This window comes from Pogona vitticeps, chromosome 1 (genome assembly GCF_051106095.1).
Source record: "Pogona vitticeps strain Pit_001003342236 chromosome 1, PviZW2.1, whole genome shotgun sequence".
Classification (NCBI taxonomy): Eukaryota; Metazoa; Chordata; class Lepidosauria; order Squamata; family Agamidae; genus Pogona; species Pogona vitticeps.
Genome location: NC_135783.1, coordinates 272116774 through 272405131, shown reverse-complemented (window position 1 = coordinate 272405131; position 288358 = coordinate 272116774). Strand labels below are relative to the sequence as shown.

At 40.3% G+C, this 288358-nt stretch overlaps 1 protein-coding gene and 1 long non-coding RNA gene across 7 annotated transcripts; one reads left to right on the top strand and one right to left on the bottom strand.

The window, feature by feature from the left end:
• Positions 1 to 54973: 54973 nt before the first annotated feature.
• MPPED2 (metallophosphoesterase domain containing 2) lies at positions 54974 to 234149 on the bottom strand. Of its 6 annotated transcripts, none has more exons than XM_020795628.3 (8): positions 233709 to 234149; positions 224944 to 225187; positions 168363 to 168544; positions 128639 to 128864; positions 72146 to 72261; positions 66911 to 67024; positions 58185 to 58267; positions 54974 to 56625 (listed from the first exon to the last, which is right to left on the bottom strand). In XM_020795628.3, the coding sequence occupies exons 2-8, from the start codon at positions 225069 to 225071 to the stop codon at positions 56611 to 56613; spliced, it is 864 nt and encodes a 287-aa protein (XP_020651287.3). In that variant the 5' UTR covers positions 225072 to 225187; positions 233709 to 234149; the 3' UTR covers positions 54974 to 56610. The 6 variants fall into 6 exon arrangements, with proteins under 6 accessions (XP_020651287.3, XP_078240156.1, XP_020651282.1 ...); XM_078384030.1 differs by lacking the exon at positions 233709 to 234149 and adding an exon at positions 231867 to 232134; XM_020795623.3 differs by lacking the exon at positions 58185 to 58267.
• A 128-nt stretch (positions 234150 to 234277) lies between these two features.
• On the top strand, positions 234278 to 255100 carry LOC144586152 (uncharacterized). The gene is made up of 2 exons (XR_013540912.1): positions 234278 to 235140; positions 254111 to 255100. It is a non-coding gene; the product is annotated as an uncharacterized LOC144586152 (long non-coding RNA).
• Positions 255101 to 288358: the final 33258 nt, after the last annotated feature.

The window sequence follows — 288358 nt, the reverse complement described above, 5'->3', positions numbered from 1 at the left end:
AAAAGAAAAATAAACAAAGAAAAAAAATGGGGAAAAGTTAAACACTAGAGATGGGGATATTCATATTCCTAAATGAATATGAATATCACAGACCTAACAAGGGGCCGGCTCCCCAGGACTGGCCCGTCCACTCATGCACCCCAGCACTGCAATGGTCCAGCAATTCCGCCAATGGTGCGAGGCATTCCTCTGTCTTCCTGCTCAGCTGGCCAGTCCAGGCAGGGGGCGGAAGGATGAGTCTCCCTGCACGGCTACTGAGTGGCTAGTTGAGCAGGGAGAAAGCAGAGCCCCTGACACCATTGGCAGGAAGAGCAGGACTTTTGCGGTGCTGGGACTAGTGAGTGGACGGTCCGGTCTTGAGGCTGGACCCTCATTAGGTCCAGCTGGGATGGATATATTTGTATTCATTTAAGAATACAAATATCCCAATCTCTATTAAACACATCTTTGTTTAATGTATACTTTCATCCTGAAAGGGCCAACTTTTAGAAAGCTAAAGGGAATGAATTGAGGATCACTTAAACTGAAATAATTTATATTTTAAAACACAATGGCCAGAGTCTCATCCTACATGACTGTAAAAGGATAGTCACACAAACAGGAGCAGCCATTTCCTAGACTATTACTGGTGTCCAGGACTTCCTCCAGTCATGCAATCGATTACACCACAGGAAGCCAAGACACTTCTCTGAAAAACCCCAGGAAAACAATGAAACAATGCTGCTTTGCTTAGCGCAATCAGCAGTTGCAACCCACAGTTGCAAGCCCTTCAGTGGACCATAACTCTGATTCTAACTTCATATTGAGTGGTTAAGGACAATGCGATGTGGAGTCCAGCAACACTTGGAGGGCACAAGTTGCCCACCCCTATTCAAAATAAGATGATTACCAGTTCAAGGTACATGGAATGTTGAGATCACCTTTCCCCAACTTAGTATCACCTGGATACGATGAGCTACAATTCCCATCATCCCCAGGCAGCATAGGGATTGGCTTAAAATGAAACACTGTGGATTAGTGTATTGCAGATGGCCATTTTTATATAGCAAATATCCTCTAATACAGTGATATCTTCTAATATTAGGCATTATGTATGAATTAATTTCTTCCTATTACTATTACAATTTTCAGGCTGTAGATACTCATAGTACTCATCATACCAACATATGTACTTTTTAACCTTATTGAATTGGCACAGTCTACAGTGATAAACAAAGGGTAATCAATAAGAGTTCTATCCAAGATATCAGTTCTGTGCTAACGTCCAATTAGCCTATTCATTTAGAGCCTGAGATACAGTGCAGTTTACTTGAATTGCTCGGATTAAAAGCAAGTACACTGTAATCCTATACAGAAATGAGTCTCATTGAGGTCTAAGAGGCTGCCTCCCAACTCAGTGGATATAGGGTTGCATTTTTAGTCCTTCTGAAGTTAACTGATTAAAGAGAAATTGCAAATGTATTTTACTCTGGAACAAGGCAAGAGAAGGAAACTACAAAAGAGGAGAAGAGTAAGAGTAAGCCGTCCCCTTAGCATCTGTAGAGGAGGAGAAAGGTAGAGAAATTGGAGAAAGGGTGGTAGAACAAATCACAATGAATATGAAAGGGTTAAAGAAGGAAAAGAAGGAGGAGGAGGGACAAGCGAAAGGAGTAGAAAGGGAGGTGGATGTTTTCCTCATGTCAGAAGGGGGAGAAGACTCGGGAGAGACAAGCAACGTGGTGGTAATAGATGAGGAATGGATAGAAGGGGACAGTGAGCTCCACATATTCAAAATGCCACAAAAGGGGATAGGGGCTGGGAACCGTGACGTGAGAGAAATGGAGGAAAAGCCAAGTGAGGGAAAGCTGATAATTGAAGGACTGTCACCTGAAGAATGGACAGTCTTGGTGTACCCGCAAGGTCGAGGTCCCTGGAAAAGGGTAATTCATTCAGGACCAGTCCACCCTCACAAGAACCCCCCCCCCCCCGAGGGAGAATGGTCACATCATCCTTGCTGCAGGACGATCTGTGCAGTAAGGAGCGGATGTGTGAGAAAACCGATGGATCAGGAGCGTTTTGGTCAGTGGTTCCAGTAAAGAGAGACTCTTATGAGAATAATTTAACTTGCAGACTTGCCAGTTAATAAGGAACATACAGATCCTATAGAAGTTTTAATTGAAAACCCAGTTGATGTTGTTAATAAAAGTTTGTTCAAAGAAACTCATCTCCTGTCATTTCCTGCCAAAAACAAGGAACTGTCAGAGTTTGACAAACAACCCGATCACACAAGGCTATTAGAAATGAGCATGTGTAAGAAAAGGATGTCCTGTCAGCAGTTATTTCTACATTGTTCTAAGCACTACCTTCCTTTTGTCCTCATACTTGTAATAATGGTAGTTATGAGGAGACAAGTTTGGAATCAAGCACTTGATTATTTCCTTTTTTAAAGTTACACTCAGCAAAAAAAGGTAAGATGTTGAAGGTGGCTTTCAGTTTTAGAGAAAGGTGGAGAGGCTCTCCGAGTTGGGGATTGGTGGCCTTGCTCTTGTTTGGCTCTGGCCCTTCTTGGAGGGCTGTCTCCAGAGAGTTCAGCTTGGGAAGAATGTATCAGCCACGTAGTCCCTCAGTTGTGGGGTCCCGCAGGGTTCGATCATCTCCCCAATGCTGTTTAACAAATATATGACGCCGTGGGGGGTGTCATCCGGGGATGTGGAGCTTCATGTCACCAATATGCTGATGATACAATACACTACATCTCCTTTTTTCCATCTGCAGTGGATGCCGCTCCGTCCCTTGGGCGCTGCCTGGAGGCTGTTCTATTTATTTATTTATTTATTTATTTATTTATTTATTTATTTATTTATTTATACTCCACCTATCTGGTCATTGCGACCACTCTAGGTGGCTTACAATACAAATATAATATTATATATATATAAGAAAAAATAGTTTACACAATTAACGGATGCAGTTGAATGGACTAAGGGTGAACCTGTACAAGATGGTTTGGGGAACTCCCCTTCTTTTAGCGGGGGTAACTCTCACCACAAAGAATTTGGTTTGCAATCTGGGGGTCCATCATGACCCGGCACTTACCATGGAGACCCAAGTAGCGTCCGTGGTTCAGACTGCCAATTTACATCTTCAACAGATCACCCAGCTGCGTCCCTATCTAGACGCGGGGGCATTCACCATGCTGGTTAATGCACTCGTAATCTCAAGAATAGACTACTGTAACGCTGTCTACATGGGTCTTCCTTTGAGACTGATGCAGAAGCTCCAGATGGTCCAGAACACGGCAGCCAGGCTATTCGTCGTCGTTTAGTCGTTTAGTCGTGTCCGACTCTTTGTGGCCCTATGGACCAGAGCAAGCCAGGCCCTCCTATCTTCCACTGCCTCCCGTAGTTCTGTCAATTTCATGTTGGTTGCTTCGCAGACACTGTCCAGCCATTTCATCCTCTGTCATCCCCTTCTCCTCTTGCCGTCATACTTTCCTAACATCAAGGTCTTTTCCAAGGAGTCTTCTCTTCTCATGAGATGGCCAAAGTACTGGAGCCTCAGCTTCAGGATCTGTCCTTCCAGTGAGCACTCAGGTTTGATTTCCTTTAGAATTGATAGGTTTGTTCTCCTTGCAGTCCAGGGGACTCTCATGAGCCTCCTCCAGCACCACAATTCAAAGGCATCAATTCTTCGGTGGTCTGCTTTCTTTATGGTCCAGCTCTCACTTCCATACATCACGACAGGAAAAACCATAGCTTTGACTATTCGGACTTTTGTTGGCAAGGTGATGCCTCTGCTTTTTAAGATGCTGTCAAGGTTTGTCATCGCTTTCCTCCCAAGAAGCAGGCGTCTTTTAATTCCGGGGCTGCTGTCTCCATCTGCAGTGATCATGGAGCCCAAGAAAGTAACATCTGTCACTGCCTCGATATCTTCCCCTTCAGTTTCCCAGGAGGTGATGGGACCAGTGGCCCATGATCTTAGTTTTTTTGATGCTGAGTTTCAGGCTGTTTTTTGCACTCTCCTCTTTCACCCTCATTAAGAGATTCTTTAATTCCTCCTCATTTTCTGCCATCAGAGTGGTATCATCTGCATATCGGAGGTTGTTGATATTTCTTCCGGCAATCTTAATTCCGACTTGGGATTCCTCCAGTCCAGCCTTCCGCATGATGTATTCTGCATAGAAGTTGAATAAGCAGGGGGACAATATACAGCCTTGTCGTACTCCTTTACCAATTTTGAACCAATCATTTGTTCCATATCCACTTCTAACTGTTGCTTCCTGTCCCACATGTAGGTTTCTCAGAGATAGACAAGGTGGTCAGGCACTCCCATTTCTTTAAGAACGTGCCATAGTTTGCTGTGGTCCACACAGTCAAAGGCTTTTGCATAGTCAATGAAGCAGAAGTAGATATTTTTCTGGAACTCTCTGGCTTTATCCATAATCCAGCGCATGTTAGCCGTTTGGTCTCTAGTTCCTCTGCCCCTTCGGAATCCAGCTTGTACTTCTGGGAGTTCTCGGTCCACATACTGCTGAAGCCTACCTTGTAGGATTTTGAGCATAACCTTGCTAGCGTGTGAAATGAGCCAGGCTATTAACAGGGGTGATAAGATTTCACCATATTTCCCCCACCTTGGCCCCCTTACACTGGCTACCTATCCGCTTCCACATTGATTTCAAGGTGCTAACTGTTACATGCAAACCCCTTAATGGTTTAGGCCCTCGATACCTGGCAGAGCGCCTTCTTCTGCCCAATTCTACCCATATCACCTGCTCCAGTTAGGCTGGGCGGATGAGGGTCCTAATGCCAAGAGAGAACCAGTGGGAAAAACTAGAAATTGAGCCTTCTTGGCAGTGGCCCCTCGCCTATGGAACAACTTACCTTTAGAGATCCGCCTGGCTCCCTCACTGAAGGACTTCAAGACTAGCTTGAAGACATGGCTATACAGGCAGGCCTTCCCTACAGCCATCACTTTCTGATTAATTTGGATTTTACCTCAGTTTATTTTTATGTTATATGTAAAGTGCCCAGAGTAGACACATTATAGATTGGCGGTATATAAATTAATTAATAAATAAAATAAATAAACACTTGAAATCTGAAATTTAGGCCACGTGAGAAATTCTCTGCCACACCAAGGGTATGCTCAATTTTCTCTTCCTTTCATAATATATGTCTGTGACAGATTGCACCACAGACTTGAATGGATGAAAAAACTCAGTGAAGAGATGGAGATGTATTTTTAATGGCTGGAATCCTGTTGTTCTGTTACACGGGTGGAAGATAAACAGCGTAACATTCAGTCCCCTCTATCTGGGGCAATTAATAAGTCTTTGCTGGAATCCCTGGTGACTCATGAGTGCACACACCAAGCCAGTGGCCCTGATAATCCAGTTGGTTAACTGCCAACCAGAAGCACTTTAATTAACATTCAAGCTAATTCTGTTTGCCTTCTGCATGTGAAACAAAGCAACAGGATTTCAGCCCATTATTGAATTCAGGGATGTGGAACAATCTCACCTGAAGTGAATGCAGGAAGCTTTAACTGACATCAAATGAATACTTCAAAATTGCTGTTTTGGACCACAGCTCCTAGAATCAGGGTGAAATAGGGTGGGGGAGGAATTTAGGAAATTCTATTCCAAAAAAGACTTTTTTCACTCACAGTGAAAACCACATAAACAAAATGAAAATATGAAGAAGAGCACTGTCATATCAGGACTGAGCCATACTGAAGAGCTAGATCTTATTAGAATCTGTAGTGTAATGAGGTAACCTTGAATTTAAGATCGTATGTGGGATCACTATATATGAACCTTGACAAATGTAAGCTTTTTACTAGTCCTTTATAAATGCAATTTTCCTTGCTTATGAAGTTTTCACATTAGCTTCTTTTAAAAATGCTACTGTATGCAAAGAACATTGCTAGGAGTTATGGTGAATTTCATATGAAATCTTACCCATGCCATGACCTTACCTGGTGGCCGTAGGCAATTCTGTCTCTCTCTTTCTCAGCCTTCAGTTGTTGGGAACCCATGAAATATTAAAGATACATAACAAACTTTCATTTTTAGTGCTTCAACGGCTTTAAACACAGATTGCCGAAAGAAAGGGAAGAGTGAAGTTTCTTTTAAAACAATAAGCCGAAACATTAATGACAAATATACAGAATAATATATATTTGAAAAAATGCATACAATGTAAATAGATGCAAAATAACATGATACACAACAGTCCAAATCCTGTTGCTTACCTTAGTAAATCACAGGTGCACTGAATCAATGGGGATTGATGAGTCAGTTCTTTCATAATTTCCATCGATTAGAATAGGCCCTCTAACTGTGACTTACTTTAACATAGTAAGTCACTATTAGAGTAAGCCCATTTAACTCAATGGGGCTTATGGAGGAGTTATCTCTCTACATCCTCATTGATTTGGTAGGCCTACTGTAGTGTAACTTATTACATTATGCAACTTTCAGCCAGTATATCATAAACAAATAGATAAAAATAGAATCAGATATTTTAGCACTTTATGTTCTTTCTATGTTGCATACGTTGCATAAATTTTGTCCTTTGGTTTTTCTTTTTGTTGTTCTTTGAAAGGATGTTAGGTCATGCCACGGAGGAGGAAGTGCCTTTGAGTATTCATTCATTCATTCATTCATTCATTCATTCATTCATTCAATTTGTATTCTGCTCCCATTAGTGTCACAGTACTACTCTGGGCGGGTTACAATCTCATAAAATAGAAAACACAAATGAAAAGAGAAATAATAAAACTGGTAACAAAAACCCTTTAAAAAGAAAAAAAAGTAGAGTAGAGAAGTTATTAGCCATGATTGCTGTATAGACTCTCCGTGTTCAGAGGCAGCATACAACGGAACACCAGTTGTCAGAGAGAACAACAAACAGGAAGGGACCCCAGAATGCCTGCTCGACCATTGTGGGAAGCCAAATGCAGGCAGAAAGGGGCTTCTGATCTGTTCTAAGACATTTCTTCTCATTGTGTGGTGTTCCTGTGGAAATTAGACACAGCCTTTCTTCTGCCATATGAGTTACACCCCTAATTAGCACAAAGATGGAGAATCTCAACCTGCAAGAATGTCTAATCGAATGTTCTTCTTCTGTCCTCTCTTATAGTAACAGAAAAGAGGTTAAACATTAAATAGGCAGCATAATGCTCTACAAGCACAAAAGCTGTTGCATACCCCTGACCTGTGTGCTTTACCAGCATAAAAGCTGATGAACTGGCACTTCATCCCAAGCAGACACACATAGACCTGAGTTGTTCTCTGGATGTTTGGTGGGGAAATATTCAGAAGGGGAGGTGGACTAGACTGGTATTTAGGTACTCGGGGCAAGAAAACATCAGGCATGCCGGAAGCATCCTTCATATGAAGGGAGTGACTTGTGCTTTACTGAGAGAGATGAAACTTCCAAAATGTGCAGGCGCCTTCCTCACTATCAAATCCCTAAAACAAGTTATCCATTCAGACTTCCTGACTGACATATGCAGAGCATGGATGAGGAATGCATCATGCAGGAAGCGCTGGGAAACCCACAGGGAAATATATTATAATTACCGAATCATCCATTAGCATTCATTAGCCTCCATCAAGATTAATGATGTACACCCAAAATATTCATGTTGTTCTCCTCTTGCATTCTACCCTCTTTACTCTATACACCCATCATGAAATACATTACGTTCTCCCCGAATCTTACTTTGGTACTTGTGAGAGAGACATGCAACCACTTCCATGTTTTTGGAACAGAAACCTTGGCAATTCAAGCTTATTTTGGCATACAGTTAGCAAGTATTGTTGTTGGTTTTATCTGCTTCATCACAGTTAGAACCACCCCACACTCACTCTTTTTCTGACTGTATTTTCAATCCACTTCAGCTGGGGGTAGGGAGGAAAGAAGAGAAGAGTCCAAACCCACTTAGGTTCCTTCTGTATCTACAGTATCCAGTTTCTGTGCTTTATAAGACACCAGCCTCTTCTTTGTTGTCGTCAAGCATACAAGTCATTGGACTCTCTCTCTTTCTGTATGTGTACTGTCCCTCTATTCCTCACCCCACTTTATAACATAAGCTAAACAACTGCTGATCCCACTTGAATACTGCACATGTTCTTCTTGGCTTCCATAAATCTTTTCTTGTGCTCTATATGACTTCCAAGGAAACCCTTAAGACTCATTTATTTTCCACGGTTTTCTCTAAAGCTATGGTTTTCAGTTCAGAGTTGATGATTTTGTCTTCTCTTGTTCTTGTAGGGTGGATGTTTTATAATTATACAGTAACTGGCTTTTATCAAGTTATTTTTATGTTTTGAGTGGCTTGAGAGGGTTTTGTACCATGAGAGATCAGAAATATTCTAAATCATTCAAATTCCTTTACTCAAACCTCTGAATGATGGTTTATTGCATTTCCCTATCTGACTCCCCCAATTCTTGCCACAGCAGACCAGAATTGATGGTTTAAATAGTCTAACACATGTTCAGATATACACCCATGGTAGACATATGAGGACATGTGGTACTGACAGATTAACCAAGAAGAATATTGGAAAGAGAAGTATTGTATAAGAAAGCAAAATGATGCAAAAGTGATAACATTAAAGAAAATTAAAAAGCAGAAGGAAGGAACCGGTGATATATATTTTCTGCTCTCCCTGCCTGCTTCATTCTCTCCACCATCCCCTGTTTTCAAACCTTCATATCTTCATCGCATTTTTAAATAATTCATTTAAAACTATTTTAAACCATTTTTAAATTTAAAATTTTTAAAATTAAAATTTAATAAAATTAAACATAAAATTAAAATTTAATAAAATTAAACTTTATAATATAAAAAAAATAAGAAGGAGAAAAGCTGATGTCCCAAGAAAAATAAACAGGAGCCACAATAACACACCGAGGAGTGGAGACTGAGCAGCACAAAAACACAGAAAAGGAAATGGCAACAAATAACCCAAGCCCACAAAATGCACAGATCCACATGGTCCCTGGGACCCACATGAGCAGATACAGCACTGCAGCAATTCAGAGCAAAGCAGAATAAAAATGCACCACCATCCAGGGGTGGTATAAAACAAACCAGAAAGCAAGATCTTTTTTTGCCCTGCTTTGATTCTGTTGTGTCGTGTGGACACAGAGATGCAGTACTGGTACCATGGCTCTGATCATCAGCTTCTCATAGCAAAATTCAAGTTTAAACTGAAGAAAGTAGGAAAATCCAATGGACTAGTCAGGTATAATCTAAACCAAATCCCTTATAAATACACAATGGAAGTGAAGAAAAGATTTAAGGAACTAGATTTGGTGGACAGAGTGCCTGAAGAACTTTGGATAGAGGCTCGTAACATTGTACAGGAGGCAGCAACAAAAACCAACCCAAAGAAAAGGAAATGCAAGAAAACAAAGTGGCTGTCCAACGAGGTCTTACAAATAGCAGAGAAGAGAAGGGAAACAAAATGCAAGGGAGATAAGGAAAGTTACAGACATTTGAAAGCAGACATCCAAAGAATAGCAAGGACAGACAAGAAGGCCTTATCAAATGAACAGTGCAAAGAAATAGAGGAAAATAATAGAAAAGGAAAAACCAGAGAGCTGTTCAAGAAAATTGAAGCTATTAAAGGAACATTTTGTGCAAAGATGGATATGATAAGGGACAAGAATGGTAGGGACCTAACAGACGCATGCTCCTAACAGACGCATAATGCCTTTGAATTGTGATGCTGGAGGAGACTCTTGAGAGTTCCCTGGACTGCAAAGAGAAGAAACCTATCAATTCTAAAGGAAATCAACCCCGAGTGCTCATTGGAAGGACAGATCCTGAAGCTGAGGCTCCAGTACTTTGGCCATCTCATGAGAAGAGAAGACTCCTTGGAAAAGACTTTGATGTTGGGAAAGTGTGAAGGCAAGAGGAGAAGGGGACGACCGAGGATGAGATGGTTGGACAGTGTCATCGAAGCAACCAACATGAATTTGACACAACTCCGGGAGACGGTGGAGGATAGGAGGGCCTGCCGTGCTCTGGTCCATGGGGTCACGAAGAGTCGGACACGACTAAACGACTGAACAAACAAACAAACAAACAGACGCAGAACACATCAAGAAGAGGTGGCGAGAATAAATAGAGGAATTATACCAGAAAGATCTGGATGTCCCGGAAAACCCAGATAGTGTGGTTGCCGAGCTTGAGCCAGACATCCTGGAGAGTGAAGTCAAGTGGACCTTAGAAAGCACAGGCTAACAACAAGACCAGTGGAGGTGATGCCATTCCAGTTGAACTATTTAAAATCTTAAAAGATGATGCTGTTAAGGTGCTACACGCAATATGCCAGCAAGTTTGGAAATCTCAGCAGTGGCCAGAGGACTGGAAAAGATCAGTCTACATCCCAATCCCAAAGAAGGGCAGTGCCAAAGAATGCTCCAACTATGGTACAATTGCACTTATTTCCCATGTTAGCAAGGTTCTGCTCAAAATCCTCCAAGGCAGGATTCAGCAGTATGTGGACCGAGAACTCCCAGAAGTACAAGCTGGATTTCGAAGGGGCAGGGGAACTAGGGACTAAATTGCTAATATGTGCTGGATTATGGAGAAAGCCAGAGAGTTCCAGAAAAAAGATCTGCTTCATTGACTATGCAAAAGCCTTTGACTGTGTGGACCACAGCAAACTATGGCAAGTTCTTAAAGAAATGGGAGTGCCTGGCCACCTTAACTGTCTCCTGAGAAATCTATATGTGGGACAGGAAGCAACAGTTAGAACTGGATATGGAACAACTGATTGGTTCAAAATTGGGGAAAGAGTACAACAAGGCTGTATATTGTCTCCTCTCTTATGTAACTTACATGCAGAATACATGATGTGAAAAGCAGGACTGGATGAATCCCAAGCCAGAATTAAGATTGCCGGAAGAAATATCAACAACCTCTGATATGTAGATGATACCACTCTGATGGCAGAAAGTGAGGAGGAATTAAAGAACCTCTTAATGAGCGTGAAAGTGGAGAGTGCAAAAAATGGTCTGAAGCTCAACATCAAAAAAACTAAGATCATGGCCACTGGTCCCATCACCTCCTCACAAATAGTAAGGGAAGATATGGAGGCAGTGACAGATTTTACTTTCTTGGGTTCCATGATCACTGCAGATGGTGATAGCAGCCACAAAATTAAAAGACACCTGCTTCTTGGGAGGAAAGCGATGACAAACCTAGACAAAATCTTAAAAAGCAGAGACATCACCTTGCCAACGAAGGTCCACATAGTCAAAGCTATGATTTTGTCCTCTAGTGATGTACGGAAGTAAGAGCTGGACCATAAAGAAGGCCGACTGCCGAAAAATTGATGCTTTTGAATTGTGGTGCTGGAGGAGACTCTTGAGAGTCCCCTGGACTGCAAAGAGAACAAAACTATCCATTTTGAAGGAAATCAAGCCTGAGTGCTCACTGGAAGGACAGATCCTGAAGCTGTAACAATTGTAAAAATTGTATTTTTATATATGTTATTTTGATGTGTTTTAATCTATGTAAGCCGCCCCAAGTAGACGTTCTCTAGAGGGGTGGGGGCAAAAATTGAATGAATGAATGAATGAATGAATGAATGAATGAATGAATGAATGAATGAAGCAAGCAAGCAAGCAAGCAAGCAAGCAAGCAAGCAAGCAAGCAAGCAAGCAAGCAAGCTAAGGCTCCAATACTTTGGCCATCTCATGAGAAGAGAAGACTCCCTGGAAAAGACCCTCATGTTGGGAAAGTGTGAGGGCAAGAGGAGAAGGGGACAACAGAGGATGGGATGGTTGGACAGTGTCATAAAAGCTACCAAGATGAATTTGACCCAACTCTGGGAGGCAGTGGAAGACAGGAGGGCCTGGCGTGCCCTGGTCCATGGGGTCATGAAGAGTCAGACACGACTTAATGACTAAACAACAACAACCATGGATGCAAAAAAAGTTGATCAAATGGTCGGTATGGACATACCCTTGGAAGTACATGCAGAAAATTGTACTGTAGGCTGTTCTTGGCATGGAGGTAAACCAGGGGTGGCCCCTCTAGATACTGTTGAACTGCAGCCCCCGACATTCTTCACCAGTGGCTGTGTTGGCTAGGGCTGACAAGAGTTATCATTCAACAATGTCTAGTCTGCCACATTTCTCCCACCCCTGAAATAAACCTTAGCACCAGCTGGTATCTGTACATCAAGTTGCTATTAAAACAAGCACAGGAGCAGGGGCAGATTTATAAAGCTGACTACTGGTAACAGACTGTCAGGATGAGTCCTGGTTTCTTGCTAGCCCTGTATTCCCAAGGCTACTCCAGATTCACAGCTGAGAAGTGGGTGGGTGGGGAGAGTAAAGAGCAAGAAGATATAGATACCAGCAGCCGTTTGGACTGTATATTCCGTTGTATCCCCCTGACAGAGTCATGTGGAAGGGAAATTGTTCTATCAGTGACTATGTGAGATTCATGACCCCACCACAACCTTGAATTGGCCTTTAGTTGTCGCTGATGGGAACGGAAGAACAGCTCCTGTCGACATGATTGCTGCTCTCCAATGAATCAGAACACACAGGGCACAGAGCAGCACATTAAACTAGCAACAGAAATATATCACTGTACTTTTATATAGATGTATTGCTTTTGCCCCGGCATATAAATGATTGGGCTATCCACTCTTTTTTTTTCCCAAGGACTATAAATTAAAAATAAGCTAAGGATTTTGAAATTACATTCTCTCTTGGCTTCCCTCTCTTAAAATCCAGATAGCTCTTTCCAGTCTGCAGTAAAATATTCCCAGGCACTCACACATTCATGGAGCTCTAACTAACCTTTTTCTAATGAAAACCTAGCCGCCTAGAGTGAGAGTGTTCGTAATGATCAGATAGGCGGGGTATACATGGAATAAATAAAATAAAATAAAATAAATCACCTTGTCCAGTAATTTTGTGTAACGTTTAAATCAGCGTCATCATTGTGACCATCATTGTCATTATAATCATTTGAGAGCCTGAATTCATTTTTATGCTTTAATTATGTAAGCTAGGTTAGAAAAATCTAGACCCCTCAGGAGTCTTTATAGGACCGGGGAAGGGGCCTGTGGTGCCTGGGGTCCTACTGCTACTCTCTCCAAGACCCCATCCCTCTGTGGAGATCTAGTGAGCAATGTGGCAGGAGGCCCCTGGCTTTGCAGGTCTAGGACACGTTGCCACCATTCAAACTCCATCTATAGGCCATCTGGTATTATGTTACAGACTGGTGGTGCTGAGACTGAATGAGGGTCATTTCCTAAGGCCAACAACAGCTGAGTTACTATCAGAGACATGTCAGAACTGGAAAATTCCTGTTCCACAACCCATTTTCTTGACCACCATGCTACCCTAATACATCATTAAAATAAAATATTATTATTCCTCTGATGCCTTGATGCAGTATGCGGTTAGAGTCAATGCAGTGTAGTGTACTGGACAGAATGTTGAAGCAGAATCAGGAGGTGTGGGTTCAAACCCACGCTTGGCTAGCAATGGTGAAACTACTCCTTGAATACCTCAGATACCATGAAAACCCTGTTAGGGTTGCCCTAAGTTGAAAAATATATTGAGAGCACATAGTGACAACATAGTAGACTGCCAAATATACTTGGAGCAATATGGTGGATTTGATTAAATACATATTCCTTTGACATGAATGCCACAGGCTGGTGTAACACTTATGTAAGACTCTCGTGTACCCAGTGAATGCTCCATAAATTACAGTTTCCTCCTCAGCTGCCTAGCTGTAATATCCGAAATAGTCAGTGTCTTTCACCAGTTTGAGTGGGTTCTGCAGAAGTAGAAAGCTGCAGTGCCAAGGCAAGCCTGATCTGAGTAAATGTTGTATGTATTTTCAGATATTTATCTTGAACTTCTCAGAATATATACTTTTTATGTAAAATTAGTTTTTTTAAAATGGAAAGTACAGATCCCCCTTACACTGTTTCGCAAGTAGACATCCTGTTCCATGCTTGAGATTTGAAATTTTAGAGCATGAAATGTGCCAGTGATATGTTTTCCAATAGTGTGACACATGAAGCAGGCTTCCTCAAGCTGGCTGCCCTCTACTCATGTTGGCAAACAGTTTCCATCATGCTTAGGCAGCACAGCTGAGCAGATGAAGGAAAAAGGGAGATGTCATCTCACATATTTAGAGTGCTGAGGAAGAAAGAAATCAGAAGTTGTTGAGGTGAAAGGTTTGTGTTCTGCAGAATTCCCTATTACTCGAACAATGCTTCTCTAAATCCAAGTTTCCCAGTCATAGAAATCTGCTGTGTCTCCCCTGTCAGCCTAATGCTCTGGAATTGCCACAGCAAAACAGGATGATTATCTGCCTGAGTCTTTGCCCTCCCAACCCTGGAATAAAGACGCGAGACAAGAATTATGGATTAAAACATGGGCCACACTTTATTAATCATAATCAATGTTGCCATCCTTTGGCAAAGGGGGGCCTGCCGTAGTGCGGAATCAGGTTAAACCGTAGGGGTCTCAAAGGCCCCCTTAAGCAACAAATGGGTGAGTCTATGGCCCCAAGTTCTCACGGTCTTAAAAAACAGCGAGAACCCGGCCGGCTGCAATTTGATCACCCCCGGACCTCAAGCCAACTTTTCCTTGTTGACTGTTGTCTAGTTGTAGCCCCAGCACATCTTTCTCCCCAAGCACTGTAATTGCGCAATCCGCAGTGCTGGGAGGTCAGGTGGGCTATAGCTTACCTGAGTTTGTAATGGGACTCACCAGAATACCTGTTATATCCACACTACCCACCACAGTTTAGGGACCAGCCAAGCTAAGTCCCATGCCTGCCATCAAGCTCACCAAGCTCCAACAGCAGACCCACATGGATGTCTTCAAGGAAGACATCCAAACCTCATTTGGACGGATGTACACCATCGTTCAAAAAAAAAAAACAACCAAAAAAACCCACCTCAGGCCTATCCATACGGATCCTCTGGTGACCAATCACCAAGGGTAGTCTGCAATCAGCTCTGCAGACTACCCTGCTAACACTCCTTCGTGCAGCATTAGCGGGCCAAAAATACCTTGCATCCCTCCATACCAGCTGAGGGATGGCTGTCAGTCATACAATGTTCATAGCATGATATGGTGCCTGCACCAATCAGAAAATTCAGGCCTATCCATGGATTCTCTGGTGACCAATCACTGATCCAAGGTTAAAACTCCTGCATGGAGTAGTGTGGGCGGCATATAAATAAAATAAAATAAAATAAATAAATAAACAGGGGGGAAATTCCTGGCATCTTTCCATGCCAACCAAGGGACGATCGTCAACCATACTATATACATGGCCAGATATGTGGCCTTCAACCATCTCAGGTCATGTAAAACGTCCCCAATTAAAGCCTTTCTATGAAACCTGGCCTAATCATTGACAACCAGATGTATTACCAATAGATCTGGCGGAAATTGGCCAAAGGCCACAGCCCTGCATAACTGGCTCCACAGCATTCCATGCAGCCTTTTCCATACGATGTGGGCTCTGGCTCCAAGGCCCAGGTTGTTCCTCCATGGGGATGCAGCCGCATAAAGCACTGCCCAATTAACGTAGCTGTGGCCCAAAATCACAATGTGTCATCATCTCACCATCACCAAGGAACCTGCGGAGACATAACCAAACTAGGCCCCTGCCTATACATTAGGAAGTATTCTCATATACTTACGATAATTGGACGACCACTGACCCAGATGCTTAATTTTGTCTGTATTGTCTCCCAAGGCTGCAGCTGTGGATGCTGCACCAATTCTAAAAGAATGAATGCCAAACGTGATCCCTGCACGCTAACTCTGTCCAACACCACATCGGTCAACTTCCAGAACTGGCACTTTGTTAATGGTGAACTATCTCTATGCTTAAAGAAATAGCCCTGGTCCTGTCCCCTAACTTCCAAGTACCACCGGCATATGTCTTTTATATGGCAACACGTTAAGCACCCCTACCTAGTTGATCGGACTTGGATCATCAAATATAAATTAGAACTGTATTGTTCACAACCCCAACATCCTGCCATTGTAAAGCCACCTTAGTTTCATCATTCTTACCAGCAGCTACTACCTCACTAATCCTAAGGGCTCCAAAAATGTCAGCAAGGGTGCTGCTCTAAATAAAACTATTTCATACTCATCCCTACACAAAAGCTCTCACTGTTTACAGATGAATTCTAAGAACGCGGGTGATAAGGGAGCCCTGTTATCCTGAACTCTACCCCTTTCCTTAGACCACCCTTCAATCATTTTCTTAATACAGTAATCCAAGGAATAATCCTGATACCAATTAATCCTATCGTAGAAGGCGAGCATGGATAACCTACCCTGAATAGTTCCAGGTGCCAATCCTCTTCTATTCAAATACACAATGAATTGTTGAAGGTGATCCATTGGTGCAGGCCAGACAGGCTCCAGGTTAACCAGCTTCCTAAATTCCTGAAACTCTACACTCACAGCTGAGTACCCTTTCCGTGTCCTCGGTGCCAGGGCCAAGCCTACTGCCCTTTCTGCGTCTTTGCGCCAATCTGCCATACCCCTGGGGCCAGAATCTCCGGGAAACCATTGGCTCTTGGATCTAGCTCCCTGAACCGCTCAATCTGTTGACATGATAATGCATCAGCTAAACTATTGTCTATCCCTGGAACATGTCGTGCCTGAACCAAAATGTTGAATTTCAAAGCCCGCAGCATAAATGCCCTAACTAATGCCATGACCTTCTCTGAATGAGATATAAGATTGTTTACAATGCAAACCACCGCCTGGTTGTCACACCGAAAACGCTCAACAGAGTTTGACCACTCTTCTGCCCACAGCCACAGTGTGCCCACTATTGGGAACAATTCCAGGAATGATAAATCCCTGGTAATACTGAACTGATGCCAATCATCAGGCCATCTGCCAGTATGCCATCTTTACCTGAAATAAATTCTGAACCCTAAAGAACCCGCAGCATCCAAATGGACCTGGAAGTCCGCCTTAAACCCTATCTCACTTCTTCAGAAAGATATTCCACTAAATTCTGCTAAAAAACTGGCTCCAGACCTGCAGGTCCTCCCTCATACCACACATAACCCTAGTCCTATGCAAGGCGTGATGCAGGCCCTTCATCGCGTCGCAAAGCCGATGCAAAAAAGCGCATCCTGGGGCCACGACTCTGCAAGCAAAATTTAAATGGCCTACAATGTCCTGACCTTTCTCCTCTGTAATAGGGATGCTATCCGATTCTTAAGGTCAGCTAATTTGTTGTCTGGCAGCTTCAATGTCTGTTGTACAATATCTAGCTCAATTCTGAGGAAAGTCAGGGACGTAGCAGGTCCCTCTGTTTTTTTCTCCGCCAATGGTAAACCTGTCTCCTCAGCCATTGCTTGAAAAGTGTTCAGGATAAATGCACACCTCCCTGTGTTCCTTTCACCACAAAAAGAAAATCTTTAAGATAATGGGCTGTAGACTCACAGCCCACACGACTCCTAAGTTTCCATTCAATAAATGAGCTGAATCGCTTAAATGCTGCACATGAAACAGTGCAGCTCATGGGCAAGGCTCTGTCAATGTAAAATCTGGGAAGCTAATTTAATATCACATTTTGCCATCTCTGCCCCTACACCATACTTCCATATTATGCGAACTGCCTCATTGAAAGAGGTGTAGTGCACTGTTCAAAGTTCCTGAGGGATGGCATCATTGACCGACTCTCCCTCTGGGTAGGACAAATTATGCATTAACCTAAATTCTCCCTGTACCTTCTTTGGGACTTGTCCTAAGGGCAAGACCCTCAAGGTCTCTAAGGGGAGGCATCTTGAAAGGCCCCAATACTCTACCTTCCTTTACTTCCTTATTGATTTTTTCCTGAACCACATTTTCCATTCCACACGCAGATTTCAGGTTCTGCGTGAAAAATGCTTTGCGCTCACCAACAGCCGGGATCCTAAAACCATACTTAAAACCATCTAATAAGTAAATGGCATCCACCTCGCGGGGGTAATAATATATTCAGGATTCCTAAACTGCAATCCTAATTGGACTGGAGCCCTTTTCCAGAGTTACCCCCACCACTGCTGGGTTGTTTACCTCTTCCTGTGCCTGTATTCTGACGCTGAGCCCCCACACAACATTTTGGGGTGCTAATCCCTGCATGCTAAGCACGCACGCCTGAAACGGCATGTCTTCCTGGTGCAAGTGTCTCTAATATTGTAATCTCAATAGACTCTATAAACTCCAGCTCCTGAAGTAAATAGGATGGTGCAGGGGGGTAAACTAAGTGCCAACGGCTGTTGGACCTAACAGCTGCACCGCACGCACACACAGCTGCTGCGGATTCTCCAAACTAACCGCTGTGGGTCTGAGAGGTTGCGGTGCACCTCAGCCTCCTCCTGCTTACCCGACCCTCTCAAGCTCCAGGTTAATGGGCCGCCAAGCGAGGTGTACTCGACACCACCTCTTCAGCCAAAGTAAGTCTCCTATATTTATCTCCTTAAAGCTACCCAGAAACTATTCACAGTCCTCCACACAATGATGCAGTTTGCAACAGTGCAGCATAGCGGAGCTCTCTCCTTCACTGGTCTCAGAAAAGAAAGAGAACGGGTAGAAGGGGGAATGTCCCTTAAATAACCTGACGCTCCCCCCTCTCGCCCTATCCCTTCTCCAGAGACTAAAAGTCCCACGTCATCCAGGGAGGGAGACAAAGGCGAGCCTACACTGCTGAAGCATTGGCTCAGCAACGGCCCAATCATTTATGATTCACATATGTATTGTGTTTCTCAGAGCTGTTTGAACTTTTATCATTGCTATGGGATTCCGTTATTAAACATCAAAGCTGAAACTGACTGCCCCTGAATTTGATTCAGTATTTGTGCCTTTTCTTTCATCCCTGATCGTATCATCCGTATTCATTTCCGTTTATTTTGTCAAATCTAATATTTCAGATGGTTCTGCACTGTATTCAGGCAATGTCATGATCCTGTGCATTATGTATCCTCATTGAAGGATCAATGACTTGTTAGGCTTACCTTAGTCCTCTTTTTTTAATTGAAAACCAAAAATATAAAAAAAACAGTGGCACTTTGAAGATTAATACATTTCACTTGGCATAGGCTTCTCTGTCACATTCAAAAAGTGGATTGCAGTCCATAAAACCTTACACCAGAAAACCCTCAAGAGTTTTTGTTACTTTTTCTGCAACAGATTACAGGCCAGTATAACTATCCCTCCAGAAATCTCTCCTTTAATGTTATTTATTTGTTTATTTATTGTGTAGGAAAACATCTCTAGATTCCCCCTTGAGGAGGAATTACTTAAATTGCTTTGATATGCTGGCATTAATTAGCTGCAATCATCAATACTACAGTCATAAGGAATTAGATTTAATCTTCTGACCAACACCCAAAGGCATTAATTTGGACATGCAGTGACCTAATCGTAAGAGTAAACCAGAGAACTACTATGAAAGAAGGAGGAGGCTGTACACATGGTAGTCTGATTGTGTTTTCCAGGACCAGTCCTATTTAGGAAGACCAATTATTCTCATAACACTGTTCCAGGGGATCTGTTGAAGGGCTGAGATCTGGTAAAGAAGCCACTAGACCCACTTCCAAAAACCCACTCCCTGCAGCAAACAGCAGTGTGAGAGGCTTCATAAAAATGCTAATAGGATTAAGTATAGATCCTCTGTTCCCCCACTTAATGTCTAATGGGTGCTACAAGTTGATTTTGTGGGAAAGAGAGAGACATTAAAAAGTGGGGGAAAGACATTTATAAAGGCTTTAGTTGTACATAATAGCTTTTTTCAGTTTTCAGTTGAACACTTCTTAAATTTGCCTGCAACCTTAGTGTTCAGTATCTATCGATGCAGTAGTATTAAGTTCACAATAGCTTATATCTGTGAAGATTCTCAGTCATCCAAGTGAGTTTATCTGGAAGTTGAGTCATGGCAAATGGAATTCTTTCTTATTAGGTTGAAACGTTTTGCTACTCATCTACTCATCCAAGTAGCTTCTTCAGTCTGAGGAGTCCCGGGAAAGATCAGGACCACATACATCAGAAAGACCACTGTTAATGACAGTTAATGACCCATGACACTGGGTGGAGAAGGACTGCAGAAGTGGGATTTTCACTCACCCCGCCCCCCGTCCTTTCTCCTTTGTCCATCTAACTAGCCTATTCAGATCAGGGGGGAGTGAAACCAATGTGGAGGATATATCAGGGGTCTCCTACCAGCTCTCCTCAAACTTGGATGAGTAGCGAAATGAAGCTACTTGGGTAAGTAGCAAAACGTTACAACCGAATAAGAAAGAAGTCCAGTTGCCATGACTCAACTTTCAGATTCACAATAGCTTATGCCATAATAATGTGCTAAGCTAGTATCTTGTTGAGAATGGGGTAAAGGAAAATCCTCTCCCATGTGATCTGTGGATTGCCATGGTGCAAAGATACCACCCTGTTCAGAGCAACGTGGCTTTCCTTGCACAACCTCTGAAAAAAGGCCAGCTGCACCCCAGGACTCCATGCACTTGCTGTGAAATTACACATATGATAACATATGTAAAGCCAAGCTTTTGAGCAAGGATATTGAGGTATGGCTTCCTGGGGCCAGGAAATTAAGGGCTTGACACAAATTCCCATTGTTTTGATTTTGCACACCAGTTCTGATTCTTTGAAAACGCATGGGACCTTTTAAAAACACACATTTATAGCATCTTTGTTACACTGATGATGGAACAAATACACCACGGATTTAAAAAACAAAAATAAAGATACATCTGCTTTGAAAAGGGACAATACTGATTGATGTTTGCACAGTGAAATTGAAATGTTTATTTTCTAATGAGGATTGTTCAGTATTAATCAGATAGTCTTGTACTTTCTTATTCTACGAAGTCCACCAAACTTCAGATGAAGTTAAAACATTGGAATGTGAAGGACATGTGGAAAGCCATTACTGAAGGTACTCACTTCGGTGGCCATAAATTAGCTTTCTGCACCTTCAAGCCATTTGTTAGATGACTCACTGGTGTGTTTTATAACAGGAGTCAGGCATATTCCTGGCTTACAGATGTCACAAATGTGTGTGTTTTATGTAGGCTTTAGCCTATCCACAGATGTCAAGAGTGGGGGTGAGGGCAGGGCAAGGGCTTGTAGGAGTGTCAAAACATGAAATGTGCTCATTTGAGCCCTTCAACCATTCACCCAACAGGTCCCAGGAAGAAAGCTGACAAACTTCTAATATTAAAAACAGCTGTCACAACATAGGGTTAATAACTGTCCTTGTCCAAGCAACCAGGTAAATCACCAAGTCTGTCAAATGGGATCATAATTGATAGATAACAACAATCTGAGCAAATAATTCATATCTCTCAAAAAATGCTAAGACCACGACATTTCCTAAACCACTTACAGAACGTAATCTTTGTTTTCCATTGCCATAAGAAATCCTGAATGCTTCTAACATTCTGACAGAATACTAGACTGCATGGATCTTTGGTCTAGTCCAGGTTAACTCTCCTCATGCTCTTATATTTGTGATGCTCTATGATGGTGTATATTTATGTTTGTAGACACCTGTATACATGCACACACTATACACACACACAAGAAGGAAGAAGCCAGGTTAGTATGTTGGAACAAAAACAGATCTTGCTGATCATGTAGTAAGTTGCACTAGAGTAGGCCCATCTAAATCAACAGAACTTTCAGATGAATTAACTCACCAAATCCCCACTTTTTCAATGGGCCTACTCTAGTGTTTCTTACAATATGAAGCAACAGGGTTTCAGCCAAAGGACCTCACAGCACCTTTAAGACTAACAAGATATATATTTTATAAAATATAGACTACTGAATGCAGACTTTAGTAATATAGAATATATGCTAAACAGAATATGTGGTATCATGTGTGGAATATAGTGCTATGGTATAGGGAAAAGGGTTTTCCCCTTTGCACTGAAGGTTTGGCTAAATAAAAAAGCTAAATAATGTACCGCAATACAAAAGGCTTTGGCATGGTTATCAGTCCTATGTCAGTGTCAGACTGAGGGGGTACCATCATATTGATTTTTCATTAAAGGAATTACTGGAGGGCATTGCCCTCCCCAGCAAGAGAGGTGAGGAGGATCTAGTAGCCATATATGATGGGTGGCTCTGCCTTCTCCTTCTGAAGATTTATGCGCTTATGAAGGAATTTAATACTTGGTGATCAAAAGAGTTCAGGCAGAGGCTGCATTAATGATTTCAGTCTAACCTCCAAATCCCAGGGTGGCACTTGAAATTTGCAACTTGGTCTTAATCTCCCAGCACATATTATTAAGAGCTAAATTAAGGGCTGTTGCCTTTGGATATAGATGACTTAAAACATAGTGAAATGTAGCATTGTCATGACCGTGCATACTAGCTAGCTCGGGGAATGGAAGATGTTTCTATGGTTTCCCTCGATCCTCTCAGCGAAGGGCTTCTAAAATAGAACTGGCTGCATATTGATTGCACATCTGACAGCACTGCAAAGTAATACATATCATGGTCTGCCATATCCTTCATGTGCACACCTGCATTAACCAGAGCAAGCAGCCATTGTTATCACCATCTTGTCATAGAAAACTGAGATGTGGGGGAGGTAGTAAAAGGCAAATTTCTATCTATGTTTTACCCGCACAGCAAACCACATAACACAGCAGTTTATGCCTGTAGTTCTCCTTGCCAAACATTTGCGGAAAGGATCTTTAAAATATCATGAGAAGGTTCACAGTGGAAGTTATTCTACCAAAGGCTCACAATCTAAACATCATCCAAAGTCTCGACTCTGCAGCAATAGCAGGGGAGCAGAGGCAGTGCCCAGAAAGCCAGTATCAACTCTTCCCATGATGACCAAACCTTGGAAAATGTACTACCGTGTTTCCCTGAAAATAAGACAGGGTCTTATATTAATTTTTGCTCCGAAAAAAGCAGTAGGGCTTACTTTCAGGGGATTTTTTTTTCATGTACGTTTATTCAAATACAGTCATGGCATCTTCTTCTGGTGGCTGTACAATGGTGGAGGGCAGGCTTTCACTTAACTAGGGCTTATTTTTGGGGTAGGGCTTATATTAGGAGCATCCTGAAGAAATCATATTAGGGCTTATTTTCAGGTTAGGTCTTATTTTCGGGGAAACAGGGTATTTGTACTACAACTCCCAGATTCCTAATCCTAAGCTGTGTCCTTAATGACAGGACCTTTCAGAGATCATTACTTCATGGTGTCAGAGATGACTAGAGGGCACAGACATTGACAAAGAAGTGATCAAATATAGCAAATATTTGCCCAATTAATGACCAGAACCTACTGTCAAATGACTACAAGAATATAAACTGGTGAGGCTCTTCCTCTTATATACCAGTTACTGCATACAGCAGAGTCATGTACTCAAAGTAATATATCTAAAATAAACATAAATACTTAAGGCAATATTGTATGTAGGTGAGATAGTCCGTCTTCTTCCCATTGTCATCTGTTTTCATCACATAGGCAACAATTAAGAACCTGTCTACACAAGCTTGTAAGACTTATTTGGACAGACATTTGGTACCATGGCAAGATTCAATCCTGGGAGGCTTTTGAAATACAAGTTATATTTTTAAGACTCTCAAAAGTTAAGCTGAAGGTTGCCTCAGGTCCTCTTGAAGAGAAAGGCAGAGCATAAATCAAAGAAGCAAGCAAGCTTTTGGAGCTTTTGTATAGGATAAATATTAATTGGATGCCATGACGTGTACCAGAGGAGCATAGATCAGTATTCCTACCATCACTGTATGTGTTAGTAACAGAATGTCATAAGTGAGTATCACTGTGATTGGTGATTAGCAATGGCCATCAGAAGATGCTCTGGGGGCTATCAGTGTCGCTATTGATATTATAGTTTTTACTTTGCTGCTACAAGAGTATATGACCTTGGCCATTAAGCTAACATTGGCCCTGGACAAGTGACTGTTATCTTTCCCTGAACCACAAGATCAGACTTTTGTCTATTTATATTTATTTATTCTGTTAAATCTTGGGAAAGGATGTCAAAATGATAGGCTCTACTTTTTCTTAGAACTCAGTTTGGCAGGCTTCCAGCACCAAATAGACAGTAATGTCAGTGGGGAAAGTATACGTAAGACGTGTATATTAAATGCTTTTTTCCAAGGACATATTGTCAGTGATGTCTGAAGGGACACATCAAATTACTAGTACTATCTCTACTATACTTGAGTGTTCTGACCAGGCCATCTGAGTGGGATGCTATCAAACTTCTGGAACAAGTGGGCGGGAGGGAGCTCATACTCCCAGCAAAAGTGGGAGGATCATGTAGTATGCTCTGCTGGGCAAGATAAAGGCTGCTCTGGTCCCAGCTGGAGACTGACAGTAATAAAACACATTGGTGTTCTATGCAATGGGAAAAGAGCAGACAGAGTACACAAAGCAGCCAACCTATTAAGATGGCTGGAAAAGAGCACAAACAGCTTTTAAAGAACAACCCTAATTTCACTCTATATTGTCATGGCTTTGGCATTAACAACAGTAACTTGAAGTGTAGAATTTGTTCAGGTTCATAAGGCACCTTCTATGTGTATCCAGCTTCGGAGACATGGTTTTTGTCAAACTAAGGAAATAGGGCCAACATTTTAAAAAATTCTGTCATATTTGTTGAGCCCTCAAGCAAATAGGGTACTGATCTAGCTTTGTATACATTGATGAATGTGGCCAATGACATTTCAGCACCTGTGTGTGGGTTGAGGTACACTGATAAAAAATAATGTGGTTGATTGTAGGATATTCCCCATGTAAATGATTCTACTTAAGGCACCGACACAATGGCTAAAATCTTGTTGCTTTGTTACGCAAGGAGAAGGCAAAAGGTACAACATCCAGCCATACCTAGTCAGCAATTCATGAGTTTCTGTCAGGATTATTGAGCGTTCATCAAGCCAGCAGGCACTCCCACCCAAGAATCCCAGTGTTGAGTCATTAATTGCCATCCAGAAGCAACCAAGTGCCTTCTGTATGTGTAACAAAGCAACAGAATTTCAACCACTGTTACCATATTTATGTGGTAGAAAAACAAAGAAAATTTATTGTGACATTATTTGGGTGACAGCCCAGGAAACCAAACTCTGTCACTGCCTCCATATCTCCCCCTTCTGTTTGCCAGGAGGTGATGGGACCATGATCTTAGGGTTTTTTTATGTTGAGCTTCAGACCATTTTTTTGGTGCTCTCCTCTTTCACCCTCCTTAAGAGGTTCTTTAATTCCCCCTCACTTTCTGCCATCAGAGTGGTATTGTCTGCATATCGGAGGTTGTTGATATTTCTTCCGGCAATCTTAATTCTGGCTTGGGATTCATCCAGTCCTGCTTTTCACATCATGTATTCTGCATGTAAGTTACATAAGCGAGGAGACAATATACAGCCTTGTTGTACTCTTTTCCCAATTTTGAACCAAACAGTTGTTCCATATCCAGTTCTAACTGTTGCTTCCTGTCCCACATATAGATCTCTCAGGAGACAGTTAAGGTGGTCAGGCACTCCCATTTCTTTCAGAACTTGCCATAATTTGCTGTGGTCCACACAGTCAAAAGCTTTTGCATAGTCAATGAAGCAGATTTTTTTCTGGAACTCTCTGGCTTTCTCCATAATCCAGCACATGTTAGCAACTTGGTCTCTAGCTCCTCTGCCCCTAACAAGAGTGCAAAGATCTGGTATGACCATGCTCTTAATGGTGATGGTTCAATGTTGGTTAACAGTCCTTGGTACATATTTTAACAATGGTTATTAGAAATCCTTCAAAAGTCACTGGTAAGTGACAAGCACATTAAAGCATCACTCACAACGTGAAATAAATGACTTTCAAGGATATGGAAAGTGAGAAAAATGTATCCTATAATGTACAGGGTCTTTTAGAACCCAAGAAAGTGCCATTTCTAATCACTGTCTGTCAAAATTGTGTTCTATGACAATAAAATCACACTGAAGATTTTGGTGACTGGAATGAGCACTAAACTGTGTAAAAAGAAGGTTCGCTACGTGCTTTTCCACTGGTTCATCAGGGCAGAGGGTGCATTAAGGGACTAGAATTCCTCACCCTGGCATTACCACCCAACATGTTGAAAAAACACATTTCTTTTGTAGAATTATTTATCATTGTATACTCTTTCACTACCTGCCCTCTTTCACTACCTGCCACTAAAAAGTGGTTTTAATGTGTTCCTTAATAAATACCGTACGATTGCACTCATTTCACAAGCTAGCAAGATTATGCTCAAAATCCTACAAGGTATGTGGACCAAGAACTCACAGAAGTACAAGCCGGATTTCAAATCCGGATATGGAACAACTGATTGGTTCAAAACTCAGAAAGGAGTATGACAAGGCTGTATATTGTCTCTCTGCTTATTTAACTTATATGCAGAATACATAATGCAAAAGACTCGACTGGATGAATCACAAGCCAGAATTAAGATTGCCAGAAGAAATACCAGTAACCTCAGATATGCAGACGACACCACTCTGATGGCAGAAAGTGAGGAGAAATTAAAGAACCTCTTAATGAAGGTGAAAGAGAAAAGCGCAAAAAATGGTCTGAAGCTCAACAACAACAAAAAAAACTAATATCATGGCCACTGGTCCCATCACCTCTTGGCAAACAGAAGGGGAAGATATGGAGCTAGTGACAGATTTTACTTTCTTGCACTGTCGAAGAAAGCCATGAATTTAAAAGATACCTTCTTCTTGGGAGGAAAGTGATAACAAAACCTAGACAGCATCTCAAAAAGCAGAGACATCACCTTGCCAACAAAAGTCTGCATAGTCAAAGCTATGGTTTTTCCAGTAGCGATGTTTGGAAGTGAGAGCAGGACCATAAAGAAGGCTGACTGCTGAAGAATTGATGCTTTTGAATTGTGGTGCTGGAGGAGGCTCTTGAGAGTCCCCTGGATTGCGAGGAGAACAAACCTACTCATTTTGAAGGAAATCAACCCTGAGTGCTACAATGGAAGAACAGATCCTGAAGCTGAGGCTCCTATACTTTGGTCTTCTCATGAGAAGAGAAGACTACCTGGAAAAGACTCTGATGTTGGAAAAGTTTGTAGGCAAGAAGAGAAGGGGATGACAGAGGACAAGATGGTTCGACAGTATCATCGAAGCTACCAACATTAATTTGACCCAACTCCAGGAGGCAGTGGAAGACAGGAGAGCCTGGCATCCATGGGGTCACGAAGAGTCAGACATGACTTACCAACTAAACAACAACAACAACAACAACAACAACAACAACAACAACAACAACAGTTATTTCCAGCAGAATAATAGTTTTAACAGTTTAATCTGTTACAGCCTGTTTGTTTTTCAAAGCTATTATGACCATAGATATACAATCTTCATGATATATTTTATCTATGTGTTGTCAATAATGTATGAGCAAAGGAGCCCTGAGTTAAAGGCCCACCATAATTTTGTGATATGTTTTCTGATACACAGAAGTTAAGCTGGCATCTTTTGCTTTTCATTTCTTTACATTTAAGAGAGCTCATCCTGTTCTTAACAGCTTATCACATCATCACAGTAATCCACAGAGAAGTAGATCACTAATTTATTCTCAAACACTGTTAAACATCCTGAACAAAGACTTGCACATGCCTAGTGCTATGTTTTAAACTCCCAACTAGACATGGGGACGAATTAAGAAACAGATTGCAATATTTGTCAGAAATTACTCATTCGTTAAATATTCATCCCTTCATATTTATGGGTTCCAGAGACCCCAACGAATATGAAGGGATGAATATTGCCCCATTTTATTCGTGCCCCCCTATGGCATTACCATTCTGCCAGGCAGCTACTCCCACAGCCCATCTCCTGCCCCCTTCCTCTCCCTATCTTAGCCGCTGCCCCACGACCACCACCTCACCGCCCCATCCCCCCGCCACCCCACCCCATCCCCACCATAACCGCCACCGTCTCCAGCAGGCCTCTAAAGCCATGGCCTGTAGAGAGAATACTGTCTGCCCTTTGCAAAGATGGAGGCTGAAGCTTCATTTAGGGTACGGAAGCTGCAGCTGCCATCTTTGAAAAGGGCAGCATGGATTCCCTTAGCAGGCCTTAAGGGAGTTCAGGCTGCCCTTTGCAAAGATGACAGCTGCAGCTTCCCTACCCTAAATGAAGCAGCAGTCGCCATCTCTGCAAAGGGTAGTCAGTGTCCCTTTCTACAAGCCATGGCTGCAGAGGCCTGTGGAGATGGTGGCAATGGTGGGGGGCAGGGTTTTTTAGTACCCCTCCCCACGAATCAACAAATAAATTTGTGCTTTGTCGGTTCATGGGTGCAGCCTCGTGCTTCGTGAACTTTTGACAACTGACGAAGCAGGACAACTCACCAAAATGGTGAGTTGTCCCCATCTCTATTCCCAACTCCTTATTTCCTGGAACTTATTTGCTGTCAGAAAGCTCACTCCACTGGGATCAAGAACTGAGTCCAGGTTGTGATTTTGTAAGAGGCCACCCATCAAACTAGATCCGAATTTGCTGGTTTAAGGACCAGTTTTGATTTTATGTCTTGGATAAAGTAAACCTCCAAAGAACTGTAAGCCCCAAAAGACCTCAAAATCCTCTGAATTAGTGCTGACTGAACATACCCTTAGGAGCTGTAAAGATCAAATCCCATTTTGAAAGACTCCTACATTGCTATCCTATACACATTTACCTGTGAGTAAGTATCACTGAGCTTCTTAGGATTTACATCTAAGTAGACTGGGCTGTTTATCCTTTTAAATGAAAGTAGATGAAATTACTGGAAATTCGGCACCCATTCTTGCCACTAGGTTTGCCTTAAAAAGAAACAACTGTTGATTTTTAAAAACTGAAAAGTTACAGCTTTATGTGACTTCAAAAGGTTTGACACAAAAACAAACAAATGCAGCAGTCAGAGCTAACCTTTTTTGGCATGCTGAACTTGTGAGTTAAACTGAAGCCAGGAAGTAGGACTAGGCAAACACCAAGATCTTTTAGCTACCTACAGACCAAAATAAATTGCATCAGAGATCACAGGCAGGGCAACTGACATCACACAAAACTATCCAGATAAGAATAATTAAGGAGGAACCGAAGGAAACTTGAAACAGAAGCTTGCTGCTATCACTCTGGTGCATACTGGGATGTGAAAAAGAAAATCTCTTTAAAGTCTTATTAATTTAGGTCTATTCTGTCTCTAGAGATTTGTCATCTGTTCCTACTCATTTCAGAGCTTCTGATGAACCGGTTTCAATTTAAGCTTCTCTTAGTAGCAGCTTGCTTCCATGATACCAGTAATAGAGCCCCTTCCTCAAGATGATCTCAATCTTTTGAGTAGACTTAACTAGAATAACTGCCCTTCCGCAGCACTGGCAGATTGATTTCATGTGTGTATTTTTCTGTTTCCCTGGGGAACTGACTGCAGTAAATCAAATTAAGAACAATCTAAGCTTTTAATAGGGCTCCTTCAGTACAATGAACTTTGCTTCTTTAAAGTTGAAGTTCATGATCATTATTTATCCTGACAGTGTCTTCGCAAATAATAAAGGAAGGCAATTCTTTCAAGGTAACAATTTCAGTTGGAGGATAAATCCAAGACTGTTGCCTTTACATACATTCCTTGAAGTGAAAGACACAGATTACACTATGTTACCTAACGGTGTCTTTTCAAAAATCTTATCCAAAATAAGATGGTTACTACTGCATGTAATATAAAAATAAAAAGACTTTGAATAGCATGTCTAAATTTAAGACACATTTAAGAGCAGATTAATGGAAGTCTGATTAAAGGCTGGTGGATATGTTTTAACCTACCTGGAACTAAGTCTCTTGTAAACAATCATGGTTTGTGTGTGTGTGTGTGTGTGTGTGTGTGTGTGTGTTCAAAAGTAAATCTTTCTTGTTAATTTCAATTATTTCCATCAGCTTTTAATCTGATTTCATTTACTCTACTCTCAATTTTTTATATATATTTTTTAAGGTATGCTATCCAAAGTGTTTTTATATGTATAAGATGCACCTACACACAACGATATCCTGAATCATGCTGAAATCACAGACTCCACTGGAAGACTGCAGTGTTCTGGACAGGGCCTCTAATACGTGTAGCGTGCAAGTCACTTCTTGATGCTGCAACTAACAAACATACATGTACTGTATAAAGCAGCCCATAGAGGGGTGATGCAGTGCCATGGCAACCCACAGAGAGTGCTGTGCAATTGCATGGTGCTTCCATTCTGCGGTTATTTTGATTGATGCCCACTAAATGTAAGGCAGTTATGGAACACTTGGCATTTGCTTTTTATTGCATTCTCAAAGTACTCCTGCAGAAGCAAAGGAAAGTGCAGGAGACTCAACTACACACAATGCAATGCCATCTCCTTGATATATTCACACTGTCTTGCCTACAGCTACAGATGTAGAATGTAGCCTAGTTAAAAACTGGGGGATGTACTATATAAGACATTGATAAGACATGCTGGTATTCAACAACATTGGCAGAAGTGAACAAGTCTGTGGGTCTAGTCCCCCTTATTCTTATGACCCCTTGTTTAGCACAGAGTACAGTCTCCCTCCACCTACCCAGCAATCCAGTGGATAGGAGGGGCTTTGCTGTCTCTTTTGTTTCCTTTTTGTCTTCTGCTCCTTGCCTGTCCTTGCCACGTTCTTTATATGAGTTTGCCATGATACAGGTTAGAGTCTTTGTGACAAGTTCCAGCCTAGCTTCCTGAGCAAAAGATAATGACCATGGAGGACAGGGGGGGAACCTACAATGGACCAAGCCTTGTACGTGCATGGGTAAATGTCTATCAGAAGTGGCTTTCTCATTGCCAACCATCTTGCCACTGTGACTTGGCTTCTTAGCAATCTGTGCCCACCGTAATTTGCAAGAAGGTCTTGTAATCCTCCCCCTCACAACTTACCTCAATCATTCTTCTCACAGGAGCCACATCTCTCACACTTGGCTCTCATCTCTACAGCTTGCTGGGACTAATCCTCAGGCCACAATAGCCTGCTCAGCTCCTTCAATCATAACCCCACTGGAGGGGGTGGAGCTGAGGGTAGGTCACCAAAGGCCACCGGAGTCCTCAGAGGGAAGATAAAGACATTAACAAATATATACAGGATAGAAGAGGCTACAAAGATGAAATCAGGATATAAATAAATACTGGTCTCAAAGACCTCCGTGAAGTCTTCCCAATTAATGCAGTTCTTAGAGGCTCTGGAGGATTCCTTCCAAATGAGAGCCCATGATACAGCCCATTGGACTAAAAGAAAGGGCCAGCCCAGACCCAAGCCAATTGGTTAAAAATAGCAGGACAAGTGGTAAAAGATGGACAAAAATGTATCCTTTGGATCCTAGCTTTGATAAGGTAGGGGATCCATCATGACTGGCTCACTGATCTTGATCCATTTAGAAAAACCACATGATTGGCACACATTTAGAAAACCAAACCAAACCAAAGAAAGCAGTTTCAATGCTGTTCAAAAAGGAAGGAAATGTGCTCCAAATGCTTGAACGGAGGAAATGGCCACCAACTTTTGCTGTACCCAGCAAAAAGCCTTTAAAAATGTTAAAGGATGCTCTCCTCAGCTAGGGCCTTGACACCCACTTCTCTTCCTCTTCTAGGGAGAGACGGTGATGCAATAGAAAGCATTTTTACCATATCTGTCCCCTAGGCAGTTCAGCAGAGTCCAACAGTATGCCCTGCCTGGTATTCCTTGCTTACTTTTGCTGAGGAGAAAAGAGCATGCCCTGATCAGCAATTCCAATCAAGACGCTAGCCATCTGCCTTGCTGCTTTGCACATTTAATGCGAGTGGAAAAAACTGAGCACTGGAGAGACTACCCCAGCACACCTTAAAATCCTCACAGCCTCTACTTTTGCAGAACATGTATTCTTAGAGTTCCTTTTTCCTTACTCTCAGCTGACTAAATTGGTTATCATCGATTGTTTTCTTTAAAGGTATTGTCCTGTCAGTTCAGATTCACAGTACTGAACATAGTGACAGTGGTTGTGTGTGAGAGATTTTTTTTAGGTTGCTTTGTGATGAAATTATCAGAGGGTCTGTCTAAACTGAGCATTTGTTCAACTTTCCTGGTATCCATGATACTGGTATTGCACCAGTGTCTGTAACAAAGCAGGCTGAAACTAGTGTCAACAGAGTCAAAGTGGAACCAAAAACAACCCCTTGTTTTCTATTCTGGTTTGTTTTGTTTTTGGGTAACGTCACTGCCCAAGGATTTTTGTTCTGCCTTGCTCTAGCGCATAATCTGCTCAAGTGGACCTCAGTCATGCGGGATGTGTGCTGCTCTGTGCACTTTATGGGTGGGTGTAATTTGATGAAGTTTCCTCATCAGCATTTTTGTACTGTTCAGTGTTTCGGCCTCCCTGCCTTACTGCTGGTTCTGTTTAGTTTTCATGGAATATCAGCTGTTCCTGCTTTCTGCTTTTAATTTTTTTTCTTTTTAAGAATTATCACTGCTGTTTAATTCTTTATTTATTCAAAACAGTTTTACCCCACCTTTCTCCTAAAAAGAAGGACTCGAGGTGGCTTACAACACAACATTAAAAGCCAAACACAGCTAAAATTATTCAAAGATTTTAAAAAGAATTCAATAAACAGTATATTAAAAATGTCAAGTAAAATGGGTCTAAAAATACAAACGATCCCCTTTTAAGACCTCTCTTACACAGCCAGTCACTAAAGAAAGCCTTTCGCACCATATTACAAAAATGAAAGCAATAATAAATTAATGAAAGAAATTAAAATTAGAAAGCACTCTGGCAAAAAAGAAGGTTTGAGAACAGTGGTTAGGACAAACCAGGAGGAAAATGAAGAGAGTGAAATAGATGGAGAGAGGGTGGAGCAGATAGGCTAAAAAGGACTGCTTTCCAGCTAGATTTAAGGAATAATTAACATATAGGAATAGCTGATAATGGATATGTGGTGCAAAATAGCGTTTGGGCATAAGAAGTAGGTACAAGTATAGTGTAACAGCCCGCCTTCTTAATATTAACAGTTGTGGACTCAACTAAATTGAGTGGCGAATATTCCAATGAAGCATCAAGAATAGGGCTTTTATTCTGGCCACTTGAAAAAAAGAAGTCAGCTACTGCCTAGAATACATTAATGGTGTCTTTTAATCTAAGTTTCAACCTGACCCTACTTCCCTTGAAGTTAATAGAAATTCTCAATTGCCCCACTATTGTTTTTTTAGTAAGATCAGGGACAAATCCTTACCTTGCAGTTGCTCAGCAGTTGTTCCAAAATGTTTGGAGTCTCTGGGATAATTTAGGTTGTGCGTAGTCTGTTTTGCACTCATTGTCCTGTGTAATGTTTCCTCCTGTTACCACATTTTTGCTCTTCAATAACATACATTCTTCCAATGGAGGAGGAAAAAAACCATTAAAGTTTTAGGAAAAGCAAACACCTAAGTTGTATTATTCATAAAGCACCACAACATATTTTTGCTGCTTTGGTTCCACCCCCTTAATACAGTTATTTTCCTGACATTTCTCTGTACAGTAAAAAAAAAAGTCAATATATGGAATCGAAACTGTGGTCTTCAGGGTAAGAAGAAAGGGAGCAGGAATATTTTCAGTGTAGAAAAAAACCAAATGGGATGGGCAATGCTTAGATCTGTCCTTACTTGTTTTCTTTTCTAGCCCCACAAACACACCTCAGCTCCCTGCTGGAAAAATCATGTGAGTTGATGGTTCCTAGATTTGGTGGAATCCTATTCAGCCAGTTATGGAAAGGGCAGCACTCTCTATGTAGGATCATCTTTGGGATTCTCTGAGATCCTGTTTTGTTAGTAGAGTAGCTTCAGTGACATGGAGTACCTTTTACCAGCTTTGGCTAGGTCTCCAACTGTCAACTCCCCTAGAATGAGATAGGTCTGGCTTCAAGTTATCCATGCCATGCTGAACATCTGAATGGATTACTGTGATGCATTGCAAATGGAGTGCTAATTTCAAAGATAGTTTGGTATAGAGCACAACTGCTAACATTTTGATTACCGTTTTCTGATCATGCTTTGAGTATTTAAAAAGGTTTGCCCAGTTAGTGTGTTTGGTTCCGAGTCCAGTTCAAAGGTGATATTTACATTTTAAAGTCCTAAATGGATGAGAACTCGGGTTCTAGATGGTAACCAGATAAAGAGATAAGCAGTAAAGTGTATTGGATAGAGTGACAGGCTGGGACTCAGGATGCTTGGGTTTGAATCCATGCTCATCCCATGGCAACTCACAGAGGTGTGTTGGACCTTGTAAAATAACTTACCTTGAGAGCCCTTTTAGAATCACTATAAGTCAGTTCTAACTTGAAGGCACATAAAAACAAAACCAGTGAAAGCTGTCTTTGTCACACAGCCCCCAAAAATGAATTTAGGGAAAAAAGTAGAGGAATTATTTCTACCTTTTAAATTTTAGGCATTTAGCAGTCTTTCTGAATGCCCATTTTATTCTGATTTATTTTTCTCAGCTTATTGCACTGTTTGTTTCCTGTGGATCCAGTTCTGGAGAGAGGCAATATAAACCTAATAGTCCCGTCTTTCTTCTTTGCCCTGTCTCAGCTTTTTCTTTCATGCCTGTCTTTCTCTTCATCCACCCCAGAACCTTTTCATTTTCTACAAGTTTTGCTTGAGTCAGAAAGTCCTTCATCCTCCCTGTGTTACGTCTTTCCTCTTCCCCCTTTCTTTCTTAGTGATCCTTCTGTCCCTCTGCCTCAAGGCTTCTTCAGTTTCTCCCTCCTCTTCTCCATCCCCTTTAACCCCTTCCCTACCAGGAATCAATAATTGTGTCCCCCTCTTTCTTCAGATTGCCATATTCTAGTTCTCCGAATCCAAGCAATCATATCTGCCTATTATTCAAACCATCTGCTCACTGTTTGAATCACATAATGGGTCATGAAAAGGTGATCACTGTGCCTACTCTCTTGCACTAGTTTCACTCGGAAGCACTTTTTTCAAAGTTATTCAAAATTAACAGTGCAGCCTATAACAATCTATACTTATTTGTTCAGAAGCTCATTGAGGTCCATGGTGCATGCTCCTACATAAGTTGAAACAGGACGGGTTACTGCCTGAAAGAAAGCTACAAAAGGGGGCTCTTTACATCCACCCCCCACACACATATACCCTTCAACCATAGAATCATAGACTAATGGAGTAATAAAGAATGGAAGGGGCCTATAAGACCATTGAGTCCAACCCTCTACTCAATGCAGGAATACAAATCAAAGGATATCTGCCAGGTGGTTGTCTACATTTCTCTTGAATGCCTCCAGTGTTGGAGCACTGACCACCTCTCAAGGCAATTGGTTCCATTGCTGTACTACTCTAACTGCTCTAACAATTAGGAAGCTTTTCCTGTTATTCAACTGAAACCTGGCTTCCTGTAACTTGAGCCCATTATTGCGTGTCCTGCTCTCTGGGTTGATTGAGAATAGATTCTGCCCCTCCTCTGTATGACTGCCTTTCAAGTATTTGAAAAGTGTTATCATATCACTACCCAGTCTTTTCTCAAGGCTATACATGCCAAGTTCTTTGAAGCCTTTTCTCATATGGTTTGGTTTCCAGCCCCCTGATATCCTTTTTGCCCTCTTTTGAACTTGTTCCAATTTCTCAACATCCTTCTTGAAGTGCAGTGTCCAGAACTGGACACAGTACTCAAGACGAGGCCTACCCAGTGCCGAATAGATGGGAACTAGTACCTCACGGGATTTGGAGACTATACTTCTATTAATGCAGCCTGAAATTCCTCGCTAGTTGTCTGTATTCCTTTGTGGCCTGGCCTTCTTTCCACTTCCTATATGTGTCCTTTTTTGTTTTCAGGACCTCTCAGAGGTTTTTTTTTTTTTTTTGTGAAGCTATACTAGCCTGTTTTGCTGTCTCCCACCTATTTCACTTGGAATTGTTTGTAATTGTGCCTTTAGAATTTCCTTTTTAAAGAAACCCCCACCTTTCTTGGACTCCTTTTCATGTTAGGATCTCCTGCCATAGGACCATACTGAAAATCTCCCCCTGCAGCCAATGCAGGTAAAATACAGTTACAAAACACAGAAGGTTTCTGTGCAGTCATGAAAGAGAAGACAGGAAGCCATACTTGCCATTTTCCCTTAAGGCACATGGTTCACTTGTTCTAGCATTCATATTTGAGGGCTATCAATTTAACATTTAGTAACAATGCAATGCCACTTTGCATGGATGCACAGAAGGTGTGTGCATTGAATACAGAGAGTAATCAGTCACTATCCAAATTTGAATTTCTAAGACCTAGATATTTTATGTAAGGTACACCTGTAATGTACATCATCAGCTACACCCATTGAAAGCCAGTAGACTCATTGCCTACAAAACAAATGGGCAAAATAATGACTATGTTTTTGCCTCATATATCAGCTTCCCCAGTGGCTAGAGCAGAAGTTCCTAACCTGTACTCATGGAGCTCTGAAAAGCCCATGGATACGCCTAGTTCATAAGCAAAAATCATAGAGGGTGTACTTTCTTTTTCACATGACTATATTTAGGAGAGAGCCACTGATTATTATTACTGCATTAAAAAATTACTGTGCTTTAAAATACCCAAGTAATCTTATGGTGCAAACTGCCAAGTACCCCTTGGTGTGAATGCCACAAAGATGACTAAGACTCAGAGTCTTGGAACTGTAGTGGAGAGAGGCAGACATACTCTGGCATTAAAACACACAAATACAAAAATAAAAATAGTTGAAGAACAGGTTGCAGGGGAAATGTTAAGCAATCTTTAAACCAGTTATTATCTGAAAAAGCTACCTTTCCCTACTTCTTCACTGGTTCTAACCAGGTGTGAAAATTTCATGTCTGTTTCTAAATATATAGTTGTGGTATTGAAGTATCCTTTTCTCTCAGGGCATATTGTGAGCATATGAAGCTGATGGAGTCCATCTGTCCCTGTAGCCTGGATAGGTCTAATCCAGCTGCCTGTGCTTCCCCAAAGTCTCAGGCAAAGTTATTCCCCTACCCTGCTATTTAATGATCTTTAACAAGAGTTCATAGAGAGGGAAAGTGGGAGCTTCTCCATACAAAGCAGATACGCTACCTCTGACTTACATGCTCTTCCCAGGTATTCTGACCTTTTCCTTGTGTTTTGAGAAAGTTACATTAGATGTGGCTTATGGGCACAATGGATTTTAACACAGGCTAATGTAAAAAGGATTGACATGGAATTAGGGACTTTAATATAGGCAAATATTTTTTTAAAAGCTGGAAATGTTTTGAATGTGGATGCTAAAGATTGCTTTGATCAAAAGAATGACCAGTGAAGAAGTATGAAGATTAACAAATAAAAACCAAAACAAATCATAAAACGTGTTACAGAAAGTCAGAATGCTTTGGTTGTATAACAGGAAATATAATAGTATGAACTGTTACAGCGAGCCATCCCATGTAAAATACACAGGGGAAAGTACAGTAAAGAGAATAACTTACTGGCTGAAGAACCTTGAGAATGAGGTTATATATAGCACATCACCATTCAGAACTGCTACATTTCATGATACTGATATATCCAGGCTTTGGTAGGAATGGAACCAGAAGAAGATACGGGTAAACAGGAATGACCAATCCAGCTGAACCTTTATTTAGAAAACTGGCTGTTTTCCCATCCTTCTTGCCACACTAAGCAATTCTTCAGCAACTGAGCAGTTTTTCCATGTCTGCTTTATGCAACTCTCTTCCTCTCGGTCCTCGGTGTTTTTGTGATCACCTTACACTGCAGGAGCATCTGTTTTGTATTACTCTCACTTAATACTCCCTATTAATATCTTTCATAGAGCAATTGCATTTTTAGCCAGGCTTGAAACTAAAATTAAGACAGTGCTACTTAAAATTGCAGGCCTTCTAAGAAACCTTGCATGTTGGCAGAATTTAAGAAGAGGTACATGAAACAGTTCATATTTGTGTGTGAAGACAGTTCTGCTCGGGAATATGAAGACAAGTCTCTGGGGGAGGAAATCCTACATTATTTCCTATGCTAAATTCTGGCTTGTATTGATTTGTTTTTGCTTTGTTTTCTTCTTTCCAGCCATTGCTCTAAGCAACACATCTGAAAATATTCACATCTCTACAAAGAACAATGTTCATGGGCCTAGAACATAGCTGTTCTGACATGAAATAAATGTGAAGAAACAACAATTCTTTATAATTTCTATGGGACTAATTTTGTCCCTCCCGACATCAACCAGGGACTGCATGTCCAGCCATGAATTGACATTCAGCGGCTGTTGCGTGGTAAGCTGTGTAAAAGAAGCATATTTTTTTGCTTGCTCAAAATGTATTTTACAGATTGCTGCCCAAATTTTGGGAACAAAGTTACAAAAGTCATTTGAAACAAGTATTAGTTTGCTTTATATATTTTTTCCCCCAGTTTTTTTGGTGGCACAGTTTCCAGGGGTGCCAGGCCTCACAAAAACAGCAGAGGGAGACCACTCTTGCTTCACAAAATGAATTTGAAACAGTGGGCTGTGACATCTGTGTAGCTTAGGTTAGTTTTGAGGAGAAACCTAAGAAAAACGGCGTCTTCATTCCTATGGAGAAACAAACCCTAAATAGGTTAAAACAGGGAAACTAACTTTACTTTCAGTGGCATTCTTTAATCAGCCACTTGGCACTTGTTTGGTATCAATTAATTTCTTTGTGTGGAGTTGAACTGAACACCCAGCAGCAGGTCATTCTCCACAGATAGTTTGTTTCATTGCTTTGTTTCACTGCCTTGTTTTTATTGCAACCGTTGATGAGAATCTGACTTCTTTAACTGACACTGCAACAGGATTTACATCCCAAAACTTCAGTTACAACCTAAAAGATTTGTGTTTCTGTGCCACCCAAAAAGGCAAAATAGATATATTGTCATTAAAAACATAAGGCATCATGAATTAAACAGTTTAATATTTACAGTGTGCACAACGATATTTCTGTGGCCATATTTTGCCACTGCCTGAGCATAACTGGATACATTTAACAATAATGCTTTATTGCTAATTGCAAGTGTGTAGTATTTCTCCCTTTAAGTACTTCTAGTCTGCCATACATCAGCAGAACAGCTCTCAGGATGGATATGATCAATAAAGCCACCTTAAAAAATCGAACACTTTAAAACCTCAAAATAATAAAAAACTTTAAAACACACTTTGAAGAAACATTGAATGAGTGTGCGCTAATTTTGTCCTTGGTTTATGAGAAAAAATGTTAATGAAATATTTTCAGAAACAAAGCAGTGCCTTTACTTTTACCTCTTCCACAGTCATAGCTGGCTGTGGTTCGAACAGCTGAGATGCACAACCCAGGTTGAAACTAAGCATCTCTGGGTGTGAATGTGGACTTCTAATTGTGACCTTGGTTTATTGTGAAAGAAAGGTGAGGCATAACGAAAGGATGCATGTGTTAAAGGAGAAACATTTTTGAAATATCTGACCATGATTGTGCAAGCCATTTGTTGAGTCCTAAGTCATTTACACATATAGAATAAGAAATTTACATTTTTATGACTTAGAATTGAATATGTGTGACAAAGTGCCCCATGTAAAATCAATACAGACACTATTCTTAACCTCTCATTTGTTGACATTAATGTTGTTCCACAAAAATAACATGAGATACTTTTTGTGTATGTGGTCTGCCCACATAATCATTTGTGAAAATTCTATTAAAAGTTTTTGGGCCATCAGCAATTCAAGTAAAATTTCTTTTCCATTTCTTAAGAGATACATGGTTGTGTATTCCAGGGTAATACATAGGAACCCACAATAGCTACAAGCTGTGGAAAGCACATTTCAAAACTGAGTTCAGTCTGAGAAGCCCTGGGTAAGCCACTAATTCCCACTCATTGGAGATACAAGAAAATTTAATTAATGGAATTAATTGACTTAAAAGCTTTCTAGGCCACCTTCCAGCTAAACTAAGGGCAACATACAATACAAATGATGAAGGTAGCTCAAAACAAATGGTCAAATAATACAATAAATGTTGCAAATGGTCAAAGCATATTTGAAACAAAACACAGATGTGTTATGGCAACAGTAAGATGGAACTGAAGCAGAACAGCAGGATGGATAAATCCAGTATTAAAAACATATCTCATTGAATGCTAGAATGTCAAGCAGACTACAAGCATCTTTGACTAGTACTAAAATAACATCACAGTTGTCTGTAGGCAAATCTCCTTGGGAAGACACTTTGATAGCCTGCCATGAATGAAAGTTGCCTCCCATCTCATTTCTGATGATGAAAGAACCTAGAGGGAAGTTATCAGGTGATGAGTACAGTGGCCAAATAGACTAATAAGATAGAAGACAATTCTTTGTTTCCGGATCTTAAACTGTTTAATGCTCTAGGTAAGGAGACAGTACTGGATCACTAAGCAGGATTGTACTAAGGACTCCTAAGATGACCTAGGGGACACATTTAGATCACAATGGGGAAAGTGGCAGGTAAAAAGCAAACAGCCTCATTAGTATATGAGACCTGTATCTGCTTCAGTTGAAGAGAGATTTTAGCTCAGTAAAAGACAGCTCAGTAATACACAGAAGTTTCTGGTTTAATTCCATGGCCCTGCCCTGCCAGTGCAAAACAGGATGAGGTAGCAAAGACTTCTGTTTGAGACCTTGAAGGTGGTCAGAGTAAAGAATCATGGGCTAGCTAGATGGATGGATAGTTTGGCCTTGCATGGAAAGCTGCTTCCTACAGTATGTCCCCCTGTTAATGACGCAAGGGACAGTGTACTTTGTTGCATTTTCACTGACATTCTTGTGTGCTAATATGAAACAGAGCTTATTCTGGAATATTTGACTGTGTACATATGGGATGTTAATTCACAGATCTTAAAGTGTTGGATTACAACCCAGAAGATGGAATCAAGACCAAAATTAAAATGAACTGCATCACTAGTACCATCACCATTTTTGTTGTTGTTGCTTGTTTTAACAGAAGGACCAAGTGAAAGAGGAACAGAATTAAAAAGAGAGAGAGAAATAAAGAGACAATGGAAAGGGGAAAAACAGACATGCTCACTTAAAACTTTAAACAGATTCTCCTTTTGCATTGAATTAAATACATTCCATCGACTTGCAACTAGCTCAGAAAGCATAGTATTACTATATTTAAGATGAATACAAGACAAAGAGGCTACAGCAGCTGTGGGGTGATGAGATGATTATGATTTAAGTTAATGAGAGATCCAAAGGGGAAGAGGAGCAAGAGGGCAGCGGAGAATATGGAGCAGTCAAGGAATTATAGCAGCCAGAAAAATTACTGCTAATGGCTATGTGGAATTAGAAACATAACCAGAACAGGATCCCTGTAAGAGGCAAAAGGCAAGGTTGTCCTGTGCCCCTATAAGACAGACTGTTCCGGCTGCTCAGCAGCTCATGTCATTAATACAAAGTACTGTAAGTTTTCAGTAATACTGAACTCTTTGTGACCCCTACAGACAATAATTGCTTTAGCATAGGATTGACAATAAAAGCAACAAATTGCACCCCAAATAAGCAGCAGTTTACAATGTGTTTTAACTCTAGAGACCTAAGCGTGGAGATATTGCATTATCTCTCCTGAGTTAATAATATAGGGTAGAACAATTGAGGGGCAGAGGGGTTGCTCCTCCCCAAACCTGAATCCAAAGGTTTTTAAATGGTTCATGTTTCAGTTTGTAAAGTGCCAAACCACTGTTGTGTAGTGTGTCAGAGAGATCTGTTTTCAATTACACTGCTATCCATTAGAGGCATATCTTACTAAGGAGTCCTTCTTAAAAAGTGTAGGAGCTGTGCAATTAGCTCTTATTCGTTTTGGCAGGGTTTGCGTGGAAAATATTTGATGAAATAAGCACAATGAGGTAATATGCTGGGCTTTGAGACCCTACCTGTGATATTTATTCCCACATTCTCCCTAAAATTAGATCTCATAAATGCTCTAGGATTTACCTTGAGCTACTGATTTAAGTAGGGCTTTTTTTCCCCCTAGAGCTTGGAACCATGCATTCTTGGGCTACAACTCCCAGAACACAACTCCACAGCACCCAGAGGATTCTGGAAGTTGTAATCCAACATGAAAAGCTTCAAGCTCCATTCTTTTTAACTCTGGAGATACAACTTGTTTCTGCTTTGATACTAACCATGCTTTGAGAACTGAGGCAACTGGCAGAGAATTATATGGAACCCAAATTTCCAGCTAAGCATCAGCTCTCCCAGACCATATCATGGTAAGATGTTCCTCCTCCTTGACTTTCTGCAGAGTAGTAAAGCTCGCACAACCCATGTTGATGACAGTGAAACATACACAAAACCATTATGCCACCACACAACCACAACACATACTTTGTGACTTAGGAACCTGCCAAAATAACTTAAAATAATTGCAAATACACAGGTAAGGGAGCCTGTTATTATTGTTTGTTACATTTCTATCCAATCTTTCCTCCAATGAATTCAAGGTGGCACACATGGATCTTCTTATTTTATTCTCACAACAATCTCATAAAGTATACCAGGCTGAGAGAATGTGACTGAGCCAAGCAAACTCCAATATTTACTCACTGCAATTGGTGAAATTTTGCATTTGCCCAAATAAACAAAATCAGATAAAGCTTTAACAAAAATATAGTGTACAAACAACTTTAGAAACATGTACTGTAATGCCATCCCTCAAACTTATTGGACTTGTGATGTATGTATTCAGGTAAATGTGAAAAGATAATTTTTATTTAAGTTATTTTTGCTAAATTTATTTAACAGAATTTGAATGGTGTAATGGGCACTGTGTTGGACAAGGCTTCAGGAGATGTGACTTCAAATCTCTCCTCAGCCATGGAAACTCAAATGGGGTGGGAATGATAGTAAACTACTCCTTGAATATTGCACATACCTGGAAAACCCTACTAGGGTACCATCTTAGAAGCAATCTGACAGTACCTAACAACTAATTTATTTATTAAAAGTTTTTTTAAAAAGTAAACAAGAAAGAAGAATGTAATTTTCAGCCATCAAACATCCCCTCTTGTCATGTCTTGACCAATGTCTTTGCTATTATGTGATATTATTTAAATAATGTATTTTTATCTTCCTGGTCACTCACCATAATAAATTATTATTATTATTGCATTCCCTCTTTTGAAACACTGAAGTAACTCTGTGTACACTCACTTCTTAGGCTGTAGTGAGGAAGTTCACTTTTTCCCATGGATGCTATTTAGAAACTGAGAGTGAATGCTGTAATGCTGTCTTGGCAGCTCAGTCAGACATAACATATTTTTATAGAAAAGCATTTCTTTCATTTTGACTCGGAAGCCAGTACTGGCAAAAACCTCTAAATATAGGCAGTAAGTCTGCAAGATTCTCTAGCTTTTTAAATCAGAAACTTCTGCAATATATCTAAAAGGCAATAGCTATTCAGTTCAAAATGTTTCTTCTTCAAATACATACAATTTTAAAAGAAAAGCCTTAAATGACTGTTTTTCTGTTCCCAAACTTTCTGTATGGGAAAGAATGTGTTCTTTTGTTGCATATACATATGGGAATTGCCAAATTAAATTGAGTGAAATTCTTATGATGGTGATTAATGAGGATTACAGAACTATTGGCACCATTAGTTTTGCTGATAGCAGCCTTGAGATCCCCCCCCCCCCCGAAATAGCTATCTCTATGAGTAGGAAAACATAATGGACTATTTCCATAAGGCCAGATGTGAGCCATATGGTGACCTACTGTTATAGGCATGAGACATAAGTCTTGGCTGAATCATGATGCATAAAGTGCCCCAGTGGAAAGAAAGGATATCATTACTATACTCATTGCTTTATGCACAAATAAGATTTTTTTGAAATCTAAAGGCTACAAACTGGAGTTTAGGTACCTGTCGAGATAATTCTGTCTCTTTTGTTTTGGCAGAAGCACCAAGGTATTTCAAATTTTCATTTCACACTTTTGTTAATTATGCTTTGGCAGTGACCACACTAAATACTGAAGGGTTTTGATATCAATAATAGCCAGATTCCACCAAAATTTGAAAAATTCCACTGTAACATATGATAGAAGTCACATGTACATTATATTTTGGTTGATAGTACAAAAGCGCTAGCCTCGAGATCTATCATTTAGATCTTACTGCAATCTTTGCCATTGGGAGTAATGGTACCACACACATCACTTACTCTACTTGTTTTCAAAGTGAATTCTGTATAGTTGAAATCATTGCGGGGTGCGGAGAAAGGCCATTCTCTGCTTGAGACCCCCAAGAGCTGACACATGGCAAAGGAATAGTCAGAAGGAAGAAGAGGCATGCTGGATGAGAACCAGAGACCTGTCTTCTATAGCACTCTGTCCACACAGTGGCCAACCACTTGCCCGGTTGGGCAGCTAGGTGAGATGTGGGTGCCCACAAAAGGTTACCTCATCCTTCCCACTGACTCCCATAGGCTACACTTCTAGTTGGGCAAAAGTGGCTTGCAGAAATCACTTTGTTTTAGCTGGGAACTGTGGCTCCTGGACACTGCCAGAGGTGTGAGTCTCTTGTTTATCTCAAAAATGTATCTCAGGAATGTGGGAGACAGAGGACTCAGGAGCAACAAGAATGCAATTGGGTGAACCACTTGTGACCCATGAGCCACTCAGTTCTCATTTCTGGGATAGACAGATGAAGACTGACTCAAGCTATGACGTCTTTCTAAGTTCCAGAAACCTTGGGCACAAGATTCTTTGGAGAGCTCATGCCCAATCAGTCATTGCTTACAACAGGCCCTCATACAATAAACATTTCTGTTGATTTAATTCCAAATTACTCTTGAGTGGAAATGCAGAATAGGTAGAAGATTAAAATTCAGTTGATCCTAACAGTTGAAACAGCCCAGTGTATGGAACTGTAAAATGTAAGAGAAACTGATACCAAATGTACCAAACCAATTTTGGTGTTTTCCTATTTACAGGCAGATCACTGTGTTATTTTGTCTCTTCCTAAAGGATAGTGCTTTGCCAAATCCAAACAAAAGGTTCAAAAATACAGGACAGTAATTTATTCCTAATCTCAACTAGAGATGGCCTAATAGCCAGGTGGATGTACAGAAGCATTGACCTACAATTCAGCAATTGATTTATAAGTCAAATGGATTTAATTTTAGTCAACAACAATATATTAGTTGAAGAACTGGGTCTGGTTATGGGTGTTCAGATCTTGGTTTCAACAATTGTATGTATTAACAAAGCAGAAATGAGAAAATTTACTTTTTAAAATGGGTGTTTCCAGAATCTGCTAGCCAGGGTGGCCACCACTTTCCAAAGAAGCAAATTTCCCAAGTTCTGCCCAGCTCCAATCAATGTGATAGTGTGGGTGATCATGGAACAAAGGAAGGCTAATTGCCTTAGAACAAAAGAGTTGGCAGCATGGATGTCCGAACCAGCAGAGCCTCTAGGCAATGCCCTGAGAGCTTTTTATTGACTTAGCATGAGTTACATAGCATGTTGTGACACCGATAGGATACTAGTTACCTAATCGCCACTAGGATTGGCTGAAATAACTCTTTGATCTTATGCTCTACCGCTAAGTGAAAGGTCAGAATAAGGGGTTACCCCGCCTGCTGGCAGCTGCCACTTCCTGCCAGGAGTGTATGCATGTCACTGGAACAGAATGCAGCTACAACCTTTAAGCAGAGGTTTCCTGCAGATAGTATGTATGAACTACATCTTTTTGGACTCTGGTGGCCATGCTGTGTGGGGTAGCCACACTATACTGGGAGATTTTGTCCAAAAAAAGTATCTTTCCCCCTCTTTGTGGAATTTGGGTATACAGCTTATGACCATTAGGAAGTTTTACCTCTTCCACCTTACTTCTTAAAGTATACACTGAACAGCAGTCAATTTAGCAATTTTTTATAAAACTGTGTTGACTAATAGATTATTTTTGGTCATCTACAGCAGTGGTTCTTAACCTTTGTTACTCGGATGCTTTTGAACTGCAACTCCCAGAAACCCCAGTCAGGACAGCTGGTGGTGAAGGCTTCTGGGAGTTGCAGTCCAAAACTCTTGAGTAACCCAAGGTTAAGAACCAGTGATCTACAGGAGGCAATGCTTTTCTAGACTCCTCCACTTATGTAAATATTTGTAACACTAAAAACGTAATATCGCTGAAACTGCAGCTCCAGCTTGGGTTGTCTGCATATTGTTATGACTGTAGACATACATAACTCATTCCCCTGGAAAAGTCTGTTTTCATAGTAATCTAGTTACTAAGCAATCTCGCAGGTGCCACTGCAGTGGGAATGCACATCTTAGATAATTTCTAATGACTGCTGACACCAGGCCAGATCTCCCCCTCATTCCATATAAAGGCCAGCAAATCCTAAATCATCAGTGAAGCCACATTGCTTACTTGCCCTCATCATTCAAGAATGTCTTTACATCAGGGACTAAATCTATCATGACAGTTTAAGCAAGAAATTTATTACATATTGCCTAAAAGCCCTTCTGAGTGGCTCTGCAAAATTAAAAGTAGGATTAAGCTTTCCACACAACGTATGTGCTTTCCAACAAAATATTACTGAATAATTTTTTTTAAAAAAATCCATAGAAATGTATTTCCCCCCTTTCTACACTCTTATTTTTCAAGAGCACATTGTCCAGAAAATCTATCTGCACCATTGGGATGTTAATATCACAAAACACAAAATGAATTTTACTAATGAAATATGACATGGTACAATCCTTATTTATCAAAATCCATCTAATTTTCCTCATAATAAACTTGACGTGCATGTATATGTGCATGTAATTCCACAGATATCCTTTATATGTTTGATAACGTTCTGGGTGCTTATTGATAGTGGTTTGATAAAATTCACCTTTTCACCAGTCCGGCTAGGCAAGGTCATTTATCAATCTTCATTTTCTGATGTTTCAACATTCATAAAATTTACTTTTCAGAGGATAGGTCAATGTGAATGCTTGCTATGGTGCAAAGTGTTATTGCATCAGATGAAGATGTATTCAACCACGAATAAATAGCAGCATGTTACAGAAGTGTGCCCCTTTAATTTGTGTCAGCTGCACAAACCAGTTTCTTGAGGAATGAAAAGAACACTGGAGAAGCTCATAACAACAGCAACACCCTCTGTTACTAATACATTTTCTACGGGCATACACTATATATGGATGTACAGCAAGGAAGTAGAGGCTACGCTGATTTCTATTAGTTTTACTACCATCACCATCCTCTCAGGAGGACTCAGCTTTGGAGCTGACTAGACGTCTTAAAAAGACCTTCCCCCCCAAAAGTGCATGATCCTGGGGAGGGGGGCAACAGCTCTGCTATGCTAAGACCATCTCCCAGTTGATAATTTAATGTTCAGTAAAACAGTAAAAAATGTCCTTTTGGGGAGAAAGGTGAGATAGAAATATTTTAAATAAATAAATATAATAAAATAACTACAGAATGGCAAAAAAGTATAGCTCAAGCTTTAGTGAGAAGTGAATTTAAAAAACAAAGTAGAACAGGGTTGTTTCCCTCTTACGTTTTGTCTACTATGAGAACCAGACCTATCTGTAACAGGATACTATCTGTAACATGGAATTCATCCTTGATAAGAAATGTGGAAATCATCCTTGAAATGTTGGTAGCAAATGCAGGCAGATTGATCCAATTGGTGCAGGAGAACTGGTTAAAAAGCACCTGTGTAATTTATTGAAGGGAAGTACTGAGGGTTAGCATGAATCTTGTAGGCAGAGTATACTATCCTGCATACTTGATTTCCTCTGAATTTAGATATAGTCAACTATGACACTGAAATGCTGCATAGACATGATGGAGCATCTCTCTGTAATGAGCTCATACTCTTATGGAATGGCTATGTCACCCACTTGAGAACTTTAAAGGAAGCCACACAACTGATGGTCTGCAACGGTGCTGAACCAAGTTAAACCATTCTTCACATTGCCTGTAGGAGAGAAAAATTACAATGTAATCAGAGTTGGAGAGCTCAAAATGATTGACAACAATGTCACTGGACAACTTGAGGAGAGTAATGGCTCTAGAATCAAAAATTCTTTTGATACTACACATTAGGTAATCTAACTTACATTGTTCTTTAGTGAGACTCCTCATATTGAGGCAACCATTTGAAATATGAAAATCAAGTGGCATATTATATTTTGGTTGATCTTAAAAATCACACTAGTATATACAGTGGTGCCTCCACTTACGAACATCCCTACTTACGACCAATTCGACTTACGACCAGCTCCGGCTGCAAAATTGTGCTTCTACTTGCGACCAGAGCTTCCACTTATGAACAGAAAAGGGCAGGGAAAAAGGCGGGAAATTCAAATTGCTAACTGTAGGTGGCGAAAGAAGCTGCTTCTTTGTAGCTCTTTCAGTTAAGAGTGTGTGTGTCGTCATCAGAGGCTTGGGACTGCCTCCTTCTGCTTCGGAGTGAGCGTGTGTGTGTTTGCAGGAAGGTAAGGTGATGTGTTCTGCTTTTTAAAAACTTCTTGGTGTTTTTGCAGCGGCTTTTCCCCCCCATTTCCAATGGGTCTTGGGGGGTTTGGTTGCTTTTTGGTTCCCCCCCCCATTTCTGATGGGCCCTGCATGCTTCGCTTGCTTTTTCCTTTGTTTTCTGTGCATTTCCAACCATGTCCCTCTGTTCTCTGTGTATTTCCAATCTGCTCTGTTTGTTTTCTGTGCATTTGCAATGGGTCCTGCATGCTTCCCTTGCTTTTTCCTTTGCATTCCCAACCTTGTCCCTCTGCTCCCTATGCATTTCCAATCTGCTTGTTTTTTTCTGTGCATTTGCAATGGGTCTTGCATGCTTGATTGCTTCCCCCTCCCTTTGGCTGGAAGGGATTAATCATGTTTCCAATGAGTCTTGCAGTGATTTTTTTGATGATTTTTTTTCTTTGGCTGGAACGGATTAATGGGGTTTCAATGCATTCCTATGGGAAATGGTGCTTCGACTTATGTCCATCTTCTGGAACAGATTATGGTCGTAAGTGAAGGCACCACTGTAACTGATATCCATTAATATAATTGCATTGTTCACTACATGTAGGATCATTGCAGTATAAGGAGTATAAATAAACTGGGGATCAGGAAAATTGAGCAGAGGGACAAAACTAAACAGCCAGTTATTTGAAAAGGGCTACATTAAGGAATGCAGATGACCATGACTGTTTCCCTCTAAATCAGGCCCAGATAAAAATGGAAAAGACACATAAGCTGGAAGACGCTATACTAGTCTGTTGAGCAATTTAAATAATTTAGCAGTGACAGTTGCCACCAACTGGCCACCAACACTACCCAAGTATTTTCAGCATGTTAACAATGAACATCACCCAGAGGCAACCTGAGAACATGTAGCAACAACAAGAAGACCCCAGACAGTTCCTCCTTCTGTAAGCATTTATTCTAGCTACCTCACTGATCCAGTTCATGCATTATTTGAGTCAAGATAGCTTGAAGTTCTTCTTCTTGGATGCACACCTTAATGTGGAAAGGAAGTTTGAGTGTGTCAAAGAATCCAAGCCAATGCTGTCAAGAGGACATATTCCATTAAAAGCCTGGACTCCTAGCAGGGACACCCAAGGTGGGATGTTCACAGCTGAGGCACCAGACTAAGATGCAACCACCTTCTTCAGGAATAATGGCTGCATTAGCAGATGGATAGTTTTAAACGTGGATGGAGATGGAGAAACATCTGGGGGACAGCTACTGGGCAACAGTTGCAAGTGTCGCTGGCTCGAGATAATTGAGATACTGACAGAACTATTTCAAGCCATAGAGACTGAAGCTGTCAAAATCCTAACAAGAGTATGCCAACAAATATGGAAAACAAAACAATGGCCCATGGGCTGGCAACATTCCAATCCTCAGGAAAAGAGATACCAAGGAGTGCAGCAACCCTAGGCTCATTGATCCAATTTCTCATCCAAACAAAGTGATGCTCATGGTGTTGCAAGTTTTACCTTATATGGAGTGAGAAATGCCTGATATTCAAGTTGGATTCTGAAAAGAAACAGGCACTCAAGGTTATATTGCAAATATCCACTGGCTGCTGGAGCACACCAGAGGATTTCTGAAGAAGATCAGTCTGTGCTTTCTAGTCTACAACAAACCCTTTGACTGTGTGGATCATGAGAAACTATGTGTGACTCATCACTTGATTGTCCTGATGTGTAACCTGTACTGTGGATAAGAAGCTACTGTTGGGATAGAATATAGAAAGACAGAATGGTTTCTGATAGGCAAACATGTCACACAAGGATGTATTTTATCTCCCAATCTGTTCGATCTGTATGAAGAACATATAATATGGGAACCTAGGCTAGATTCAAAAGAAGTATGAGTGAAAATTGGTGGAAGAAATATCAATAATTTAAGATATGCAGATGATGCCATCTTATTGGTAGAAAGCAGGCATGTCTTGCAACAACTTTTAGTAAAAGTGAAAGAAAAAAGTTGCAAAGCAGGACTGCAGTTTAACATTAGCAAGACAAATGTCATGAGTAAAGAAGAACTACAGCATTTAAATGTTGAAAATGAAGAAATTGAAATTGTTAAATTTTGTATAAGATGGTTCACTTATCAGAAATGTTGGTAAGACCTGAGTCCCAAATCTGAGTCAGAGTCTTTGGTAACAAGACTAGAGTCAAGTCCCAAGTCTCAGACGGAGGCTTATAGGTGACATGTGTATATGCAGAAGAAGCAATTCTGGCTTCCCTTCCTAGAGCAGGCGCTTTCCTCTGCACATGTTCAGAAGCAGTGGGCCTGGCCTCTGCTCCCTCCACTGCCTACTGGCTCTCACCATGCCCCTGATACCAACTGCCAGGCCCCTACTGCCTATCTGCCACTACCACGCCTCCGCCACTCCATTAGCAACCCCCACTGCCGATCTGTTCCTGTCATCGCCACACACCACTGTCCTCAGAATCAAGCAGTAGGCTCAGCTTCCCTTCCAGGAGGAAGGCCTGCCACTTCTGAGCATGCCCAGAAATGGCAGGCATGGCTCCTGAAAGGGAAATCCAGCCAGCTACTTGCTTCTGTACACCAAGTGTACAGATGTGTCACTGGAGACCAAACCAAAATTGTCTACACTATGTATTCTTGATTGTCATGTATGGATGTAAACAGCAAAAACTGACGGGGGGGGGGGAAATTTGGTTGAAATGTGGTGCTAGAGGAGAGCTTTGTCTCTACCCTGGACTGCCAGAAAAACAAACAACTGGGTCCTAGATCAAATCAAACTTGAACTATATTTGGAGGCAAAAATGACAAAGCTCATTCTGTACTTAAAGCATATCATAAGTGATGGAAAAAACAATAATGCTGCAAAAAGTTGAAAGCATCAACATCAGGAAAAGAAGACCAAATATGAGATGCATTGACTCTAAAATGGAAGCCATACTCTTGAGCACAGAGTGCTACTCCTGTCCTCTGAAGATGCTGGCCACAGAGACTGGCGAAACATGACGAAGAACAACCTTCAGAACACACCAAAGAGCCCGAAAAACCCACAACAATCATACTCTTGTGTTTGTAAGAGCTGAGTAGGGCTTTTAAGGACAGGCCATTCTGGAGATAATTCATTCTTAGGTTGCCTTAAGTCAGAGGTGACTTGATGGTACATAACAGCAACAACAGTTAGGTATTGAACTGTCAAGGTTGAAGACAATTTAGATAAAGCGTAAGAATACTGCAATTGAATTCAAATGTTTTCAGCTCTTTTTTAAAAAGCCCAACCTATAGATTGGCCTAAGGCAAAGGTTAATGGTTCCAGAGCTTGTCAAGACTGAATCATAATGGAATCTTTAATAGGTTTTTAATTGAATCACAGGTGAACATAAATAAGAAGGGATTGTGCACAGGAGAGCTAATATTATAGACATGGAGTCCGAATGCATATTAAGCCTGAAGCCTCATGAGAGAATTGGGACAAAGGTTTACAACTCTGTCTTGCATTGTTTATTATACAGGAACATTTTCAAATGTTTCTGTAACTAAAAGGAAACAATAGTAGGCTTACATCAGAGGAAAAGAGACCTGTGTTTTAAGAAACATTTCTTCTTATCTCAAGTAGCCCTACTGGGCATGTAAAAATTATTCAAACAGAATTGGGATGTGCGGATTGCATTGTGCACTATTAAGCTAATGGAAAGGATGTTACCTTAGGTTCACCATATACTGCAATGAAAAATTTAAAATAATAAAAGACTTGAAAAGCAGCTGATACTCAGAAGTGATTTGAGGACTTGTTCTCTGAATGGAATGTCTCCAGATTTTACCCATCAGCATTCACTTATTGTAGTGTTTACTTCAGTAATGTATTTTGTAATGATAAATGTTCCTTAAGCCTTGGTAATTTAAAATGTAAGGCAATTAGCTACAACCAGGCTTTAGTTATGTCATCAATCTGACTTTCAGACACTGTTTTGGCATATTCCTAGTAGAATTTGCCTGGAAGTAGATCAGATTGATCTGAAAGTCTCTTGCTCTAATAAATGCTTGACCTCTAAGTCTGTTGAATTCACTAGACTAAGAGACCTGGGAACCAATCACCTTAGTGGAGCATCCTGTTTTGCAACCCTCATTGGATAAAGGCCTTGACTGCTTTCAACCTTTTCAAGATGACTAGATGAAAGCTGCTCTCTCAGAGTAGAAAGGTTAATCAACTACAGTGCGGTTAATCAATCACTTGAAAAGACTGAGGACTGGTAGCTCCTTCTCCCAGCCATTGGTTCGTGCGTATGGGACCCTCTTCTACATCTTAAAGGAAGGACAGATAAAAACACAATTTAGACCAAGGAGGTCTGAAACAAACCCCTCTGACAGCACCTCTGCTTCTCAGAAAATAGATTTTCTTGAGCAATCCAATCACTGAGCAAAGCAAAATACATGGCATTTTATTCAGTAGCACTGAAGTAGCATGGTAGAAAGGCAATATCCCCACCCAATTTCTGGTGGAAACACAGCCCTCCATGTGAATGCCTGGTTACATGAGATCTAGATTCCTCACCCCCACCCCAGCAATTGCTGGCCATCTTGATTTACACTGGAAAGGATTTACTCCCCAACACATCACTAGTTTTACACTGGCTGAATAGGTGAAATGGGGCCAAGTTCAGCCTTCTTTTCGCCCACTGATTTCAATGATCAAGTGAAGTATGTAGTTTAATCTCTTCCACCGAAGTGGTATTAAGGTGCATTTCACTGTGGTTGGCTCAGGCTCCTAAGTAGAAAACAAACAAACAAAACTGGATGGATGATATCTATGTACATTAGAAGGAGGAGGATGACTAATTACACTGCTCTACTGCCTTTTGAAAACAGTCTTAAATTTCTCCCCTTGAAATCGGTGGGACCCAGCAATACTTGTGCCTGTGACCAGCAGTTTTTGTGAGGTTATCATGAAAAAGCTGAGAGGTATTCAATGCAAAACCCAGAAAATTTGACATATGAGAATCAAAAGCTCTGTCAGTAAATAAGCAACACATTACTCACCTGAATCATGTTACACAAGTTATTTTCAGACGAGTTTCTAATAAAGCAATGTGCCATTTTAGATAAATGACTGCATAAATCAGTGTATTGAACTTGTACAATGCAGAAGGATATCAGTCTTCATTACAGTGGTGCCTCGCATTACGACGTTAATTTGTTCCAGCGAAATCACTGCAGAACGAAAACGTCGTAATGCGAAAAGAAAAAACCCATTGAAACACATTAAAACCTGTTTAATGCGTTCCAAAGGGCTTTAAACTCACCGTCCAGAGAAGATCCTCCATAGGGTGGCCATTTTCGCTGCCTGTGCAGCGAGGAATCTGTCCCAGAAAACAGCGAGGGGCCATTTTGTTTACCCGGTGGCCATTTTGAAATTGCTGATCAGCTGTTGGAAAATTGTCGTTTTGCGAAGAATTGGTTCCCAAAGCAGGGAACTAATCATCACAAAGCAAAACTCCCCCATAGGAAACATCATTTTGCGATCGCAAAAAATTCGTCGTAATGCGGTTTCATCATTAAACGGGGCAATCGTAAAGCGAGGCACCACTGTATTCCAATGACAATATACTAAGCCAATAAAACTCAAACTTGACTATACATCTTTTGCAGGAATAGGAATAGCTGATTGTTGGTGTTAAATGGGATCACTAAAAGATTGAAATATTTGATGTTTCATAAATGACCAGAGCCCAGTTAAACATGGCTACAGAGAGGGTACATTTAGGAGAGAGAACTGAAAAAACAAAGGTTGAAAGATCAATGTATTTATCGATTCATTCTGCTTCTCTCCTTCTCCATACCAGTAATATAAAAATTAATAAAATAATTTAAAACAATACGGTATAAAAGGCCATCATAATATACACATTGCTACAGCAACTAATTGAAGCCATCTTCATGCTACCTTAGAAGCCTACTGTAAGATGTAAACTGAAAAGACTGAGTCAGACAAGCTTACTCGAGAGAGGAGATTCATGATTATGTGGGATAAGCCACCATGAAGACCAGTGCAGTGCAGTGCAGTGCAGTATACACAGTGGCTCCAATCCAATATATCTCATGATGGGCTGCACTCAAGCAGTTTCCTCTGAATCAGAGGTTTAGTCTGGAAGACAGAGTGGAAATTGAATCTAGCTCTTGCTTCTTCCGGAACAATTGAGTGGCAGGATTCTAGTGTTTTAAGCTGAATTTTGCTCTGCACAACATATGGGGCTCCGGAACTGTGCCTGGTGCATCCTCCATGTATACACACAGAGCCTGAGGCTGAAGCACAACAGCAGACTTAAGAGAGAAATTCTAGTACATTTAACTGGGGTACAGCATGCTTTGCTTTGCTTTTACAGTTTTGCATACTGTGGTAAAAATGCTGTGATAAACAGTTTGTTGCCTCTAAGCATAAAAAAGCTTTCCAAAGTATAAAAAAAGACTGCCCAAACTGGAAGTATTTAAAAATCTTGCAATTTTATTTGCATATAAAGGCCGCTAGATATATAATATCGCAATAAATTTAAAGAAACAACTGCTTTCCTAAATTCAATGGAGATAACATGAAACAGTATAAAGCTCAATAGCATTTACAGTGGTAGAACAGAAGTAACTATTTGCAACAATATTTTGTGCTAGCAAGATTGCATTTACACACAGTGCAAAAAAGGGGGGGGAAAGAGATGGAAAGACAATTCAAGAATATTTTAAATATAAAGGACAACAAAGCCTTATTTTAGTTAGGCTTGATTGTATTCATTTGATTCTATACATGCCTAAAACTGCACAAAGATTTTAAACTTGAGCTCCTTGAGCACTTGGGGGGGAAAGGTGTCACATCCTTCATAATTTAGATGTGCTGTACAGCATAATTTTGCAGATGCTACACTGGCAATATTAAATGCCTCAGTTATAATGCACAAAAAATATATAAAATTCATATTTTAAAGGAGTCTGCATTTACATGGTTTTTACTGCATGGAACACCTGCTCATTGCAGTTTTAATCGCCATATTTTTAAAGCTAAAATAATTTAAGAAACTCAACCCAAACAGTGACAATTTAGATGATCACATACAAGTTTCTGCTATCTAATTGATAATTAAAACAGGCAGAGACAAACTACCCTTAGAAGGCTATTTCCTCCTCACTGATGCATTACTGTCAATAGGCAAGAGTTTACAGTATGCATACCAGTAATGGGGGTAGCCCTCAGTCTGGGAGGCTGTATCCCTCTGAAGTGACATGGTGAACTTCCTCACACTAGCGCACAGACTACCCTCATCTAACAATCTGTAGCAGGTACAGGAACTCTGATGGATCTAAGAGTTTTTTTGGCTTCCAGTCTTCGAAGCGTCAATCAGCATCTACTGAAATGAATAGGGACTCCTCATTCTGTTTTACAGCTCCATCACCTTGTTCCATGACACAGTGAAGCATGCTTAATCCCACGTATTTCAATAGACTTAAGCATACCTAACTTTGTGCTGGACTGTGGCCCACGCATGCTTAGAAACATGCATGGAACTCTGGGTCAGAATGCATACACACGAGAATAAAACTAAGAGAAAGGGAGAGGGTAGCGTTTCATCTTTCGGAATTTTTTTAAAAAAATCAAACAATAACAGTTGTGCAAATTTGGGTGTTTAATTTTTTTAGAACACTGTGTTTTAAATCTTATTTAATAATATTAAAATAAGGTGTCTCACTCATTAAAAGAAAGCTTGGCTGTCCTTCTGAGAACACTTGACAATTTACAATGGCAAGATAATTAAAACATAAAACTTCATTTTACAAATTCACAATGCTTTATCAATTTCAAATGGATGCTGCAGTTCAAAAAAAAGCACAACCTTTATCTTTTTTTTCCTTTTGTACCAACAATTTACAAAAAAAGCCCCACAGTATTTATAAAGAAACATGTTGAGAGAATGAATGTTTTTTAATTAGAAAAATGGCAGTTTATAGACCTTCCCCGATGCAGTAGTGCTTCATGATCCTTGTGGGGTTGGCAGGTCAAATATAATTGGTGGGTTGGTTGGCTGAAAGCTGACTGTACATGTTGAGGCATTAATGTACGTTGTGTAACCGTCTGTCATAATGCCGTAACCTGTAGGGAAAATGTGTCACACTTACTGTAATGTAAACAAACAATGTTGACCTAGTACAGTGCCTCAGGGCGACAAAAAGAAAAAGCTTCTCAAGAGCAGGCTGTTGGAACTGAGTTCAGCCAAGTCTTTCAAAATGTTTCAAGTAGCCCAAAGTCACCACATGATTTCAATTTTTAAGACATACAATAAAGCTATTGCTTTAATAAGAACCTCCTGTTCTTAATTTTTAAAAAATGTATTTGGAGCCAAAGAAATGAGCACAAAAGAATGTTTTCTCTTTTTCTCCCATAGTTCCTTGGTTCTTTTGTAACCGGGAATGTTTCTAGCATTTACCTCAAAAATACTCATTTCAAGCACAGTTTACAGTCCCATCATATTTACTCATATACGTGTATGCATTCATTTCACTTCTGTCACAGGTTTCTTCCAACGCATGTCAATATGCCCAATAAAATGACTAAGAAACAAAAATAACTAAAAAGAAAATAAATTAGAGTATTACAGTGCAATTAATAATGAAGCAATGTTAAAAAAACCCTCTAATTCAAAAAGGGTTATGAACACCATGAACAAATAAGTAAAATGTGCAAAACCCCCATTGGGATATTCTTTCTTAGCAGTCCATTCAATAGCAGAAGCCTGTCTTCAAAGCATTTTACCTGCTGCCTGAAGGACAGGAAAAGGACTTAGACATCCAGGGAAGCAGGTTCCATAACCCAGGAGTAGTTGACTCAAAGACATTCTCATGTCTCCTCACTGCAGACCCCTGTTAAGCATGGCAGAACCACAAGAAGAGCCTTCCGAAAAGATCTTAAAACCTGGGATGGATCATAGGGGAAATGTGATCCGTGACACAACCTGGCCTAAAGTCTTACAGATATTGATAGTCAAAAGAAGCACTTTGAGTTGGCTCTGACCAGTAGCCAGAAGGGCTGGTATACCAAAGTAGTTATGGACTCCCTGGTCTGGATCAGCTGAAACTTCCAAGCATTTTTCAGTGGCAGCCCCACATATAGCACATTGAAATAATCCAGGCAGAACATAACGAAAACATGTGTCATGACAGTCATAGCCAGATCACATTATCTCTAACAGCAGGCACAACTGGTGCAGTAGCTTTAGATGTACAAATATGCTCTGGGCGACTGCCATACACGGAAATCCAAGTCCAGGGATAAATCTGGGAGCACACACTCAAACTGTAAAACTTTAATTTCCAGGAGGCGTTTAACCCCATGAAGTGCAGATCTTTATTTCCTATTCTACCATTTGGAACAGACCAGGAACAGATCTGTCTTGTCAGGATTAACCTTCAGTTAGTTCACCCTCAGCCAGTTCATTACTGACTTCAAACAATGGTTTAGGAGTGAGTCTCCTTGGAGATGGAAATGAGAGAAAGAATTTACACTTAATTTTTATATATGCCAAAGTAAACATCATTTATTAAAATGGAACTTATGCCCAGTAATTCTGCACAAGACCTTCTCTCTTTTATTCAATGATCAAGTTAAACCTACTAAGCAACATAATTTACATTTGTTACTCTTGCTTCTCTTACATCTTCAAAGGTATTTCTTGCAATCCACTGGCCGAGCCTCTCATGTGAAGGGTTGAGTATCACATTAGTGGGAGGTACTGTAGCTTAAAAAGCAAGGGGAGGGGGAGGAGAAACCTGGTCTGTGCAGCAGACCAAGAGACATGCTACAACAGTCTGTATTGACCTTTTGTAGTTGTTCCTATTTATAACAGGGACAAACAGGATCCATCATGCTCTGAAGATTTAAGTCCTATTCAGCTGTTCAGAAAAAAGGTTCATCAGGACACGTACAGAAGGAAAGTCCCTGTTGCTGTAGAAATGGTCAATCTGAAGAGGAAAGCCTTTTTTACCCATACTGGTTTTCCACACAACTGTGGATCCTGGAAAACAATGATCTTGATCCAAGGGAGAACCTCATGGACTGAGCAGAGAGGCACCTCACCTCCAAATTGGATAGTGTCCTCCTGCTCCAGCCACGAGCCACCTACGTCCTTCCTCTTGCCCCTCCCCTCTATAATTCTGTGTGTCTCATCTACATTGTCCACAATGTTAGGATGCTGTTAATTTATAGGTTTTCCTGCCACCTTAGTGGTCTAGTTAAAGACTACTAGACAGAGTAGTCTGACCTCTAAATCTTAATGTAGACCTCAGCTTACAGAAAGGTATTTCAAGATGAGGCACTTGGTCTTTTCTTCATCACAGAACCGGAAGGCTTAGTTATAGTGTGTTTGAAAATGAACAGTTTGGTGTAAAAGAGAAACCTTGTAACACTTTTAAGACTGACTAGTTTTTATCTTTCATAAGCCTGTGTATCTCCAAGCCACTTTCAGTTAGTCTTAAAGATGCTAAAAAGACTTAAAGATGCTACAAGACCTCTGGTTTCTCTTGTGATATAGATTAACACAGCTACCCACTAGATTAGCTTGGTGTAAAGTGTCTCACAAAATATTGGTTTGCCTCCAAATTAATAATCATACTAATTAAGATGCTTAATCTCTGCTACATATGAGAGCAATCAATCACAGTTGCTGTCTAGCCTCTATAAATGTTCTGTTCTTGTTGCTTTTTTAAAAAGACCCTCTTGTGTGACACTAGTGATTTTGTTTTTCAAAGGCAGGGCACTGGAATGTTCGGACAATGACTCCTGGCTTTTCTGAGAACCTGAAGGAAATATAGTGGGGTCTTGACTTAAGAACGGCTTGAGTTAAGAACATTTTGACTTAAGAACCACTCTCATAGGGAAATATTGACTTGACTTAGATACTTAGATTTGAGTTAAGAACTGAAAAAAACCACGTGGGAGGCAGGGAAAGTGCAAAATTTGAACTTTCAGTTAACTGTTGGACAGTGAAAAGGGTGCCTGTCTGCTTCCTCACTCCTCCCAGCATTTAGAGAGTGGATTGGGAGACAGTCTTCGGACTGCCTGGTACTGCCTGGACTGTCTTTTCCCTGCCTTCCCTGAACCTTTCTTGACCTAAGAGAAAAAGAAACAAAATATCCCCCTCTAGTGGTCGAAGGCGGAATAGCAGCTTCCCATTAGTTTCTATGGACGGAAAAGAGCAGATACGGATCAAATGGTTTTCAATGCATTCCTATGGGAAATTCAAATTTGACCTGAGAACTTTTTGACTTGAGAACCGCCTTCCAATACGGATTCAGTTCTCAAGTCAAGACCCCACTGTAGACAACGTGCGCAAGACAGCTGTCATTGACATGGAACTGAGTAAACTGCAGATGGACATTGTTGCCCTGCAAGAGACAAGATTGCCAGACATGAGATCTGTCAAAGAAAAAACTTCTCATTCTTCTGACAGGGAAAACCACTGAATGAGACCAGGGAACATGGTGTTGGCTTTACAGTCAGAAATACTGTGCTGAGATCCATTGTTCCATCTCCTGTAGGGAGTGAAAGAATCCTGTCTCTGCAGCTCCACTCATCAGTGGGACTGGTCACCCTCATTAGTGCATATGCACCAGCACTGTTGTCCACAACAGAAGTCACAGACAAATTCTACGACGATTTGGCAGCTACTATCAAAAAAAAATTCCCGAGAGAGAACCACAGTTCATTCTTGGAAACTTTAACACTAGAGTTGGTGCTGACCACAATTCTTGGCCCACTTGTCTAGGCTGTTTTGGAATTAGGAAGATGAACAAAAATGGCCAATGCTTACTGGAGTTTTGCTATTATTATGGTCTTTGTGTCAGCAATATGTTCTTTAATACGAAGCTTCAACACAGTTTCCTGGAGACATCCAAGATCGAAGCATTGGCATCAGCTCAATTTGATCCTCACTAGACGTTCTAGCCTTCCTAGTATCACGATCACACGCAGTTACCAGAGTGCTGATTGCAATACTGATCACTCCCTGGTGTGTAGTAGAGTAAAATAGTGAGTAAAGAGATTGTATCACACGAAAAAGGAAGGAAGACCACGTATTGACATCAGCAAGACTTGAGATCAAAGAAAAGTGGAAGAACTTGCCCAAGTGCTTGAAGAAACCCTTCCAGGCCCGGCTGATGCAAATGCACCTGAACGACGGGAACATTTCAAGAACGCTGTGTATAACACCACCTTATCCACATTTGGCAAGAAGACAAAAAAAGACAGCAGACTGGTTTGAAGCCCATTCAGATGAGTTGATGCCAGCCATCGAGGATGAGAGCTCTTGTAGCATACAAAGCCTGTCCTAGTGAGTACAACTTGCAAGCTCTTCGAGCTGCTCGTAGCCAAGTCCAACAGGCTGCCAGGAGATGCTCCAACAATTACTGGCTTCAGCTCTGCTCTCAGATACAGATAGCAACGGACACACAAAGGAATATATTACGGTCTCAAGCAGGCTTTAGGTCCAATACAGAAGAAATCTGCTTCCTTGAAGTCTGCTATAGGCGTGATCATCCAGGACCGAGCACAGCAGATGGAACGGGTGCAGCACTACTCTGAGCTATATTCCAGAGAGAATGTAGTAACTGAAGAGGCACTAAATAACATCAAGTGCCTGCCTGTCTTGGAAGAGTTGGACAATGAACAAACCTTAGCAGAAATATAAGTTGCTTTGGATTCCCTCGTCTCCGGCAATGCATCACCACCGAGCTGTATGAAATCTTTTGTCTCTTCTGGAAGGTGGAGTACCATAGGACATGAAAGATACAAACATCATCACATTGTATAAGAACAAAGGAGACAGGGGTGACTGCAATAACTACCGTGGCATCTCTCTTCTTAGTGTGGTAGGGAAGCTGCTTGCCCGTGTTGTGCTGAAGAGGCTCCAGGTGCTTGCAGACAGAGTCTATCCAAAATCATAGTATGGATTTTAAGCTAATAGATCCACCACTGACATGGTATTCTCCCTCATATAGTTGCAGGAGAAATGTAGGGAACAACAACAGCCACTCTTTGTGGCCTTCATAGATCTTACAAAGGCCTTTGATTTAGTTAGCAGGGACAGCCTTTTTGAAATACTTCCCAAGATTGGATGTCCACCTCGACTCCTTAACATCATCAGGTCCTTTCATGAGGAAATGAAGGACACCGTAGTTTTTGATGGCTCAACATCAGATCCCTTTGATATCCGAAGCCGAGTGAAACAGGGCTGTGTCCTCGTGCCAACCCTGCTTGGGATCTTTTTTGCTGTCATGCTGAAGCACACCTTTGGAACTGCAACAGAAGGTGTCTATCTCTGGACTAGATCAGATGGAAAGCTCTTTAATCTCTCTAGATTGAGAGCAAAGACCAAAGAGTCCAGCTGAAATGCATGTGGGACCCTCTTCACCGATGATGCAGCTGTTGTTGCCCACTCTGCTGAAGACCTCCAACAACTCATGAATTGCTTTAGCAAGGCCTGCCAAGACTTTGGATTAACCATCAGCCTGAAGAAAACACAAGTCATGGGCCAGGGCGTGGACTCACCTCCCTCTATTACCATCTCCACACAAGAATTGGAGGTTGTTCATGATTTTGTGTACTTTGGCTCAATGAACTCTGACACTCTCTCCCTAGATGTTGAGCTGGATAAACGCATTGACAAAGCAGCTACCACGTTCTCTAGACTCACAAAGAGAGTATGGCTTAATAAGAAGCTGACGGCATATACCAAGATCCAGGTCTATAGAGCCTGTGTCCTGAGCACACTCCTGTACTGCAGTGAGTCCTGGATCCTTCGTGCACAGCAGGAGAGGAAGCTGAACACATTCCATATGCCTTGTCTTGATTTTTGGTATCACCTGACAGGACAAAGTTCCAAATAGAGTAGTCCTAGAACAAGCTGGAATTTTTAGCATGTAGACATCACTGAAACAGTGACGTCTACGTTGGCTTGGGCGTGTTGTGAGAATGGCTGATGGTTGGCTTGGGCGTGTTGTGAGAATGGCTGATGGTCAGATTCCAAAAGATTTCCTGTATGGAGAATTAGTGCAGGGAAACCGCCCCAGAGGAGACCATAGCTGCAATACAAGGATATGTGCAAGCGGGATCTGAAGGCCTTAGGAATGGACCTCAACACATGGGAACCCTTGACATCTGAGCATTCAGCCGGGAGGCAGGCCGTGCATCATGGCCTCTCCCATTTTGAAGAGACACGTCTCCAGCAAGCTAAGGCAAAGAGGCAGTCCCAAAAGCAGCAAAATCAGGGAGCTGGACAGGGGACAGATTGTATTTGTCTTCAATGTGGAAGGATTGTCACTCTCAAATTGGCCTTCTTAGCCACACTAGACACTGTTCCAAGTCCTCCATACAGAGCACATTATTATAGTCTCTTGAGACCAAAGGATGACTAATCTTTAAAGGCAGGGGAGAGTTCAGAAGTGAACAAAGTGAGTGGACTTCTACCGGCAAAGTGTGAGTGTCACCTTTAAAACATATAGTTTGGCCCTCATTAAATTGAAATGTTACCTATATTTTAATCTAAAAGAATATGTATGTACAGCCTTATAAGAAAAGGACAAAACCTCACCACTCAGCATTTCAGTGGTCAGGGGAACAGTGGATCAAATCCAATAACTCCTTCCAGTTTCTGGATAGTTTCTGACTGGTGGTTAAATAACTGCACATGTGCAGCCGAAGCTGACAAACTGAGGGTGTGACCACACAGTGAGGGAAACACAATTTCACTTTTGTTCATTTAGTGTGAAGTCGCACCAGGGAATTCAGGTCTCCGTGGGTCTTTCTCCATTAACTGGCCATACAGGGAAAGAGAGGAAGCCTTGTCTGTAGATGGTTTACATGGTTAAAAGAGAACTGCCTAAAAAGCATTAAATAATACTTCATCATCTTGTTAGCTTTGCCATAAGTGGCTAAAACAAGGAAGAGTGGCTTTGTTCACCCACAGAAAGAAAGAAAGAAAGAAAGAAAGAAAGAAAGAAAGAAAGAAAGAAAGAAAGAAAGAAAGAAAGAAAGAAGGAAGGAAGGAAGGAAGGAAGGACGGAAGGAAGGAAGGACGGAAGGAAGGAAGGACGGACGGAAGGAAGGAAGGAAGGAAGGAAGGAAGGAAGGAAGGAAGGAAGGAAGGAAGGAAGGAAGGAAGGAAGGAAGGAAGGAAGGAAGGAAGGAAGGAAGGAAGGAAGGAAGGAAGGAAGGAAGGAAGGAAGGAAGGAAGGAAGGAAGGAAGGAAGGAAGGAAGGAAGGAAGGATGGATCAATTTTGTCATGGACTTTGCTCACTGTTCCCTGAGTGTATGCTGACTTCCTCCTCTCTGGTTTAAAAAATGCTTTGCCAACAGACATTAGTTGTCATTCTTTTAGTGTGTGCTGGTAGAATAATGGCTTTTCTGCATCAGTTCAGGTGATTCCACATCTGAACCAATGTGAATCGATCTGGGTTTTAAAAAAAACAAACAGAAGCTCCAGCAGTGGAGGTGAAAAAGAAAGGTTTTAGGGGAGGGAACTCTTGAATGGATTTGAGTTTCCTTTGCATTATACAGTCAATAGAAAAAAATTATAATACAGTGGTGCCTCACTTAGCGATGTTAATCCGTTCCGGAAAAAACATCACTAAGTGATTTAATCACTAAGCGATATTAAAAAGCCCATAGGGACGTATTAAAACGCGTTTAATACGTTCCTATGGGCTAAAAACTTACCTTAAAGCGAGATTCCTCCATAGCAGCGGCCATTTTGGGTGCCTCTAAAGTGAGGCAAACCAGCAACAGCCATTTTGTTTTTGCGACGGCCATTTTGGAACCGCTGATCAGCTGTTTAAAAAAGTTCGCTTTGCCATGATCGCTTCCCCACGATCATTGCAAAGCGAATTTTAGCCATAGGGGACATCACTAAGTGATTGCTCCAGCGATGGCCAAAAGTCCATTGCAAAGCAATTTCATCGCTCAATGGAGCGATTGCTAAGCGAGGCACCACTGTAAATCTGACCCAAACTGCATTATTCCTGCATTATTTCCAGTGTAGTTGCATACTGAGTTGGGGAGTTCCATGTGCAGCACGAACTAAAGGCATGATCCCTCATCTCCCCAGGAATATGTATGCAGACATTTGCTTGCTCAGAATGATTTAGGTCTCTAGGCATTTTGGGGCATCTGAGGCTTGAGCGTTATGAAGAAGAATACAGGAAAAATCATGTTTCTGCTCATTTTAATGAGCAGTTACTTTTGTGCTGAATGAGACAACTCAAAGAAATAGAATCTGTTATTATTTTGATACTTCTGAATGCTCATTAACTTCCTTTATACTTACAGCATGCACTACCAACCTAGTCATAAACTTAACTTTTACAATGCTGAGCCTCATCATTGCTTTCATAATGATCTCCCATGGTAAGAGACCTTTGCTTTCTGTCAGCCTAACACTAATGCCACTGGAAATTTGATTACTTTCAGCTTGCAGTGCAACTACAAAAGCTGCAGGCAATTTGCATGCTATACTTAGGCCTACTTTTTCTTATTTTTTTCTGGTATTCACTTAACACTGATATTCTAGCATTTATATTATTTATAATATTTATATTATTATGTCTGAATCTTTCTTAGATGCATAAGGGTACTTGTATGAATGCTGCTGTGATTAAGGCTCTCTCTGTGTTTTTCATTATAAAGTCCTTGTTTACAGGACTGCACAAAAATTCATTTGATTTAAAGTTATATGGACTTGGGGAAAATCAACAATGCCATGCAAGTGACCCATATTTTCCTGTATAAAGTCCTCCAATTGTGTGAGCCTATGGAGAGCTTAATTAGAGACAGCAGAATATGTGGGTTGGTAGTGGGGAATATAAAGCATTTAAAGATGTAATTTTTAGTTCTAAGGTCACAGAGTATTGCTCTTTCTACCAGACAATATTTTTAGTATTTATCTCACTAGGCTATAAAAGCTACTGAAATTCATTAAATATTTAAAAATCATAGACATTTTACCTCAGGAACCTCTCGTTAGCTCATGCCCAGCTATGGAAGCTTATTGTGCAATAAAGTTTCCTTTTTTTTGAAATGAACATGAAGGCAGGATGTTTTGAAAATATCATCTGAAATATCTACAAGCTACTATAAACATAATAAGGTGAGATTTAATTTTAAAATGCATGCGTGCCCACGTGTATTTCATTTGGTGTCTTATTTCTCCATCTGTCCTATTATTTGGGATATGTTTCCCAAATATAACTTTCCTTAAGAAACAGATGCAGAATGAAGCGACTTGCCTCACATAAAGTAATTGTTATCAACGGCATCCTTTATTTGACTGACTGTAGATCAGTTAAAACTGTTCTCCATATTCGCAAATCATACCGGATTGTTGTTCACACTGGACAGAACATGAAGGAATCTGTGCTCTCACCTACTAACCTTAGAGCATATCAGGCACAGAAGAGCAGGGGCTACATATTTCTGCAACACCATGTTGCCCTGAGCTATAAATGGTACAACAAACAAAGATGACACCACCACAGATTGGCACTATCTGCTTTGCATCACTCGAGGAGTGATACTGATGAACAATTCTCAATATGCTGTACACCTGAGCAATTTACGTCTTGCTTTTCTAATACTGCATTAAGCAAGGGCCCTGAAACAGTTGATGAAACGTAGTGCATTGAATGTTTCTGGAGTTTCCCACCACTTTGACTTTTAGCTTTACGCCAAAATATTTTCTCTGGCAAGATTTTATATCTTTCCTCACGTAAACATCTTTCTATGATGGAACTCCTTCTTGCTCTGGATCCATCCATAAAACATATCATGGTTCTCGAAATGCTTAAGAGCTTCTTTTCTTCCTTTTAATGCTTGGCATCATTTTAATGCAGTATTAATGCAAGACAAGTTACTATCTGGAGTAGAAGCTCAACATTTTAAAATGTCTTGTTTTATTCTTAAAACAGCTACTATAGCCATAGTCTACTCTACTGCTGCCTCGCCACTACAGTTCAGATGATTTCATTTGCCTTCATGTATTCCCAGATAGGCTTTTTGCCATGAGACATGGGAGGGCCAGTCCTGCTTCAATCCCTCCTTTGCTAGAAAACTGATCTATGTGACATCTGATATATTTTAAATTAACAATTGTCCACATCTTCCCCCAAGGTCACTAATTTCCTGGTTAAAAATGTGATAATATTCAGTAGGTTCTGTGATAACAAAACCCTCAGATTTCACAATCCACATCCCAATCAAACTCCAAGGAATCTGTTTTTACAAATGACCCATTTTTTACCATTTTTTTGTTTGAACATCCACTTCTGGCATTTAAAAAAACCCCATAAAGATTTACTCAGTAGCCAGCATCTTCCTATCACGTCTACCTCTTACCTTCATGGATTCCGCCAAAGACATGGAGTTTGGGCCTTACTCGCCTTTGTACTGTATTTAACAGTTCCACACAACCAACTCTTTGCAGCTCCTTTGGAACCCAGTCTCGAAAACCTGAAAGGAAAATGCAATCAATACTCTTAATTTTCTCTATTCAGGTAAGGTTTCAGGCAGACTTTCAGGAAACTATAACTCACTGAAGGTTTATTGCATTATCTGTAACCCTAACATCTCCATTAAAGCTTGCAATGGCTTTTAAGAAACTTTTCATTGTCACTTTGCCTCTTTTAGGTTTCTGGGCATTCTCCCTCCCCCATTAGGTCTGCCTCCTCTTTCCCAATTAGCATTTATCTCAGTGTAATTTGATTTATTAAATCACAAATATAGAATCTTCTACATCACATGAGTCTCTTATGACGTTTATTCCCGGTATTAGTGCCATCTCCCCACTCCCCCAGCTCCTTCTGTAACCGCTTTTGCCAGACTGGTCAAATAAGATCATGGTCACCTTCTTTGAATAGTGGGGCAGACTTAACTCTCTGCCAAATACTCAAAATACCAAAAACTTCACAATGTGTACACGAGGAAGCATGTGAGTCTGTCTAGTTTCCTCCAATCCCGAGAAAACATACAGTGCATGATGTGCTTAAGAGTCTTCCCAAATGCTGAAGAAAAAAAAGGGAGCAGCCCCAACTTATACAGAACTCTGTGTATTATCTTGAAAAGCTTTATTTTATACTGAATAACTCTTTATGCTGGAAATGTTACATGCTCAAAACAATGGGCAATGACAGGGAGCCTCACAGTGGCTGAAGCAAAATCAAGAGAGAACCAACCATGACTTCCTAAGAAACAAGGCCTATCAAAACCCAGCTATTCCTAAGATCTGGCCAGGAAGAAAGCAATAAAGGTAATAGTGAAAGAACTCTTAGCATGTTGGCATTAACTGAACACTTTTAAAGAAAAAGCTACTGAGTTCTACAGACAATGCAGGAAATCCATAAAGCCTGACATCAATTATTGTAGAACTTTGTGGTCTGGAACACTGCATGCATAAAGATCAGAAGGGTGAAAAGTGCTAAGCAGGAGAAGAATTAAATCAGTATGAATGGAGGCTGCACATTCATCCCTGGTTTTACTTAATCAACTTCAAAAGTGCTACACCAGGAACAAATTTGGCTAATGCTATTTCAGCAATGTGGGCCATTCATTCAATTAGCTCATATGGTTCCCTTCTAATATATACAGACAATGTGCAATTTTAGAAATTCTGGCATTAAGTTTCAGATTAAAATCCCATTGGTTAAGAACAATTAGAATTTCATAGTCATGTGCAGATTGTTAAGTGGCAGTCACAAACTTCTTGCAAATATTCTGGTAACACATCTGAAATGTTATGAGATTGGTTTGTCACATACCAGCCCCATAGCAAGCACAAATAAATTCATAAATCTTTCCATCTGCTCAATTTTAAGGTACTACTAAAGGCTGCAGTCACAGTGAGAAGCTCTCAAGCAAGTTTCAGCTACTACTCCTCAACTTTCCACATATTATGGGAAAAGATGGAGCAAATACTTGAAAATTTCCTCATCCCTGATGAAGAAACATGTTTTGTCACATTGGAAAAAATGGCCAACTGCAGCAAAAAATTTCATTCCTGCTTGAAAGTGAAAAGGCCAGGCCTTTTTTTATCATCATCATCATCATCATCATCATCATCATCATCATCATCATCATCATCAGCAGCAGCAGCAGCAGCAGCAGCAGCAGCAGCAACATGCCCCCACCCCACCCCAAAAGTATTGTTGGTGCAGAAAACATTTTGCCAAACTTTGCACAAAAATATAAAAAACTATGAAAAGCAGTATGAAATCTTCATTCACAACAAAATGACAAAATGCACAAGTACTTCCATAAACTCATCCAAAGCAGAAAATAAAATAAGAGAACACTGACATACCTATTGCGGGCTCACACTGTAGTAGGGAGCCAAAGCAACAGGAACAAGTTGAGTTGAAAATTCCATGAACTACCTTGTTACCTTCCAGTCAGTCATGGGGCAAGATGATAAAACTGAAGGCTCTCTTGTGCTGTGTTCAGCCAATGGTCTATCTAGCCTTCTGTGGTCAACTGGCTGGCAGCACGTCAACAAAGTTTCAGACAGAGTTCTGTACTTAGGGTGAACACCACAGGGAAAGGGCGCAAATAATACATCCATTTCCACTCCCATCAGAGACTGGACAACATAATGGCCCTTCTCACTTGGGATGGGGCAGATTTCAAATCTTCTCCACCTAAATCATTCCCCAAAGTTTATCTGCCAGTAAGTTCTCCTTATTTTACCATGAATTATCAGATTTTGGCATTTCATATATGTTATCATTTTTGCTCTGTATGCATTTGTTCATGTACTTGTATGCTGGCCATCCTCTTGATCTAAAAAAATTCTTAGCATCTTGCAATAAATACTTGTTTGAAAAGCTTCTATCTTTTAATTGTAACCTGTGTTAAAGTCAATGATTTCATTCACATTGCAGTTGAACTGAGAATGCACAGCACAGTACAATGTACATTCTCAAAAGCAAATTACGTTCTTTATTTTAAAAAGCCATTCTGGGTCGTCTCTGTTTCAACTTTTCTTGCATAGCTATTATACCAGTTTTCAAGGTACTTATATTTGGAAATGGGATACGGAGGATAGGACTGGCCACTAGGAAGAGGAGCAGTGGTACCAGTTTTGGAACAGTTGGAGAAAATGAACTGCACTGGCAGCACTGGCTGGGGAGAACGGGTCTAGCAGTGACCAAGAAGCAATTATGGTAGGGAGAGGGGGACAAGCAGTGGCTATCTGTTACAGAAGAGCCCTCCATACATTACACAGCTCTGCAGCAGAGGTGCTTTCTCCTGTGAATTATTCCTTGGAAAAATCCTATTCCCATGGCAGTAAGACCAATCTTACCTGTGACTGCTGCCTACATCTTGGTCATCTACCTAGTGCTTTTCCTGTTCCAACAGCTATGTGGGATGGTGCCACAAAAGGGCAATTCTCACAGTATAGCTATAATGTGGAAAATGCAACTGACCATAGAGATTATTGTGACCAAAAATCCAATTTCACTCCCAGACAGCCTGGAAAATTATGAATATTATTGGTAGGATCATGGGTTCTACAACCTTGGTAGAAATGTCTCAGCAGCAAAACCTTTGATGCCCATAGATTATTACACTCACAGACAACTTTCAATAAAGAGGTTCAGAACATCAAGTAATAAAAATGTTTCTGCAATAATAATGTGCATTTCCACAACCCTAAATTTAAAGCAGAGTCCTAATTGCCCCACAAAGGATTGTACAGTGAAACCTCTACTTACGAACGTCCCTACGTATGAATGATCCAACTTACGAACAGCTCCATTCGCAAAATGTTGCTTCTACTTGCGAACGGAGCTTCAAGATATGAACAAAAAAAGTGGGGCAGGTGGGGAAAGCGCAAAATTTGAACTTTCTGTTAAACGTTGTCTAGCGCAGAGGCTGTTTGTCTGCAACACCGTTTGTCCAAGCGGTTAAAGAGTGGATAGGGAGAGAGTCTTCACACTGCCTGGTACAGTATTGCCTGGTACTGCCTGGTATTGTACTGTATTTATTTTTGGCTTAATTTTTTTTCCGATTATTTGATTTTTGGATTTTGACTTTCTTTTTTAAAACAGAGACTGCCTGTTCTGAGTGAGTACACTGTATTTACTGTACTGTACAGGGGTTTTTTGCAGCTTGGTGGGGGGTAGGGCTAGGTGGGGGGTTATGTTTCTGTGCCCCGATGGGTCTTGCAGTGTGGATTTAAAATGTGAAAAGTAGACTGTAATATTAAATTAAAATTAAATGTAAAATTAGACTAATTTTAAAATGTAAAATTTATTTATTTTTGCATTCTGTGGCTTCTAGGGTTTGTGTACTGTGACCTCTCTGTTGTTTTAAAATGTGTGGGTTTAAAATGTGATTCCAAAGTCTTTTTTACTTTGGTGATCTGTTTGCTGTAATAATGGTTGCTGGTTGTTGATGCAGGCAGGCTTTAAAATGGAGTTTAAGGAGTTTTAAAATGGAGTCAAGGCTCCCCCCCCCCATTGTCTTATCTGTCTCTCTCTCTATGCTCTTTTTCTGATGAGGAGTTCTGTGCTGGAATGCAGTAACGGTTTGCTGATTGTTGGTGCAAGCAGGCTTTAAAATGGAATTTAGACTCAAGTCTCTCTCTCCCCCCTCTCTATGCTCTCTTTTTGTGATGAGGAGTTCTGTGCTGGAATAATGGTCGTTGATTGTTGGTGCAAGCAGGCTTTAAAATGGAGTTTAGACTCAAGTCTCTACCCCAGCCCCCAATCTTGTTTAGACTCCACAGTCTTTTTTCCTTAAAATCAGAAAATATTCTGTGAGGGGGCTGTGCTGGCTGTTGATGCAGGCAGACTGTAAAATGCAGTTAAGACTCTCATTTTGTGATGAGGAGTTCTGTGCTGGAATAATGCTTGCTGGATTCTGTGGCTTTTTTAAAAAAAGGTGTTCTATTTAAAAGGTGTTCTCCTGCCTTTTTTAACCTAAAAGGTGCTTGGTTTTCTTTAAAAGGTGCTTGTTTTTAAAGGTGTTTTGTTTAGAATGTGTTGCCTCCCCCCTCCCTCCTTTCCTGCCCCTTTTTTACCTAAAAGGTGCTTGGCTTGGCTGTTCAAAAGCTGCTTGTTTTTAAAGGTGTTCTGTTTAGAAGGTGTTCCCTCCCCCCTCCCTCTTTTCCTGCCTATTTTTTGACCTATGTTCATCATAGGTCAAAAGAAGAAAAATTATCCCCCTAGTGGTAGAGGACAGATTAACCGTCTTTGCGAATGGCACCTCTAGATAAGAACGAAAAGCAGCCGGAACGAATTAAATGGTTTTCAGTGCATTCCTATGGGGAAATTTGCTTCTACTTATGAAAGTTTCAACTAACAAACATTTTCTGGGACGGATTAAGTTCGTAAGTAGAGGTTCCACTGTACTGGTAACCACCAGAAAGAGACAATGCAAGGAACAGGTTTTATTGGGAATTTTTAGTGAACGTAGCTGAAAACAAAACTGTAAAAATGCAATGTAAAAATGATACGTGACTCCCCATCCCACCTTCCTTAATCATATGTTCTATTGATCAGATGAGTAAAATAAAAACTGAAAACATTTTTAGTTTAAGATACCTGGACATAATCAACTTTCTGTATCACTTACCAAGTGGAGGTCCATGGGTCATTAATATATCAATACCTTCAGGAATAAGATTCCACTTGTCCAACAAAGACTGGCCTCTGGGTAGGTTAAACCCCCATCCATTAAACCATGGAGTCCTTTGAAAGAAAAAAAGAATATAGATTGTACCATTCTGAAAGTATAGTTAGATTTTGTCTTCCAAATTTGTCTCTGTAGAGGATGTTTCTTCAGGACCATGTACAGCCAAATATACACAGAGATACTGTTTAACTGCAATAGATTTAAGCTATGGCCATACTGATTCTACACAGTCTCCAAGTGGAGGAAAAAGTGGGCATTAAACAACCTGTCTTGTTACAATGAAAAGATTTAATACAGAAGGATTATGTTTTGCTATATTAATTATATAAGCAATGAACACAGGATAGATCCTTATGAAAAGCTGCTTCCTTATAAAGTAGTGGGGGTTGCCAAAGGTTATTCTTCAAAAACTGATGCTTAAATGGACAAAATAATGGTTTTGAAATGGCACTAATTAAAAGTTCCATAATATTTTTATATGAAGGGTCTGAATCATGCTGTGGTGCATCCATGAAAGAGCTGAGAAAATGTGTAAACAATAAAATACAGAATCATCACAAATGTCCATAGCTCTGAAAAGTTCTGGTTCTGGATAAGGTTCGCAAAAAAATTTCTGAGTGACAAGGGAGAAAGAGAGTTCCTTTTAATAATACTATGCTCCAAGGCAATGAATTAATATACTCTCCTGGTCTCATCTTCACCTTATGCTAAAATCCAACTCAGTCCAATTAAGGGCATTATATCCAAAAGATCTGATAGCTCATCCACTTGATTAAATACACCACCTGGTTGCCATGGATGATAAGGAATTCCATGCAACCAAGTTTGTGGAATTCTATGCAAGTGAATGTGCGGGCTACTTGAGAATAGAGTGATCTCTTCCACTGGATTGCCTGTAGAAAATGATCTAACACAGACTAGTGGCTAGGAAGCAGATTTTTTAAAAATACAATTTATTAATTTTTCACTCTATCTACATTTGATTTGTGCTTGTGAAACATAGTGTTACATGATTTGCTTACAATTATTTGTTTTTTTTACATCTCAGTGTCTTTCCAGTTGTCCCCCAAATTCCAGACATCTTTCAAACATTCAAACCATTCATGTACGTATTTTATGTTGGCTACTATCATAATATTACTTTCATAGTGTACAATATTCTCAAGATTTTCTAATAACATACTTAATAAAAGTAGTTCCATATCCATGCCCCAACCTTATATCTAGTTTAATTTACCTAAAAAGAAAACTCATCATATTACGTCTTTACCCTGGTTAGTGCTCCCTTATTTCAATTTAATTCTCCTTTTTAATATAAAGGATATGCTCCTTTACAATTCTTCACCAATCTGCTTGAAAGGAAGCAATTTTTAAATAACCCTGCTGTCAACGATGTGGATACTATAGGAATGTAAGCTATTAACCTTCAACCAGGCTAGTACTGTGGGAGGGGGTATTAGTTTTTGTGGTCTTATTGCATAAGCTATTCTAAACCCTTACTCACTTCTTTCCATCCCCTTCTGATAATGCCATTAATTAAATATTTCAAAAATTTCCATCCCTTTGTTTCTTTGCATTTTTATATTGGTACTGAATCCCCAGCTTACACATGCCTGCTTTAAAGCAGAGCTGAAAATCAGACAAGTTATACCAGAGGTTGACATATTACTGAATTGACTTCCATAGCTCTTAAACTTCAAGAGGCAAATTAAATAAAGTTCTCAGATAACTGTCAAAACTCTCACGGAATTATGTTATAGCAATAGAAACCTAACGTAAGTTTCATCTGCTTTTTATTGATGGAGTTCTACTTTCTTTGGGTTGGGGACAAACTATAGCACAGTTTGTAAGTCACCTACGTTGCCTGATTAGAACAACTTCAAAAAACAACAACACAGTAGAGTTATGTTAAGTCATGATTTTGGGGTCATTTTCTGCTTGTACAACTGCTTGTTTTGCACCCAGGCCAACTATTGTTGGCGTTTATAAACACTGCTTATGCTACGTCTCACATACAGATATTAACCTGCTCTACAGCACACTTAGGCTAATGATTAGCCTAATGATAGCTCCACCCCAGCAAGCACTATAAATAGCTATAGTGGAAGAAAATAATGCCACTCTAGACTAAATCTAGACCTACAGCACCGCTGACCTGGCTTGCCAGTTGTTAATCATCAATGTTTACTGTTCTCCCTCCCTCCCTCTCATTCTCTCTCTTTTTGGCACATCGTCTCTGTTCATTCACCTGCCAAAGTCTGTTTCCCACTGTCTCACCTGACAAAGTCTCTTTACCAGTTTCCTGATAATTCTGAATTTTTCATATCAAGTCATTTTATACTGAGTCAGCCTGACAGTTCTTGTAATCCAGTTACTCTTCATAGTCTCAAGTCATTTTCAGCAGAGCTATAGTAAGATCTTCTACCCAAAGCGTGACGGTCTGACAGAATGTGCCACTGAGCCCAGGCTCTTTGGTTGGCAGAACATCCTACATGTAATAATTTCAGCTGTCTGGCTGTTTGTGAGCCAGAAAAATGGCTAAGAGTTGGAGCCTGCAAAGAGGCAAGGCCTGTTACCTAGCAATACCTTTGTAGGCCTTCTTTGACTTTCAGACATTCCAGCAAGGAAGACCCCCTCATTCCAAAAGGTCAGAAGCCTTGACTGGTCCTAGAAGGTGCCATAGCAAACAGATCCACACCCAAAGAACCTTACCACTGGAAGAACCAAGCTCCTGCCAGTGCATCATCTTCACAGTGTCCCTGGTACCCATCTAGCCTGGCTTTAAAATCTCAAATACTAAAGATTTCACCACCACTGTAGACCATATATTCCACAGTCAAACAGTTCACACTGTGGCAAAGATCATTCTATTGCTTAATCAGAATTCCTTTTTTGTCATTTGAATGTAGCAGCAACCACATCATAACAAAAGAAGCCCATTGTCAATGATGAATCTGGATTCTGAAATTCTATTCTAGTGTTTGAAGATGTGGAAACTGGGGGCAGGTTGGTTAACACAAATTCCAATTTTACAAACAATGCACTTAAGGTTGCAGTTACAGACCTCTGGAGAAAAGCCATTCATTTCACTGAGCAAAATAAACAAAGAGACAAAACGTTTGAACTATATTCTTTCCATAGCCCATATATACCTCGACTCCATCTCGAAAGGAAACACACTCAAGTAATAACAGTAATGAAAGCCTTTTTTATTTGCATCACCACTCAGAGTAAAATGCAAAAACACCCATGATTACGAGGGAGGGAGATCATTCCATTTGCAGAACAAAAATTACAGGACAGGGTATTAAAATATGCATTCTCAGGATTGTTCAATTATAGGAGGACCCTGTAAATATGGCCTGAGAGTATCTATTTCAGTTTTACATTTGGGATATAATAACAGAGAATGTCCTGGACTGAATAAACTGAAAAGGGAACAGGTGACCTTTTTGCAAAATAAAGAAGAGGCTTTCAATAAAACACAGAACGAACACATATTTGCATGCATCTGTGCCCTTTCTCCATTTAATGAAGTGAATTGAAAGAGCATGTTGGTAAGAAAGAAAACCATTGTAAAGGTTGAATCTATAAACACAAACAGGAATCTTTAATTAAAGGAGAAACCAAAACAATCCTGTCTGCATATGGAGGAAGGGGGTGAGGAGGGAAGGAGAGAGGCAGGGAGAGGAACTCATAAAATGTTATGGTTTAACATAATGCCTCATGCTCTTGTGATTATTAATTTACAAGGCCACAGAGGCAAACACCTAACGAAAACTGAGCCATTAAAACCAACTAGGTCTAAAACATACTGGGTTTTTTAAAGGGTTATTGCTATTGATTTTAATATTTTTATTTTTGTTTTTGTTTTCTATTTTACGAGTTGTAACCCACCCAGAATAGTGCTGTGACACTAATAGGAGCAGGATAAAAACTGACTGATTGACTGAATGAATGAATGCATAAAATCATGCTAATTTTTGAAGCCTATTTTGACATTAATCCTAAGTATATTCAGGTCCACGTCTTAGTAGAAGGCCAGAGGGTTTCCACGAATTAAATCATAGTTCAGTCCTGACATTTCCTGGATAGCTGAAGACTATCTGGATGAGACTGTGGGAGGTCACAGCCAGAGGACACAATATCAAGATGGGCAAATAATGCAGTACACAGCTGTTTCTAAACATCATCTCCAAGAATTGCTACACTTGTACCCCATCTTCCCTCCAGAAAAAGCACTGTCTTATTCACTCATCAGCCTAACCTATAGGGACTGGAGAACAACTAGAATAACTTGCTAAATTCCGTGCTGGCACATACAGGGAGAGGCAAGTGTTCATATATCTTGGCCACAGGTCATACTCTATGTCACAATATGTGGCAGCAGGTATAAATGGGTCCACCAAATATGCTTGAATTCAGGTTGCCGTTATAGATTTCTCCAAGGATCTAAGACTAAGGTGGGCAAAGTATGTCCTGCAGGCTACATGCAGCCTACAAGTCTACATATGATCTGCAAGGCCACAGGGCAGCCCTAGTGGTCATTGTGTAGGTTACTCCACTCCTATGGCTGATTTTTTTTTTTTTAAACAACAACAGTGTCATCTTCCTGCTCCTAGAAACTCCCCCAAATGATGGTTTGGGCAAAAAATTGATTGCCTTTTCCATCCAATTTCCTTCCTCTAAAACCAAAATTGGAAGTCTGGGCCCTTCTGGGTTCTTGTTTGTTTGGTTTTGGTGATTTTTGGATATACTGTATTTTTTTTGTGTGGGTGGTTCTGGTGCACAGGCTCACCAAAGCTGGTCACCCTGACCTAAGCAATGATAAACTAATTAATTTTTTAAATTTAAAAATGTTTAATCTTATGATCATGAGGACATAAAACAATTGGACACATCTACAAATGTTGATTCCTGAACACAACAGAAGTATAGCATAGAGAGAGGCTACAGGAACCAGAGTTAGTAGACATGGGCACGTCATATTTGTTTCCTGCCCAATTTTGCCTCTCTGAACTGGCCAGGTCACTTACCAGGCTCTGTGTGGTGCTCGGCTCTATTGTTGTCATTGCACTGATCGCAGAAGCAGCCTGGACAGCCCTTCCCTGTCTCTCAGGGTAGCTGACCATTGTGGTGTGGAGGCAGTACAGGAAATCTCCCTGCTCAGATGATGACTGGCTGGCTGCGGAGGGAGGTGGGGAAGAGTCGGTCGGGATGCTTCTGCTATTGCCTCAACAATGGCAGTGGCCTTGAGCACCACATGGAGCCCGGTAAGTGGCCTGGCCGGTTCTGAGGGGTGAAACTGAATGGGATTGGGCCATTGCAGCACTGTACTGTACTCGTTTTCTTGGAAAAAAAGGATACAAAGCACCCGTGTCTAATAGCGAGCTTTCAATAAGCATAACATTTCCCACTATTTCCATTTTCTTCCTCTCTGCTGATAATTTCTTGTAATTTTATTCCTTTCTTTGTGTAAGGAAATCTGAGAGCAAGGACATAACGTGACCTTCTAGTGGCCTAGATTCATGAAGCCTTCATTTATTCCCCATCTAAGCTGGATATCCCACAAAAACAGCAGTACCACGCAGTAAGCACAGAGTGGCAAACTGAGCTATCTTGACCCACTCTCTTGGCAAATTCCCAAGTCATGTAAACTCCAAAATAAAACAGCAACAGCAGCAACAACTGAATAACATCAACACACACCAGGAAGAAGTAGTTAAATACAAATCCATTTAGATCCATTAAGCTCAAAGAATTACACAGCTTTCAAATTCCACATGAATTGCCACTCCTAAAACAAAGGCCTGTAACTTAGCTAGGTGATGCTGTGGGCTGCTCATTAGCTCTGTCTAAAATCCAACATATAAGCTTCTGGAGAACCCAGTGAGTGGTTTACGTATCTGGCTGTGGAGCCAGAGATTGGGAGTTTCATTCTCCACTGTGCCTCCTTGATAGGGGTTGGACTCAATGATCCATAGGGCCTGCTGCAGCTCTATTATTATTATTATTATTATTATTATTATTATTATTATTATTATTATTATTATTATTATTATTATTATTATTATTATTATTATTATTATTATTATTATTATTATTATTATTATTATTATTCTCTCCTATTGTCTGATCAGGGTCATACATTCCAGATGTTTTGTTTGCATGTTTGTTTCCTCTGGTGAAGTGGGATTTTCATGCTGAGAAGAATTTATACTAGCAAAAATAAAAGGTCAAAGAAGGGCAGTTTGTACTTGGAACAGACGGGAACAATGTTCAATACAATTTTTCATTTCCACAGAAGTGTGTTTCAAACTCTTGAACTGGCTACTGAGAGGACTCCTGCCTCGCTTTCCTGCACAAAGTTTATTCTTAGAAAACAGTTTTGCTTTGTGTCTAAGGAGCAGTCAACAATCATTTAAGAAGGCTTTTAAAAAAATATTCTGGCTCTAAAGTATTGTTTTATTTGAAGCTGACTGGCTGTTCTGTGGGAAATATAAATGGACAACAACTATAACATCATAGAACATGTTCTTAAGAGGAAGTCCTGTGTTTTTAAGTTTTTTTTACTGATTTTTAATACAAAACAAACTGTAACACAACGACACAGAAAAACCTTAAAATATAAAAACGTAAAACACAAAGCATAGACAATAATATAGGTGCGCCTCCCCCTTTGGACCATCTGGAGATACAACGTGTTTTCCTGTTGAAATAGTTTGCATTAACTAATAATTTCTCAAAGGCACTTTGGGGTGCAAGGATCAAGTTACAAAACAAGAGGAATATGAAGCACAAATAAAGTGTGCTTTCCAATTCCACTTGCTACCTCATTTTAAATAATTTTCTGCCTCTGGTGGTGGTGGTGGGGAACACATAACCTGTCACCACAGCAAAAGTGTTATCTGTCCATATTTTACTGTCCCTTCCTTCAACCTAAGTCCATTTTCTACAGGTCACAGAATTTCTATACAGAGCTGCTTTTTCATGCTACACTTCTGGACGTATATTAACCTCTGGCAGTAACTTTAATATGCTGAAGAAGAAGACAGGGAGAAGATAAAAAAAAACTTTATTTATTTACATGGTTTGAGTTTGGTAAGGGCTGCAAAATCCTATTCCCCACCCTGCCTGACCTCAGTTGGAAACAACAAACCCTTTGGCCCCTCTGAAGTTCCCTAGCTGCTAATTATACCACAAACTAGTTAATGAGCTCTGGGATATATCTGAATAGTGTAGAATTTTAAAAATAATTTCCAACGTGACTCTAGGGCAAATGTGAGTTCACTGAGAATAAAGAGCAGAAACAAATATGTGGTGTTCTTACATTTTAGGTGCACACAGAGATTTATTTATTTATTTATTTTATTTATATCCCGCCTATCTAATCAATTAAGATTACTCTAGGTAATCCATACTGCTTTTTATAATATCCTCCTGACTGTCTGTTTGACTCACTCACTTTCACACACGCTTTGGGCACATGAGAAAATCTTTCAAATAATGTGACACAAAATAATTGCAAGAGACAGCTTCACCCACTTTGGGAAGGGAGATCATCTCAGCAGAATTAAAGTGAGGGCAGGAGACAGATTTTCCAAGCAATGAGAGAGAAGAAGCTGTGCCTTAATGGGAGGGTTGAGGGCAGTGTCATGTCCATGCTGATGCTGTGAGAAGCTCAGAAACATTCCTCCTTGCATAACTTCCAGTAATTTGTACATAGGGTAGGAAGAAGCCTGCTGTGTAGACAATATACTAAAAAAAAAGACTTAGCAGCTGCACAGAGAAAATATGGTTAGGGAAAGGTAAATGTGACTTTTTCTAAATGGAAGTCATGCTTCCTCAATCTGTTTGAACTATGATGAAGTCAACTAGCACTCCAGTCAGTACAGCACATCTCCAAAAGCATTTGACATAACAAATATCCCTGGAGTCCTTCTTTAAACAGCAGAAAAGCCTTATTTCACGGCAGTGTTTACGTATTTCATTTTAGTGCTATGGATTTTTAATATAAGGGTGTTAAGCAAGACTTACAGAGATGGGTTAAAGGGAGTGTGGGAAAAAAAGGCTAAATACTCTGATGCCGCCAGCACCACGTGAGCATGGAAGCAATCTTTGTGCATGTATTTTAACCTGGATGATTTATTTATTTATTTATTTATTTGATTTTTACCCCGCCCCTCTAGACCATGTCTACTCGGGGCGGCTGTATGATGAACTGTATGATGAACACTTAACACATACAAGTGCTGCCTGCTGTAATCAATTTATGTATCATGTTAAAAACACAGGTACCTTCACTTTGGTGAAAACTATGCTTGTGGATTCTTGCTTTTTTCCTTTTTTAAATCCAATAACCCTTAGCAGCCTAGCACTCTGCAGATAGCTCCCAAGCTGCCTGTCTTCCCATAATACTCACAGGTAAGTGTACTTCCAAGACTCACTGGATGCCTTGAAGCACTTGAGAACATTTTAAACCATGAACAATCACAAATGCGATAGGCAGAACTCAAATTGGCCAGCTCTTCATTTTGTAAAGTAAAAACAAGAAAGCCTATCTTCAACCCCCCCAATTCACTAAGATGGGGTGTAGAGTTTCTCATTGAAATCCCCTCCCCCTCCCCAAGCAAGAAGACGACTGTTTGAGATGTATTGTTTTCCCTTCTACCAATGGATACTGAGAGACCACTGTGTGTTGTGAACTCCTCCCTATATAGTACTTATTTTCTCTTGCTACTCTTTCAAAATCTCATCTAAATTTCAAAGAAGAAGGGTTAGTGGGAGACATCAACATGCATGAGCCAGCTGGGGCTCTCTTCATCAAGTGGGTAAAAGTCAGACTGGATGTGCAAGCTAGAAGATAGCACAGTTGATTGTAGCCCGCAGTTCTTCGGGTGATCAGTAGTAGCTGGCTACTACTGGGTCAGAATTCCTCACACTGATAGATGAAGCCTGTCAGCAGAGTCAGGAGAAATGTCCCTTCTCTTGCCACATCGCCCAGATATGCTTTCATTCTTTCCTCCAGAGCAGTGGTTTCCAACCTTGGGTCCCCCAATGTTCTTGGATTAAAACTCCCAGAAGCCTTCACCATTAGCTGTACCAAGCACTATTTCTGGGAGTTGTAGTCCAAGAATGTATGGGGACCCAAAGTTGGGAACCACTGCTCTGGAGGAAAGGAGGCCTGAATGAAATTTTGAGCACGATGGAAATCTGAGGCATAGAAACAGAGAATGAATATGTCCTTCTCCTGGCATGCAGGGACTGTGAGGGGAAGGAAAGAACTGCTGGATATATTATCGAATACTTTCACAGCTGGGATCCAATGGTTGTTGTGGGTCTTCCAGGCTGTTTGGCCATGTTCTTAAGGTTTTTCTTCCTAACGTTTCACCAGTCTCTGTGGCCGGCATCTTCAGAGGATAGGAGTCAGAACTCTTGTCTGTGCTCTGGTGCAGTTTCAACAGCTCAGTAATTTAAGCATCAGGCTGCAGAGCCACAGTTGGGAGTTTGATTCCCCACTGTGCCTCCTTGATGGGGCCTGACTCCATGATCTATAAGGTCCAGCTCTACAGTTCTAAGATTAAGAAATTGCCTCTTGTGGGATCCACTAGTGGAGCGTCTTCCCTCTGCAGAGGCACCAGATGATCAAGGCCAATATATACAGTTTCCTTTCATATTTGATGCTATTGTATTGGGGGGGGGGGAACCAACATTTTAGAATTTTTAACTACAGAGTTACAGTTATTCTCTATTACATGTGTAAAACATAGTGCAGTTTTAGAAACCTCAGTAATAAAACCCACCAGCAAGATTTTTAATCTTCTATAAAAGTGGGTGAAAGGAAAAAGGCTTGGACGAGAAGAAGCTTTTCACAAAAATGACTTCAAAACAATACGCATAATAAGTGCCTTGGGGCAAATCCATTAATGATTAAAATAAATGTACAATTTAAAATTTAAATGTAACTGTCAAAGTATTTTGTTTTAATTATATCTGTTAGAAATGTATCACCCTCACACAAGGAGTTCTAAAAATAGTTACATTCTTGTGCAAGAGGCTCTAAAAATTCACCCAACAGAAACTGAATGCAGCTTATGACATGAAAGATTTATTTGTCTCAGCGGCTGAGACATCAGGAAACTATGGCTTCCAGCTATGAGAATATGCTGTGCAAAGCCTCAGATTTTTGTACTCTACTTCTCTGTTCTTCCACCTTGATATACCAGAGAAGACTGACGGTTCTCACTTCAGAATTTAAACTAACCATAGTTCCAAGTGTCACACAAACTTGGGGAACAATGTTTCATTTAAAAAGACCTTGCATAGTGAGAACAAGCCAAGATCTAAGCAGAGATTCCAATCCTGGCTCACTCTCAAACAACTGTTAAAACTAGTGGTCCCCAACCATGGGTCCCCAGACATTTTTGGACTAATACACCAAAAGCCTTTCACCACTAGTTGTGCTAGCCAGGATTTCAAAGCGTTGCAGTCCAAGAACATCTGGGGAGCCAAGGCTGGGAAACACTGGTTTAAAGAAAACATTCAAGTTCATATGTCACATATGGTTAATCTAAAAATGAAAGCAGTTTTACTCTTATGGGTAAGAAAATGTAGAAAAAGAATAGGCAAAACATATGCACAATGTCACCACTATTCATTACTACTACAGCAAACCACAGAAACAATCTGAATTGTGTTTCTGAAAATCAGAACTTCAGGTTTTCCTTTGCATGTGAATACAGCATCATTATTGAGTCCAGAGCTCACAACTGGCTGCAAACTTTCTCCTCACTAAACCAAAGCACCATACAGTACGTGTGTGTGTGTGTAAGTGTGCATGCACACACATCCATGCTTATTCACTGGATTCAGGCTATATATGAATAAAATGAGGGGATCAAAGAGTGAAAAATGGCTCCTCTATCAGCATAACTAGGGAAAACTAATTAGCAGGAGGGGTTGCTCGGTAATGGGTAAGATTAAAAGAAACAATCATGAAGTTTGGAGAGAACAGTTCTAGGGCTATACGTGCAAAAGCACTGAGGAGGGTTTGAATCATAAATGAAAAAAGGTCAGTGTAAATGTGGGTCATTCATTTCTTTTACTTTCAATATTGTTAAATAAAGAGGTCAGCTCACACAGGGGTTGGTTTATAAAAACTCTAATTTTAAGCCCACCTCTCTTTGTGCTATTGCCTGAAAGATGACCCCTTTAACCTCATGGTTTCTAGGAGAGCCTGAAAATCCATATATTTCATAAAAAGCTGTTAAGACCAACATTCAATAAAAGAATTAGATGTGGTTACTGTGACCCAAAGTAGTAAGGATCACAGGCTCCATAACCTCTAATTTCCAACAACAGTTTAGAATGCAAACTTCTTTCCAAGAAAAGTGTTGTTGTTGTTTTTGCTAAAAGGTACAATCGACAACTGCAATGCTATATATGCATACACTAATTAGCTTATTTCAGTGGCTGACCATATACACAGTGGTGCCTCGCTAGACAGTTACCCCCATGACAGTTTTTTCGCCAGACACTGACTTTTTGCAATTGCTATAGCGATTAGCAAAACAGTGATTCCTACGGGGGAATTTCGCTGGACAATGTTTGGTCCCTGCTTCGCAAATTGATTTTCGCTAGACGACGATTTTGACAGCTCCCTCCGCACTCGCAAAACAGGTGTTTTAGAGACCTAAGGTTCGCAAGACAGTGATTTAAACAGCTGATCGCGGTTCGCAAAGCGGCTTTCCTATGGCCAATCTTCTATAGACAACGACGATTCTTCCCCATTAGAATGCATTAAACAGGTTTCAATGCATTCCAATGGGGAAATGCTTTTCGCTAGACAATGATTTCGCTAAACAGCGATTTCAGTGGAACGGATTATCATCATCTAGAGAGGCACCACTGTACTATAGTGGATAAAGTAAGGATCTGCAACAATGTCACGTTTAAAATACATGTATTTAGAAAACAAGCCACAGTGGCCTGTATCTATTTGATGTTTGCCTGGATAGAACTTCAACTGAAGAAAGTAGCTGAGTGATCTACTGTTTTCTCCCTTCTCCCTCTCCCCTCTGTTCTCTTGCTATCCCACTTGGGTGTTCTAAACACAGTAGTTTATAAAGCCTGTCACAGCAATTGTAAAAATGAGTTTTGGACATGGGTGGACATTAGGAAATATTGGAAATGTTGCAACAGTAGGGGTTTTTAAGGTGAGGTATTTTTGAGTCAGAGGTCCCCTATACTTGTTGCATCCCTAACATGAATCTCTCCCCTTTAGAACTGTCATATTTCATGTGAACAGAGTGACAATGAGTCAAGGCTAGTTCCCTCCCCCCCCATGTATATATACCCCAATGGCAATACTGAAATAAGCGCATCTCAATGTTGAGTTTTCAGTTGCAAACTAAAACATTCAAATGGTCTAATTGCTGTTATCCATTTGCAATAACCATCATCTTCCCAGTCAAAGATTTAGCCATATAGTTATTTTGTGAAAGTGAATGAACTTCCACTGAAATCAATAGTTTTGAAATGCAAAAACAGGAAAGAGTAAATCTTCTAAAAAAAACCTCCATCTCAAAATAAATACAGGGTCTAATTTTAGAGCCTCATATATCAAGTTTGAAGCCACTGCATATTTTTACAAGTGTAGTCCTATGAATATGTAACAAAAAGATAGAATGACATTTAATGTTATAGGTAATATACTAAGGGATTTACATTACGGTTTTATGGAAACTGCATGCCTACAGAGTTATATGCTGTTTTTGCATTAAAAAAACTTTTATACACTCAGCAGCCTTTTTACTTGATAATGTAAAAAGAGATTACATTCGTACTGTGAGGTCATATCAGCACAAGCAAAGAACAATTTTTTACAGAAACAGCAACTATGCTGGATATTTGCTTTTCTTTCATGGTTCTCTCACTCCCTCTCTGTGTTTGTTTTTCCAGCTCTTGAGTCATGTTGTAAAGCTTTGCAGTTCAGCTGTGGAGTATAGATTTTTATACATCAGGTTCCCAGTCTGTCCCCGACAGTCTGGTCTGATAAAACTCTGAAACTTACAGTAGCCTATTATATGGACAAACTATTCATTTTATATTCACCTCCTTGTCATGTCAGTGCAGAGGTCATCTAAAGAGAGAGGCTAATTAATCAAGCTGTCAGAGCCAATGAGGAGGAGCATGTTAATAGGACTTTTATTTCACCCAGGAAAGCAGGAGTCTGACAGGAACCAGAAAATATAGCCTTGGTGTTGCTGTTTATTAGCAATGCTGAGATCAGTAGTAATAGGAGCCAAGCAGCATATGTTTGATAAAGTGCTGGATGTCAGGAGCCAAACAGCAACCAGAAATTAGACTGACAAGAACCAAGACTCTTCTAATATTGATAGCTGATAAATGAAAGCCAAGGTCCAAAATATGCTCCCAGATCCAAGTATCCTGCAAAACACAAGTCCTGTAATGGCAAACAGAGAAGAATAACACAAGGCAACTATATTGCCTACCTCCAAATATAACTCCCATCTTTTTTTCCTTCTGGGTTTCAATATGTATACGAATATCCTGTTCACATTATACTACATCAGGGTGAAAGCTCCAGAGCTTGTGCCAATCATGACTCTGTATGTACATGAGTCATCTCTGATGAAAGGCTGGGAATATTTCAGGAAGCACTGCTATGCAGTTCTACACTAAGGCAAGCCAAGGTTTTGGACTACCATTCCCTCTCTAGTGGACATGCTGGATGTGGGATTCTAGGAGATGCGGCCCAGCTTTTCCAAGCCCTACAGGATACAGCATCACAAGTTCAGATTAAGGTATAGGCCAGAAAAACGTTGTACCAGAATAACCAAGCAGGAGGCAAGACAAAGGAAAATGCCCAGAATACTCTGAAGTGTGGTTTGTTGTTAATTAAATCCCCTTGACTTACAAAACATATAGCACCGAAGTGAATCTGTTGACTGTATCTAAAATATTTAAACCAGGTCATAATTAACACTTATGATTAACCTGCAATTACTTTGTGACACAGTTTTCTTCTGGATAACTCAAACATGCTAGATATTGAACAGAATCTTAAATATAAATGTACAGTTATAACAGTGATAGGGGTCTAATGTTATACATAAACTGGGAAATGTTATCATACGCTTATGATTCCTCTGTTTGAGACATATTTTATACTTCAGGCTACATCAGAGTTTTTAAAATAATATTCTGTGGAGATATGAACATTCTTTTTCTTAAGCCATTATTCAAAAGGAATGCAGGAGGATGCCCTCCGTTAAGTCCCTTCAAAATACAGAATATGGCAGATTTATTCTGATGCTGGAAAACAGTCCACACTTTGATATGAGTTAAATTAAGCAGCATTCTTTATACTGCTATTATAATTATATATAAGATCTAACAATTACTTGCTACTTTACAAGATTAAAATGAACAGTGTCCAATTGAAATCTAACTTAGAAAGGCAGAGAAGTGACATCTGAATGATATGAGAGGAAAGACAAAAAAAGAGGAAAATGAATATGAATTATACATATGAACACTCATTTTATTATTGTTTAAAATATTTGTTTATGACCTTCTATCCACCAGGGGTTCCAAAACAATTTACCCAATGGATTAAAATGGTTTTAAAAGATTTAAAATATTGCTTTAAAAAACAGACCTAAAGTGTTGTTTAAAAGCAGACCCTAAACGTTCTTAGAAGCTGTTAATCCTAGAGACCAAATGACTTTTGGAACAATTGCATTTTAAGACGCCTGTAGGCACTTAGCAGAGATGGTGCCAGTCTAACATTCCTTTGTCTGAAGTACTGTACTGCAGTTTGCACTCCTACAGACACAAAGATTAGTAAATCTCGAAAACCAAATATAGCATCTGACTATGATTTATCAAACCGATTCACAAGGAAGGAAGTTCCACAGTACAGAATGGGTCATACTCCAAGTTTATATGTCCAAAGAATATAATGAATCTTAATGCTGTAATGCAAAATCCTGTGAGGAATTCCTAATGAACTCTGACTTCTGACTAGATATGCACAGAATTACAAGAAAAATGTACTATGTACCAGACACACCTCCAGCAAATGCTGATGTTACTTACAACCCCCATTAAAAAAATTATTTGCTACAGAAAACCAAATTCTCTGCTCAAAAATGCTAAAATCATTAAACTGAGCGCTGCCTACATAAAGCCTACTTACTATTTTACATGCTTTCTGCAGTTACCATATACAGGCGTACCTCGGTTTACGAATTTAATGCGTTCTCCAGGATGCTACGTAATGCAAAAAAAAAAAAAAAAATCATAAACCAAAACGCGGATCGTCATAGGAATGGGGGTTGCACTATAAACCTCCAGGCACAATGCATCCTGGGGAAACTTTCTTTGTACTGTGAAAAAAAAATTGTAAATGGGGGCATTACTTTCAATGGATTTCCATTTGTAAACCGAAAGTTACATTAACTGAGGTGTTCGTAAACCAAGGTACTAATGTATTAAAGCAGAAGACAAATGAAATAGCATGGTTGTTGTTATGTGCTGTCAAGTCACCTCCGACTTACAGCAATCCTATGATCTCCAAAATGCCCTGTCCTCAACTGCTCTGGATAACTTTTGTAAATTCAAGTCTTTTAAGGAGACAGTCCATCTCATATTTGGTCTTCCTTTTTTTCTCCTGCCTTACACCATTCCAGCATAACTGTCTTTTCCAGATAATCCTGCCTTCTCATTATGGCCCCACAGTAGGCCAGCCGCAGTTTCAACATTTTTGCCTACAGAGGTAGTTTAGGCTTGATTTGATCTAGGACCCGGTTGTTTGTCTTTCTGGCAGTCCAGGGTATCTTCAAAGCTCTCTTTCAGCACTGCTAATTTATCCATAATTTAAGATATGCAGATGATGCCATTTTACTGGCTGAAAGCAATGGAGTGGGAGGGATAGATTTCCCATCTCAAGCCCTCTGTGGACCAAATAACATCAAACATAGTAGAAGAGGATACACTCCCTTGTTCTTATCAGATCCCTATCAAAGACAATTTCAGCCAAAGCCCAAGTCTAGAAAGATGGGGCAATAGAGATTTGTCACTTATTGCTCAAGGAAGAAGGGTCACTCCCTCTCCTTTTTTCTGACATGAAACGGACACAGGGGGAACACTCTGCTTTCATTCAGCACTTTCTGAGCCTCAACTGGAAGTGGGGTCCTACAAGCACTGGCAGACTATGGGGCAAAGCATCTTTCATAAGGAATTGGGTAGCATAGATTACTCTCCTCTAACAGCTTTCCAGTGGGCCTGATTAGCAGGTCTTTCCATGCATTTAGTGGGCCCACATGCACTATCACAGGTTAATGCACATCTGCTAAACTTGCTGAATCTACTGTATGTTGTAATACTCTAATCCACTATTATTGGAATTTTTCTGTGACCCAGTAGTCCTCCTACAGATATCTGAAAATAAATTATCTCAGAAAGCCACTTTGTTGATTGAGAAAAAAAGTTAGCGTGACAACTGGCCTCCGGTGGGGGGGGGGGGGAGAGAAATAGATGGAACATTATTCCATGGAAATACATTTTGCCCCTCCGCAAGGTCATTTCTGTAGGATCTAAATACCTTTTTAAAAGATAGTTACCACTGTCTATATTTTGTCAATTTCATTCTCCTCTGACCCCATTGTTTACATGTACACAGATATTTGCATTCATCACAATATTTCATGCATCTGAGGAAATGGACTACAGCTCACAAAAGCTTAAGCCACAATAATATTTTTAGTCTTTAAGACATCACAATTGTTAAATCCACCACATCTCTTCCTGCCCATCTTTTAGATGATATGTGGTTTTGTAAGTGTATTAAAGTACTAATGAAAATGTTATTATTCATTGCTTTTCTTTTTAAATCATCACTTTGATTGATGCTAATCCTCTGTGGAAGATTAATAAGTTTTAATATTTCAATGTTTTTATTTTATCTTATTTTGTTGATTTGCTAACAAGTGTAAAACATTTGAGGAGGATAATCTGTCATGAAAGGCTGTTTTAAAATACACGGAAATAAATAAATTTGCTAGCCATAAATTGCAGGGTTGTCATAGGAAGAATATCATACAAAAGGAGATTTTTAAATTACAGTGGTGCCTCGCTTAGCAATGTTAATCCGTGCAGCAAAAATCGCTGCTAAGCGATTTCATCGCTAAGCGATATTAAAAATCCCATAGAAACGCATTAAAATGCCATTAATGTGTTCCTATGGGCTTAAAAACTAACCTTAAGCGAAAATCCTCCATGGGGCAGCCATTTTCGGTGCCTCTAAAGCGAGGCAAAACAGCAGGTAGCCATTTTGTTTACCCGGCGGCCATTTTGGAACTGCTGATCAGCTGGCCGAAAATGGGGGCTTTGCGATGATCGCTTCCCTGCCATCATCGCAAAGTGAATTTTCCCCATAGGGACCATCGCTAAGCGATCACATAAGCAATTGCAAAAGCATCGTTGCAAAGCGATTCCTTCGTTAAACGGAGCGTTCGCTATGTGAGGCACCAGTGTAGTAGGATGAAATCAGAGGCCAGTATCAGAGAACGCCATAAAGAACCACATCATTCTAGGCTGGATTCAAAAATTGCTATTGATATAGAAAACTTTGAAAAGTACTGTCTTTTGCCATCAAAATGATGGGTATGATAAATGGACTTCGCAGCAGAGTATAAGAGTGAAACAAAAGGGTCAACATAAAGCAAGGGAAAGCTAGCGCGAAATAGATTACAAGTAATCATAATAAGAAATAATGTGAACATGAACCAGAATCTTAGGTGCACAAGCAGAGTTTACAAATGCTATTAAGGGGAAAACATAATAAAGCAGGAAAGAGCCAGAAAGAAATCTAAAATAGTTCCTATAAAGCATGCTGGTGAAACATAAATGGTCGTCATTTCATTTTGTTAAAAGCAAAAAGAAGTTCATTCACTTTCAGGCCATTTTAAAGTTGGTGGTTTATAGTAGCTCTCTATTTTGACCAGAAATAAAAAATAGAAGGTGGAATAAGAGAATGCATGCCGAAATTTCATGAATTTATGAAAAGACAGTATATGCAAGCATGTAATACGATCACCAGAATAAGAGATTTCAGCTGCTAAAGTGAAGAAAATGTTAAAAGGGGGGGGGATGTTCCTGCTTATAAGTTCTCACAAGAGAGAAAAGGAACTAACAGAAACTACACATCAAACACGAAGTATAAATTACAAAGACTTTTGTGAAACCTTAAAAACTAACAATTAAATGTTCAATTTTTAAATATATGTTAATTATGTTTTATTATATTAGTTTTTTATATTAGTACTGATAATTTTATTTACTGTGTAGGGTTTGATATTCTGCTTACTGTAACAAAGAAAGAAAGAAAGAAAGAAAGAAAGAAAGAAAGAAAGAAAGAAAGAAAGAAAGAAAGAAAGAAAGAAAGAAAGAAAGAAAGAAAGAAAGAAAGAAGATTGATGCTTAATAAGATTTCGTGGATTTCACCCCCTTCACTGGATGCACAGAGTATTATTGCTCAGTTATTAGATTATTATACACACAAAGTCAACACAGTCTCTAGTGTGTTAAAGAATAACATGCCCTGTTTGGCTTTTCTGGACTGCCAGTACAACTTAAGCCAAAGCAACAGGAACTGAATAAAAGTACCTTCCTTTTGCTGGATACTTTTACATGGGTTCTTTTAAATAACTTGCAAGATCATAAATGCATAGAATTGTACAGCTGGAATAGATTCAAGGGCTATACAACCCCAATAAAGAAAATCCAAAGATGAAGTCCCATGACAGATGGCCATCCAGCCTCTAGTCAAAAATGCCCAGTGAAGGAGAGTCCAAAATTCTGAAACAGAACATTCCACTGCCAAATTGCTCTTAGTGGCAAGAAATATCTCCTAATGTTTAGTCAAACTCTTCCTTCTTATAAATCGAATCCATTACTTTGCATCCTATTCCCTGGAATCACATAAAACAAGCTTGCTTCATCTTCTACCTGGCAACCTTTCAATTATTTGAACATGATTATCATATCACCTTTCAATATTTTCTTCTCCAGCTAAACATACCTAACTCAACCAAGTGTTCCCCATCAAGCTTTGTTTCCAGAACTTTTACTATCTTGGTCTCCTGTAGACACATTCAGTTAGCTAATAATGTCCTTAATGCCCAGAATTATGTTCTATGAAAGCTCTGACTAAAGCAGAATAATATGATACTATTACTTTTCTTTGATCTGGACGCTGTTGATGCAGCCTGTTATTGCATTAGGCAAAACAAAAAAGGAGCTAACTGAGAAACAACAGATAAGGGCCAGAATTCTATCAAAAGGGCAACTGCCCAAAGTTTTTTCACATTCTGCCATCTATATCACATACCTGAGTGCATAATCAAGTGAGTGTATTACTTGGACTTTTAAGAAACTCCAGTCCACCATACACCAAATCATCTAATGTATTTCTTTAAGATTACTGAAATCAAGGAAGAAGTTGTACTAGGTCTGGAAACTCCTCCCAGGATGATGTATGTAAATGTAACAGCTTTAGGAATTTCCACTAAATGGCAATCACCACATCTTCAGACACTAAATGCAATCAATCTAAAATAGACTCTCAATGAATGGAAGGAACTTCCATATATGGAATGAGTGCTATGCTCATGGAACAATCCCTTCTGTCAACGCAAGGTTCCTTTTGTTCATTGTGTGACTACAATGAGTTTCAAGAGCAACAGAAAAATAAGTCTAGATTACAAAAGCCACTTTTAAAAATATCTGTGCCAGCACAGAAGACCAATTTGTATGAGTTACTGATACCATGAAGAAGCATTATTTTCCCTTTCCAAAAGATTTAAGATTTTATTGGATTGTAAATTAAGGTAAAATCAAGTCCTAAAAATAACATTATGTGAAATGACAAATTGGTATTTTGAAAACATCTGTCTTCTATAGATCCAGAGGATGATTCATAACCTAATTAAGTCAGAGATCTTAGATTTATCAATTTAACAATAGTGACTTCAATATAAAAAACATTTTATATCCTTTTTTATCCAAGATAATGGAAATATGGGCCTAGTTAACTGTATCAATGGCCAGAATCTAGTTGAGCTTTTATGTACGCATAAGGAAAAATACCGAAGTCAGGGTGGTTATGTTAAGCTAACTGAAGGGGTGCCAGTCACATAACCAGTTCATGAGTAGCATCTCCTTAATTACTTCCAATTAGCCACCATGACTTCCATGTTTCACAGAGAAAATTCTAATGGTAAAAGCAGGCCTCTTAATTCACAGAAGCTTTCAAACATTTTACAGATTATACATAACATGAAATGCACCCAATCTCAAGTGATTCAGCTCCTATTTCTGAGTCTTGCTTGGCTTCCTTCTGTGAATCATCTAAACTTAATTGCTCCACAGCCACTTTCCTGAAGTGTATCTGCTTTGTACTTGAGGCTTATTCAGTCATTATGATTCTTATTATGGTGAGAGAATGGAATGCCCATGCTATCCATACATGGAGGGCATATTTATAGAGCTATGGAACACATGGTTTTTATTGCCTTTCATGTCTATGGCCCCATGATGACGTGCAACGCTGACATGGTTTGGTGTTTACTAAACCTCTTCTCATCAAGTACCATTGCCCATATCTTCTGAATCCTTCCAAACACAACAGATAAATAATCAACCTGCTGTGTTTTTTCAGTGACCAGTGCAATAGATCGTATATTCATCATCATTGTCATCATCATCATCCGTTATTACAGCCACAGACCAGCAAAATGGATCATATATTGTGCCATCTTGTTTTGAAATACAAATATGTGGTTTTCAGTTGTCGTTTAGTGTGACAAAATAACATACTCTTCAAAGATTTTGCGGAATTCATGTCAGAGAATTATTTCAATACTTATACCAGCATAAGTTTGATAAATCTGAAATAAGGATCCTTATTTACAGTATGATAAAAGAAACTATTCCTTTTTTGCACCCCATTAAATCTAAGTTTCATTTAACTACCGGGACATTTTTACAATGGATTTGCTAACATACTGTGATAAATTGCTACATAACATCTTTCAACAAAAGCCATGACCATAGCCCTAACTTCAAAATATATAAACACAGCATATTTTTGAACAATGCACGGCCTTCCATAGTAGGAAGTGAAGTAACTCAGTACACAAACATTTTTACCAAGGCAATTTTCTTTTCTTTTTTTATGCAAGAAGAAGAAATGTCTATTCAATATGATGAGAATTAAGTTTCTGAATAGTCTTGAGAACCCCTTTGAAAACTATGGCCCAGGCAGAAAGATTTCCTGAAACCTGATGCTTTAAAGATAAAAAAACATTGGCAATGGGATGAAAGCTGCTTTAGCCCCTCTTTTTAAAATATGTCAGAGAAATGAATGGAATGGCCTGTGAATGAATACAGGCAACCAACTTGTTCAAGAGTCACACTGGTGCCTATCTGTCCCGAAATATGGGTGTAAGGTAACTAATGAGCTAAATAATAATTAGTTACCTTATACCAGCAATTAGTTAAATAATCATTCATTAGCATGAGCTCAATCCATCACAATAGTGTGGGCTAGAACATGCCTTTCTCAAAGAGAGACCTGACAATCTTTCAAAATTTCATTACCATCAAAAGCACTTAAAGCTTGCCGTTCTCCAAAAAATGCTTTTTGGAGCATTTGAGCTTTTTAAAAGAACCTTTTAAAAATTTGCTACATGTTACAAAATGGCAGTGGCATGGAAAGAATGCAGAATGTTTATTCAGAACGTTCAGTAGTTTTCCTGCTTATAGCAAGACTCTGATATAATTTTACATAACATGGTATCAATAAAGGCAGACATGGTAAAGCTACAGTATTGACACTGGAGACCAAGGTCTGACATTCTGTCTAAATGAAATTTCCCAGTTGTCCCAAGCAGTTTTTATCTTGTTTCCACACTAGCAGTTAGAAATGTCACTGCATATTGCCACTGTGACAGATAAGTAAAAGCACAGAAAGCAACCTCTCTTAATGCTGCAGTGTGACGAACGTGGAAAAGCATTTAGCATTATATTTTGCAAAAGTCCTGGATCCAGGGCTCTTCTCAACTGACACAGTTCTACTCACCTCCTCCTCTTAAACACAGATTCAAAGAAAATAGAATTTTTAAAAAAATTAAGGCCATCACACTGACGGTACACATCTCTCTACCGTTTGGTACAATCCATAATAAATACTTTAAAAATCCGACATTGTCCAAGCAGATCAAAATATACTAGCCGTACATCCCCAGGCTTTTGATAAATTGCTTATGTATTTATTTTCTGCTGCCTCCTTTCCCTGCCTCACATTCTTCAGGGCCCAGAGAGAAGATGGTGGCCACTGCCTGGCTTCACACTTCTCCTCTTAGCCCTTGGATCTCTGTTATTTTAGTTGTGGGAGGTACTGTATGCCAGTCCCATTTGCCCCTGCTGCCTCCCAAGGGCCTCTCTGGTAATCTTCATCTCCAAGCCAGCAGGCTTGTCAGACCAGATAATGATCACCAGGCCTGATGGGCTGATATTTTTGTTAGCATTAATGTTATTTGTCTGTTAACAGGCTGGAACTGATAGATTTTTCAAAGTGGCAGGGGCTTTTCCCTGCCACTGTCCAAACCATACCAGTAATCATACTGTGAGGCAAGAGTGACACCTAAGAGAGACTTTAAGAATGGGATGGCAGGGGTTGAGACCACCCTGTCCAAGTATAAAGATGCCATCCAATGGCTTTTATTAAGATACAGTACAGTGGTGCCTTGCTTTCCGATTGCCCTGCATTATGACGAATCTGCTTTACGGCGATCTTTTTGCGACTGTGGAGAATTTTGCTTTGCGATGATTGGTTCCCTGCTCCAGGAACCGATTCTTCGCAAAACAATGTTTTTCTAACAGCTGATCGGCAGTTTCAAAATGTCCACCGGGTAATTAAAATGGCTCCCCACTGTGTTTAGGGACGGATTCCTCGCTATACAGGCAGCAAAAATGGTCGCTGTATGGAGGAACTTCGCTGGACGGTGAGTTTTTACCCCACTAGAATGCACTGAATGGGTTTCAATGCGTTTCAGTGGGTTTTCTTATTTCGCTTTATGATGTTTTCGCTTAACGGCGATTTTCCTGGAACAGATTATTGTTGTTAAACGAGGCACCACTATATGTGAATAACCTTGTAAAAGTGTAAGTGAATAGCATTTATAACAACTGCACATAAGGAGTGTCTTATAAGCCACTTAACTCATCTCCCTCAAGATCCATGATGCTGTTTCTAAAGCAGTATTTTGGCATTTCCAATTTCCTTGTGTTCAGGGAAGCAGACAAAATGAAAGTAGAGAAAAACATACACAACCACTGTGCCAAATTAGGTGTGAATTGTAGAAAAGATCTTTGATTCCTTATTTCACATATTCGCAACTCTATATAATTGGCTAATTTGTTACTTTGATAGTCTTCACCTAAAAATATCTGTAGACAGACTACAACACTTGAAACAGTTACCATAAACATTTTCACATACTGTACATTACCAGTAGTAAAATCACCAGTATTCAAAACAATTATCTCAACTACTGGTATTTTAATTAACAATATATTGTTGCAAATAAATATTAACATGTGCATGTGGCCTTCCACTTGATGACAAGCAAACTGAAGTTTACATAGGATAAATTAAATCCTAGATAATACCCTTGTAAATTGCATGAAATTATAACAAAGCTTTAATTTCAGAATTGCTTACATTGAATTCAGACATTTTTGCCTGTAGAGAGACAATATGTGTTTCTACCAATTTATCATTGCTGCTTTGTCACCATGAGGAGATTCTTATCTGCCACAGGTAAGTGGCTCTTTAAAAAAATTGCACAATGGTATTTAGAGAACTAGACTCTGCTTATAACCACACCTGAGTAAAGTCACCAAAAATTATGAAATGATGGGTAGCTGTCTGGCCTGAGGTTTTATGTTGCTATATGTTTCAAAATGGGGATATCTAGTGTGGTGTAGTGGACTCAGGATGCCTAGATTCGAATCCCTGCAAGCTCACTAGGGGTAAACCACTTCCTAAATATCTAATTTACATTACCCCTTTTAGGGTCATTTTAAATGGGTTTTGTCTTGACAGCATAGAATATAATATTTTTATACTGCATCAATCCCATACAGGTTTTTGAATCATTGCCATGGTGAGGGACACTACAACTCTAACACCTGAGTGAGGAGACCTCCATTAAGGAACCTAAGGATTCTAGATTCAGGCAGTTGACCCTAGAGCAGGTAAAAGCAACCAGAACAATCATCTGCTGTTAGGAAACATTGCAGCTGATGGTTCAAGCCAGAGGAATGATGATTACTGGTGCCACCATCCCCTTCTTTGGGCTTTCCAAGTACTACTGATCAAAAGATTCCATCACTTAACCGTCAAAAATCCCTCTAGGATGCTTTTTGCGTATTTTATAATCTCAGAAGCAACCTATGAGAAAAGTGCGCCCTGAAGGGCAACTCTGAAAAACTGTTTCAATAGATTAATTTTAAAAACCGTATCAATTATTAAAATTAAGGAATGAATTAAGAATTCATTTTATTTACTTAAACTACCCTGTTTCCCCAAAAATAAGCCCTAGCCTGAAAATAAGCCCTAGTGTGATTTTTTTCAGGATGCTCGTATTGTAAGCCCTACCCCAAAAATAAGACCCAGTTAAGTGAAACCCCACCCTCCACCATTGTGTAGCAACCAGAAGATGACATGACTATATTTTAATAAATCTAGATTGCTGTACATGAAAAAAAAAACATCCCCTGAAAATGAGCCCTAATGTGTTTTTTGGAGCAAAAATTAATATAAGACCCTGCCTTATTTTCTGGGAAACATGGTATATAAGGAGCTATCCCAGGATATTGTTTTAGGGCTCTGTGCATTCCTGTTATCTACTAAAAGTTTCTATATGGCATGTTTTGATTCCGATGTGAACTCTCAGAACTAGCACCTGTGTCTGAGCAAAGGTCCATCATACTGCTGCTGAGAATCTCATTCACTTATGTTCTTGCAATGTGTAGAGGAAGTCAAAAATTTAAGTTCTGGGGAAAAAAAGAGGCAGAGACTTGACTATTTACTCCCACTGATATAATAATTGTGTGCTCTCAAGTCAACTCTGACTTATGACAACTCTTTTTAGGATTTTCTAGGTAGAGATTAGTCACTATGGTTTACCATCCCCTTTTTCTGGGGGCATCCTGGGACTGTGTAGCTTTCCCAAAGCCACACGGGCTGGCCCTTCTCCCTGGAGGCACAGTGGGGAATTGAACTCCCCAGAAATGTAACTTCCAGCTTCACTAACATTACTTTCGCTTAATACAAAATTTGAAAAATAACAGAGAGCAGAAAACTTCTAGAGAAATACTGTGATTATAATTATCATATACAGTGGACCCTCTACTTACAGAATTAATCTGTATTGGAACGGTGGCTGCAAGTCGAAAAGTCTGTAGGTCGAATCTCCATTGACCTACAAAGACAGATTAATCCCATAACTGGCAGTTTTTATTCTATTTTTGTTCCATTTTGTTTTTTTTTCTGGTCTGTAAGTCGATTCTCCGTCTGCAAGTTGAATCTAAATTTTGCGGCCAGAGAAGTCTGTAACTCGAAAAGTCTGTAAGTCGAGCCATCTGTAAGTCGAGGGTCCACTGTAAATTATATTATTTTACTCTCCATTCCACCCCATTTGTAACTATGTTATACGGGACAAAAAGTCTCCACTTTTTTCATTTTTTATCTTTTATTTTACTGAATGTATGCAGTGCTTATAAAGAGAGCCCGATGCTGCTTGCAGGCCACATTTTATAAAGATCTTTTGACAAGCTGCTCATGCAATATTTAATATTGCTCCTTCTGAGTTCATAAGTTTAACTTAAAAAGCTCTGAGATATAAGTTCAGTCCATCCCATAGCCTGGGTTAACATAAAGGTTGAATATAGGTCACATACGATTTCACTGTTCTGCTAAGAAACAGTGAAGTGACAAGAATATACCATACAGAACTAGGTTTTTCTCTTTTTAGAAGTCAAGTAAGCAGCATTCTATTTTTGTAAACATCCAGTGGTGCCTTGATTTACGACCATAATCCGTTCCGGAATGATGGTCGTAACTCGAAATGGTCATTAAGTCGAAGGACCATTTCCCACAGGAATGCACTGAAATGCAATTAATCCGTTCCAGCCAAAGAAAAAAATAAATAAAAAATTCACTGCAAGATTAATTGGAAACGCGATTAATCCCTTCCAGCTGAAGGGGAGGAAGAAAAGCAAGGGAAGCATGCAGGACCCATTGCAAAAGCACAGAAAACAAACGGAGCAGATTGGAAATGCACAAAGAACAAAGGGACAAGGTCGGAAATGCAAAGGAAAAAGCAAGGGAAGCATGCAGGACCCACTGCAAAAGCACAGAAAACAAACAGAGCAGGTCAGAAATGCACAGAAATCAAAGGGAGCAGATCAGAAATTCAAAGAGAACAAAGCAGAAAGCAACGGAAGCATGCAAGACACATCGAAAATGGAGGAGAAAACCCAAAAAAGCAACCAACCCCCCCAGACCCATCAGAAATGTGAAAAAACACTCCACAAAGCAACCAACCCCCCATCAGAAATGGAGGGACCAAAAAATATACAACCCCCCCAAGACCCATCACAGCACAGAAACATAACCCCCAGCCGAAAACCATGCTGCAAAAATACCAAGAACAGTTTTTAAAAAGATAAAGCAGCACCATACCTTAGCAGGCAGCCTCCTCGGATCGCACACTCTCTAACTGCTGGGATGAAAGAGCTACAAAGAAGCAGCCTATTTCACCACCTACAGATAGCAATTTGAAATTCCCATCTTTTTTTGTTCATAAGTGGAAGCCCTGGTTGCAAATAGAAGCAAAATTTTGCGACCGGAGCTGTTCGTAAGTCAAACTGGTCGTAAGTAGGGACGGTCGTAAGTCGAGGCACCACTGTACCTGGTTAACATTAACTATTTAAATGAGTTAGCTGCTTTGTTGGATAGTTTGTTGGCCTGACTTTTTTTAAATAAAAGAGATTTCAAGCCTTTTAGCTTCTTAGCGTTATTATAAAGTTAATTAAAACACTGGTTTAGGCACTTTCCAAAGCATGTATTTCCCTTTAAAAATTAGGTTTCTAGTAGGCAGTCCTAGTTTGTTCCTCCAAATGGATTGGAGACTCAAATATCCAGAAGCCTCAGTCAGCACAGTCCAGAGTCTATAGCATTTCTCATGTGTTCTGATATTTATAATCCAAGATTATCAGGAGCCCCAAGGACTGGAACCATTGCTCTATACTTCTTCATCCTGGCACCTGAAAGTATACACCTCAGTCAGAAGTGCTATAGCAAGTCCATTCTTACTGCACCCAAACTAGATCAACAGTGCTGCCTCGCAAGCAAGCAAGCAAACAGAACAAAGAAACAACTACTGGCTTCAAGCTTTTTCATAGCCAATGTGTGAAAAATAATGTTACCTGGAGCAAGACAATAACTCGGCAGCCTCTGGATAACATGAAGCCGGCTCAGTTTACTTGACCACAAACCTGGCTCATATATAGATCTTACATGTATTCCTGAGAGTTAACATAGATAATTGTTTTGAGATGAGAGTCTCAACATAATTAATTATCTTATTGTCTAAATGTTTCTAGGGAAAGAAGTCTGATGATATTTGAATGGTGGTCAATTATCGTATTTTGCTGAAATTTGGTAACTTGATACAATTAAGCATGAATGAGGTGGCTTAAGTAGCACCTAAATTTGCAATCTACCTACAAGACCCTGAAGTACATCTGCTCATGATCTCTCTTATTTGCTTAGAATACTAGCTTAGTATCTCAAAATCTGGGCCAAATAAGGACACTGAGTGCAGGTACAAAAGTATGCTGAGTGGCAAGCTCCAGAATGATGGAACAATCATCTTCTGGAAACCCACTCCAAGTTCAAACAGTATTTGAATTTGTATAAACACTGGAACAATATCCTACAGCAAGAGATATTTTAAGTAATTGATGTGATGTAGTCAAGATACTTGCTGTCACATTACATTTTGCAAGAAAACTCATCAAAGCAAGTGAGGCAAAGTTAATTAAAAGAACAGATTTCCAACAGAAAAATGTGATCCTCAGATTCGCAAATGTAAGAAATCCAACAAGATTTCACAGATTCAACCAGTATATAAACACCAGACTAATCCAACTGTTAGTCCCAACTACAACAGACCAACTGAATGAATGGAATTTGTTAACTCACTACTAATATAAATGCTGTGGACCTACTGTAGTAATAATTGGATTTTAATTGCTATTCAAGTTTTAAACAGATATGGAAGTCATCAATGACTGCATACCTTAGTAAGAGCCCAAAGGTTTACAGTCAGTCACAGTTTTATAGCCCCACAGGCTTTGTGATCCTCAACGGGATGTGATCCTAATGCATATCCCACTGAAAGCAATGCAGTAAATGAAAGCCAGTAACATAAAGTTATGCTGTATATGCCTCGTGACAACATCAGACACAACCATATTTTGGTAATGAGAAACTTCCTAATAAGAAGTTTCCAAGTTCCTCGGCTCCCTCAGAATCCTTTTGGTCCTCAGGAAACCTTTTGGGACAACAGGATGGGGGTGGGAAGTCTTAAATATCTGAAAATCACCATGGTCAATCCCACCACCACCACAGGAAGCAGCATCAATGTTCAGATATTTAAACTTTACACCCCCATCCCACTGAAACAAAGGCTTCCTCGGGACCAAAGGCAGCCTACGAACCTTGGAGAGGGGGGTCGGAATAGGAAAAATTTTATTGCAAAAATACAGCCATGTATGATGCCATCATCAGACTTATGTAGCATAACTTTATGTTATTGGATTTTAACCACGTGTAGACAACATCATATTCTGACCCTTATCTGAAAGTGCGTTTAATTTATGGTCAAGGATTCTGATCCAGCAAACAGTATGTGCACAGTAGCCTCCTTCCATATGGTATCTTATCTGCGATGAGGCAGCTATGATCTTTGAGGAAAAACAAAACACACACTCTGAGATGAAAATAAAATGAGATCCATGAATTTTGATTTCTGGAGCAAAGAAAATCTAAGGAATGTCTCATTTTAACTTAAATGGGTCAGACCCTGATATTCTTATCAGAAATGTAGCCAGCTGAACTGATCTGACTTCAGAAGAGACCTTCAGATACTTCCAAAGAGATTTTTCTTTCTTGGCCCTCTTTTTTTATTTAATTCAAGTTAGCTCTCTGACAATAGCACCTTTAGGAATGTTGTCGATTAAGGGAACAGCTAGTGGGAGAAAGCACAGGATTCTCACACTTTACTCCTACTCTTAAACTAAAGAATTATATTAGAAGCATTTTTGCTCCAACAGCCCTATGCATATAGAAGCAAAAAGACGTTTCATGTTCTTGCCATCATCATCATTCCTACTGCCAACAATTTTCTTAATATTGTTAAATATAAACTGTTTTGCAATGCATGCTATCTATTAAAATTATTTTTAAATCTTATTTTTACTTTATTTTGGCCTATTCTGCCTGCTATATTATAGTAATATATTTTAAAGGAGGCAAAGTTTGCAAAGCAACAGGAAATTCTCCCCTCTGTTTCTTTTATAGCAATAATATGAATGTAACTGGAAAGAATGAAAAGACTGCAATTTGGGGACGTTTCCCCATAGCTTTTCTCGGGAGAGTCTTTATTACTGTACCACAGGCAACAATGACTTCAGACCTGTCTAAGTGAGTTCAGAGAACTCGGAGCAATTTCACTGCTTACTGAGATCCGAAGTTGGGGAGACTATGAGCCCTGAAATATAATTTCCATGAAGTTATGCACGCTTGAACAGCAAATTCTTCCATAGTGAATAGTAAACTGTTGAGTATATCCAGTGGGAGTTACAGAATAGTAAAATTAGATTTAATGCTTCAAGCTAAGATTCTCAACTACCCTCAGGGTTACTGTTTTGAAGAACTGCCACGCTCACTGAAGAACACAGCCCTGGGAGTGCAAAGCAGGAAATCAAGAGTCACCATAAATTACGAAGCCTGCTCTCTGCAACCAGCATTTGCTGTAACAAAACAGAAATTATTCCAGTGAAATGCTGCCAGCAAAAAAGGAATTATTTCATATATGTATGTATCCCATAACAAGTAGGATACAAAGGCTCATTTATATCTTTTTGGACTAACGTACACACAACTCCTTGTGTATTAAAGGAAGATATTTTAGTTACTCTTCAGAAGAAGAAAAGAGAGAGAGAGAGAAGAACCAGTCACAAAATATTTTGAAAGAGAAACTTTCCTACAACCACTGTAACATATTGCTAAGTGTACTGCCATTAAGGCTGGAATAGAGCTTTCCAAAGGGGCAAAAAAAGCCAGAAGTTCTACAGAGCTAGCTCATGTTGCTTCTGTGACACTAATCAGCTGTTTGGTATCCACACAAATAACCAGAAACTTATTGGGAATTACTCCACTTCTTTAGGAAGAGGGTTTTTTTTTCATGAGACTGCTACTCTGGTGGAATCTTATCTCCTCCAAACTTTAGGTATGATTCTGGAGTATGACAGTAATTGATCTTTTACCTGGTAGGACACCTACATTTGATCTTCTGCTTTGCTGAAGTGTGATTACTCCAAACTGTATACCACATTTGCCTGATGAAGAGTTCCAGTGAACTTGGAAAGCTCATCTGACTTGCAATTTAGTGGAAAGAGTGAGACAGCAGAATGCATCACTATGGTGATTCAAAACAAAAGCTTTCATCTGACTGCTACCCATGTAAAGTGCCATGTACATAGACAGCACTAACTAAATAATAATGGGCTATTCAACTTCAAATGTTAACTTTTATTATTACATAGCACTGTTTTCTTTGTTATCTGCTATACACAGCCTTGCTATTCTATCTGCAGTATCTCCCAACCAATGCTTTCCCTTTAGCCTGCATGCCTTCTTTCTACACCTTGCCATTGCTTGCATTAGTTCAGGAAGACATTTCAACAAAACTCTTCCTTTGGTCACTGATATCTCTGGGAACCAAATCCATTAAGATATTCCTGACCCCGGCTCATGATACTTTAACTGTCTGGTGAACAGGAAGGAACTGATAAAAATAGGATTACAATGCCCTTACAGATGAACTAGCAAGAGACCTGATTGTGATTGATGCCTGAATAAACATACAATAGCAGGCCATACATCTCAACAAGGCTTTGACAGAAACAGAGAAAAGTGTAGGTTTTCCCTGCCTAGTCTATTACGTTCTTTTCTCAAGGAAACATTTGGAAAAGAAGCAAATAAGTACCAAAACCTCAAAAGAGGACTTTGGTTCATTTTTTTCATTAGCTCTAAACCAAAGAGACACATTCTACAAGCCTGCTATTTATATGACTGTGAATACACAAGAATGAATGTGTCCATTTTTTCTTCAAACAAATCTAAACTATAGGCTTTAATGATAGTGAACTTAGCAATCATTACAGTGGCTGTGGGAAACACTGGCATTTTCCACAGCAGATAAGTGATGTCCATATGCAGCTTTAGATACCTAGATAAGTGTCTCTGGTACGCCTGCTCCACAGAAATGGCATTCCCATATCAACAAAAATGTGTGATTACTGTTGTTAAATATTTACTTATTAAAATATTTCTATCTGGTTTTCCTTCAAGTACTTCGCCCCCCACATCAAGGTAGATGCAGGTATGGTCAGAACTGTAATTCCCAAAATTCTTCAGCTAATACACACAACAGGTTGGATGTAGAGTTTATTCCACTGGTGAGAGTATCCTTGGACAAAATGCTTCCTCTGGAATAAAGGAGAGATATTCTTTATCTATTCCAATTCCCTCCGCAGCTTCCAGTACTATCCCTTGTACTGTTTTGGAGAAGGTATTTGAAACATAGAGAAATGCAGCTGGGGGAGGAGCTGCCACAACTCTCATTCCATTCCCTCGAAAAGCCCCCGATGCTGGGAAAGTGTGAAGGCAAGAGAAGGGGATAGCAGAGGATGAGATGGCTGGACAGTGTCTGCGAAGCAACCAACATGAATCTGACCCAACTCCGGGAGGCAGTGGAAGACAGGAGGGCCTGGCGTGCTCTGGTCCATGGGGTCACGAAGAGTCAGACACGACTTAATGACTAAACAACAACAACAATGCTGGTTGTTGTGGGTTTTTTGGGCCCTTTGGCCGTGTTCTGAAGGTTGTTCTTTCTGACGTTTCGCCAGTCTTTGTGGCCGGCATCTTCAGAGGAACAGGACTAGGAACTCTACTCCTTCAAGAATACAACAACAACAATGTTCATGAAACTACCTATGGCACCCCATCAGTAGAATTATGACTTCAAGTGATGCTTGTATAGCATCTACATTATTGTTGTTTAAGTACCAGGTGAAGAACTTTTATTTTCCCAGGAATTTCAAAAACTGTTTTAGTGTTTTCACATGCTGACAATCTTATCTTACCAGTGAATTTTAATTTAATTTAATTTTCTGATTACAGTTTTATTTAGCCACTGTCTTGTATCACTGTTGTACTTCCAGGTATACTGTATTTTTAAAAGACTGTGCACCACCTAGAAAGGCTTGATTAGGTGATTATTTAAAGATGCAGTCAATCAATTTAAAATGAAATAAATATGCATACTATGTAAGTTGGACATAACTAAAACCAACCATCATCTTTATATTCATGACATATTCCCAGAACTGCTCTTGATATGGAAGATGGTGGCCCTCACAGACTACACCTCACAGGAAACATACATTATAACCCATCTGTAGAAAATAAGGTTTGTGCGTATAAAAATAAAACCTCGCGTATCTTTTTTTAAAAGATCAAAGCATCCCAAGGCAGTCTTTATTCAACAACTCCTGACACAGTTGGCTACACAAAGCAGTTTCCTGTGAGGCTGCTTTTAGTACAATATGCAAAGTCATCAAGCAAAAGACATTTGTTACAAGAATTCAAGATATAGTGGGATATAAACTGCACCGTCCTACACAACCTAATCCTGCAAACACAATTTAAGATTTTACCCATTTAATGTTACAGTGATTATCCTGACAAACATTTACAAACCACAGAAGGGCTATTTTCCCCACTCCCCCCCCCGCCAAATGTGAAAGAACTCTTCTCTAATCTTAAACTGCATCTGCACCCAGTGTTTTTTAATGGAATTTGTTCACACAAGTGGCAAGAAATGAAACAATTTACATGCCTATGTGAATCTTTTGTGCTTGCCTTTTTCCACTTGTATGTTGTGTTAACCTCCATTCACCAAAAGAGCAGGAGCAATTAGATGTTTCATCTGCCCTGCAGGAGAACTGTTTGTGTGAAGATGACCAGCAAGTACATGTATATGTACATGTACAACTAGATAGAACAATGTAGTTAAAATAGACCCAGACAATAAACCACTGCTTTCTCAACTCTAAGAAAACTGTTGTAATCATTCAATGACCGCTGTTCACTTATGTCTCAGATAAAGTGAAACAACAGTTCAGGGGCCTGTATGTGAACAGCTTCATGGTTGCTTTAGTGACAGACAAGTGCAACTACTACAGAATATTTGTGCAAATCTAAGCCATCCTAATCATAGATGGGCAGTAATCCTGACAGTGCCAGAGAGCTACTGCATTCCAGCAGTCCCTCCTTTAAATCTCTGTTTAAACTCAGCAACTGGTTATCGCTGCATAAGCAGGTGCATATGACAGAACTTTCCAAATGTTGTCCAAATTGTAGTCTCTTGTACCCCTTAAAAAGAGAATGAAAACTAGATCAGCCACATCCTTGATTCTGAACTGCTGGAAAGCTCAGTGGTTTAGGTCTCTGGCTGGAAAACCAGAGGTTGGGAGTTCGATTCCCCACTGTGGCTCCTTGATAAGGGCTGGAATATAAGTACAGTGGACCCTCTACTTACGGAATTAATCCGTACTGGAACGGTGGCTGCAGGCCGAAAAGTCTGTAGGTCGAGTCTCCATTGACCTACAATGCACTGAAAACCGATTAATCCCATAACCGGCCGTTTTTGTTCTATTTTTGTTCCATTTTGGTTTTTTTCTGGTCTGTAGGTTGATTCTCCGGCTGCAAGTCGAATCTAAATTTTGCGGCCAGAGAAGTCTGTAACTCGAAAAGTCTGTAAGTCGAGGGTCCACTGTAGCAGCTCTTTAATCAATGGTAATTCACCAATGCAACTTTTACACTTACTGTATGCTGGTGGAAATAACCTGTAGAATTTTGGCCGTTGATTTGATGATTCTACTCGAATAGGCATCAAAAATGTTTGAGCTCATGAAAGCTGCAAGATTTTTATATTTAGAAAAGTTACTCTACAGTGATATCCAAAGCGAAAGCAAAGCAAAAAAAGTACATGGAATGGTCTTTATTAGTTTGCCAATCCTGAAGCTTCAAGTTCAATGAAAGCATAAAGTAATAACGCTCCAACTAAACTAATGCCCAATTATCTACAGAGAAGATACACAGAACGAACTTTGATTCATGTGGCATATATATGATCACAGCCAGCAAAATCTGATTAGTTTTTAAATCAAATTATGAAATCAATGGGTAAAGGAAATGGAGTGGATGGAATTATATATTGGCTTTCACAAAGCTTCTGATCTTGTCCTCAGAAGAATTTTATTGAAAAAGTCCCCTCAAATTGGCTTGACAGTTGAAACATCACATGGATTGAAAAGATGTGCAGAAAACCAAATATGCCACTGTGATGGGAAGGATATGTACAGTATGTTGCTGGGACTGAGAGTCTTAAATAAGATATAGAGTTTTAAGATGCCTTGGTATTCAATGTGTGTGCACGCACACATGCACATGCACGCATGCTTTTAAGATATTGTGTGCCTGGTCCCCATGTGTAGTAAACATGAGCCAACTGCTTCTGTTATAGATAAAATCCTGTATGGATATATATACATGAGTGTAGCTGTTTTTAGTTAGCATCTCATTAAATAGTTCTTAGAAATTATATTAACTACATGGAGGAAAGAGGTGAGTAAAACATGGATAAATTGAAAGATAAGGAAATAAAATGCAAATAAAAAGTTCTGGCTTAACACCTAGATGCTGGAGTCTTAAAATAATACTGAACTAGCAATCAAAATGCTAAAGATCCTGGAGAAACTTTCCCATTAGGAAAGGTTACGGTATTTAGAGCTTTTTAGCCAGGGGTCGGGGGGCGGGGGACACAAACACAGAGAGACACAGTAGCAGTGTATAAAATTATACCTGGTGTGCATAGAATGGATTGATATTTTCTCTATATTTTTCTCTCTGTGTAGTAATACAAGATGTAATCCACTGAAGCTAAATAGTGGAAGGAAGAATAAGGTCCCTTTTTTTACACAGTGTGCAGTTGAACTGCAGAATTCAGTCATAGGATGAAGTGACGGCTACCAACAGAGCTTTAAAAGGAGAATTTAAAAATTCATAGAGGATGAAATCATTAAGGGTTACTATTAAAAATGGTTACCTATCACCTTGTGTATCAGAGGCTATACTCCTCTGGATAGCCATTGCTAGAGAGCATAAGACATAAAATGCAGGGTGCCCTCATACGCTAGGCTACTGACTGGTTACTGTGGGAACATAATGTTGAGACAGATGTCATTTTGGTCTGATGCAGCATAGCTCTTCTCGTGTTTTTATCTTGAAACTTTACATCTTTCAGGATATATTTTAAGACACCGAAGTCCTAAATGTTTGTGCTGCATGTTGATCCTAACTCTAAAAGATAAAAAGAGGGGAGAATCCAACCCTAACTATCCCTTCCAAAGGCTCCTTACCTTTCCTGTGTATAAGGCCAAGAATCTGAATAGAAGAGCATAAGCAACCTTGTTTCCCCAAAAATAAGACCTAACCTGAAAATAAGCCCTAATATGATTTTCCAGGATGCTCATACCCCCCAAAATAAGACCCAGTTAAGTGAAACCCTGCCCTCTACCACTGTGCAGACACCAGAAGATGACATGACTGTATTTGAAAAAAATTAGATTGTTGTACATGAAAAAAATAAAAATAAAAATCTCCCCTGAAAATAAGCCCTAATGTGCTTTTTGGTCAATTAATATAAGACCCTGCCTTATTTTCAAAGAAACACGGTATCTGTGGGGGCTCTCCGTGTGAGCTAAAAACCCTGGAAAACTGGAGACAGAGGGACTGGGGCTAGCACATTCATTTACTCACATCTTATATTAAGATATAAAACTAACACATGAGTAGGATTAATGTTTTCAAGAAATTCCTGGAGCACTTTCTGTCCTTCAAGTGGCACAGGTTTCCCTGAAATAAGTGGAAGAGAATTTTCAACAGTGCTGAGACACTAAAATGTCAAGCTTAAGGTTTACAATTTAACTCCGTTACAAGTCTGCAGTTTCAGAGAAAGAGTGGCAAGAGAAGTCCAATTATGATGCCATATTGCAGGATGTCCTGATGAGCACTGCATAGCTTTTGACAAACATGGAAAGTACGGAGCCAAGAAAATACAGAGCTGAGAACACCCAAAAAATCTGGCAACACTCCAAATGAAAGAAAGCAAATAGATTCAGTACATAGCTGTAACATGGAGACAATGTTTAGAAGTGCCCATATCCTAGAAAGCAGGAAAGAGACAGGAAAAACTACTAAAGTAGAACCCCGATACCCACAATGGATAGAGGTCCTACTGTATTGTCTCTAGCACATTTGAAAGAAGTACTGTACATTACATGGTTCTGTGCAATATTTAGAAAAAGCAGTTTTAGCAAATAATTATAGGATTACATTAAAGGTGATCAGGGTAAGGGGTTCAGCACGCCAGGAATGAGAGCACAAATTGTGTTAAATATTTCCAAATCAATCTGTAGAACTCTGAATATGAAGTGCTGTGGGGCTTATATGGACATCACCTTTTTTAGCATAAGCTGCAGCTTCGAGACCATTTCCTGGCCCGGCCTGGCTCCGATTAAAGGCCAGGAACTGCAGGCTGTATATCATGGAAAATTCCTGTCAGTAACATTGATTACACAGAACAACAGTCTCCAAGAGGAAATTACACGGCTTCATTGCTTGAGTTATTTAAAATTAGAATGGACAAGCACTCCAGATGATAGTACAGAGAACAATTCAGCACTTGCAAGACAGCATAATAGGACTTTTCCATCTCTAATTCCCCAATATGAGCTCAGAAGACAATAAGCAGAAAGGCAACTCTCTGCAAAATTAAATCACTGAGAATCAACCAGAGAATGAAAATTAAATCACAGGAATATATTTTCCCCTTTGTAAGCATTAGCATTAATCTCGTGCAAAAGTAAAATAGTAGTTAATTTGATTCCTTTTGCTTCCAGATGTAGGCCGAAATGAATCAATACAGGAAGAATGATCCCACTGATAAATGAGGGAAAGAGTAGAAAAAAAGATCTGTAGAAAAGCTAGCAAAAAAGAAATGACCCACAGAAAGAAAGAAAAAAAATCGAACTCAAGAACACATGGGAAAACTGTACCACAGCTGAATGTCAAGATGCATAATGGTAAAAGAGCTACACATCTCATATAAATATGACATCATAATTGCTATAGATTATATATTTTTAAATTGATTTAAATTAGTGGAATGAAAATAAATAATATTACAAACAAGATCTTTTAACAAGTTTTCATTGAACTTTTTTTTTGTTAGATCTCTCCTTCACTTAGTGCTAGTAATGAAGCAGTTGGAATCCCAGAACCCAAGAGTAAAAAAAAATGCTTGAACGAAACTATCTCATTTATTATTAAGTCAGGTATTAAGTGAACAGTAGATAACGTTATGATATATTTGACAGGAATTATTTCTGGATTCTGTCAAATAAATGGGCACTGACATAACATTGCTATTTCACTGTGTTGAGTAAGATAGGAAAAATCCATGTAGCAAAGCCACACCCAATGAAGCTGCTAATTTTTGGACTAAGGGACTTCTTAACTTTTAGTCACCAATTGACATTAATTGATAATACTTAGCTTGTTCCTGAAGAAGATTCAAATGGGTTTTCCTCAGACTTCTCTACCTGTCCTTCCAATCCTGAGTTCATTAGTAAGTTTGCCATGCTGTGACTAGAAATTAAATTCTAGTAATTGATAGGGAAAACCTTTGATGTACCTTGCAACAACAGTGCCATAAAGTGTCAAGTAAGTAGAAAGACACATGCATCACCAACCCCTGCAAATCCTTATGAGGCAAGAACACATACCTACGACACTGTTTCTCAACTGGTGGGAAACAGGAGAAGTATAGGGGATTTCACAAGAACTACTCAAATATCTGATTTTTCTCAAGCCACCAAAAGGAGTGGCTGAAATCCTGTTGCTTAGCACAGGCCCCATCAAAGCAGTATGAATCTGTTGAGTCAACTCCTCTTTAAGTTCCACTGATTCAACAGGCCTATCGTGACTTACTACACTAAAAGGATTTCAGTCAGTGATTTGCTGCCATGTTCCAGATCATATTAGATAACATAGATAGCTTAAATCTATATTATCACTGAATTATAGTTCTTTAATTATAGTTCTTCAATCCAGACAGTAATGGTGTGTACATTTAGCTCAGGCTTAATTTGCCATTCGTCTGCTCTTCTGGAACTAATGCCAAGTCTAGCTTGCACACCCTCCTCAACTTTGCACAACCAGGGGAAGGAATCCACTAGTACAAACCTCCTGTTTTCCCATACCTGGCTTACCATTCATTAATACCTTTCAGAGTATTTACAATGGTGATTTACAGCGAGTATTAATATTACAGTATTTACTGTTAATATTTTTATTGTTTCCACTCCTTTTTTTAGTTCAATTTATTTTTGTTATCGATTTTTTATGAAATTGGGAAAAATAAAAAGTAAAAAAAGCAACCTTGAGTTATGAAAGCAGGCTTGTTTAACTAAGCAGATTTTATTTCACAGGAAGCTAGGACTAAGAGAAAGTAAACTAAGCAATAAGAAGCCTGCAAGCCTGAGGCCTTGCTGAGACACCTTCTTATACAGTACATAAATGCAAATACACAAACCAAACAGGTGCTTATCCTATGTAAGATGCCATGTAATTGTTATACAGTAAACATCTACTTAATCCAATTTATTTATCTATTTTTTTTCCTTGTTGAAGTTCACAGAAATTATTGTTCCTCAATCATCTCGTATCACTTTCACCTTACACCCACCTACTCTATTTGTGGCTAGGTTCTAGGATGTAACAAACAAATGGATTCCCATACACCCCTTGAAATGCCTTCGAACATCCTAGTAAAACAAGACCTGCACTTTAATCAAATTGTGAGTTTTATTGGAAATACATACATGAGCCTTGCATTTTTACAGGGTAACACAAGTCAATAATTACGAAATGGAAACAACAATGTTTAGTTTGTTTGTCTTTGAGGGGGACTAAGGGGTATTTAAAAAAAAGTTGCACTTGAGTCTTCAACATGAAAACATAAACTTGCAGCAGATCCATCATTGATTTTAGTTTCAGTGAAAACATCCTGAGTACCGAGTTCTGTCATGAGTCCATTATGCATATACTTAGGACAAATCAAATACACCTGATCTATATACTGAAAAACAGAAACAAACTCTATGGGCTCATCTTACAGATTGATTTGTAAATTTAAAAACAAAACAAAAACAAAGCCACAAGAGAATAAATAAGGTTGCAGCTTATGAACATGAATGAAGAAAGAAAATGCTGAACTACTAGCCATCAGGCCAAGGCAATATCTGGAGACTGAAGTTATTATATGATAAACAGTTTGACTCCAAAGGGTTGACAAAACTGTGTGATTTAGCATGGTCAAACAATAACAAATTCATGACTATGATATGTGCACAGAGATAGGAGTACATTTATGACCCAGTATAAGTATATACTGTATAACGTGTTCTATGTGGGGCTACTTATGGGAAGTGTCATGAAACTTCAGCAAGTCCAAAACGCAGCAGGTCGTCCACCAAGGCAGTCAAATTTAAGTCTGCCCCATAAGCAGGCCTGAAGCAAAACTGAAATGGATCTGGATAATCTCTCTTATCTAGACACTCTTGATAAGCCATCACCTTAACCAAGAACTGGATGCTAGAGGCTTACCAACAGATATTCAGTAGACTGAGATTCAAGAAGGGCTATTTCAAAAGCATTTACTACCATCTCCTTTGCCATGCTAGAACCCTGTTTTAGCACAAGGACACAATCGCCATCGGATTGCTATATCACATTGCTTTGAATGTGTTTTGATGTTTATATTTTTTAATGGTAGTTGTTTGGTTCCAATTGGTTTTAACCCCGTTTTCAGCTGGGTCAGTTCTCATATTCACTGCATCACCAACAGCTCCCTAGTGAAACCGGGGGTGGTCGTGGTGGTGGTAGTTTTGCTCCATTCATCAGGAGCAGAAGCTCACAGGCAACCATGCCCACTGCCCTGGACACTCCTCCATCGCAGAGGTCAATCATGGCTTCAACTGGATTTTCTTATAAAATACCAGAAAATTCTTCATGAGATGGCAGGAAACCATTCCATTCCAACAGTCTTCTGGGGTGAACCACCTTAATTCTGCTTGCCCATAAAGGTTCTTAGTTCCACAACAGTTTAATTCTCAACTGGTAATAATCTATCACAGCAGAACCATAGAATGTTACCTCACGTCAAATTCTCCAAATGTCTGCCCAAGAAAGTGCAGACTCTGCCCAACAGCATGGGTGGGGCCCAACATTCCTTTTCCGGAGGGCTGCCCAGCAGCTCAGCCCCCTGTGTGCAGTGTTCCAGCCATGACTGGCAGCAAAGAGGCAGAAACGATTGTCTGTGTCCAATGCAGTGCTGCATGTCTGCGCACCCACGCGGCTTCGAGGGAATGTTGGTGGGGCCTGAATAGACCCATGGTGATCGTAGCAGAAATGAAGCCCTCAGCCACTCTTGATAGGGCTGTGTTAACATGAATACTAAAGCCTGCAAGGAGAACAAACTAAGCCAACTCCAAATTCGCCTCCAAAATAGACAGGGAGATTACCAAGTAGCAGAGTGGGTGGCATGCATTAACAGATCTTTTTTTAAAGTCCTAGACACCCTAATCCCTAGCAAACTGTCAGACCTGGCACCTGGTGAGGGGCAGAACCACAACAGGCTACTGCAAGTCTGCCTCTCTGCCCCTCCCTCCGTGGCTCCAAGACCGACACAGACAGAGCTGCGGTTACTCCCTTCCCCCTGAAAGCTTCATCCTGCCAGGTTTGTGTAGTACCAGCCAGCTCAGCATCCCCATCCAGGATCAAATCCCATGTACTTGCTATTCTCCCAATGATCCCAACCTGGCACTAAGCAGCAGCATTTTCATTGCAGAGAGACAGGTCATTTAAATTGGACAACAGCTTACCCTCACTTCTTGTACTGTTCCATACGTGCTCTCCTCTTCCATATCTCAACCTAATGTATGCAGTATAGTTCCAATCACCACTCCTTGCTCACAGGTCTCCCTTATGAAAACATTTCCCTCCACCAATAGACAGCAACCATAACAGCTTTTTAAATATGCAAGTATAAACAATTATTAAATATTGTAAGCCTGGAAGGGGGGATTCATTTTAGGAGAAGTACCTGCTTTTTTGGGGTTCAACAGGAAGAAAATAAACCAGTTCCCCAAAGTCTGTGTTATGACGTTAGTGAATGGCATTTTCCTCCTCTTCATCACCAAAAATTAACGAAGAGTCAGAACAAAGCCAAATTAAGTTTGCACACGTTTTACAAGGTGCTCTAATGAATCCAAGCATTTAAAACAGTTTCTGACTCTTCGTTAATTTTTGGTGAATTCCCCCCCCCATTGGAAAGCATTGAACCCGATTTCGACAGCTGTCAAAATCGGGTTCAATGCATTTCAATGGGGGAAAAAAATTCACCAAAAATTAACGAAGAGTCAGAAGAAAGCCAAATTAAGTTTGCACACGTTTTAGAAGGTGCACTAATGATTCCAAGCATTTAAAACCGTTTTTGAACCTTTTAAGACACTTTAAAAATAGCGAAAACGGAACATAGCTAAGCGAAACAGGGGACCTAAAACTGTCATCGCTAAGCGAGGCAAGGTCCCGAACATCGCTATGCGAATTTTCCCCATAGGGAACATCGTTAAACGGAGCGCAAAATTGCTCCAAAAACCTCATCGCTAAGCGAATACATCTTTAAACGAGGCAATCGCTAAGCGAGGCACCACTGTACTGTATAGTGATCACACTCCCACACACAACTTTTCTCCTTCTCCACTTTTCATTCTCCATTTAACAATTCTTTATCCAAAACACACAACACATGTGATATCTTCTGATGATTACCACAATCCAGTAATTTGTATCAGACATTCGACACTGATGCCTGCATGGGGGTCAATCCACACATCCATTCATCTCAGTGAAGAAAAAAAACTCATATTTATATGTTCACGTACATGAATCTCTTTATAATCCCTTTGTTGAAAGAAATGGAGAAATCTAGGGATGCAAGCTCCATGAGTATACCGAAGAACTGGTAGACTTCCGGATTAAGGTGAATACATTATTTCAAAATTATGTTTTTTATTATTTGTATTTTCTTTTCATTTTCAAATAAACAAAAGGATTGTTAAGTCAGAAGTCAACCGAACTCAGCAAGATTTAAAAGGAGCCAGTGACATTCCCAACAAGGCAAAAATGTCAATAAACCCTGGTAATTTTAAACCTGAGGGATTAACATTCTTCCATTTTATGATGAGAGAGGGCTGAAGGACAAATGCCAAGAAAAATGAAACAAGAGCCTGTGCCTTTAAACACCACCATGTTATGCAGTGTATGTGTATTTGTTTAATACCAAGACATAAGACCTTATTCTTTCCCAATGCTTTTTTTAAACTGCTGATTCCTACTAAAGAATGCCAGTGTTCCTGATGAAAGCTGTACAGAACCAACATTATTCTCCTTGTCCCACCCCCACTTCAGTACTAACAGGCATGAAAAACTTTATTGCTCAACATGGTGATTTCCACTTCTTTCCTTTCCTTTTTTAAGGCCTCAGTTAATTACCAAGCAAGACTATGAAAATAAAAGAAATGAGACCCATTCTCCCCATCAGTATATCTGAAGCCTATCGTGTGAGTTGCCAATTGGTTTTTCTAATCCTACTAGCTCAATATCTGCTGTTAATTTGCTGGCTATTTCAAGAACATGAAGACTGTCAGCAAAATCCATGATGCATTACACAACTTATAATTGGAAAAAAAATCTGATGTTTTTCTGACAGGATAAAGGGAAAGTATGAAAGCAATGGAAAGTGGTAACAACTTTATGGCTATTTGTACTAAAATATAATTGTAAATGCAGTGGGGGGTGAACAGAACACTTTGCTTCAGCTCCTCTTGCAAGGAAAAAAATGTGAATAATTATGACAAATGATTAAGTGAAACTAGCCATTTTAAACCAAGTCATAATCTGAAAAGGGGGAGGGGAGGAATTTTTTTTCTTAAACAGTATAGATTAAACCATTTGGCTTTTATTTATTTTTTTGCTACACTCTTACCAATATTTGTTTGTTGTTTACTTGGGAGTAAATCCCATTAAACCCAGTGACAGTTCCTTCTGGTTAAGCTTGCAGAACTGGGATCTAAACCAGACATTCAACGTTATGATAAGACTGAATATTTTGCTTTCCGAATGTGTTTCCACAGTAGGAGCCTAGGCTTCTAAGTTTGTGACCTTTCAAACACCCAACAGATTAAACTCCTGGACAGAAGGGAAGGGAAGACTTGCTAGTATTTGCTGAAAGCATCTTTTTACCCTCAAGACCTGAATGTGATAACATGATAAAAGCAATTCAGAATAGCATAGAACAACATTCCTATTCTTGTTGAGAAAAAAGGATGTTTTCCCATTCAGGTGCTAAAAACACCATGGAAGCTTTTTTATAAGCTATTTGTTACCACGGATTATTCAGCTAAAAGACAAAATCATGTGAAGTTTTCCTTAGACTTTGGTGACAACTCAAATGCCATACTTCAATTATGTAAAGGAGATGAGTAACAAATGAAGCAATGGAGGAGATACTGCTAAATATATGGCAACACAGATATCTTGTATCAAAACTAGAAATTGGCCCCACTAAACATACTTTTAAATATACTTATGCACATTACACAGTGTGCGGGTGTGGAGGGAAGACAGATAAGAGAAAGAGATTTGATGGAATGTTACAAAATCTGTATATGTTATTAAAATAATTTTGTTTTAAAAGTCATACCAAAAGGTACTCAGATTGTCCAAGACTAGAACAACAGATAGTCATTGGGATGAAGCAGATACAGTGGGGTCTTGACTTGAGAACTTAATCCGTATTGGAAGGCGGTTCTCAAGTCAAAAAGTCTGTAGGTCAAGTCTCCATTGACCTACAGTGCATTGAAAACCGATTAATCCCGTAACAGGCCGTTTTTGTTCCATTTTGGTTTTTTTCTGGTCTGTAAGTCAATTCTCAGGCTGCAAGTCAAACCTAAATTTTGCGGCCAGAGAAGTCTGTAACTCAAAAAGTCTGTAAGTCAAGCAGTCTGTAAGTCAAGGGTCCACTGTAGCGTGTCAGACATGGAAACTCACTAGGAGATAGCAAAGGTAAAACAATTCCTTGAACATCTCCCACACCTTAAGAACCCTATTAAAGTCACCACTGAAAACCAGTAGAACAAGCCTCAATATTTAAAAATATTGAGGTCTTTAGACCTCTATTTTTAAAAATGCTCCTGCTACTTCTAAACTTTAGGTTTTGTTTTGTTTTTGTTTTTGTTTTGTTTTTGTTTTGTTTTGCTTAAATGATGTAACTGTTACATTCTTTTTTCGTAAACTACCTGGACCAAAAGAGGAGGAGTGTAATTATGGCAGGAAATAAAATAAATGCATAACTGGCCTAGTATGATACCACCTCAGGAAGCCATACATTAGCTACGCAGTTCCCATGACACAGAAGGAACATTATAATGTGATGAGGCTTTGCACCCTTTCATGCAATACATATTTAATGGGCCCCAAGGGTTGACTGCAGATGTTTGAAGAGCAGTCCCTGCACCTGAGAAGTCATTGCTCACATTCAAGATGCTCTTCTTCAGACATCTGTGGTCATGGGATGGAGTACCGCACAGTCTCACTCACCAGTCATCCCATGGGTCCCTTTCACAGCTTTGAAAGATGAAGGGAGTTCATTCATTCATAGTGAATGAAACTATCCCATAGTCAGGGCATCTGTTAAGTTATGGGGAAGAAGAGGAAAAGTTACTACATCAATCTTATTTTAAGTGCTCTTTCACACTGTAGGAGACAGGGACTCGAGAAAGAGAAGCAGTCTCTTTTTCCCAGGTTTTTTCCTCTGCCCTACCCTTCTGTAAGACACTCCCATTATCTATCTTTTTTTCTTTTCTTTCAGGATCTCTTTCACCATTTTCAGCAACTCTGCAGCTAATGGCATTAAATATTGCCAGGCATATCAGACAAAACTGAAATTTTCTGTGCCTCAGAGACTGTAGATATGCACCACTGCACATTTGAACTGGAAATACACACGAATGCTCCTGTGTGTTGTAAGTTATTTTCTACACACAAATTCTTCTAAATTGTAAGTTAGGAGGCACTGCTTGAATTCTCCTAGGTCTTTAAAAAGCTTTCAGATGTACCATGAGAAATCACCTGTAATGAATATGGACTGATATTTCTTTTCTATAGCTGCACTGAGTTAGTAATTTACATTTTCTAAATATATGGTTTATAGTCAGTTTTCCCAGTTTGATGGCAATTACTCTTTAGAAACCTCTGACAGGCTGAAACCCTGAGAACTGCAGCTGTTATTCATGTCTTGATCCCTTGCCTTAAATTAAAACCATTAGCTGTATCAGAGAATGAGGATGTTTTCCTCTCCAAATTCCAAATGAACACATAAATCAAACTTGCCTCTCTCTCTCTCTCTCTCTCTCTCTCTCTCTCTCTCTTTAATGACCCTGGAGTCTTTCCACCCAGTGCAGCAACTGCATCCCACCCACCTCTGACAGATTCAGGATATCCTTGTTACCTGGGTAAGTGCAACAGGAGTGTGCATGAATGCACCCTTCCACATGCATAAGTAAGTCTTCCCCAGAGTGTCATCTGCCGGTAAACCCACCCATGTATATATTTCCATCTGCATCATGATAGCCACTGAACTGTCTAGATATCTTATTTGGAAGCCATTTGAAACTTCTTCTGCCCATATGGATACTTGTAGTTGCTGCAGCTTCCATTTTAAAACAGCTGGAGAACTATGAATGGGGGCGAAGGAAGTAATGAGGGGGAAGAAAAAAATGACAGAGAAAATGCTGGGGGGAGGACAGGAAATAAATATATTTTCAAACTGCAGTACGCCTGCCACACTGTACAGAAATCCAGCAGTCACAATCACTAAGGTGACCATGAATTTAATTCTCATGATGAGAACTGGAGAGCAGAATACAACAAGAATCAACTGCTATATTTTGTTCTTTGAAAGGTCAACTGCAGACATTTCCTTGTCAATAAATGTGGTTGCTGGAGCAGCCTTGCTGTTGTATTATGAACCCCCAGATTACTGACTGACTCTGGGGAGCTGTCTGTACCATTTAAAAACTCATGTGTGTCAATGCATCTCTCCTTCTGACTCTCCACTTCAGCAAAGTCAACCCCAACACTCTCCCTCCTCCCCAAGACTGTAAAGCAGGAAAACAAGAATATAGTTTGTGAAAAACACAGCTGCAGCAAAGAAGCAAGTCTGGTAGAAAATCTTGGCTTGTATTTCTGTAAAGGGAATATTTGGTTAGCTGGCCCCTTTTTTAACCTTTGGCTTGAAAATAAATTCCTATCAGTAGTCCTGTGCAAAGATGGATGCACGGAATAGAAAGCTTGCCCAAGGTGAGGAGGCCGGGAGAGAAAGGAGAAAGATTTTGAAAAGTAAGTAACAGTGGTTCATAACAGGAAGGCTTTACTGAACTGGAAAGGGGAGGAAGATGCAAACTCAGATGTAAAGATAGATGAAGCCTATAATAATATACACAAAAATGTACAACTGAAAGCAGGTACAAATCACTGAATCTCCAGTGTCTATATACAAATAGCAGGAGTATGGGAAACAAAGAACAACTGGAAATCTTAGTTCACTTGGGTAAATATAACTTGACAGGGATAACTGAAACTTGGTAGGACGACTCCTTGATCGGAATATAACAAATGAATGACAGAAATTGTTTAAAAAGAACAGAAAGAATAGAGAGGGAAGTCGAGTCGCAGCAATATAAAAAACACATATTCCTGCACAGAAATAAATATAAGAGGATGAGATTAACATAATTGGCATGAGATTAATATAATTGGGACAAAAAACCAAAAGGAACGTGGTACTTGGACTCTACTATGGACCACTCAATCAAGGAGAAGATGCAGATGAAACCTTTGAAAAACAAATCCCAAGAGTTTTGAAGTGGTATAATGTAGTATAACGAGAGATTTCAATTATCTTGATATCTGTTGGGATGACAAATACTGCCAAATATAGCTCTTCCAATAAATTCTTGGTTTGTGTTGCTGGTCATCTACAAACTGTGGAGGAAGAAACTAGAGGAGCAGTATCCATGATTTGATTTTAACCAATAGAGTTGACTTCGTGGAAGAAATGGCAGGAAGGGGAACTCTGTAGGAAAGTGACCATGCTCTGCTTGGTTTCAAACAAAACAAAAGCAGAATATAGCCATATGTGTACTCTAGATTTTAAGAAAGCCAATTTTAATAAGCTCAGGACAATGATAAGTAAAGTCCTATGGCAGGAGATCCTAACAAGAAAAGGAACCCAAGATGTCTGGACGTTTCTTGAAAAGGACATTTGAAAAGTGCAATTACAAACACTTTCAACAAGAAAATGTGGAAGAAAGTAAAAAAGACCAATGTGATTTTAGAAAAAACTCAGAGAGGACCTGAAAACAAAAAGGACGCATATAGGAAATGGAAGGAAGGCCTGGCCACAAAATATGAATAAAGACAAGTAGCAACGAATTGTATGGGTGACGTGCGGAAGGCAAAAGCCGAGAATGAGCTGAAGTTTGCAGAGGATGCTAAAAGCAACCAAAAAAGCATTATTCAGGTATGTGGGTAATAAAAGACAAAGAAAAGAAACAGTGGCTCAGCCACTCAATAAGATGAAAAAAATGTTAACAGACAACAAAAGGCAGGTGCGCTCAATTCCTACTTCAGCTTAATCTTTCCCAAAAAGATAATCTATAACCTTCCAGACAAATATGAAGCACAAAGGGAAGGGAAAGGTTTGCAGCTTGAGATTGATAAACAAAGGAATACCTTATTATCTCGAACATGTTCAGATCCCAAGGACCGCATAAACTGCATCTAAGAATATTTATTATTTAATGTATTTATTTAAAATATTTTTACCCCTCTTTCTTCTCAAAAGGACCCAAGGCAGCTCACATAATTTAAAATATAACATACAAAGCTAAAAACAGTAAGTTTACAAATATTAGAAAAGAATTAAACAAGTGCCATATTAAAAATGGTAAATAAAATCAATACTAAAACACATTTAAAAGCAACAGAGCACAAAACTCCTATTCAAGGAACTGGTTGAAGAACTCTCAGAAGCATTATTACTATATTTTTCCGTTTATAAAATGCCTCAGTTTATAAGACACGCTCCCACTTTTCTAACCCAAAAATTAAGAAAACTTAACTATGAGGATTCAGTCTCTTGGCTTAGAATGGTCTGACATTTTGAGTCCCTGTTGAATCTGAGCCTACAGGCTCCATCTCCAACGATGTGTGTTCTAATTAGTTTGTACAGTATCAGCTGACATCAGTTCCATAAGGAAGCTAAGTCCCCTGACTACACGAAGCTAAGCCTCTGACTGAAGGAAGCCTGTTTACAGAGGCAAGGTGTGTGCCATTTTGTTCTCTCCCCAGCTATCTCAGCTTATGTCTGTGTAAAAGACACCCCTCAATTTTTAGTGTAATGATTTTAGGAAAAAGTAGTGTCTTATACATGGAAAAATGCAGAATCTTCTTGAAATCATGAAGAATGGGTAAAGTGCTCGATGACTGGAGGAGGTCTAGCGTTTTCCCTATTTTCAAAAAGGGCGAAAAGGAGGAACTGGGGAACTACAGACTGGTGGGCCTGACATCAGTCCTAGGAAGGATTCTGGAGCATTGTAGTAGATATAAAGTCTGATTCGTATCTAGCCCAGTTTTGTAGAACTATCCTCCTCTCTAAAGGTTCTCAAGGTGGTTCACAACTCTACTTCCTATGGTCTTTAAAAAGGGAGTGACTAGAGCTGAGCTACAAATCCTATGTGCAACAAGCTCTGCATTAGGCATGGGATTTTTGATTTTGTGGACTAAAATATCCAGAAGTCTGCAGGAACTTCCTCCCAAGGACCTGACAGGTGTTTTCAAGTTCTTAAGCTAATGAATTCAGATCCCAGTTGCCATTTTTGTCCCTGGGAGCAGGCATGGGAAATTGGTAGACAGAACTAAGATCTGCAGAGTTGCAAGAGATTATGAGTGTGGTTAAGCTCTGCATAGGAAGTCTCTCTCTCTCTCAAAAAAAAGAACAAACAAACCTACCAGACCCATTAATCCCTTGTAGTTTAGCCCCATTTACACAATTCCTCTGTCTTCTCCACTGGATAAAAACGGCTGCCTAAAATGCATTAGCTTAAAAACTTAAAAATACCTGTAAGGATTTTGATTCCTTTATTAAAGCCCCCAGTAGTCTGCTTGGTAGAATTCCCCCGGACTTCTGGGGCTGTAGTCCATGAATTCTGAAAATCCCATGCATACTATGTATCATTCACATACATCACTAAATCCTTTGATGCTACTCAATTCCTACACGATTATTTCCTGTTTGAATCTAGGTAAAATTACTTAGAATTAGCTTCCCTCCTGGATACTAGCTACTAGGGTCAGTAAATGCCAAGCTAGTGGGATATAGTTTCTTTGCTAATCTTTTCTTTTTGGCAAACGTAAACTAATTAACATAAAATGTTTCCATTTGAAAAATAAGTATACTCCCACCCAGCTGTTTCAGAAGCAGAAAATGACATCAAGATCTGTTACATGCCTCCAAATAGAAAATGGGTTGTTAGCTAGAGGTGAATGCAAAGACATTAGATCTTCTTACTGTTTCTCGGAAGAAAATGAATCACAACTCCTCTCCTTGGGGATGATCAGCACAGCATAAAACATTAAAAACATTATGCATCATAACACTGTATTAAATTTTAAATCTTCTTTCTCTGCTTTTCTCTCTTCCAATGCACAGAAACAACACAGTTTTGGAAAGTCTTGTAAGAAATATGTGAATTTCACATTTACAGTACTTGGAAACTGACACATAGTATGAATTGAAATTAGCAACAAACATCCTCAAAGAAGTTGACCAGTCTCCTGAACCCAAAGAAAATATAAACATATATATAAACATGCCAGATGGTATTCTATCAGAAGGCAGAACATAATGCTCCCTTCCATGGAGCTCTCACCTGATCTCCTGTTTACTACAGAACAAAACAGAAACTATCCCACTGAAAGCAGCAAAGTTACTACTTTCACAACTACGTAAGGAAGCGGTCCCCAACCTTTTTCGGTCCATGGAACGGCTGGGGAAGGCGAGGCATCCCCCGCACTCGTGTGCATGCGCAAACGGCAGCATGGTGCTCACACGGGAGTGGGGTGCACTCATGCACATGTGCAAACGGTGGTGCGGCGCTCACACAGGCATGGGTGCATGTGTGCCTGTGCAAATGCTGGTGCAGCACTTGTATGGGTGCACATATCCTCATGTGCATGCACAAATGGTGGCACGGTGCTCGCACAGCCATGCTGGGGCATGCACGCAGCCGCAAACAGGCTGTGCGGGGGTGAGTGTATGTGCGGGAGGGAGGTCTGTCTCGGTGGCCCAGTCCAGCTCAGGCCACGGACCGGCACCGGGCTGCGGACCAGAGGTTGGGGACCTCTGACATAAGGAATACCTCTTACCATAGACTCTGGAAGAGAGGAGCCTCTTGTGAAAAGGACCGGTGCTCAAACAAAAAAAATTAAGAGGGCTCTGCCCACTTACCTCTTCTCAGCTCTCCTCCTACCAGGTTCTCTAAATATATTTACTTATTATCACTTATACATCACCATTTGACACCAATGTTAGCCTGAGATGAGAACAGCAAATCTCAGTGACATTCAAGTCATTGCCTGCTTTTTGCTAAGCAACCCATAACCATCTTTGGATTTTGCCTTTTATCAAAGAATAAAAGAAATCAGCTACAGTAGTAAAACAATGTTGGGTTAAATTTCCAATAGCTTCTGCTGAAGGAAAGAGGTCATACTGCGGCCATCCACCACTCATAGCTTCTTGTTAGACAACATCTCTTCCCAATTTGTTATCACTTAATATTTCATAACTAGGATGCAGCTTCACTATGCATTCAATACTGAAAATGCAAGTTGGGCTTTCAAACAGAACAAAGAAAGTATGATTCAGGTCTCAGAGCTCAGGAAAGACACAACCATTCACAACAATCTATCTAGAGATAATTTTAAAAACAAAGCAAAAAAAGCTTATCTTCAAAACACATCATCATCAAATCTGTACTCAGCTCAGTACCTAGAATCCATGTAATACAGTGGTGCCGCGCTTAGCAATGTTAATCAGTGCAGCAAAAATCGCTGCTAAGCGATTTCATCGCTAAGCGATTTTAAAAAGCCCATAGAAATGCATTAAAATGTGTTTAATGCATTCCTATGGGCTTAAAAACTAACCTTATGCGAAAATCTTCCATTGCGGCAGCCATTTTCAGTGCCTCTAAAGCGAGGCAAAACAGCGGGCGGCCATTTTGTTTACCCGATGGCCATTTTGGAACCGCCAATCAGCTAGCCAAAAATGGGGGCTTTGCGATGATCGCTTCCCCGTGATCATCGCAAAGCGAATTTTCCCCATAGGGGCCATAGCAAAGCAATTACTTTTGCGATCGTAAAAAGTGTCGCAAAGCAATTTCGCCGTAAAACGGAGTGATCGCTATGCGAGGCACCACTGTATTTTGCATTTTATTGTAATTTTCAAAAACTCTGGTCTATTTGCATCACACTAAAGTAAATTTGTTAGAAGCCAAAATATTGACCAAACAAGATCTGGTATCTTCTAAAAAACCCATTGTCTATCAATCTGATTTATTTAAATTAAAGTGCTGGATTTAAACGATACTTATCTCTGATCCAAAATACATTACTAGGATTTCAGCAGGACTAAAAGAAAGGCATAACCCATGTCCTCCTGAAGTCCCTGGCAAAAGCTCAACTGGCTATAATATAACTGGCTTGCAGCTAAAGTACTTAGGATCAGGGTATTAGTCTTACTGATCAAGGATTAAACTGTATTGCATTATATACATTCCCCACCCCTTCAACAAATGCTTGGGCCTTTTTTTACTTAAAAATAACCATGCATCTCTTTACTTTGCCATTTATTTAACAACAGAGAGTGCCTGTAATTTTTTTAGACTCTTTCTAAAGCTTACATATTTAACATGAAACTGTTTATTATCATAATCCTACCTACTAACATTCCAGAGTGCTTACAGAGCATTTAGCCTTTCTAGCTTCAGCCTCAAATCAACACTGGGCTACTAAGGCCTTCTGATACCTTTGTTTTCTTCAGTGATCTGCATCCAGAAACTTGAAGAAAGCACTCTTAAACATCTTTAAAGAGAAGCTCTTAAACTGAATTATAACCCTCTCTTCTAATGAGGACACATTATAGGCCTTACAAAAAATAAAACTAAAAATACAAAGTCCCAAATGTATTTATACAAGACACTGAAAAGTGGTGGATTTTTTTTTTAAATGCCATGCACAGAATCAAGAAATTGATCGTGTAAATACACCAATGTGAAATTCTGCCCAGCAGGTAGTAAAGCAGTGGGCAACTTTCAGCCTTCTTTCATGCAGCCCTATCTTCATGTTGTCTGCTGAGATGGGGTAGCACAAATAAGAAGGGAGGAGAGGAGAGGACAGCAGAAAGAGTTGCAAAATACTGCATTTTTGCTCCATAAGACGCACCTCTCCATAAGACGCACCAAATTTTTAGGAGAAGAAAACAGGAAAATAATAATCAGTTTTCTTCTCCTAAAAATTTGGTGAGCCTTATGGAAAAGTCCGTCTTATGGAACACACCCTAGGACCCTTTGGAGGCTCACCCTGCCCCCCCCCGGGGGCCCAGAGTGAGCGAAATCGCCACCTTCAGGCTTCCCAAGCCTCAAAAGAATCCCAGAAGGTGGCGATTTCGCCCCTCTGGCCCCGTCGTCAAGTGGGGCACCACTGTATATCCTTATATACTGGTTTATTTGTTATAATCTAATTATTATAATTTGTTATAATTTAGATCACATCTTCCCACTATAAAATAAAACAATCATAACGAACCACAGCATCAGAGTTGGCATAAAAGTCAAGGCTGATACAACACCTAAACAGAATCTCCTCCAATTAGCAATGGAAGCTCAGAGAGAAAAAAACATGCTTTCATTGGGAGAGAATTTCACACAAAGGGTGAGATCACATTGGCGGCTGTCTCATGCGGAAAGCACTGGTAGTTGGGTGGCAGAAGACCCTTAGTTCTGTTAAGGGGCACATCCCCTTTGGTGTAATTTGTTGGAAGGCTGCTTGCTGGTGTCAGGTGGACCCAGGATAAAAGCAAGCAGGGACAGAACCCGTTGTAGGTGGTCTTTGTCACACTGTGTGATTACCATATTTTTGCTCCATAAGACGCACTCCCCCCAAAAAAAAGTGTGTGTGTGTGTGTGTGTGCGCGCGCGTGCGCCTTATGGAGCGAAGCTGGCAATTTCGCCCCCACTGGCCTGAAGCAGAGACCAATTCAAAGTAAAGCAAAAAAAAAAAAAAACCCATTGAATTGTCATTTTGCTATCGCTATAGCACAGAAGCGATCGCAAAAAACTAATCATAAAGCAATTTTGTCTAATGGGGTTGTCGTGAAGCAGGGCACCACTGTATGTAAATATATATAATACAATCAAGTGCTGTCAAGTCAGTTCTGACTTATGGTGACCCATGCCCAAAGCCACACAAGCCACAGGGAGGCACAGAGGAGAATGGAACTCCCAATCTCTCGTTTTGCAGCCAGACACCTAACATATTTCCTGTTTTCTTCCAAAAAGCTTACTGCAGTTTCTCAGTTTCTGCCCTGCTATTTAATCTTTACAGTTCTATAAGAGAGATATAACTAATAGAAAGAGATGTGACATTTTTAGACACAAACTCCCAGAATTCTCCAAGGCTCCCCTGGCAGAATTCTGGAAGTTCCAGTCCACCATCCTATATACATCTATATGTGGTTCACCTGAAGGATGTAATTCAAAGCCACCATGGCATAACTCGCTGTTAAAAATTGAAACTAGCCTGGTGCTACCTGAGAGTCTCAGGGCTTCCTGGAGGTACAGTCCAGCCCAGCTGCTCTTTAGGCCCTACCTAATGTACAAGATTACATCACACCAGTCACACATTTAAATGCAAGATTTCACTTGTCTTTGATGACTTGCAGTCAAATGAGATATGATGACTGTGAGTTGACAGGCATTGCTTTTAATGCATCTTTCCTATCTACCTCTAAAACAGTGAATGAGACCTCCAGTAGGGGGGAAAGGGTACATGAGAAAGTTGAGTCCTCTTCTGCATCTTATCTCCCTACAGCGGGAGGAGGTAGAAAGGGAGAAATACAGTTGGAGCAAATTAATGTGTGGAGATAAGCTTCATGAGGGCTCATGCTTTAGCATATTCCTACCATATCCTCTTTTCACTATTAAAATGAGATGCATAAAACTTCGACCTTCTTATATTATGCAAAATATAAAGGTGACATTTAGGATCATTTTTTAAAAAATTAATTGATTTAAATTAAAGGGTGTGAGGAAGATCCTACTTAAAGTATCACAAGTAGCAAGATACTAACAAATAGGGAGGATGAAATAATACCACAGTCTTCATTTAAAACCATCTCAGCTAAATACTTTTGGCACCTGCTGTAGCCAGCATTTTGGAAACATTTAAACAAAAGCATCCAGCCTTAAGTTTACACTCAAAGAATCTCAGAGTAATCAGTAGAGAAATAGTTGGGTGTAATAGAGATGTCAAACATGTGTAGTACCTAATTAGCAAATTAGCAACAAAAAAAAGCAACCTTACAACAACCTTCATTAACAGTATCTTTCAATAAAGTATTGTGTTTTATTTCTTCGCAGGCAGTGTGTCATAGTGATCAACTGATGGAGCTTAGTTTGGTTTTTATACAAAACCTGTCTCATAGACAGAAAAGAAATGGAATCACACTAAATTGGATAGTATTCAGATAGTTTACACTATTCAACCAGCATGCAGTCTTACTATAAAAAATAGCGTTCATTCTTCTGACCTCATTTACTTACTCAAACAAATATACTTTTACTGCTGCAACTAAATAAATGTGTTTCTGCTTTTATAGCAGCTTTGGCATCTGTTATGACTCTATCTATCGTAAAGTTTTATATCCCACCCTAGTATGCTGTACTCAAGGTGCCTTACATCACTTAGAGTGATCTATCAGAAGTATATTCCAATGCGTTCAACATCAACGTACCCTCTAGTTTTCAGCCTCGTTGGGTGGGGCTCCACCTCTCTCTCTCTTAACTTTGCCCCTGTGTGCGCACACGACTCCACTGCCCGCCCCCCCCCGCACACAGGGTTCCATCTTGAACAGAACCTAACACGACTGCTGTGCGGAAAAGGAAGAGAACCACATACAGGGAGGCAAAGATGCACACCAATTCATGGCCAGCTTAGAGAGAACCTTGTTCGACATGGTATATTCCCAGATAACCAGGCAAAGAATCACAGCCTAAGATACGCACACTTCACCAATGTGAATTAATCTCTTATACAGAATTTACAGATTTTTGGAATAACTAGTGCTACAGATATACAAAATCAGAACTCTGAATTGGAATTTCAATTCTAAACCTAAACACCAGTATTTGATATTTTAAAAACGAGTTATTCCAAATCTAGCCTTATAAATTTGGGAAATAAATACATGTTGTCAGATAAAATGCAAAAAGAAAAAAAAAGAAGAAAAGAAGAAGAAAAAAACAGCCAACACTGAAAAGATTCTGAATCACATCAACGTCTGTTGCACATCTACTCTCAAGTCAGGCTAAGCCAATCAAAGAAAATTCAAACAGACTTACCAAGGGGCACCATATATTCGGAATCCTTTCACTGTTATTTCAGAATCTTGCAAGTAAATACTGTTTGTCAGAAGTGACTGAACATTGTCAAAGTCTTCTGGTTTCAATTTGGACACAGAAGGAAATCGGTAGTAATCCTGTTTAACAAGATCTGCCATGAATTCTTTATCAAATGTCAGTTCATGATTTCCAGCAATCACTATTTTGTATTCATATGGCAAGTTTCCTGAAACAACAACAAAAATATTCAATCAACACATGTGTGTTCCACATCAAAATACACCTCACATTTACAAGTCATAATGGATATATTAGTATTTCAAGAAGAAGAAACAAATGGTCCCACTCTATGCAATATACTGATGTTCAGCAACGTCTTAATAAGTAAGCACAATGAACCCATTCCACTGTATCTCATGGTGTAGCTGACCACTTTTTGACTATCATATCAAGGGATTACATTTCAACCATTCAAAAAATATAAAATATTGAATATTTTGAATTCCTTGTATTTCTAAATCTGTCAGGGACTGAAAAACTGGATGTGGGAAATCATAAATTATTCCAAATTTATTAACATTGGGGGGGGGGGAAGCTATCTGCTGTGTTCAGTACTATAGTACAACAACTGAAGATCTGGTTGTCTAGCAATATCCACAAGAGACTGGGAGCCAATAAGCACATTTTGGTAGCACCTCTCACAAGAATTTCATTAACAGCCATGGAGAATATTTTACCTGCATTATCCTGTATTATGAGAATATGGCAGCAACATAAACATTGAAATGCTCCAGTTTCCATGTTTGTTTCTGAAATAATGACTCATTTTAAAGTCATTTTCTAATGTGTATTTATAGCACCATTTTGCCCAGCAACATTTACCGGGGTGGGGGGTGGGGAATATGGTTTTCACAATTTAAAATGTTCACACCTTCTTTCCCTTTCCCTGCATGCCATTTGTATCTATTGTTTGCCACCAATTTCCTAGACTTTCTTCCCAAGTCTGTAGTTTCAAATCCAACCTATTTTGCATGCTTTTCTTAAAATACTCAGGCAGGCTAAATTTAAAGAAGAAAAAAGAAGAAAAATTTCTTCTGGGTGCGGTACCAGGAATCATGACACACAATCAGTTAGTGTTACACACCAAATTGGATGAGGGTAAAAAGTACCACTCTGAACTTGAATACGCTTTCCAATAACACCACACAGCTGATCATACCATGTAGACCAGGGGTCCCCAACCCCAGGTCCACGGCACGGTGCCAGTCCGTGGCCTTGGCAGGACTCGGCCGTGGAGACAGATCTCCCACCTGCATGTACACACCCCCACGCATGCATGCCCCACCCAACCTCATGGGTGCTCTGCCCCCTGTGAGCACACCCCACCCCCACAAGTGCCCCTGACATCTGCGCATACGTGCGAGTGTACCCTGCCTCCACAAACGAGCCCATCCACACATGTGCCGCAAGTGTGCCCCGCCCACCCATGAGTGCAGGTGTGCCCCACCCCCCTGCATAAAGCCCCCCCCACCTGGTCCTTGGTTCCGAAAAGGTTGGGGACCACTGATGTAGACAAACCAAAGGTCTCTTTAGCAGATATCCGAAGTGGGGGCAGCATGCACATGTTCCCATTTAACTTTAAACTTAAATAAGTACTGTACTGTACAAACTTTCTGAAAAGTCTTCACCACCTTGCCTATCTGCAAAATGTAGAGTCATTGTCACCACGTCAAAACTTTGTTACAAGATTATAATCTGTTACTGACCTTCTGCAAACTAAGGCTTCTGCACTAATTACAACAAGCTTTTCTTGTAAGTTAGTAGCTCCAGAGATGTGACAATTCAGGATCAAACAAAGATATAATGATAATAGTTTTATGCAGCCATGTCCCATGATTTGAGCATATGTGTGTGTGGGGGGGCTGTATTGTAGAATAGTAGGATGCGGTGACCACTCTGCTTGGACCAGATTGCCTATGGTTTACACACGGAATACAGTAACTGGGTCTGAGTTTCATTTTGCACTCTCTTGTCTGACAGGAATGTGAACAGAGTCAACACACAACATAATGTGACATTGTAACTATTTCACTGGGATGCATATTGCCCTTAGAGAGTAGTGAAGAAGCACAAAGATGTTAACTGCAACTTGAATACATATTCAGTTACTACTGTATATGGTTCTACCACTGTACTGAAGTAGCACAAAGGTACACTGAGCTTGTTTGCACTGTATGTTAAAGTAAATTCTATTTCAAAGAGATGCAGATGTAAGACTTTTTCTATGACCCTAAACTTTATGACACACTTTCCTGTTGACCTTGTTGCTTACTTACATTTATACTAGACTTTAACTGAGAGTGTGGGAAGACAGAATGACTCTTGCCTGTGGCAGAACTGGGGAGGAAGTAACTCTATCAGCTCTCCTTCACTTTTCATCTCACAAAAATCTACTCTATCGCAGTGGTTCTTAACTTTGGGTTACTCAAGTGTTTTTGGACTGCAACTCCCAGAAGCCTTCACCACCAGCTGTGCTGGCTGGGGTTTCGGGGAGTTGCAGTTCAAAAACACCTGAGTCACCCAAGGTTAAGAACCACTGCTCTAGAGGATTGGTGACACCCTGGAACACTGGCTGGAGCAAATTTAGCATTGCAGGGCAAGGGTGAAATTAATGAGAATTGTCTTTCCTTCCGTTTTCCTCCTATAAGAATGTGCCAAGCAAAGTTTCACTTGTAAGATGTCATGTGACAACAAACTGTGCATCCAACCAATGGATGTTAGTTAGGTGTGATTGGTCACATTTTGGGGTCTCTTTAAAAAGGCATTAGCCAGCACAACTACTGCATGCAGTAGACAAACCAAAACAATACCACAGAGAAAGGAAAACAAGAGACGTCTGACAAGACTGGTGTGGATGCACACAGAGCTCTCTGACAAGCTAAGAGACAAAACGGGTAAGTATAAAAAACTGAAAAGGGGGCTCAAACTAGAACAGAATACCAGCAAATAGCTGTAATCTGAAAGGATGGAGTCAGGAAGGCTAAGGCTCAGAACGAGCTAAAACTTGCAACAAATGCCAAAACTAACCAAAAAAAAGGGTCTTTCAACAGATATGGAGCAAGAGGAAAGTGAAGGAAATGATTGGGAGAAGATGGAAGACCAGTGGGAGAAGATGACAAGAAGGTGACAGGCAACAGGGAGAAAGCGGAAATGCTTAATTCTTTTTTTGCATCTGTATTTACGCAAAAGGAAAAACTGGTCCACCCTGTCAAAAGCAGCGCTGTGGGAGACAGGAGAGAGAAGCAGGTCAAAATAGGTAAGGAAGTGGTAAAAGAACACCTAGCTGCTTTGAATGAGTTCAAGTCTCCTGGACCGGATGGTTTACATCCCAGGGTACTGAAAGAACTGGCAGATGTGATCTCGGAACCACTGACTGTAATTTTTGAGAGGTCCTGAAGCACGGGCAAACCGCCAGAGGACTGGAAAAGAAATGATGCGATTCCAATCTTCAAAAAAGAGAACAAAATGGATCCAGGAAACTACAATCCAATCAGTTTGACATCAATACCTGGGAAAATCCTGGAAAAAAATATCAAGCAGCAATTTGTGAGCACCTAGAAAATAACAAGGTGATTACTAGAAGCCAGCATAAGTTTGTTAAGAACAGATCATGCCAAACAAATCTTATTGACTGCTTTAATAAAGTGACTAAATTAGTGGACCAAGAAAATGCATTGGATATAGTGTACAGATGTGCCTCGACTTACGACCATTTTGAGTTACAACCAGATCCAGCCGCAAACTTTTGCTTCGACTTGTGGCCGGAGCTTCCAGTTACAAACAGAAAAAGGCAGGGGAAAAAGGCGGGAAATTCAAATTGCTAACCATTGGTAGGCGAAGAGGCTGCTTCTTTGTGGCTCTTTCGCCACAACCCAGACCTACTGGGATCTGCCACACGTTAACTAAGCTGCCACCAACCATTCCCTATAAGAAGTCACACAGACCAGGGATGGATTTTTAAACAAATAAAGAATAAGGTTTATTTAAAACAACACACAGGGAAAATAAAATGATCAGGTGAATAAGATATAGTAACGTGGCTTGGTCTCATTCATACATGCATACAGTTTGGTTCACACAGAACCCTTAACTTGAAGCACAGACCCTGAACCTATCAGTTCTGGCTAACCAACAGACACCTGAACCTATCAGGTTGGTACTCTGACACACAGTAGTACCCTGTCTGACACACAGACTCCCACACCAGCTTCTTCTTCCCAGCTGCTGCTTCTTCACATCCCCGTGTCTACTAAACTTCACCACACACGCTTCACATATATATACAGTACAACCCCTCCTCCTGATGTCCCGCCTTCCACTCCCCATAGGATGGAACTTTCCCTCCAAACCCATGACAGACAGGTAACATCAGTGCTGTATGTAACACCTCCCCTCTTTATAAGTTGTTTTGTAGGGGGAAAGCTAAGGTGCTTTTTCCCAAAAAAACAACCTGGATAAAACACACAACAACAGTTATACATACAATATCATACTTACTTATACTTACATTCTAAGTTAACCATAGCAATTAGGCATTTAAACATTTACCATATACATTACATCAATTTACCTTTATTCATACAAACCAAGTTCAAAAAACAGGTACATTTAACTTTTTGTCATCAATATATATACATAGTCCATGTTTCTTTCGCCGTCTTCATTCTTCAGGTTTTCTTGACAAGGCGTCAGCAACACAGTTCACTGACCCTCTGACCACCTTCACTTCAAAGTCATAGTCCTGTAGGTTTAAAGCCCACCTCATAAGTTTGCTATTGTGGGTTTTCATTGTCTTTAACCATTGCAGTGGTAAATGGTCAGTGCACAGAACAAAATGTCTCCCCCAGATGTAAGGCTTGGCCTTCTGGATTGCGTAGACTATTGCCAGGCACTCCTTCTCCACGGTTGCCAAATGTCTCTCACCTTTCTGGAGTTTCCTACTCAGGTAGGACACTGGATGCTGGTCACCATTCTCATCCTCCTGGCAAAGAACTGCTCCTACCCCGCTGTTAGACGCATCGGTGTAGATGATGAACTCCCGGTCGAAGTCTGGAGCCCGCAGCACTGGATAGTTGATGAGCGCCTGCTTCAACCTCTGGAACGCCTCCTCACAGTCGCTGGTCCACGGGATGCGGTCATCAGCCTTCTTCCTCGTCAGATTGGTCAGCGGAGCCGCAATCTCGCTAAACCTCGGGATGAACTTTCTGTAGTAGCCCACCAACCCAAGAAATGATTTGACTTTTCTCTTGGTGTTGGGTCTAGGCCAATCACGAACTGCTTCTATTTTGGCCTCTAGGGGTTTTATCACTCCTCCCCCTACCATGTGACCCAAATATTTTGTTTCTGGGATACCCAGCTGCAGTCTGTTCTCTCTGCAGAGCCTAGGCCAAAGCACTCCCTCCCCTGGATTAAAGTGCCTCTCCCTGCCTTTCTGGTTATCCCAAGCTTTCTTTCTGACCTTTTGAGCTTGCAGGGTCTCTGCTGCTAGCTCTAGGTTTCTCTTTAGGTCATTCCTTAAAGAGTCTATATATGTCACAACGTCTTGTGGGTCATCCTGGGTGATCTGCTCCCAATTTTGTTTGAGCAAATCAAGGGGCCCTTTCACCCTTCTCCCAAATAAAAGTTCAAACGGACTGAACCCGGTACTGGCTTGTGGCACTGATCGATAAGCAAACAAAAGGGATTGCAGCTTCTGGTCCCAATTGTTTGGATTCTCTGCCAAGTAAGCCCTAATCATGCGCATTAGAGTCCCATTGAACTTCTCAGTTAACCCCTTACTTTCAGGGTGATAGGCAGTGGTTCCCTTGTGCTTAATTCCACAGATTTGCCATAAGCGTTTCATGAGCTTCGATGTAAATGATGCTCCCAAATCTGTGATTATTTCTGAGGCAAATCCCATCCTGGACATATACCCCACCAAGGCATCTGCCACTGTGTTAGTTTCAATGTTAGTCAAGGGTATGGCTTCAGGGTACCTCGTGGCATGGTCCACAATGGTGAGAATGAACCTGTTCCCCCTCTTTGTGGCCTTGGGCAAAGGTCCCACAATATCCACCCCTATGCATTTGAACAGAGTGTCAATCACAGGCAAAGGGCACAACTTTGCTTTGGTCCTGTCGCGGCTATTCCCCTGCCTTTGACACACATCACATTGTTTACAGAACTCCCTGATCTGCTTCCCTATGTCAGGCCAGTAGAAATTCTGTGTGATTCTCTGCTGTGTTTTGTTCACCCCTAAGTGCGCAGCAAACATGTCAGAGTGCCCCCTTTGTAAGATCATGGGGCGATACTTTTCAGGTACCACTAGCTGACTTCGGATCCCATCTCCCCCTTTTGAGATATTCCTCAGGGTCTCTCTATACAAAATCCCCTTTTTCTCTAGAAATCTCACTGGGGTTTCAGGTGTTAGCTGGGCGTCAGTCACCTGTTCAAAACACTTTTGGAGAGTGGCGTCTGCCTTTTGCTCTTGTCCAAATCTGCTGTCTGTGGTTAAGGTTTCCACCACAGCTTCTGAACTCCCCTCTGCTTCCGTCTCTGGCTCATCATTACCCCCTTGAACTGTCCCCGTGGTGGCTTGTGAACGTGTAATCACTAGCACCCGTTTCACATGTTCAGCCAGGTCATTTCCCACGAGCACGGCTGCTGGCAGAGTCGATGAAATTGCTAGCCGCCAAACTCCCCTCCAGCCTTGAAAGTTCACAGGTACCTCCGCTACTGGCAGTGAGATCGCCTGCCCCTCAATACCTGCCACCTTCATGCTCTCATTCTGGATTATATATTCCCTAGGAATAATATCTGGATGGCACAGGGTCACCTGAGAACAAGTGTCCCGCAGCCCCCGATACTGATGGCCAAGTATTCCTACGTCCACCCCTGCTGTCTCAAACAACTGAGAATCCGTTCTCACCAGTAGGCAGCGCCTGACCTCTATAAGAGGACCATTTTCCTCAGCCTGATCAGCAGATGTAGCTGTTCCAGATTGAGTAGCCATGGCAATAGGCTCCCTCAGTGACAATGAGCCTTGCTCTTTCTGGACACAGAACACAGCTTTTGGCTTGGTTCCACTCGAATCCTGAGGCACAATTCCTTTTAGCTGCTTTAATTTCTCACACTCTGAGATTAGATGACCCTTTCCCTGACAGAAATAACATTTTCTGGTGTATTTTGAGTCTCTCTCATCTTGTTTTGGTTTTCCCTCCAAAATCTGAGGTCTTGGTTTCATGTCTGAGGGCTTCCCTTCACCATGGGCCCCTCCCCCTTGCTGGCTTTTCCCTGGTCCCTGAGAGTACTTGCTGTAGGTTTCTTTGGGTTTTCCTACAGATTTCTCCTCACCTAAGGGCTTTCTTATCTGGTAAATAAAATCTGCAATCTCTGCTGCTTCTGCCACAGATTTTGGTTTCCTTTCCCTCACCTGGAATTTCAGTTCCCCATGCAGGACTGAATAGAACTGTTCCAGCGCTATCAAGTCTTTGAGCTGCTGAAAGGTCTCTGTCCCCTCCTGAGATAGCCATTTCTCTAGCAGCCTCACCAATTGAGCCCCCACTTGGGTAAAAGTCTGCTCTGGTTTCTTTGTGAGGGACCTGAATCTTTGCCTCAGCTGTTCCGCATTCATCCCATGTCTTGCAAACACCAGTTTTTTAAACTCTGCAAAATCTCTCATCAGTTCCTGTGGCATCTCTGAATAAACCTCAGCCAGGCTACCACTGATTAAAGATCGCATGATGGTCATCTTCTCAGTTTCCCTCACTGAGAAGTCCACAAACGCTCTTTCCACTAAGGAAAAGAACACCTCAGGACAATCTCCCTTGTGGTACACAGGGAATTTCTTCAGGTCAGCCTTAGACAATTGGCCTCCCTCAGAATCCCTATTGTTATTATTGTTCTGGTTCATCATTTCCAATTTTCTTAATTCAAACGCCATCCTTTCTTTTTCCAGAGCAATTTTCTCTCTCTCTAATTCAAATTGCCGTTGTTTCTCTCTTTCCCTTTCCTCCATTTCAAATTGCCTTTCCCTTTCCTCCCTTCTTTCTCTCTCTAATCTTTCCTCCACTTCAAATTGCCTCATCCTCAGTTCATGCTGTTGGGCTATGAGCAATTTTCTGAGTTCTGGGTTCTGTTCTCCCGTGCTGTCACCTTGCACTGAGCCAAATTCATCCTCAGAACCTTGGTCTACCTGGGGGTCTTTCACTTCACCCATTTCTGCCATCTGGCTTCGAGTCAAGGGCATAATCCCCCCTCAGAACAGGCTGCTTCCAAAAGTCAAGCCTCAAAATAAAGCGACCACTTTTTTTTTCTTTTGCCTCAGAACCAGCTTTCCCTATAGATTGCTGCTGTCCTTCAGCACTACTTGCAACAGTTGCGAGCTAGAGTCTACCCCCCTCTGCTGGGCCTCTCAGCAGGCAGGCTAGATCACTGTTACTTTACAGTTTTGCCTCAGCTTTTTTCCCGCCAAAACAGGCTGCCTCAGAGCTCCCTAATCTAGTCCCCAATCTGAGGTTACACGTTCTTCTACTAGCGCACCTCCCCGTGAGGTACACCTAGAAGATTACCTACGTGCTCTCAGATTGTCCCTGACTAGACCCCCCTTGCTCTGGGCACACTTGCCAAGGCTTTGCTGGACCACTGGACAACTGGACCAGTTGTATCCCACACGCTGGACACCAATCAATGTGACAAACCCAGACCTACTGGGATCTGCCACACGTTAACTAAGCTGCCACCAACCATTCCCTATAAGAAGTCACACAGACCAGGGATGGATTTTTAAACAAATAAAGAATAAGGTTTATTTAAAACAACACACAGGGAAAATAAAATGATCAGGTGAATAAGATATAGTAACGTGGCTTGGTCTCATTCATACATGCATACAGTTTGGTTCACACAGAACCCTTAACTTGAAGCACAGACCCTGAACCTATCAGTTCTGGCTAACCAACAGACACCTGAACCTATCAGGTTGGTACTCTGACACACAGTAGTACCCTGTCTGACACACAGACTCCCACACCAGCTTCTTCTTCCCAGCTGCTGCTTCTTCACATCCCCGTGTCTACTAAACTTCACCACACACGCTTCACATATATATACAGTACAGCCCCTCCTCCTGATGTCCCGCCTTCCACTCCCCATAGGATGGAACTTTCCCTCCAAACCCATGACAGACAGGTAACATCAGTGCTGTATGTAACAACGACCATTTTGAGTTACAACCAGATCCAGCCGCAAACTTTTGCTTCGACTTGTGGCCGGAGCTTCCAGTTACAAACAGAAAAAGGCAGGGGAAAAAGGCGGGAAATTCAAATTGCTAACCATTGGTAGGCGAAGAGGCTGCTTCTTTGTGGCTCTTTCGCCACAACGGTTAGAGTGCGATCGGAGGAGGCTTTGGACTGCCTAGTAAGGTAAGGTGCTGCTTTCTGCTTTTTAAAAACTGTTCTGGGTGGGTTTGGCAGCATTGGTTTTAGGCTGGGTGGTGGGATTATGTTTCTGTGCTGTGATGAGTCTTGGGGGGTTGTTTGGTTTTTTGGGTTTTCTCCCCCATTTCCGATGGGTCTTGGTGGGTTTGCTTGCTTTTGGGGTTTTCCTCCATTTCCAATGGGTCTTTGGGGGTTTGGTTGCTTTTTGGGGGGTTTTCCCCCATTTTGATGGGTTTTGCAGGGTTTGCTTGATTTCTGCTTTGCTTTTTTTGCATTTCCGATGGGTCTCACACGCTTTGCTTGCTTTTCTCCCCCCCCCCCGCCGGAACGGATTAATCGCATTTCTGATGGGTCTTGACTAATTGGGGTGTGTGTGATTTTTTTTCCTTCAGCCGGAACGGATTAATTGCATTTCAATGCATTCCTATGGGAAATGGCACTTCGACTTACGACCATTTTGAGTTATGACCAGAGTTCTGGAATGAATTAAGTTCGTAAGTCAAAGCACCACTGTACTTAAACTTCAGTAAGGCCTTTGATAAGGTAGACTACAACCTACTTCTGTGTAAGATAGAACAAAGTGGGATAGATGGCACAACTACCAGATGGATTTGCAGCTGGCTGACCAACTGCACTCAACATGTGGTCCTCAATGGAACCACATCTACGAGGAGGGAAGTGTGCAGTGGGGTCTCTCGAGGTTCTGTCTTGGGCCCAGTGCTCTTCAACATCATCAAAAATGACCTGGATGAAGGGATTGAAGGAGCACTCATCAGATTTGCTGATGACACAAGGCTGGGGGGAATTGCTAATACTTTGCAAGATAGACTCAACATTCAGAAGGATCTAGACAGATCTGTATTCTCAAAGGCTTTCACAGCCGAGATCTGATGGTTGTTGTGGGTTTTTCAGGTTCTTTGGCCGTGTTCTGAAGGTTGTTCTTCCTGACGTTTCACCAGTCTCTGTGGCCGGCATCTTCAGAAGACTGGAGTAGGAACTCAGCCTACTGTTCCTACTCCAGTCCTACTCCAGTCCTCTGAAAATGCCAGCCACAGAAACTGGCGAAACATCAGGAAGAACAACCTTCAGAACATGGCCAAAGAACCCGAAAAACCCACAACAACAATCTAGACAGACTTGAACACTGGGCCCTATCCAGTGATGGGATTCAGCTGGTTCGCACCGATTCTACAGAACCAATACATAATGTACTATCAGTTCTGCAGAACCGTTTGCTGGCCTGCTGAATCCCACCACTGCTTGGAGTCCTCGAAGACCGACGACAAGCCGGTGGAGGAGAGCGACGATGTTGAGAGGCGCCGCAAGGACTGCAGCTGTGCCTCCTTGCTGTCCTCCTCGGGAGTGACCGTCAGTTAGGGGGATCACCAGCTGTAGCACCCCATTGCAGGGCAGCCAGCAGCTCTTCCTGGCTGGCTTGAGCAGCTGCCCACTGGCCGTCGCATAATGAACTTCGAAGAGCGAACACAGCTCCCCCACGCTCAGCCGCTTGCTCCCGCCCAACTCAGGGCTACCCCCGCTGCCGCCGCCACTGCGGACCCCTGGGCTCCATGGTAAAGATCAAGCGGACGGGTGCTGGCGCCAGGCGATGGTGAAGAAGCACCGCAAAGCCTGGCAGCGGAGGAGGAGGAGGAAAGCGTGAGGCAGAGGCGGCAGGGAACTGGTGCAGGAGCCCGACAGGGGAGAAGAGCGTGCCAGAGGGGACGAGCAGCAGCCACCTCGGCTGCCTGGTGAGCATGACCAGCCTGCCTCCAACGTAGCCAGGCCCCTCTGACTCATCCCCGGGAAGCCGCCTCCGTTGCCTCAGGGACCCGCGGCCCGGTCCATATGGGTTGCTTGCAGAGGTGGCTCCACGCTGCCGGAAAGGCCAGCCCACCCGCGCCCTCCCGGGGTATTCCTCCTGTTTACTTTTCATTCAGGCCACCTATGTAGTCAGTCTGCCTGCCTCCTCTCCTGCTTCCCCCTCCGTTTCTCCGTCAGTGAAACCTGGAATTCCCGCCCCCAACTAACCCAAAAAAGAAGAGGCAGACCGTGCCACAAACACCAGATGGGGACCTGCTGAGGAAGCGCTGTGTCTCTGTGCTCATGTGGAACTTCTTGGCTCCGCCTTCCGAGACCTCCTGCAAAGGTCCAAAGTTCAGCTGGGTAGCGCTTTGCCTCCTCACGTGGGCCCGGTGTTCAGGGCCACATGGCAGCCAGCCTCCGATGGGTGGCATGCCACAGGCCAGGGGGCGGCGGTGGCGCAAGTGGGAGACACTGTTATGTGCAGCGAGTGAAAAAAACAGCATGCCATGGCCCAACCCATCTGCAGTGGAACCTTTGCAGGCACTAGTGTTCAGGGGGCAGAACCCCACCGATCTGTGAATAAGCCCCACCAAACCCAACAGGAGGAGTTAGAAAGTACTCAGAGGTGGTTTGCTAGTTTGGACCTTGAAGCTTTCCCAAGGCTACATTTGCTGGCTCGTAGTGGGGAGTAGACCTCCCATCAGCAGGTAGTCAAGTTAACTGAGCTATCCAGCCAGCTCCCAACAAAGTTAGGAAGAAGTGTAATGTTACAGGATATTACAAAACAGAATGAAACAAAGAAAACAGCATGTAGCAAATTAAAATGTGGATCAAAAGGTGCATCTTCCCTCCTTTCTTGGCTAAGATTTTCTGCCTGTTAAATGGTCATTAGGACACAGAACCTGTTGTTAATTTATTTGAATCCCACCACTGGCCCTATCCAATAAGATGCAGTTCAGTGGCGGGAAAAGTAAGGTCCTGCACTTAGGCAAGATAAACCAGATCCACAAGTACACAATAGGTGGTACCTAGCTCTACAGTAGTACCTGTGAGAGGAATTTAGGTGTCCTGGTGGACCATTACCTAAGGATGAGTCAGCAGTGTGCTGCAGCTGTCAAGAAAGCCAACACAGTCCTAGGCTGCATTAACAGGGGGATAGCATCAAGATCACAAGAAGTGATACCACTACTCTATACTGTGCTTGTGAGGCCTCACTTGGTGTGCTGTGTCCAGTTCTGGTCACCACAATACAAAAAAATATGCTGAGGCCCTGGAAGGGGTAGAGAACAGCAACAAAGATGATAAGGGGACTGGAGGCTAAATCCTATGAAGAATGACTAAACGAACTAGGTATGTTTAGCTCAACAAAGAGAAGATTAGGGGAGACATGATAACAGTGTTCCAATATTTGAAGGGTTGCCACAGGGAAGAGAGCATTGATTTATCCTCCACTGCACCTGAGGGTAGGACAAGAACCAATGGGTGGAAACTCATCAGAGGGAAATCCAACCTGGAAACAAGGAGGAATTTCCTGACGGTGAGGACCATTAAGCAGTGGAACAGCTTGCCTCCCGATGTTGTGGGCACCCCATCGCTGAAGGTTTTCAAGAAAAGATTGAACATCCATCTGTCTGGGATAGTATGAGGTCTGGGATAGTATGAAGTCTCCTGCCTGGGCAGGGGGTTGAACTAGAAGAACTCCAAGGTCCCATCCAGCCCTACAACAATTCTATGATTCTATGATGTTGTATTATACAGCATACAACAGCTAAAATAATGACTTCTATTTGCAAACTGATATCTAGGGGAGTCTCCTTTAGTACCATGTGAGGTGGACTACACCTCCTTACGATCAAATCACCCCCTCTTATCTACCAGTTGTAATATTTCCTGAGCCTGGGCTTGCTGCAAATGCTTACATGCTTTGGTAGCTGAACTCTATTTTCAGTTCTTCCCCTTTCCTTATAAAGCAGAGGTCATCAACCCCTGGTCCGCTGCCCGAAGACAGACCTCCCGCCCCCCGCATGCACTTCCCTCCCCACAGCTGCTTTGCGCACGCATGCCAGTGCCAGCGTTCCCCCACCCCTTCACACATGAGAAGGGGTGGGCCGGTGCATGTGCAGGTGCTCCTGCGCATGCGCGAAGGGATGGAGGATCGCTCACGCCATGCTGGTGGGCGTGGGCGTGCTCTCCCACCACTTTGCACATGCAAACAAGCGCGGGGGTGCCCCACCTCCTTCAGAGGCTCAGCCGATCCGCGGTCCCAAAAGGTTGGGGACCACTTTATGAAGGTCATATTTTTGTTTATTAAAATTGAAAAGTCAAACTATTCACACCTTTCCAAAGCCCGCCCTTCTCCTCCCCAAACTCAAGAGGAAGAGGAAAGCTGTTCACTGACCCTCTCAACGTTTGTGACTGGATCCTTAGAATGCGTTACAAGAATGAAGTATTTGTATTAACGCATTCTGACAGCAAATATAGCCATGTCCATTCTACCAGAAATACACCTGGACATTGTGTGCCTTGCAGTGTTTGCTTTACAAGGCTGACTTCTCATTTACAAGGGTAAAACAATATTTTAAGTATCCCAGTGCAGAACACTGAAACCTTACTTGTATTCCTTAGGACACAGTGCACTACTCATAGCAACAGATTTGGAGAACAATTAAAATAAAAGAATAAAACAGCAGCCACTGAAATTCTAATTTTTAAGAACACATATCTGAATAAACACATCTTGACTTGATATATCAAGATGTTCTGAAAAATAATGACTTCCATGAGCTAAAATAAAAAAAAACATATTGAATTGAAGTAAATCCCACCACTTTCAGTGGAAATTGTTTCTAAATTTTAAACCAAAAAAACTTGAAGACATATTTTAAACCCTGAAACACACAGTACCATAGGTATCAATTATGTTATCATAACTTTCAGTACTTCTCGTAATGAAAGACCATTACAGATTTGTCGGTTCAATCCTTTCAAAAGAGTGAAAACTATAATTATTCATGGATTAGCAGTGAATTTTCAAATGAATTTAGACACTCTAAACTACATACTAAACTTCAGCACACAAAGCTGTTCCTAACAAGAGTTCTATATGTAGAGCAGAGAAACTGCAAGAAACAGAATGTTTATTCTCTTTAATTCATAATCTATGGATTGTGCATCCCTCTAGTGTAGAAGACAAGAACATATGGAGACCCATGTTGGATAAAACCAAACATCTATAATTCAAACCAGTAGTTCCCAACCTTGGGTCTCCAAATGTTCCTAGGCTAAAACTCCCAGAAGCCTGCACCATTAGCCGTGCTGGCTGAGATTTTTGGAATTGTAGTCCGAGAATATCTGGGGAACCAAGGCTGGGAATCACTAATCTAAAGCAACATTCTATTCATTCAGTAGACAACTCATAAGGGGCCCTGCAGGATACAAATACTATGGCATGCTCCATCCCACACTCTCCAGCAACTGATATGCAAAGACATATTGCCTTTGATACTGAAAGTGCCTACCAGACATTCAGAATACATGGTCTGATTCTCTATTCATTTTCCTATCCTCTGGCCAAACTGGGACCATCAACAAACTGCTAGAAGAAACTACACTGTTTAAACCATGTATGGGCAAGGGACCACCCATGGCTACATGTGACCCACCACAGGACAGCCTCCCATCCAGAGATGACCCGTTTTTAAAAATAAGATACAAAAGAGCTGCCAGAGGCTGTTTCAGAAGGTGTGAGGGGAAAGGAGCAAGGAAGCAAGAACTATTTTTCAATGTATGGGAGATTCCTGGACCTCTTGAAGGTGCCTATTCCCGGTTTAAACCATGTGGTGAAGACATGCTTCACACTACAAGTGCAAAAAATACTTCCTTTTAGCTATTCTGACAGCCTCACCGTTCAACTTCATTTGAGCACTCCAGGGGTCTTGTAGGAGGAGAGGGTGAGAAAAGCCAATGTACCTCCAAAACACGAGGCACAGTTTTTTCTATGTTCGCCACGTCTCCCTATGTTCACCTTTTTTCTAATTAAACATTCCCAAATATCTTAACCTTTCCTCACATCAAACTGCTCTAGTCTCTTGATAATTTTGATTGTCCTTTCCTGCAGCTTTTCTAGCCCTCATATCACCTCTCAAGGCTGGAGACTAGAACTATATACAGTATTCCAGGAGTGGTTGTATATATGGGCACACATTTGTACATGGGCAGTATGATACCAGAAAGTTTATTTTTAATTTCTTTTCTAATTATGTCAAACATGAAATCTGCCTGTCTCACAGTAAGGGCTAATTGACTGCATAATTTCATTAAGCTACCTACTGGCATATTGAGATCCCCTTCTTGCCGCTGTCTTAGATCCCATTAGTGCATGAGGGAAGCTGGGAGTTTTCCCCTCTCATATGCATTACTTGTTAACTTATTAATTTTTAACAGGTTTTATGATAAACTCATTCAGTTAATCTAGTATGAATAACATATTTCAAACCAGATTACCAACATAACAAAATGAAAAAAGATAAACCACCTATACCAGTGGTTCCCAAACATTCTGGACTTGCAGCTCCCTTGATTTACTGACCACTAGCCGCAGTTCTCCTTACTTAAAGGGACCATTAGGGATCTCTTTGCTAGCAGGGGCAGGATCTTGACACAGCCATCCCATCTCCTCCCCCTTCTTGCCCTGAATATCACAAGGGCCCACCTCATGAGGTCACCCAACAAGCACCTCCACCAGAGACCACAGAGTTGGGGCAAGGAGAGGCAGGTATGCGGCCTTCACTTCCAGTTCCTGTTTGACACACAGCTATGAACAGCTTCCCTGTATAGAGCTATAACCAGCTCCTCTACATCCTCCCTTTTCCCATGGCATCCCCGGCTCGGGTTCTGGGTGCCCCACAGAGCCGTGGCACACAGTTTTGGAACCTCTGACCTATACTGTTGCAGTATTTTTTAATTTTCTCCCCACTTACACCAATATTCTCTTTAAAAATATAGAGCATAAAGGCTCCATACCTACAGTCCTTTGCATCTGGATCTGGCAATCTCTAGCTTGCAGATGAAATGGCTTTACACTTGCTCAAATAGCTACCAGATTCTCCCTTGCACAGAGCAAGTATTTAAAATAAAAAAGAACAGTGTCTGGAATGGACCATTCCATGGACAGCTTTCTTAAAACAGATACCAGCCATAATCCCTGAATGGGCAAAAGCATAACCAACACAACAGTGAAGTGATATTAACATCACACACAGCCAAACAACAGGCATTCCTCAAAGCTAATGAGCAACACTCTGTGATGAAGAATCTCATCATCACTACTGCATTAATCATTTACACACAGGTATATACTCCCCTTTCAAGAGCAGTATCTGTTTTAGTTGGGGGCTAGAAGGCTATTCAAGAAGCATATGGAAAATCAGTCAAAGCAGGCAGAGAGCAAACAGCTGAACTGTTTTGGTTTCATACAAGGAAATACCAGGCTACAGCACAGGGAAAAGTGAAGGCCGAGACCCAGGGAGTCCTGTGATAAATCTAAGGCCCACATATAAAAGCTCTCCTTTGTTGAAAATGTTGTTAGACACAACAAAACACAAATGTTACGTAAGATCAAGCTCTGCCTCTGACCTTTCACTCTGTAACCGTCAGGCTTCATTAATTTTCACAAGGCCTGACAGCTCTAGCGTTAATACTCACGCTTGCTGATCCAGCCACACAGCAGGTTCAGACTGCTACCATCTCCTCTGAAACTCATGCATTAGGGTTCCTTCCATGCTGGCAATGGAAAACCAAGTCTAAGAAACATTAAACACAAAAAACTACGTTACAATAATGCCAAGGTTGAGCCATAAACCCATGAAAGCAGGGAAACTAATGCAGCCCCCTCTAATCCTGAAGACCTGAGCGGGTGAGAGTATACACCAATCTTCAACAGCCCACAACAAAAGGAGAAGTTCTTTAATTAGTGTGGTCCATAACCAACAAAGGGCAAGCAATTCTCAAGCTATTGGCCTATAATTATATACATACCCACTCAATGGCTGGTGTACAGTGGTGCCTCGCTTAACAATTTTAATTGGTTCCAAAAAATTCATCGCTATGGGAAAACATCGCTAAGCGAAACGCGTTTTCCCATAGAGATGCATTGAAAACCAGATAATCCGTTCCAATGGGAACGGATTGCTGTCCTTAAGCGAAAATCGCCATAGGAAACATCGCTAAGCAAAACGTGGCTCCCCCATTGGAATGCATTGAAACTTTTCAATGCATTTCAATGGGGGAGAAAAAAAATCACCAAAAATTCAAAAAGAGTCAGAACGAAGCCAAATTTGGTTAACAAAGGGTTTATTAAGTGCACTAACGATTTCAAGCACTCTAAACCCCTTTAAAACAATTTAACATTGCTAAGCGAAACAGGGGGACCTAAACTGTCATCGCTAAGCGAAGCAAGGTCCCGAACATCGCTATGTGAAATTCCCCCATTGGAAACATCGCTAAACGGAGTGCAAGATCGCTCCTAAAACCTCATCGCTAAGCGAATACATCGTTAAACGAGGCAATCGCTAAGCGAGGCACCACTATATTAGAAATCTGAGTAAGTTAGTATCATCAAATGGAACTGGAGACTTGAAAATGGACCATGTACATGGTTGGGGCTAATCTGAAGTTCCAGCAGCAATTAGCAGAAGGAATTACTTGCTTCTACAAATTTATGTCTCAACCGTAACATTATTCTAACGTAACTATTTGTGATTAATCCAATTATTTTACTTTATTAATACAGTAACAACAACAACAAAAACCATAACGCAGAAGTAAGAAGTTATTTTGCTCCATAACCCCTACTACCATGGTTTCAATTTTATTTCATGAGTCCTTTAGTAATGTATAACACCAGATTATTGCTATGATTCTCCAGGAGACTCAATCAATTTGTTTCTGCTACAGTACGGTTCTTTCCTTATCTCGCCTGTATGCATATTGGCCCACTTTGTTCACTATGGGCCAATAATAACAACACCTACCTACTGTGTTGCAGTCTTACATCACAGATGTGTTCATCAACACAAAAATATCATTCCACAAATATGAATTGTATTGTAAGTTACCTATTTTAAAAAAGTAATAATAATAAAAATACAACTGAGTCAATGGGTTTCACCAAGTTTCTCCTTCTCCCAACTATCAGCAAACTTTCTTTACAAAAGGAAGGAAATTATGGATCCAATTCAATACTAATGAGATAAAATTATAACACCAAAGGAGGACTATCTGTTATAAACTTCATACTAGACTAGATTTTGAACAATACAGCAGAGAACTGTATATCTGTTATATGCATGATAGTTCTTTCAGAAGAGTGATTTTTGTCAGAATGGAGGGAGGGGTTAAACCCTACCTTTGAGCCCTCAATGGTTTGTATCCAAGTAAGGGTATGGGGTACACTAGGTTGTAAAAGACAAATGTGACATGAAATAGGGAGAAAACTGGCATCTAAGTTTCTTGGTAATAGTGACTCCCTCCAAGGTTAATTAAAGAATGTTGGAACAGAAGAACAAAAGTGAGATTTTCCAGATGCACCAAAAGTTCTCAGGTGTACTACAACTTCTCTACCAACTTCACAGGATGGGGTACAGAAAAATGCGTATGTGCCCAGCCATCTTCCCATGCATATATCATAGCATATATACAGCCCAGAACTGAGACACAAACTTGTTTTTACCAGCACTTATTTGCTTTTCGTTTGCATTTTCAATATACAATGCCAATGTTTTCAAGCAGAAAAAGAGTAGTGCTCCCACAATGTACTCCAACTCTTCTAGTGCAATTTTAAATGATGCTACTACTGAACTATGTATACTGATGACTGCAATGGAAGTATCTCACCCTTCACACTACAAGTGGGGCTAAACATAAACGGTTGTCTTGGATTTGATTAAAGCTGAACTGAAAAAGGACATTCTGGTTAATATTAAATTAGCCTAAAATATAGAAATGAATCCTCATACCATCCAAATCTAATAAGAAAAGGCCATTTCCGTTTCAAAACTTTCAAAGCCTTTTCTAGAAAACCACCATAGATCAATTTACATGGTACTTTGCTGCTAAGCAAAACCAAATCACAGGTTTCAATTGGCTTAACTTATATTGGAATGTGAGAGAGTAAATGATTGGAAATGCAATTACTGCAAACAAACTCCATTTTCTCCACTTGGGGAGGAATTCTGGATCACGTCTTTTTGCCATCAAATAATGTTTCTAAAGGCATGAATACAAAAACGTATTTCTTTTTAGAATCTTCCTTCATTCATTCTACAACCTAATCTCCAGAAGTTGAACAAATTTTTCAAAAACAGATATTGGCTTGCCAAAAGTCACAAGACCCAATTTAATTGTTTACACTTTCAAACTGTAGAATACCTGATTTAATGCAACCCCCCCTCAAAAGAAACAGACTAAAAAGACTTCTAGCACTGTTTGCCTTTGTTTTGGCAATTTATACCTGTAATTCCTTTTTTTTTCTCAATAAAAAGGAAAACAGAAAACAGAGAAAGATGGTTATTTGGTGAAAGAATTCTTCTGTCTGCAATTAAGCTAATTAGCAACTTCATATCAGTAATGAAGGATGACCATGTTGGTTTTCATTTGCAAATAGTTTTTCTCATCAGAGACCAATGTATACTGCTATATTTAGACTGTCAAAACAATATTGGTTAGAAAGAAAAACATGACAGAAACCTGACTCTGCGTATCTTGCTGAGGCAAAATATGCTTTGAAAATAAAGAAAGATGTATTGCATAAATTCAAAAAGAGATGTGTGATGCATCCACTGTCAAGCACCTTTCCTCCTATTATTTTTAGCAAGAAAATGTCAAAATATCCCATTGAAATTAATCAGGCTTTCACATGATCAGACTGAGATTATGCAAGAACAGAGACGGCTCAAACTGCGATTTTTTTATTTTATTTTAAAGAAACACTGGATACACACTTATGAAAATTTACTGAGCTGTCTTCGGACACTGGATGAGTGAGGTTTTCAACTTTTGTCTTATCCTTTAGAATAAAAATAAATTGGCAGACATAGAACAAATAAAACAAAGAGGAAAAACTACATAATGAAAATACAGCAATCAATGTGCCTTCTGAGACAGACATTTTTAAAAAACAAAATCTGATGAAAATTTGGAAAGCACCCACCTTAGGTTAAGCATGTTACATCTCATTAATTTAAACTGCTGAGCAAGTGCAAAGAATACTTAATTTTAGTATTGCCTGGATAACTGAATCACGCTCTACCTTATCCAAAATTGGGAGAACTTTGGGTAGTGTGGGCAGCATATAAATAAATAAATAAATAAATAAATAAATAAATAAATAAATAAATAAATAAATAAATAAATAAATAAATAAATAAATAAATAAATAAATAAAACAGTCTACAACATGTATTACCTAGTTAGTTATCAAACACACTTTTTACTTCTAGAAATGACATGTTATACAAAAAGAATGTGGACTCGTTTCTTTGAGTTTCAAAACTTTGCAATTTTTATATTAAGAACTGTAAAAACAAAGGATCACATGTATATTACTGGCTAACAAAAAAGGCACCATTGCTTTTTGTAGACCAAAAACCATTTTGTAAGACATGTTTGCATCACAAGAAATATACCACTATGCCAGCACAAAGTTAGGCTACATGTGAGGGGACTTCTAAGAAACTGTCAATACCCCCAAACTAGACGGGGTTTAGATTTCAGCACAAGTTTATGTAGCTCCCAGCTATCTTGACTGATTATAATGGTATTGTAAGGCTATACAGTATTCTTATACACATTTACTTGTACTGAAATCAATGTATTGTAGATTTCCTGTCTATTACCTAATTAACTCCTATCACTAACATCATGGCTTCTATTCCTAAAAACACGATTGGGACAATTCACCTCTACCCACCCTATGTGCCTTCAAGATCGGTGGTGGACTATTCAGAAAAGATCTGCACATGTGGAAGGTTGCAGAGAGAAGAAATAAGTGGTAAAAAGTGTTACAGTACTGTGTTAAGTTTAGTTGTGCAACGTTGTATTTGACCGCTGAAATCAAATGAAATCAGCATTCTTCTCTTTACATGTGCATAGTTTTGTGCCACAGTTTTGAAGACTCTTCTGTAATTATTTCTGATTTCCTTTGTTTGGGCCCTAAATCTGCACATGTAAATGACAGTACTGTTATGTATAATCAGTACATTTACAATCGACTATCTTTCTTTAAAACACTTCTCACACAGCAGTTAATTCATGAAATCTACTTATTCAAGATGTAGATTAGATCAATTTAAAATTGTATTGGGTACAACTTTGTGGAAAATCCTGCAAAGAAGGGTAGTTGATGGACACTGGTGGAGATAGCAAGAATCACAACTGCTATTTGCAGGATTAGAGGCAGGTAGCCTTGCCTGAGTAACAACTGCCAGGAAGAAGAACAGGCTCCTGCAGAATGGTCTCTTTGTGGGCTTCCCAGAGATATCTGAATAGCCACTGTGTCCACCAGGATGCCTGATGGGATAGAATTTCTGTGTGTTCCAGCAGGGATCTTACATTCTTGAATTTCTTACATTCTGCTTCTTTGCTCACCTGTGTTAGGTCTTACAAAATCTTGAATGCTGAAATACCTACATTACTACTTGTTAATAAATATGAATTAGACAGCATTGTTTCCCACCCACTTGAGACATGTTCCTAAAAAGGAAATTAAATAAATAACTTAAGTTGTTTTTTGAACAAGGATGAATTAAGTGTACAATGTGTTTAAACTAATGACATTTTTATTAGTTCTGTGAAAAGCTGTGATGCATTAGCAATGGTTAGCATGGTTAAAATTAAGACTGATGTCTTAACTAGAAACTGAAATCAGGGTTCAACAGCTACCTGTACTCTAAAATGCTATGGCAGTTTAATTACATCCTCTGGAATCTTGAGATTTGTCACTGGATGAGATATCCAGAATTCTTTCCTTGGGAATTCTAGAGATATAATTCAGAACAGGGTGCTAGGAGTTTTCTATAGCGAATTCTGAACACCTCCCCAAACTGCAAATCTCACATTTCTTGTAACCAAATCCCAGGTTTATCATAAGTATAGCTAAGTAATATGCTATTGCGATTATTACCATGATTTTGACTCTTGTAATAGGATTAACATGCTACAGAAAGCCTCACGTTTCAAACACAGTTCATAGAATCATAAAAAAGTGAAGTTGGAAGGGGCCTACAAGGCCATTAAGTCCAACCTACCTGCTCAATGCAGGAATACAATCAAAGCACATCTGCCAGGTGATTATCCAAGTTTTTCTTTAATGCCTCCACTGTTGGAGCACTCACCAACTCCCAAGGTAACTGGTTCCACTGTCGTACTACTCTAACAGTTAGGAAGTTTTTCCTAATATTCAATCGAAATCTAGTTTCCTGTAATGTGAGCCCACTGTTGTGTATCCTGCACTCTGGGATGATTGAGAAGAGATCTTGCCCCTTCTCTGTATGACAGCCTTTCAAATATTTGAAAAGTGCTATCATATCACCCCTCAGCTTTCTTTTCTCAAGGCTAAACATTGCACTCACAGGTGGGCTTTAGCATGAAACACCCATCTGTGAGCATGACACTCCCCTGCACAAGTGCACCCATTGTGCAGACGGGGGGCAGAGATCCGTCTCCGCGGCCCAGTCCTGAGAAGCCCACGGACCGGCACCAGGTTTTGGACCAGTGGTTGGGGACCCCAGCCCTGACAGAAACGAAATTCAAATAAATAAATAAATAAATAAGCTCTGCAAAATTAAGTGGTCCACGTCTCTAAAAAGGTTGGGGACAGCTGTTTTAGGGTATTAGCTATTCCGCCCAATTTTGTATCATCTGCAAATCTGACAAATATTCCCTGCACTCCCTCATCCACGTCATTAATAACGATATTAGAGTGGTCATGGCACCACATAGGTGGGGTATAAATAAAATAAAATAAATAAATAAATATTGAAGAGCACCGGGCCCAGGACTGAGCCTTGGGGTACCTCATTTATTACCCCCTCTAAATCAGAGAAGGACCATTAATCTTCACCCTCTGGGTACGGTTTTGTAACCAACTGTGTATCCACCTGACACTTGATTTATCCAGCCCACACCTAGTTAGCTTGCTAATCAGGATATTGTGGGGCACTTTGTCAAAAGCTTTGCTGAAGTCAAGATATACTACGTCTACAGCATTCCCTCTGTCTATCAGGGAGGTGACCTGATCAAAAAACAAGATCAAATTAGTTTGGCAGGATTTGTTCTTGACAAGTCCATGTTGGCTTCTAGTTGTTACTGCATTGTTTTCTAGGTGCTTGCACAATGACCATTTTATGATCTGTTCCAGAATTTTGCCTGGGATTGATGTCAGGCTGACTGGCTTGTAGTTTCCAGATTCTTCTTTTTTGCCCTTTTTGAAGATAGAGACAACACTGGCCCTCCTCCAATCCTCTGGAACTTCTCCCATTCCCCATGATTTCAAGAAAATAATGGATAGCGGTTCTGAGAGTTCTTCAGCCAGTTCCTTCAGTACTCTTGGATGCAGTTCATCCAGCCCTGGAGATTTGAACTCGTTCAATCCATCTAATTCACTACTCATGAGTATACACATTTTCTGGAAAACCACCACCACTGTTCCCAGAAATATTTGATTATATATGTCAAAAGCATTTACATAAATGTTTAAAACCAGAGATTTCTATATTTGTAATACTGTATTTGCCGGTATCTTCTCTTTGAGTCACTGTACAGCATAATAGTGCTTTTATTATATTATAAAGTACCCCTGACATCATCAGTAGATTGAGATGCGGGGGAGAAAAAGCAGCTGATACTATTTCCCCCTTATTCTGACTCCATGACAAGACTTGATAATTTTCTACATATTGGCAGGTTTTCGTGGCAGTAAATGTTATGTCACACTGTGAGAATGCTATTTCATACCTTATAGCATAGGGTATCTTGAGATTAACATGTATAAACATCATGTATAAAATAAAATAATTTTATAACTAAGCCAGAGACAGTCAGCATTTTTAATAAACCATTCATGATTTCCTTCCCACATATTCTTTGATTTCCTATTGGTCATCTTTTAAAGGCCCAGTATCGACTGTTCTGCTAAAATAAATACACTTCCTTTACATGATGTCATCCACAGGTTTCAAGCACCATGACACGGAAAGAAAAGTAGTACACTTCAACAGAACTGGTAATTAACAGGGAAAGTTAACATCATTCTCACTTCAGTCACTTAAGAAGCAGTAACTATTTGCATCTTATTTATATTCTCCACTAGAATGGTTTTGCCACTTTTGTTTCAAAGGCTGCCATCACTGTTTTTACAACTGGCCTTGCGGAAGCACTTGTTTATTAATCACATTCTACTTCTAATAAAGTTGTAATGGTATGTCTTCTCTAATCCCTATGTCAGTCAGACAGACTTTGGCAATCATTTAAAACAACTAGGTAAAGCAGACATTTATCAAATTAAGGCCTCCCCAAATAATGCATTCCTGTTACTAGATGTCCTGTGCTATTTATCGCTGTTCCCACTCCTACGCCAAAAAAAAAAAAAAAAAAAAAAGGGAGGGGTGAAGAGAAAAGAAAGGAAGCAATATTTAATTGCCAAAAGTTTGCAATGGTGCTTCTCAAGAATTATTTAACATTAATTTATACACTGGCTGAAGAATTTCTCTATTCAATAGCCAAAGAAAAAATTCAACGAACTTATTTTAATTCTACCCACACCAGAGAGTCCACGGGGGAAGTCTAGACAGAAAGAAGAATATTTAGTATGTCCCTGAAGGAAAAAAAATAGATTTTTTTAAAAAACAAAATCTGATTATTCTGTTAAAAAAAATAACCCTGGAGAATCTGAAACACCATTAACTTGGATATAAATCTCTGCCAATAATATATAGATAAATGTGAGGCCCATCCACTTTAGAGAAATTTACTTTCTGTTTGCAGTGAAAGTGTTTTACTGTTCTCAAGCTATGGGTTACAACTACACTTTACTTTGAAATAAAAGGCAGTATCTTGGGGTAACAGTTTTACTCAAGGTTTTACACCTACATGTATAGCTCAGCAGGAGTCTTAACAATTAAACACTAAGGTTTCTCAAGACTAAACCTAGTTCTTCATTAAATGTGTCTTTGTATTTATCAAACAAGCTTTTAAAAATGCAAACAGCATCAGCATCCCCCTCCTGGCCGCCATTATCACTGATTTGATTTGCATTTGTTTTAAGGCTGCATCTTAAATACAAAGATTGTTTATTTATTTATCTATTATTAAATGCGTAAATCACACCCTCGGGCTACTGAGTACCTGGGGTAATTATGTACAACAAAAGTACAGCTTTGCAAAAAAAAAACCCACAAAGAACCACAGGAACAATAACAACAACCCTCTTAGAAGTAAGACTTCAGAGGAGGAGTGTTGAAATTAATATTACAGAATAGTAATATTATAGAACTAAAACCGAGATTAAAGAATATTTAAAAATGTTGAAGGTCAGACAGAACAAAAGAATGCCTATGCTCATCTGAAGCAAAATAAGGAAAAACCACCCTCAGAAAACAGTTTCACAATCAGAGTGCTGCTATTTGATGGCCCAGTTTCAAATACAGTGGTGCCACGCAGAGCGATGATAATCCGTTCCGAAAAAATCATTGCTATGTGGATTCGTCACTATGCGGGGCAAAAAAGCCCATAGGAACCCATTAAAACACGTTCCTATGGGCAAAAAACTCACAGTTCTGTGAAAATCCTCCATACGGCCGCCATTTTTGCTGCCTGATAAGCGAGGAAAGGGCGCGAAAACAGTGTGGGTGGCCATTTTCTTTACCTGGTGGCCATTTTGGAACCGCCAATCAGCTGTTTAAAAAATCGCTATGCAAAAATCGGTAAGCGAAATGCTTACTGATCATCGCAAAGCGATTTTTGGGCATTAGGAACATCGCAAATAACATGTCACTATGCGGATTCGTCGTTAACCAAGGCGCTCATTAAGCGAGGCACCACTGTACATACTTTTCTAGCACTAGTGTTTCCAGTGATGACAGCAAATACTGTAGGTGACTCAGTATTGTGGCATAATTTTTTTTCAAAAGCAGTTCCTAATGCACATTTAACATGTCCACTAAATCTGTAATTAATGTGTCTAGTCCAGCACTCTCTCTCTGGCATATGACCATGCACTTCCTACTTAACCCTGTTCCGTTATCTAATTTCTTCTAATCAACTTCAACTTCTTTTCAACTATTTAAAATTAGTTTTCATGAAATCTAGGAATACATTGCAAGTGTTTCCTATGATCAAATTTAATACAAACATTTGTGAAGAATGAAGCTTTCAAAAAAAATTAAGTTGTCACATACGTATTACGTTCCTTATGTTAAGGAAGCTGCTCTCAGCGATTATCTGTTCTGACCTCTATCACTTCGAAAGGGTCAGTGTTCTTCCAACCATGTTCCAAGGAACTCATATTTGTCACCACAGCGGCAACATGTCATTTTAATCCTTAACTGCATTTCTTGTGCAGCTTGATTTTTACTGTACCACGAACTTGGTTTTCTTAACATTCATTTTAAGATTGTGTTTATGGCTTAGTTTGCTAATTTTATTGAGTAAAGTTTGCAGAGCTTTTTATTTATTTATTTATTTATTTATTTATTTATTTATTTATTTATTTATTTATTTATTTATTTATTTATTTGTTTGTTTGTTTGTTTGTGTTTATTTATTTATTTATTTATTTATTTATTTATTTATTTATTTATTTATTTATTTATTTATTTATTTATTTATTTATTTATTTATTTATTTATTTATTTAATATATCACTCCCATTAGTGCCAAGGCACTACTCTGGGTGATTTACAATAAATATAATGCAACACCAGAAACGAAGATTAAGGTCTATTCTGGTCTGCAGAGAAAGAGACATCCAGGAATGGGTCAGTCCCTTCCTTGGCCCAGTCCAGGCAGAAGGAGGCAGCCCCAAAAGGTTCAGCAATCCTGCCCCACAATCTCCTCCCTGCTTCCTTCCACAGTTTAGCCAGGAAAAAGGAGGAGAGATTGAGAGGACAATTAAGTAAAAGGTGCCAATTCATTAAGGCAGTACAAAGTATAGCATCCCCACCATCTACCAGAGAAGTTACGTGATTAAAGAATCAGATAGAATTTGTTCTTGACACATCCATGTTGGCTTCTGGTTATTACTGCATTGGTTTCAAGGTGCCTGTGGAGTTTTATAATCTGCTCCAGAATTTTCTCTGGGATTGATGTCAGGCTGTAGTTCTGTGGTTCCTCTTTTTAGCCTTTTTTGGAACATACGGACAATGTAGCCAGCCCTCTTCCAATCATCTGATATTTCACCCAGCCTCCATGGTTTCAAGAAAATAATGGACATGATTTGTGCGATCTCTTCAGCCGGTGTCTTCAATACCCTTGGATGCCAAAAGTATGGGAAACATACTCCTAACATCTAGGGGATTTGAAATCATTTAAAGTAATAAGGTATTTCTTGACTATTTGTTTATCAATCTCAAGCTGCAATCCCATCTCCTCCCTTTGCACTTCACATTTGTCTAGACTGTCTTTTGGGAGAAGACTGAGCAGGAATTCCTGAGTAGGAACTGAACACTTCTGCTTTTTCTTTGCTGTCTGTTATTATTTTCCCATCCCCATTGAGTAGCTAAGCCACTGGGGGTTTTTTCTGTCTTTTGCTATCCATGTACCTGAAGAATGATTTTTTTTGTTGTTGCTTTTCACATCTTTTGCTAACCTCAGCTCATTCTCAGCTTTTGCCTTCCTAACACCATCCCTGCAATTCTTTGCTACTTGTCTGTACTCTTCTTTTGTAGCCTGGACTCGTCCTATACATATCCTTTTTACTGTCAGCTGGTAACAGGGTGGATAAAAAAATCAATATTTCTTTTAAAAAATCAAATTGATTTAAATGACAATTTAAGTAAAAATGATTTTTTAAAAAATTTAAATAATAAAAAAATCCAATTTTCAAAATTTAAATCATGATTTGCATGATTTACATCAATTAGATTTAAATCAAATTTACCATGGCTGGTAATATATACCATCTGTGTAGGGGGTTTTGGAACACAATCCACATCGTCAGATGTGTTATCCTCAATGGGAAGATGTGCAAACACAAACATAAATCTGTATAGGAGGGAATGGGACCAAACAGAGGGGATGTGAACTCGCAACAGGGACTCAACCTGGACTTGACTCGGAAATATGGGAGGCAGACTTGGACTCGACTTGCAACTCGGAACCATTTCTCCAAGTTGCATTTTGAATCCCTAAGGAATGGACATCTGCCACCATCACCATCCTCAGAGGCAGGAGCCCCAGCTTTCCTTCCAAGAGCTAGCGGCTGCCTCCAGCACACATGCGCTGCCCAGCTGATAGGCTGCCACATACACAGAGATAGGGAAGAGCTCCAGGAAGGGAAGGAAGTCAGCCCGCTGTCTCTCGGCATACACTGGCCTCAGCTGGACACAGTCTGAATCCTGAGTCACAAGACTCAGGGGAGCAAAACAAAAAGATCTGGACTCAAGGCTTGGATCTCGAGACTGAAGGCTCACACTCAGACTTGAGACTTGGCCCCAAAGATTTGCCAACATCCCTGCCAAATAGCAACGAAATATGAAGAACACCTTCTGCAACAATCATATTAAAATAAACAGCTCAAGGGCCATTCACTTGACAGGAATCCTATGCTGCCCTACGTTTTGTTTACTTAACGTCAATCAGTAAAGGAACAATACATCATCACTTCAGTTTATGCACAAACAGGATTAGACAGAGAAGACTGAATGGGACTGAGCTGCATGGCCAAGAAGAGGACTTCAATAAAGTTTAGTTTCAGCTTTAAAGAATCCCAGTTTAATGTTCACATTTGAGTTAAGAATCTTACTTTTTAAAAAGGGGGGGGGGGTTTAAAAATCCTATAGATTTGCCCAACATCTTAATGCAATTAGTATAAAACTTGTTGACAGATTCCTACAAGTTAAGATTATATCACAGGACATGATAATTTCTGAATCTCTGGCATTTTGCCAATGAGATTTTAATTTGAAGTGGTGCCTTGACTTACGAACGTCCTGACATATGACCATTTCGAGATACGACCAGCTCCGGCCGCAAAATTTTGCTTTGGCTTGTGACTGGAGCTTTGAGTTAGAACCAGAAAAAGGCAGGGAAAAAAGGCGGGGAATTCAAATTGCTAACCATTGGTAGGCGAAGAGGCTGCTTCTTTGTAGCTCTTTTGCCCCAGCAGTAAGAGTGTTGCGATCAGAGGAGGCTTGGGACTGCCTGGTAAGGTGCTGCTTTCTACTTTTTAAAAACTGTTCTGGGTGGGTTTTGCAGCATGGTTTTGGGCTGGGTGGTGGGCTTATGGTTCTATGCTGGGATGGGTCTTGCAGGGGTTTTTTTGTTTGTTTTTCCCCCCATTTCCAATGGGTTTTGCAGGGGTTTTTGTTTTTTGCCCCCCCCCCCCCATTTCTGAAGGGTCTTGCATGGTTTGCTTTCTGCTTAGCTTTTTTTGCATTTTTAAAGGGTCTTGCACGGTTTATTTGCTTTTCTCCCCCCCCCCCCTTTGGCCAGAACAGATTAATCCCATTTCCGATGGGTCTTGCAATGTTGTGGGGGGGAGGGGTGGTGGTAATTTTTTTTCCTTCGGCCAGAACGGATTAATTGCATTTCAAAGCATTCCTATGGGAAATGGTGCTTAGACTTACGACCATTTCAAATTACGACTAGAGTTCTGGAACCAATTAAGTTTGTACGTCCAGGCACCACTATATTATGTTACACTGACCTAAAAGCTTACCAGGACTCGACATTTTTAAAATCAGGGATGGGCAACTACAGTGCATCCAGGGGAGATTTATTGCAAAATTGCTGTTTCTGGATGCTCCCAAGCGTGGATGTCATTTTTTGTTGTTGTTGAGGATGTATGTGGGATTGAGGGCAGCAAAATCAGCCAGGAGAAATGCACTTAGTTGCTCTATTCTAAGCAAAGCAATAACCATATGGTGTCAATCTGGCTTGTTATATTAACGACAGCTCGCTTTTAAAAACTCTCCTTAATCTGCACATATGCTAAACTAGGATTTCTTAGAAGTGAAACTAACCTCTGCCAAAGCACAGGTGGGGAGGGAAAAAAAAGGGAGTATGCAAACCCAACAGTTCATTTAGCCTCACGCAAGCCAACACATACTTTGTGATTGATTGATTGAAATTATTTTACCCCACCCTTCGCCTTATAAGGACCCAAGGCATTATGAAAGACAATATTTCAAACCAAAAAGAGTAAGTATACAAATATTTTTAAAGAGCAGGAAAAAAATAAATAAATACTAAGAACACATTAAAAACAAGGCATAACAATCCATTAAAAGAAACTCAGACAACCAGTTATTAAGAGAATGTCTAAGAGGAAGGTCTTCCTCTGTTTGCAAAACAACAGCAAAGATGGAGCCAGCCTTGCCTCTTGTGGGAAGGAGTTCCAAAGTCTGATAGCAGCAGCAGAGAAGGTCCTCTCCTATGTCCTCACCAAACACACCTGTGAAGGTGGTGGGACCAAGAGAAAGGCTTCCCTGATCATCTCAACAGCCGGGAAGGTTCATAAAGGGAGATGTGGTCCCCAAGACAGTATATAGTGTTATATGCAAACCAACCCACAGAACGTGTCTGCAGTACAATACAACTGTTATCCACAATACAACACTATTGTGCAAGTACTTTCTGCATCCCTATAATAATTTAAGACTTCAGTACAAGAAGCATTTCTGTGAGTTATAGGAGAGAAATGTTTCCTGATAATTTTATGTCTCCTAAATACATCAATAACCACACATTGCTTTGTAAAACTCTGTTCAAAACAAATTACTCCTGTAATCTGCAACCATTTTCAAAAGCAAAGTCTTTGTCAACAGAAGATACCAGTTCCTTTTCTCTCATCTTTAGGGAAAATTCAGGAAATAATAAGCAGGAGCAAAAATGTAGACGCTGGCCACTGGCCCAGTGGAACCAGAGGATTAACTAGCAAGTCAAAGAGAATGCTAATAGCCAATGGAAGGCAGGGCTCAGAGGCTCCCTGTTTTCCTTGTAATAAAGAATATAAAGACAGTAATTCTAGGAACCTTGATTAACCTTCTAGCATGGGTAATTAGATTAAGGGGAAGGTCTGCCACCCTTGTGTTAACATAGGTTGCTGATTATTGGTTTTTGGTGACACAGTAATTCCTTTGACACTGTGAATAAATGCTAACGAGAGTTTTGAGGCTCCAGCCCTGTTTGTTGAAAATAGTAACAGCAGACGTCACTTAGCAGCTGGCTGATCAAGGAAATACATTTTTTACCACAAGAGGAAAAACCAAGAGATACTGCATTGAGTAAGCATATATTTAATTCATTGTATCATAATGCTTACTCAACAACAATTATGACTAAACCCAAAGAAGAGAATGAGAATGATGACAGAACCCTAAACAGCACCTGTCACCCAATGTGGCCTTATAACTGTATACTGTACATCATAAAATAAAAAGTCTCTGTAATATATGGAGCACTGCCAACAATTTTAAATTGAATTACACAATCTGCTAATCTTTATGATGGGAGGGAAAAAAAATCTCTGAACACCAGACATGCTAAAATCTGCACTGCTTTCTCCACTAGCAAAAAACACTTCTCTGCTTCAGACTATAGAACTGACAACCAACCTCTAGCAAAAGCAAAATATTCTGGGTTTCTTTCTTATAGTATATATATTAATGCACATACATATATATATTGTATCATATATTGTATCTAGTAAAGAGAGACATATGTATACGCTGCATTTCTCTCCCTATATGCACTATACTGTTTGCTGATCGTCGTAAAGCGAAAATCAGTTTCAAAGCAGGGAACCGATCATCGCACAGCAAAAAAAAAAACCATTTAAAACATCTTTTTGCGATCGCAAAAGTGATCGCAAAAATGTCAATGTAAAGCAGATCCGTCGTAGAGTGGGGTAATCGTCCAATGGGGCACGATTGTATACATATTTGTGGTTTGGTTTTTTTAAAAAAACTTATTTATGCAACATTAAAACTATTAACGGCACTATATAGTTAGGGTAAAAAACCCAAAAGATTTTTGCTATGAGAAAAATTGTGTTTCCCAATAAGACATTTCTCTTCATTTTAATGGTAGTTATTACCAACTGCTGTAGCTACTTTAACATTTTTTGGAAGATATAGACATGAGATAATCTAAGGCAATTAATTCTGAACAAATGCAAATAAAAAATTTGAGAAAGACAGGTTGCATATATTCAGTTTAAGTAACTGCCCACAAATATCAACAGATTTAAAAAGAAAAAAATTATAAAAATCCTGTCACTTCTATAGGAACAAGAACTCATGCATTTAAAGTTGAAGTGTATGTGTGTGTCTGCGCGTGCACACGTGTGTTTTTTGTACTTTTGTTACTTTACATATTTTTGGATTTTGGATAAGCATTAACAACCAAAAGCACCAACAACACCAACATTTTCATTTGTGAAAAATGCAGAGAACTATGCAATTTCTTTATTTCTCAATGTACGCTGGAATACAATAGCTTTAAGGACATGCCCATATTTGAATTTTAGAGGATCTCTGAAAGATTGTGGTTCCAAAGCTGAGAAGCAGCCATGCAGCCACTAAGAATCTCTTTCCCTTGCTATTCTCATCAATTGCAAACTAAGATGTTATCAAAAGAGTGAAAGGAAGATATAAGGATGACACTTCCAAATTGAGAAGAGTTCTGCTAAACAAATAAAAGAGTCTGGGAAAAGAGAAGCCAGTTTCTACAGATGTCATAAAATTGAAACAGGGCATTTAAACCTAATCAACATTTTTGTTCAACCTCAGATGCTAAAAGCATACTATATTTGTGACAAGAGTCAAACAAGAAAAACCGGCTTTTCACAGTAAAATATTTATTTTGGATGTGACAAATGAGGCAATACGAAGAAATATCAAATTAGATTCTATGGAAACCCCATAGAACTTCATATTTCTGCATATCATAAATAACTATATAGTATTAATACAACTTTGTAGTTTTTTGTAGTCTCTCCATGTTTGCTAATGTTCAGTCTTCAGTTACAAGCAAAGCATACATGTCTGTACAATTCCTTTCGTTTCTTGTTCAAAAATAAATGCAAAACAAAAATATTAAAATACATTAATAGATACATCGCCAATGCATCGTAAAGACTAAGATTCAATTTACACATCTTAAAGATTAAATATTGTTTCATAATAGTTATAATCATAACAATCTGAAAATTGAATAAATACTATTAATTCAAATTTCCCTTCATTTACTAAAGAAGTCTTATTTCCTGAACAAAGCACAACCTGGTCTTAGATCCAAGTGATCTGCTATATGTAAGAGAGGAGAAAGAATGAGAAGAAAATGTCACAGGGGTATTTTGAGAGATTTCTAAAAATTTAAACACATACACCCTAGGAAAAAGGCATAAATAAATAAATGAATGTTTCTGGAGGTATGCTAGTTGGACCTCGAAGTGCATGAACAAAAGGCAGTACATACATGACCAGAGCTGAACTTTTGAATTTAACATATTGATCCCCATCCACCCAACCCCAGGCAGCCATGTGCAATATCCAAAGGCTTGCTCCAGAGGGCTTGCCAGTGATCTGGAGCAGGTTTTGAGGTAGCATGCGGAGCTGCAGGACAGACCACTCTCTCTTGTTTACAATGATAGAGCTGTGTAAGGAAGAACACCTTTAGACACTGGCCTTGGTTACCTTTCACAGGCTAGAAGCCTCACACAGATTATCAGAGCCACTCAATCACCAACCACTTGAATGCATATGGAGAGGATGCATTCAATTTAATGTTCCTTGCTGAACCACCAATTGGTCCTATCAGTATGAACTACCAACTATCAACTAATGATAAGTCTTCTTAAACTAAGCTTTATTTCTGCAACTCACATATTTTTACTGCAACATAGGTAAGGTAAAGGTTCCCCTTGACATTTAGTCCAGTTGTGTCCAACTCTAGGAGGCGGTGCTCATCCCTGTCTTCAATCCATAGAGCCAGCATTTTGTCTAGACAGTTTCCGTGGTCATGTGGCCAGTGTGACTAGACACGGAACTCTGTTACCTTCCACCATGGTGGTACCTATTTATCTATTCGCATTTACATGTTTTCAAACTGCTAGGTTGGCAGGAGCTGGGACAAGCGATGGGAGCTCATTCCGTCGTGTGGATTTGATCTTACGACTGCTGGTCTTCTGACCTTGCAGCACAGAGGCTTAAATTATATTAAGTAAATATTTTAAGGCAGGAAACTCTCTTATGGCCTCACAGATAGTTTGAGCTCTCAAATGTTCACTTATGCTAAAACAAAAATGCATCAGTATGAAAATTGGTCCTTTGCCTTTATCTCTCCTTGCAGTGAACTATCACATTATCTCTCTCCTTCAACCATTATTATCTGTTCTTGATTAGTCAAAAGCTTAGAGACACTTCTGCTCTCTAATCCAAGAAAACGTATACAATTTTGTCACACAGTCATATGCCTTGAGAGAAGAAGTTACCTATAGCAATGTCTCATGATACACAAACTCAAAAAAGGCAGAAAAATGTGCAACAGATCAACAAAGCCATAGCAATTTTCTGCATTCAATTCTGATTTCTGTCAATAACCAACAAATTTTCTGACTAAAATATACATTCAGAACATTCAAAACGTCATTTTCATTAGTGTTTTTGTACCGAAACCAAAGTGGGTGGCCTATATTCATCTAAGAAGATTCCAAAGACAATTCATCCCTTCCAAGTGGATGAAGATTATTAAACATTATTTGCAATTTATTCAAGATATATCAATCACCAGAATCAAGTGCGTCAAATTCTGCAGTAAATCCAATAACATATAATACCTGCATTTATGATACTAACACTCCACTGAGACCATGAAAAAGATTATAAAGGAAAATGACAGATTTTTTTTACATTTCCACTGTAGCAATCTGCATCACTAAAGAGACAAATGTAAGTTTAAATTTAAAGGGAAAAGTGGCTTAACTCTTCAGGGCAATATGCTTTTCAGAGTATGTTTCATTTGATGTGTTTTTTTTTCCTTTGACAAAGATTTGAGTAACATGGGGCACATACAATGCCTAACTGCTTGCTCTTTCACATCAATTCCTTTAGTTGAACTATACAATAAAACTGCATAAAAGCATAAAAGGGGGGCAGTTTTCACAGGGTTTCCTTTCAGCCAGCATTTTGTGTGGCAATCATCATGTCTCTGTTTTTTTTTTTAAGTCCAGGTCAGTCCAGCCACACAAGAAATAAAAATATTTGCCTGGTGCAGGAAGACTTTTAAAACCGGAATTAAGAGTGTTATGTGCTCTTGCAAGGTGTGTTCCAGGATCCCTTAAATTATCCAGGGGATGTAATTTTGAACTGCACATCTCAAATATACTTAAAAGGTAGGATGAGGTGCTTAGAATGGCAAAGCATCTTTTGGCCCTCCCAGAAAAAAAGTCATTTGGCAGTAATGAAAAATAATTTGCAATATGATAATGTTAATGAAACTCTAATTTAAACATCATTGGCAGAAGTCTTCTTCTTTTTGCATAAAGTTCTATTCAATAGATGTCACAATTTGGCCTTGTTAAAAATAACTGCATAGGAAGCCAGTGACATAAGAAGTGGTACTCCACTTATGAATCTTAGAAACAAAAGATTACATGTTAGGTCTGTTCAATCACAATATCTATGAACTCTTGAGAGGGTATCTAAATTTATTTTCATCAAGCAATCTTAATTTTCACATTCCCATATGGTACCTGTCACATTCCCACATAGTACACTTCCATGTGCGTGGTCCTACAGTTCAAATGCAGTAACTTTATGCACAGCAGAATGCAAAGGATAAAAATATACTTTTGACATTTTCAAAATATAGCTAAAAAAAGAAAAAATAGCCAGTGCATAAAATTCTGTACCCTCTACTGCTGTGTTTAGTGCCAGGTCAGTTGCGTTTCTATAAGGGATTTTTAATGAAAACAATTATAAATTTAAAATAACTGTGTTTAAAGCATTTAACAGTCACAGGGGTCAAGTGATTACAGCAGTTACAAGACCCCTGGGATATGTTCACACCAAAACAAAGTGAATAAATTACCTCAGCAGGCGTGTGTAATCACTAAGTGACCACAAAGGTCATAGAGTGTACAAGTCCAGACGAGTTTCATGAAAAACCAACAATAAAAATGTATCAGTGAATGAGAAGGAAGAAACTCAAGGAAACAATGGTTCCTAAACAACAGAGACCAAAAGACCGAATGCAGAAGGTCCTATTTGGGTAATGGGATACATAGTTGACAAAAGGAAGGAGGGGGGGAAAGAAAAAGAGAAGGAAATTTGATTTGCTGTACAGAAAACTGATTCTGAAATATTTGTCCAGCTAATCTCCTACTCATGAGTGAATAAACTTTAAACTTTTTAAAATTTAATTTGGTCAAACACCTTTTTGTTACTCTCTCAATCATAACACAAATGGCGGAACTTTCTCAGGCAAGTTAACTCAAGTTAAGAACTCATCAGACATCATCTGCTGAATACAGAGCCATGTGACTTATTTGTCTTACACATTGGCCTAAATCCCCACCAAATTTTGGGGCATGGTATTTTTATTTTGCTTCTCCTTTTGCCCCCACACTTTCCCAACATCAGGGTCTCCCTGGAAAAGACCCTGATGTTGGGAAAGTGTGAGGGCAAGAGGAGAAAGGGACGACAGAGGATGAGATGGTTGGATAGTGTCATCAAAGCTACCAACATGAATTTGACCCAACTCCGGGAGGCAGTGGAAGACAGGAGGGCCTGGCATGCTCTGGTCCATGGGGTCACAAAGAGTCAGACACGACTTAACAACTAAACAACAAGATTTTTACTTAAATGTATTTGTGGTTTTGAAAAGAAGCCATAGATAAATACTATATTTCCCTCTTGACTCTCATATAGAAATAATAATTAAAGCTAAAGCTCGTCACAGACACCCTTGTCAAACATACACTTACAGTCATATAAAAATATACAGCACCATCTCTCTCACAAATGCACACAATTAATCTACAAACATAGGCATTCCTTTAACTTTTTCATCTTGTGAAAACAGCTTTGGTCTGGCCAGAAGCTTTTGGTTTCTGAGTTTACTTATACAATATGACATACCTACAAGTACTGTATAGGATGGTGCTCAGGTGGGCGAAGATGAGCCAAGAAAGCCACAGGATTTAGTTAAGATAGCTCAGAAACACAAAGACACAAACACTTAAATCAGTGACAAAAAACCCCCTGCAGCCTAAATTCTACCTTTGCCCCATATTGCTTTCACACAGTGGTTCCCAACCTTGAGTCCCCAAATATTCTTGGACTAAAATTCCCAGAAATCCTGCCCCAATACAGCTCGTGGTGCGAGCTTCTGGTAGTTTCAGTCCAAGAACATCTGGGGACCCAAGGTTGGGAACAACTGCTTTAACACCTAAAATACAGTGGTTGGTTAACTGGGAAACAGTCCTCATAGCAGGGGCACCCCGGTTGCGGAACACCCTTCACGGAGTACACAGACTGGCATATTTGTTGATGACTGAAATCAGTCTATGATGACTCATGTTCACAAAGAATTTTCAGGATTATTGCTTGCTTACTGCTTCAGTGGACCACTTATCGCTAGTTGTATTTCCTGTATTTATTTTTAAATGCTGGATTTATTACCTGTGATTTTATTCTGTTTGTACTTTCGCGTGGGGTCTTTTTCCTTGTTTTAAATCAATGCAGGAGCTAAGATCCAGAAAACAGCAAGCAGAACTCCCACCCACCCACTCCAACTAAATCCCTCTGTGAGTCTTGAAACACAAACACAGACAGGTAAGCGAGTGAAACCAGAGGAATTCAGTGAATTGGTAGCACAAGTAGAAGTGCTTCTCCGGTCATGCAAGGCATCTCTAGATCCATGTCAGAAATATTTCACAGTCACTCATTCATTCCAATTCCTTTACTATAAGTTTCCACTACGCACACCAGAAAGATGGTACAGAAAGTTTCATCCTTTAAAAAAGGGGATAAAACAAAACATAAAATATGGTATGCATTAAGAAGGAATTGCTTTTAAATTCTTAACAAGCCTGAATGTTTTCTAGAGATAACACAGACACTATTAGCACTCGAACCTTGGTCTTCAAAGGAAAGAAAAAGAGAAACAATGTCAAGAAGACGACAAAAGGAATCTAAGAAGTCAAACAAGAATTGTGAAGAAGTTGGTGATGGTCAGTAGAAACAGAAATAGGAAAGGGGTGAAGAAGGGCCAGAATGTGAAAAAGCAGCTATTGCGTTTTTTACAACTTTTAAGAAAATCCTTTTAAGAACCAAAAATTTTACTTCTCTTCTCTCCCGAAGGGCTTTCCAACAGAATCCAGTGGGATTTAATGATGCCATTAGGGGCCTTCAGAGACATGGTCTCTCAAGACACAAGCCATAAAAGTGCAATGTCAGAGCCACCCTTTAAAAGACTTTTTATTTAATGATGCAGTTTCATTTAGACAAGCAAAACTTTTTTTAAAAGACCAGCTCATTCTTTAGGGTCATCCTGCCACCTTTATTTTCTTCCTCTCTTCTTCCTCCTTTAGCAACTAATCTTCCAGCCCCATACAACGGGTATCAAAATTTCTCACTGAAATAGGAGGCCTAATAACATTAATATCCCTTCACCTCAGTTTAGTGCAATCACTCCTATCTTTCATTTTACTTGCTGAGCATTGCATCAACTTACTAATTGCTGTCTAAATCAAAGGACTGCATGGATATACTTAGCAAAATTCAGCAGTGCAACAGGTACTTGGCTTTTTAGAGACTTAATAAAGCATCAAGTTAATGTTCCTGTACCTCTTCATCTGTTCATCACACAACTTTCTGCAAGCTACATTTTCTACTGCATGAAGACAGAAAAAAAGTATTTGTGTTTTGCTCTTCCTCTTTTGCCCATGGCCAGAAACTCAGGTATCCTTCAGGCTATACACAGCAGGGATCTCACAGTTATCATCATGAGATGTCAGATAACACAACACTAGGTACTGAATATACAAGACCAAACATATAAATCCACACTTAATTAATAGAATTATATTTCAACTACACAAAGAACATAACAAGTGACAAGGTTGCAGGGTGAACGCTCTTCAAAGCTCTAACACAATTAGGAGGTTGTAAGTGACACTTGGATAGCAAAGGTTAATTGGGGTCACCCAAATGCAGTTAATTCCTTACCTAACCAGTCATTAAACTTCTTAACCTCAGAAGGCAGCCCCAATTCAGTGAAATCGCCCGTGTGAAGCAAGATGTCCCCATAAGGCATCTGGATTCCATCTGTTCTGGAGTGTGTGTCTGAAATGCAGACAAACCGCGTGTGGCCTGCTGGTTTCGGGGTGTCGTAAGGAATCGGATCGACCCTAAAGCAAAGATAAGAGACCCCATTAAAATTAAACTTACAACACATTTGAAACACACAAGGCATAATATGTTAAAAATGTAGGTGTGATACCCATGTGGAAGATTCCCACAATTGCAATATTTCCATATAATTAATCCAAGATCATGGGAAGGAAGAAAAATAGGATGTTGGAAAGCATGAAAAATCTGGAAGTACCTTTGACTCCTTTATCAAACTATCTCAGCCCACACGTTAGTCTGACTCAAGGAATAATAATTTCTATTAAGGCATGTTCAGTGTTTCATGAGCCTAGAGGAACGCTTGTACCTCTACCTCATGTTTCTATGGCCCTTCTGCATGTTGCTTGTAGGCATGGCATGCATACATACACAGCTGAGGGAGTGGCGGCAAATGCAGGCAGCAAAGTGATCTCTCTCTCTCTCTCTCTCTCTCTCTCACACACACACACACACACACACAAAGAGAGAGAGAGAGAGAGAGAGAGAGAGAGAGAGAGAGAGAGAGAGATTCAGTAGTCACAACTGGAGTAAGCCAACTGAATCAGTGGGGATCCAATAAGTCAACTTTTCTACAAGTTTCACTGATTCAACAGGCCTAATCTAGTTTTGAATTACTACTGGATTTCAGCCATTATTTTTATGAAAAGATGGACCATGATTTTTAATGTGATTCTTGTTAAACAGTACCTTAACAGCTCATCTGAACAGTCACATCTATAAAGTATTCTGAGGTTTTTACCTTACAACAAGCAACCCAAATTCAAAAGACAAAGCCAAACATATTAGCATGAATGCTTCAAAAGAAAATTACTAGATGCACTCTTAATTTAATCCAGGTGTCAATATTTAGAAAGACAATGGATAAAACCAACAGGTTTTGGAATCACAGGCTCCGGATCAAGAATTTCCCTCTTTCGCAGTAACAGACAGCACATTTTTTATCAGGCAAATAAAAGCACAAACCTTTAGGAAGTAGAATATCTTCAGCATGTCACGAATTATACAAACTATGCATCATCATACAAGCTTTGCACAACTAATGAAATTCTGTATCACTAACCAATATAGTAAAATAGCATTTCAACAGACTGAATGGCCAAGACTGAACTCCACATGCAACACTACACGTGCTAAATCCAGCCTCTAGTTTCTACAAACATGAGACTTATTCATGAAAATATGTTTACTGATCCACAGGCTGTGGGGTGTGCTACAGTTTTCTCCTTTGTTTCTGATGTCATCATTCACACGTGGAAAGTGCTGAGTCTGAAAAGGAGCCCCTCCACTATCTGTGAGGGCTCTCCATGTCAATCAGGACCATGGAAAAGCAGTGTCCTTACTTGCATGGAGAACTCCAGGTACAACAGAGATACTCCTCCTCAAGAGTCAGCACACCCCTTATATAGGAAAGTGATGACACTGGAAACTAAGAGGGAAGGGCTGGAGCAGTCCCCTCTGCACTTGTTGAGTACATGTGATTTCTGAACAAATGGCCAAGGCTATGGTCACTAAAATGGGTTAGAATCTTCATTCAACCAAAAAGCATCCTGGACATATTGCTGGAGCAATAAAAAAGAAAAAGAAAAAAAGGCATTGCAAGATTTAGCAACTGCTTAAATAGGAGAGGAAGGAATTAACATGATAGTTCAAAATAAACCCTATAGAGAAAAATAGGAAAACTGTTTTGACATCCCACTTTCCCCAATACTCCACTGAGAATTCTATTTTACTTCAGTGTTTACTGCCAGTGTCCTTTAACTTACAGAATACTATATAAAAGATCAAAAGGTAAAGAAATATGAAAAGGAACTTATTTCTTTATTGCCAAAATACGGGACTCAAAAAGTATTGCAAAATTATTACATAAAGTGTGAGGAACAACATTTACATTTTTTATCTTTTTTTTTTGGTACTTGCCTCCTTTTAGATAGCAAAGGAATTACCTATTCCTATTGCAGGCCTTGTTCACTCTTATATAGTTAGAAAGCAAGCATAAATGAAAAAGGGAGCAAGCTGAATAATTATATGGCCTATATAACTGTTCAGCAAATTTTAATTATAACACACAATTAATGGATTGCTCTGATAATGTTCTAAAGTAAACAAAGCCATTAACCCAGACAAAATTCAGTGAAACTGTATTGTGAATTTGAGTAACACATGGATTAGATAAACGAGGGGTTACACAAACTAGGATATACTTATCTAAGTACTCTCCTTCTTTCCTTACTTCCAATGTAAATTTTTTAAAAAGAGTACCTTTTTAGTTCAATTCCCTAGGATAACACTGCAGTATAAACATGAGGGTAGAAGCATCTGGCTGCAGAGTCAGAGGCTGGAAGTTAGAATCTCCACTGTGACTCTTGGAAGAGGTACCAGCCAAGATCATCCAAAACATGTGTGGCTGCTGGGGTTCAGGGCTCAACCACCTATGCTGTCTTGGTCAAGCCCAGACTGCCACTAGAAGAAAGCATTAGTAAACCATTTTACTAGTGCTTCCTTCTGGTGATTCAACATAAACTAGAATCAATTTAACAGATTATAACTAGAGATAGGCATGAACTGCTGGTTCATTTACCACCTGAACAGGTGTTTGGCGCTTCAAAGCCCTGTCTCCTCTGGCAGACACTCACTCAGAGACACTGCCCAGAGGAGCAGGGAAGCCAGTCCACTGCCTTCAAGTTGGCCCCCTCTGGAGGGGGCAGGCCTCTGAAGTGCCGAACATCTGTCTGGATGATAAACAAACCAACACAAACCACTTCATCTCCTGTGAGTATGTGGCTCGCAATCCCAGGTTTCCCCAGAAGACGAGAATGGTAAAACCACTCCTGAGCATTCTCTACCTGGAAACACCTGTAAAGGCATAAGCTACTCCATTTTTCCAGACCCTTTTGAAGATTGAAACTTCTCACCCGCCCCTTCCAGGATGTTTTCTGAATCCTAATTGACAGCTGACACCACCCTCATGATGCAGTGGTTAAAATGCTTTACCACAGCCAAAACTGTGCTCCAAACCCGGGGTTCAATCCCAGCCTTCTATCCTTCCAAGGTTGGTAAACAGAGTGCCCAGCTCGCTGGGGGGGAGGGCAATGTGTAGCCTGCATAATTAACTTGTAAACTGCATAGAGAGATCTTCAAGCACACTTTTTTTTCTTTGCTCATGAGACCTATGATGCCAATTTTTGCTAGAGTACTGATTAGACTTTGTACTATTTGAGAGGATTAGTTCCATGGCTTCACACATAAAGGGGGATGCACCAGTAGGACAGAAGCCAATAGCCACATCCAATATATTCTGAAAAAGAATTGAATTATGCCCCCCTTTGCTGATGACTTGGGCTGTTCCAGGATTACTTTCTATTGCCTTAAAGGTAAGGTTCTGTTCTTCAAGGTCCTTTACTTTTGTGTACAATGTTGAGTAAAATTTTTGAAATTCCAAATTAATATCCTTTAGTGTAATACTGTACAGAGATTATTCTGTGTGCCCGTAATCAATGGAATGTAATGGAACTAGAAAATATGTCTCGCTTGTCTTGGTCCTCTAATAATTTTCTGGGTTTTTGTATAGAACAGGACTTAAGGGTGGGGCTTCAGTCCTGTTGTATGCTTCCATGTTACATTAAAAGTCGAAGTAAATTGCAGACAGTGGAGACACTGCTCTAGATTGGAAATGGGCTCAAGTCCCCCCAAAATGTTGGACTAATATAGTAAATTGTAGTCCATTGTGGAATATGACTGCCATGTCATATTCTGCAGAAAGCATTGCAAATAAAAGTCACCAGATGCTCTTTGCAACAGAAAATCCTTCTGAATACACCAGAAGGCAGTGTTCTATCTTCAGAATGAAACAGAGCATTCACAATGTAAATTTGCCATCAGTTGCTCACATAGGCTTTAATGAGACAGAAAATACATTCTCAACTGCTATTCAGGATTTCACCAAACTAATGGAAGGCAGCCTTCCCAGAGAATCCTAACTTATTTATAATTTTTACCGACTGAAAATTAAAAAAATAACATTGAATACAGAAAAGTACAAAGACATAGGAAACAACATTAGAAAGGCCAAACAACAGCAGTGTTGGCAAAAGCCAGAGAAGAACCAAGACTCCTTTAATCTGCATTAAAAGTAAGTAAGGATTTTAAAGAGCTGTTTGAAGGCAGCAGATCAACAGAATTTATCATATCCAATGTAGATACTGGACCAGACATACAGAAATTGGAAACACTATATAGCTAACAAAAACAACAAAGCTCCTGGACTCTGTATTTTTGCAGAATTATTAAATCAAACAGAAAATGAAGACTTAATGTTTTAGTGAATCTTGCAAATCAATTCTACGTATAAGGCTAGATATGTTCATGTGTTCAAGCTTACATTACTGAAAAAGGTGAATGCCATAATGTGGAGAGACTACAAAATGAAAAGCTCAATGAGCCAATCACTTAAGGTTTTTGTAAATATTCATGACAGAAGTGTGGGGGGGATTGCAAAACAAATGTCTTCTGATACACAAACATTTTTTCCTGCTGACACACACTTTGGATCCGGAAGAAAATCTGGAACTAAGAAAATACTATTCTCTACATGTGTACTGAAGTGCAACACGGGTATATACTTTTTAAATCTGTACTCCACAAACATCTTTAGAGAAGCACTCACTGTTCAAATGATACCACTGTCAATAACATCTGATATACAAGACTGAACATACAGACAGTACAGCATTACTAATTAACAATTCATATACTCTGCAAAAGTTACATCGCAAGAATTTGGTTTAAATGAACAGTGGGATCACAGCTGTGCAATAAAGTTAGAACACAATTGGCCTGGAGCAGGTTCAAGATTAAGAATGTAATATACAGGAAAACTGAAAATTAGTTTTGAGTATACACTATGCATTCTCAATTTTACTGTATGGCACAGAATCATTGACTTTAATAATGTCTGGTTTAATAGAGACAGAAACACTTGAAATGAGGATTTATTCTAGAAACCTAAGAATTTATTTGATTAACAGGTAAACTGCTGAAGTACTAAACTGAATGAACAAAGACAAAGAAATCATCAAACTTAAAATGCAGAACAGCAGGACACATCAGACACATAAAAAGAAACAAAAAATGCAGATTGTTACAGCTGATCATTCAAGATAACTTAAATGGGAAAAGAGTTGCAGGAGGAATATGTTACTGGATGCAGCATCTTGGAGACCGGTTTGGATGCAGATGCAACACAGCATCATTGTTCAGAGCAGCCACATCCAAAAAGATAATAGTTGTGATGGTATCCAACCTCTGGTAGGAAATTAACAAGAGTTTTCACCAAAGCACAAAGAAAATATACAGTACGATATACCTTTTAGAAACAAATGGAGCAGAAAAGGGAGATGGGTTGATTTTCAACACTTTCTAGCTTGTTGGACTTGTGACCATTTCAATCCAGTCAGTTTGAAATGTAGCACCTTTGTAGACCTTATCAAGTAGCTTCTGAATGTCAAGCTATTGGCTTAAAAACTGAAGCTTATCATGGGAGAACAGTATTGTTGGGTGTTTGACCTGCCTTAAGTTAAAATACATTTAGTGTTCCATTTTAATTCTGGAATCTCATTCCTCTATTGCAAGTCCATGAATGGGCAATGTGCCTCACTACCATGCCTTGCAATTGGGCTTTCCTTGGTAGGAGAAGCAAAGGCAACAATAAATACTCCAACACCTTAGCTTCCCCCCTTGTAGGAGTGCTTTTCTGATATTATAAAAATATATTAAACCATATTTATTATTGTTATTTGTTTTAAGTACACATCAGCATCTTCTATGTATAAAAGAGTAACATCCACTGGCATGGTTTTGCACAGGAAGGGGGGGGGGAAGCATTTTAATTAAGAACTTACTCTAAAGATTTACACCAGAAGGTCTGGCCAAGAACTGTAACCAAGTTGACTTTCAACTGGTGGAATATCAAAGTATCTGCTGACTCGGACAGAATAATGCATTGCAGATGCTAAGAAGTTAATTGACTTTACCAGTTTTACACAGCATAGGCTGCAGAAACACTTTCCTGCTGAAACTAGTAGAGCCACTGGTTCCCATACAGTACCTTAAATTGTTAGCTGTGGAGTATTCAATACATTTGCAGAATTTTTTGGCTCACTGGACTTGGAGCTGAAGCCAAGTTGTTAAGCGCATAAACAGAAGAATATACCCTTCCCTGGAATAATTCTAACACTCTGAATTAACTGCCTGGAAGTTACAGCAAGAAGAGGATCACCTTCGAAGAGAAGTAATGCTGACAAACTCTTAACCCTAACCTTGTTGGCAACTATCTCAGTCGTAAGAGTATCTTAATGAGACAAATTAAAAGGCAATGGTTGAGACCTCAAGCTAATGAATTGAACTTCATTTACTTTGTTATAGGATGGCACTTGAGATGGAGCAGCTATCACGTTCCAAATGAACTGTGAATAGCAAAAGGGGAGAATGGAAAGAGTTCATAATCTTGATGAGATACTAAGGGCTTGATCAGATCATCATTTAAAGTGAGGATATTAAGAATCCTGAATTGCACCAGTGCTCTCCATGCAGAAGAATACAGAACTGATACACTGATAGACATATTACATGCAGAGTACCCTGTTTCCCTGAAAATAAGATGGAACCTGAAAATAAGCCCCAGTATGATTTTTTCAGGATGCTCATAATACAGTATAAACCCTACCCCAAGAACAAGCCCTAGTTAAGTGAAACCCCGCCCTCCATCATTGTGCAGCCACCAGAAGATGACATGATAGTATTTGATTAATGTAGATTGTTGTACATGAAAATAATAAAGCACCCCCTGAAAATAAGCCCTAATGTGTTTTTTGGGGGGAGCAAAAATTAATATAAGACCCTGCCTTATTTTCGGGAAAACACAGCATGTAGATGCTGCTGAAAAAACTGAGCACAAAAACATACCCCATTTCCTAGTTGCTCTCCCTGCCTTGAGCATTCATGAATAATAATAAGATGTATGGCATCCTTCAACCATGGCCACAGCAGGAGACACTCATGCATAACATAATCCAACATGACTCACAGAAAGTAAAGTGATCAAGCTGTGTGGGACCTTATCAGTCTTCTGGGAGCTGCAGGCCAAAGAATTAGCTTCCTCTTTGTCCCTAGTGCAGTGGCTCCCAACCTCAGGTTCCCAGACATTCTTGGACTGCAACTCCCAGAAGCCTTCACCACTAGCTGCGCTGGCAAGGGCTTCTAGAAATGCAGCTTTTCCCCCATGCAAGAGGAAGCTATAATGGTAACTGCTGAAGCTGTTGAACCTCTGCACTAAGACAAATCACTCAAAGGCAGGACTGGTTGGAGACATTCTGGCAACGCTAGATTTACTGTCAACCTTATGAAGCTCTTTTGGGACCAAGAACTATAAAGACTACATTGTGACTTTCATGCTAAAATGTTGCATAGAAAATAACTGCATTAAATAACACTTCACAACTATGAAGCAACAATATAGAAAGATGTTTATTCTTTTTAGAGGAGACAATTTAAATGTATCTTTCAAAATCTCTGGTCATTTACTTACGCACATTTTCATCACATGGAGTTGGAAGCGTGGCTCCACCAGCAGCAAGGAAGCTCAGTTATGAAAGGCCTTACATATTGCTTCTTTCAAGAAGCTGACACATCATTTTCCTGTGTTACAAAGGGACACCGACCCTGAGGGTTCTGCATCTGTGTAGCAGAATTTTATCCTACATTTAAACTATCTTTCCTGTCTGATGATTGTCCAAGAAAAATGTGAATTTATTTGGTGCCAAAGGTAACTGAAAATGTATTTTAAACACACAAACACACACACACACAGAGAGAGAGAGACAGACAGACAGACAGACACACACACACACACACACACACACAGAGACAGACACACAGAGGACATTTTAAAAAAGAAAGAAATGCCCTGAATATGGTTAAGCAGTTTGAAAAAGTACAGAAAGTGTTTAAAAAGCCACTGAGCAAATTCAAGCCTTTGGGCAGGTACAAATAAGGTGGGGCCAGATCCTAACTGTAATGCTTCATTAAAACATTTCTTTAGAGCTAGTATTTTAAACAACGTAAAACACAAACATAGGCATTATGAAGCAGTCATCCTAACATATGTACCCTACACTTTTGTAGGTTTTCACCAAAAGGACTGCAGCCCTACAATGAAAACTACTTCGATTCTCTACACCCACATATTAATAACAGTTCTGCCTAAGAGGAGGCCTCAAGGCTTTTGAGGCCCTCAGATAGTATTTTACACTTTCCTATAGCACATTGTTGTTAAGAAAATAAACATTATATACAGCGGCACAAGTCAAGTGGCATAAATCAATGTGGAGAACTGCTGCTAGTTAAGAAGTCAGTCCTTGCATTTTTCCTCCTGTGCCAAGTCATACAATAAAAAGCAAGTCAGACAAACCTTGGCTTCTTAACTAGTGGCAAGTCACTGCAGTGATTTATACCATGTGACCTATGCTGGCATATACAAGTTATGGAATTCCACCCAATGAATATAATCCTAAATAACCAAGATAGCAGACAGCCAGTTGAGCTGCTACCAGGCCAGATGATTATGTACTGCATCCAAACCCCTCCCAGCCTAGGGATGCTGGAAATTACTTAGAACTAGCCTTGCCTTGGCTCAACTTTGTGCTAGCATGTCAACTATCTTCCTGAGTTGGAAAGAATTTGGTTATAGCATAATTCAGCTCTTCCCTTACTCTACTTCTGCAACAAATCTTAGTCAATATATAAATTATGATACCAGATCCCTGAGATCATCCAGCAGAAGGGGGTTCTGCAAGCATTTCTCCTGACAGAAGGAAACTTCTGCTGGCAGAAGGAGATCCTGCCTATTCAACCTCTTCCCCCATTCCTGTGCTGGCATGCAGACCCCTCTCTGTGGGCACGCAAGCCATAAGTTGCTGGATCGCTACCCCCAGCAGCCAAACCTGAAGAGGTGGCTGCAGCCATGGTGCTAGTGCCCCAACAGGTGGCGGGCCAGGATCCGGAGCAGCTGGCACTGGCAGTGGTAGGCCAGCCAAGCTATAGGCACGACTGGAGGCGGATCTGGAGTGGGGTCTGGAGGCACCTCTGTGCCCAAGATTGCCCTTTCCACTGCAACTTCTGCCACTTCCACTTCCTCCTCCACCACCGCCCGCTGCCTACTGAGTTGTTTTTTTTTTTTTCAGTTTAGGCACTTGGGATCAAAAAGGTTCACCATCACTGGTATAGACCAATAAAATTCGCCACTTTATTCACAACCATTATTTCCCATTTCTCGGCTATCTTTACCACCACTCCTGGCACACATTCTCTTATACCCTTCTGCATCAACCCCAGTCACATATCATATAGGTAAATACAAACCTACAGACAATCTATATACCATGCAAAATTACCAGTTACCATTTCTGATGTCAGATGGATGTCAGTTTGTTCTCTTTCACAGAGATTATCCTGACTACCCTTATGAAGAATATAGAGCCATTGCTGACAGAGGATGGTCCATATCATATTAGGGGATGAACAAGTAAATGGGCCCAGTTGTTGGGATGAGTCGCAGAGCTGCCAGAATGCATATGGGGAAACAAACCTAGCTGGCATCTAGGTTTGTAGCAACTTCAAGCCCCTTTTTCTTCTTCTAAATTGTACTGCTCGTTAACCACCAGTCAATGGTTAACTCTGGGGGCTATCTGCAAATAAAAACAGTCCAGCCATCCATATTACTGTGAGAAGTAATATTCTTCAGAATTATATGTCGCTCACTGATGGTATGAGTGAGCTACAAACTGTATGTGCTTGAATTTGGTACAGTGGACCCTTGACTTACAGACGGCTTGACTTACAGACTTTTTGAGTTACAGACTTCTCTGGCCGCAAAATTTAGGTTTGACTTGCAGCCTGAGAATTGACTTACAGACCAGAAAAAAAACAAAATGGAACAAAAACGGCCTGTTATGGGATTAATCGGTTTTCAATGCACTGTAGGTTAATGGAGACTTGACTTATAGACTTTTTGACTTGAGTACCGCCTTCCAATACAGATTAAGTTCTCAAGTCAAGACCCCACTGTATTAAATAGACGTAATTAAATTAAACAGGCTTAATTAAATGTACTGTTGCTGGTTTTCTGTTCTAGAATTTTATTAATTGTTGAAAACAAACTTGTTTAACAATAATTTTAAATTATTTATTACTTGATAAAAGTATAATAGTGAAAAACTCTACATTTTCAAAAACAGTTTGACTCTGAGCAACAGTAACTATTACTAATAAATTCTTTGTTTTTCTTGAACATAAAATGCATCTGTTCATGAATGCTGTTGTATCTTTTCTATAGTGTCTCTATAATATTTAGTCAAAACACAACAAATGTAAGTAAACAGGACTGTGAGAAGAGTCTGCAGTATGAATAAAGGAACATTTCCATTAATAATGCAGAAGGCAGAGGTTTTGTGGCCAACCACACTGTAGGTTGTCTATGAACACAGATTTCTGCTCATCCTTCCACCCTTCAAAAATTAATGAATTTTAAAAAATCTCAGTGGGAATTCCTGGGACATTTCCATTTATCACCAATGTTACTGTCTTATGCTGTTGACAATTATTCTTCCCATGTTAAATCATTTATTTTTCATTCAGCTGCAAAATGGACTACAGCAAAGATAAAATATGCCTTAAGGATACTCTTGGAAACTCAATTTAAACATTCTTTTACCTTCCAGTTTGTATCAGTAAAACTCTTCCCCCCCCCCCACACACACACACTACTTTCTCTTTCTCTCCCCTTCTCTCAAACCCACATTCACTCCAAGATCTGATAATAAAATTTGCAATTACAACCCAAGTCTGTTTGGGAGTCAAGCATACTGAAATGCCTTATTGTAGCTCTCCACAAATCAAAGTTAGAGCTCTACTACTTATTGAGCAGAAGCCATCCCTAATGAGAAAATCAGATTAGCAAACACTTCATATGCAAAAGCACATGAGATTGTGAATATATGAAAACACAATTGGTCTCTGAATTTGTCTTCAGCAAATCTCATTTTGTTTGTCTGCTCAGAAGGCAGATGCCACTGTTCACTAGAGAATATCAGTTTCTCTAGCTAATAAAGTAAATCTATATTCTCCTGCTTGGAAGCATAGAAGCAAATTGTCAGCATTAGAAGCTCAAGAACAGAGAAACAAGCTGCATGACATAAGGTTTTATGATGCAGAAGGAGATGGAGGCAATGTAATTTTAGTTATGTGATTTACTTACAAACAATGCAGATGCAATCTCACTTTTTACATTCCAAGAAAAAAGACTGAACTTTATTGTCTAGAAATTATTACAGAGCCACAGGAAAACCATGACACACATCTGCTGGAAAACAATCCTTAATATTTATTTATTTATTTATTTATTTATTTATTTATTTATTTATTTATTTATTTATTTATTTATTTATTTATTTATTTATTTATTTATTTATTTATATGCTGCCCACACTACCCAAAGGTCTTTGGGCGGCTTACAACAATTAAAATACAATACAATTTAGAACAATTAAAATACAATTAAAATATATATAAAAATTGCCATCGGACCCACAGCTAATATTATTTCAATTAAAAGCCTTTTGGAACAGGAAGGTTTTGTATGACCTGGTGCCGAAATGTCATCAGCGTCGGAGTCCAGACAAATCTCAGTCGGGAGGGCATTCCATAGTCTGGGGGCAGCTGCCAAAAAGGCCCTTTGTCTACAAGCCATCCCTCTTACCTCCTTAAGGGACAGCTCTTTCAAAAGGGCCCCCTGGCTAGATCTTAACTGCCAGGTAGGTTCATATGGAATGAGGCAGTCCTTCAGGTATCCAGGGCCCAAGCCGTTTAGGGCTTTATATGTCAAAACAAGCACTTTAAATTGGGCCCGGGCAGCAACTGGTAGCCAATGTAACTTATACAGAATCGGCTTGATATGTTCCCTGGTGGCTGCACCACTCACCAGCCGCGCAGCTCGATTCTGGACCAGTTGCAGGCGCCGGACCGTCTTCAAAGGCAGCCCCACATAAAGCGCATTGCAGTAATCTATGCGGGATGTTACCAGTGCATGTGTGACTGTCATGAGACTCCGCTCATCCAGGTAGGGCCTTAGCTGGTATAATTTCCGGAGCTGAAGGAAGGCGCCCCTGGCCACTGAGTCCACCTGGGCTTCAGTGTTAGACTGGAGTCCAGGAGCACCCCCAGGCTGCGGACCCTGTCCCTTAGGGGGAGTGTAACCCCATTCAGGGCAGGGAAATGGCCCTCCAGCATGTCCAGTGAAGCACCCACTAACAGCACTTCCGTCTTGTCAGGATTGAGTTTCAATTTATTATCCCTCATCCAGTCCATTATCAGGTCCAGACATGAGTTCAGCACAGAAACCGCCTCACCTGGATTGGTGGAAAACGAGAGGTAGAGCTGAATATCGTCAGCATATTGCTGACTCCTCAGCCCAAACCTCCTGATGACCTCTCCCAGCGGTTTCATGTAGATGTTGAACAGCATGGGGAACAGTATTGAGCCCTGAGGAACCCCATGACATAACTACCATAGGGCAGAGCAACTGTCCCCCAGCACCACCCTCTGGACACAGTCAGCCAGGAAGGAGCAGAACCACCGTAAAGCAGTGCCCCCAACTCCCAACCCAGCCAGCCTATCCAGAAGGACACCATGGTCGATGGTGTTGAAAGCGGCTGAGAGGTCCAGGAGTATCAACAGGGTCACACTCCCCCTGTCTCTCTCCCGGCAAAGGTCATCATACAGGGCGACCAAGGCAGTCTCCGTGCCAAAACCTGGCCTGAAACCCGATTGAAATGTATACAGAAAATCCGTTTCATCCAGCAGCGCCTGGAGTTGCCCGGCCACAACCCACTCCAACACTTTGCCCAAATAAGGGAGGTTCACCACTGGTCGGTAGTTGACCACCAGCCTTGGGTCCAGGTTAGGCTTTTTAAGGAGTGGTCGAATTACCGCCTCTTTCAAGGTGGTAGGGACCACTCCCTCTCTCAAAGAGGCATTCACGGCCTCCTGGACTCAGGTGCAAACCCCCATGGCTGATCTTCCAATTAGCCAGGATGGGCAAGGGTCGAGCGGAGTGGTGGTAGAATGGACAGATCCAAACACCCTGTCCACATCCTCAGGTCTCAACAATTGAAACTCATCCATTAATACTTGATCTAAGCATGGCACACTGGACACATCCTCTAATTCTGCAGTAACTGTGGAGTCCAACCCACTGCAAATCTGAGCGATTTTTCCCTCAAAATGGATGGCAAACTCATCACAGTGAGCTGATGAGCAGTCCGGGACCTCCACCGGATTTCCCAGTTGAAGAAGATCCCGGACCACCCGAAACAGCTCTGCTGGACGACATTCTGAGGAAGCAATACGGCTGGAGAAATATTGCCGTTTCGCCAGCCGTATTGCCACGAAATAGGCCCGATAATGGGCTCTAAGTCGTGTTCCATCGGACTCCCAGCGGGATTTCCTCCACCTGCGCTCCAGCCATCTCCCCTCTCGCTTCATCGCCTGCAGTTCAGAAGTATACCAAGGAGCTGTCTGGGCTCAGCGAGCAGGGAGAGGGCACACAGGCGGAATCGTGTCAACTGCCCAGGTCATCTCCCTATTCCAGAGGGTGACCTGAGCTTCAAGAGGAGCACCGACCATATCAGACGGATAATCCCCCAGAGCATTCAGGAATCCATCTGGATCCATTAGTCTCCGAGGGTGGATCATCTTAATACATCCCCCACCCTTGCAGAGGGGAGAAGAAGCTAATAGACTAAACTTGACCAGGAAGTGGTCTGACCATGACAATGGGGTCACAACCAGCCCCTACACACCCAAACCACCATCTTCCAGTCCCGTTGAAAAAACCAGGTCCAAGGTATGGCCCTTCTCATGCGTCGGGCCAATGACACATTGAGACAGCCCCATGGTTGTCATGGTGGCCATGAAATCCTGAGCCGCCCCAGTCAAGGCAGCCTCGGCATGAATGTTGAGGTCTCCCAGCACTAACAGCCTGCGAGTCCTCAACACCAGGTCCGAGACTACCTCTATCAGCTCAGGCAGGGAGACTGTTGGTAAGCAGCCGGGTGGGCGGTACACCAACAGAATCCCTAATCTGTCTCGCAAGCCAAACACACAATACAGGCCCTCAAGACCTCCTCTCAAAGGGACAGGAAGCCTGGTCAAGGAGATAGAACTCCTATAGACTATAGCAACTCCCCCTCCCCGACCCTCCGAGTGACACTGGTGCTGGACCCAGTACCCAGGCGGACACAGCTGGGAGAGGGGAACACCACCCTCCTCTCCCACCCAGGTCTCAGTAATGCACACCAGGTCAGCACCCTCATCCAGAACTACATCATGGATGAGGGCAGTTTTATTTTGTACTGACCTGGCGTTCATCAACAGCACCGTGTGGCTCGAGGGTTTGCTGATATGGTCACCTGATACCATCTGGTTGGGGGTAGGGCTAGAAGAGGGGATAGATGCAAGATATCTAACCTCTCTTCTCCTACACGGGCATGTTCTACCCCCACCGCCATTCCTTCCCCTACCCAGCACCACCTCAATGGCTGCCCCCTCCAATGCCCTCCCCCCTTCCTGTTCCTTAAAATCCACTGTGGGTCTTTTCTTAATTGATGGCAATTAACTTAAAATAAGTTTTAAAATATATTAAATAAAACCTTTCTAAAGCCCCTTCTCTCTCCCCCCCCCCCCCAGCCATGTGGCTCATGTTCAGAGAGGGGTGAGGCAGCCAGGAGCAGCAGGGCCTAGTCCTGCAGGCACAGAGGGAGGCTGAGCCAGCTCCCTTGAGAAAGAACTGGCATCCAACAGGGGCCCAACCACAGTTCCACTGCCTCTCACCCAGTGGGCTGTGGCCAGCAGATGGGCTCTGGCTTCCTCTGTACGCAGGCACGCTCGTCATATGCCTTCTTATGCCCTAAATAAAAGTGATGAGAGCAAACCAAACACTGACCACTGAGCCAAAAATGAACCAAATGTGTTATTAATGTGTGTCACGTATTCTGCTGATGTAAAACCGCCTCTCAGGGGGAAAACATGGTTCCCAAGTCAGAGCTTCTAAAACATGTCCCAAGCACTTGGAAAAGTTATTTTCTTGCTACCAGTCAGGAACAGTGATCCTCAAAAGTATCCTTTCCAAGCTCAAGTCTTCCCTTCGTTTCTGCTTCTGCTCTCCCTTTCTGCTCTCCCTTCGCTCTCTTTTTTCCTACTCTAGGTTATGCCATTCTGTTATACTGCTAAATTTCATTTATCTCTGTTCTGACTCACAATACACAACATGCTAATCTTGCAGATCAATCAGCTATGAATTTTGAACAGTCCTGAAGAACTGAGAGCCTATTAGCCCCAATCAGCAACTCATCAAGAGATCTTCCCTACATGGGACTACAAAAACGACCAAAAGTGTGTAGCACATAGTATTAGATGTGTTGGATTCTGACTGGGGGATAATGAACTGAAATCTAACATATCTAGAAATGGTCCAATTCAGACTTCTCAGGCTACACAGCAAAACCTATTGGTTGTGGACAGTTTAGTACATCATGAACTTATATTCCTGTTTCTCAGTTCAGTTTATCGAGAAAATTATTGACTGGTCACTTCTTAGGCCCACTTGAGGCCATATATAAATTGTACATTCTTTTAAAAAGAGGAGAAAATGTAATTAGTGTACAGAATGAAGTGAAATACTTTTACAATAAATACTTTTAACAGCAAAAATAAAATTAATTTAAAATCTTTCAAATAGTAAAGCGAAAAAGGCTCAATGACTGACCTAAGATTAAGTTTGTGGCAGTAAAAGCAACAGATTCGTGCACCTGTCTACTCGTAAGTAAAAATTCCATTGATTTCAAAGGGCTTACCAGCAGGAAGGCAGTTCCAAGACTGGCATATGAATTGGATATACGCAACCACTAGTCCCTGAAGAAAATGCTGAGAGTAATATGGAGACAGAGAATGAAATCCAGCAATTTAAAGGCGAAAGTGTTGTAACAAGCCTTCAGAACACTAAGGAATTTTCCTGGATCCATCCATTCCCAAAAGTACACTATATATAGTATACAAAAGTATTTATCCAACATTACTGGCAACAAGATTTTCTCATGACAATGGATTCCATCTCAAACTGTAGCTTGATTTTGGTTAAAAGGAAGCTATAAACATTTAACTTCAAGCTGCAGCTAACAAAGGAAAGCAGAAGAATTTGAATTATCAGAGAGAAAAAGAGAACTATCACACTCCTGGTGATAGTTATGAATCTGTGGGCAGTTCAAACAGACTTCAGCCTCAGGGCTTTCTTCTCCCACCACCAATCTGTGCTTTACCTGGCAGCAAGATAAGCATTCAATAGTTTTTGGGGCAGAATTTCACACATATGATTAGATCAAAGGTCAATATTAAATAACAAAAAATCAAGATTGGCCAAGATTGGTTGAAAGGCATCGTATCCTAATCTTCCTACACTCTAGGCTCCACTGCAGATAACATTAGGATCTTTTGCAAGTCACTAATTTACAGGGTCAGCTGGCTGGAGCCAGAGCTTGGGAGTTCAATTGCCCATTGTGCCTCCTGGGAGAGGAGCCAGATTGTGTAGTCATGGGCAAGCTCCAGGATGCTCTGAGAAGAAGGGAATGGGGTGAACCACTTGGGAGTATTTTCTACCTAGAAAAAACCCTGGGAAGAGTCATTGCACGTCAGATTTGACTCGATGACATACAAATATTATTTATTATAATTAATACAGTCACCATATGCTGAAAGCAATTCGAGAACACAGAACATTTACACTCCAGATCCAACACTGCCTGTAGCAAACCACATACATTAATTTTTCATTCATGAAATTTATTTTAATACAGTCTAGTTCAACTATTACACAATACAGGGATACAATGAAGTAGTGCTCATGTGGCATTCTTCATACAATGATGGAATACAAACCAATTGTAAGTCTGACGTTTTGCATTAAATCAGACTGTGGGAAACAGGAGATATTTCAAGAGAGATTTTTTTTGAGCACACTGATCAAATTTTAATACTACAGACTGCACAGCACATACTGAATTTACGACTAAATTTTTATCTGTACTGAGATGGGCAGAGATAAGAAATCAGCTTGAAGAGAAATGTACAATAAAACTTGGATTTTCGTGGATTTTTTTTCATCTAAACTCTATTTCATCTAAACTGCAGATCCGAGGAAACTATGTCTGAAGTGCGAGCTCAGTTCTGCATTATATGTTCTCCCATTATAAGAAGAGATTTAAAATCATGCATTCCAGAACAATCCTCTGTAGAGATGAGCACGAATACAGTGGTGCCTCGCTTAGCGATTGCCTCGTTTAGCGATGTATTCACTTGGTGATGAGGTTTTTGGAGCAATTTTGTGCTCTGTTTAGAGATATTCCCTATGGGGAAATTTCGCATAGCGATGTTCGGGACCTTGCCTCGCTTAGCGATGACAGTTTAGGTCCCCATGTTTCGCTTAGCGATGTCCGTTTTCGCTATTTTTAAAGTGTCTTAAAATGTTCAAAAACTGTTTTAAATGCTTGGGATTCTTAGTGCACCTTGTGAAACCTTTGCAAACTTAATTTAAGGTGCACTAACGATTCCAAGTATTTCAAACAGGTTTCAAACATTTTAAGACACTTTAAAAATAGTGAAAACGGACCTGTCAAAACCATTGGAATACATTGAATAGGCTTCAATGCATTCCAAAGGGGAAACATTGTTTCGCTTAGTGATGTTTCCTATGGCGATTTTCGCTTAAGGACGGTAATCTGTTCCTATTGGAACGGATTATCCGATTTTAAATGAATTCCTATGGAAAATGGTGTTTCGCTTAGTGATGTTTTCCCATAGTGAAGTTTTTGTGGGAACCAATTAACATTGTTAAGCGAGGCACCACTGTATAAAAACGAACCAAGATATGCAAAAAAATCACTGGTTTTGTTGATTTGGGTCAGTTTAGGTTCGTCCAAACCAGGGAACCCAAACTTTCCCAAACCAACCCAAACTTTCCCAAACCAACGAAATTTCCCCCAATTTAACAAATATCTTGGTGCATATCCCCACCCTCCCACCCCCCCTTCCCACTCCTTTCTTCCATATCTTGTTCTGCCACTGCTGCTGCCGCCGCCACCACCATCTAGAGAGACAGTAGCCCAGTTTACCTTCTGGAAGCTGGGCCTGCTATCTTTGCAACTGCACGTGCCTCCACCTCTCAGCTGAGAGGTGGGGACATGCACAGAAGCAACCATCCTGACCACCTGACTGCTTTTTTAAAAAAATATATTTTTCCAGTTTCCCCTCTTTTTTTCTTAGCAGCCTGCCGGGTTCTGTGAGATCTGTTCGTTCGTTCATTTACAGTGGGGTCTTGACTTGAGAACTTAATCCGTATTGGAAGGCGGTTCTCAAGCCAAAAAGTTCTCAAGTCAAATCTGCATTTCCCATAGGAATGCATTGAAAACCATTTAATCCGTATCTGCTCTTTTCCGTCCATAGAAACTAATGGGAAGCTGCTATTCTGCCTTCGACCACTAGAGGGGGATATTTTGTTTCTTTTTTTCTTAGGTCAAGAAAGGTTCAGGGAAGGCAGGGAAAATACAGTCCAGGCAGTACAGTACCAGGCAGTCCGAAGACTGTCTCCCAATCCACTCTCTAAACGCTGGGAGGAGTGAGGAAGCAGACAGGCACCCTTTTCACTGCCCAACAGTTAATTGAAAGTTCACATTTTGCACTTTCCCTGCTCTTAACTCAAATCTAAGTACTTAAGTCAAGACAATATTTTCCTATGAGTGCGGTTCTTAAGTCAAAATGTTCTTAACTCAAGCCGTTCTTAAGTCAAGACCCCACTGTAGTCGTTTAGTCGTGTCCAACTCTTCGTGACCCCATGGACCAGAGCACGCCAGGCCCTCCTATCTTCCACTGCTTCCCAGAGTTCGGTCAAATTCATTTTGGTTGCTTCACAGACATTGTCCAGCCATCTCATCCTGTCGTCCCCTTCTTCTCTTGCCGACACACTTTCCTAACATCAAGGTCTTTTCCAAAGAGTCTTCTCTTCTCATGAGATGGCCAAATATTGGATGTCTCTGCTTTTTAAGATGCTGTCAAGGTTTGCGTCTTTTAATTTCGTGGCTGCTGTCTCCATCTGCAGTGATCATTGAGACCAAGAAAGTAAAATCTGTCACTGCCTACATATCTTCCCCTTTTATTTGCCAGGAGGTGATGGGACCAGTGGCCATGATCTTAATTTTTTTTTATGTTGAGTTTCAGGCCATTTTTTGCACTCTCCTCTTTCACCCTCATTACAAGGTTCTTTAATTCCTCCTCACTTTCTGCCATCAGAGTGATATCATCTGCATATCGGAGGTTGTTGATATTTCTTCTGGTAACCTTAATTCTGGTTTGGGATTCCTCCAGTCCTGCCTTCCGCATGATGTATTCTGCATATAAGTTAAACAAGCCAGGGGACAAGATACAGCCTTGTCGTACTCCTTTCCCAATTTTGAATCAATCAGTTGTTCCATATCCAGTTCTAACTGTTGCTTCCTGTCCCACATATAGGTTTCTCAGGAGATAGACAAGGTGGTCAGGCACTCCCATTTCTTTAAGAACTTGCCATAGTTTGCTGTGCTCCACACAGTCAAAGAATTTTGTGTAGTCAATGAAGCAGAAGTAGATGTTTTCCTGGAACTCTCTGGCTTTCTCTATAATCCAGCGCATGTTTGCAATTTGGTCTCGATTTCCTCTGCCCCTTCAGAATCCAGCTTGTACTTCTGGGAGTTCTCAGTCCACATACTGCTGAAGCCTGCCTTGGAGGATTTTGAGCATAACCTTGCTAGCATGTCAAATGAGTGCAACTGTACGATAGTTGGAGCATTCTTTGGCACTGCCCTTCTTTGGGATATAGACTGATCTTTTCCAGTCCTCTGGCCACGAGTTTTCCAAACTTGCTGGCATATTGAATGTAGCACCTTAACAGCATCATCCTTTAAGATTTTAAATAGTTCAACTGCAATGTCATCACATCCAATGGCCTTGTTGTTAGCCAGGCTTTCTAAGGCCCACTTGACTTCACTCTCCAGGATGTCTGGCTCAAGGTCAGCAACTACATTGTCTGGGTTGTCCGGGATATCCACATCTTTCTGATATAATTCCTCTCTGTATTCTTGCCACCTTCTTGATGTCTTCTGCTTCTGTTAGGTCCCTCCCATTTTTGTCCTTTATCATGTTCATCTTTGCACAGAATGTTCCTCTAATATCTCCAATTTTCCTGAATAGATCTCTGGCTTTTCCTTTTCTGTTATTTTCCTCTATTTCTTTGCATTGTTCATTTAAGAAGGCCCTCTTGTCTCTATCCTTGCTATTCTTTGGAAGTCTGTATTCCATTTTCTGTAGCTTTCCCTATCTCCCTTGCATTTTGTTTCCCTTCTTCTCTCTGCTATTTCTAAGGCCTCGTTGGACAGCCACTTTGCTTTCTTGCATTTCCTTTTCTTTGGGATGGTTTTTGTTGCTGCCTCCTGTACAGTGTTAGAAGCCTCTATCCAAAGTTCTTCAGGCACTCTGTCCAATAAATGTAGTTCCTTAAATCTGTTCTTTACTTCCACTGTGTATTCATAAGGGATTTGGTTTAGAGTAGCCTGATTTCGATATTGCCCATCTGGTGATTTCCATGTACAGAGTCACCTCTTGTGTTGTTGGAAAAGAGTGTTTGTGATGACCAGCTTGTTCTCTTGACAAAACTCTATTAGCCTTTGCCCTGCTTCATTCTGAAGTCCAAGGCCAAACGTCCCTGTTGTTCCTTTTATCTCTTGGCTCCCTACTTTAGCATTCCAGTCCCCTAGAATGAGAAGAACATCTTTCTTTGGTGTCAGTTCTAGAAGGTGTTGTAAATCTTCATAAAATTGTTCAATTTCAGTCTCCTCAGCAATGGTGGTTGGTGCATAAACTTGGATTATTGTGATGTTGAAAGGTCTGTCTTGGATTTGTATTGACATCATTGTATCATTTTTGAGATTGTGTCCCATTACAGCTTTTCCCACTCTTTTGTTGACTGTGAAGGCTACTCCATTCCTTCTACAGGATTCTTGCCCACAATACTAGATATGATAATCATCTGAGCTGAATTCACCCATTCCTGACCGTTTTAGTTCACTGATGCCCAGCATGTCGATATTTATTCTTGCCATCTCCTGTTTGACCACCTCCAGCTTCCCAAGGTTCATAGATCTTACATTCCAGGTTCCTATGCAGTATTTTTCTTTGCAGCATTGGACTTTCCTTTCACTTCCAGGCACGTCCACAGCTGAGTGTCCTTTTGGCTTTGGACCAACCACTTCATTAGCTCTGGAGCTACTTGTACTTGTCCTCCGTTTTTCCTCAGTAGCATGTTGGACGCCTTTCGACCTGAGGGGCCCATCTACCAGCATCATATCTTTTAGCCTTTTGTTTCTGATCATGGGGCGTTCTTGGCAAAAATACTGGAGTGGCGTTGCCATTTCCTACTCCAGGTGAATTGCGTTTAGTCGGAACCCTCCACTATGTCCTGTCCATCTTGGGTGTCCCTGCATGGCATAGCCCATAGCTTCTCTGAGTTACTCAAGCCCCTTCGCCACAACAAGGCAGCAAACCATGAAGGGGTCTGTGAGACCAATAACCTCTTATTCTTCATATTTTATATTTGTTTTAGTGACATTTTGCCAAGCATTTATTGTTTGATTTGATTTATATACCACCGTCTAACCATTAGTTACTCTGGGTGGTTTACAAAAAATCACAAGACATAATCAAATTCATTAACTTAATTAAATAAATAAATTAAACAATATTAAACAGGTTTTTTAAAAAATGGTAGCAGTTGAATAAAAGGCTGAAAGTCAGCAAATTCTTAAATTGGCAGATGTTGAAAAGATGTTTTGATAAAATCACTAGCCATCCATTCAGAGACCAGAAACAATATAAGATGATTTTAGCAATCTTCACATGCTTAGAATGGTCTGAGTAAGGAATTTTCTGAATAACCTTAGATCAGAACACTTCACACTACTTGGTCAGCAAATATGAATAACAAATGCAACTGGAGAATTCAGCAGCTGGTTCAAATGCTCCACTTACAGAACAAAGGACTAAATTGGCAATGAATAATTCAGTCAACTCTAGAAACCTCTTTAAATTCTTTCCACATCAGAATATTCAGGAACATAGTACTGGAGCTCCATTTGTAGTTGCAAACCATAGGTATGCTAGGAAATGATGGCAATTTGAAAGCTCTTTAATGGGAGGGCTACATGTAAAACTCTCCTCAGTTCTCCACTAAAGCTATAACAGAGAGGGACTGTCACTAATAATAACACAAGAAGCATTCCATTTTAAATTTCTGATAGCTACTGCAAGCATAAAATATAAAAGCAACAGTTTAAATACTTCATGCTTCATAGCTAACTGCAGAGAACATATGAAAACCTTCCTGTTTCTAGAAACCTATTACCTGCTGTGGTATACTTTTCAAGAAAAAATATTATTTAAATGTTGATACAACCTACATCTGCAGAGCCCAAATCTGCCCATCTTGTCTCATTTTCAGGTACTGTATCCACTTCTTTTGGACCATAAAAGTAAATATAATGAACTAAGAGAACTACACAAACATCAACTGAAAATAGCACTAAACCAAAAATCTCTACAAGCTCTAAACTATTACACTCCCAACCATATGCCTGATAATCACTCACATAGAACTTGGTGACAGAAAATGTTTAAACATGATTTCATTACCTTACTTTCTCCGGACCTCTGATAAATAAACTATGGCCATAGTACAGCTAGGACTGCAGACTCTGACTTTCTATCTCGAAATTTTTATGTCTGGTAAGCCTGACCACTTGAAGGATTAAGCCAAAGACATTCAAGAGAACAAAGCCTTGCTAAATTCATACAAGACAACTGTTTGCCAAATGCAAAATGCAGCTTAATGAACATAACACCACTGCACTTTTTTCACTCCCAAGCAGCATAACCATCGTATCATCAGAATTTAATAAAAGAACAAGTACTGTATTGGCTGATCTAAAAATACGACAAACAATACATAAACTCACATTTTTATCTTCTGCCCAACTGGCTAAAAATGTAGTTTTGAGCAGGGTAAAACTGATGCAAAGAATTATGTTGTTTGTAATGTCCTGTGGGAGTAAGTCCCATAATAGCTACAGAAATATCAGTTAGTGATGTGTCTAACACATCACTAGCAGATAGTAGAAGGAAGTATAGTTTGATTATCATTTTAGGCATCCATCCTATGGAAATGTTTCCAAATATTTCCAAATATTTCCAAATGCCATTAAAACTCAGGAAGTGCTTTTCTTGCTGTATACAAGGGCACAAACTGAAAGACTAAGATGGCTTTTAGATCCCAAATATATATGTACATTTGATGCATCTTTAAACTGCCAACAGACCTGCTGTACTTGACATTTAGCACTTGCAAATATCCCCTTTTCAAAACTAGACATGAACATCCAGTTTCCAGCTTCCAGTTTCTTTCTTTCATTTCTTTTTTCCAGTAAGTGCAGCTCGCAGAAGGGCCCGAGACAAAAAAGTAGCTCCCAAACCATCTAAATGTGTCCACGCTATTTGAACATGAGATATCTCTACTGTAACCAGTTGTGTGACGCCCCACCCCCACCCCGTCCTGATTTTTAACATCTCAAACTCATTTTCAAAACTAGAAACATACTTCTAGCCAACTGGATTTCATTTTCCTATGGGTTTTTGAGCCTGTGTAGCTCTCTAAAAAAATCCCCAGAGCAGAAAAATGGCCCCTGCATCCACAAAAATTACCCTCCTCGGCAGAAAATAAATTCCCTATGGGTAGCTGCCATGTGAGTCTGTTGCAGAGTCTTAAGGCATCTTAAAGAACAAAAGGTTTTCTTGGTACAATTTTCTGGTGCTCCAGCCCATGTGAACTGGGGTCTGTCAATGCTTTTGTCAAATAAACAAACAAAAAACACTTCTTAGGCTTGAAGTCAATTTTGTTACAAAATTGATCCCTGGAACATAACAGGACAACACACATGGCCCATAAAATATATACTAAAGACTGTGCTTCACCATGTAGGCTGAGGATTCTAAGATAGATAACACAGACAAGCTCCATTTACAGTATATTCTTTCAGAACCCACCTGGCCGTTTTTAGCTCTTAGTTTTAAAGCCATTTAAAAAGCACAGGTTCACATCGTGAATGAAAGGTGGAACTGCACAGTGTTAGTTTTGCTGTCTCTGTTCAGCAGAATCACTTCACCATTGCTTGATTTGTTCCCCTAGGGAGTGTGTGACATGAATGCCACATGAACTGCCAAACCTGGGAAAGGAACATTTCAATCAACAGCTACAGTGGAGAATCAGGCCTTCAGTGTCCGTTGGCCAGATGTTATTTCATGCCCTGTTAGCAACCCTGCAGCACGACTATTGCTGCTACTTTTTATCGTCTGGCCATTTCAAACATCATCTGCCATAGTTGGGCAAAATGTAGGATTTGAAAAATGTCAAGCTTGCTAATCCGGGTTTAGCTAATGTAATGACAGAAAGGATACCATAAAATTAGAATATGGGTAGCAACTAAAAAGGGGTAAATCTACAAAAAACCCAAGAGGCCTTTCCGAGATAATGAATCAGCATTGCAAACTACCCATTGTGCTATCTATCCACCCACTTCTCCAGTGCAAAATATTTTGTATCTTGCAGTATCCTCACTAACAGACATAAGACTCAGAGTCTGAAGGTTTTCAATAGAAAACATTTCAAAATGAAACATTTCCCATCACTGTATTTTTCTGCAGAAAAGTTTCCAGTTTTATAAGCAAAGTACTTAATACTATTAATTAATTAATAATAGGATGAATCAATACAACAGAAGTTGAACTGGGCCACTAGGATGGATACACACCAAATCTAGACTCTAAGTTGTAATTAACCATTTTTCCATTCAAGCCTCCACTGCCTTGTGGCTATAACCCCTGATAGAAAAAGCTTCAGGAGTAAACCTCGAGACAAAATCTGGAGCCGGAGTCCTGGAGGCAGTTTGTGTCATTCTGGCAACTTCTATGACGTCGCTGGAACCAGTTGTATTGGCTCTGGCCTTTCCATTGGACTATTTCAGTGAGGTGGAGTGGGGGGATTCGCTGCTTGGGTAACAGCCTATCCTCCATATTACAGTATTTTACCCAGGTGTTGTGCTCTGGAAAGAGCACGTTACCATAGACTCTCGAGACTCAAGGATGCCTAAGATATTTTATACATGTATCTCTACAAGCATGGTGAAATTAGGATGCTGACATTTAAATCACTTTATTTCCCCCCTTAAAACTTATATTATTTATGTTTCCTGATATAATAAGCAAAAAGGAAGCAGCCCAAGAACATGGTTAAATATCTAAAATGAAAATGTGGAGTTTGCTGACAAATCCAAGTACAGTACCGTGGAATTTGGGTGAATAAACAGTACGAGCATAGCCATGATCAGACCAAAATCAGACCAGAAATAAGGCAGGGCAGATAATTAAAATGGAGTAGATAAAAATCTGTGATATAAAAAAATCACATTTTTCCCATTTAAATTGGGTTTTATTTTTACTGATATTTTTTCAGATCAATATACAATAGTTTTAATTTAATTTAAACTGTTTCCAATGAGGTAGCATTGATTATTATATGTAGCAAAACTAAAAACAATTTTGACACATTAATGAGACTGCCCATTCTATTTCATTGTGAGGTTTCATGAAGCACAACCATTTGATTCTTGATAACAGAATATCTATGTAATCAGTATTCGGATTGATTTGTTACTGGGCCACTGTCACTCTTACAGTCCATTACCAATGAAATTAACACCCTCTTTTTTCAGTGTCACTTTGTCCCCACCTTCTGCCATGTATTTTTCTAAAAATCTGTCGGCTAACTATCGGGCCCCATAATAGTCTGAGGAAAAAGACTTCTATCTATACAAACACAAAGTGAAGTAAGTTTGTTTTAAAGGTGCTACAACTCTTTTGTTTCTACAATTTAAGGTATGTTATAGGTCACTGGAAGGATAGATCCTGAAGCTGAGGCTCCAATCCTTTGACCATCTCATGAGAAGAGAAGACTCCCTGGAAACACCCTGATGTTGGGAAAGTGTGAAGGCAAGAGGAGAAGGGGACGACAGAGGACGAGATGGTTGGACAGTGTCATCAAAGCTACCAACATGAAATTGACCCAATTCTGGGAGGCAGTGGAAGACAGGAGGGCCTGGCATGCTCTGGTCCATGGGGTCACGAAGAGTCAGACACAACATAACGACTGAACAACAATATGGATAATGAATCCTAATTTGATATTAGGAGTCAATGCATTTATATAATTTTACCAAAAAAGTTTAACAAATAAAGCTCAATAGTTCTGGGATTGAGGCCTTGCCTTTATGAGGTTCTACATGCTTCTGTATGAATTATTTTAGTTAACCCTTCCATATCCCCAATATTCAGTTTTGTAGACTCCATCAGAAAAATTAACAGTCCTTTAAAAAGGCTTGTTTCCAGAAATACATACTTGTTAACAGCAATACTTGAAAAAAGGAAATAAGATATTTTATCAGCCCCACTGTCTCATTCTCATCAAAGTTATTCCTCTCTCTCTCTCTGTCTCTCTCTCTCTCTCAACGTGATATAATGGAAGTTCTCGGAAGCCCTATTAAACCTTTTCAACAAAAGTCCAAATAGTCAAAGCTATGGTTTTTCCTGTCGTGATGTATGGAAGTGAGAGCTGGACCATAAAGAAAGCAGACCGCCGAAGAATTGATGCTTTTGAATTGTGGTGCTGGAGGAGGCTCTTGAGAGTCCCCTGGACTGCAAGGAGAACAAACCTATCAATTCTAAAGGAAATCAATCCTGAGTGCTCACTGGAAGGACAGATCCTGAAGCTGAGGCTCCAGTACTTTGGCCATCTCATGAGAAGAGAAGACTCCCTGGAAAAGACGCTAATGTTAGGAAAGTGTGAAGGCAAGAGGAGAAGAGGACGACAGAGGATGAGATGGTTGGACAGTGTCATCGAAGCTACCAGCTTGAATTTGACCCAACTCCGGGAGGCAGTGGAAGACAGGAGGGCCTGGCATGCTCTGGTCCATGGGGTCACGAAGAGTCGGACATGACTAAACAACTAAACAACAACAATATTTCTTTGAATACTTTCCTTGAGTGCTGCTGATTCCTTCAGAGTGGCAGTCCTAGCTACTATACATTTTCAGTTTTGTTTTCAGAAAGTCAGGTCCTTCTCCTCCTCTCTGAAAATGCCTATATTCAGACACTGCAAGCGTCAGTGAACAAGCGCACATCTGGAGGCAGAGACAATCAGGGCACAGAGACTGAACAAATATTTACTGTGAAAAATATAGCAAGCAAGAGGGTACTTTTGTGAGGAAATCACATTATCAAATTAAGGACTGATTTTGACAGCAATTTTATCATAAATTAAATAGATTAAATAGTACCATGCAATAAAATCATTAACTTTCATCATCTAGAGTTCTATGCTAGTCAGACAGCTTAGTGAATTAGATAGCTTGTGAAGCCAGAAGTTGGCAGTCTGATTTCTTACTATTGCTCTTCACAAACTATCACTAGAGCCTGGACAGTTACTTCTTAAAAGCAGTTAATTGCCCAACTCATTTATTATAAGTTTCCTAATAAATCATTGCTGCTGAGGGGAATGGAGTTACATTACCTATCACAGTTGGGGGAATCCCCTCAAAATGCCCCAGAGAACATTTTAGTACCCATAAAATAAGAAAATTAGTAAGATTTATTCTTTCAACATTAGCAGTTGTTATGCCATCTACAAAATAAGAATTGTTCTGCTCTTGTTATCATTGTCGTTTAGTCGTTTAGTCGTTTAGTCGTGCCAGACTCTTCGTGACCCCATGGACCAGAGCACGCCAGGCTCTTCTGTCCTCCACTGCCTCCTGGAGCTGTGTCAAATTCATTCTGGTAGCTCCGATGACACTGTCCAACCATCTCATCCTCTGTCGTCCCCTTCTCCTCCTGCCTTCACACTTTCCTAACATCAAGGTCTTTTCCAAGGAGTCTTGTCTTCTCATGAGTTGGCCAAAGGCTCTTGTTATACCACCACCTATAATTGATTAATTCTAAGCATTGAACATAAGAGCACTGTAGGATCAGATCATCATCCACCTCGCTCAACACTGTTTAAAAAAAACTGTTCCGAGTGTGTTTCAGGTCGGGAAAGATTATGGGTTGAATCCAGGGGAAAACTCACAAGAGAGCAGGCAGACAGAACATGACTTTGCAGTTCTACAGCTCCCACCCCCTAACTTCTCAACCAAGGGCTCAATTGGAGAGTCTGTGGCGCTGGAAGTGGAGGGGAGAAGGGAGATCCTGACATATTAGACAGAAGGAAACTGCTCTGCAGGAAATTGCACCTCATGGATGACAGACAAAAATATACATGTAATCAAGTTACTGTGAAAGATTTGTATTTCTCTTTATGTGCAGATCTATTGTGCTTTCATTTCTTCTGTCTCTAAAAAAGACTCTTGAAGGATCTCTAGTATGTTCTTTCAGCCTTCATTAATTATTACAGCAATACAGTATTAGAGAAAACAGAATACAGTGGGGTCTCTACTTAAGAACTTAATCCGTATTGGAAGGTGGTTCTCAGGTTGAAAAGTTCTTATGTTGAATCTGCATTTCCCATAGGAATGCATTGAAAACCATTTAATCCGTATCTGCTCTTTTCCATCCATAAGAACTACAGTGGAACCTCTACTTAAGAACTTAATCGGTTTTGGAATGGTGTTCTTAAGTTGAAACATTCTTAAGTTGAAGCAAAATTTCCCATAGGAATGGACTGAAAACCAATTAAACCGTTCTGGCTGTTTTTTTGTTATGTAGAGGTGCGTTCGTACATTGAAGCATTAGTTCCCATAGGAACTAATGCAAAGCTGGTTAATACGTACTCTACCACTAGGGGGAGAATTTTTTTAATCTAAGATGACCTAAGGTTAAAAAAAGAGCAGGAAAGGTTTTTTTTCCTGTTCTTATCTTGGATTTCTGTTCTCAAGTAGAAGCAAAATTTAGCAAATGGAGCTGTTCTTAAGTTGGATTGTTCTTAAGTAGGGACGTTCTTAAGTAGAGACCCCACTGTAGATGCACAACCGTCACAAAGAAAATTCAGTACATTTTGAGTTGTACATCTTATGATTTTCACTGCTGGGTATTTGAAATGAACATACGTCCTAGCATGTTTCTTGTCTTCTGATGCGCCAGAGAAGTCAACATGATAAAAGCGAATCCACAAACTTTGTATTGTTTCATCCACAGGTAACATCCTTGTTTCTGATAAATAAAATCTCCAATGTTTTGAGAGGCTTTGGGGGCCTAACTAAGCCATCCACAACTTGTCAGACACAGTCTACTGCAGAGAATTGCAATCTCTAGATTCATGTTCTTCTTGCGAGGAGCGATGGTGTGACTTTCATCTGAGAAGATACACAGACGATCAGAGAAAATACAGAAATCTGATGAATCTTTTAAACCTTTTTGTAAAAGACGAATAAATAAAATGTGAAGTGTTTCCCAATGGTCTGCAAGATGGCCTTATTTGGCAGCCAGGCCTTATAATTCCAGATGAACCTAGGGTTCAACACTGGCTCCTGGTTTTTACAAATGACAGAAAGAAACAATAAAAATGTAATCAGGTGTGAAAGCTGGACTGTGAAGAAAGCTGACAGGGGTGTGTGAGAGTGAATTTGTTTGGTTTGAAGTCTGGTGCTGGAGGAGAGTTCTGCAGATACCCTGGACTCCTAGAAAGATGAAAAAGTGGGTCCTAGATCAAATCAAACCTGAACTATCTCTGAAGGCAAAACTGATGAAAATGAGGCTCTCCTGTTTTCGGCACATTATGAGAAGGCAGGATTCACTGGAAAAGATAGTAGTGCTTGGAAAGGTGGAAGGCAGCAGCAAAAGAGGAAGATCAAATATGAGATGGATTGACTCCCTAACAGAAGCCACAGGCTTGAGTTTACAAGAGCTGCGCAAGGATGTTGAGGACGGGAGACTGCTTTGGCTATTAGGTCAAAAGTGATATGACAGCATGTAACAACCACAACAACATGCTGAAGAAGACAGGGAATGAATGTCTGATGTTTTTCTTTTCACAGCATATTATCACTGAGTTATGGCCCCTTTCATATATAAATCATGAGCTCTATTACTGAGCTACAGACTCTTCTACACCTATCACTGGTTTTAATATATATATATTAACAAATCCTAAAATTTATTCTACATTTACCTGCGTAAACTAGAAAGACTGTGACTTTAAAAAACTCTTAGTCATTAACAAGTATTTTATGGATATGAAAGGACTATAGTTTATAACCAAGTAAAAATGTGCATTACAGTACTAACTTTCCAACCTGTTATTTTATTAATTTCATAAATACACTGAAAGAAATTCAATTAAGTATCAGGTGAAGCATTTTTAGATTCAGTCTGATCATAGTAACTGCAAAGTAGCAATCTTCAAAATGGAATACAAAAGCAAGTCAAACTGTCAATAAAACCAAGTGGCCTGTATGAATTATAACTTTTTTATGATGTAACCATGGCCTATGTTACCATAGGCCTAGCTTCAATGGTAAAAGCAAGCGTAGAAGTAAGTAAAATAACACCAATAAAACACTACGCTGCAAGACTTAGCATAAAAATGAAAAACACTAATGGAACATAGTGCAGTTTGCTCATCCTATGTGTAGCCTAGAATCATGCATAATGTAACAGTGCAACTGCTAACAGCAGGCTCACACAAGATAATTTACACTTATTTTTATGGACACGCAGAACTGATCTTTGAAGTCATCTCTAATGAGATTCTGCTTGGCCCTAACAGCATCCTGAGAGAGTATGTGGGGTTTTCTCCCCTGCATCTGGTGCATATTTATAAAGTGTAATAGAGGGTTGTTTAAATTGCACATGTGGATTCATGCCTGTCCAATTCCCATTATGAATCAGGATGTTTCACACAAGAGGAAACACTTACCAGAATCTCTTACCTACCAAGAGTTTTGATTGCCTTTGCCAGTTCTGCAAATCACCATTAGATGGATATGGAGAAACAGAACACATTTTCTGTCTACATTTCACCCACATCAACTCTTCTTTTTGTGGTGTAGTTTCCTGACTCTTGTCATGGTAATTTTGTAATAAAGGACTGAATCATTCAGGTGGTCTTAAACATTTGATTGTGGATGCCCTTTCTGGAATAAGATATGCAAGCATTCCACAAGATGCCAAGTATTTCATCATACAGTGATGCCTCACAAGACGAATGCCTCGCACAACAAAAAACTCGCAAGACGAAAGTGTTTTGTGATTTTTTGGTGACTCGCAAGACCAATTTTTCTATGGCCATGCTTCACAAGATGAATAGGAACACATTAATTAAATTTCAATGCATTCCTATGGGAAACTACGCTTCGCAAGACAAAATTTTTGCAATACGAAACGACTCGCAGAATGAATTTTTTCTTGCAAGGCATCACTGTACATACCCAATAATGTGTTTACATCAGAGGCACATCCCAAAGTGTGTATTTATTCAAAGAAAATATTAGGATAGTGTTCTTCCTTTCCCCCAGGAATTTTAACACTGCTTCAGAGAATTTTTTTAATTACATAAAGTTGATTTATCACAGTGTTGAAGAAAATCTGGAAGATCTGTAATTTGCAGTAAATGTTTTCCTTGAGAGACAATGTTTACTAGAAAAAATGGTCAACATAACCCCATATAATCTTACACTCATCTTTTGCAAACCACCTTCCTATGTGTCCAAGACATTTTCTTATGTTCCATGATGGAGTTTAAGGCACCATCCATGGGAATGTCAGGTTTTCTTCTACTACTGATGATCAGAACCAAAATCAAAACCAACCTTACTTCAAAGATGTCACATATGTTTCACTCGTGTTGTGCCCCATTCCTTTGACTGGTAATTTGCAGCCAATCAACATTCTGAAGTTTCCATGTGTTTAACAACACTTTACAAACAGGGTGACCAAATGAGGAAGAGGACATGTTTCCTGCACCTTTATCAGCTGCTTAGAAGAGGAAATTTTGACAAGTGCAGTTTTTAATACAAACTACACCTGCTGACAAATTTCCTCCTCTGCACAATCATGAAACAACACAGGAACCCTGTCCTCTTTTTCATCTGGACACCCTAATTATAAGAATGTGAGACAACAGCTTCAAATAACTTTTGTATAGCATATAATAAACATGCATAATTTTGGTCAGTGTCTGATAACAACAGCAATAACAAGCCCTATTCATTTAATCAACTCTACAGTGGGCCTGCTTTAAACTCATGTGCAGTCAGAAAAAACAGATACTTCAAGCCTAACTGTAAAAATAGGATATTGGCAGAGAGCTACAGTAAATCTAATGCCCATTCCTTTGCTAGCTACTTTCTCCTTTCAAATCAATTTCTCAATTTTCATTTTCTATTCATTTTCTTTCCTACCTAATACCTCTATTGGTACTATTTACCTGCTATTTTACTACATTCCTTTTGTGTTTTATTAGACAAAAGCAAATTCTGCATATATACCGCCCCATAGGTCCTCATTTTACCGACCTTGGAAGGATAGAAGGCTGAGTCAACCTCGAGCAGGCTACCTGGGATTGAACCCCAGGTCGTGAGCACAGTTTTGGCTGCAGTACAGCAGTTTAACCACTGCGTCATGAGGCTCCTTGACAGGTGTACCTGTCTCTCTTGCCCTCCACATGGCACCGAATGAAACAGCACTATTTCCTTCTAGCATGGTAAGGTATAATCATCTTCTAGGGGCATATAATTTATATTTGCTAGAAATATATTCTTTGTCTTCATCACATATTGGATGCTAAAATTTTACTGACTTCAAAGGATTTAAGATCAAACTCTTCCATTCTGTCCTTGGCAAAATAAACATTTCATAAAAATACTGGGAACTGAAGACATTGCCTTTAAAACTGGAAATTGTTTTAACAGTTTTTGTAGAAGTAAATTGGCCCAAGGCAATAGCTGGGGCACATACAATATATAATTATCATTTTTAAAAGACCAGTGTGCAAGTATCTCATTACAAAGTGATTCTTCAACCCAAACTGGGATGCATTTCTTTAATCTTGGCCATGTCTAAATTGTCATGGCTCTTTTCACAGTCCTCTTCCCGTTAATAGGATCTAGCCGACCCCAGGCTGAAAATACTCAGTACAGTTAATTCTGCTGAAATCAATGAGAACGGAATTTGATCTTCCCTTTCACCAAGAGAAAAATTAATGCCCTATGTACGAACTTGTACCAAGGTAGCCCATTTTTTCCCCAAAGCACAGAAATTATAAAAACAGATAATTAAAAACAAATGGTTAAAACTCTATGGGGTTAAAGGTCTTCATTTTGTTGCCAAGCTGACTATCAAATTCGGAGATAAACAAAGACTGTACTTTTTTTCCCCATTAACACTCTGGCTGTGTTGAGATGCAGCAATGCAAAATAGCCTGGCAAAACACAATCAAGGGTCACAGTGCAAAAAAATAATACTCCTAGAGGATTATTATCTCCATTATAATTCTCACAGGGTATCTGAAAACTTGTACTGTTGTATGTGGTCCACGCTGCCTCATTATAATGAATGCATCCCTAGTTGATAAAGTAGTCTAGAAACTTCCTGAAAATGTGTAAACCAATCTCCAAAGGAACCAAATAGTTGTGATGGTGATTTCATTGCTCATAAAATGCCTGAAAGTACTTGTTTAAAGAACGCTTCTTTAATATTCTAGAATATTTTTCAGCCAATTGCAACAGTATGTATTTGAAACAAAAAAAATGCTAATTGTGTTTACAAAACTAGACTCCCTAGTTTTGTAAACACTACCTTGAGCAGCTCCTCAAGATAAGAGATAGATGAATAGATATTTATGGAGATATATTACAATGAGATAAGCCAGTGTTCATGAATGAACACTGCATGGATCCTAAATCTCTCTAGAAATAGAGGACTCTGCTGCACTCTGGGCACATTGTGAGAAGACACTACTAGTAAAGACAATAATACAGTGGTACCTCGCTTAGCGATTGCCTCGTTTAACGATGTATTCGTTTAGTGATGAGGTTTTAGGAGCGATCTTGCGCTCCGTTTAGCGATGTTTCCAATGGGGGAATTTCGCATAACGATGTTCGGGACCTTGCTTTGCTTAGCAATGACAGTTTAGGTCCCTGTTTTGCTTAACGATGGTTTTGACAGCTCCGTTTTCGCTATTTTTAAAAGGTGTTAAATTGTTTAAAAGGGGTTTAGAGTGCTTGAAATCGTTAGTGCACTTAATAAACCCTTTGTTAACCAAATTCAGCTTCGTTCTGACTCTTTTTGAATTTTTGGTGATTTTTTTCTCCCCCATTGAAATCCAATGAAAAGGTTTCAATGCATTCCAGTGGGGGAACTGCGTTTCGCTTAGCGATGTTTCCTAGAGCGATTTTCGCTTAAGGACGGCAATCCGTTCCCATTGGAATGGATTATCCGGTTTTCAATGCATCTCTATGGGAAAACACGTTTCGCTTAGCGATGTTTTCCCATAACGATGAATTTTTTGGAACCAATTAAAATCATTAAGCAAGGCACCACTGTATTAGGAAAAGCTGAAGGCAGCAGGAAAAGACAGTCAAATATGAGGATTGCCCCATTAACAAAGCACCAGGGTTGAGTTTGAAAGAACTGACAGCAGATAACAACATGAATGAATGAATGAATGAATGAATGAATGAATGAATGAATGAAGCAATGAAGCAATGAAGCAATGAAGCAATGAATGAATGAAGCAATGAAGCAATGAATGAATGAAGCAATGAATGAAGCAATGAAACACATCTTTCATTACTGTCAATACAAGCAAGCATGACTAAGGGCTTTCCACCCATGGTTTGGCTACCATGACGTTGAATTCCAGTACTGTAGGTTCTCGCTCTTCTGGCAAACTAAAGAAATAACCCAAGGCCTACTGTTTGTTTCGCTCTTATCAGTCACACAGAATACTCTAGTATTATGCTTGTAAGCTACAAGCCAGAGTTGCTTCAGAACACTGGCTTATAATGGACTTCAGGATGTTTTATTTTCAAGACGTGATCCAGTACATGGCCTATTTATATAATATGTTATTTTTAAAAATGGTAATACCTGTGCCAAACCTGAAAAAAATCTGACTATACACACAGGGTCAATGAAAAGCCTCCTCATTTGTTGACAGCTAGGAACGTAAGAAAAGACAGACCACATTCAGCTCTTGTATCATCTTGACTGAAATCAGATGTACAACAATAATGCTATTAAACCTCCACAAATTTGATATAGTAGTTAACATTTCAGAGCGGCATGCTGACCCTATTGCTCCTAGGTCACTGTACTCAGTTCCTTCTATAACAGAAACCGCAAATGTCAAAGGTCCTTCTTCACTTAAAAATATATGCTGTAACATGCCACATACATAGACAGTTACCTCAACTTCTCCCAAGTCAAATGCCTACAATATATGTTTGCTGAAGGAGAGATCTAGAAAATAATGAATGAGAAAATGTTATCTGAGAGAGGGTCATGCAGTCAGTGGGAGAATACTGATGTTCTATTATGAGGTAACAGAATATTTTTGCAGAGTCGTTTTTTAGATTTAAAAGCTGCTATTGACATTATTTGGGAGGAATTAAAAGCTTTTGCAATGCGAGGCAAACGTAATGTGGGTTTCCACTGTACAAATCATGTTAGGCAAATAATAGAAATCAAGAAAATCCTTGATTAAAACAACAGGAAATACTGTAAGTAGCTTGTTAAAATAAAATTAAATCACTCCACTTTCTGATACACTTTACATCCAATACGCAAGCACGAACAGTCCTGTTGTGGTGACTCACTCACTCAACTGGATGGCCGCGTCCCCGCGCCATCCGGTCAGTCACACCAATCAGTGCTACCTCACCTACACTCGCCGTTGCCCCGTCGCCTGCGCCCGAGGGACATTTCGTGCATATTGGGGCTTGGTACCAGCTCAGTGCCCAAAAATCCATTCTAATCACACATTTTGAATTAATATAAGCAAGTAATGTTTTATAACAGGGGTAAGCAACCCCTGGTCTGCGGCCTGGTGCCAGTCCGTGGGCTTCCTGGAACCGGGCCGCAGAGATGGATCTCTGTCCTCTCTGCATGCACGCACGACAGGAATGTTGCGCTCACGCTGGGGCATGTCATGCTTGTGTGCATGCCCACAAGCACAACACGCCCCCACACACACGGAGCCCGCCCCTCCCAACCAGTCTGTGATTCCAAAAAGGTTGGGGACCGCTGCATTATAATACTCTAACATTTATTAAGCTTTGCCCCATTTCACAATTTTATTCTAGTAAAAAGCATTACTTGCATACCTTAATTTAAAATGTCCGATTGGAAGGAATTTTTGAACACTGGCGACTGCCTGATTTCTACAACAGTACGCCCCTCTCGGAAACCCTCTGACCCTTCCATGGAACCCCAGCGTTCCGTGGAACACCTTTTGGGAACCATTGCACTAGATTACTAAGACGAGAAGAACTATACAAGAGGCAATCATTACTGGTGGCAGTATCTTCATTTTGCTTTAGCTATTAGTCACAGTAAAATTTGCATAATAAATGTAATAACTGAAGTGGTTCCCACAAGGTTTCTTAAAGCAGAGATCATCAACTCCCAGCTCGTGGCCTGCTGCCGGTCCGTGGTCTGAGCTGGACTGGGCCACAGAGACAGACCTCCCGCCCTCCCACACGCACTTCCCTCTCCACAGCTGCACTGCACATACACATGTGTGCCAGTGCCAGCGTGAGCACTCCCCCGCCCCTTCACACATGCGCCCATGCGAAGCGGTGCGCAGACGGGTGTGCAGGCACTCCTGCGCATGTGCGAAGGGGTGGGGGAGCGCCTACGCCAGCGTTGGCGGGCACACACACTCCCCCACCGCTTTGCCCATGTGTCCAAGAGAGAGCGCCTGAGAATGCCTGTGTGCGCGAGCGCAGTGCCCCGCCTTCCTCAGAGACTCAGCCGGTCCGCGGTCCCAAAAAGGATGGGGACTGCTGCCTTAAAAGATCTCAAGGTATGCAAGACTTCAATCTAAAGACAACCAAAGGAAACGGTAATTCTCCAGATCATACCCCACTCACATTTTGGTCAACAGGAGATCTATTTTTGGTAACCACTTTGCTTTATCTACTGCAGTGGGTTTAAATCAAAGCCAATTCAAGAGCCAGAAGACTGCAATCCTCTGCACTATACTAAACAAGGACCTACAACAAATCTATTAAACTCAGACTAGACCCTCTTTGGCATATACAGTGGTGCCTCGCTTAGCGACGTTAATCTGTGCAGGAAAAAACATCGCTAAGTGATTTCATCGCTAAGTGATTTTAAAAAGCCCATAGAAACGCATTTAAAAGTGTTTAATGCATTCCTATGGGCTTAAAAACTCACCTTATGTGAAAATCCTCCATGGGGCGGCCATTTTCAGTGCCTCTAAAGCGAGGCAACACAGCGGGTGGCCATTTTAGAACCGCCGATCAGCTGTGCAAAAATGGGGCCTTTGGGATGATCGTGGGGGAGCGCTTCCCTGTGATCATCCCAAAGTGAATATTGCCCATAGGGGGCATCGCAAAGCGATTGCTCTTGCGATGGAAAAGTCCATCGCAGAGCAATTTCATCATAAAACTTAGCGATCGCTATGCGAGGCACTACTGTATCTACAAATGAAGCTTTTCCCACATTAGAACATTCAACAGCCTCATTTCCTCACCTCACCAATATTGCACTGTTATATATACATGCTTAGGAGTAAGAGCCACCAAAAACAAAGAAATTTACTTCTGATTAGACATATACAAGATTCAGTTGAACTAGATTACAAATAAGATATCTCTAGCAAAAAGCCTAGAGTACCTAAAGCTCTGTTCTTAACCAGTGTACCCAGTTCTTTCTAGTTGTTTTCCAAAGGAAGTATAATTCATTTAAACAGACTAGTACTTGTTAATTCCACAAGGGCATTTCTTGTCACACATATTTTTGCTTTATTAGTTATTCCCTCTCTTGAGAACTATTATATAATTCAAAAGGACCTGAAAAACTAGTAACGTTATTGTATTGTTGATTCTGTCCATGTGCACCATGTAATAAAAATAACAGCACACAGTAGACTATATGATGCTTTGATGTTTTTGATAAAGGCCTTTAGAAAAAAGGTTACATAGGATGAGCATTCATTTGCTTCAGTAGCCTTTTAAATCAGTACCCTCTCACACTTTTCCACCCCTAGAATCCACTGTGGACCACAACAGGCCTGAAATGCTGGGGGAAATGCTACTCAGTTTCCAGTATTCTACTTTTAAGTTTTGCTTCTGCTTGAGGATGGGGACCCACCATTTAACACCCCTTTTCCCTCAACTTTTTAGAAAAACCTGGAAGTGCCCAGGCAGCACAGAAAAGGCTGCACTTTGTCCGCCAATGTTAGATAAAATTAATTCATGTGAACAGTGAACTATAAACAGTACCCCCCCTCCACATCAAAAGAACAACATTTATGTGCTGTGCAGCGTGGTCTGAGCAAGGGCTCATTTCCCAGAAAGAAAAAGGCATGACCCCGTCACCTCAGAGCACAACTTGTCTGGTCTGGATACACCAGAGTGCTTTATGCAACACTGCGCCTGTCATTGACTGCATCGCTTGGAATACTTCAAAACACAGTTCAGCACAAGCAGATGTTTGAACTAGGTGGGCAACTGAGTTGATGGAATACATAATTCTATGGCACAAGTTAACTGCAATCTGTGAATGAATTAAGGGAATTAGAAAACACAGGAAGATCTCTCTTACTAAGACACATCATTGATTCATCTGATCCAATACTGCTGACACTGACAGAGAGCAACTCCTGGATCTGGGACTGAATTTTTTCCAGTTTTATGTGAAGAAGGTATATACTGAACTTTACGTTTGTGAGCACTGCCAGACCCACTTCCAGTGGTGCTCGTTGTCGTTTAGTCGTGTCCGACTCTTCGTGACCCCATGGACCAGAGCACGCCAGGCCCTCCTGTCTTCAACTGCCTCCCAGAGTTGTGTCAAATTCATTCTGGTAGCTTCGATGACACTGTCCAACCATCTCATCCTCTGTCGTCCCCTTCTCCTCTTGCCTTCACATTTTCCTAACATCAAGGTCTTTTCCAAGGAGTTTTCTCTTCTCATGAGATGGCCAAAATATTGGAGTCTCAGCTTCAGGATCTGTCCTTCCAATGAGCACTCAGGGTTGATTTCCTTTAGAATTGATAGGTTTGTTCTCCTTGCAGTCCAGGGGACTCTCAAGGGCCTCCTCCAGCACCACAATTCAAAAGCATCAATTCTTCGGCGGTCTGCTTTGTTTATGGTCCAGCTCTCACTTCCATACATCACTACAGGGAAAACCATAGCTTTGACTATGCGGACTTTTGTTGGCAAGGTGATGTCTCTGCTTTTTAGGATGCTGTCAAGGTTTGCCATCGCTTTCCTCCCAAGAAGCAAGTGTCTTTTAATTTCGTGGCTGCTGTGATCATGGAGCCCAAGACAGTCAAATCTGTCACTGCCTCCATATCTTCCCCTTCTATTTCCCAGGAGGTGGTGGGACCAGTGGCCATGATCTTAGTTTTTTTGATGTTGAGTTTCAGACCGTTTTTTGCACTCTCCTCTTTCACCCTCATTACAAGGTTCCTTAATTCCTCTTCACTTTCTACCATCAGAGTGGTATCATCTGCATATCGGAGGTTGTTGATATTTCTTCCGGCAATCTTGATTCCGGCTTGGGATTCCTCCTTGGGATTCCCAGTGGTGCTGGTGATGGCCAAATCTCTCAGCAATAATTCCATGGGCTCAGGGTTGAGAACAATAAAGAACATACTTTATTGCAACTAAAAAACCAAGAGAAACAGGAACGATGTCCTTAATTCCCTCCAGGAGTTCCCTAAAGGGTTGAGTTGCCAACTACTTTCAAGACGGTCCTCTGTTAAAGCCACCGGGTGCCCTGAGAGTTCTATCTTGTGAAAGTGGGGAGGAAAGAATGACTCCTGGATATGGTCGGAGGCTTTTCAAGGACAGCCGGTAGAGCCAGAAGAAGGATACTAGTGCCCAATCCTTTGCTCCTCCTGGAGTCTCCTCTGTCTTTCACGCTGGTGCTTTTGTTGCCAGAGACACAGTTGGGACAGAGTGCAGCTGCTCCTGTTGGATAACATGGGCGCCAAGGTCATGTTGGAGGTATGTCCTGGCTCTGGTATGTCTTGTCCATGCACGGCTCCCCTACCGAACAGATGGGGCTTAGGGAGTTTATTTCCATAGCAATCAAGGTTAGTTACCAAAGGCCTGCCTGAATTAAAAGGTTTTTGCCTGCTGACAGAAATAAAATGAAGAAGCTGGCCCAGATTTTCACGATGACCCCCAAAAGAAATGCATAAACCACAAGAGCATTCGCTACAGTTGAACATCTTCTGTTATTAGAACTAGATTCCTCTGGTTTGAAAAGGCACAGCAGCATCACCGACTTCTATTGCCACCTCTTTTATCTATTACCAGGTGAAGGACAAGTTAAAAGCTGCAAGATCTGCAGATATTCCTGCCTATTTTGGATATGAATGACATTACTCCAAGGCAAACTATCCTCTCAATTGCCATTTTATGTGTTCCGATTTGTTCACAAAAGGTTCCATTTTTTAAATCTAGGAAAATTAAGGTAAACCTGAGCACTTTGAAAGTACACTTAATAGTTCCCCATCAAATTGTACTAACTATATGGGCAAAAGAGCAGAACCACAGATTATTCAAACCACCTTGAACCTCCTGAGATCCTTAACACCCAGCCACTTTGCTGTCCTAATCTAATCAAGCCTTACTATGCTACCAACCAAATAGCCCACTTAGACCCCTAAGGCTACAGACCTAAAGGAACTGCACAAAACTTCAAAACTCACTAACAGTGTGCCTTCCATTCTTTTGTAATAGAAGCATAAGATAAGCACCTTCTTGGAGGAGGAGGAGGAGGAGCCCATTCTCCTTTCCTAAGCCTCGTGTGTACTTGGCTGGTCTCTGTCTTCCACATTCTCCTTCTCAATCACCATCCCCTCCTTTGGTTTCCCACCAATTTTTCTTTCATGTCTCTCTGTAATCACTGACCTTTCCCTCCTGCTTCTTCTTTCTACTGAAATTCCTGCTCCCCGTATTCTACTCCCAAGACAAAAAAGTATATAAAGTGTCAACGTACACATTTTCAGTACTCATTCCACACCACCTCTTCCCTCCATCATTCCTATAAGCTCTAACTTTATCTCCGTTGCCCTTCTGGTCTATACCTTAAAGAGCACTGAATTTCCCAGACTAAACAATCCCAGTTGCACATAATAAAGCTATTTGTGTTTGATTAAATGGTGTTAGGTTGGACCACCTTTACCAGACCAACAACAGTGTTCTGGCAAAATAGAGCCAGGGTCAGATCGAGAAGTGATTCATCTAGTAGTCATGTGAACTAAATCCCTCCACACATCTTCCTGCAGCCATCCATGTTTAGGAAAGAACATACATCGGGAAGTGCATTCTTCAGATAAATGTATAGCAGGGCAGGCAGGCTGGGTGAATTTCAGGTGAGTTGGACAATGACTGCCACAAGTATCAGTCAGCACAGCTAATGAGACAAATTAAGGAAGTTGTAGTCTACTACTCCCCTTCACGGATTGCTGCTTTGTTGAGGCAAAGGGGCTTGAGTAATTCAGAGAAGCTATGGGCTATGCTGTGCAGGGACACCCAAGATGGACAGGTCATAGTGAAGAGTTCTGACTAAACGCAATCCACCTGGAGCAGGAACTAGCAAGACACTCCAGTATCTTTGCCAAGAAAACTCCATGAACACAAACAAAAGGCAAAAAGATATGACACTGGAAGATTGGACCCTCAGGCCAGAAGGCGTCCAACATGCTACTGAGGAACAGTGGAGGACAAGTACAAGTAGCTCCAGAGCTAATGAAGTGGTTGGGACAAAGCTGAAAGGATGATCAGCTGCGGACGCACTTGGAAATGAAATGAAAGGGCAACGCTGCAAAGAAAAATACTGCATAGGAATCTTGGTAAGCTGGAGGTGGTCAAGCAGAAGATGGCAAGAATAAACATTGACATCCTGGGCGCCAGAGAAGTAAAATGGATGGGAATGGGTGGATTCAATTCAGACGATTACCGAATCTACTATTGTGGGCAAGAATCCCATAGAAGAAATGGAGTAGCCCTCATGGTCAACAAAAGAGTGGGAAAAGCTGTGATGGGATACAACCTCAAAAATGACAGAATGATTTCAATACAAATCCAAGGCAGATCTTTCAGCATCACAGTACTCCACGTTTATGCACCAACCACCAATGCTGAAGAGGCTGAAACTGACCAATTCTATGAGGACTTAGAACAGCTTAGTAACATTGTACAAGAGGCAGCAACAAAAACCATCTCAAAGAAAAGGAAATGCAAAAAAGCAAAGTGGCTGTCCAACGAGGCCTTACTAATAGCAGAGAAGAGAAGGGAAACAAAATGCAAGGGAGATAGGGAAAGTTACAGAAAATAGAATGCAGACTTCCACAGAATAGCAAGGAGAGACAAGAGGGCCTTCTTAAATGAACAGTGCAAAATAATAGAGGAAAAGAATAGAAAGGGAAAAACCAGAGATCTGTTCAAAAAAAAATTGGGAGATATTAAAGGAACCTTTTGTGCAAGGATAGATACGATAAAGGAAAAAATGTAGGGACCTAACAGAAGCAGAAACAATCAAGAAGAGGTGGCAAGAATACACAAAGGGATTACAGTGGTGCCTCAGTTTACAACTGTCCCTACTTACGACCAATTCGCCTTACAAACAGCTCCGGTCACAAAATTGTGACCGGAGTTTCCACTTATGAACACTTCCAACCTTGTCCCTTCGTTCTCTGTGCATTTCCAATCTGCTTCATTTCTTTTCTGTGCTTTTGCAATGGGTCCTGCATGCTTCCCTTGCTTTTCTTCCCCTCCCCCTTCGGCTGGAAGGGATTAATTGCGTTTCCAATGAGTCTTGCAGTGATGTTTTTGGTGATATTTTTCTTTGGCCGGACCAGATTAATTGCATTTCAGTGCATTCCTAAGGGAAATGGTGCTTCAACTTACAATCATTTCGAGTTACAACCATCATTCTGGAACAGATTATGGTCGTAAGTTGAGGGACCACTGTATACCAGAAAGATCTGGATGTCCCGGACAACACAGATAGTGTGGTTGCTGATCTTGAGCCAGACATCCTGGAGAGTGAAGTCAAGTGGGCCTTAGAAAGCATGGCTAACAAGGACAGTGGAAGTGATGGCATTCCAGTTGAAATATTTAAAATCTTAAAAGATGATGCTGTTAAGGTGCTACACTCAATATGCCAGCAAGTTTGGAAAACTCAGCAGTGGCCAGAGGACTGGAAAAGATCAGTCTACATCCCAATACCAAAGAAGGGCAGTGCCAAAGAATGCTCCAACTACCGTAGAATTGCACTCATTTCACATGCTGGCAAGGATAGGCTCAAAATCCTCCAGGCTTCAGCAGTATGTGGACTGAGAAGTCCCAGAAGTACAAGCTGGATTTCAAAGGGGTAGTGGACCACAGCAAACTATGGCAAGTCCGTAAAGAAATAGGAGTTGCCTGATCACCTTATCTATCTCCTGAGAAATCTATATGTGGGACAAGAAGTAACAGTTAGAACTGGATATGGAACAACTGATTGGTTCAAAATTGGGGAAGGAGTACAACAAGGTTGTATATTGCCTCCATGTGTATTTAACTTATACTGTATGCAGAATACATCATGTGAAAGGCTAGACTGGATGACTCCCAAGCCGGAATTAAGATTGCTGGAAGAAATAACAACAACCTCCTATATGCAGATGATACCACTCTGATGGCAGAAAGTGAGGAGGAATTACAGAAACTCTTAATGAAGGGAGAGCACAAAAAATGGTCTGAAGCTCAACATAAAAAAAAAACTAAAATCATGGCCACTGGTCCCATCACCTCCTGGGAACTTGAAGAGGAAGATATGGAGGCAGTGACAGATTTTACTTTCTTGGGCTCCATGATCACTGCAGATGGAGACAGCAGCCACGAAATTAAAAGATGCCTGCTTCTTGGGAGGAAAGCGATGACAAACCTTGACAGCATCTTAAAAAGCAGAGACATCACCTTGCCAACAAAAGTCCGCATAGTCAAAGCTATGATTTTTCCTGTGGTGACGTATGGAAGTGAGAGCTGGACCATAAGGAAAGCTGACCACCGAAGAATTGACGCTTTTGAATTGTGGTGCTGGAGGAGGTTCTTGAGAGTCCCCTGGATTGCAAGGAGAACAAACCTATCAATTCTAAAGGAAATCAACCCTGAGTGCTCACTGGAAGGACAGATCCTGAAGCTGAGGCTCCGATACTTTGGCCATCTGATGAGAAAACTCCCTGGACAAGACCCTGATGTTGGGAAAGTGTGAGGGCAAGAGGAGAAAGGAGCATCAGAGGACAAGAGGGTTGGACAGTGTCATCCAAGCTACCAACATGAATTTGACCAAATTCCGGGAGGCAGTGGAAGATAAGAGGGCCTGGCATGCTCTGGTCCATGGGGTCACAAAGAGTCGGACACGACTTTAATGACTATACGACAACAAAAAAGTCTATTACTTCTGAAGACAATCATGTTGTCTACCCACAATTCCTAGTAATGAACTGAACAAATGATGTAACTAATAAAATTAGTAGATTCAAAAGTGAATATAAATAGAGGAGTTAAACTCCTGTATGTTTAAGCTGTCAATCTGATACAATACAAAGTGCTAATTTTAACCTATAAAGCTCTAAATGGGTTGGGTCTCAAGAACTGCATTTCTCTTCATGAGCTTGCCTGAATGTTAAGATAAACAGGAGAGGACTTTCTTTTAGTCCCACCACCTTCTCATGTGTGTTTGGTGGGGACGTGGGAGAGGGCCTTCTCTGTTGCTGCTCCCAGAGTTTGGAATTCTGTCCAACAAGAGGCCAGGCTGACTCCATCTTTGCTGTCTTTCCATAAGCAGGTGAAAACCGTTATCTTCAGGCAAGCTCTAAGTGTGGTTTTTTAAAGGGATTGTTGTACCTTTCCGTTCTGAATGCATTTCTGGTGCTGCTTTCATTTACCATTTTCAGTGTGGTATTTGTTTTGATTCTTTTTGGTATTTGTATACAGTGATGCCCCACTTGACGACGATAATGCGTTCCAGCAAAATTGCTGTACAGCGAAATCATCGTCAAGCAAAAAAAACACACCCAACTGGAATGTATTGAAAACCGGTCAATGCATTCCAATGGGGGAAATACCTGCTCGTGCAGCGAAGATCCTCCATAGGGCGGCCATTTTTGATCCCTGTCTTGGGAAGAATCGGTCCGGAAAACAGCGGGGAGCCATTCTGCGAACCGCCAATCAGCTGTTTTTAATCGTTGTCAAGCAAAAAAACGGTTCCCAAAGCAGGGACCGAATCATCGCTAAATGAAAATCGCCCATTGGAACCATCGTTTTAGTGATCGCAAAAAAGGCATCATAAAGCGATTTCGTCGTCAAACGGGGTCATCATCAAGCGGGGCACCACTGTACTTACTGTTTTTAACTTTAAATATTTACAACAGCTTGCCCAGCAAAAGTCAGTTTATTTTAACCTCCATAAATGTGAGTAGATCAAGAATTCAAACAACAAAAGTGATGGTCATTGCCAATGTTACAAACTAAAGTGACAAATACGGTGTTAGTTTTCAAACAGTCCTGCTTTCCATTGTTATATTAAACAAAACCTCAAAATTTTACGGGTCTTCCTTGAAGATCACACTTAAGACTACAGTACATATTTTAGCACAATGTTGGAAATTGAATGAAAAGGCAGGCAATGTGATCCACTTCCAGATATATATGGTACAAAACGGAAAAATTAATAGTAAAAGTTGGTTTAAAAAAAACTTCAGTTGATCCAGACTTAGCATCACTAGGAACAGACCCACTAAAATTTATGAAACATAAAATAGTGATGACTAATCACTTCCCATTAACTGATTGCAGAAGGATCTATGTAAATGCAATGGAATCGGCACCCAACCTATAAGGTACATGTCCCCAGGCATGCGTAAAGTAGAACATTTACAAGAATCTCAAAAATTCCTTCTCAATTGCATTAACTAGGGGTGCAGATTTGTTTTGGGACTGCAACTTCCAGAATTCCCAAACTATTATGCCTGGGGAATTCTGAGAGTTGTAGTCCAAGAACACAGACATGGACACTTTTAGCACTAACATTATGTAAACTCAGGATGCCCATCTTCACTTACAAAATAAGTTACAATGCTCGCTTTGTATGATATAACAACAATAAAAGCAATAATCACGTGTTGTCAAGTGATTTCTGACTTATGAGAACTCTTTTCAGTGTTTTCCAAGTAGAGAATATTTACAGGTAGTTACCATTCCTTTCTTCTGGGAGCACTCAAAGACTGTGTGCAGCTTGCCCAAGGCCACACAGGTTGGCTCTCTTCACAGGAGGCACAATGGAACTGAACTCCCAACTTCTGCCTCTGCAAACAAGATACCTAAACCACTGAGATATCGAGCCAGCTCTGCTCTATACTATATACAGCATGCATTTTATCACTATTTCTATAAATCCAAGCATAGCGATGTAGATTCTAACCTTTTGCTTTGTGAAAAGAATAACTCCTTCAAGTTCAAAGGAAAACATCTGGATCAGAAGCCACCATGTCTCATCTTTCTTTCAAGTTTACTTGTTCATGTTCTGAACCACTGTCTGGAGGTGGTAATGGGCCAGATGAGAGCAAACAGATTAAAACTTAATCCAGACATGCTGGAGGTGATTCTCATTAAACAAATGGCAGATCAAAGAATAGGGATTAAAATTGTGCAGGATGACATTACAACACCCCAACAACTCAAGGCTCATAGCCTATGCCTACTCCTGGACTCATCTCTGAGTCTAGATGCTTAGATCTCAGCAGTAGCCAAGAATGCATGTACTGTATACAGTTAAAACTGGAGCACTAGCAGTGCCCATTCATGAAAATTTCTGATCTTGTTACACTCACACGTGCCTCAATTACATGCCACTTTGGTTACTGTTAAGACAGCCTACCTGGAGCTACCTTTGAAGATAGTTTCAAAATTTCAGCTGGTTTAAAATGCTGCTTACAAAGTCTATAGCTCCCCTGTTACAACAGCTTCACTGGCAACCAGTTGGTACATTCAAAATGCTGGTTATAACCTATAAACCCTACTCAGCTTGGGTCCAGGGTATCTGAAGAACTTTATCTCCCCGTATGTGCCTTCTCAGAGCCTAAGATCTTCAAGGGAAGCCTTTTCTCAGTTTATTTATTTATTTATTTATTTATTTATTTATTTATTGGACTTATATACCGCCCCATAGCGCTACAAGCACTCTCCGGGGGGTTTACAATTTTAATTATAAAGGCTACACATTGCCCCCCCAGCAAGCTGGGTACTCATTTTACCGACCTTGGAAGGATGGAAGGCTGAGTCAACCTTGAGCCGGCTACCTGGGATTTGAACCCCAGGTCGTGAGCACAGTTTTAGCTGCAGTACAGCGTTTTAACCACTGCGCCACGAGGTTCCACTGCCTTCACAGGCACATTTGGTGGGAATGTAAGAGAAGGTTTTCTCTGTGGTTGCTCCCAGCTGGTGGAATGCCATCTGTCTGATGAGGATATATAATCTCCAGGCTTAAAAGGAAGGTACCTCAAAATGCCAGATTCAGGGGAGGGGTATCAGGAGACAGGTGTCTAGTTGTCTTGTTTGCTCCCAGAGGCATCTGGTGGGGCCCCTGTGAGATACAGGGAATAGATGGGCCCTTGGCCTGATCCATGAGGGCTCTTCTTATGTTATTTTTTCTGGAGGCTAAGTTGACAGCCTCCCTCTTGCCTTTCTAGTAACATATAGAGATGTTCCTTTTTAAACAGGCTTAACTACACTGGGCATTTAGGCTTCACCTTTCTGTGATTTCAGGTATAGTAATTTTAAGTGTGTTTTTAAAGGTTTTTGGATTTTTGTAGATTATTATTTTTACACTTATTTATAATTGCTTTTTAATTCAATAATGTATTGTGCTTTTAACTTTACTCATATTTTAATTATTGTGAGGCGCCTTAAGTCCATTTATAGGAGGACAGTGGCACAGAATGAATGAATGAACTTTGTAGGTGAACTACTGGGACCCTTAGCAATATGACTACATTATGAGTCAGCGTAGTGCAATACGATATAAATGTATTTGAGACTGGTATGAATTTATTTCCAGATCAAAGCATATAGGCTCTGACAAAAGAACAAGCTACTCTCTCACTGCCTCTCTCTCTCAGGAGAACATAGCAGTGATTCTGATTTTGAGCACAAAAAAGCCCTCACACTGCATGCCTCTAGCTGGTTTGCCACTGCAGCTATAAGCTGAAAAGCTAATGCAGGACACAATGGGGGGAAAAGTAGTTCCAAAGAAGAATATTGCAATTGATAGAAATCTCTTCTGAAGTTGTACCCATAAATTTTCTGCAAAACTGCCCCGCCTCACAGCCAAGTCTTGTTTCAGCATGTGAATGAGAAATCAAGAAAAAATAATAATTATGAATTAAAAATGGATCTAGCTATAAAGCAAAGCAATCAGATGACTATTTCATCATGCAGCCAGTTCTCATACCCTTTAAATTCACCAAACACTCAACGTTACTTTGGATCAGGGTAAACAGGGACAAGCAAGACATGATGTTGAGCATGTCAATTGCCCTTGCATGTTGTTTAGCAACCACAGGGGAACAGCTCCAGATTGCAGGTAGGAGAAAAAAAAATCTCTGTTCCCACTAGGGTCCTCATCCAGTTTGGAGATCCATGACTCTTTACTCCAGGATGAAAACTGCCCTTACCATCAACAACATCTTTTCTCCTGAAACATCCATTAACCCTGGAGGAAGAAATCTAGATCAGGACCACACCCGTGCCAAAGGGTTAAACTGATTTCTCTGCACATTACAGTGTCAATGTGGATGATCATTGCCTAATAGTTAGTTAAAAAAATTGAATCAGTATCATTACTATGGGTCTATTCTGATACAACGGATTTTCTGGATCCATTTCAATCGTGTTTCAGGCCAGGTTTTGGTACGGAGACTGCCTTGGTCGCCCTGTATGATGACCTTTGCCAGGAGAGATACAGGGGGAGTGTGACCCTGTTGATACTCCTGGACCTCTCAGCAGCTTTTGACACCATCAACCATGGTGTCCTTCTGGATAGGCTGGCTGGGTTGGGAGTTGGGGGCACTGTTTTACGGTGGTTCCGCTCCTTCCTAGCTGACCGGTTCCAGAGGGTGGTGCTGGGGGACAGTTGCTCTGCCCCATGGCATTCATGTCATGGGGTTCCTCAGGACTCGATACTGTCCCCCATGCTGTTCAACATCTACATGAAACCGCTGGGAGAGGTCATCAGGAGGTTTGGGCTGAGGAGTCAGCAATATGCTGACTTTCCACCTATCCATGTGAGGCGGTTTCTGTGCTGAACTCGTATCTGGACCTGATAATGGACTGGATGAGGGTTAATAAATTGAAACTCAATCCAGACAAGACGGAAGTGCTGTTAGTGGGTGCTTCGCCGGACAAGTTGGAGGGCCATTTCCCTGCTCTGAATGGGGTTACACTACCCCTAAGGGACAGGGTCCGCAGCCTGGCGGTGCTCCTGGACCCCAGTCTAACTCTAGAAGCCTAGGTGGTGGCCAGGGGCGCCTTCCTTCAGCTGCGGAAATTGTACAAGCTATGGCATTACCTGGACGAGTGGAGTCTCATGACAGTTACACACGCACTGGTAACATCTCGTATAGATTATTGCAATGCGCTCTACGTGGGGCTGCCTTTGAAGACGGTCCGGTGACTGCAACTGGTTCAGAATCGAGCGGCGCGGCTGGTGAGTGGTGGGGCCGCTGGAGACCCCCTCAAGCCGATTCTGTTTAAGTTACATTGGTTACCAGTTGCTGCCCAGGCCCAATTTAAAGTGCTTGTTTTGACTTATAAAGCCCTAAACAGCTTGGGCCCTGGATACCTGAAGGACCACCTCCTTCAATATGAATCTACCCAGCAGTTAAGATCTAGCCAGGGGGCCCTTTTGAAAGAGCCATCACTCAAAGAAGTAAGAGGGATGGCCTGTAGACAAAGGGCCTTTTCGGCAGCTGCCCCCAGACTATGGAACGCCCTCCCGACTGAAATTCGTCTGGCGCCGACATTGATGACATTTCACCGCCAGGTCAAAACCTTCCCGTTCCAGAAGGCTTTTAATTGAAATAACATCGACTGTGGGTCCTGATGGCAATTTAAATTGTATTTTAATCATTTAATCTTTTGTTGTATTTTAATTGAATTTTAATTGGTGTAAGCCGCCCAGAGACCTTTGGTTAGAGTGGAAGGCATATTAATTAATTAATTGATTGATTGATTGATTGATTGATTGATTGAATGCATGAATGAATGAATGAATGAATGAATGAATGAATGAATGAATGAATAAATAAATAAATAAATAAATAAATAAATAAATAAATAAATAAATAAATAAATAAATAAATAAATAAATAAATAAATAAATAGCTGTTCTGGGTTTTTCAGGCTCTTTGGCCGTGTTCTGAAGGTTGTTCTTCCTGACGTTTCGCCAGTCTCTGTGGCTCGCATCTTCAGAGGACAGCAACCTTCAGAACATGGCCAAAGAGCCCGAAAAACCCAGAACAACCATTAGATCCTGGCTGTGAAAGCCTTCGCGAAAATAGATAGATAGATAGATAGATAGATAGATAGATAGATAGATAGATAGATAGATAGATAGATAGATAGATAGATAGATAGATAGATAGATAGATAGATAGATAGATAGATAGATAGATAGATAGATAGATAGATAGATAGATAGATAGATAGATAGATAGATAGATAGATAGATAGATAGATAGATAGATAGATAATCTTTTTCTGCACAAGTAGAAGGTTGTCTTAGGGAAATGATTGTGTGATGGTCTAGAGCCTTTTTCATATTGATGCTCCACAATTCTGAGTTCAAATGATATAATCTTCTGGGCCTGCCATGAGGATGGTACAAAGCTGCTGGAAAACATTAAGCATAGAGATCCTGCATCCACTCAACAGACAACTTGTGCACTCCAAAAAGACCACCAAGAAGCCCTAGTCACAATGAAGTCAAAGGGATTCAATAACAGTTCAGCTGAACTGCTAGCACTGCTGTTTCTCAGAACAAAACACAACACACTACTTAAACTCGGCTATGAGAGACCAGTGATTTGCAAGGACTCTTTTCATGTCAGTTCCCAACTCTCACCTGTGCAGAAAGCAGTATCTATTCAAGTCAGGAAGGCCTTAGAGACGTGAGCTCTAAGGCCTTCCTGAGAAGGAAGAAAGCAAAGCAGTAAAAACATCTAACAGCTCATACACCACTGATGTAACTTAACTGTTAATATTCTGTTTATATGTCTTGTATCATCTTCTCTAAATACTCCATTTTTTAAAAAAACCATTTAAAAACTGAACAAAGTGGTGAGCATTTTTAGAACAAATGAAAGAAATGTACAGTCTTCCAGTCATCATGTGCTCTCAAGCTGCCTTCAAGTTATGGCAATCCTAAATGAATTGCTGATGTTCATGAGATGTTCCAGGAGTAGTTTGCCTCTGCTACACACAACCCAGTGAGTTCCCATAGCCAAGCAGGAATTTGTACCAGGGTCTCCTGGGCCCTAGTCTAACATTCTATCCCTTCTAACATACAGGCTCTCATGATGTTGCTAGACAAAGTAAACTGTCTCATAATACGCATGTATGCTATTGTAGACACATCAGGTGGATGAAAGTACTATTAATTAAAGCTGGAGTTTGTTCTCTCTTCTTTACCCAAAAACAATCTCAGTGTTTTCCAGAGTGGGTTAGGAGGATTTTAAGTCGATGTACAGTATCTAACCAGCAGTTTCTATTATTACATTTTATCCTACAGCATATACAAAACAAATTTCTCATCCAGATAAAAATATCTTGTGCTCATTCCTTATTATTTTATATCATGCTTTCTCAGGGTACCCCAGGGGTTAGCTTATCTCACTTTATCTCCACATGAAATAAGTCAGGGTAAAGGAGAATAACTGATGCAGCCAGCTAAATGCAATTCACTGGACATATACTGTGACTTGCTAGGTACTTGATAACACTTCAGTTTGCAGCCCCAACAGAAACAGGGGGCAGGGACGTACTGAGGTAGGGAACGTCCAGCTCTTCAGATATAATTCCCATCAGCCCAACCCAACAATGGAAGTGATCGGACCTGTAGCCCAACAACATCTAGATGTTTAAACTACAGAGGGCCTGCCATAATACAACTAGTGGGTTGCATGTTGATAGGACACAGATTATACGAGACCACTAATACCCAGGCATTTTGTTTTATAGGTCACACGCTGTGCAAGTCTATGTAAGAACCTTGTGGATGTAAGAATCTGAATCTTGATTCCCTATTCAAATCCAAAATTATTATTCTTATTCATTCTGTCTATACTCCATCCTCCCACTAACAAAGGGATGGAAAGTGGCTCATATAATTTTAAAAAGGCAAATATATGTGAAACTAATGTAATGATTTTTGTAGGAGCAATAACCTGGCAGCCTTGTTAAAAACATTAACAAGTCTACTAGATTGTTACTACAATAAAGTCAATGTCTACTAGACTTTTTATAACATTGTATTTTATTCTACATTTTTAAGATCTCTTCCTATATTTTTCAATCAACAGAACTAGGACAATTTACGTACAAAATACATTGAAAAAGAAGCTTCTTACAGAACCCAAATATACTCTTAATTACATTCTGTATTATAAGAGAAATCTCAAGAAGAAAAAAGGCAATACATTTTCCTAGGGGGAAAATTGTATAAATTAAGCAAATGTTCAAGATTAATATAATTTGTGTGTTTATTGATTTGACAAAGCAAACGGAGACATACCTCAAAGATCTGAAAAGGAAGGTAATGGCTAAGAAACTGGAAAACTAATTCCAAAGGCTCTGCAATGTGAGTACAACAGGCTTTGGAGATTCCTCTTGATCAAGTACCACACTTGAATGACATTCAAAGGATTAAGAAAGCATCTTAAAATGTGAGCTAGAACTGCAGGACAACCTACAGTATACTGTATTTTCTGACATGTTTAATAAAGGCCTGGCTGCTTCTCCCGACATTTTGAAGGGAAGTGATTTTGAAGCAAGATCTGGTAAGTATGTACAGTATATAACTTTTTAACCAGCAAACATGGTGGGGAGGGAGGGAGGGAGAGAGAGAGAGAGGTGGAGACAGTTACAACAGGAAAAGTATAGCTGTACCACCCCCTTGCCTTCTTACCTTAAATTGCTACCCTCCTGAAACCACTTTTGTTTCCCAAATGTATCTATCATGGCTCTGTTACACACACTTGCATGAAAGTCAGCGAAAAAGCATCACTGCAACACAAATGCAAACACCTCACAAGCATCTCTGGGCTGAGGCCACTTACTGCAAACCACAGCCAATGTACCACAATGGTGTTGAAATTCAATGCTGGTGCACTTTCCTGAATGTCAAGAAGCACAATGCCCATTTCTGACACATTGACACTGATTTCAAGCTGTGCACTCCATAACAGAGAGTCCTGGAATTCACAGGACAAAAGTGGACTAAGCTGTGCAATATGTACTAAGTTTCATCGCCTACAATGGCATATACATTAATATGCCACTATTTATCTTGAAGCAGCAGCTAATCTCTCCTCTAAAATTTTGGGACATTTGAAGAAGTAACTGGAAGTTTACAAAAAGCCTGTGCTGAAAAAAACCTATTAATCTGTAAATAATATTTTTTTAAAAAATTAGCCCAATTTAAACACTCAAAATGTTGCACTTATACATGCAACAAAATTATTCTGTCAATTCCAGGACAAAGAGCCCTAAACCCAAAGTGATACTTGAAAGGGAGGTGGAATTTCCATCCCCACAATTATGTAGTACTCTGCAGAGCCAAGGAACTGCTCCAGAGTTTTCCACCGCACTGAAGCAGCAGCTTTGTTAAAGGGGGGGGGGGGAGGGAGGGAGAGAGAGAGAGCACTGCAGGATGGAGAAGGACCCACACCCACCAGAGTACTACAGTTAGGTTCTTAAAATTTTATCTTTTCTAATCCAGAGTGCTGGAAAACAACACAATCTCTAAAATATAAAGCTATTACAGAAGATGTTGAACTGGGCCACCCAAGTCTACACACTTCTGTTCATATGCAATAGCTAAAAGTTGTTTTTTGTGATAGCAACAGCTTGAAATTCTTTCCTCACTATTTCATCATTTTATTCAGTCATGTGAAAGGACAAGACAGAAATTGTGCTGTGCTTTATTCTCTCAACTATATTTCCCAACAACATATACTTTATGCTTTATTAGCAATGTACTTTTCTTCCCCTCTATACAGCTAAAACTAAGACACCTTCCCATTGTATTTCATAAAAAATCTCTGTATAATCAGAAGGCTGGCACATCACTTCAATGCAAAAGAAACTGGTCCAGTGGGAAGAGGAAATCTGCATCTTGAACTCACTATAGCACAACACTTTAGAATTTGCACTATGCAACAACTATAATCAGCCCATGAACAGAAGACTCCCCCCCCCCATTTGCTTTGGGTCAATGTGAGGTCAAGAGTTGCTCCTTTAGTTTTATCATTTAACTTATCCCTAAGATCATTGAGAGGGCAGAGCTTAACTAAAAACTGTTGATAAAGATCAAATAGCTGTTAAAACCTCAGCTGATTAACAATAGGAAGGATATGTGGAATTTAAGACTCCACTTAATTCTTAAAATCTCTGTGTGTACTTTATATATGTCAGCATGATCTCAAAAACCACAATAATCAAACATAGCAGGCTGTGTAAGGGACCTTTTGCTCTGCTTTTGTTGGTTTATGTTCTGGCCATAAACATCATTTTAATGCAGTATTTGTATTTCTTGGGACTAATAGTTCAGCAGTCTTGAAAAATCCTTTGTCTTCCTTATTGTAAGAGGAATGCAGCATGTGGCGCACGTTCCCCTTACAACAAGGAGGACAAAGGATTCAGTGATCAGGAGACAATTAGTCCCAATTAGGCCTATTTCGCAGCTGAGTGCAAAGGGTGGGGGAAGGGTGCTCACATTTTCAAGAAATATGTCCCTCTGGCAAGTTCCTGCAAAATCAATAAAGCTACAAGTCTGTTATGAGGCCTCCAGTTCACATACAAAATTGTGCTGAGGTTTACCAAGCCTCTCATGACTAGAGTTCTTTGAATGCTAATTTGTCTAATAAACCATGCCAAAAAAATTGTACAATTTTGCTATCTAATTTACAGCATGGGATTGTAATTCTAATAGTTCCTAGTCTACCATCTATACAAGGATGGACAATAACAATGTCTAGGTAGAAGTCACTTAGCCTATGGTTTCTAATTAGTTAAATGGAAAGGTTTTTTTTAAAAAAAAACAATGTTGAAAACAGTATCATAATGAAGGTGAATGATTTAAAATTTTTGAAACCTCATTCTAAAGCTTTTTGTACTCTCATGATTGCTAAGTCATTGTATTAACACTCTGAAAAAAGCTGGCCCTATTTTTTACTAGTGGCCTATGTTTCACTACTGACACTAGAGCTAGTATAGGGCAGTGGACAGACAGAGGACCTAGTATTCATAAAATCCCTGCTTGGCCATGGAAACTCTATGGCAATGAAGGCTATCAAAGCACATTTTAAGAATATACTTTGAAAGCCATATTAGGGTTATCCTAATTTGGATATACTTGACAACACGTAGCAACTAGAAACCTATACATGTAAATGCCTTTCATAAAATATCCAATGTAATTTTTTAAAAGGTGATCTTACTCCCACATGTATATAATGGCATAATTATGTGTATTCACGACAGATGAAATCTATGTCCTTCCATCTTTGGATCTAACAGTTGGATGGCTAGATCTAATGGCAACCTAGCTATACAAGATGCAAAAGTCAACGTGCTACATTAATAGTACTGTACTTACATGTGTACATGTGGAGGCTGGAACCTGCTCTGGTTAATATTGTAATGTGTGAACGCCTGGGTTGGATTTGAACTGTATTCATCCACTGAAATGGTAACTTTGCCTTGTGAAGGAATTCCATGAGCCATGCTTCGTCTTTATAGACATGAGCAACTTACAACTTTCCAGAGCAAATGATGGAGGTGGGCATTGTGTTTCAGCCAACGCTGCAACTTAAAGATCTCCTCATGAACTCTGTAGACTTCTGAGGAAAAAAAAACAGAAAACAAAGGAGTTTAGCCATCTTAAATTCCACCCAGGGGTTGTTTTCCTATCTAAAATTTCAAGAGATTAATAGCTTGATCTATTCATGTTGTGAGATACAGCAACAATGAATTCCTTCTGTAATCGTAGATTTTAACAGCTTGAGAGAACACCAAGGGTTCCAAAGTAGTATAAACGATCATGGAGGGAATACTAATGGGAGGGACACCCAAAATAGCCCAATCAAGGCAGAACATGCTAGATGGCAATGGAACACTGTCTGACAGATGGAGGAGAGAATGAAAAACTGAGAAAGGAGGGAAGATGAGAACAGAGAGCGCTGGTGAAGGGCACTGGCTTCCTGGAACTCTCAACAGAAGAAATCTACACTGCAACAATTTCCTGCTGATCCCAATTTTATGTATAAGTGCAATTCAGCTTTAATTTTCACATTTTTACAAGTTTCACAATATTTTCACTTCAAATTAAAAACAGCCAACAGTTTTGTGTTATTTTAAACATGCTACTCCTGAAATGTTCCTGACTTCAAAAATGCCTTTGGTTCAACATGGCCTTTATTTCTCGTCTCGAAACAAGCATTACAGACATAATTCATTTTTATTTCTCTCTTGTGAGAGACACTTCATTCTTCATACTGCTGTAATATGTACAAATACAAGTACTGTATTCCAACTAATTTTTTTCAAAGTGTTCAGAATCCCATTGGTGTTTGCATAAGGTTTGTGTAAATTACCATGGTCAACTGTGCCTAATTAACAAGATGCCTCAGTGTATCTTAGTTGTATACAGGCTATGTACTTGATGGCACAACTGGGATGCACTTCAGCACATCATCAATTAATCACAATCAGCCATGACATGTGCCACGGCACGTTATCATACAGTATATGTTTTGTATATGAATACCAGTGAAATTCTGACCAGAATCTCTTAAAGGAAAAACTGGTAACATGAACAACATGCCTATTTCATACTTGAAAAGGCCAATGCTCAGATTACAAGGGACACATATAAATCTATCATGTACAGTATATATTTATATACAACTTCTAACTAGTATTCTAGAGGTGAAGTGACTAGAAATGTAGTCAAATAATCAAAGAATTAGGACAGCTTCCCTAGAAAGAAAAGACTAAAAAGAATAGTAAGTTCTATGTATTCGCGAAGGCTTTCACGGCTGGGATCTAATGGCTGTTTTGGGTTTTTCGGGCTTCTTGGCTGTGTTCTAAAGGTGGTTCTTCCTAACGTTTCGCCAGTCTCTGTGGCCGGCATCTTCAGAGGACAGCAAACTGTGCTCACAGTTTGCTGTCCTCTGAAGATGCCGGCCACAGAGACTGGCGAAACGTTAGGAAGAACCACCTTCAGAACACGGCCAAGAAGCCCGAAAAACCCACAACAACCAATAGTAAGTTCTACTTTAGAGAGGGGAAAAAGAGAACAAACAGTTCCATGGTATTTAGTTAGACCATTATAAATTATTCTTTTAAACTGTTAAAAATATTTGCTTCCTTCATTCATATAACATGGCAATTCAAAGTCACCCAACATAATTCATAGAAATGAGACAAGAATTGTGGATTCTTAATCGTTCTAAATGACAATGACTCTAATAGGCATGGTTTTTTAAAATTACTGGACAAGAATATATCTATCAGTGGCTATTGCCCATGAAATAGAATATCCATGTTCAAAAGATTCTGAGGATGAACAAAATGGGATAGCTATCACTACTACATGAGATATTCACCACCTGTGATTATCCAGAAGCAAATAGCAGTCCATTCTTGAAAAGAGAATGTTGGACTATTTGGACTTTGTTAACATCATCTATCATGGAAATCCATGTTTTAAAGAAAGAGAGCTACATGCAATTCCTTCCTTTCTACTATTTTGTATCCATAGCATTCCAAAGAAACATAACTTACATTCAGGACATGAGGCTAGTGTTAGGACAGAATATGCAGAAATGAAAGATTTCCTATTGGTAAAGGCATCAGACAATGCTGGATTTTTATCTCCCTGACAATTCAAACTATATGCAATTTATGCCATACAGAAAGCTGTATTAAATTCAAATGAAGGAGTGAAAACTAGTAAAAGAGACATCATAAAGTAAGATATAAGATGATGTCATGCTGCTGGCAGAAAGCAACATGGAGTTGCAACAACTGAAAAAGGTGAAAGCCCACTCAAAAACAGATTTACACCTGAACATTAAGAAGACTAAAATTATGACTTACAGAAGAATTGCATCATGTTAATGTAAACAACGAAGAAATAAAAATTGTTGAAGTTTTTCCAGATCCAAGGGGGGAACTGCAGCCAAGGAATCATAAAAAGACTGACGCTTGGAAAGGCAGCTACGAAGGAACTAAAATGCAACTCTAAAGACTAACACTATAACCATCAATACAACGGTATTTCCAATTACTATGTATGGGTGTAACAGCCAGTTAAGAGAGCTGACATGACAACAACTGATTCATTTACAATGTGGATAAGAGCTTTATGGATACTATGGACAGCAGAAAGACAAATAGCGAGGTGCTAGATTAAATCAAGCTTGAATTCTAAATCACTAAACGCAGGTTATTGTATGTGGGAATATCACAAGATGAGGAGACACAGTGACAAAGAAAATAATGCTGGGAGAAGTTGAAGACAGCAGCAAATGAGGAAGACTAAATATGGGATGGATTGTAATGTAAATCATGGACCTAAATTTGCAAGATCTTCCATAACATGTAAGGCTGTAAGGTGGAAGCAAGCTGCCAGCACATAGCAACAAGAAGCCATTCCAAATCAGGCCTATATCACTTCACTTTAACTATATAGTTAAAAAGAATGCATGAAGTCATGGGGAAACAATCCATCATATGTGGGCCCATTTCCCCAAAATTAAATAATTTTTCATCCTAAGCAAACATTTACAGTTCTATGTAAGAAAAATCAAAAGTGTAATTAATTCCTGTGAGCTAGCACATGCTTCATGATTTAACTAAGCTAAAAATACATATTCACCCACTTCACAACCTGAGTTCACTGTATATAGATATATATTTTTACAGGTTAACATGCAATTACTATGTGAAACTTACAATCATTTCATTATGCCGGACTACTTTCTCTAGCCCAAACTCTTCCAAATTGTTATGTTTAAGAATAATTCTCCTCACCCAAAGAGGTGGAGAAACTTAGCCCTTCGCAAAACTTGTTATCTTAGTGCATCCAGTGTACATCTCCAGCCATTCCTATTTATCTTACGATGCCTCTCACACAAATGTTTCAAACCCACTCATCCCCATACTGAAACTGGATACACAGGATTATTAGGCCTTCTGTTATAGGTTCATATACTAAACCAAGAGATTAAAAAGTGAAACTACTCATCCTAACACTGTCAAAAGAAATTGCATCTTAATACCAAAAATAGCTTAAAAGAATTTTACAGATGAAAAATAAATAAGATTAAAGATGGGAATCATAGCAGTTTTTCACAATGGTTCACCCATGGCCTTAGAATATAATTCATACAGTATTCAAATATATATACTCTGTGTGTGTGTGTGTGTGTGTGTGTGTGTGTGTGTGTGTGTGTGTGTGTGTGTGTGTGTGTGTGTGTGTGTGTGTGTGTGTGTGTGTGTGTGTGTGTGTGTGTACATTTTTACTAAGTGATAATGTCTACATATTTCAACTTAAACGCAAATTCATACCTATTATTTTCTCTATGGTACACTACAGTACATTTCTCCATACAATGTTTGTATACTAGATGCAAATTTTTAAAACGACTTGGTAGATATGAATTCAAATATTGGAAACCTCTACTTCGCATCCTATATATTTTAAATATGGCTATGCATGTGTGTATATGTGCAATACATACAATGCATACAAACTCTTAAAATCTAGTTCTCCACAAACTACGAAAGGACCTTCCAAATGGCAGATGGGCTGCCATCAGCAATTTATTTTATTATTTTACAACCTCAGGCCAATGTAGGCTTCCATATGTTAGGTAAGTTAAAGAATCCCACAACTTCCTTTCCTGAAATCAGGATCTATCTTTCCTTCCTTTCACATATTATGAAAAGGAGGCATGATGAAAGAAAGTTAAGATCCCACCAAGTCCATCTCTGCCCAAATCTCTTTTGCACGAGTATATTTCAGAGATGTCGGTCTTAGCAGCAACCTGGAAAATATATCTATATATCCATATCTATAACTATATATCCAAATGTCACAGAGAATTAAATTGTTAAGAATTTGATGCATTATGTCAAATCTTTGCCCAGTCTGTGGTATAAGATAAAAGCCTACAAAATGTAATGGAGGGTCTGTATCATCTTTGCAGCTGTTTCCTTAATTTCCCCCACAATTATATTTTACTGTTATTTTGCATAACAGTAAAACACAACACCTGCCTCCAATTGCAGTTCTGGTGTGAAGACTGTAATTCTCTTTTGAGATACAAACTATGAAGGAGTGTGCAGTGTGGAACTGCATAATTGCACTGCACTGAAAAGTAAATACAAATGAAACATCTTCCCGTTATAGAAATGACTGTCATTAAAAAAGAATGTTAGCCCTCAGAGCTTAGGAATAGGGTGTGTGGGGGGGGAGGACACACTTTCTATTGTAAAATTTTAGTCCTGGCTGTGAAATGAGTTTGCAAATTGTTTTTTTCTTCCTCAAAGCAAATTCTATTGGGTAGAATGTAATATAAATAAAACATAATCTCATTCTTTTTTTTTCCTTTTGGCCTCAGTAAAAGATAAGCCACTATAGTATACTTGTACCAACTCATGAGAACCCAAAATGGAAAATTTCACATTTTATACTTCACAGAACTTACAATAGAGGATAATCAAAATCAATGGGAAACATGCTGTTTATATCCAGTTCTACAAATTTGTTACATAATAGCAAAAGCTTTGACACAAAAAATTCAACTACTGTACTGTAATTCAAAAGCCCAAGATTATGGAGAAGACAGAGAATTCTTTGAAGCTCAATTCCTCTGATTTTTAAAAGTAAAAGATTACACAAACATTCTAAATTTACATAACATTGTGTATATAAATGACCCTCAATTTCTCAAATATCAACTATCTTAATTTAATAAAGGTCATCTATTATATCTGAGCAGATTGATTTAGCTGCATTTCATTAATTTGTCTTTTTCTAGGGGAAACAGTTCTCATATCAGAAGAGCTTGATTGCCATCTGCTTTAATGAACAACTCTTTGAAGAAAATATAAAGACAGAAGCTAAATACTTAAAAACTTTCATGCATTTATATTAGCCTTTCCACGAGGATCTGTATTTCAGCACCAACATTCTTTACTGAAGAGAAAATTGTATATATCCACACAGTGAAATAGCTGGGTGTGCACAATATTATGTACCTTATGACTTACTTTAACATAAAATTATGATAACAAAAGGGATAATGAAGTACCATCTTACATCACACATTAATGTAAAATCTGATTTATCACCTGAAAATGACATTAATCCTAGAATAATACAAATGATATTTCTGTGCAACAGAAAATGTCACAAGGGAATTTTAATCTACTGATTCAGTCTAAGTCAATTAAATATACAAAAGCAGAATACTTGTATACTTTCCATATACTGCCTCAGAACAACAACAACAACAACAACAACAACAACAACAACAACAACAACAAATGCATTGTTTGTGGTGTGGCATTATCATTTCAGTAACAATACATCTTCATGAATGTGAACAGCAAATCAGAGCAAACAAAAATCAAACATACCATTTGAGGTGCTATGGTAAGAATACATACTGATGTGTGAGGAAATCTATCTTTGGAAATATTAGCTTTCCTTGACTAATCTTACAAAATGCAAATGTTCCTTGACACAGTAGAGGAGAAGAGACAAGATACCAACACTACTACCTCCCAGGCAACAATGCACAGAGATTTCCAAATCTTGCCCACATTTACTTTGCCAAGAAGCCTGAAGTTTTCAAAACAGGTTATAATAGAGGTTTTAGGAGCACAGCCCAAAGTTCAGGCTGCAGTCCTACACCATTTACCTGTGATTATGCCTCTGAGATTTTTCTCCTGAGACTCCTTGCTCAGGATTGCAGTGTCAAGCTGGTAAGCACCACAAAGTGAAGTGCCTCAGAGACCTCCCTACTGCCTCTTCTACCATAACTTTACATAATCAACCTGTACTTGACAAGATCTGAACCTGTTTCCCCCGCTTACCCAATCCAACCTACAATAGAATGCCTATATTTTTCATTTAACCACAAGTTATCCTCCCATCCCCTCTTCAGGTAGATATTTGGGGGAAGGGAGAATGCATAAAAGTTGCATCAAACTAATTGGGGGGGGGGGAGAGATCATATCCCCAACACGTGGCAGCGAAGCCAAAGCCGCGTTGATTCACTGAAACTGCTACCATACAAGCGCGACGAAGAGAGAGAGAGAGAATGAATGAATGAATGAATGAAATCCAAAGAGCGAGCGCCTGTCCCTCCCTCTGTTCAAAGGAACCCCTTCCCTCAGAGGCTCAGAGGCACCTTCAGTTTAGGCAGGCAGGAGCAAGCAGGAGGGCTCCAAGGCGAGACATACCACCCGGCACCGTTTCTATCCCCTCTATATACACACACGCACCTCCGCGCCCGTGTCTTCTGGCCAATTCTGCCAGAAAAGGTGACTGGCTGCGCGCCTCTGCATCCACGTTGGGGGTTTGCTCGGTCTCCTTCCTCACACCCTCTTTCTTCCCAGTGCTCGGGATGATTGATCACAATCCGCGGCCAATCGCTTTGACACCGCACCATCCTGGCTGCTCTTGTCACACTCCCCCCCCTTTTCCCCCCACGTCACTCACCCCGACCAAGCTCCCCCTTTTCCCCTCCTGCTGGCATCATAACCCAGCTCTAAGACGCAGACAAACTCACTCTCCAGAGAGAGCTTCACTTTTTTTTTTCCCTCCAAAGCTACGGCTCGCGTCACGACTGCCCCGGCTTTCTAGACCGAATTTTCTGGGCATTCGGAACGTGGACGTTGTCTAGCGCTGGAACTTAAAAGTTTTTCCTCCTCTTCCGCGCGAATCTCTACAACTGCCCAAACCTACAAACACACGCACACACACTCACACACACACACAAAGGCACCCTTCTCCACCACCCCCACGCCCACTTTTCCTGCAGACCTTTCACACGACAACACCAAGCAGTTCGACTTGAGAGCTGGAGCCGGGGGGGGGAACCAGAAGTAACGCCATAATAACGTGCAAAAGGTGGTGAGAGGGGTAAAAATTACAACTGCACGCGTTACAAGCCTTGGCAATTCCACCTTGCCTTTTCTTCCTCTCCGCGCGCCCAAGCACCACCTCTTTAAAGGTCTCCCAGGGTTGCCAGGCCTGAGGGGACGGGGGGGAGGGAAAGTCACTGGTGACCAAGAATGTTTGGGGAGCGAGCCACTGGGGGGGAAAGAGGCATGAAAAACTCCAGCGCAGCATAGCAAAGAAACCCATTTGCAATCGCTACTTTTCTTATTTTTTGCACGGCTCTCCGCCTTCTCTTTCGCTTTGGGGGGTCTTGTGCGGGGGGAAGATGTCTGGGAAAATGCCTTTTCCAAATGCAGAGGAAGCATTTACCCCACACGCCCACCCGTTCCCCCTCCCGCCAGTCACACGCTTCAGTTTTTAAACCGCTCGCTGTACTTTGCATTTCACTACTACTGTACTCCCTCGCTCGGGCGGCTGTTTTCGCCGGGCTCCCTCGCTAGCTGAACCGCGCTCTCCGCACAATGCTCGCTCTGGCCTGGCCTGGCCTGGCCTCGCCGCCGCCTCCTCCTCCGGTCGCGCTTGCACACTCGAACCCCCGAGACTCCCTCGCTCGCCAACAGCCAGCCAGAGGCCGCTTTCCTGCCAAAGCGATTCCCAAGCCGCCGCCGCCGCTGCCGCCCCCCCTGCCCGCAAGGCCAAGAAATTAACGCACACGCGAGGGGGGGGACGGCAGAGAGAGAGAGAGAGATGGGGGCACTGGAAGCGCTTGGAGGCGGGGGGGGGAGGAAGAGGAGGAAGGGAGCTAAAAGCCAGAGAGAGAGGAGGAGGAGGAAGAGAGACAGACTCTCGCGCCGACCCGCAAATTAGCCTTCCCTTTGAAACAACATTTAAAAAGAAAATCCAGCGCGAATCCCCTCTCCCTCTCCCTCTCCCCCCCCCCCGATCGTCTGGGCGACTGGCAAAGCAGCAGCTCCTTTCGGAGGCTGATTATTGTGTCGCCGCGGCGGCGGCTGGTTGCCGGTGCTGCCGCTTGCCCTCTCTGATCCCCTTGTACATGACGAGGCACCTCTAACCCAGGGCTTTGTGTTTTGTTATAAGTAATTTCCCTCTTAACCCCCCCCCGCCTTTTCCTCTCCTTTTCTCCCTCCGAATCCTCTTTCCTTCTCTCTCTCTCTGATCGCGGGAGCAGCGAGGAGTCGGGGACGGGGTTGGGTTTGATTTACCTTCTCTCCCTCCTTTTTTTTTAATTTTCCTGGATGTTGATGTGTAATTCCTAGGGATGCCTTCGGTGCTGGGGAAGGAGCCGATCCATGAGGGGAGGAGGAAGAGGTGAAGCTGCCGAGAAGCTGGTGGTGGTGGTTCCGAGGGCGCGGGGGGGGAAAGAAAGGAGGAGGAGGGGGGGCGAAAGGCTTTGCCCAAGGTGGAGGGCTGGTGCAAGGCAGGGCAGCACCTTCGACCCTCAAGGATCCTTGGGAGTGCAGAGCGGAGGGGAGGCGAGGGAGGAAGAAGGAGCGGGGAGGGAGGAGAAGGAAAGAAGGCAGGAGAGAGAGAGAGAGAGAAAGAGCCAGAAAGGAGCTCAACCTCGATCCGGAGCGAGGGAGAAAAAAAGCGAGCGAGCGCGAGAGGAAAGGGAGCGCGAAGGAGGAAGAGAGAGAGAGCAGTGCAGTGAGTAAAGACTGCCACTGGGGTCAGGGAGCAGAGCACCAGGAAACAGGGCGGCCAAGGCGCTCCCCCCCCCTCACACATATGCGCGCGCGCACACAAGCACACACACACACACACACACACACGCACGCCTTGCCAGCTCCTCCTTGCTCTTACTGCTCCTTCTTACTTCGCCTCCCTCTTCCCGGCCAAAAGAAGAAAAAAAGCAAAGCAAGGAAGGAACACATCTCCTGCCAAAATACAGTACCGTACGACAAAAACCTTTTGGCCCTTTTTCCGGAAAGCTTTAAAGGCGAGCAAGAGGACTGTTAGGTCATGGAAGACCCCCAAAGGCACAGGGTGGAAGGTGCCCGGGAGAGCGTAAGAACCCCTCGATGGCTCCCTCGCCATGGCTTTGTCATAAGGTTAATTAACGGGAGTGTTTTGTGGGGACCGAGAGGGTGGCCTATTTTTTCCCTCATTTTTTGTGTGTGGAAGAAAAACTATTTTCCCCCCAGATGTTTTGTGCGCGGCGGGAATTAATATGAGGACTATATGGAGGCTTAATAAATTGAAATTAGTGCGAACACATGCTGAGCCTAAATAAATTTAGGTAAGGAACAATGGAAATAACGCCCCATTCGTGAACGCATTTCTATAGAGGGATGTAATCTCTTGCATTGGTATGTCCATGGCCGTTATGAGGTGTGCATTTCCCCAAATTAAGGAGGATTTCAAAGTGTTTTGGGAGGAGAAAACAAAACAAATGGCAGGCATAGCATTTCTACAAAGTCCAGACTCTGAAATAAAATGACCTGGAATGAAAAAAAAAGCTATCACTGCATAGGAAGGAAGCAACAATTTGAGGTGGTGAACTACCACCCACCTGTAATACGGATGACCTGCACTTTTCTTTTTTACTGCCTCGCAGATGAAGCAGGACAACACTACGAATGTTTTTTTCAATACTGTAGTGTTCACTACAATTCAACCAAACAGGCCTACTCTAAAGTAAGTTCTCCTGTGTTCTCCTTAATTTGGGGCTTACTCTGAACTAAGTGTGTAATGGACTGCAGGTAGACTCTTAAAAACAGAATCAACCAAAGTTAGGAACAATGAGAATGATGTCTAGGGGAAAAAATCAAATGCAGAAATGTTTGAGAGTAGTAAGAAGGAAAGAATATGCAGATTTCTTGTTGTTGTTACTAGTAAGATTGGGTACCCTAACTAATAATGATGCCAATAAAAATGTGCACCTTACTCAGACTTAAAAATCAGTGAGATACAGTATTTTATGTTTCCTTATGTAGACAAAATGGACAAACTCTCAGGACAGGAAATGGAAATACATCTTAAGAGTCCAAGGCTTATGTAACATTTTAGCATTGAACCAAACCAGCTTTCCCCCCCCTTGCACAGTGAATACAGTAAAAAACAAAACACAGTACTTTAAAATGGAATACATTTTATCTCTGCTAGGAACCTTGTGCATTAGTGATGGCAGGTAAAGTGAGACTGGTAGAGGGTTTTAACCACAATATAGGTATGATTGCTACTACATAATCACCCATATCAGACTAAATTGGTAAGATTGCAATTCATAGTGGAAGGGCCAAAGCTTTAAGGTTTGTGAATAGCCTTGACCATAAGTACAATTCAAATTAAAACTACAGTATTGTTAAATAATTATCAGAAGATTAGTGAAGAAAAGTTAAGATCAATACTAAGAAATCTCTTCATTGCATGATTTTCACTGCTTTTTAATTATGTTGCTGTAAATACTGTGACTTGAGCCATAATTCTGGTCTTTCTGGGGCTCAGGATAGTAAAGAATACTGGAAGCTTTTCACAAGATTTTTGAGATGAAAAAGAAATGCGTGTTCCTTGATAGGGGCCGGCTCAATGACCTGGAGAGGTCCCTTCCAGTTCTGCAGTTCTAAGACTAAGATTATTTACCACCACCACCCACTTTCCTCCCAAGAAGAAGCACAAGACAGCGAAAAAACAATTGGTTCTGTTGTAGTTGCGTTATATAGTATTACTTTATCACTATGATAAAAATAAATGTAGAAATTTCTTTCATGTTGTACTGGTTACATATTTCAGTGTTTTTCTTTAAAGTATATTTGCTTATTTATAGCACACATTTCAAATCAAAAAGCCTTTACAAACAGCTCATAATATGAAATTGGTGTAAATACTATTTTAAAGGTTGAACATAATGAACAGTAACATTTAAAATAGCACATGTAGTGCAGTTTTGTGTATTTTACTAAGATATCAGTCGTGCTGAGTCCTTTGGGGCTATTCTTAGATAGCTGTACAATTACAGCTTTGATTTCTTGCAGATCATCATAATAGTAATTCTGTTGTAGAACCAAGAAAATATAAACGTTTTTGATTAAAGGAAACAGTAATTCTAATAGTATCTATTCAATTCTGCCACAGTGATTCTCCTCCTCCACCGTCATTTGAGAGTAAATACCTGTTTTCAATTTAAGTACATACACTAGGCTGTTTCAGTACACACATACTTGTCTTAATACAGTAGCCACCCCATAAATATCAGATATCTCCAGCAAGAGAGGTGTTTGCTCTTATTTTGTACTTTTCCCCAAATAAACTCTATCAGAGCAAGAGATTTGGTCAACGGTGTAAATGAACCAGGCATACAGAAGCTAAGGTCAAGAAGGAAACGGATTCAGAAAATATTCTTGAGCGCTAATTAGCACATTTTTATTTATTTATTTATTTTATTAGTGCTTTTGGAAATGCTTTCAGTTAAGAACATAATCAAGGACAGAAATTGTAGCAATTAGAACCACTGAAGAAAATGAAACAGAATTTCAGTATTTACTGCAATTTCACATTTTAAAATATTACCCTCTATGTCTTATTCTGAAATATCAACTGCTTCATCTGATGCATCTCACAAAGTCTGCTTTAGTCCATGAAAGCTTATGCCTCAATAAATCTGTTGGCTTTTAAGGTGCTACAAGCCTCTTTGTTTTCAAGGAACATGGGGAGGGGGGAGGTTTGACATGTACATCCCTACCATCCTGCAATTGTTCCATATCATAGGAGAATTCAAGACATGACAGAATCCTAAACCCATTAATCCATCTGATTTCCAAGTGAATTTGAAATTCTAATGAGAATGTGACTTTTTCATCACTCTAGTCCTTTTTATCCAGAGACAAGGAATGAGCAGTAGTACTGTAATTGTCCCCAGTGCTGTTAGAGTACAGTAGTAAGAAGGGAACAGCAAACAACAGTGAGACAGAGGCTTCACCTGATGTCATCTGAGTTTTTTCTGTTTGCAGCATCAGAAACTTTCTGATATTGGACATCTGGTGCTTTGTTCTTTTTAAATTAGATTAGATAATGTAGCTGATATGTGACAGTCCCATTTGGCCTCTGGAGAAAGAAAAAAGTTCCAAACGGAGCCAACAAAGAGGTAAAATTTAGTATTTTCAACATTTAACATAGTTCTTACTGGCAGACAGCAGCAATGGTTTGCACTGATTACTGATGGAAGAAGAAAGTGCAAAAGCAGAGCTGCAGTTGAACATTAAGAAGAAGAAAATCACAACTACAGAAGAATTATGTATATTTAATAACAATTAAGAAATAAAAGTTGCTAAAGATTTTCTATTTCTTGGTTCAGTCGTGACTCCACATGTAAACTGCATCCAAGAGAGCAGAAGAAAACAGATTTGAAGGGGAAGTATGAAAGATCTAGAAAGGATCTTTAAAAGTTAGGATGTGTCAGAGGATACCAAGATCATATATATTTATATTAATCCTGACTACTGTGTAGCAATGTAAACACTGGAAAGTGAAAATAACTAACAGGAAAACGATCAATTCATTCAAAATATGTTCTTGGAGTAGAGCTTTATAGTTATCATTCATGGTGAGAAAGACAAATAACTGGATGCTAGCTCAAATCAAGCTTGAATTCTTTGTAAAAGTGGAAATGATTAAACTGAGATTATCATACTTGGGCACATCATGAAAAGACAAAATTCACTTTTCCACTGGGAAAAGTAGGAGGCAGCAGGAAAAAAGACTGAACATGAGATAGATTGACTCAATAAAATCAGCCACTGCTTTTATTTTGAGAAGAGCTGTTAAAGATAGGGCTTTTAGAAGTCAGTAATTCATAGGTTTCAATAAATCGGAAGCTACAGTAAGGTGAAAAACAAAGTACACTCTTGTATGAATTCTATGTTTTTACACATCAGGACATAATAAAAATCATCTGGTCCTTAGCAGGTCTGAAAATTAGGTAAACAGAACCTCAGGTGAACACATGACATATTACACCATGTCATGATTTATTTCTCAAAACTAAAGCCGAAATGGAGAACCCTATTTCCAAACAATTAAAAAGCCATCCTTCTACAGTGAGGAAGATTATTCACAAGTGGAAAACATTCAAGACAGTTGTCAATCTTCCCAGGAGTGGAGGTCCAAGCAAATTCACCCCAAAGTCAGACCATGCTCAGAGTAATTGCAAAAAATAAAAAACATGAGTTACATCTCGGACTCTACAGGCCTCAGTTAGCATGTGAAATCTTAAAGTTCATGACAGTACAATTAGAAAAAAAACTGAACAAGTATGGTTTGGAAGGATGCCAGGAGAAAGCCTCTTCTCTCGAAAAAGCATGTGGCAGCACGGCTTCAATTTGCAAAGTTGCACCTGGACAAACCACAAGACTTCTGGAACAATGTCCTTTGGGCAGACGAGACCAAAGTGGAGATGTTTCGCCAGAATGCACAGTGCCACGTTTGGCAAAAATCAAACACAGCACACCAGCAAAAACACCTCATACCAACTGTCAAGCACAGTGGTGGAGCATTGATGATATGGGCTTGTTTTGCAGCCACAGGACCTGGGCACCTTGCAGTCATTAAATTGATCATAAATGCTTTTGTATACCAAAATATTCTAGAGTCAAATGTGAGGCTATCTGTCCGACAGTTAAAACTTAGCTGAATTTGGGTCATGCAACAAGACAGTTATCCCAAGCACACCAGCAAATCTACAACAAAATGGCTGAAAAAGACAAGAATCAAAGTGTTGCAGTATCGCAGTCATAGTCCAGACCTCAACTCGATTGAAATGTTGTGGCAAGACCTTAAGAGAGCTGTGCATAAACAAATGCCCACAAACGCCAATAAATTGAAGCAATGTTACAAAGAAGAGCAGGCCAGAATTTCTCCACAACAATGAGAGAGACTGATAAAGTCACACAGAAAATGATTACTTCAGGTTATTCCTGCTAAAGGTGATTCTACAAGCTATTGAATCATAAGGTGTATTCAGTTTTTCACACATGGCTTCTCCATTGTGGCTTTATTTTTGTAAAATAAATCATGACACAGTGTAATATGTCATGTGTTCTTGTTCATCTGAGGTTGTATTTACCTAATTTTCAGACCCACGAAAGACCAGATTATTTTTATTATGTCCTGATATGTAAAACCATAGAATTCATAGAGGGTGTACTTTCTTTTTCACATAAGTGTAATTGACTGCGCATAACAACAATCTACAGTACTCCTAAACCATTTAATGAAGAAGGCACTGGCTCTAAGGACTTTGAGATAATTTTATTGACGTTAACATGAAAAACTGCCAGTCAGTTAGGATGTAAGTACCATTCTGTTCTAAAACAAGAAACAAAACATGTTAAATAGACAACATACATTTATGTTATCAGATTACAGACTACATAGTCCTGATCCATAGAAATGCTATTTATTCGTTACGGTGCCCTTTATAGGGAAATGTAAAATAAACAAATATATTGCCTTGTATTATTCAACATAATACAACAAGAATGTAGGCATCTGCTGGACAGAGAAAATTCAGACATAAATACTTCACCGTATTTCCCTTCTCAATATTCAGCTCAGCAGCATGAAGGTATTTTTCAAGGTCTCCTATGTTACACCTCATTTGCTTAGCAATGAACAAAACATGCAGGTATTATATTTCCTGCTACGTGCAAAGTACAAAGAATTGTTCACCGAGTCCATATGCATTTCAGGAGAATCTCTATACCTAGACCTCCGTACTGTACTTCTTCCCATGTGTGGAGTTCTCGGCCTTGTCAGAGCAGCTTTCACATGTGAATTATACTCAAGTTCCATGTGACAAATAAGTAGTGCCATAGTAGTCCAGAAGATTATTTTAAGGCACATTTTCATGGCGATAGGAATAAAATTTACCCTTGCGGTCAACAATTGTCAACCTAATCAGTCCCTCTGGACTGGATTTGGAAACTGATGTGACTGGGGTTTTCAAAAGGCAGATAGATCACAGTCCGGCTCTCAACGATCTTAACTGAAAATGTCAGCCTGAGGCTGATGACCGAAACACAATTACATGGAAATGAGGTTGAATTCTGATATTAATTTTGAATAGGCTGAGGTTATAAAGAGGTGACTTTTCTGTTACACTTTGGGGCAAGGCATGTTGCTTTTGAATGCACCCTTACATAGTAAGGCCCGATGTTTGTCATGCCTTGAAAAACAAAAGAAATTCCTCTTGTTCTGTAGGACCCAGTGGTAACAGAAAATGGCATGTTAACATCTTAAAAAAATAAACATAAGAATCAAACATGGGTCTCTTTGATTGCAAAGCAAGTAACATCAGAAGCCTGGCACACTGGATGGAAGTAAGTTGCACTGAAATTAACACAACATTAACATAATGGCCAAGTCCCTTCATTTTTACTAGAATCATGCAGTCATGCAAGAAGCATCCTAAAAAGCAGTTCTTTCAAGCAAACTACAGAAAATCATTTAACATGGCTTAGTAATGTTTGTCCCAGGAATGAAATGTAAAATCTTATTTTGACAAAATGACATTTCAAAGTGCAACTCTGCTCGGAGAAGAAAATTCCAAGATGATTCTCAAGAACTCCAAATGAAGTAGGACATGGATGGAATTGGCAGGCATAATTGGTCAATAAAAAGAAGTAAAAATATCACCTGGCAATAGCATAGGATAACACTACAGGCATTTGGAAATACAAAGCATAGGGTAGGGGGAAGGGGAGTCATTGATGCATGTTCTGTCCTTATATCCTTTAGTCCAGCCTCTCTCTATTGATATGAAACTGTGCACAGGCTGTGACTGCTGTATTACAGTTACAGTCTATATACAGTATATATCTGTATTACAGTTACAGTCTTTCAGGTAGTCAGGACATCCGTGCAGTAAGAGTTCCTAGTCACTGCAGAGCAGTGTGGGCACAGTCATTTGAACGTGCGTATAAACTTCCCTAGAACGTTGTCATTAACATGAAGTCAATAAAATGGATGACATGCAGCTGAACAATGTATCCCTGTCTTCCCTCAATGCTTTTTATTTCTGAAAACCTGTAGAACTTAACTAAATTGCTAGAAACCACAATTTCAGAAATAGCCAAGAAAATTACAAATACCACAAAAATCACTGGTGAATCAGCTGTCATGCAATGTTTTCCAAGCTTAAAAAAAAATCAGACATGAACTTCCTTTTATAAATGGACAGGGACAAATTGCAAAGGCTAAAGGTGGAATAAATGGAAAATTAAGATTTGATATTGTTCTCACTTTGAAGATGCATGAACTTAGTGACTGGTAGACACTATCCATAACTGAGCAGCAGCAGGGTGGTGCTTACGGAGACAATCATACAACAACTCAGGAACAGCTTGGAAGCTGTGAATGACAATGACTGCACATACTAGGTAACAATTTCAAGAATACAAAATGGAAATAAACTTTGGGACATTATCTGTTTCACTAAAAGCTCCAAAAAGTGGGGGGGGGAGAGAGAATATTTCTTACGTTTAGTAACAGCTTAAAAGCAAAATAGAAGCTACTAAAAGGAAAGAATTGTATTCTTTCATGTTCTAAGGATAAAACACTGCAAGGAAAGAAATCCTTTTCCTATGTGATGGAATTTTTGAGGGAACCAAGTAATATATGGTTGTTCTGGTTACCCCATGGTTACAGATGATAAGAGGTTTCCATGTTATCTCTATTACAGAAGTTAATGGTGTAGACCAGTGATGGTGAACCTTTTTGAGCCCAGATGCCCAAACTGAAGAGAAAAAAATACCTAGCAGGCAGAAGTGGCAGCAGCGGAAATGGCAGTATCCACTCTGGATACGCCTCCAGTCGTACCCAATCCTTAGTTTAAAACATCTTTAAACCATCTTGCCACTGCCTATAGCTCAGCTGGTCTGCCGCCACCAGGGATCCTGGCCCACCTCCTGCTGGGGTACTAGCATGGCAGCTGCCTCCTCATGTTTGGCTGCCGGGGGTAGCAATCCAGCGACTTATGGCTCGCATGCCCCCAGAAAGGGCTCTGCATGCCAGCTGTGGCACATGTGTAGCTGGTGTAGACTCCTTGAGAGAGAGAGAGAGAGAGAGAGAGAGAGAGAGAAATATGGCTGTCGTTCACTGATGCTGCAGTTCTGCCTCTTAATCCTCCTGAAACTGTGTGCCTCTGCTTGTGCCCTTTACCAAAGTGGTGGGATTTCTAATTTTTGAAAAACATTATGGCTGATGATGTCATCAACCTTACATGGATCAAGTTCCACCAGGGGATTTCAGTCCCTGCATTTTTAGCTGTATCAGGGTTTTTTTTAACCATTCTTTAAACCATCTTGCATATCTGTATGGGAGAAAGGTATGATACATATACCATATTTTTCCGTGTATAAAAGGACACTTTTCCCTAATATAATTAGGGGAATATTTGATGGTCATTTTCTACACAGAAGAAGGCAGAGACAAAGGAGCACTCGCACGGGCTCAGGCACCTCTTGCTGCTGCCGCTCATTGCTTCCTCCAGCGCTCCCTTCGGGCAGGAAACAAGGCGGCGACAACAGCATGAGCTGGAGGTGAGCCCCAGCAGTCGCAATGGAGGAGGTGATCAGGCGGCAGAGGCAGCAGGAGATGGAGGTAGAGGAACAGTTGCCCATTAACTGCTCTTCCGCCTCCGGCAAGGGTCAAAATTAGGGGGTCATCTTATATATTGGGGGGATGTATACATGGAAAAATACGGTAAATAAATAAGACTGCCATAAGTACTGTTTCATTCAGTGTAAGGAAATATTGATTTAAAAGGCAATGATATTCAATGTAGAACAGGAACAGAGAAGAAATATAGCCCAAATAAAAATCAACCACAAGTTTATCAGATCTTTTTAATGTTACATGAAGATTCAAAGGGAGACGTGATTCTAGGCAGAGACATATATTGAACTACAATCATAGTAATGGAAAAAGAAGGCAGGCTAAAAATAGAGAAAGCCATGGATCAGATTTAAATAACTAAAAGGAAATGAATTAAGTGAAATATGGAGAAATCTTGACCTTGACCAAAAAATTCCTACAAAATATCTGAAAAGGTATTTTCCTCATCAACACCATTGAGGAGGAAGAGTGACATTCCTCTCCATACTGATTCTGATTTCCTACCTTCCCATTCTCACTTGATCCAATTTGCATTGTGCCTTAATGCTTAGATACATTTATCACTGAATCTCAGCACACAGCTACACTATGAAAATGAATCAGGAAATAGATCAGGGTTTTTAAAGTCAATTTAAAATCACATTAGTAATGTGGTTTCTGGATCAGAGTGTGCATCATCTTAGGAAAAGTTTAAATTTGTTATTAAACTGTGTAATATATCAGTGGAAGGAGCTATACAGGATTTTAGAATACAGGCATTTGAGGCTTTGTCCTGTGCTCATCCTCCCTCATGCTGGCTGCCTCTCACAGCCATTAGTTGTTGCTGCTGTGGTGTTATTTTTAATATTTTTTAATTTTTTCATTTTATGCAATCTGTCATAGCACTATTTCAGTATGACAGATAGAAAAAAATTAAAACAGATCAGACTGCAAGGTTTCCCTGCAGTTTGTGACATGGCCAAGGATGGGCATATGTGCACACACACACACACACACACACAGAGAGAGAGAGAGAGAGAGAGAGAGAGAGAGAGTGATGGGGTAGGGGGAGAAGGCGAGGGAGCTGGAGCAAGGAACTGGCAGCTGGGACTGGCCAAAGGGAAATCACACCAGCGAGCAGTGAGTGACAAAGAGAAACTGACCAGAGAAATTGACAAGATTGGCAGCTTCTGGGTTTTCAAAGAGAGTGCTTTCCCCCATCCAACCTTTCTCTCTCTGCTGGCTTTCTTTTCTTTCTGAAACCTGTGATCCTGTCATTCATTACAGAACAAACCCCACAGACACAATTTACACTGACAGAGGCATTAGCATATGCCAAAATGATTCAAAATAAATCAATTTCACAGGCGATTTAGAATAAATGACTTTTGAAGCTGAGAAAAATATCTCACTTTCCAACCAAAATACCAACTTTTTGGCAAAAAAGCAAAATAACCTGTGGTTTCCTGTGCATTGCATGGTTGGAATTTTTAAAATTGATTTCAAACATGCTAAACCCAATTTTAAAACTCCTCTTTAAGCTACTATTTTTGGGTTGCTGTGTCTCCCAGGAAATCTCACTGAGGAAATTTGTGGTGAAAGTTAGGAGCTGCAGTTCAAAAGAAACAGAAATTACATGTCTCGCACTGACTGATGATATGCCACATTCTGCTGCATTCAGATGTTTTAAATAAACTAAAAGTTACTATTTTAGACTCTTCTAAGATGTTAGTTTTTTAAAAACTTGATAACTATAACGGTTCTAATACTTTAGGGAGATTGTTTTTATGTGTCTGCAAGTTGCTTCTGACTTATGACAGCTCTGTGAATTATCTCCATAAGGTCCCTTCATTAAGTCTTGCTCAAATCTTTAAAAGTAATAGATTCCTTTGAGTCAATTCATATCATCTTAGGTTTTCCTTTTTCTTTCCTACTGCCTTCAGTTTTTCCAGTGGATTTTGTCTTCAGTTTATGTACCCACATTCCAATATCCTTGGCATAATCATTTTGGCTTGCAACTGTAACTAATTATTTTTAATTAACTATACCTGGTTAATTTTCAAAGTAATTTCTCAAGCTTTGGCTGGATACACAAAACAAAATGCGTGAAGCCTCTGAAGAAATATATTTAATTATTTTTTAAAAATTGAATAACCCTTCAAGTTTATTATTGCCCTGTAGAAGAGGATTTTTAATCAGCTAGATGTAAAATTGCACTTCACGAACCCTCAATGTCAGTGGTTTTCAACCCCGGATGTTCTTGGACTAAAACTCCTAGAAGCCTTCACTGCTTAGCTGTGCAGGTCAGGATTTCTGGGATCTGTAGTCCAAGAACATCTAGGAACCACTGTTCTGAGAGGTGATGTGTCTGTCTGCCAGACATCTTATGGACAAACAACGGAAAATGTGGAGAAATCTTATCTTTATAGAACTTATATTCTGTAGGGTATCCCCTTTTCTCCATTCACTTGATAGCAGAATTAATGTTTTGTGCCTTGGAAGCCCCAGCTAAAAACAATTGTGAGATTTTGTTGTTTCAGACAGCCCCATCCTGCTTGAAAAGCATCTTCCTCTAGTTATTGTCTAGCCTTTGAATCCAGACTTGGCACACTGGCTGCTTTATGTCTTTGAGGCATATGAAAATTGGTGATGAAAGTGTCTAGTGTAACTCGAAATATAATTTGATGAAAACTGAAGCAGTGAACTGTGAGAAACTGCTAAATCAGTGTCATCAAACAGTACTTGAAAAATAATGAAACAGATATACTACCAGCACATATGAAAAATACCAGGCAAAAACTGTGAAATAACATTGCAAATATGAATGTTATGGGCATGTATAATGTCTGCTTTTAAACAATTTTTCAACAAACAAATACCAATCACACTTTTGCACAGAAAGCACGCCAGAAAAGTCCCTTTTTCTGTGACATCATGTGTTGAGTAAATTTTTCAGACCTGAAGCTTAACACCAGTTATTTACAAGGAATTCCATATTTGGCCTTGGCATCAGACACAAAACACATAACCACTTGCCTAATGAGAACACTTCACAGGGGCTCATTGAAATCCTGGCAGTGCATCTAGCCCTTCGGGCAAAAGAAAGAAACCAAAATGAGCCATGCACTCCAGCATAAGAAAAGCATCGCACAGAATGATGAAACCTCAGCAGTTGGATTCTACCGTCTTTCTAGGAATTAGCAAATTATGAGAAAGGGCAATGACAACTTTATAAACTGATATGGAGACTGCAGTGAGCAGACTAAAGGCTGCTTTGTTTTTATCCTCAAGCAGAGTCAAAACAAAACCATCCACAGAAGTAATATATAGGCATCAAGACACTCTCTCCATCCTGACCAGTGTTTGATTATTTTAGTCAAATACCCACATCATTTCTTTTATTAAAATGGCAATGATTTTGTTCTGCTTTATTTGTGATCATCTGGCAACATGCCTCAAGAGAGGATTGTGAGCCTGCATGTAAGACATGCCAGCAAATGTCTACCAGGAGGTTTCAGACAGAGAGACAGAGACAGCTGGAAGAATTTGCGCTCTGCTTTTTATGTTGGTGCTGCACCTAATGCAAAGAAAAGGCAGAGGGTAAATTGGGAGCCTTGTATGTTATTTCAAAGTTCTCCATTTTGCTCTGCAGTCAAAAATCAGCTCTTTCGAAAACAACTGTTTAATATGAACAGAGGGAGTACTGGCTGAAAAATTAAATTACCACCAACTTTTATATACTATGTATAAGTGAAATGGCTGCTACTTTATCTTTTCAAAACAAAGTCCAGATGGTTATCATTTTGCATGACTATTCTTAATATGAATAAAAACATTATAAATGTATGCCCCGTTCTATTTAGTTCCTAAGAAAATGTCAATGCAAATGTGTAACTTAAATATCATTCCTTTGGACAATAATTGTTTGTCTAAAGAAGAATGAGGAATCTTAATTGCAACCTGTAGTATCACTGTATGTAGGGAACGTGGTTTTATCTAAAATACAGCCGGGGAGGTGGCTGGAGGAGTGCTACCACACTCATGACTTGTTTGTGGGCTTTTTGGTAATGGAATGAACAGTGTGAACAGCATGCTTGACTAGATAGGTCTTTGGGTCTGACACAACATGGGTCTTCTTGAACCCCTTGTTAACATCTTAACTGTTCCGGTGTCTGACACAAGGCCACAATTCTCTTTTTCATAACGTATATTTATGCAAAACCTCTCATTACCCAACTTGCATGAGGCTGTTCCTGTATGCTGTGTAACTAAAATCAAATGTGGCCCATGCAAATATAGCCAGGCCGATCACAAAGATGGGAGCAGTATAGCCCACTGATCACCTGTGGCCTACCTAGGTGTATTCCTTGAGCCCCTGGAGTACCTCTCCCACATTGCTGGAAAAACATTAGGCCAACAAAGGAAACCTAAGTCCAGATGCCTTCTGGGAACATGATTCTTCTATTAAATTGTATTCTCTCCCCTGCAAAAAAGCTTTCAGGTCAGGTCAGTTGGGTTTTGTTTAAAAGGGGCAGATCTAATAGGGATCCTGTGAGCTGGTAATGGGGCAAGTGCCTCGTGGGGGGCCTCGTGGCGCAGTGGTTAAAACACTGTACTGCAGCTAAAACTGTGCTCACGACCTGGGGTTCAAATCCCAGGTAGCCGGCTCAAGGTTGTCTCAGCCTTCCATCCTTCCGAGGTCGGTAAAATGAGTACCCAGCTTGCTGGGGGGGGGGGGGCAATGTGTAGCCTGTATAATTAAAAAAAATTTGTAAACCGCCCCGGAGAGTGCTTGTAGCGCTATGAGGCGGTATATAAGTCCAATAAATAAATAAATAAATAAACCCCCAGATGCTCTGAAGTTGCCTGTAGCTACTTTATTAGGTAATATGTGCACCGAAAGCCTGTCTTATATGGATGGATTTTGATGGATTTGGAATCAGGAAACCTGGGTTCAAATCCCTGCTCAGCCATGGAAGCTCACTGGGTGGTGGCACTAGCAAAGCCACTCCTTAAACATTTCATGTACCTTGAAAACACTTTGGGATGCCATAACAACAAATGTGCATGTGAGATACTTGAGGTTGGTCTTCTGGGCCATGAGCACAGCTAGTTATAATTACACAAAGGCATGGTTATACTTGTAGCTATTCATGCTTGCTTGCATTAAAGCATTATCGCAAATAACATCACAGGCAGAGTTTTTTGCTCACTTCAGAAGAATACTCACCAGCAAAGATGATGTGCATTAAGAGAATAGGTTTCTCTGGTGGTAACATTGCCTATTGATTGATAGCTCCCTGTTGCAGGTAGTTTCTGATCTGACTCTCAATTATCTTTTCACAAATATCTCATTTGGCAGGCCTCCAACGTTAGAAAGTTACATGGCACAGTGCAGACAGTACATCATTTATTCACATCTCTCATAATTCACATGTTACATGTAAAAGCTTCCATTAAGAATCTGGACTCAGCTGACCACATAGAATACCATAGGATCAATCTAAAGTTATAATAATATCCTTTGAACATGACCACAGAACATTTAAAAAAGAATGCCCACTAACCTATCGCACAAGAAGCACAGCCCAAACCCACTTTGCAGCTCATCAGAGCAATACCAATCTTTAGCTCCCTTTTAAAAAAATCATAATACAGACTTTTTAAATGCTAGTGTGCTACTTTTGCTTTTAATTTTATTTTCTTAAAACCATGATTTTATATCCCATAATAATTTAAACCATTTAGTATGAAAGCAGATTTTTAAAAAATTCTATGTTTTTAGGGCAGCTTGAGTAGATCCACAGAAATAAATAGAACATAGGTTAGTGTGGACTAAGAAGGCCTAAGAAATTTGCTGGAAACTAAAATTAGATGGATCCCATCATAAAACATCAAAGAGACGTTCAGAGCAAATCCAGTGAACTACCTTCATACTGGTGGAACTAAAGAAAGCCATCAGAAGATGTAGGAATGGTACTTGATATCCAGACTGAGCAAATTAAACACTTTGAGTACAAACACAGAGCAATAGCTCTTCAATAACTACTGGATAAGCAAAAAAATCCTTTAAAAGGTGGCAAAAGATGAAAGTAACCACTGTACTGAAGCCAGTCAAAGAGCAATTAGATCCCAAAAGCTACAGGCGAGTCTCCCGACTATGCCACTTATATAAAGTGTCTGAACGAATGATATTAAATCATCTAGTCTCTAAAATTGAACTTCTAATTCCAGAGGCCTCAAATCTTAAATCTAACCCAACACTTAGAAAATGATTTTGAAATAAATAAAATAACTGGAGCACCATTTGTCAACCTTACAGACGTTTATGATATGTCCACCATAATTGCCACTCAAAACGTTCTACCTCCTTACTAAAGATCATGGGCTATCAGAAATGTTCACTGTTCTCTTCAAAACCGAAGATTCTTTGTTGAATTTCAACAACATCCACACCCTAGGCGACTGTTAAAATTGAGGAAATGTTTTCTTCACACATCTCAAGCTATAAATATTAAACCAGAGGAGGCTAGGTTCAATCTTAAGAGCAAAAACAACACACCTTGCCAATTGGTTGAATGAAGAATGTCTCCCACCAGGACAGGATTCTGCCTGAACCATTTGGAAATCACTTAATAGACTTTGGCACAAAGTAGGAGGAACAAAGAATAATCAGGAAAAATGGAACTACTTGGATATAGGACAAATTTTCTGTGCATGTGTAGAAATTATATAGGGCAATACCCTTTCATTTCTAAAAATGTTTGCTTAGACATTGGTAACATCTTGATAAGATGCAGATCATCTGTTCTGAAGACAATGAAACATATTCTAATTCCAACAGCATAATAGGTTGGCTGTTGCTATTGTTGCATGCAGCCAAGTTGGCTCCAACTTATGAATGAACAAGTGACCTCCAAAATGTTCTGTCATTAACAGCCTTCTTCAGCCATTGTAAACTTAAAGCTCTTTCTTCCTTTATGGCAGTGGTCCCCAACCTTGGGCCTCCAGATGTTCTTGGACTTGAACTCCCAGAAATCCTGGCTGGCAGAGGTGGCAGTGAAGGCTTCTGGGAGTTGTAGTCCAAGAACATCTGGAGGCCCAAGGTTGGGGACCACTGCTTTATGGAGTTAATCCATCTCATATTTGGTCCTCTTTTCCAACTCCCTTCATCTCTACCTAGCATTGTTGTTTTTCTTGCCTTGTCATGATGTGCCCAAAATTCAACAGCCTCAGGCAGGAACTTCACATTTCAGATAACTTGCAGCCTTCTACAAACTACTGGGCACCCTCAAAATTTGCCCTGGCTAGTTATCTTGTTCTCTATTTTTGCTGACCTTTTCAAAGCTTCCCAGGGCAGGGTGGTGGTTAGAGAAGAAATTCCAGAATGAAAAAAAGAATTCCAATGAAGAGAAAATGAGTGTATGAACACACCCCTACAAGCAGAGATGAGCCAGACATTTTGTGATGGACCACCCCACCCCACCCCATCCCATCCATCCATCTGCCTACATAAAAGCCATATACAGTGGCGCCCCGCTAACCACGTTAAACGACGAAATTGCTTGACGATGCCTTTTTTGCAATCACTATAGCGATTGCAAAATGATGTTTCCTATGGGTTTTTTCGTTTAACAATGATTAGGTCCCTGCTTCGCGAACTGATTGTTTGCAAGACGACGATTTAAAACAGCTATCGGCAGTTTGCAAAATGGCTCCCCGCTGTTTTCCGGACCTATTTCCGCAAGACAGGGATTGCAAAATGGCCGCCCTATGGCGTGGCGACGATTTCACTGTACAGCAATTTTAACGGAACGCATTATCATCATCATACGGGGCACCACTGTACTGTATAAAGAGACATACATTAGCCAAAGACACTTTTTCCAAATTCCATGTGTATGCACAGGCCGACAATGTTTGGAGTTAAAAAGCATGTGTGGACCATAGAGTTTGAAAATATATAGAAAGAGATATCTGCTAGTACAAGCTGTACTTGTTTTGTACATAGTTATATCTATTGCTTAAGAAAATCTCACAATGTAGAACCTTGGATAGCTTATTTCAATACATATTGGAAATAAAACATTTTATCTGCAGGCTAAAGCAAGGTAGGAGAAGGCTCATATACCCCAGATGTGCCTTCATCATTAAAACTTAAACAAGACATAATGATTGCTTTGCTAGATCTTTTGTATTAAGACTGGGAAGATATCAACCAGAGAATTTTCTAAACACACAAAGCTTTTTTTTCTCCACCCCCCTCCCTTTTTGCAGCTGTAGTTTGAATATCACTGATTGCATTGGAAAGGGCATACTATTATGCTGGGGCAGGGCGGAAGTGATCTCGTCTCTGCTGCTCAGAAGAATACTATAAATACTACCATTGGAATAAATTTTACTACAATAAATATAAATGATAAATTGGTCACAGTTCTGAATTTTTGCAGCACACATTGAGCAGACTGATGGTATAGCATACGAACAAACAGTTTGTTATGATTAGGATTCTGATCCTTGTTGTCTGCCTTTGTTTTGACTAATTTTTTAGTATGAGATGCAGGACTGAATTACAGTGAATAAATAAATGCAAGGCCACTACTTCTAACATCTTTGTTTACTTCATCTTCAATTGCCTTCATTTTCATTCCAGGTATCAGTGTAATTGGTTTTTGTTTTTTTGTATTTCAATGAAAATGTGATAATTTTTTAAGATATCATAATTAGAAGACAGGTCCTGAACTCCTTTGTACTTACATGAGGATGAATCTGGAGTCTATGTTTGTAAATACAATCTTACTTTTTCTGTCCATATGGCTTGTACTGTACTTAACAGAAGAGTCTAGGACAGGGGTCTCAAACTCAGTTTACCTGGGGGCCGCTGGAGGCAGAGTCTGAGTGAGGCTGGGCTGCATCAGACTTTCCACCAAGCGGAGCAAGAGCCCAAGGAAGCCACCCAGGAGTTTCCTTAGCCCGGCTGGGGCTCGGAGGAGGTGGTGCGCATGAGCCCTCATCGCCGGCCACGACCCCGTCCGGCTCCTTCTTCACTACCACCACCACCAGCAGCAGCAGCAGGACGAAGAAGCGGAGAAGGGAGGGAGCGCCAGCGACCACTTAGCAGGGGGGAGGGCATGATATAAAATTTTTAAAAACCCTCACAGAATTTGCCTTACCAAAGGAGAAAAGCCCCAACTGGTACCCACGAAATTAAACAGAACAGGGCGGGGGCCCCACAGGTGCGCATGCATGCACAAAAACAGACAGACACACACACAGAGAGAAGTCTGGCAACCTTCCTCTGAGGGCCCCCCTCAAAAAAAGGCACACTCAGCAACAGCAGCTACCTCACCACCACGACAGAGGAGCAAATTTTGCGAGGCGAGCCCAGGCATCCTCCAGAGCCAAGGTGGCTGAAGCAGGATGAAAAGGAGGAAGAGGAGGAAGCACTCCTGGGTACTGAGGCGGCTGCTGGCCGGGCTGGTGCTGGGGGTGCCGAGAGAGAAAGAGAGCCAGAGAGCCGCTTCTCTGGAAGAGGCGGCGGCAGCTATTGGTGGCACTGTTGGAGGCGCTCTTTGAAGACAGGCTGGGAGCAAGCTCCGCTCTCAGGCATTGCTCAGCAGCGGCTCAGGCACTCGGGGAAAGGGCTCGCAGTGTGGCTCGCTCGCAAGCTCTGCCCCAAGACAGCGCCTCTTGCACCCTCCATCCGGAACTGCAGCCTGCCAGCTGGCAGACAGGCAGGTTGGCTGGCAGGGTGCAGTTCCGGATGGGGGGTGCAAGAGGCGCTGTCTTGGGGGAGGGCCGGCAAGAGAGGCGAGGCTTTTTTTTACTCTTGACAGCAGAGGACGCGTGTGCCCTACAGGGGGGCAGACCAGGCCGGGGCCGCAAACTATCATCCGGCGGGCCACAAATGCCACCCGGGCCACATGTTTGAGACCCCTGGTCTAGGAGATGCCTAGTAATGGCTAATAAATAGAGGGCTCAGTTGGAATTGTGATTAACTGATTTTGAGATACAGCCAATGCAGTTATTTAAGTTAGAAAATATGCAGCACACACGCAAACTTTTGTGTCTAGTTGTTACAATTTCAGAAATCTTTGGGGATAACCAAACATAGGAGCTCTGGATATATCTATAGAAAAATCTTGTGTTTAATGCTTTTATCATTTTAAAGAACCTTTGGAGCACACAAATAAAAGGGGGGTACTCAAGGAACCAGTTTTAAGATGGAACCATATGTATCTCCCTATGGCAGCCTTCCTGGCCTTTTAAGATTGATCTTCAGAAAAGACCCTTCTCTTAGTTCCATTGCTATTGCAGGCTCATCTAACAAACACAGGAAAGGTCCTTCTTTGTGGCTGCTCCTAAGTTGTGGAATGTTCTCCTTTGGGAGGCTAGGTCGCTTCCCTCCCTTGTATCCTTTTGCCGATAGTTAAAGAAATATTTGCGTTTCTGGCAAATATTTAACAATTAAGATCGAATCCCTTCTGGATGCTGAGTTTTTGTTTGTTCAGGTGTATTTCTAAGGTTGCTAAATACTTTTTAATATAATTAATTAGTTGTTTTTATAACGATTATAGTGTGTTTATTTGTTTTTAATTTATTGTGTTTTTAGTATTATTTCCCATCTCAGGTCCCTTCTCTAGAAGAAAGGTAGCTTAGAAATTAATTAAATAAATAATTTTGGTGGTGGTGGGGAATCAGTAGCTAAAATTCATGTTTCTAGCTCTTGCCATTGCAGAAATCTTTCAAGAAACCCTTTGGGACAGGTAAACAGACAAGCAAAAGAGGTTTGGCTAGAACCAATTTTGAGATATAGCCTATCCATTTATTTAAGTTGGAAAATGAGTAGTGTCTGTGCAAAGTATTATGTTTATAACTCTTGCTGTTTCAGGGATCTCTTGGGGAATACAAATAAAACTTGGCGCTCCAAAAGAGATAATTTTGAAATATAGCCTACCCACTTATTTCCATTGGGAGCTCATCAGTATTTTCATGTTTCTATCTCATACCATTTCAGAGATCTTCCAGGACAAACAAACTTTGGAAATGATTTTGAGATCCCTGAGACCCCCAGCTCTGGCCCTGGCACCTGGTGTGGTATGTAATTTGAGACTTTTGCTAAAACCATTTGTTTGGGTAATGGGACATTGACCAGAAGCAAAATAATTGAGAAAGGGTAATCCGGAACATGCTTCAACAATGGGATCTGATGTGCAATGACATGGATAAAAGAATGGATAACCCTGGTAAACCAAAGATTACTGAAACTAGAAGGGTATGATCTAAGCATGGGTCGGCATGCATATGTGTGGTATGGGAAATATAAGGAACAATCACTCTTTATGGAACATATTGTAAGGAAAGCATTGGGTCTAGTGTGGTATAAATTCTGAGCACAAACATATAAGAAAACTCCATTATGGGTAGCCCCCATAGAAGCCTTTACGATGAAAGTGTTGAATCAGAAAGGGATGATGATAACTTACAAAGAACTACTTAACACAGAACAAAATATAAAAAGTAAGCAAGAATTAGAGGAATTAGGGGTGGCAACAGACTAAATTAGAATCAAGATATAGAAAAGATAGAAATTTGGGCTTTTTTGAAGGTGAAGTACAGGTAAATAAACTCTGGATCTATACTAATGAGAAAATAACAAAGAAAATGTATACATACTTATTGGAATATGAATTGGAGGATGGGAGGGTAAAGGAGACAATGATAAAATGGGCAAGGGATTTCGGCTATAATATTGACATTGATCACTGGATGATGATGTGGAAAGACTGTTATAAAATGATCAAGCCAGTAAATCTAAGAGAAAATATCCTCAAAATGTTTTATAGATGGCATTATACTCCTATAAAACTGGCAAAAATGTCAGAAGGTAGCAGTAATATCTGTTGGAAAAGTAAAAAAAAAGTAGGAACTTACGTATTATCATATGTGGTGGTCATGTGAAAAAGCCAGGATTTATTGGTTACAGTTGTGGGAAATATAAAAGAAATTATTCAAAAGAAATTAAACTTTAAACCCGAAATAGCATTATTAAATATTATGCCAGAAATTACTAATAAGAAAATCAAATATTGTTTGATGTATATATTGATAGCAGCTAGGTTACTCTGGGCCCAAAAATGGGAAAGTGAAGATGTACCTACAACGGAGGAGCTCCTGAAGAAGCTGTTGGACATTATAGAACTAGATACATTATCAGAAGCGCTACAAGATCAACCAAGAGACTATGAAAAACAAAATTGGAACTTAATACATGCTTGGGCCCAGGAACAGATCTGAAGAAAGGGCAAAATGATTGATGGGCTTTGGTTTTTTTCCTTCTTTTTTCACTTTCATTGCTCTCTGGAGTTTGGGAAAGTTGGAATATAATGAGGTCTGAATCTCTGTCCTCAAAGGGGGGGAGGATTTGGGGTGTCTGTATTGTATTTTAGATATGTTTGTAGTTGAAATAAAATTTAATATTTTTTTTTAAAAAAAGAGAGAGATAAGGTAAAAAAAACAATGGGATCTGACAGTGGCTACCCAAGGAACCTCATATTATTATTATTATTATTATTATTATTATTATTATTATTATTATTATTATTATTATTATTATTATTATTATTATTATTATTATTATTATTATTATTATTATGTATCTCAAAGTCCTTCTGACTATATAGCCAAGGGCTATGCTGGCTGTGGGACTATGGGTTTTATAGTGTAAAAATTAAGTTTCCAGCTATGCCAAGGATATCAGGTGCTGACCTCAGCCCTGTCCTCCTCTGTGGCCTGAACTCTGTGCCTCACAAGGAATGGGCAATATGTTCCATTTTTCCTTATATCTGAATTTTATTCAAATATATAATCAAAAGTAAACTGAAAGAAGATTCTCACCATCTGCAAACTCCATAAAAACCCATAAGAAGACTCAGTTCAGTAGTTTCCCATCTCATGGAACTGCATTTATACCAGGGGTCTCAAACATGCAGCCCGGGGGACATTTGCGGCCCCCCAGATGATAGTTTGTGGCCCTCGACTTGCCTGCGCACCCACATCCTCTGCTGTCAAGAGTAAAAAAAAAAGCCTTGCCTCGCTCGCCGGCTCTCTTCCAAGACAGCACCTCTTGCACCCTCCATCCAGAACTGCAGCCTGCCAGCCAGCCCACCTGTTTGCCGGCTAAGGAAATTCCTGGGCGGCTTCCTCGGGCTCTTGCTCCGCTTGGCGGAAAATCTGATGCAGCCCAGCCTCACCCAGACTCTGCCTCCAGCGGCCCCCAGGTAAATTGAGTTTAAAACCCCTGATGGGTCACGTTGTTCATGTTCGGTCAAGGATAGGGGTTAGTTCTCATTTTCTTTCATAGTCAGCTTCATGATATTCTGACATTACAAATGCTATATTATTCCAATAGTTCTTCTCCCCATGGAACTGGTTCCAAACAGTGACATTGGGATTCCAGTGCCTATTGAGTTGTGGGGTACCCAGGGTACCATTCTACTATCCATGCTGCTTAGTAAGTGTATGAAACTGCTGGATGAATTCCTTAGGAGTTTGGGGATTGTGGGCCATGAGGATGCTGGTTACATTTGGTTCTATTTCTCCTTGACATCAAAGGCAGTCAAGGCTGTGCAAGCATTGGACGTACGTATGCCCATATACTGTAGTGGACTGGATGAGGCCAGTAAGCTGAGGTAGAATCCTGACAAGACAGTCATCTGTGGATTGCTGGTTCTTAGGTTCTGGAGTTAAGTAAGCAATCCCCCACAGAGAATGAGGTACATAGCATGGAGGCATCTTAGGATCCACCTCTTTTCACTTTGTGATACCTCTGTTGAGTCCATCTCTGGTGGACTGTAGGCTGCAGAGTGCTTGGCACTGGTTCTGATTGGTATGCCAGCTATAGCCTTTCCTGAAGAAAGATAACCTTGCTACAGTAACTGGCGCACTGGTAAATTTCCCAATTAGACTACTGCAATATTATCTACATGAGTCAACTTAGACACTAAGGTTTTCCTACATGTTGTGCTAGCTGCAGCCTCCTGGTTGTTTCCAAGAGCAGCACAGAGTCTAATTAAGAAGAGGAATAATATGACACTAGTTCCAAAAGGATTGCACTAACTTCCAATATATTTCTGGTCTGAATTCAGGTTGGCAATGGTGACATTCAGCCTTGATACCTTGAGGAGATTCTTCCCTATACATAGCTGCCTGAGCACCTAGATTTACTGGTGGAGAGCCCTCCTCCAGATTTGCCCGTAAGTGCTGTATATTATGTGGGCATGTGAAAGAGGGCCTTCTGTGTTGTGGTGCCCCAATTGTGGAACACACTCCTCTTGGAAAGTGTGTTCCACAATTGATTTCATTTCAACACCAAGTTAGAATGCCACAGTTGACCAGTGCACTTGAGATTTAAGGACCTGGACTTGTGTAGGCTGCAGAGTCATTTCTAAGTGTACAGGTTTAAATGGCTATAAATGGTTTGTTTGTTTATTTATTTGTTTGTTTGTTTTTAACTTAAATTGTTTAAGTTGTTGTGCATGCTTTACCTTGTTATATAGGTTATAAACAGTTTTAAATTGTTTTTCAGTTGCATTTGTTGTACACTGCCCTGATATTTCATGATACAGGACAGGATATAAATATTCATAAAATTGTAATCTGTATTATTAATGCTCTGTGAACAACAGATATCCAGAGGTGTACCCAGTGGTGTAGCAAAGGACCAGTCGCACAGCACCCTTGAATCCATGGCAACTGTAATTTTGGGCTAGCTTGCATTAACTTTACAGGTTGTTAATCTGTAGATGTTTAGCTCAAATTAGGGTTTGCCCTGTAGCACTTGATCAGTGCTAGAGTTTTTCAGATAATTGCAGTTGGATGCCAGAAGCCAACTTGCATTAGACAAAAGCCATACACTTGATAATCACACAACTGACTAAGCTAGAGATGGTAAAAGTTACTTTTTTGGACTACAACATCTGTTGTTTTGCTTAACTACAATACCCAAGTCATCATGGTTGCAGCATATTCTACGAACTGTAGTCCAAAGAAGTAACTTTTACAATATGTGACCTATTCCTGAAGAAGCAAGTGACTGCAGAAAAAAGCATCAGTGCTTTGGGATCAAGAAAATCTAGTCTGCATTCTCACAGAAACCGTAAGTGGAAACTTTAGATGGCTTTATTCTCTGATCTCAATTCATATTATTTCGTGTGGCAAGAAGAGGCAATCGCGTTGCCTACCAGCCAAATCATGTTTTATTAATTAAGCAGGCCTTCATTTTTAATAACCCCCTCCTCCATATTCATTGTACTATTATCAAGTGATATTTATTTAACACAATGATTTCACAAACACAGCATTCTAAATAAAGCCAGGTTGTGGTGCTTTTTAAAATGAATATTAGAAAAATTCAACATTATGTTCTGCCTAGCAAAGGTCATCAGAAGTATTATTTTTTAAAAAAGCCACAGAAAACCACAGTGAAAGCAATAGATGTAGTTTGCCCAGTAGATTAATACTGAGCTGTGAACTTTTATCCTCTACAGTGAGCTTTCCATCCAACTGACACCGAAGTGACATGCAGCCACACTTACAACCAGGGGGATCCAATTTAGACAGAGTTCAAATGATTTCAAGCCACTCATAGGTCACAGAGGTAAAGTATGCATAAGAGAGCTGGCTTTAATCAGGAGGCTTTCAGTTATGTCATACCAGAAATGATGGACCACATTGAAAATGAGCTGGATGTCAGATGAGAGAATTAAACCCTGGGCTATAGTTAAATACCCCACGTCCTTGCAGCATTTACATACATATTTCCACATGTGCACCGATAAGATATTACTTTACAGGATAAAAGAGCAAGGAACAGAATTGAAGCCGCAACACACGGGACTCCTTATTGAAGCTGGCTGGATTTCCTCCCAGTAAGACCAGTTGTCTTGTATGTGTGTGTGAACAAATCTTGCCAGCAGGGAAAATTTCAGGCAAATTCATCTAGCTGCATTTCCCTCTCTGCTCCTTTTTCCCCAATCTGTGACGCTTTTTGTTTTTTTTAGCACCCCAGTGTTCATAAAATATCTAGTGTGTCCAATGTAGGTCCAGCTTCTGAGCTAAAACACTACTGAAAAAATGTTTAATAAGAAAATTTGTGTCTTACATGGCAGTAGCAGGTGCCACGTTGTTCGGCTGTTAAGACCCATCAGGCTTAATTAGTATAACCAATAATGAGAATTGATGGGAGCTTCAGTCCAACAACCACAAGGCTCATATTCCCTGTTCCTGAGGTATGTATGGAGAGCTTCCTCTATGGTGTTCACCTACAAAGTTATCCTTCTTATATTCCACTGCATCTACAAGTGTAAAATGAAGCAATATTCATTGTATTAATTTATACTATCACCATTCTGGATGACCAGTTTGGGGACTCCTTTATCTGTCAGCCTGAACTGTTTCACACATTAGAGAGCAATAAACCATGGTGTGACAAATAGGAAGCTGCAGAGAGTCCCAACTGACTGGAAAGTGTATAATACACATGTATTAATCACTGTTTATATTTTCTGTATTCATTTAAAGAATCTAACATCAGCATCTTTAAAAATGTGATCCCATACTGACCCTTAATGTACAAACATTAGGTAGCTGTCCACATCCAAGATTATACTAATCTCCCTAGTGGCAATTTTTGATAATTAAAGACTTCCTCCTCTTGTCCCATGGCTTCCACAGGTTCCTGATGATAAAAGGAATATCCTCAATGCCTTGGGAACTCTGAGAGAGAATTTATAAAATTTTAATTTCTGAAAAATTGGTACTTCTGGTGACATTATCAGTCTTGCACTTCATAAATTAGGGCAACAGGATTTCAGCCTGTTAATAATGCACACTGTGACAAATTGCTTTCCCCTAGAATAATTGATTTGGTGGACAGAGTGCCTGAAGAACTATGGATGGAGGCTCGTAACGTAGTACAGGAGGCAGCAAAAAAAAAAACCATCCCAAAGAAAAGGAAATGCAAAAAAGCAAAGTGGCTGTCCAACAAGGCCTTACACATAGCAGAGAAGAGAAGGGAAACAAAATGCAAGGGAGATAGGGAAAGTTACAGAAAATTGGACATAGACTTCCAAAGAACAGCAAGGAGAAACAAGAGGGCCTTCTTAAATGAACAGTGCAAAGAAAGAGAGGAAAATACAGTGGTGCCTCACTTGACGAGGATAATTCATTCCGTTCAAATCGCTGTTAAGCAAAATCCTTGTCAAGTGAAACAAAAAAGCCCATTGAAATGTATTTGAAACTGGTTCAATGCGTTCCAATGGGCAAAATACCTCAGCGTCCAGCGAAGATCCTCCATAGGCCGTCCATTTTCGGTGCCTGTGAAGCGAGGAATCCATCCTAAAACACAGAGGGGAGCCATTTTAAACAGCGGGCGACCATTTTGAAGACCTGACGATCAGCTCTAAAGATTGTCGTTAAGCAAAAAATTGGTTCCTGAAGCAGGGAACCGATCGTCGTTAAGCGATTGTTGCCTATTAAAACATCATTTTGCAATCACAAAAGCGATCACAAAAACTTCATTATCAAGCGATTTCCTCGTCTAATGAGGTAATCGTCAAGCGAGGCACCACTGTAATAGAAAGAGAAAAACCAGATATCTGTTCAAGAAAACTGGAAATATTAAAGGAACATTTTGTGCAACGATGGACATGATAAAGGACAAAAATGGGAAGGACCTAACAGAAGCAGAAGCCATCAATAAGGTTTCAAGAATACACAGAGGAATTATACCAGAAATATTTGGATGTCCCGGACAACACAGATAGTGTGGTTGCTGTCCTAGAGCCAGACATACTGGAGAGTTAAGTCAAGTGGGCCTTAGAAAGCATAGCAAACAACAAGGCCAGTGGAGGTGATGACATTCCAGTGGAACTATTTAAAATCTTAAAAGATGATGCTGTCAAGGTGCTACACTCAATATGCCAGCAAGTCTGGAAAACTCAGCAGTGGCCAGAGGACTGGAAAAGATCAATCTACATCCCAATCCCAAAGAAGGGCAGTGCCAATTAATGCTCCAACTACCATACAATTGCACTCATTTCACATGCTAGCAAGGATATACTCTAAATCCTCCAACCATCTAGCAGATATCCTTTGATTTGTATTCCTGCATCAAGCAGTGGGTTGGACATGGTGGCCTTATAAGCCCCTTCCAACTTCACTATTCTATGATTCTATGATTATATTATGTACCCTGTCACTTCTGCACCCCTGAGGAAGGTACATGGAAGGACGAGTAAGCTGCTTCTAAACACTTTGTACGTAGAAAATCTGGGAAGGAGTTGCCATAATATTATGGCAACTATTATATGGCATATTATTATTATTATTACTTTCCAGTGACAGAAATTGTTCTAAATCAAGATTTAGTCGTATGCTATTATGACAAACAGATGGGTTTTGCCACTTGAGGGAACACATCTAAAAATGTGCTAAGGATACCATGTAGTTTGAACCAGAGGGAGACAGAGGAAGGAAGGAAGGAAGGAAGGAAGGAAGGAAGGAAGGAAGGAAGGAAGGAAGGAAGGAAGGAAGGAAGGAAGGAAGGAAGGAAGGAAGGAAGGAAGGAAGGAAGGAAGGAAGTCATACTATCAATATATTATTGTAAGTGCACATTGTTGGGAGCAAGTATCCTCAGGACGCAGTGCCAGAGGGGTCTCTCTTAACTTGTATAGAACCCCCCCCCCCCCCATATACTTTGGTCTTAATTGATATCTCCCCTGAACCTAGCCTATGTAGTCTTTGTATTCTCGCTCTTACATTTAAAGAAGTTCACTTGTTCCATGAAAGCTCACATTAAAACATAGCAGTTAGTCTTTAAGGTCTCTTCGTCTTCTTTATTTTTTGTTTTGGTTTTGCTGTGTTGTGTATTTCCTGTTGATAGGCTAGCATGGACGAGCAAGGCTACCACTTCAAAAACTCCCCTAAACCTTATTTCTCTCAAAATAAACCTACATTATTTTACTCAGCCTTGGTGACCATGGAAACAATTGATCGCTTTGTAGATGAGACTTTAACGTGTGAAAACCTGTTGTACAGTATTCATTTTCTATTCTCAAGAATAGCCATGTCCAGAACACTTCAGTGTTCTTTTCAAGTACCTATCATTAAGCCCTACATTTACTTCATCATTGATTATCAGTGATCACTTGTAGCTATTAGGCATCTTCAGTGCTCAGAACAGAATAGGCGCCTACCAGCTTTGCAGAGTTCACTGAATGTTAACTCTTCCAAAATTTGAAACAAAAAGAGCTTTTTAAGCCAAATTTGGTGCTGGGTGGCTTAATTCATATACAGTATCTCAGAGGAAACAGAATATCACCTAACACCCAAATTGGATTTTGAAAACAAGAGCTTATTTCAGATAATCCCACACAGTTCAGAAGTGTGCCATGTGCAGGCTCCAACAAAATGGGTTAAACCAGATGATTTCACCTCTGGGTGAATGACTGGCTATAAAGGTGGTGTCGACTAGAGGATTTGGTTTTGGGGACCATGGGCTAAGATTCCTGGAAGAAGGACTGCTAGCAAGAGACGGCTTGCACCTAACAAGGACTGGGAAGAATGTGTTTGACCACGGCATGAAGAACTTCATCAGGAGGGCTTTAAACTGCATTGGAAGGGGGAGGGAGACACAAGCACAGAGTTAAGGGTAGGTGAAGCTTTACACACAATAAGAGGAATGGACCAAATTGATCAAAAGGGCAACAATAATAACATTAACAATAATAATAATCATAATAATATCCATAAAAATGTACAAAGACAAACATGCCACAAATCACACAACCTCTGCTGTCTATATATGAATGCCAAGAGTGTGGGAAACAAACAAGAATGGGAAATTTTAATTCAGGAGGGTAACTATGACTTGATAGGAATAACTGAAATTTGGTGGGATGACTCCCATGACTGGAATACAGCAATTGAGGGATATAAACTGATCAAAAAGAACAGAGAGAATAAAAAGGGAAGTGGAGTGGCAGTATATGTCAAAAATACACATTCCTGAACAGAAATACAGGAGGAGGAGATTGGCTGTCCCATCGAGAGCATCTGGATCAATCTAGTTTGGGCAAAAAACAAAAGGAATTTGGTACTTGGAGTCTACTACCGACCACCCAATCAAAGAAAGGAAGCAGATGAAACTTTTGAAAAACAAATTGCAGGGTTTTCAAAGAGACACGACACAGTAGTGATGGGAGATTTCAGTTATACAGATATATGTATGTCAGGAGGCAAATTCTGCTAAGTATGGCCCTTCCAAGAAATTCCTGGCTTGTGTAACTGGTAATGCTCTCCTACAAAAAGTGGAGAAAGAAACTAGAGGATTTGCTATCCTTGACTTGATTCTGACCAACAGAGATGACTGGGAGGGGGGGGGAGTGGCAGTAAGGCAAACTCTAGGAGAGAGTGACCATGTTCTTCTATAATTCCTGATTTTAAAGGAAACAAAAGCAGAGTGTAGCCACACACTTTTGCTGGATTTTTAAAAAGCCAATTTTAATAATCTCAGAACAAGAATAAGTAAGGTCTCATGGCAGGAGATCCTAACAAGAAAAGGAGTCCAAGAAGGATGGGAGCTTTTAAAAAAAGAAATTCTAAAGGCACAACTACAAACAATTCCAACAAGAAAAAAAGGGGAGGCGGCCAAAAAGGGCCAGTGTGGCTTCACAAAAAGCTCAGGGAGGACATTAAAAAAAAACATGCACAGGAAGAAGAAAGAAGGCCAGGCCAGCAACGATGAGTACAAACAAGTAGCAAGGAAATGCAGGGATGGCATTAGAAGGGCAAAAGTGTAGAATGAGCTGAGGTTAGCTAGAGACACTAAAAGCAATAAAAAGCAATACTAAAAGCAATGAAAAGGTATGTGAGTAGCAAAAGGCAAACAAAAGACCTAGTGGCACAGCTCTGCAATGGAGATGGAAAACTGATAACAGAGGACAAAGAAAAGGCAGAGGTGCCCAACTCCTGTTTTAGTTCAGTCTTTTCCCATAAGACAGACTATCAACTTCCAAACAAATTGGAAGTGCAAGTGGGGGAGGGGACAGGGTTGCAGCTAGAGATTGATAAACAAATAGTCAAGGAATACCTTACCACCTTGAACAAGTTCAAATCTCCAGGGCCGGATGAACTGCATCCGAGAGTACTGAAAGAACTGGCTGAAGAACTCTCAGAACCGCTATCCATTATTTTCTTGAAATCATGGAAAATGGGGGAGGTGCGAGAGGATTGGAGGAGGGCCAATGTTGTCCTTATCTTCAAAAAGGGCAAAAAAAGTGGAACCTGGGAACTACAGGCCAGTCAGTGTGACATCAATCCCCGGCAAAATTCTGGAACAGATCATAAAGCCGTCATTGTGCAAGCACCTAAAAAATAATGCAGTCATAACTAGAAGCCAACACGGACTCGTCAAGAACAAATCCTGCCAAACTAATTTGATCTTGTTTTTTGATCAGGTCACCTCCCTGATAGACAGAGGTAATGCTGTAGATGTAGTATATCTTGACTTCAGGAAAGCTTTTGACAAAGTGCCCCATGATATCCTGATTAGCAAGCTAACTAGGTGTGGGCTGGATACATCAAGTGTCAGGTGGATACACAGTTGGCTACAGAATTGTACTCAGAGAGTGATAATTAATGGGTCCTTCTCTTACTGGGAGGAGGTAACAAGTGGGGTATGTCAAGGCTCAGTCCTGGGCCCAGTCCTCTTCAATATCTTTATTAATGATGTGGATGAGGGAGGGCAGGGAATACTTGTCAGATTTGCAGATCATACAAAGTTGGGTGGAATAGCTAATACTCTAAACCTTGATAGGATGGAGCACTGGACTGAAAGCAAGAGAATGAAATTCAATGGGGATATGCATAAACTACTGCACCTTGGAAAAAGAAACAAATTGCACAGTTACAAGATGGGGGATTCCTGGCTCAGCAAAACTAAAAGTGAGAAGGATCTTGGAAGTGTCCTAGATCACAAGCTAAATATGAGGCAACAGTGTGATGTGGCTACAAAAAAGCAAATGCTATTTTAGGCTGCCTTAATAGAAGTATAGTTTCCAAATCCCACAAGGTGCTAGTCCCCCTCTATTCAGCATTGGTTAGGCCTCACCTTGAGTATTGTATCCAGTTTTGGATAGCACACTTCAGGAAGGATGCTAACAAATAGGAACAAATTCAGATGAAGGCGACAAGGATGATCAGGGCTGGAAACTAAGCCTTATGAGGAAAGGCTGAAAGAATTGGGCATGTTTAGTCTTGAGAAAAGAAGGCTGAGGGATGATATGATAGCACTTTTCAAATATTTGAAAGGCTGTTGTACAGAGGAGGGACAAGATCCGTTCTCAATCATCCCAGAGTGCAGGACACACAACAATGGGCTCAAGTTAAAGGAAGTCAGATTTCGGTTGAATATCAGGAGAAACCTCCTAACTGTTAGAGCAGTGCAACAGTGGAACCAGTTACCTCAGGAGTTGATGAGTGCTCCAACACTGGAGGCATTCAAGAAAAACTTCGAAATTCACCAGGCAGATATACTTTGATTATATTCCTGCATTGAGCAGAGGGTTGGACCTGATGGCCTTGTAGGCCCCTTCCAACTTCACTTTTCTATTATTCTATGATTTCTAAAAAGGTCTGCACGATCCCATAAGCTGTACACTGAAGTACATCCCCGAGTTCAATAATGCTTATTCCAAGGTAAGTGTGCATGAGATTACAGTCTATGTGAATCCTACCATCTGAGAAAGCCATGTGGGAAGGCAAGAAACCTCTATGGCCACTAGCTAATCCGACCTGAGGGAATAGTCTTTCCTGATCCTAAATATGCTAACTTGTTATAACAGTAGAAAGGAACATTTATGTGCAGAATTTCTCCAGAAGAGATTTTTGTTGAGTAACATGTCCTTGTCAACATGTTGAGTGGAATCCTCTCTGTTCCCTTCTCTCATGCAATGGTCCATTGCACAAAACAGTTAGACTCCTTCACAGCTTGCACAATGGGCTATTTGCTACCCTTTCTGAAAATGGAAGCCTGTTGCTATTGCAAGCTGTAGATGGCACAGGAGCTCCACAGACAAAGCAAAGCATCAGCCTGTTCTCAATAGGATATGGGCCCTTCTCTCAAGATACAATTGCATGTCATGTTCTGGAAGAAAGTTAAAACATAGCAAGAAGGGATGGGGAGAGTACCACAGTTGGGCAGGGGGGTGGCAGGGTAAAAAAAAAATGAAGCAGTAACTCAAGTTATCCACTGAGGAACCAGTGCTGTTTTGGGTTGCCACAATTTGTTCTTTGGAGTTTACACAAGAGTTGCAAATACTCTGTTTTCCCAGAAAACAACATAAAAATCCAAATGGCAAACATTCTACTATTACTGCTGTTCAGATTTCATTTTTTTTAAAAAATCTTGCTCAAATGAAAGTTAGAAAATAGCAAGTAGTCTTTGGAAGGTGGTTGTGGGGAAGGAGAAAATTTGCTATTGGTGTATATGTTTGCAAACGCAGGGCACAGACGTTTCCAGGGCACATTCTAGCCAAGTCAGCCATAATCTGGTGTTTGTAGATACAAGAGCAGTAATTTGAATTGCTGTCAAATGCAATAATCCATTTAGCTTGGAGCCTTTTTCCTTTTCTCCCCTCCTACCACACTTAGTATGCATGTTGGGGTTTTTTTAACCATTCTTTTATTGCTGTCTCTAGCATTCAGTGGCATTCGGTTCCCTGTCCATAGTCCAACTTATCTCACTAATTGAGTTCCTTCTGGATGCCAAATCCACTGCACACAAATCAAATGCCTTCCAGCTGTAGTTCCAACTTTTCTTCTAATAGAGTGGAACTAGAATGAGAGTATACTTATACTGTACAGTTATAGTAGTTTAATACCATTTCAGTCTGCTATTGCTCCATTTTACATACAATTTGGATCTGATGTTGTAATGTGTTGTCAGGCTGCTTCTGATTTGTGGCAGCCATATAAATTAGTGATCTCCCAAAGGTCCAGTCATTAAATGCCCTGACAAAGATTGTGCACATGAAAGGCCCCGGCTTCTTCTATTGAGTCAATCCATCTCACATTTGGTCTTCCTCTTTTCCTGCTGCCTTCAACTTTTCCCAGCATTATTCTCTTTGTCCGTGAGTGAGTCTTGTCATGCATGGTATGTCCAAAGTACTTCAGCAACATTGTAGCTTCACGTGAGAATTGAGGATGCATTTATAGTGTGATAAGCAACTTAGAATTCTCTGCTGTAGTTCATGGAAGAGCCCTAGAGCTCTCTTGCAAAGAATTCTAAGTAGCTCACCAAAGTAGGAGTGTGAGGATTCTGTAGAATGCAGCCATGGCACTTAAACTAGTATCCAACTGCTATAAATGTGTAGTGCAGGTGCAGTCTAACAGTACAGTCCTAGCCTTCTACTGTTAATGGCCAGACGACTAGGGTGGTGTTTTATTGTCTCATTACCAACCTCTGCTTTGGCTATATGGATAGAAACCTGCCTACAACTCTCCTGTTCTATTGTGCACATGTTAGTGGAAAGTGGCTGTCCATTTTTCTCCCAAGGAGGAAAATAGACAGCCAGACCAAGCAGAAAACTCTGAAACCAAGTTTATGCATGGGGGTAGGGGTGGGTGGGAGAGATCAACTAAGTCCACAGCATCTCTGCCTCCTCCTATCTACCCCTGTCAGGCATGCCAGTCCAATTCTTCTTAAGAATTTTCAGATGTGATGCAAAAAAAAAAAAAAACACAGAAAAAAAATTTAGTTGTTACCAAGCATTCCACAATGGGCAGAAGATTTGTGTATTTTTTCTTCTGTGATACAAAGCTTCTGCGTGCACGTACAGGCACATACACAGAGTATACAACATCTGGCTGATTGATCAGAAACACCACCCAATGCTTCATTTTATGTTGGTACAAATGTATGTAAATTTAGTAAACAGATTAATTTGCTTATGCATTGTTAACATATCAGATATTGGTCAGTGATATTAGGGGACACAGGTATAGAAAAAGTTGTTTAAATGCATGTTAACTGTACATTGCACTCATTGGTTCTGTGGCTGATCCAACAGAATAAACAACAACAGCAACAGCAACAGCAACAGCAACAAAGGCAATATGTTAAATAAAGAGGAAGTTGGGAAGAGAGAAGCAGAACTTTTAACATCAGTCTTCTGCATACTGACATGCTTGGAGATGATGGGAGTTCCAACACATATAGATGGTGTTCAGTTGGGATGATGGCTTGTCACAGTCTGTATAAAAAAACTGTTCAATGTTGGTATGATTTGGGGGGGGGGGAAGCATTTTCAAGTTCCACTGCTTTCAGTGGAATATATTTGCTCATATCCTTATCTTTTAAATTGAAATCAGTGGCATTAAAATGTTTTTTAAACTATCTCTGTCTTTCCCTACCACTTTAAGGCTACAGTATAGTACTGCATTTAATTACTCATGGAGTCATTTGTTTTTATCCATGCGGTAACAGTGGGTTTGTACCCATAACCAGGTCATGCACACCTGGTTCTTTATGGCCTAACATCAGACACATCTGCCATAAGTGCAGCATTTTCTCGCTAAATGTATGACCAGGTCAATCTCTTAAGCAGTGCAATGTACCTTGTATATTTCGTGCCCATGACCTACTATAAAGAGTGCTTCCATGATTTATTTATGCTATCATTTAACATTTATTTATTACATTTCTACCCTGCATTTTCAAGAGCTTGGTGTGGCTTAGAAATAGCAAAACTTATTTAGTGCCTACAAAGCATTAAAGTAAAGCCAGACTTATGTGCTAACCTATGGCAGAACTGGGTTTTGTTATTTACTTTTGGGCTAAAGAATGCGTGTTTAACTTCCACCACACTTATCATGCATGTCTGTCTTCATCCCTAAGCTTTGTGCAGCACATAAAAGTGACAGGATCCATGCTTAAAAGGCATAAAATATACAAAAGGGGAATAAACAGCAATGGAGGGGGAGAGAGTCAGGTCACAGGTGAGGAGCAGTTGAAAGCTCAAAAATATGAAACTTGAATGATTCTATGAAAGGCTTGCCTTTATACTCTAGAGAAGGAAGAGAACAGGAAGGGGAAACACTGCATTATTGCAAAAACATAAATACATGTTGAGTTTCCAGTTATTACACAGGACCAAGCAGAACTTAAACCGAAGGCTGACAAACCCCAGAACACCCAATTGCTTTTTCTGATGAGATCAGTATTTATTTGGTATTACCAAGGATATCACAATTCTTAAATAATTAACCCACAGCCAATACGCATGGAATTGCCTCAGTAATCTCACCAGCCACAACTGCTCACAGTTTAATTAGTGGAATAAATAATTTACACCCCAAAAGTGTGCACAAGATAGTACCAACAAACGTGACAGCACTTACTTATTATTGGAAGAAAATTGGATGAAGAACACAATTCCCAGGGCATGGGCTACCCTGTGGAGTAAGTGGTGTGTTAGTGCCATTTTATCCTGTAGGGAGTAGATGAGACTTACAGAATGGTTCCGTTTGGGGGCTGTATTCCTCCCTCCATACACATTCACCAGCAGAATCAGAGATATGTTGAAAACATTTAATATGAACCACATCTGTGTGGTAGAGAAATGTTTCTCTTTGCAGACTACGCAAAACCAGACAAATAACCCAGACTCCTATCTAGAAGTACAAGCCAGACTCTTGGTATAGTAAGCAAGGTCACCTGCCCTTCTCCACACAAGGCTCAGTATCAGATGATAAAATGCAAAAATAAGGTGGCAAAATGCATAAATGACAATCAACTGATGGAAATGACAACTTAGTATCTGTTTAGAAATCTTGGACTCCTTATTCAAAGTGGAAAAGCCAATAACAGAGAAGGTGATCCTTCTTACAGTACTGGGTGCCGAGAAGCACTAAATACTGTGAACTGATATTTTGGTAACAACACGTCACATCTTAAATGCAATAAAAGTTTGATTTGAAAACCATAATCTGACAGTAGTTCAGCTTATGTCAACTGATGCTTTTACAAACAACCACCTTGGCAGGGGTGAGAAAATAAGGAATATTTTCCCCACCATTTTCCAAACTGGATTTCAGAGTGGCTTCAAAAATTAGAACACCAAACACAAGCAAAAACAGTTCCATTAATATAATCAGCACATGAAAACAGTCTAAATGATTTAAATGCCTCAGGCTGTAAATACCTTTAGAGTTTTAGGAGAGAAATGGAACTGTCTTTCTCACAGCTGCAGGGGGGAAGGGATTGGGACCCCAGTGAGAAGGGAAGGGTTAAACCTCCCCCTTTTTAGTTTCTGTGGTCCTCATTAAAATTGATCCTCTTGCCTATTCCTGAATTAAGAAAAAAAAAAGTCTGGCATAATTTCTAAGGATGTTACCTATTGGTTGGCCCTCATACAGAGGGAAGGAGATCTTTTTGGCAGCTCTGAATACAGTGCACTCCCCACTGTGCACTCTTGTCTTCCTTCACGCCCCTAATGCTTTCTCTCTTTCACCTCCTTGGTCCTCTGTACCACAGAAATCCAAGCATTGTGGTAAACAGATTGAGGATTGTATTTCTTTTGAGTGCTGTGTCAGGTGGCTGATTCAATGTGCTTGACACCTGCAAGGTATGAATGTGAACTGATCTCCATACTAATCACTGTTACTCTGAATGGCAGATTGACATCTAGCAAGACCACTGCAGGCAGCAGAGGCCAAGCGGGTGACTGTGCAGTAAGGTGCCTTTTCTCTCCTTGTAGCACTAAATTCAGTAATGGTGGAGGGCAGCTGACGTGTGCTGGATACCACCCACAGTAATTGGGAAAACATGCTGAAAAGGCCATGCTGTTCTGAAAAATGCACAAAGTTATTTGGGCACAACCAATTTGGAAACATTTGGTTGCACAGCAAGTCTTTTGGACATTGCACATACGGACATTGTAGACACCTGATTCTTGCTCTGTATGTCTACACTGAAAACACTTCTGAGTCAGAATGTCTCTGTCTTAGATTGATACAATGTGCTGAAAGCACCAAGGCCACGTAACTGAACATAGAAAATTGAAGCTGGAAACACAACCCAATTTGAGTTCTCTTGGTTTCTTGACAGGCAGCCATGCTCACTTTTGTGGACAGAAATCTCCAGGAGGTGGGAACATAAACATGGAAAGATGAAATATTTAGAATTGAAGGTTTCCTGTTCAGAATCTCTGTGAAATCAATTATTAAAACCAGACAAATAAATGAATGCTACTACTGGTGTTTAATTTTATCACTGGTTTCAAGAGAACCAATTCCTCATCCCTATCCGAGATCCAAGAAAAGAAAACCCCTAACCTGTAAACTTCTGTAGTCAAAAATACTATACATCGACATCATTTCAACAAGCAAACATCCAGTGAGCAACTGGTTGTTCTGTCTCAGAAGAAAGCTCTATCTAAATAAGGCATAGAGTATTTTATCATTCCATAATGGAAAAGACCTGTCACTCCTTGAACATCATCATATGGTCGGTGGCCAGCAGATAATGGACTGCAAAGAGTCAAGGTGACTGGCTTTGAATGCACACAAAACTAAAAATTATAGACCTGTCATTCTGTGGGCAGGCCGCAATTAGCGGTCTATGCAACTTGGAATTTCCATTTTGCCAGATGAATAATCAATTGGCTGCCGTTTTCTCCATTTAGTGACTTTAAAAAAACTATTCAAAAAATTTCTGTTACTCAGAAGGTTTTTTTCAAATGAATATGCAGTGCATTCAAGCAGATGGTATCATTTTCAAAACAACTCACTCCATAGAATGTATACAAACAAAGAAATCCCATGGGATTTGTCTAAGCATCCTGTCTTATATTAATTCTCTATGAAAATAATCATAACACTTAGTAAGGACTGTGTAAAAGGAAACAAACCCCCTCTTTCAGCCTGGTAGAATGAAAGTCAGTTTATCTTTATCCGTAACTTAATTTGAAATTTATTTGAGTTAATTTTGGTAGCACTACACTTGAAAATTGCTAAACATAAGAGTAGAGAGACATTTTGGAGATTTGCTTACCTGCTGATGAAAATGGGATCATTGTCGATAGCAGCCATTCTCAACCTTGGTCTGGGGGCTGGGGGCTGGGGCAGGGCCATAAATACAATATGTAAGAAATACAGACTGAATCAGGATTTTGTGAGTCACATAACAAACCTTATAAATTGGTGTTTCAAGCATTGTTTCCTATCTGTAACCCCTCCAAATGTGTCAGGGCTCCTCAGGGGACCACATTGCCCCACACTAAGAATAGCTGTTCCATAGATATATAAACTGCTTGAAGCAGAAAACTTAGACCCTTTCATGGACTTGATGACTCGGGGGGGGGGGGGACACTTGGTAGCCCTGCTCCTTTCTGCTGTCTTCTTTTCATGTATTAAGGGCTGAGTGTCTTCATGGAAAGCCCACTGTACCTGCCTACATTCTCTAAATGACTGACAGTAGTCACACACATTACAAATGACACACACTAAGGGGAATGCATATTTCCTGCTATTATAGTGTCCCCCCCCCTCCAGTTCTTTCAAGGCTTCAGTAAGATTTGCAAATGAAGCCTATGTTTACCTCCCAATGACCAAACACAAAAGAAAAACAAGCCAAGCCGCAACATGGAGAAAAAGGCAAACTTGTGCTTGAGTAAACACATATTTTTGCTCTCATAAGGGAGTACCACTTCTAATCTTGTGCATATCATGTCTAATTCTGCCACTTTTACTTTCACCACAAGAATCCTGCCAGATATTAAATAGTGCAAAGCATTGGCTGGGGGATTCTGGGACTTATTTTCCAGCAATGCCTACATCAGTAGAACATCCCTCAGCCTGTAGACATCTAGTCCTTGACCACACAGAAGATAAAGAGGCTGGCCCTGGGGAAAAGGCTGAGGGTGATGAAACAAGATAGCAAGTCCCTGGTGTCCTTCCTCTTATGATTTGAATCACAAGAGGGAAAATGCTTGACTACTGCTGCTGTTTGCTTATTAGGCCCAGGACACTGTCAACAGAGCCCTTTAGGGCTTTCTTATATACACATTCACTGTTATTGCTGTTATTGATATTCTTATGTTTCTGATTGAAGCCTCTCTGGCCACTTCAGAGGCAGCCCTGGAGGGTCCTCCAAACCTCAGTGAGTGGCTAGCTGGGCCATTATTTCATACATTTGCAGAAATAGCAGAAGAGATTCTGTCAAAAACAAGATATTGAATAGTTCCCAACAGGCATGAGGAACTAATCTTGCACTTCCTTGGAGCTTGGTTTACCCACCTCTCAGCCTATTTCACTAAAACCCTTTGGTTATGATAACTGTCTTTATGAAACAGTACCTTCACTAGCCAAGACTAAAAATCCAGTATCCTTTAAAACCTATTTTTAACACTAGCTTGTCAATAATAAATTAATTAATTAAATATTGAAAATGGTTATGCACAAAATCCACAGTAAGTCTTTTTGGAAATCATCTTTCCTCCAGGTCTGGTTCATGTCGGCTTTGAGATTTTTTATTGCCCAGAACCTTACTGCCAGAGCTCAGCCGAAACTGCTGTTTTTCCATGGTTACCTAAAACAATAAATCTTGCTTAAACTTTGGCTCTGCTACAGCTTAAGGTTTCAAAACCTCACTGAACTTGAGCCAGGGTTCAGAGCACAATGTGAAACCCAGTCAACTTCAAATAATTTGAGATTGCACTATGAAAACGCTTTCCATAGCTCAGCAAGAATTTTTTATGTACTTGGTAGTACTTTAATTCTACCATCGGCATTTTCTCTTTCTCCGATACATGCAGGCACATGTGCACCCATCCCCCTACAAATAAGGTCTAGCCGAAGATACGTTGCTGCCTAAAGTACAAAATAAGATGGTGCCCTTCCCATTCTATGTACACCAGCCTAATAGACAAGCAGTTGCACGTTTGTCCTCAGTTGTATCTGAAACTTTACATGTGATGGGCAGTTCCAACACCTTACTACTACCTTCCAATATCTGCTGGTTGAGGCAACCTGATACAGAAACACATTGAAAATTATCTTTATCACTAAATGTCTTCTGTTTCTGAGATGTTGTTGTTGTTTAGTCATTTAGTCATGTCCGATTCTTCGTGACCCCATGGACCAGAGCACGCCAGGCCCTCCTGTCTTACACTGCCTCCCGGAGTTGGGTCAAATTCATGTTGGCTGCTTCGATTACACTGTCCAACCATCTTGTTCTCTGTCGTCCCCTTCTCCTCCTGCCTTCACACTTTCCTAACATCAGCATCTTCTCCAGGGAGTCTTCTCTTCTCATGAGATGGCCAAAGTATTGGAGCCTCAGCTTCAGGATCTGTCCTTCCAGTGAGCACTCAGGGTTGATTTCCTTTAGAATGGATAGGTTTGTTCTCCTTGCAGTCCAGAGGACTTTCAAGAGCCTCCTCCAGCACCACAATTCAAAGGCATCAATTCTTCGGCGGTCTGCTTTCTTTATGGTCCAGCTCTCACTTCCGTACATCACTACAGGAAAAACCATAGCTTTGACTATTCAGACTTTTGTCGGCAAGGTGATGTCTCTGCTTTTTAAGATGCTGTCGAGGTTTGTCATCGCTTTCCTCCCAAGAAGCAGGCGTCTTTTAATTTTGTGGCTGCTGTCACCATCTGCAGTGATCATGGAGCCCAAGAAAGTAAAATCTGTCACTGCCTCCATCTCTTCCCCTTCTATTTGCCACGAGGTGATGGGACCAGTGGCTATGATCTTAGTTTTTTTGATGTTGAGCTTCAGACTGTTTTTTGCACTCTCCTCTTTCACCCTCATTACAAGGTTCCTTAATTCCTCCTCACATTCTGCCATCAGTGTGGTTTCTGAGATAGGCCACTAATAAAGTGAAGGATCCAGTAATCAGAAAAGTGAAGCTAAATTTTGTTATGCACTGTGGGCAGGATTAGCCCCATCCCTGTTCTTACCCCCATACTGACTTCTGTACCGTATATGCATCTATCAGCATGTATTAGTTACAAATCCTCATACGATGATAGGACTGTTATACCTTTAAAAGGTCTCTGGAAGAAGGAATTCCAGGAAGGATGCATCTCTCCATATAAGCCTTCCTATGCTTAAATTCCTTAGGAAAAAAGACGTTCTTTCTGTCCCACCACCCTCACAGGCATGCCTCAAGACATCTCAAGGAAGTATTGGGGAAACAATGTTCTTTTTCTTCAAATATGAATACTTGGTATTGTGAGGTGTTGACAGTAGTGAAGCAACAGGAGTAACAATTGGAGCACATACAACAGACTGCGTATGCATCCCTTCACTGTTGGTACTGTTGCTGGCTATAAGCTTAATACTATTCAGTGCTTCCAAAAACAAACAAACACCCTCCAGTTTATGAATGTGGGATAGCGTGCTTCTGTATCCATGATTCAAAAAACCCAGGAAATGGCCCAATACTGATGCACAATATTGTGCCCGCATCGACAGCAGGAAAAAAGATGCGAAGCTTTACATAGCAAAGGTCAGCTTGAAGGCTGACAACAGCAAGAGCAGCAGCGAAAATGCTGTACACGACAGGATGTTCTCTTCTGCTCACTATCATTTGCTTCATTCCCATGCAGCAATAATATACAGTAGGGTCCCCCTATCCACGGAATTTGCTGGTTCACTTATTCGCTGGCCAACATTCCCTCAAATTTTCTGCCAGTTTGGGCAGGGGCCTTGCCCCACATGAGAGGGGTTCCAGCCACGATCAGAAGCAAATGGGTGGCAACACTGGCTGCAGGTGCGTAGTGTCAATGCAGTGATGTGTGACTGTGCACCCATGCAGCTTAGATGGAATGTTGCAGCTGGCTGAAAATGCTAAATTAAAAACCACAGAAATACCTATTTATATATTTTTCAGGGTGTATTTACCAGAAATGGCCACTTGAGGGAGCCAGAGACCCTGCAATTTATAGAGATCACTACTTTTGTGCTTTTCAGCATCGCCATGGGGAGGCTTGCAACCGATCCCCCACGGATATTATGATCCTACTGTATTCTCAGAGGAAAGTATAGAAGAACTATCAGCAGCATCAACACTTTCCTGATACTCAAAAAGAGCAGATGCGGGGGGAAGAGGAAGACTACCATGTATGGACAGATCAGACACCAGCTTTTTTAAAATAGTTTTTTTTTTAAATCCCAAGAAGTTATATATAATTGGACAGCATACAGTTAAGAGTACAGTCACTGAAGCATCGGAACAGAAATGGGCGGCCAAACAGAATACATGCTGGTCATTCATAAAACCAGAATGTATGCTAGTCACTGTAATGCCTCACTGCAAAAAAAGTTTAAAAAAAAACAAAACTTATTAATGAAAAGAAAAAATAACTGACAGTGTGAATGTATTCTTAAGAAATCACATCTGACTTTTAATTTATTCATTGTTTGGACACTAAATACAAACAGTCCAGCCTTTTTATTAGTGGTGAATGACTTTGCAATTCTCAATTAAAATCTTTGCATGTGTCGACCATATGGAATAAATAAAAGGCTATAAATCTATGCTCATATGCAAGAAAATTCTTGTTCAAGAAGCCAGACTAAAGTGTTGACAATCTGTTGTTTTGTTTTTATTTTTAGGTGTAGGAAACTGTTTTCAAAAACAGCAAAAAGGACATTTTAATGTAACAGAATATTTCCCATCCTAACAGGCAATACAATTTAAACTCAGAGATATGCTGGCTGCAGTGGGTTTGGAATCGGCAGAAGCTTCTTGAGCTTATGCTAACACAACTGTATCATTTTTAAATAATGTTTTAAATATGGATATACTATCATTTTAAATCTTAATAAATTTGCTTTAAGTAATTGTTGATTTTAAAGTTTTACGCCATCTGTATCCCCACTAGAAAACCGAGGTGGGATAAAAATCAAATGAATGAATAAATAACCTTCTTGTGCTAGGTGATCTCTGATCTGCCAGCACAACTGTATCTGTTGACATAACTGCTGCGCTGGCTGAGATCAGGCAGCAGAAGAGGTAAACAGGGGTAATGAAGGGGGACAGCTGAGTTATGCCCCATTCAAACCCTCTGGACCACTATCTTTGCACAAGTTTAGGCCATGATGAGGGTGACCCTAATTTCCAACCTCCCTTAGCTCAGATAGGTTTGGATTCTACTATCTCCAATGGTTTAGAATCAGTTCAGTTTAGAATCAGTTCAGCCAGACCTCATCAATTATAGCTAGTTAGGACTGTGCCCTTTGGGTGTTTGCAAACAAGGCTTTTATCGTGCATCCTCCTCAACTCATCTTTCACATTTTATGCACGGAAGAAAATGGCCTCTTACACCTCTCCCATATTTTGTCAGCATGTCTCCTCTCATATTTCTTACCACAGAAAATCCATTAAGGAGGAAAAGATGGAATAGTGGTAGAAGCCCATTGTCTGGTCCCCAGCCTTCGGCCTCCAGATGTTCTTGGACATCAACTGCCAGAAATCCTGGCCAGTAGAGGTGGTGGTGAAAGCTTCTGGGAGTTGTAGTCCAAGAACATATGGCAGCCCAAGGTTGGGGGCCACTGGCCTAGAAGAGAACTGCCACATTGACCAATGGAATGAAGAACTTTACACGGTGCACCCACCATGCTAATAAAGACACACAGAAAGAAAATTAAATGGATAACATTGAATATACAGCTTTGCCATTTCCATGTTGATAGTCTTACGAGTATTATTGCCCCTGTTGATATATATCACTAGTGCATGGGTCAGGACCCTGAAGGAGGTCACAAAGTGTTTTCTGAAAGGTTAACATTGTTTTTTTGAGGGGGTTAACTTTGTGACCCTCAACTGGCATCTTGCAACTTGCCTGGTTCCCTTCTACATGGACCCACCCCTCCTTCACTTGTATCCCCACAAGCCAAGCTCTCTTCATTCACTGCACAGCCAGGGACCCTCCGGCTGTGTGCTTTCCTTCTCTTGCAGCCCAGCTCCTCTTCATTTCTGGCTCCCTGACCAGAGTGGGAGGTGGGACTCAGTTGCAGCCCCTGCAAACTAGGCCAGCCGCAGCAAGAGTTAAGAGGTGAGGAGGAAACAGCAGACTGGAGGGAGAGTGGCAGAAATGGGGGAGAGTGAAGAAAAAGATTCCACCACACCTCAGCCACGCATCGCCACTACCATATTAGGGAGGAAGGCTGAGGAGCAGGTGGCTGAGCCACTGTGTGAAGGGATGGTAAAAAAGAAGACAGTTCCTTTCTTGTGCAGAAAGTCACCTGCCCCCAGTAAAAGCCTATTTTAACCCATCCTTGTTAGCACCATCTCCTGGAGCCCATTAAGGGTCTGTCAGGGAGGGCAAGTGGCTTTAACAAATGCTCAGCTGTGAATTTTGAAGCTGGTTGCCCAGATACAAATACAACCAACACATTCAATATTATGGCAAAATCACATTCTGAAAAATCTATTTTAAACATGTTTTCTTTACTCCATTAAAATTTAACTGAAATAATATCAGCTGTGGGTCTGACGGCAGTTTTTAGAATATATATTTTAATTGCATTTTAATTATTTTGCCCTTTTATTTTGCCTTTTTATTGTATTTTAAATGCTGTAAGCCGCCCAGAGACCTTTGGGTAGTGTGGGCGGCATATAAGTTAAATAAATAAATAAATAAATAAATAAATAAATAAATAAATAAATAAATAAATAAAATGCCTTTTATACAAATGTGGTGGGGGGGTCACAGGCTACTTGACTATTAAAAAGGGGTTATGACTCAAAAAAGGCAGGGAGACACTGCACTAGTGGGATGCAGAAATAGTCAAGGAGATGCATGGTTCCTTTCTTCCTTTCTGGTTCCTTTCAAGCCACCTAGAGTAGCCTTTTAGGCCAGATGGGCGGGGTATAAATCAATCAAATAAATAAATAAATAAATAAACAAACAAACAAACAAACAAATAAATAAAATATGGTTGTCATAAACATGACAAATAATTTATTAACATTTTCTTTTACAGTTATCACAGCAGTAAAATCTATACTTGACAGTCTTATAATCTTCTATTACTACTGAATTTTTTTTCCTGCTTGTGTATACTTCCAACAATATTACTGCATTGTTAAAATCCTTAAAATGTTCGAGAAAAGTTAAATGCAGTAAGTTTTAATAACATGAGGTAAAGGTAAAGGTTCCCCTTGACAATTTTTGTCCAGTTGTGTTCGACTCTAGGGGGTGGTGTTCATCCCCGTTTCCAAGCCATAGAGCCAGTGTTTTGTCCGAAGACAATCTTCCGTGGTCACATGACCAGTGCGACTTAGACACAGAACACTGTTACCTTCCCACCGAGGTGGTCTCTATTTATCTACTTGCATTTGCATGCTTTCGAACCACTAGGTTGCCGGGACAAGCAACGGGCACTCACTCCATCACATGGATTCGATCTTCCAGCTGAAGATCTACAGCATAGAGTCTTCTGCAGTTTAACCCACAGCACCACCGCGTCCCATGTAAATAACATGTAAACATATAAATGTCCCCCTTGGAGAAAGTAGACTTTTGGTTACTAGCATGGCAGGACCCAACTTCTTTGACAGTGTTATTGGTGGGATAAAATCAAGATACACAAAAGTGAGATCCACTGCACTGAATCATCCTTTTCTTCACATGAAAGCAAGAAGCCATTTGACTTCAGTAACCTCTTCAGGTTGTTTAAAAAAGGAATAGGGAACCTTATGTTTTGGCATCCTCCAACACCCACAATCCCTATGCTTGATGGAGCTGATGGGAGCTGTAAACCAAAAACATGAGGAAGATCTTTTCTATCCTTGCATTAACATGTCTCATCTCCTCATTTAAGGACTTCAGAATTCAAGATCTCTTGCATTTGTCAAAACAACCTCTCCTGTTAAGGTAATTTCCCACCTTCTAGAACAATGGTACCTTACCACAAAGTGCAAGACTACAAGGGACCATGAGAGCAAAACAGCTACTATTGGCAAAACTCTGGCTAATAGTTTAAGAGTGCCTGGTGGGAGGAGAGACATACAAGTGCATTGACACGTATGATATATAACTAGAATACTAAGTTAACATGAGCAAGCATCTGCACACAACTTAAATACACAGATGTCCCCCAAAGCACAACACTGGCTAAATGGAGATTTCACCACATGCCACAGCACATAAATAACAGCATCAACACATGGTGAGGAGTTATCAATCTTTGCTAAATTGATCATCTAGCCATACCCTCAGCTGTTTCTAACCTGTGACCAGGTGCTTTTGTAAGTATTTCATGCCAAAATAAATGCAGTGATTTGAAGGAAGTAGTCACATTTGTTTCTCTAATAAATTATTCCTGAAAAATACAAAGCCTTCTTTATTAAGAAGCCACAGCAACTGTAGGTTCCACATTAAAATGGAATGAATAACAGTCCTGGAACGTGTGATGGTAACGTTAAAATACAGGCCCTTGAGGTGTTTATCAACCGTCAGTATTTCTCTCCCCAGTAAAAGGATTATCATTTGAAACTGGGAAATTCACTCAAAGAATTTGCAGGATAAAAGAGTCCAAGAATATGATTCCAGCATATTGCACCCATGATCTTTTTATTTTAGATATGCCTATGTGTAGCAATTATCAATTTTTATACATTATAGACATATGTATAGATTTGATCGTTCCAGGTTTGCATGAGATTTGCCATAATTTCTTGTTCTCGTGCACCGCCACACTTGAAATGCAACCTCTAGCCACGCATGCTGACAGACTCCATTAGCATTAATGCTGTTCTCTTATCTCCTGCTCTTGGTCTCCCCCCCTTCCTCCCCTCCCCACCCCCTCCTTTCTTTTCTGATGGTTCACTGACACAGTTGACAAGGCTGACACCGCCAATCAGCTTCTACTCAGCAAGGTCACTGTTCAGACTTGACTTGTGATTGGCTGCTGTGCTTCAATGTGTTATTAGTGTCTGATTTGATCGGAGGCAGGGGGTGGTCTCCAATCAAACAGAGAAAAGGTCCTGGAGAAGGTAATTAAATCCTGTCAGAGGCAATTATCGGTTCCAGGGCCGTGACTCTGGCACTGAATGCAGATGATCTGACGCTCTATTCTTGTAGAAATTCAAGAGGGCTTCTGGCACAGATCAGTTAGACATAAAGGAAACAGCAGGCTTTTTGCAAACAATGCAGGTCTGTATTTTAACCTTTCTCTACACAGCTTCGCTCCCCCAACACACAAACACACACACACACTTTCCTCTCTTCCCTCTTAATTCTTAGGGCCTGGCTAGCTCTCAAAAGACTTTTTCTCAACACATTCTAATTAAATTATTGACAAGGAGTTCTTTCCAAAATATACATAAAGACAAATTACGGAATACAATGACTTTCTCAAAATATTAGCCCCTGAAAGAGCCCTTCATCAAGTGAAAATGGCCTTGGGCTTTCCTTGCTGTTGTTGCTGTTGTTTTGGGGGCTCTTGTGCCTGAAAATGGTGTATCTGTTAAGCTCTCAGAGTGTCAAACCAGGAGCTTCTTCAGAGTCTACCTAAACAGCAACCTTGTCCCCATTTACCAGGCAGTTGACCCCCTATGAAATCACCATGGCTTCTTTCTGACTTAACATGCACATAAACAAGCTATAAATAAGCTTACATATTCTGTAAAGGCAACACAATGTGCCAGGATTTTTATCTTCAGATTGCCCTAGTTATCTTTCAGGAAGCTGGCAAATACAGTAAAGGCCACCCTATTTAAATTACAGAGAATCTGTTCAAGTCACATCTTGACAACTCATTTTAGACAAGGATAATAAAAGCTGAAGTTCAGAATAGATTTACAATTGGGGTTTTATAACAGGACCAAGAACAAAACAAATGCTTTATTAAGTTTTTCAAAAACATATATGCATTGTTTTCTTGCCCATTTAAACGATGTCTCTAATATTTATTTTTGGGCTGGTGATAAGGCAACTGTTACCTGAATACTGAATTATTGTACCAATCTTAAGGGTTTGCCCCGCCCCATTTTGGCATCAAGGTCTCAAGCTATTAAAGAATTAAGCATGTTTCAGTCCATTGAAGCAAGTGGGGTGAAGTTGCTGGAGTGCTTAAGGTCAGAGAGGAACATATAAGTAGACCATGATTCCCTAAGTGGCAACCAGAGGACTTTGGGAAGGCCACAGCAAAGGATGAAGACAAGAGTTCTCTCTGCCTTCTGTAGCCCAGCAACTTCAAATATTAGCATTCTGCCTCAAACATGAAGGATTTCTGTAGCCATAACTAATAGCTGACAACACACTCTTCATGAATTTGTCTAGTTTCCATTTAAAGTTAAGTGGACTGTCACAGATCTTACATCTTCGAGAGGTGATTAGTTGTGTGAAGAAGTGCTTCATTTTGTATGTTCTGTGTTGGTAGCAACAGGCTGTAGGGACAGGGAAACATTCTGGGCAAATCCACTGTCAAGATCCAAACTGCCCACATTCATGTCTCGTCACATTTCTGTTTCCTTTTCACTTGTACAAAGCATTCAATGGATAGGAACAACCTCGTACCAAATATATCCTCCAAGTTCTCAGCTCAAGTGTTAAATTTTTATGTAACTAAAGTACAGAGATACAGTCACTTGGTGGTAAATGACCACCCATTAACAAGGTGCTGGTTCAATTCCAGATGGAGGGCCAAGAATGAACCCTTATTGAGTACTGGTTTGTCATCAAGACTTGCATTATTTCCCTTACAGAAACATAAATCATAAGTAGGATTCTGGCCACTGGTTGTATTTTCTCAGTGTGCTTGTGCATGTTTACCAACAATATTATTCTGTTAATAATAAAATAAAATAGACCTTGAAGTGGTATATAACAAAACCATTCAAAATTATTTGATGCTATTTACATAGTTCTGATCAATAGCAACCAACCTCCTTTACCATTTATGTGTATGTATGAAGGAAACAAATAAATGAAATTGTTGTTTCTATCAGTCCTAAAGAGCTACTATTTCTGCAAAAAAAAAGTGTATTTCCCATCTCACATAAATTTCAGGAACCCACTATCCAATCTTGGCTTATTTTTTTTTTCCTTCCTATACGTGTCACACATCAAATTCATTTTGACAGCTAAACAATGTTTCCTTTATTTCATTATAGTTCTCTTATGTGGAGTCAAGACTTCATGACAATTTCAAAGAAAGGAAAATAAAGAACGATCTTCTGGCAGATAGGTACCTTATTTTTAAGAGATCTCTTCCAGATATGTTGGTAAACACTCCAAGCTGTGTTTGATTTGATTTGAAGACAATATCCAGTTCTGATTGTTTTGCAAGCACGTCCCACTGCTAGTTCTGTGTTTATGTCTCCATTGCAAAAACAACAACAAAGCCAGACATAGACCCTATGTCCTTGCAGTAAAAATAATGCAGAATTGTTGGGAGCTTTTTCTTCATTTTCACAAAGTCTTGGAGTGACATTCATACTCTTTATACTTGGTCAGGTCATTGATATAAGACTCCCCATACTTTTTACTCTTGAGACATAATATGAGAAGACAAGACTCATTGGAAAAGAGTATAAAAGAAAAGTTGAAGACAAAAGGGAGAGCACAAGACCTAACATGAAATGGATTGATTCAATACAGGCCTTCAGTCTGCAAGACCTGAGCAAAACTATTCTGGAACCTTCTGAAGACCATTAATTCATATTGTTGCCATAAGTTGGAAGTAGCTTGACAGCACGACAACAACATTTACACTGCAGTAGACAACACAAAATTAAAAGATGCCTGCTTCTTGGGAGAAAAGCAATGACAAAAACCAGCATCTTAAAAAGCAGACACATCACTTTGCCGACAAAGGTCCACATAGTGAAAACTATGGTTTTTCCAGTAGCAATGTATGGAAGTGAGAGCTGGCCCATAAAGAAGGCTGACTGCTGAAGAAATGATGCTTTTGAATTGTGGTGCTGGAGGAGACTCTTGAGAGTCCCCCGGACTGCAAAGAGAACAAACCTATCCATTTTGAAGGAAATCAACCCTGAGTGCTCACTGAAAGGACAGATGCTGAAGCTGAGGCTCCGGTACTTTGGCCATCTCATGAGAAGAGAAGACTCCCTGGAAAAGACCCTGATGTTGGAAAGTGTGAAGGCAAGAGGAGAAGGGGACAACAGAGGACGAAATGGATGGATAGTGTCGTCGAAGCTCCAAACATGAATTTGACCCAACTCTGGGAGGCAGTGAAAGACAGGAGGGCCTGGCGTGCTGTGTTCCAGGGGGATCACGAAGAGTCAGACACAACTTAACGACTAAACAACAAAAGACAACATGTTGCTTTCCAGATGTTTTGTATGACAGGCCCCATTATTCTTGACCATGGGTCATGCTTGCTGATAGTGGTGGGAGCTGTAGTCAAAATATCTGGAGGGCAGCAGGTTGCTTGCACCACTTTATAACTACTGGCAATGGATCTCTCCAAGTACTGGTCTTTCACAGCCTTGCTACTTCAGACTTTTTTAAACTAGAGATGTTTGAGCTCTATTGTTCCTTCCATTCCTTGATGTGGGAAAAACTGGATTGATGGATAAGAGCCTTTGTGCTTGACACAGGGTCTCCCTCTTTGGTGCCTTTATAAGGATAGTCATCAGCCTCAAATTCATTTTAAGAAAGTTGTTCCTTTCTTCTTCCACAGAGTTTCCATAGCTGCCTGAGGCAGAGCAAATTCTCTTCATAGATACAACCACTTAAGCTCTCTTGAGGAATCTTGAGTGCTGGCAGCAATCTTCTGACTTACCTGGTCCTGCCCGCAGACTGTTAGGTTCATTCCATCCCGAGCCATCACCTCCCCAAATAAATATATCACTGCACTTCTTTCTTGAGCTCAGTTTCCCACTTTTAATTCAAAAAAATGAGCTTTTATTCATGTGCCTATACCCATCCAAACACATAACCTGAAACCCGAAGTGAAGAAGGTTGTGAGGCAGCTATTTGTGGAATTGTAGACTAGTCACCGTATAAACTTTCACTTAAAAAAACCCGGGCAAGTAAACAGGAAAAAAATGACAGAAATTCACCAAGGTTTTTAAATAAACAGCAATTTCCTATGATGTCTGTGTTGTTTGTTTAAACTGCAGTTAATGAGAACAAACCAGAATCAAAGTGTAGTTGCACATATTCTTACTAACTTCATACTGAAAGTGGTTTAAACAAGCCAATTCATCACATTTGGACATTACAAGATGCAACAATTCTAGACCTTTTCCACTCACAATACTGCCCGTCAGAAGCAGATGTGTTATTTTTACTGAGCAATTCGGCAAAATACTGGCTGCAGGGTCTTCTTTCTGATTAAGAGGAGCAGAACATTCTGATCATCTTCATCATTATTATTGATTAAAAAATTCGTAGTCGTTTCTTGAAATACAAGGTCTCTGCAACTCCAAGTCCTTCACATGGCTACATCTTTACTGTAATATTAATTCGGTCCTGTCTGCTCACATGACATGTGGTATTATTTTTGTTTCCACCAGACAGAATCCGGATGCAGCAGTAAGAAACTTACCTGAAATTCACCAGGTTGTGCTAGACCAGGATTGCTTACCGTATATTGTTATTCAGAAGCTTCACTGTATGTTCTTTTTATCCCTTTCTTAAAAAGCTGTGGCTTTGGTCTAGCTGTCAGGGCTACCGCAGGCATTCTGCCGCACAGTGACAGGTTTTCTGAGGTTACTTGCTGACATCCTGCTATTCTTTAGTAAGGCTAGCTTATAGTAAGTAGTGCGTCTTCTAACCTGATTTTGATTGAGAAAAGAGGTAACAATGCCTGCAGAGCCTGTGAGAAAGGGTCAGAGATGGAAACTGTTTCTGTTAACTTCCTTCTCTCTGGAATTTTCCCTTTATAGGTCATTATTTACATTTTTGAGAATGAGCTCACACGAGCTGCTAACATTGGCTTCAAGGCCACGGCACAGCAAGCTCCTCCAAAGCATTGCGTTTTCAGTTCAGAAGCTTGACTGAGGTGGCAGGGATGGAGGCTGTTATCTGATTTTGGCATTCATTTTCACTCCACGAAGGCCAGTTATTCCTCCTGGCAGCATAAACGTCACTGCAGTAATGCCAGTGTTTAAAGAATATGTCCACAATCTTGACAGGCAAAAAGGTGCATGCAAGGGCAACGAATGACACAAGCTGGAGTCATCGCCCATCTTCATTGCAGTTGTCTGTTGTGCCATGGGTCGTGCACTAATTGTCAGATGCATGATGGAAAACCCAGCAAAGAGAACTGCTTATGCAATAACCATGGGTGCATTGGGGTGTTTGTTCCCCCCCCCCCAAAAAAAAGGATGCTGGGCTTACTATTCAAGCAAGGGCCACTGTGTTCCTTTGAGCCTGGACTGGGCAAACTACAATCTATGGTCCACACATAGCCCCATAAACCCAAAGATGACCCCCAATCCCTGGAGGCCCCCTTTTTCTTTCATAATCTCTTTTGTGTACTCTATACCTGACATAAGGGCAGTTTTGCTGCATTCATGGGTCCCAAACATAGATCAATTTTTTTTTCTTTAAAAATATATTTTTCTTTCCAGTATACTGTGCAAGGAGGCTTGTCCAATTTTGAAAAAGTAGGAAAAAATATCTTGGGGTGTGAGATGCAGGAGATGGTGTAGTCTTCCACAGTTCAGAGGTGGTTTTAGAAGTTGTCTGCTGCTCCTCTGGGAATCTACTCCCTCCTTTGGCATTACCGTAAGAATCCTTTTCTATTTTCTGTGTTTTTGAAAGCCTCTAGTCCTCATGTTCATTCATTTTCAATGTACAGTGGGTAATATTTTGAATTGCCTTTTTTTTTTTTTGGCCAAACAAACTTCTTTATCCCTTCCAATGTTCATGTGCCTCAAAGCAGAACTGAAATATTTCTACAACCTAGGTCATACTCAGATCCATTTATCCCAGTGGTTTATGGCAACCTCCAAATCATTCATGTTGGAAGTTTGGATGGAGAATTTCTCTGACAATTGGGAAGAGTTTTAAAAATAAACAGCTTGTTTAATATTATAAGAAAAAAAAAGAGAGCCAGATTTTAACCTCATCAGACCACTGTAAGGTTACGGTCACATATGCATACATCATCCTTCCTCAACTGAAGTCACAGTATATTTTTAGTATAATAACATAATGAGGTAGATCAAGTCTGATATCACCCAGGTACCTTCATACCTGAAAAGGAAACTATGTGTTATATAAATGAAAATTTGTCATATCGCTAAAATCAACTGCTGGGGATATAAATTTGGATCACATTCTTGAGGCTGGAGGATGAATGTGCTCAAGTGCGCGTGTACACACAGAGGCATGAAGTGTAAAACCTCAGGTCTAATGTGCAAACCTGTGTTCCCCTTCCATCATTTATTTCATGATTTTAGTTGACTTGGGAAAAGGATTAAAGTCCTCTTTCACTCTGCCAATGGCTCTAGCATAGTTTTAGTACCAGATCTTAAGAACATAAAGCCACGGATCTCCCACATAGCATTAGTTTGGCTAAAGCAGATATTATACCATGGCTGTCCCATATCCAAGGACAAAGCTGTGACCTTGACACCATATTAACCTCTTTTCACTCTCTATCTGGGACTTTGGTCTTACAGGTCAAGTTAGTTAGGCATCCTTCAGTCTCGAAAGACTATGGTAGCGTGCTCTGTATGGAGGACTTGGAACAGCGTCTAGTGTGGCTGAGGAGGCCAATTCGAGAGTGACAATCCCTTCCACACTGGAGACAAATCCAATCTGTCCCCTGTCCAGCTCCCTGGTTTTGCTGCTTTTGTGATTTCCTCTTTGCCTCAGCCTGCTGGGCAAGGGTCGCTTCAAATTGGGAGAGGCCACGATGCAGTGCCTGCCTCCAGGCTGAACGCTCAGATGTCAGGGTTTCCCATCTGTTGAGGTCTATTCCTAAGGCCTTCAGATCTCGCTTGCAGACGTCCTTGTATCGCAGCTGTGGTCTCCCTCTGGGGCGATTTCCCTGCACTAATTCTTCATACAGGAGGTCCTTTGGAATCCGACCATCAGCCATTCTCACGACGTGCCCAAGCCAACGTAGACGTCGCTGTTTCAGTAATGTATTCATGCTGAAAATTCCAGCTCGTTCTAGGACTACTCTGTTTGGGACTTTGTTCTGCCAGGTGATGCCAGGTCAAGTTAGGACACCTTTTAACTACCATCAAAGTGAATGGTTCTTTGA

What these genes read in the sequence shown, in the direction of transcription:
- MPPED2 (XM_020795623.3), bottom strand. Translation starts at nt 225,071, where the DNA reads ATGGCTCATGGAATTCCTTCACAAGGCAAAGTTACCATTTCAGTGGAT. An exon ending in GAAGTTTAATGACTGGTTAG is followed by an intron (nt 128,865 to 168,362) that starts GTAAGGAATTAA and finishes TTGTTGTTTCAG; the next exon opens with GAAACTTGCCATATGAATAC. An exon ending in GACCCATGGACCTCCACTTG is followed by an intron (nt 67,025 to 72,145) that starts GTAAGTGATACA and finishes TTTTCCTTTCAG; the next exon opens with GTTTTCGAGACTGGGTTCCA.